Here is a 288,358-nt window from a genome sequence, read left to right as displayed (position 1 = left end):
CACCACAAGACAAGTGCTTCTGAGATGGGAAAATTTTGTATCTTAACACTAAATACTATAGAAGCCAAGGGAACATTTTTTTCTAGGCAGCAGTCTAGGAGAATTGTATCAGATTAAGAGAATGCTAAATTTCACTGAAAAGCTAGATGTATTTGTAGTGTGCTGCATATTCTTTTTTTCCTTCAAAATGCTTCCCTCAGGAAGAACATGTTGTTCCAAGGAGATCAATAGTTGGTGATCAAGTGAATTTAGTAGTCTCAGAGTTATTAAGAATGTGGTTTTTGACCAGTGTAATGTAAGATAGAAATGACTGACTGCCCTATGCTACAAGGTTGTTGTACGCTGTAGCTCTTAGCTCCTTTTAAATGCAAAATTATATAATCAGTGGAAAGATACACATGTCTTTGAAAAACAAATACAGGCATTTTTCACAATAACATATTGTTTAAATATGGCCTGCTGCTACACTGTAACTACCTTATTGTTTGATCAACCAGCTAGCAGTTACAAGTGTACAGATTGCTTTTTACATCCCAGTGTTAGCAACTGGGGAGACTGGCTATGTACTGTTGTGTAAGTGTTATATTCCACTTTAAGAGAGGCTGTAAATCAAAAGAAAAATGCCAATTCTTGATGGTCAAGCACAGAGCTCTAAAGGAAAAGCCAGATGGCAGTTTGTTCTTGTTCCACATACAAGAAGATGGGCAGAGCGGCTTTCTCAGTGGTGTCACATTGTTAAGCTACCTATCATCACCAACTTTTGCAAACAGGGCAAACAGAAGCAACAAGTATCTTACCTGGTGGCAGAAGACAGCACTTGTAAAAACAATATAATTCCATCTGCATCCAATAAAAATCACTGCTGAACAAACAAACAAACAAACAAAGAAAAAAGAAAATAAACACTCTCTCAGTTGGATGTAAAATATCTGAAAACTTCTTAGGATGAAGTATGACATATTGTATGTCCAGAAAAGGGGGATGAATCTGGTGTGGGGCCTGGAAAGCAAACCCTATGAGGAGAGGTTGAGGGAGCAGGGGTTGTTTAGCCTGGAAAAGAGGAGGCTCAGGCTTGACCTCATTGCTGTCTACAACTACCTGAAGGGAGGCTGTAGCCAAGTGGGAGTTGGTCTCTTCTGCCAGGCAACCCATAACAAAACAAGGGGACACAGTCTCCAGTTGTACCAGGGGAGGTATAGGGTGAATTTTAGGAGAAAGTTGTTCACAGAGAGAATGATTTGCCATTGGAACGGGCTGCCCAGGGAGATGGTGGAGTCGCTGTCTCTGGAGGCGTTCAAACAAAGCCTGGATGAGGCACTTACTGTCATGATCTAGTCAATTGGATAGGGCTGCGTGATAGGTTAGACTGGATGATCTTGGAGGTCTCTTCCAACCTGGTTGATACTATGGTTCTGTGATTCTGGCAAAACAGTACCACAGTATGCTGGATGCAGATTAAGAGAGCATCAGCTAGTAGAATGCAAGTATCACACAGTAATTTGAATTATTGTCTCAAAAATCTCATGCAATTTATCTAAAAATCCCCCTAGACTTTGTAGCAGATGTTCTCTACAACCTTTCCATTTACCCTGTGATGTGACTGTTTAAGTAACACCAGTGCTTAGCTGTTTGGTTTTGAGCTGTTTTCTCTAGATGCTCAAACAATTTGTTACAGATCACATGCAAATACATTGTTTTGGGTTTTTTTTTCTGTTTTAATCAGCGGCTAACTCATGCAGTAAAGGCTTTTTAAACCAGACTACTTTTTCCTTCTTCACCCGTAACTACATGACTTAGTTTCCAAGCCTCATTTTTCTAAGATGAATATCCTGCTAAGATGAAGCTCTCACTGCATAGTTCTTGTACTCTTGTTTAGCAGGTAATTTTATTTGATATTTTATTAACATCTTTTCCTTTATCTAACTCATGCTCTGCCTTCAAAATGTCACCTTCTTCAAAATAAGAGGTTTGGTCCCTGATACAGAGTGGTAAACAATCATTAGGTAAACAGAGTGCCAGAAAAACAAAAAACTGTTTTAATACTACTAAATGTGAAGGCATATATTTAATAATATCACAAGTAAGGCATACAAGATAACAGAATTCTATCTTGGCAAAAACTGACTAAAAATCATATAGGGACTAATCTAAACTAACATTACAGCTGAAAGGCATAATAACAAACAACAGTTGTACCATTATATGACAGACTTCCTCCTTGAGAGAGGTCTGAAAACAAAACAACAATCATTAAGTTATATTTTCCTAGAAGATTCCACTGTAGGAGGGAAATGGAGAATAAGCTATGATGTAAAGTTTGACAGAAAGATGAGAGGCCCTGCCAAATCTGTCTTTAATTGAAATACTATCTGTGGATCAAAGAAAGTTTCAGATCAGTGTACTCAAGCTTTGAACAAGCATGGTAATAAATACTCAGTGAGATACCTGCAAAAGGAAACAATGGTGATGTTTACTTCACTCATAGGATTGTGGAGAGGTATAAGAGCAAGAATCCAAACCTAGATAAGGCACTTCTTCCTGGGGCTTTGTCTGGGCTGCATTTCTCCCTCTAGCCTCTCTGCCATCTCTCTGATTAACCCACTTTGCTTCCCAACCCTCTGGCCAAAACTCCATTCTTCCTTAGGACTGGGGTAAGATTATTGGTAAATACTCCTGTAATGTTACTGGTAAAATTTTCAGTGACATTATAACCAGCATACCCAAGAATGAGATCACCCCAGAGAGGGAAATAAACAATTTGGGCTTTGATCCAATTGTACACAAGAAAACAGGCCATACAATAGCCCCCACCAAGCAAAATAGCTGCTTCATTAGCTTCATTCTGATTCCCAGAGTTAATTAACCATCATTCAAAATGAGTTTACCCACGTTGAGGGAGCCAAATAAAAATATGTGACGGTTTGGGTGTTCCCTGCTCCCTCACACTTTAGAAATCACCCAGACTAGTCTCAGCCGGCTCTGAGAATATAAATGAAGCTATTTATTTACAGCAGCACAATATGCAAGCAGGTATTTACAGTATATACAATTAAATACAGCAATATACAAGGTAAAAGGTAATACAGAAACACAACTCCCTTCACAGAAACCTGAGTCCCCAGAAGGGACTCTCAACCATCCCTGCACCTTCCCCCTGCCCCTTTGAACCTTACCCCAGTCCTAAAGAAGAATAGAGGTTCAGCCAAGAGGTTAAGAAGCAAACGTGAGTTAGTTCAAATGGAAAGTGAGGTTAGGGAGCTGCATCTCAGTCAGGAGCCCAAGGCAGAGTGCGACAAAATGGCAAGAGTGTTATCTAATGTTTTTGTTTCTTCTTCAGCAAGACTCTGAGGGAAGCAGACATCACCACTGTTTTCCTTTCACAGCCTATGATCTAGTTCTTCTCACCAAAACATTCTACTCTACTTCAAACTAGCACACTTCTCATTTATTGAACTGGAATAGAATTCCTAATGGAAAACAACAACAAAATTTAACATATGTCTCTGTATTTTACAGTCTTTCAAATCTGAGATCATTTGGAGAAATATGCAAAATAGAAAAGGAAGAGAGGCTCGTAAGTGAAGCAGTTATGTACATATAAAATAGTTTAAGAATATTTTAATGAAACATAAAATGGTACTCTATTAACTTATTTTTATTACTTTCTTTTCCCCTGCTTGCAGTAATTTTTTTTCTCCACCTGTCATGGAGGGGGATTGTGCCTGTACGCTGGTTGTGGCAGAGGGAAGAAATTAATTAACGCATGAGGATATTTATAAATATATATATATATTTATTAACTTCCAATATTTCAACTCTCGCCATCCAAAACCACTGAACTTTAATATTAAATTGTTCTTTACATGGTTATGAAGACTTTATGGGAATATATATCTACAGAAACTTACTAATAATGAGCAAACATTGAAACTATTAACAGAGAGAGAGTTTTCCCTGTGGCTTAATGCCACCTGGGGTCTTATACTATTTGCCCCGCAAAGCTGAGCTGAAAGCTGCTCTCTGCTTTATGGCAGAGGTAATAGAAATTACAGAGACATTCAAGTATTTACTCATGATTTGGATTAATAAGAAATTACCCACCGGGCTATGTCGCAGCCTATTGCAAATGTCCAATTCTTCAGGGTCTCTGCCGGTGGACTGTAATCCTCTGGTTTCAGGGGAAATAACGGTCTCTGCTGGCTTCTGCTAGTTGCTCTCTCCAGGGGTACGCAGGCAGGATCTCCAGGTGCAGAGGCAGGATTCCATGCAGTCCGAGCACGGGTCTAATTCTGGCTCCTCAGGCTGATTGAATGCAGACAAGTGGGTCTGCTCCTGGCAACCCGCGGCAATGGTGCACACCAGGCAATCATACAAAGACAGGCATAAAGCTGCAAGGAAGTATGCAGGCAGGCAAGCAAACAATGTGGCAGAGTCGCAAGTAATGTGGGGAAGGCTGCACGTGAGCCTGTGCACCCCTATTTATTAAATGTGGGCTGAGAGTTAATGGTTTCATTGGCCACTTGAATGACCAATCATGTTGGCAGTCAGCCAAACCTTACTATACTAGGTAAAACCCACAAGCCTGGACTCCAAATATGGGAAACACGTGGGCCCAGTACCAGGCAAGCATGTGGGGACACCCAATCAGGTGTCCTGGGCAACTGACTTTATGGCCCTGGTCTGTAGTGCCCCTTTGTGCTTGTTTACCCCTGGTGCAGGCAGAGAGACATGTCCAGGCAGAGCAGGCATAAATAAAGCTGCTTTCGGGCCTACAGGCCCTCCACAACACCACCTGAGGGGGAGCTCTTTTGCTTCAGATAGTATCTTGACTGCAAATGCCTATGAGCAACAGTTAAAGGTGAGATTTTGCAAAACTTAGTATAATTAAAACTGCTGATCTGTGTCAGCATATCCTAAAACATGGTAATCTGTTGATGTCAAATTCTCAGTACTAAAATTTGTTTAAGAGTATTCATATCTTACAGAAAAAATAAAAATAAGTAAAATCTTAGACAAAAGCCCTACCAAGAAATCTCTAAAGATTCATTATATGTACCAAAAATACAACCAAGGATATTGGAATAGCACACGCTGAGGTGTGATGGTTTGGATGTTACCCACCCACACACACTTTGGAAAATCACCCAGACTAGACTCAACAGCTCTGGAAATTGAAGGAAGCTTTATATTTACAGCTTAGCACAATATACAAGCAGATACTTACAATATATACAGTTATATGCAGAAATAAACAAATTTAAAAGGTAATACAAAAACAACACCTCTCCCAGAAACCTGAGTTTCCAGTAGGGGCTCTCAACCACCCTTCCACCTTCCTCCCACCCCTCTACCTCACCCAAGACTTTGCCTTACACCCAAGGAAGATTGGAGGGTCAACCAGAGGGGTTAGGAAGCAGATGGATTAGTCACACAGATGGCAGGTTAGGTTAGAGAGAGAAGTGCAGCCCACAAATCCCAGAGAGCGACTCTGTTATCTATATTTATGTTCTTGTTCTTATACATCTCAGCAAGCCTATAAGTGAAGCAGACATCACCGTTGTTTCCTTGTCACAGCCTGCAATCTACTTCTTCTGACCAAAACGTTCTAGTTAGGCTCAAACTAGCACATGAGGTTAAAAGAAAAAAAACGGTTACCTTAAAGTAGGCACAGACTGGTTTTGTGTCAACTTAAAAAAAAAAAAATCTCTGTACTTGTCTTTTTTTGCTGTGCTCACTTCTCTGTAATTTTACACATTGACTGTAATGTTGTTAGACCTTGTGTATTTGGCATATAGAAGTCTACTTATGTATTAATGGGTATCCCTGTAAGGATTTTGCAGGGGAGTATGTACTGAAATTGAAAAATGTGAATTCTCACTACCTCAAGTACTATATACTTGTAGGAAGTTGTTTCTAACACCCTTGGCAAAAACAGCCTGCATATTCTATTTCATATTTAATGCTGCTGAAAAGTGCCACTAATGAAACACTAGTTCTCAAAAGCTGCAAACACAGTATTTCTATCTTCAGAAGTGGATCTTCATATAACTACAAGTGAAAGTGAAGAAGGAGATAGAACAACAAACTCAAGCTGCTTTGTCATCCTAACAGCTTCTGTAAACTCATGAGAAGTGCAGTGTATCCAATGCATCAAGAGAGAACAATGTGTCTGCCTAAGGTCTAAGCCTCTGACCTTGTCACCCAAGTAGTCCATCACTTTATGCAGTAGAGTAGAAAATCTGCTTAAAATTCCAAGCAGAAGGGAAATACTGGCTTAAAAGCTGTTCTTTCCTTTTTCCTTTTCCCTTTTTTTTTTTTTTCTTCACAGTTTATTGATATTAGGTGAGGGCTACAGACCATTGAACTGCTTTTACCAGATAACAGTAATTTCAGTGTACACCAGAAAATAAACCCAGAAGTTTAACATCTAGGTCACTTCAGAAACAGATTTAACAGTCCTTGCTGATAATAGGCAACTGAAATTCCTATTAATGTTTGATAATAGATTTGAGTAAGAGAAGGTAATGCTGGAAATTATCCATTGGTCCTTTTGATTTCAGTAGCAGTGCCTCTCCACTATGAATGAATGACACATTCCAGGTATTTTCTCTACCTTTACTCTTTCTCTTTTTGTTTTCAAGGTTATTCGATGAGAAGGTGTAGAGAGAGGAGGATGTGATGATAAAGGAAACAAGAAAAAGTTACATTTTTAGACCAATACAAATCTTAATTAAAATAAAATGTTACACAATTTCTGCAAATGGAGTTTTCATTCCAGTGATACAGACTTATTTTTTGTGATATCTCATACTTCTCCACTCTGCAAATTTTGTTACTTCTCCTAAGACTCATGCACACTCACAGACTGAAACTAGCATCTCAGAGGGTTCACTTGACCTCCCTATTTTATTTCATAATAAATATTTGTTTATCTGTTTGTTTTGTTTTGTTTGTTTTCTCTCCACAAAACTGAGAATGAGTTTTCGTTTGATACTTATGTTTTTTTCCCCCAGGATTTTTTTGTGTGTGTGTCCTTGGACCATTTCTACTGCATTGTGCCAGTTTAAATCTAGCTTAAACTGTTCTTTATTCTTAGTAATTACTGTCCAGAGTGGTTTGGGTTTTTTTTTTTCTGGATGGGATTTTGTCATCACTTTATCATCACTACAGGCTGCTATTAAGCACAGGCATTGATTACAGAACTGCTTGCTCTTTGCCATGTGACTTCTCTAAACATTGTTTCTCAGTATTTCATTTCAGAAATAAATACTCATTTTATGTGCACCTTCTCATCATGTGTTATATAGAGGGCTTCTTGTACAATAAATTATTTACTCTATGCTTCACTGTACCCATTTCTGCTTATTTTCCTGCTTGTTAAACTTGTAGAGCCCCTTGAGACTGCTTAAACCAAGGTTTTTGTTCCCAGTAATTGATGCTTGAAGTGCTGTGATTATGCACGATGCTTAAACATAATTCTGTCTGTGACTTCCTCAAACTGGCATAAGAGATAAAAGGATTGATCAAATTCTGAAACATACATTCAAAAATTTAATTTGGCCCAGTACATTTACTGAGGAATGGCTTGGGGCTAAGGAGTTATGACCTGAACATTAATCTGGGGACATTGTTAAGGATATGCTTAATCTTTATCTAACTGGAAAGTTTTCTCACACAAAAATTGCTTTGATTTTATTAGGCACATCATGACAGTATCTGAGGTCAGCAGAGGTAGCAACTGAATATCTTTTGCAAGGGACTATGTTCTAATTCTTTCCCCAGGGAACAGTGGAAATACAATCTACAAGTCTATCATCTTGATTGGTGTAGATAGTCTTCCAAACACAAGAGGAATTTTTTAAATACTCAAGACTAGAGGTGAGTGAGATAATTAGAAGAGAAATGATCTTTGCATGAAGTCATAAAATTTTTCTGTAGGTGTTTTGAAATCAAAAGTTCCTCTAGACATATTAAATTAATTTTATCTTGAAATAGTACTGTAGCCAGGTAAATAGATGAAATATGTTATGCAAGCTTTTCCTTTAACATTTCTCCTATTCTCTCTCTCTTTGGAGATGTTTTGTTTATGGATTAAATAGTATAATATAGATGCATTAGGGTCTGTAAATGCAGAGCTGTCTTCTGTATATAGAAGTTGAGGTAAGACAAAAGATCTGTCCATAGTGCACAATCACACTAGCTGCTTCATTAAAAGACAGAAATATCAAAACAAATGGCTACTCAAAGCAGAGGTCTTGCAGAGGTAGCTTAGGAAGGAGGTAGTATTGAACTCAAATGGTAGCCAAGGAGGTGTAGGTAATTACCCAAAAGCTGAACTTTTTTCTTCTTCTGGCTGAATACTTTTCTGTCTCCTCTTGAAAAATTACGTGACCCCCGCATTCTTTTAAAAAACATCTGTCTTTTTCAGAAGTGTATGAACAGCACACAACCTGAAATGGATGGAAGCATCCTGGCTTCTGAGGAGACAGAAGGCCAAGCTGATACCAGTTAATAAGCACTCTTCACTGCTTATCATGTGGTCTTTTTATCTTTCTGAAGTACTAACTGTCTTAGCAAGATGTATGAAGAACTGGACTCCACTCAGAAGAGGCCATTTAAGCCATACAAGAGGCACACAGCAGCACTTGCCCTGTCAGTATCAGTGTACATCAGTGAGGCATAGCTCGTTTGCACTCTTCATCAAACACAGACTTGGATTGATGAGGGAAGTTTGGCCACTTTGGCCATGGAAGTGTACAGGTTCTCTCTCTCTCTGCGCTCCCTGGCTCTCTACTTACCAGCATCACCATCCTGTTCCTGGTTCTTACTAAGTGGCCATCACCCACAAGGCAGACAAACACATTACCATCAAAAAAATCTGGTTGTAGTTACACATTCTGCATTCGTTTTTCCCTTCCTCATACCTTTATAACTTCCCTACCTCAGATACCTTTTAAATTTATTGTTAAACTTTTCTTCTAGTTTTTAACTTCCAAATCAGAGTGAACTTATTTATTTGGGGGAGTTACTTTTTTCTTCTCTCTACATCTGATTTCTTTCTTCTGGGAAAGAGGGGGGAAGAGGAAAGGGCATCCTATAAAATTGTTATTGATTCTATCAAACACATTTGACTCTCTGGGAATTAAAATTAAAAACAAGACAATTAATTTGGTGTCTCAGCATGGGGATAGGGTGAAAATAATTATTTTAGAAAAGATTTGGAAGTTAAATATTGATGTTTTGAGAGTTTTAATAATTCAAGCATTTGGGTGGCTATTTTGGTCATGGACTTGTAAATTCATAACCTATCATGTTTTCTGGATAATGAATGATATAGTTTGGGAATATTCTAAGAATTTGCCTATGTGGGTCTATGCCTATTTTCTGAATTCTTTTGGAAATCTACCCGTTTTTGGGAATGCTTCTGAAACATGGAACAACTCTGAGAGCGTGTGCTGGGATATAGAAGGCCCAGATATTTTGGGGGAAAGATGGTACTTCCTAGCAATATTCTCATTGTGTTTAGATTTGATTCAGAGAGGTTTTATTGTATTTTTAGCCTGGACCACATGCAAGCCACATTTGGCCGCAGCCATTAGGACCTCTGGGAAAGAGATAAGCAGGGGGAGGGGTGGCCCACACGGTACTTGCCGCTGCTGTGGCTGTAGCTGCAGGGACACTTGGACCAGCCCGGTGGGCCACGATGTAGTGGTCCCTGCCCCGGGCATGGCTCCGCCCCAGGTCTCGCTCTGAGCTCTGCCCTGGACGCAACCCCCACAGACAAAAATCTCTGAAACTGCTGTTCTTGCCCCTGTGACTACCCACAGAATTAAGTTACAAAAGACGAGCCCTTTCCCAGACACGGATCCAGTGGAAGGAAGCTCTGAGGGAACCAGCACCCCCTAGCAATGTGCACCAGATAGGGATAGATCTCATAGTGAGGTGGTAATCATGACTTCTCTGCCCAGAAAGGAGATCAGGCAAACACGACGGGAGTATGCCAGAGCCAATGAGCAATCTCTTTTAGCCTGGCTCTTGAGCTGCTGGGATGGAGCAGCAGAAACCCTGCTCTTAGATCAGAGGGAAGCTAAGCAGTTGGGGTCCTTGTCAAGGGATGGAGGTGTGGATAAAGAGCTGGGGAGGCTGGATGGCACACACACATTTTGAGTCAGACTCCTCACTTCTGTGAGATACAGATACCCCTCCAAGGATGACATGATCTTCTATCCCCTTAAGTGGACAAATATGGAACAGGGGATCATGTGCCAGAGGCAAATGGCTGTACAAGACATAATCTATGGAGATGGCCAAATGCCTCTGGACCCTGATGATGTCCACATGAAGCCAGACCTCTTCAAGAAATTGATCCAATGTGCCCCTTCCAGAGGGAAAATAGCTTTTCCTGAGTTTCCCACCAGAACTGTTCCCATTTCCCTGATTCTTCTTCTATGTTCCTGTCCTGCTCACACCTTACCTCAACCACCCTGCACTAGAGAAGCACATCGCCTCGGGATACAGCTGGGGACCAAGATGGACTTAAGAACTCCTAATCCATGGACACATTTTCCTATCTTTGGAAAAGAAGACTGTTTGCAGGAAGGTGGAAATGGTCTAACCAAGAGGTGGAATGTACAGGGTTAACCCTCCAGGGAGAGTAACCTTAAACTTGACCCTTGGTGGTCTTCACCCCTCCCCAGGGGTGGGTCTGAAAACCACCAGGTGATTCATGGTTAGCCCACTCCCCCTTCCTGTCTAAAGATCCATAAGAGCAGGGGGACTTCCTGTTCTCTCTCTCTGTGTGCTTCCTGCCTCTCTGCTTACCAGCATCACCATCCTGTTCCTGGTTCTTACCATTTGGCCATCACCCACCATTGTGAAGGGGTTTTGTCTGTGTTTGGGGTAAGATAAGAGGCCGAATTTAAAAGTGTTTAAAATAATTTAATAATATATACAAAGAGAATTTCCCCCTCCCCCAAACTTATATACAATCAACCCACACAAGTTCTTTGCATGCAGTTGTGAAATTATTTTGCAGAATGTCTATTTACAGTAGGATTCAGGAATTTGGTAGAGGCTTGGAAAGGTTTTGGATAGAGAGCCTTGTGGCATAAGAATGTCACTGGTAAAGTCACCGAAATTTCTTTGCTGCTCAAATCGAGATTGTTCAGTTACTCACTAGTTGGGGTCACAGTCTCTGTGGTCCTGAATATGTGTAGCGAAAGCCACGTTGTTGACCCTCATGGATCTGAATAGTTCAGTTTGGATATTGGGGCACGATGTTTAAGAAGGCTCCATGGGCATGATCAGGCTGAGAACGGTGAGCTGGAACGGCGGCTGCCTGGGAGCACCTTGGTCGATCATTCCCCTGGATCAGTGCAAAGTACCGTGGGCTGGAAACCATACAGCGGTAGTGGCCCCAGGCGACAAAAAGGCTAGGAGTGGTGGGTGGAAGAAGGTGTCAAGAGCACTGAATTGCCCTACTTATAAGATGTGGGCCAAGACTGATGGTCCTTTGGCCACAATACTGTCCAATAGGCGTCTGGCAGCAGGCCAAAACATGCCAAATAAGGTAGAGTCCACAGGTCCGGTACCCCCAAATATGGAGAGAGCATAGGTGGGCCTACACGCTAAGCACATGAGCTTATACAACCTGTTTGCATCAACCTTGCAAGCAGGGCAGGCCAGACGCTAAGGCACCAGGCTTGTTGTGCCCCTCTGTCTGCTTAATTTGTTTTCCCCTGGTTTGGACAGAAAAAACACCTTTCGGAGGGAAAACATGTCCAGGCAAGTATAGACTTGTAAACAAGGCTATTTGGGCCTCTGTGGCCCTCCACCACACCCACGAGGTGTACAAACCCATTACTATCAAAAAAATCTGATTGTATTTACACATTTTGCATTTCTTTTCCCCTTCCCTATACCTTTGTAACTTCCCTACCTCAGATAACTTTTTAATTTATTGTTAAACTTTTCTTTTTGCTTTTAACTTCCAAATCAGAGTGAGATTATTTATTTGGGTATGCTTACCTTTTCCTTTTTCTACATCTAATTCCTTTCTTTTGGGAAAGAAGGGGGAAGAGGGAAAGGCACTCTATAAAATTGTTATTCGTACTATCAAATATATTTGAGTATCTGTTAATTTAAATTAGAACTGAGATAGGAAGTAATGAGGAGCTCAGAGTTGCCCAGGATTAGACATGCAAATAGCATAGAAATGGGTCATCTTAATCCACAGCCCAAGCAGAAAGGCAGAGGAGCATCCCAGAGGCATGTGCAAGAGATTTCACTTGGTGCTAGCCCAGTATTAGGATGATATGCCAAGCCTAGTTTGTAATTGACTTGCTGAAAGCCAGAGTATGTGTGATGCTTGCAGTATATTAGCATAGATTCAGTTTTTAATGTAACCACACAATCTCGGCACAAGACCTGGCTTCAATCTGCCCAGTCCTCATGCAGGTGGAATAGAAGTTTCTCTTCCCATATTTGATTGTCCCTAGACATATACCTAAACAGCAAATTACAACAAATTGCAGAATGATAGGGGTTGGAAATGACCTTAAAAGATTAACCAGAGCAAAGTCACCTAGGGTAGGTCACACAGGAATGCGTCCAGGAGGGTTTTGAATGTCTCCAGAGAAAGAGACTTTGCAACTTCTCTGTGCAGCCTATTCCACCATTTTGTCACCCTCACAGGGAAAAAGATTTTCCTTATGTTCTTTCGGAACCTCCTATGCCTCAGCTTTCACTCGAGTGGAAGACAAAGGAGTTGGAAAGTTCAGAAAAGCAACAAAACCAGAAATAAACAGTTTGTAAACCAGAAGCAATCACATCAGGTTGTGCCAGTGGAGGTTCAAGATGGATATTAGAAAAAAATTCTTCATAGAAAATGTTCTCAAGCATTGGAACAGGTTGCCCAGGCAAGTGGTGGTGTTCACCACCTCTGAAGGTACTTGAAAGGTGTGTGAATCTGGTGCTTAGGACATGGTTTAATTGAAGGGGCTTAGCAGTAGTGGTGGGATTGCAAGATCTAGGTGGGCAGTTGGACTTGATAATCTCAAAGGTCTCTTCCAACCTCAACAATTCTGATTCCAGCTCTCTCTATTTTTTTAAGTTTCCATTATCTTTTGCTAGAGTTTACTTTTAACATTGTCCTAAAATTATTTATGCTCAATCTCTAATTGGCTGGGTTATTCCCATCTCATGACTCCCATGAGAAATTTAGCTTGGTTCATTATGAATTTCTATGGTGATTTTTTTTTTCTCAGAAATAAACTATTTCTCTTCAAAACCCAGAAGAATCTTTGACAAAGGCAATATGGAAATAATTATTCTTGAGCTTTTTAAAATAAGAAAATGAAAGAGAAATGTTTCTTGAGCCTTGAATGTGCTATCAGATTCAGAATTGGTACTGCTGAAAAGAAGAAATTTTCTACAATCAAAAAAAAGAAGTTATAAAGCAGCCAAGTTTGATCATCATTCATTTGGTAGAAGTTCTTTCATTAACTATTTTCTTTCCACTGTCCTTCTGGAGCTACAAGTGCTAATACATAGTCAGCAGATCTGTACTGTTTTACTGCATCACTTCCTAGCCATAGACTTTATTTCCATATATGACAGCACAAAATCATTATTCCCAGGCAGCACAGTGATTAAGGAAAGGATACACCACCAATTGCCACCACAAAAGCCATAATCTTCATTCACGGTTTACCTGGAAAGTTCCTCAGAAGCTGATCCCTGGAGATCCTCAGTAATTTGGAAGGTCCTGCACAGTGCTTCCACCCATAGATGAAGTTTCAGGAGTTAGCCTGAGAGTCTCCAGCTTTTTATAAAAAGTCTTATATAAGTCTTCTTGGCACAGATCTGTTTTCTGGTTCCTCTCAGTATTCTTCCTTGCCACTGAAGAGACTAAAGAAAACACCACCTATACTCCTGATCCTTCAACCAATCACCTCAATGTCCTGAAGTTCTTCTTGGTTGCTCTTATACTTCGATCTGACACCTGTCCTCTGCCAACCTGCATAATCAGTGGTGTGTAAGTCGGAGGGCCAGAGCAGCGCAGGGAGTTTCCTGGTAACAGCTCTAAAACATGGTCCATGGAAGCAGTAGACTTCCCTGTGGGATGAGTCTGGTCAGCAAACTGAGCCTTCAGTGTCCCTTAGAAGAGAATTACCTACAACTACCTTCCTTTTTTTTCTTAATGGAGACTGTCATAATGTATGGAGATGACTGATTCACCCTGGGCAGCTCTGTGGATGGATGTTTATCTACTCTCTCATTTTCCTGGCTCCTGTGTTCCAGGATCCAGTATCTGTTGTGTAAGGGCAAACTGGGAATGTGAGGGAGACTGAGAGGGCACTTGCATGTAGCCCCAGGCAAGGACGTGTTTCTGTTCTCATCCATCTCTTAGGTCAACCCTTCCTGCCCGGTGGCAAGAACGCAGTACATCCTCTGCTTCTTGTGGAACCTCACTCACTGCCCTTACCTAGCTCAGCTGCCTGCTCTGTATTTCTTGCCTGTGCACACTGCTGTGCCCTGTCCCGGCCTCACACTCCTGGTAGCTTGCTGGGGATTGCTCTTATGTAAGTGTGTAGGAAATTAACAATCAGTTATTAATTATGACAATTAATTTATGTATTAATATTATTTTTATTATTAATATTAAAAAATAGGGAAAAATTCCCTGAGGTTCTTTAGATTTTCAGTTGACAAGAAGCAGTTGCATAGAATTAAACAGTTTAAACTATCAGAACTTCAAAACAATAACACAAGAACAGGAAAAATTCTAATGCCTATGGAGGCTTGGCATTCACTCCAGCACATACTCATGACACTTTTGGTCCCTGACTAGGTCTCCTGTATGAAAGACACTTTCAAACTCAGGATGATCCCAGGGTAAAATATAAATATTTCAGGCAGAGGAGGAAGGAGATGCTGCTAAGATGGTGGGTGTGAGCCGCATACATGTGGCCACCTGTGAACGAGCCACAAACAAAGAGAAGCTCCATACAGACAAAGGCATGCTGCAGAAAGGCAATCCAGAAAGGCTAGTGTAGAAAAGGCTAAAGTAGGAAGGCAGAATATAGAAAGGCATGGTTTTTAAATCATCCCCCTTTGTATACTTGATTTTGAAATCAAACTGGCCAATAGGCTCTAACAAAATTTTTCTGGCCACTGAATTCAAAGCTTCATGCCTCTGACTATGCAAGTAGTATGTTGAGAGCAGCACAAGACACCTGAGACAAGGTGCTAAGCCCCCTAGCCCTCAAGGCTTTGCTGGGGCAACACCCTTATTGTTTGCTCATCCACTCACTGCTAAACTCCCGCACGACAGGATGAGGAGAGCCAGGATTAAACTTGACGGGCAGGACTTAAGATGGTGTTGGCCACCATCATCTTTGTCCCTGTCCACATTGGGTCAGAGCTGCTGCTCATCATGAGCTCATCTTCTCACTATAGGGGAGTTAAGGCATCCTGACTCTCCCTGCACTTTTGCCTTTGTGCTTCTTCAGGACTTCTGTCATTTTGGAAGGGTTCCTTCACTACAATCCTCTGCTCTGGAGCCTTTTGCCTTGGTGATTTCAAGGTGTTTCCTTGAGAATAAATGTTCAGTAATTCAACTGACTACAATGAAAGCATTCATGTGTTTAAAGTTAAAACCTCTTAAGTGTTTTACTGGGTGGAACACATGTTTTGAACTGATGGGACTCAAATACAATCAACATACCAATAGGTCTAGAGGTATTTATAATCAGACACAATGAAAGAAAATATTACAGTTTACAATTACCTGTGCTTCCTAATTGCCCAAAGTACATTTTTGATCTTCTTTCCTTCAGTGTAATAAAGGCTCTAAGCCACAGCACAGAACCTCCCCAAGTTTCTCCTGATATCTTATGATGGTTTACTTTGTTATAATTGCTCTTTGAGTTCACAAGACTCAGCTGCTGCCTACTTGTTTTCCTTTAAAAAGTTCCAAGGAATTCAATTCACTTATTGGAATGCATTTTTAACCTAAACTGAGAAGGGTCTCTTCATCATTGTCAAAATCAGGTGGTCAGTTAGGCTTTACCCTCAAAGTTGTCGTGCTGTTTCAGGGCATCCGACAGCTGCAGAAACCACCAGTTTTCACTGGGACTTTAGTCAGTACAATTCATGCATGCCATATGCTTCCTTTGCAGCTTTTGGCAAAAGGTGTTTGGTTTTCTTTCTTTAACATCAACTTTCACTCCTTCATCAACATGACATTTAAAGAGGGAAAGATGGATGTGATTATCCTAGGTGTGTGAAACTTACACACAGCTCTCAAACTGAAGAACAATTCTCAGGTTTTCATTATTACTTTTTAATTCAGAAAGTTATTCAGACACATAGTTATCAACATATCAACATATAGTTATCAACATATCAACATATTATCACATAGTTATGCAACAGCCCTGCCACAAACATTGTAAAAATATTACAATTACGAACACTTAATATTTTTTTAGCAATTAAGTAAATTATTGTTTAGTTTCAGGCAATTGTTTATTACAGTACCTATTTTAATTTGTGTATATTTGCCATAGAATAATCTCACAAAAGTCTAGATCTAGTTACAAAAGTGTGATGCCCTGCTCAGCTGCCTGCATTTACTGGCATTTACTGGCATTTACTGCCATTAGCTTTCTCTGAAGCATGTTGGCTGGGTAGAAACTGGAGAAGTGAACTTGAAAAAAAAATCTGTTTCTTTTAACTTTCTTTCATTTGCTTAAAATGGGTCAGTGCCTAGTCTCCTCTCATGTGGGTGTATTTTGTCACAAAACTCTGCTCACCAGGGAGGCCTCTGAGAAATTTCACCATGTGAACTGTGCACAAGTGGAGACAAGGCTCTCTCAAGGTGGCAATTTTACAACCTATATGAATCTGTTCATGAAATGGTTCATCTGTTAGTCCCCACTCCAATGGCAAACCTCAGGTGCAGTATTCTATTTGGTGATGTGCTCTTTTCTGCTCAGAAGACAAGAAATGTTACAAGCCAAGTAGGTGTCCTGATGAAATTTGATGGCTACATCACAGCCAACAGGATCAGATGTCAGATCCAATCACAGAATACAATTATTGGTATCAGGTTCCTAAATGTTTCAAGCATCAGACCAAACTTTTGTCATATTTTTTTCTTAAACCCATTTAAAATTATTTTCTTCACTGAAAAGGGCACCAGAGGATAAATCATGCAGAGAGAGAAAGAACTTTTTTTTTCTAGTGCAAATAAAATCCAAAATGTTATGATTATATGCAGTAATGAAAAATTAAGCTGTATGTATTATGTGTAAAGGTAATAAAGTAAGGGATGTATGTTCCTATATAGAGGAGAACCCACAAGATCAATTAGCTGACATGTTGCTTTTCCACAAAGGATGACCTCTTTTCACATCACTTTGGCTTAAAGTCTATTTTCTCAGGAAAGCATGTATAGAGTGGACGATTTCAATTTGCTTTAAATAATGTCTTTAAAGTAATTTGCACACTGTAACATACTAACACCAAACAAAAAAAATAATAACATTAAAAGAACCAAGCAAACAAATGAACAGAAACTGCAAGACAACAGTCACTACAAAGAAATAACCCCCCCCACACACACATGATTAAGAATTGACCCAGACTACACTCACTCAGATGGAAGTTAAGGAAGCTATATTTACATCTTAGCACAATTTACAAGCATATATATACACAATATACACAGACATTTACAGTTATATACAAATTAAAAGTAATACAGAAACACAAAATTCCTCCTGAAACAGACAGACCAGAAAACTCTTGAACCACCCTCTTTCCCTCCTTCTTCTCCCCCATCCCCCACCCCCCGAAATAACCAGATCAATCTCTGTGTAGCTCACATGATAAATTTGCAGAGATCTGATGTGAGATGTCAAAAGACTACATGGAGGTTAGAGACAAAAAAAAAAAAAAAAAAAAAAAAAAAAAAGTTAGATTGGATTATGTGGGAAGCTTTCTCCTGCAGCGAGGTATGGAATGTAAACATCAGGCCCTGTGATGGGAAGTGTCCTTGGAGCCTTACAGGCTGCCAGGGGTCTAGGCTGAGAACTATGAGCAACCCACGCACAGCTGTCAGAGGGTGGAAACTGCCGGCCCCTGGGGCGGACACAGCCCCAGGGGGCTGACCCCCTGGGTGGTACTCACAGGTTGTTTACCACAGGTAACCTATCTCTGCCTTACACATAACTTGGGGCCAATCTGTACTGTCCACTTCGGCCAGCTCCAGGCTGGTTGTGCACACCCCCTCTGGGGGCTATATAAACCATTGCATTGCCTTAATAAATCATACTGATGCACAGATGCCTAGAAGCTGCTGTCTCGAGTCGTCAGTTCCCCGATCTCACCTCTCGCCAGCCTCCGTACCCCGACAGGATTACATAGATTTTTATGGAAAAGGAGGAACAGCAAGATGCAACCAGACAGAGAGACCAATAGAGAAGAAGAACTGAGAACTAAATGAGAAGTAAGAAGTGAGTGCCCTATTTTGACTGCTTGGGTCTCTCAGCAGAAGAATGAGTGATATAGGTGTTACTGTTATTTTTCTTCTCACAGCCAAGGATTATAGTTTCTCTTACTAAAGTACTCCAATCAGCCTCAAAGTAACATACTTGGAAATAAAGTATCTACATCAAGAAACAAGTCTGTCAGAGTCTGAAATGGAAGGAAAAAAAACCTAAAACCAAACACATCAGAAGGCTTATAAATTACAGATACTTTTTTGATTTAAAATAAAAGCCCTCCCACAAATTCACAACAAAAGAAGTAACCTAATTTCTACCAGTTTCACCTCTATTTTCTCCTTGGTTTTATATATTCAGAATGAGACTGGATTATGCCCTCTAACTGTTTTGTAATAGTTTGAAGCCACCATCAGCTGAACAACAATGTATAATAATTTGGGTTAGCACTAGGAAGTAAACCACCTTTGTGTCTAGCCAGCAGAAACAGGTTATGGGCAGATCTGACTTATTTTATTTAAGAGCAGCCTGTATCCTGCACATAGATTCCTGAATACATTAATCATTATTTCTGAAAAAATGGGTTTCAGCTACATTAAGCAATATTAGAAATTAACAGCCACGTTTGAACTGACTGCTATAAAATCAAATATTTGTTTACAGATTTGTTTGGTTGCCCTGAATACTCAGTGTTCTGCACTCCCCAAAAGATACAGATCCACTTCTTATACTGAGATCTCTTTGCCCATAAAATATATGTCTATGTATGAAATAATAGTTGAAGTTATACCTTCTGAACACCATAGTCCTTGCTAAGTGATGAATATAAATTTCTTCTAAACCAAATTCTATCTTTTGAGCTCTCCTGAAAAAGATCCATGAGAAACTTCCCTTTGTGTGATCCTGACCTTTGAAACATCATACACAGGCTATGAGATAAGTTGTTAAAAACAGTTTCTATCAGGGTTAAAAATGAAGACATCAGCATGACAAGGTTTATATTGCAATTCTGCAATAACGGTGCACAAACAAGCCTAAAACATTATCAAAATTAGTGCAACTAGCTTTATGAAAAAAATTGCTCAGGCTTACATGATTTGAAAAACTTCTGGTAAATATTCAGGAGTGGCATTAATGAGTGATCTTCTTTTGAACCTTGTTGAGAAATTCAGCTGTTTTCAGTTCAGAGGAACAAGCAAGTAGGTGCAATCAAGGTACATTTTGTCAGCAGTTTTCCCTAATGTTGACACTTGCAGGATCTGTGAAATGTCTATACTTTCTCTTTTCTCTATTTTACTTTAGCTTCCTATTGGTCAAGGAGTGCTCTTGAGTCCTACCACAGATTTCTGTCAATGATAATCTCTTTGTACATGTTAACCTTTGTAAGATGTCTGCTTTATTGAGGCAGTGCATCAAGAGCAGCTGCACAGGACACCTATCATGTCAAAGCTTTTATTCCAAGTAATTTTGTTGCTATGACCACTGATGAGTAAGAATTTCTCAAGAAAATTGTTCTGATAAAGTCCTTTTCTCAAAGACAAGGGGAAAACACGTGCTACAGATTTAACTACAGGAGGCTCAAACTGTTTATTTTGGTCCCATAGCTGGGGAAGAAAAGACTGGAAAGGTCCTTCATGGGAAAATATCCTGGGGAAAATATCCTGAGAGACACATAGCGAATGTGCCTAAAAGCATAATGGGATGTGAGGTTTGGGTTGTCATTTTTCTCTTTGCCATCTTTATTTTGCAGTGTTCTATAAGTCAAGTGACTACTAGCATTAGCCACCAACGTTTATGAGAATATCACCATGATGATGAATAAGCAAGATCTCTTTTACTTTGAAAGTGCCCTGTAAATGTTCATTTATACTCTATAGTTTAAATTAAAGAGTGATTTCTAGGCCAAAGGGTTCAAAAAAAGAAACTGTACAAAGTGGTAAAAATATTCCAAGTATTTATAAGAATTTAAAATGCAAAGCAGAGCAACATTTACTTCACAGTTTTTATCTAGAAGATAACAAAAAATAACTGCAAATTGTTCTGGAAAGCCATGACATAGTGGCTATTACTGAAACTTGGTGGGGTGATTCCTACGATTGCAATGTAGGGATAGAGGATTACAAGCTCTTTGGGAAGCACAGGAAGGGTTGGAGAGGAGGAGATGTTTCCCTCTACATCAGTGGTAGCTGGAATCAGTGGAGCTCCACCTGGGGAAGGATGATGAGCTGGCTGATAACATATGGGTTAAGATTAAAGGGAAAATGGGGGAAGGTGACAGTAGGAATCTGTTACAGGTTGCCTGACCAGTAGAACTGCACATGTGAGGCCCTACATAAGCAGATAGAAGTGGTTTCACATTCACAGGCCCTGGTTATGATGGGAGATTTCAACCATCCTGACATCTGCTGGAGGAACAACAGAACAAGGCACCAGTAATCCAGGATGTTCCTGGAATGTACAGATGACAACTTCCTCTTCTGTTGTGTGTGAATTTAAGTCTTGTAATTTTGATTTTCATGTTAATTCTGGCATTACATAAGAGAAATTTGAGTGTGATACCTTTAACAAATAAAAAGAAGTTGCCAGTGCTGTCCCATACAAAAGATAAACAAACTGGTGCTCCAACACACAGCAAAGTTAACTTGGGAGTACAGCAAGAGATACCCGCTACACCTCCTCCCCTAGATTCTGGGAAAGCTGCCAATGTTCTTATAGGAAATTATAACATGGCAGGATGCCCAGGAGTACAGGGAAATAAGCAAACTCAAGATCTTCCCTCAAATAATAACAGTAATTCAGCCAGTTCAAATCTCTAGGCAGCAGACAACAACCCTGTCTCTAAAGCAGATTTGAATTAACAGTCCTCAGGCCAGACCCCCAATAATTCAAACCCGCCAATGGAATCATCAATGTCTGTCTCCACACAGGCCATTTTGGCTCTTGCCAAAGCCCGAGCTAAGACACAACATTTGACAAAGAGTGATTCAAAAGAGGATTTAGGAGAGGGGACCTCTGGTGCACAAGAGGAGGAAGAGGAGATATATAGTCTCTGAGATTTGGTGAACATGCTGTTGTAAATGGGACGAGTTGAAATCTGAGTTTGAGGAAAATGCAATGAGGCAGATTTAAAAGTTATGAAATATTTATTAATATACACAAAATAATTCCCCCAAACTTATTTACAACTATCCACACAAGTTCTTGGATGTGTGTGGGAAGCTTTCTCCTGCAGCAGAGCATGAAAGGTAAACATCAGACCCTGTGATGTGAAGTGTCCTTGGAGCCTTGAGGCTCCCAGGGCCTGAGCCGGCGACTATGAGCAACCCACGCACAGCTGTCAGGGGGTGGAATCTGCCGGTCCCTGGGGCGGACGCAGCCCCAAGGGGGGCTGACCCTGGCCAGCCCCCCTGGGTGGTACTCACAGGTTGTTTACCACAGGTAACCTATCTCTGCCTTACACATAACTTGGGGCCAATCTGTACTGTCCACTTCGGCCAGCCCCAGGCTGGCTGGAAACACCTCCTCTGGAGCACTATATAAGACACTGCACTACCCTAATAAAGTTGTACTGATGTACTGATGCACAGATGCCTAGAAGCTGCTGTCTTGAGTCGTCAGTACCCCGATCTCGCCTCTCGCCAGCCTCCGTACCCCGACAGATGTGGTTAGCAGAACTATTTAACAGAATGTCTATATACAATGGAATTTTGGAAGATTTCAGAAAATGTCTTTGATAGAGAATCTGGCGGCTTAATTCACCACTTGTGAGGTTGATTAAAATCCTTTAGCAACTTGAACAAAGAAAGGAGAATACTCACTAGTCCTAATGTCCATGGCCCAAAACATAGGCAGGAAAATATCCAATAGAAGTCCTGTGGCAAATTCCACGTGGGCCACAAAATGAAATCCGCTGCTGACTGAGGCAGCTTGAGGCGGCAGCTGAGGTGACAGGCGGGCAATCAGCGAGGAATGAATGAGCACGCCAGTATCTTTACCCCTGTTCACCCCCATTTATAGGATAATGGCCGAGGCTAATGGTATCATTGACCACACAATCACCCAATCACCTCTGGCAATCAATAAGCAGACACAGGTATGGAAGAACCCATAGGCTGTTGCCTTCCATAAAATAGGGGGGCGCATACACCTACCCCGGGCCAGTGATGCACTCCCCATGAAACTCCTCTCAGGCAAAGAAAATATGTTGCCTGGGTTTCTTTTGTTCTGTTTTCCCACCTCTGGCTGCAATGCAGACAGGCAGGTAGATAAGACAGGACATGCTTAAGCCCATTTTTATATCCTTTAGGACTATCCACTAAACATACTTAGATCCCAGTACTCTGATGAGAGGAGCACTATGAGGTTGGCTGCCAAGAAAAACTATGGTTCCAACGAGTTTAAGAGTGCTCTTAGGAAAGTTCTGTTTCTAGGCCAGGGACAACCAGATCAACAAGACGAAGAGGAGGAGGATGACATCCAGGATTCCAATGATCTCCTCAGAGAGGTCAAGGAAGTTAGAAAGGAATACTCAAGGGAATCAGAAGAGCCAATCCTAAGGTGACTGGTGAGATGCCGCACTATTGGTGCCAATGCTCTTCAGGTAGGAGACAAGTCTGCCAAGCAGCTAGGACCACCCACAATGGGCAGCCAAGAAGTGGAACACCACTGAGCAGGGAATTAAGCTTCTGAAAGAGTTTGTTGTGAACAGTTTATGGTGTTCATGGCACACACAGGCCTGACGACATTCCTCTTGGAACAGGTCTCATGAAGAAGCTTATTGAGCTTGCTCCTTCATCCTATGCTAACATCTTGGCCAGCAGGTTTCTACCAAGAAGTGATAATAGAAGGTCTTTCACTGTTGGTGAATTCACTGATCAGTTAAGGCAGGTAGAGGACAGCTTGTCACATTCTGCCATAATCTGCGCCATAAAAACTTTATGTGCAGAGATGAAAGATACCATTGAGAATGGCATTGAGAATAGCATAGAGAATTGCATTAGGAATGGTATGAAAGAATTAAAGAAGGATCTTAGAAACATTTCCAATCCCATAAATGACACATCCCTGCATCATCTGAATGGGTGCAGGTTTCTGCAATCAGGAGCAGATGCCCACCTCCTGCAAGGCAATTCCAGCCCAGCAGGAGACAAACTCCATCTAGACATCAGCAATCATGTGCGTCACTGTGGATAATTCTGAGTGACACATACGGGGAGAACATGAACAAGTGGGATGGTCAACCTACTACAGCTCTTTCAAAGAGAGTCAGGGAACTGCAGAGTGGCAGAAACAGAGGCAATAATGCCAGAAAAGTATCTGTCACTTCTTCAGCTCCCCAGAGCAACTGCAGTTATTCCAACAATTGCAATTTCTCTCACAACACCACCAATCGTTGTGTACACCCCACATGCCATGTTCAGCATTAGGGGTGCCCTGCCTCCAGCCAGTAGGAGGAAAGGGATAGTGGAGAATACCAAATCTATTGGAATGTATTCATTAGGTGGTCTGGCAGTTCCAAAGTCAGGAAATGCAGGACTTTAGTTGACACAGGTTGTCAGTGTACTTTATTGCCATCAAATTGTAAAGGGACAGAGTCCATATCTGTTTTTGGAATCACTGGAGGATCTCAAGAGTTAACTAAGTTGGAGGCTGAAATTAGTATAACAGTTAAAGAGTGGAAGAAACATACTATTGTAACTGGTCCTGATGCGCCTTGCATTCTGGGAATTGACTTTTTGTGACAAGGTGGTTTCAAAGATCCTAAGGGTCATAAATGGGCTTTTGGAATAGCAACTGTAGAGACTGAGGATGGTAAATTGAAATTGTCCATTAGACCTGAACTTTCTGATGAATCTGCAGTTGTGGGACATCATGACATAGAGGATCTGGAAGTGCTAATTGCTACTCAAACTGTGAATCACTGGTACTGCAAAATTAACCATGACTCCTTGTTGTCCATTTATCAGCTGATTTGTCAACTGGAAAGTCAGGCTGCCATTGAGAAAGCTCATTCACCTTTCAACAGTCCCATCTGGCCTGTGCGTAAGCCTTACCAAGACTGGAGACTGACAGTTGATTTTCGTGCCCTCAATGAGGTGACTCCACCCATAAGCGCAGTTGTGCCAGACATGCTGGAACTCCAGTACGAGCTGGAATCGAAGGAGGCTAAAGGTATGCAACCATAGACATTGCTAATAATTTCTTCTCTATTCCCATAGCAAAGTAATGCAGGCCTCAGTTTGCATTCACATGCACAGGAATCCAGTACCTGTTCAACCATTTGCCTCAGGGGTGGAAACACAGTTCAATGATCTGTCTGTCACTCAGTCATCCACAATGTGTTGGAGAAAGATAAAGCTCCAGAGCACATACAATTCATCAACGACATCATTGTGTGGGGCCAAACTGCTGAGGAAATTTTTGAGAAAGGTAACATAATCATTGACATTCTGTTGCAAGCAGGTTTTACCATTAAAAGAGACAAGGTCAAAGGACCTGCCAGAGAGAAAATAACTTGTGGTGAAGAAGCTCCTCACTATGGTGATCTGTCTGATCAGGAAAAGATCTATGCTTTGTTCACAGATTCCTGTTGTCCTGTTGGGAACAAGAGAAGATGGAAGTCAGCAGCCTGGAGTCCTACCAGGAGAGTTACTGAAACAAGAGATGGAGAAGCTGAATCGAAGTTAATCCACAGAGGTCAAAGCTGTCCAACTTGCTCTTGATGTGGCTGAACGTGAAAATTGGTGTATCCTTTACCTCTACACCGACTCGTGGATAGTAGCCAATGCTCTATGGGGTCGGATAAAGGACTGGAAGAAGCATGGTTGACAGAGGAAAGGAAAGCCCATTTGGTGTGCTGATCTATGGCAGGACATTGATGCATGGCTCAAAAGAATTCCAGTGAAGGTGCGGCACAGAGATGAACACATGCCTAAGAGTAGAGCCACTGAAGAACACCAACACAACCAGCAGGCAGATCAAGCTGCTAAAATTTCTCAAGTTGATGCAATCTCTGATCTTGACCTTGATTGGAAACACCGAGGTGAACTGCACTTAGCTCAGTGGGCCCATGATTCATCTGGACATCAAGGCAGAGATGCAACATACCGATGGGCATGTGATAGGTCAATTGACTTATCCATGGATGCTATCACCCAAGTCATTCATGACTGTGACATTTGTGCTGCTATTAAGCAGGCTTAGAGAATCAAGCCCTTATGGTACGGTGAGAGATGGTCAAAGTACAAGTGTGATGAAGCGAGACAGATTGACTACACCATTTTACCTCGATCTTGTTCTGGCAAGCAGTATGTACTAACGATGGTAGAGGCCAGCACTGGATGGCTGGAAATCTATCCAGTTCCACATGCAACTGCACGCAACACCATTCTTGGCTTGGAGAGACAAATAATGTGGAGACATGGAACTCCAGAGGTAATTGAGTCAGACAATGGCACTCATATCAAGAACAATCTTGTGAAAGGCTGGGTCAGAGAGCACAGTATTGAATGGATCTACCACGTGCCCTACTATGCACCAGCTTCAGGGAAGATTGAATGCTACAACGGTTTGCTGAAAACCACCCTAAAAGCCATGGTGGGGGTGGAACTCTGAAAAACTGTGACAGACATTTAGCACAAGCTACCTGGTTGGTAAATAGTAGAGGTTCAGTAAACAGAGCAGGACCTGCACAATCAGATTTGGTCCAAACAGTAGACGGTGATAAAGTTCCTGTTGTACATGAAAAGAATCTGTTAGGGAAAACTGTTTGGGTATTTTCTCCTTCGGGCAAAGGGAAACCTGTCCGAGGAGTGGTGTCTGCTGAAGGTCCTGGTCATACCTACTGGGTAATGCAGGAGAATGGTGAAATCCAGTGTATTCCACAGAGAAATCTATCCTTAGCTGAGAGAGTTTAAATTCAGAGTGTATAATACAAGCTGTTAGGAGATTTCTGTTCTAGGTACTATCTCATCCAACAATGAAAGAATCTATGATAGTATCTGCAGTATGTGAGCATGAACCCAATGTCACCTGGGAGTCCCAGTTCTCATCTCATCTGTGAGGAAACAAACTGTTTGCTGTTTTCTTAGCTTTTGAATCACCTACATGTGGGATAGGAGAAATGAAGTGTGAACTGAACTTGTAATATTCATTAGTGTAAATATTGTTTTAGATTAGATCCTATAGTTCTCAGCAATAGTCTGAGTGAAATAGACAGGGGTGGATTGTGCTAGTTTGAGCCTAGCTAGAATGTTTTGGTGAGGATTAGATTACAGGCTGTGAAAGGGACACAAGGGTGATGTCTACTTCACTTATAGGCTTACTGAGAGGTATGAGAGCAAGAATTCCAAGATAGATAAAGGAGTTGCTCTCTGTCTGGGCTTTGATCTGCATTTCTCTCTCTAAGCTAACCTGATTATGCCACCTGCTTCCTAACCCCCCTAGCCGACCCTCCATTCTTCCTTGGGCACAAGGCAACATCTGGGGTGACGTAGAGAGGAGTGGGAGAAGGTGGAAGGCAGTACGGGAGCCTCTTCTGGGGACTCAGGTTTCTGGGAGGGGTGTTGTGTTTCTGTATTACCTTTTAACTTGCTTATTTCTGTATATAACTGTATATATTGTGAATATCTGCTTGTATATTCTGGTAAGCTGTAAATATAAGCTTTATTCACTTTCCAGAGCTGGCTGAGTCTAGTCTGGGTGATTTCTGAATTGTGGGGGGACAGGTAACACAGAAACCACCACAACACCAAAACTGGGCAAGGGAAAACAGAAGCAGTGGGAAGTGTATTTGTGTATGTAAGAACCTAGAGGCCAAAGAAAAAGAAAGTATCACAGTATCACAGTATTATCAGGGTTGGAAGAGACCTCACAGATCATCAAGTCCAACCCTTTACCACAGAGCTCAAGGCTAGACCATGGCACCAAGTGCCACGTCCAATCTTGCCTTGAACAGCTCCAGGGACGGCGACTCCACCACCTCCCCGGGCAGTCCATTCAAGTGTCCACTGACTCTCTCAGTGAAGAACTTTCTCCTCACCTCGAGCCTAAATTTCCCCTGGCGCAGCCTGAGGCTGTGTCCTCTCGTTCTGACGCTGGCCATCTGAGAGAAGATAACAACCTCCTCCTGGCCACAAGCACCCCTCAGGTAGTTGTAGACAGCAATAAGGTCACCCCTGAGCCTCCTCTTCTCCAGGCTAAACAATCCCAGCTCCTTCAGCCTCTCCCCGTAGGGCTGTGCTTGAGGCCTCTCACCAGTCTCGTCACCCTTCTCTGGACACGCTCAAGCATCTCGATGTCCCTCCTAAACTGAGGGGGCCCAGAACTGAACACAGTACTCAAGGTGTGGTCTAACCAGCGCAGAGTACAGGGGCAGAATGACCTCCCTGCTCCTGCTGACCACACCACTCCTGATGCAAGCCATGGTGCCATTGGCTCTCTTGGCCACCTGGGCACACTGCTGGCTCATGTTCAGGTGGCTATCAATCAGTACCTCCAGATCCCTCTCTGTTTGGCTGCTCTCCAGCCACTCCGACCCCAGCCTGTATCTCTGCATGGGGTTGTTGTGGCCAAAGTGTAGCACCCTGCACTTGGAGCTATTGAACGCCATCCCATTGGACTCTGCCCATCTGTACAGGTGGTCAAGGTCCCACTGCAGAGCCCTTCTGCCCTCCAACTCAGTCACATCTGCCCCCAGCTTGGTGTCATCTGTAAACTTGCTGATGACTGACTCCATGCCCTCATCCAGATCATCTATGAAGATGTTAAAGAGGATGGGGCCCAGCACTGATCCCTGAGGGACACCACTAGTGACTAGCTGCCAGCTGGATGTGGCACCATTCACCACCACTCTCTGGGTCCAGCCCTCCAGCCAGTTCCTAACTCAGCATAGAGTGTTGCCATCCAAGCCGTGGGCTGACAGCTTAGCGAGCAGTTTGCTGTAGGGGACAGTGTCAAAGGCCTTGCTGAAGTCCAGATAGACCATATCCACAGGCCTCCCACATCCACCAAGCGAGTCACCTGATCATAGAAGGAGATCAGGTTAGAAAGGCAGGATCTGCCCTTCCTAAATCCATGTTGGCTGGACCTGAGCCCTTTGCCATCCCTCAGGTGTGCTCTTATCACCCCCAAGATAACCTGCTCAATCAGTTTCCCTGGCACTGAGGTCAGGCTGATGGGTCTGTAGTTCCCAGGTTCCTCCATCCTACCCTTCTTGTGCATGGGGACCACGTTGGCCACTTTCCAGTCTCCTGGGACCTCTCCAGTGAGCCAGGACTGCTGGAAAATGATGGAGAGCGGCTTGGCCAGCTCATCTGCCAGCTCTCTCAGCACCCTGGGATGGATCCCATCTGGTCCCATGGACTTGTGGGTGTCCAGATTGGCTCAGCAGGTCCTGAACTACTTCTTCATGAATTTCCAGGGGAACACACTGCTCCCCGACCCCATCCCCCAGTTCAAGAGGCCACTTGCCCTGAACTCCTCCCTCCTTACTGTTGAAAACTGAGGCAAAGAAGGCATTCAGGACCTCAGCCTTTTCTACATCATCAGTTACAGTGCTCCCCTCCTGGTCCAGTAAGGAGTGGAGTCTCTTCTTGCCCTTTCCTTTTAGCAGTGATGAATTTATTGAAGTGTTTTTTATTATCTTTCACGGAAGTGGCCAGCCTAAGTTCTAGCTGGGCCTTAGCCTCTCTAATTTTTCTCCTGTATAGTCTGGCTACCTCCTTGAACACATCAGGAGAAGCCTTCCCCTCCTTCCAATGGTGATACACCCAATTCCTTCAGGAGCTGTTTACTCATCCAGGCTGGTCACCTTCCCCGCTGGCTCATCTTTCGGCACATGGGAACTGCCAGCTCCTGTGCCTTCAAGAGCTCCTGTTTAAAGTAGGTCCAACCATCCTGGACCCCTTTGTTCTCAAAGACTCCCAATACATTGAACATAAAATCAATTTCTTCAGAAACTGATCAGAGGCAAAACCCCACACAGCTACAGCTACCTGATTTTTAAAATTTTCTCTGTGTTGTATGCATTAAAACTTCTTTCAAAACTTGTTTTTACAGTGAATGCTGTAATATGCTCCCAGGTGGGGAGGCAAGAGTTCTTCCATATTTGCAGCCACCATATAGCCCATTTATCTGCAATTTCACCTGCTAATTAGTCATAAGGACATGAATCTGTTACTCATAGAGCCATCAATTGATTGCTATGGAAGCTAAAAAACACAAGCCTGAGCTCTGCCTGATTCACCACAAAGGTAAATCAAAATTATATCAAACTTCAAGAAACTTGTAGTAATTGTTAAAAAACTTGAATACCTTGTGTTTGTCCCTAAGAAAGACTCAATTCCTATGTCATTTAGAACTGTTTGTCCCTAGGTCATTATCAGTTGCTGAGACACGTGGCTGTAAATCCTTGTTCTTTAGAAGTCTGAGATACAATAAAAACATATTGAGTGCTGAGCACTGTTGCTGCCATCGGTCTGACAAGTGTAAGAAGGAGATTGAAAATCTGGCTCTTTTTCAGGATCAATTCAGCCTAGATCAAAAGGATCATGAGGTTTAGGGCCCTGAGGCAACTCCCTGGTCACAGTATGCTCCAGCGAAATATCATGATGGTCACTTTGAATCTTATGCATATCTCCCCACACACTTCTCCTGTCTTTTAGCTCATAAGAACCCATTTTAGGATACCAGGGACAATTTCACTCTATCCAAACCAATAAAAGAATTACCCTTTGAGTGTGATTAATTAACCCTTGAGTGTTAATGCAATACACTTGTTCTTTTGTAATGCACATAAGCACAACCTGATGCAACTGTTTGAAATGTCTAGTAGCATTGTGCCCCATTTTCCTACCCCAGCCACAATCCCTAGACTGTACCTGCAGCAAGGACTGACATGTCAATTGCTCACAATCCCATTCTGCTCATTGAAGGGGACCTCTCCTGAAGAAAGTTAAATCCTGCATGTGGGTACTATTTGTAGAGAGTCACACATAAACTCCACCCGGGCAAGCAGAATCAACTTTATTACAATCAAAGCTACTTCTATGCCATAATACAGACAGAGTATTAACATAATATGCATGAGACTGAGTGAGCTGCAGTTGTTTAGTCTGGAGAAGAGGAGGCTCAGGGGTGGCTTCATTGCTGTCTAGAACTACCCAAAGTGAGGCTGTAGCCAGGTGAGAGTCAGTCTCTTCTCCCAGGCAACCAGCAACAGTACCAGGGAACACAGTCTCAAGTTGTGCTGGGATAAGTATAGGCTGGATGATAGGAGGAAATTCTTCACAGAGAGAGTGATTTGCCATTGGAGTGGGTTGCCCAGGGAAGTGGTCAAGTCACCATCCCTGGAGGTGTTCAAGAAAAGCCTGGATGAGGCATTTAGTGCCATGGTCTAGTTGACTGGATAGGGCTGGGGGATAGGTTGGACTGGATGATCTTGGAGGTCTCTTCCACCCTGGTTGACTCTATGATTCTATGAATTATGGTTTTGTTTTGAATGTAGTTAATCTTGTTTTTCTCTGAGGTATCTGATCCTCTTATCTTGACTCCTGCATTTCTCCCACTCTCTGGAATCAACACAGTTCATTCTCTATACAGCTTAGTATTTTTCTTTCTTGCATTTCTCTTTCTTGTATTCCCACATAAGTGAAGGCCAGTGACAAGTGGAATCCCTCAAGAATCAGTACTGGGATCAGTCTTGCTTAACATCTTTGTCAGTAACATGGACGGTGGCACTGAGTGCACCCTCAGCAAGTTCGCTGGTGGCACCAAGCTGTATGGTGCAGCAGACACACTGGAGGAAGGGGATGCCAACCAGAGAGATCTTGACAGGCTGGAGAGGTGGGCCCATGCCAAACTCATGAGGTTCAACAACACCAAGTGCAGGGTCCTGCATCTGGGTTGGGGCAATGCCAGGCACCAATACAGACAAGGCAGTGATTGGCTTGAGAGCAGCTCTGAAGAAAATTACTTGGGGGTGTTGGTGGATGAGAAGTTCAATATGAGCTGCCAGTGTAAACTTGAAACCCAGAAATCCAACTGTATCCTGGACTGCATCAAGGGAATTGTGGCCAGCAGATTGAGGGAGGTGATTCTGCTCCTCTACACCACTCTCATGAGACCCCACCTGAAGTACTGTGTCCAGTTCTGGAGCCCCTATTACAAGAAAGATATGTATGTGCTGGAGTGTGTCCAGAGAAGGGCCACAAGGATGATCACAGGGCTGGAGCTTCTCTTCTATGAGGACAGGCTGAGAGAATTTCGTCTGTTCAGTTTCAAGAACAGAAAGCTCTGAGGAGACCTTAGTGTGTCCTTCCAGTATCTGAAGGGGCCTACAATAAAGCTAGTGAGGAACTTTTTAGGATGTTGGGTAATGATAGGACTAGGGTGAACGGAGCCAGGCTAGAGGAGGGTAGGTTTAGATTAGACATTAAGAAGAAGCTCTTCACCATAAGGGTGGTGAGACACTGGAACACATTGCCCAAAGATATGGTGTAAGCTCCATCTCTGGAATTTTAAGGCCAAGTTGGATATGGCTCTAGGCAACTTGATCTGGTGGAAAGTGTCCCAGCCTGTGGCAGGGAGGATTGGAAGTAAATAATCCTTGAGGTCCCTTCCAACCCTGACAATTCTGTAATCTTATATTTCTTGTAGAAGATACGTATTATTAAATCCTTTTCTATTTACAAATCCCCTTGAAAAAACCTTTACTTAATTTTGTATTGATCATAAACATTCTTGCACACCTAGGAAAGAAGGCATCTAATTTTCATTTTAATGTATGAGCAGGGTTTGTTTTTTTTTCATTTCAGAAAAGAGAGAATAACAATTTACTCATTTCTGTGACAGAGAACGTGCTCTTTATTCTTCACCAGCCTGACTAAGCCAAACACTCTCTGTATAAAGAATCAATTCTCAAGAAATAGATGGACATTTACTTTGATTATATAGCTTTATCAATAGCAGTACAAACTGCCTCTAATTCAAGGAGTCAAGGTGAAGATACAATTTCTAAAGCAGAGTTAAAAAAATACAAAACAGGAGTTAGAAAGCATGGTCATAGATATTAGTAGTAAATATTTCATTAGAGAAAAACTTGATTCTTTCCTATGCTTTGTATAAAATGACCGCCTGCTAAGAAAGGTACTAAATTAATTCTGAATAAACACCAATTGAGAAAATTTTCAGAGACATAAGAAAAGTGTTAACAGATTGATATTACTTTTTTTCTCCTATGGTATCTCTATTACTTTGTAAAAGAAGGATCCTAAGTGAACAAGATGAGGTAAAAATTGATCATACCCAAGCCTATGATGTTTGCAGACGTCATTATTAAACAGCCCCATTTCATAATCATCTGTTAGTTAAATACAGTGCCTAATGCATCATATTGCCCTTCATATTTCCTTGAGAATCCAATAAAATGTTTGTATTGTATCACAGGCTTTACAAATGTGAGACCTAAAGCAAAAGTTTCATTAGGAGTTATGGGAACATTGTTAGTTGCTACCAAGTTATTTCACCAGTCAGAGACTTTGGAGAGCAGTTACAAATCTTGAAGAGTCTGAAACATAACAGTAAGAATTTCATAACAGCATCACCTTTCTCATAGGGCATGTGACTGTTTTTAATGCAATATAATGTTTTCACACTGTAATTCCATTTTATTTGTAATAAATAATGCATCTAATAGTAATAAATATTACATTTGGTTACAACAACAAATGTGTCTTAATGAACTAATTTGCTCTCTGTGGAGGTATTTCCAAATTGATGATTCTTATTAATGTTAATGAAATTGCTAGATGACATAGCTTGAAGAGCTAACTGAATTAAGACATCTGCAAAATCGAATACTTTTATAAGCCTCTTGGCTCACAAAGCTTGATTTTGCTGTTTTTCTTTCTTTGTCCTGTTTTTGGTTTATGAATTATATAAATTTTTCTCTGTGTAGTTGTTAAAGACAATTTTTTGCAATTATTAAATGCATGAAGTAGCCTTCTGTATAATGCATATCAACTATATGTCAGCATTAAGGCATGAGATTTCTTAGAAAATTGTATTTGAGGTACATTATATTTTTTCCCTGTACATCCTTGTTTTGTTGATTTTTTCCCAAATTTCTCAATCTGCTGTAATCCAGCAGGAATTATAAAAATAGCATTATTTTATTTTCCTGAAAACCCAATCCCCAAACTATAATGCAAAACTAATCTAAGTTCATTTACAAATTCTAATTCCATCAGGAATTCTTCAAAAGGATGTTATGGACAAATTTAGAGATTTAGAAAGTCAGGAAATGGAAAAGGCTAAAATGTAAACGCATCTTTACTCTGTGATCAATCAGGCTGAGCAGAGAATTAAGAGAACAGACTTCACTCAGAGGTGAGATAGGAAATCAGGCGATGATCCCTTGATGGATTTCTCTGCAGCTTGGCTGACTCCTGACACTGTAAACAATATCTAATAGTGTGGATCTATGCAGCAGAAGCCCAAGGTGAGTGGTAAACCTGCCAAACTCAGAAATGTCTCAAGACATGGCTGCCACAAGTCCTCAGCAGCAGCGAGGGCCAAACTTGGTCCAAGAGTATCCAGGTCCAGATGCTGCTGGCAGCACTCTCAAAAGGACTCCAGGACTTGCCAAGCTTGCAAGTTTGCACAGAATGGTGCAGAAGTGGGGCTGGTGTAAAACTGAAAGTCATATAAGGTAGAAGCCATCCAAAAATAGGGATGGTCCAAAATGTGAATTCTGTCACAGCAGGACCCTGTCCTATTGAGAACTCTGCTAAGGTGAGAATTCTTTCAAGACAGGAACCCCCTTTCCTTCTCCCTTGCTCTGTTTATCCTTTTCTACACAAAGTGTCCATTTGCCATTTTATACTGGGTGCAAAAACCCAGCCAACCACTAGCCCAACTCCAGCTCGGACTCCCACACAGGTCAGCACACATGTGAAAGGTGCTTTCTGCTGTTCCTCCTTCAAGCCTGCAGGGCTGGGAGGGGAGAGCACTTTTAGGGCCCTCTTCTCCTCTCCATTCAAACCCTCAGGGCAGAGGGGGAGAAGAAAGGAATTTGGAGTACTCTGGAACAAGACGTCACCAAAAAACTGCACTTGGACTGGCAGAAACCATGGCCTCTGTGCAAGGGTGGTACTCTCCTATGTCTACAGTCTCCTTTTAATCTTAATTTTCTTCCATATCTCTACCTGCAATGTGCTGATTCACTTACTCTAAATAAAAGGTAATTTTTAACCCTTCTCGGACAGGTCTGGGAATAGCAGTTCTTCACTTTTTTTCTGAGATTTTGGATGCCTTTGGTTGGAGAAAAAGAAGGGTTTATGAAGGAGTCTTTATCTCTTGTATAAAATGCATATGGAGATCTCTGACAAAGAGAATACATATATAATTCATGACAAAGATAAAAAATAAAAGGGCTTTTAATTTACAGACTAATATACAATGCCTATTTGCTGATAAATTGAAAAAAAAAAAAAGACTCCAGAGATGAAAATTACCTACAGTATTAAAGTATCCCTTTTGCCTCTGAACCATCACCATTTGACTTTGTCAAATGTATTATCTGCTATTGTATTTTGTGTAGTTTTTAAGTTCTATAATTTTCCTTTGGAGTCTGTTCCACATACAAGATAGTGAATTGTCATCAAATGTACTTTGTATGTCTCATACTCTTTTCTGCCTTTTAGCTGAGCTAATACCTTGTAGTTACATTCCCCTGTACTGCTGTAATTTCATGTCCATTTTTGCAATCAAGCCAATTCTCTGGAGAATTACTAGCAAGTTTGCTCATTAGAATACCAAAGAAAAAAAACTTCCATTTTGAATTATTTGAGGTAGGGATTCTTCTTGCACCTCTGGTTTACAGTGGCAAGCATGGTGGAATTTCCTCCACATGACGAGATATGAAGAAAAGAATTTTCACTGTGAGGGTGACAGAACACTGAAACTGGCTGCCAAGAGTGGATATGGAATCTCCTTCTCTGAAGATATTCAAAACCCACTTGGATGTGTTCCTATGTAACCTATTCCAGGTGATCCTGCTCTGTCAGATGGTTGGACTAGATAATCTTTTGAGATCCTTTAAATGCCCTAACATTCTGATTCTGTGATTCTGTTACAGTGGGATCAAGTGCACCCTCAGCAAATTTGCAGATTACACCAATCTGAGAGGTGCAATTGATACACCTGACTGATGGGACATTATCCAGAATGTCACAACCCAATCTCTGGACAGCTAGTTCCAGCATTCTGTCACACTCACAGTGAAATTTTTTTCTTCATGTTTCCCTTCCCAGAGGAAGAGTTTGGGAGTGTTGTGATTTGGATTTGGACCCCAACAAACTGGAAATTTACCCCTGGAGTAAATTTACCACACGTATTTCAAAACAGCTCCTGCACACTGTAAACTGTGAGTGAGGGGGAGAGAAGAGTGTGAGTGGGGGCCACACTGTGAACAGATTATATCAGCCTCAGTAGTTGTTTCATGAATGACATTCTTGGCTTCAAGGCCTCTCCTCCACCATTCTCCTTTGCAAAAACAGGATAGTGTCCTTCCAAGACCAAAGTGGAGGAGAAGGACAATTCTCTGCAGCTGCCAGCCAGTGCTTATCTGCAACTTTGCCTGCTAAACAGTCAGAAAACCCATACATCTTTACTACAGAGAGAAATCTTGAAACTTAAGGAAACTTGAAGCCATTGTATTAAAACAACCTTTTCCTGAGAAAAATTATGTGCTATATTTGAAAGACATGTGAGAAATATAGGAACAGTGTAACTCACTTTTTAATTAAGAATAATTTCTTCATGTATGCAATTTCTTTTTATTTGCCATTTCTTCCCACTTATCCCACAAAGTGTTCCAAGGATCCTGCCCCCATGCAACATACTCTAGGAGGGGTGTCTCAGCTTTCTTATCAGAATCGCTGCCTACAGCATTTCTCATAAGAGGTCTCTTCATCACTAGTCATGATTAACTGTCTCCTAGAGACCTCTACAACTATATACACTGTTTATTTTCCATGACAGGTCCTTCTCATCTGTGCACTCCACTTGACAAGCCCTGTAGTTCAATTCCATGTATCTACAACTATATACACTTTGTAGTGCATTCTTGTCATCTGTACACCCCACTAGAAGCTCTACATTTCAATTCCAGGATCCCATCCTCATCACCAAAATTATGTTCCAGTGGGTTCTTTGGGATCAAGGAAGTACACACACATAAGGATACCTCTTCTCTGGGTACAGTTTCAACAATTCGTTACAGATAAAATACAAGAATTATTGAGAGAAACATACTGGAACTACAATGCCAAATAAGATATGGCAGAGAATTTTGAGTAACTCTAGTGATCAAGGGGCAGGCTATACTCACTCTGTCCAACTGACCAACAAAAGTCTTGAGATGCATAGATTGTGGAGCCAGCAGGCACTTATCTTCTTAAGGTATGCATCCCCACCAGAAACAGCAATTGTCTGCTGGTAAGACTGGTGGTACTCTGTGCTAGTTTGAAGCAGGCTAGAATGTTTTGGCTAGATTGTAGGCTGTGGGAGGAAAAAATGGTGATGTCTACTTCCCTCACAGTCTTGCTGAGATGTGTGGGAACAAGAAATGGGAACATTTGATAACCACTCAGTCTCGCCATCACTCTCGCTGGGGCTGCTGGCTGAGCTACATCTTACTCTCTAACCTCGCCCTTCATTTTGGACTAATCCACTTTGCTTCTTAACCCTCTGGCCGAACCTCTATTCTTCCTTGGGACTGGGGTAAGGTTGAGAGTGGTAAGGGGAAAGTGCAGGGGTGGTTGAGAGCCCCTCCTGGAGACTCAGGTTTCTGGGAGGGGAGTTGTGTTTCTGTATTACCTTTTACCTTGTATATTTCTTTATATAACTGTATATACTGTAAATATCTGCCTGTATATTGTGCTAGCTGTAAATATAAGCTAGACTCAGAGCCATCTGAGTCTAGTCTGGGTGATTTCTAAAGTGTGGGTGGGTGGGGAACACCCAAACCATCACATCTTTTTATTTGGCACTCCAACAAGGGGCAAATTAATTTTGAGTGATTGTCAATTAACTCTGGGAATCAGAATGAAGCCAATGAAGTTATTTTACTTAGTGGGGGTTATTGTGTGGCCTTTTGTGTGTTTTTATGTTTATAACTGGATCAAAGCCCAAATTGTTCACTTTCTGTTTAATGTAATTTTGAAAAAGATCAAAGCTAAGCTTACATCCATTTCTTGGACTTGGGGGGACTTCATCCTTGGCTATGTTGGTTTCAATGTCACTGAGACTTTTACCAGTAATATTACAGGAGTATTCACCAGTAACATTACAGGCAGTGGAAGTACTACTTCTGCTTTATCTACAGCCCTCATTAGAGTTATCTTACCTGAAAGTCAGACAGATCCTTGTTCAGGATTTTATTCACATCAAACTGTGGCACTTCTGATGTGTGTGATCTTAGGTCTTATAATTTTTTTATTTTATAATAATTTTAACATTCTGTGTGAAAAACTCGAGTGTGATGCCTGTAAGAACTAAAAGGAAAGCTTCTGTGGCCCACACGAAAGATAAACAAGGTGATCCAAACCAAAACAAAGATAACTTGGGGGCACGGCAAGGAACAGCTACCAATACATCTCCATCTCCAGATTCTGGGAAAGCTGTCAGTGCTCCTATTGGGACTGATAACATGGCAGGATTCCCAGGAGTACAGGGAAATATTCAAAGTCAAGATGTTCCCTCAACTAATAACACTAACTCAGCCAGTTTAAATCTCCAGGCAGCAGACAAAAAAGACTCTACTTCTAAGGCAGATCTGAACTCACAGGCCTCAGGCCAGACCCCCAATGATTCAAACCCACCAGTAGACTCGTCAAAGTCTGTTGCCATGCAGACCATTTTGGTGCCTGTCATGGTGAAACTAAGACACAACATTTGACAAAGAGTGATTAAAAAAAAGAACGTAGGAGAGGGGACCTCTAGTGAGCAAGAGGAGGAAGAGGAGACATATAGTCTCTGAGATTTGGCAAACATGCTTAGATCCCAGTACTCTGATGAGAGGAGCACTGTGAGATTGGCTGCCAAGAAAAACTATGGTTCCAAGGAGTTTAAGAGTGCTCTTAGGAAAGTTCTGTTTCTAGGCCAGGGACAACCAGATCAACAAGAGGAAGAGGAGAAGGATGATATCCAGGACTCCAAAGATCTCCTCAGAGAGGTCAGGGAAGTTAGAAAGGAATATGCAAGGGAATCAGGAGAGCCAATCCTAAGCTGGCTGGTGAGGTGCCATACTATTGGTGCCAATGCTCTTCAGGTAGGAGACAAGTCTGCCAAGCAGCTAGGACCACTCACCAAGAGAGTGGAGTGGACAAATACCTAGCGAGTCATCTTGGTAAGGTTAGCTTGTGGACAAACTTCCTGTTGGCTGTGGCTATGAGATAGCCTTCCTGAAATGATCTGCCATGGGTGGCCAAGAAGTGGAACACCACTGAGCAGGGAATTAAGCTTCTGAAAGAGTTTGTTGTGAAGGAAGTGCTCTATGGAGATCATGGCACACATAGGCCTGATAACGTTCGTCTTGGAACAGGTCTCATGAAGAAGCTTATTAAGCTTGCTCCTTCATCCTATGCTAACATCTTGACTAGCAATTTTCTCTCAAGGAATGATAATGGAAGGTCTTTCAGTGTTGGTGAATTCACTGACCAACTCAGGCAGATAGAGGACAGCTTGTCACATTCTGCCTTAGTCTCTGCTATAAAAACTCTAGGTACAGAGATAGCATGAAAAAACTGAAGGAGGATCTTAAAATCTCCATTTCCAATCTGGTAAGAAATAGTATTCTTTCATGCTATCTTTAATTTCTGTGGTCATGGCTGTCTCCTACCTGCAGGGCAATTGCACCAATAGTATGGCATCTCACCAGTCAGCTTAGGATTGACTCTCCTGATTCCCTTGAGTATTCTTTTCTAACTTCCTTGATCTTTTGAGGTTATCATTGGAATCCTGGATGTCATTCTTTTCCTCTTACTCTTGTTGATCTGGTTGTCCCTGGCCTAGAAACAGAACTTTCCTAAGGGCATTCTTAAACTCCTTGGAACCATTGTCTTTCTTGGCAGCCAACCTCACAATGCTCCTCTCATCAGAGTACTGAGATGTAAGTGTGTTCAACAAATCTTGAAGACTACACATCTCTTCCTCCTCTTGCTCACCAGAGGTCCCCTCCCCAAAGTCCTCTTTTGAATCACTCTTTGTCAAATGTTTTGTCTTAACCCAGGACTTGGCTGGCACCAAAACAATCTGAGCTATGACTGACTTTAATGATTCCATTAGCACTTTTGAATTATTGGGGGTCTGGCCTAAGGCTTGTGAGTTCAAATTTGCCTTAGGGTTGTTTTCTTGTTTTTTTTTTTCCTACTGTCTGAGGAGTGGAACTGGCTGAAGAAACATCTTGAATTTGGGTAGTTCCCTGTGTTCCCAGGCATTGTACCATGTTATTGTTAGCGAGAACATTGGCAGCCTTCCCAGAATCTAGGGGAGGAGGTGCAGTGGTGGCCCCAACTTGCTCTCCACCTGAGCTATCAGTGTTTTGAGTTGGATTGCCATTTTGTTTATCACTTGTCTGAGATGCGGGCCACTTCTTTTTACTTCTTAAAGGTATCACACTCAAGATTCTTTTACATAATGCCAAAATTAATATGAGGATCAAAATTGCAAGACCTAAGGTCACACACAACAGAAATGCCACAATCTGATGCTAGTAAAATTCAGAAATTCAGTCAGGCACCTGGGTCTTAGGCAAGATTATTCTCATTAGGGATGTGGATAAACCAGAAGTAACACTTCCATTTACTGTAATGTTACTGGTAAATGCCCCTGTAATGTTACTGGTAAAAGACTCAGTGACATTAAACTCTATAGCTGAGGATGAAATCCCCCGAACTCCAAAAAATGGATGTAAATTTAGCTTTGATCATCCTCAAAATTAGATTAAACAAAAAGTAACCAATCTGTGCTTGATTCAACTATAAACAAGAAAACAAAGATAGGCCACACAATAGCCCCCACTAAGTAAAATAGCTTCATTAGCTTCATTCTGATTCCCAGAATTAATTAACAATCACTCAAAATCAATTTTCCCCATGTTGGGCACAAAAATAAAAGATGTGGTGAAGGGCCTGGAACACAAACCCTATGAGGAGAGGCTGAGGGAGCTGGGATTGTTTAGCCTAGAGAAGAGGAGGCTCAGGGGTGACTCATTGCTGTCTACAACTACCTGAAGGGACATTGTAGCCAGGTGGGGGGTGGCCTCTTCTCTCTCCCAGGCAACCAGCAATAGAACAAGGGGACACAGTCTCAAGTTGTGCCGGGGTAGGTATAGGCTGGATGTTAGGAAGAAGTTCTTCACAGAGGGAGTGATTTGCCATTGGAATGGGCTGCCCGGGGAGGTGGTGGAGGCACCATCCCTGGAGGTGTTCAAGAAAAGACTGGATGAGGCACTTGGTGCCATGGTCTAGTTGACTGGCTAGGGCTGGGTGATAGGTTGTACTGGATGATCTTGGAGGTCTCTTCCAACCTCGTTGATTCTATGATTCTATGATTCTATGTGTTGGTTTAGGTGTTACCCACCTCCCCCACACACACACTTTGGAAATCACTCAGACTAGACTCAGTCAGATCTGGAAATTTGAATTAAGCTTATATGCAGAGGAATATACAAGAAGATATTTATGGTATATACAGTTATATACAGAAATATACAAGGTAAAAGGTAATGCAGAAATACAACACCCCTCCCAGAAACCTGAGTCCCCAGGAGGAACTCTCAATCACACTTCCATCTTATGCCAGTCCTCTCAACCTTATGCCAATTGCAAGGGAGAATAGAAGTTCAGCCAGGGGGTTAAGAAGCAAAGTGGATTAATCAGAGAAACGTCAGACAAGCTAGAGAGAAAAAAATGCAGCTTCGAGCTTCCTTGCAGAAAAAGCAGACTCCCCTATCTATGTTTGGATTCCTGTTCTTATACCTCTCAGCAAGCCTATGAGTGAAGTAGACATCTTTCTTGTTTCCCTTTCATAGCCTGTGATCTAGTTCTTCTCACCAATACTAGTTAGCTTCAAACTATTAAAGTGTCTCAATTCCCTCATGCATATCATCAATAAAGATCTTAAATAGAACTAGGGTTCAGGGTGTTTTGCTTTGGATTTGCACCCCAGGAAACTGGAAATTAACCCCTGGAGCAAATTTACCACACTACTCAGAATTTTCAATTTAAATGAAATTATATTTACAAAAGTAAATTAAATATAGAAGTATAAAAGGTAATAAACATATACAAGGGAGATTTACATATATTTACAGTTCAATAAACAATACAATACCCCCTTGCAGCAAACAAGGTCACAGAGAGGCAAAGCAGCAAGCTAATAGCAGCAGAGACAGAGAGAAAGAGCAAACAGCACAGTAATATATAAGGTATTTAGGAGACCAATGTCATTAGATAAATGTATCTTATTATTCTGTGTTAAATCCTAAATTATTTATTCTTTAGACTGGAATTATCTCGAAAAAAATTTATTTTCAATTAAGACACTAGGCTAGGGCTCTCACTGTGTACTGTAACAGGGAGGTTCTTTAAGGATATCTAAGGAGTGAGGAAAACTGACACTGCAGTGTCTAGAATGATCAGCAGTTCACTGATTACAATCAATAAGTGCAGATCACTTTGATCACAGAGTGGTTCTTAAGGTAGGTGAGGCAATTGCCTGGTACATGCCAGAGAGGGAGAATCTGAGAGGGTGAGAGAGAAAAATGAGGAAAACAATAGGATAAGATTAAAGGTAATAGGAGAAAAGTATCGCTACTCCAGGTTTCAGCGGTGTACCACGTGGTCAATTGTTGGTTACAATCTGTGTGTACTGATGGGACTGGCGAGGCAGGTTCCAAGATGATGTGGCTGAATACAAATTCACTGAGGCAAGCTCATAGTCAACTGCTGCAGATGGATAAATGGCCCTGATCTTCATGGCTCCAGGAGTGTGGCTGGAGGCCTCTGCACCCCATGGAGAGATACAGGCTGGGGTTGGAGTGGCTGGAGAGCAGCCAAACAGAAAGGAATCTCGGGGTGCTGATTGATACCTGCCTGAACATGAGACAACAGTGTACCCAGGTGGCCAAGAGAGTCAGTGGCATCCTGGCCTGCATCAGGAATGGTGTGGTCAGCTGCAGTAGGGAGGTCATTCTGCCCCTGTACTCTGCACTGGCTAGACCACAACCTGAGTGCTGGTTCAGTTCTGGACTCCCCAGTTTACGAGGGACATTGAGATGCTTGAGCATGTCCAGAGAAGGGTGACAATGCTGGTGAGAGGCCTTGAGCACAAGCCCTATGAGGAGAGGCTGAGGGAGCTGGAATTGTTTAGCCTGTTGAAGAGGAGGCTCAGGGGGAGACCTTATTGCTGTCTACAACTACCTGAGGGGAGGTTGTAGCCAGGAAGAGGTTGCTCTCTTCTCTCAGGTGGCCAGCACCAGAATGAGAGGACACAGCCTCAAGCTGCGCCAGGGGAAATTTAAGCTTGAGGTGAGGAGAAAGTTCTTCACTGAGAGAGTCATTGGATACTGGAATGAGCTGCCCGGGGAGGTGGTGGAGTCACTGTCCCTGGAGCTGTTCATGGCAGGATTGGACATGGCACTTGGTGCCATGGTCTAGCCTTGAGCTCTGTGGTAAAAGGTTGGACTTGATGATCTGTGAGGTCTCTTCCAACCCTGATGATACTGTGATACTGTGATAATCAGGATAATGAAGTCAGGGAAAAATGAATTTGTTTGGTATATTTTGATCCATTATTGCTTCAATTTTGACTTTATCGGTGCAGCAGTGTTTTACCACTCTGGTGCATTACCATGAGTGTTCTTTCTTCCCTAAGATGGTCTGGAACTCAGTAAAAGCTGCGTTAACGAAGGCTGGAGATTTTGTTACGGATGTTTTAGGATTTAGGAATGTCACTGAGGGTATGCCGTATGTTATGCTAGTTTCAGAGACTAGGAGTTATTTGGGAGAGCTCAGTTATCTAGTGGCCTGACTAGTATGTTTGAACTTGATGTTTCTGGCTGGTATTGTAGATCTGATTGCAGTTTGGAGATGAGAAAGTTGCAGGAATAAACAGGCTACATGTGAGGTTTTTACCTTTTCCGGAGGCAGTAACAGGGAGATAGGGGCTAAAGACACAGTCTGCAACCGATGACGCCGGGGAGGGAAGGCCACAGTGCTGGGCAGACGGATTGCTTGCAGAGCAGCAAAACGTCCTGCCTTGGGACCCTGGAAAGAAGAAAAAATAGTTGGACATGGCCCATACCCCATGACCCTGACATGACCCTGAAGCGTGGAGTCAGGAAACTCTCCGGTTCCCGTTCATACTGAATAGAATGGAAGAAAGTAGGGGTAGAAGCAATGGAACCCCTGCGAGGCTGCGGTCACAAAGGGCTGTAGTGGCACTGGGTCTGGCTGCAGAGGGTGTGGGTTATGGCTATGTCCCTCGGACAGATAAAGTTGAGGAACTTGTTTTTGAAAAATGCAGCTTGAACATTTTGATCTGTAGGAGAGGCGCTTACACCGGAGCCTATGCCATTAGAGGAGCGGCTGAGGCAAAGGTTCTGTTACCTGCAAACAGGGGTCCATAAGTGGTAATGGGGGATGTGGCAGGGCCCTCAGAGGATGAGCCCATTAATGCCATCAAGCCTGATAATTCTGCTGCTCCTACCTTCGCCCCACTTGTCTCTGCCTAGCCAGCTGCTGCTGCTGTGAGAAAGGGGATTTCTGCCTCAGTCCCAGTTCCACCACCATGTGAGGAACAGAACCAGGCAGACAAACCAAATTTAAATGATTCAATGAAAGGCATCTCCCAGAGTAAGACACGATTTACTTTAAGCAAAGAAGTTCAGACAGATGGTAGTGAGCAGGAAGATTCAAATGCAAGAGTTAAGATCTCCCTTGCTCCAATTAAAACAGAGAAAAATGGCAGCTAGCATTGGGGGCCTGGTGGATGTGGGGAAGGCTGTGGGTGTAGTCTACTTGGACTTCAGTAAAGCCTTTGGCACTGTGCCACAAGAAGCGCCTAGCCAAGTTGGCAGCTCATGGCTTGGACAGATTCACTCTGTGCTGGGTCAAGAACCGGCTGGATGGCCAAGCCCAGAGAGGAGTGGTGAATGGCGCCACATACAGTTGGTAGCCAGTCACTAGTAGTGTTCCCCAAGGATCAGTGCTGGGCCCAGTCCTGTTCAATATCTTTATTGATGAGTTGGACAAGGGGATTGAGTCCAGCATCAGTAAGTTTGCAGATGACACCAAGCTGGGAGCAGGTCCTGATCTGTTGGAAGATTGGAGAGCCCTGCAGAGGGACCTAGACAGGCTGGATAGGTGGGCAGAGGCCAATGGGATGAGACTGAACAAGGCCAAGTGCAGCGTTCTGCACTTTGGCCACAACAACCCCAAGCAGTGCTACAGGCTGGGGCCAGAGTGGCTGGAGAGCAGCCAGGAGGAAAGGGACCTGGGGGTACTGATAGATAGTAGGCTGAAGATGAGCCAGCAATGTGCCCAGGTGGGCAGGAGAGCCAATGGCATCCTGGCCTGTATCAGGAACACTGTGGCTAGTAAGACAAGGGAGGTTATTCTTCACCTGTACTCAGCACTGGTCAGACCACACCTTGAGTCCTGTGTCCAGTTCTGGGGCCCTCAATTCAAGAAAGATGTTGAGGTGCTGGAATGTGTCCAGAGAAGAGTGACAAAGCTGGTGAAAGGCCTGGAACACAAACCCTATGAGGAGAGGCTGAGGGAGCTGGGATTGTTTAGCCTAGAGAAGAGGAGGCTCAGGGGTGACTCATTGCTGTCTACAACTACCTGAAGGGACATTGTAGCCAGGTGGGGGGTGGCCTCTTCTCCCAGGCAACCAGCAATAGAACAAGGGGACACAGTCTCAAGTTGTGCCGGGGTAGGTATAGGCTGGATGTTAGGAGGAAGTTCTTCACAGAGAGAGTGATTTCCCATTGGAATGGGCTGCCCGGGGAGGTGGTGGAGGCACCATCCCTGGAGGTGTTCAAGAAAAGACTGGATGAGGCACTTGGTGCCATGGTCTAGTTGACTGGCTAGGGCTGGGTGATAGGTTGTACTGGATGATCTTGGAGGTCTCTTCCAACCTCGTTGATTCTATGATTCTATGATTCCAAGATAGCTCAGATGACGATGGGAATAAACCAGAGCAGGGTAGTCCAAAGGAGGGAACTGTCAGGAACCCTTCTGCTGCAGCTGGGGAGTGTGCTAGTTTGAAGCAAGCTAGAATGTTTTGGTAAAAGAACTAGATAACGGGCAGTGAAATGAAAACAATTGATGTCAACTTCTCTCACAGTCACGCTGAGAACTCTGGGAAGAGGAAGTAAACTTTCTCCATTTTGTCTCTCAATTCTGCTTTTGCCTTAGACCTGGTCACATCTCATTAACCTTGCTCCTACTAACCTTGCTCCCTAAGCTCTTGGCTGCACCTCTCTTCTTCCTGAGAACTGGGGTAAGGTTGAGAGGGCCGGGGGGGAGTTGTTGGGGTGGTTTGAAAGCCCCTCCTGGGGACTCAGGTTTCTGGGAGGGGAGTTGTGCTTTTGTATTGTTTATCCTTTGTATATTTCTGTATATAATTGTATATAACTGTATATATATTGTAAATAGCTGCTTGTAAATTCTGCTAGCTGTAAATAAATTGCTTCATCTACATTCCCAGGGTCCGTCTGAGTTAGCTGGGGCAAATACAATGTGTGTGGGGGGCGGGGTAACCCCCAAACCATCACATTTTTAATTGGCTTTCCCAACGTGGGGCTACATAGATTTGAGTGATTGTAAATTAGCTCTGGGAATTAAGATGAAGCTAATCAAGCAGCTATTGTACTTGGTGGGGATTGCTGTGTGGCCTGTTTTCTGGGTTTTTGTGTACAATTGGATCAAAGATCAAATTGGTTATTTCTTGCTTCATGTAGTTTTTAAGAAGGTCAAAGCTAAGCTTTCAAGCATGTTCTGGAGCTGGGGTGATTTTATCCTTGGTTATGCTGGTTTTAGTGTCACTGAGAATATTACTAGTGATATTCCAAGAGTTTTTGTCAATAATGTTACAATCAATCAAAATTCTGCTTTATCTACTGCTCTCATGAGGGTCATCCAGCCCCACTTGGTTTCTGGGGACGTTGTTACAGAGGTTCAGAGACAAATTACACTGCAACAGAGAAAGAGATTCTAGCAGCCTATGAGGGAGTGAAAGCAGCTTCTGAAGTCATTGGAACTGAGTCACAGTTGCTTTTAGCTCCTAGACTGCCAGTTCTTAACTGGATGTTCAAGGGCAAAGGTTCATCACCACATCATGCCACAGATGCAACCTGGTCTAAATGGATGGCTTTGATAACCCAACGAGCACGAATGGGTAATCTTGATTGACCTGGTCTGGTGGAGGTGATCACCAACTTGCTGGAAGGCACAGACTGTTCCAAACCTCCAGAGGAGAAAATAGCTCGTGCTGAGGAAGCTCCTCCCTATGGTGATCTCTCTGATGAGGAAAAGAACTATGCTTTGTTCACAGGTGGTTCCTGTCGTCTTGTTGGGAACAAGCCAGGATGGAAGTCAGCGGTTTGGAGTCCAACCAGGAGAGTTACCGAAACGAAAGATGGAGAAGGAGAATCCAGTCAGTTCATTGAGGTAAAAGCTGTTCAACTTGCTCTTGATGTGGCTGAACGTGAGAATTGGCCTATCCTTTACCTCTACACCGACTCGTGGATGGTAGCCAATGCTCTATGGGGTTGGCTGAAGGACTGGAAGAAAGCATGGTTGGCAGAGGAAAGGAAAGCCTATTTGGTGTGCTGATCTATGGCAGGACATTGATGCACGGCTGGAGAGAATTCCAGTGAAGGTGCGGCACGTAGACGCACACATGCCCAAGAGCAGAGCAACTGAGGAACATCAACATAACCAGAAGGCAGATCAAGCTGCTAAGATTGCTCAAGTTGATACCAACTCTGAACTTGACATTGACCTTGATTGGAAACACCGAGGTGAGCTGTTCTTAGCTCGGTGGGCCCATGACTCATCTGGACATCAAGGCAGAGATGGAACATACCGATGGGCTCATGATAGGTCAATTGACTTGTCCATGGATGCTATCACCCAAGTCATCTATGACTGTGACATTTGTGCTGCTATTAAGCAGGCTAAGCGAATTAAGCCCTTATGGTATGGTGATAGATGGTCAAAGTACAAGTATGGTGAAGCCTGGCAGATTGACTACATCACTTTGCCTCGATCTCGTTCTGGCAAGCAGTATGTGCTAACTATGGTAGAAGCCAGCACTGGATGGTTGGAAACCTATCCAGTTCCACATGCTACTGCACGTAACACCATTGTTGGTTTGGAGAGACAAATCATGTGTAGACATGGAACTCCAGAGAGAATTGAGTCAGACAATGGTACTCATTTCAAGAACAATCTTGTGAAAAACTGGGCCAAAGAGCATGGTATTGAATGGATCTATCACATACCCTACTATGCACCAGCTTCAGGGAAGATTGAGCGCTACAATGGTTTGCTGAAAACCACCCTAAAAGCCATGGGGGGTGGAACTCTAAGAAACTGGGACAAACATTTAGCACAAGCTACCTGGTTGGTAAATAGTAGAGGTTCAGTAAACAGAGCAGGACCTGCACAATCAGATTTGGTCCAAACAGTAGACAGCGATAAAGTTCCTGTTGTATGTGAGAAGAATCTGTTAGGGAAATCTGTTTGGGTATTTTCTCCTTCGGGCGAAGGGAAACCTGTCCGAGGAGTGGTATCTGCTGAAGGTCCTGGTCATACCTACTGGGTAATGCAGGAGAATGGTGAAATCCAGTGTATTCCACAGAGAAATCTATCCTTAGCTGAGAGAGTTTAAATTCAGAGTGTCTAATCCAAGCTGTTAGGAGTTTTCTGTTCTAGGTAACATCGGCGCCCAACACTGAGAGAGTCTACGATAGAATCTACAGTACGTGAGCACGAACCCAACATCACCTGGGAGTCCCTGTTCTGAGCTTTTGAATCACCTACATCTGATTGAAGTGTGAACTGAACTTGTATATATTGTTTTAGTGTAAATATTGGTTTAGATTAGATTGGATAATTCTCAGCGATACTCTGAGCGAAGTAGACAAGGGGTGGATTGTGCTAGTTTGAAGCAAGCTGGAATGTTTTGGTAAAAGAACTAGATAACGGGCAGTGAAATGAAAACAATTGATGTCAACTTCTCTCACAGTCTCGCTGAGAACTCTGGGAAGAAGAAAGACTTTTTCTCCATTTTGCTTCACTCTTGCTTTTGCCTTAGACCGAGACACATCTCATTAACCCTGCTCCCACTAACCTTGCTCCCTAACCTCTTGGCTGCACCTCTTTTCTTCCTGAGAACTGGGGTAAGGTTGAGAGGGCCGGGGGAGTTGTTGGGGTGGTTTGAGAGCCCCTCCTGGGGACTCAGGTTTCTGGGAGGGGAGTTGTGCTTTTGTATTGTTTATCCTGTGTATATTTCTGTATATAATTTTATATAACTGTATATATTGTAAATAGCTGCTTGTAAATTTTGCTAGCTGTAAATAAATTGCTTCCTCTATATTCCCAGGGTCCGTCTGAGTTAGCTGGGTACCTACAAAGTGTGGGGAGGACGGGGTAACCCCCTAACCATCACAGGGAGCTTCAGAAGCTTGCTCAACTCATGAAGCAAAGGGAAGAGGAGCCAGGAGAGGGTGCATCAGTTGGTGTGAAGGCTAGTACCTTTGTGGGTAAAAGGAATGGAAAGGTTAGACATAAGGGAAAATGGGAGACGGATTATAGTGATGATGAGAAGAAAGCCCCATTGCCAAGGAAGGAGGTCAGGCATATTGGGCAAGATAATGCCCAGAAAGACTGAGAACTGTTGATGAGTTGGCTAAGCAGGTGCTGGAATGGAGTGTGGAGAGGTTTTTGCTAACAGGTCATGAACTGATAAGAATGAGCAAACCTGCACTACAGAGCGTCCTTGAGAATCTATCTCAGAGGCACATGCAGCTGCAGGAGGTAGATTGCCAGCTGCAGGGGGCCAGGTCAGCCAGCCACAGGGGGATGATCCTGCAGGATTGTTGATATAATCTGTCTGTATCACGTGTATGACCCTGGACCAATCTGTGCTTCCCGCATGTACCAATCTTACACTGTGCACACCTCTTCCAAGTAAGCATATAAATCACTGTAACATGGAAATAAATGGGAGAATGACCATCTAACCATATTGGTGGCTCAAGAGTCATTTTATCCCAAGGTGCAACACCAGCAATGGAGGGATGGATATAGAAATAAACCTTCAGACAGTGAGGCAGTTGAGAGTTTTCTCAAGAGACAATGGCATAGATAAGCACTTAGGACATTTCAGCAGCAATTCTAACCTCTGGGCACACGTGTTAACAGCTGTGGTATTGCGGTACCCCAACAGGGATGATTTGCCCTGGACACCTTCATGCTGGAATACAGTTGAATAGAGGGTTCAGTGCTTATGAGAGATGGCCATAGAAGAGCTAATCCATAGAGATTATGCAACAGCAGACCCTGATGAGGTACCTGTGAGCCAAGTTCTCCTAAAGAAACTTATTCAGCTGGCTCACTCTAATTATGCCCATATATTGGCATAAGTAAAATGGTGGGGAAAGATGATGAAACAACTCCTCTGACTGTGGGTGAGTTTGCTGATCAGATGAGGCAGATGGAGGATAGCCTTACATTTAATGCCATTGTGTCAGCCATAAATACTATGGCTGAAGAGATAAAAGATGGAATGAACCAACTCAAGGAGGAATTTAAAACCTCCATATTCCAGTTGGAGAAGGACAATGACCTTTCCTCTTCACCATCAGAGTGGGTACATGTCAGCCATCAGAGGTAAGCATCCTCTCAGAAGACCAATTCAAACTAACCCACTCAGAAATAAACAACAACAGTCACATGGGTCTCTTTGGGTAATCTTACGAGACCAATTTGGTGAAAACATGGATAAGTGGGATGGGAAACCTACCTCACTTCTCCTAAAAAGAGTGAGAGAGTTGCAGAATGAGAATAAAAGAATAGTTGTCTTGGTTTCCCCATGTGACTCAGACAGTTCTGGCAATGATTCAGCTAATACCATTAAACACTATGCCAACTGTACTTGTAATGGTCAATATCAGGGGGCCCTGCCTCTTCCCAGGTGGAGGCCAGGGACCAGGAAGATAATAGGATATACTGGAATGTATATATTAGATGGCCAGATATCTTGAAAATTCAGAAATACAGGGCTCTAGTGGACACAGGTGCTCTACGTATATTGATGCCTTCAAGCTGTAAAGCAATGGAGTCTATTATATTTCTGGAATCCCAGGAGGATCTCAAGAATTGATGAGGTTGGAGGCAGGGATAAGTTTGATTGGGAGTGATTGGCGAAGGCATGCCATTGTAACGGGTCCAAATGCACCTTGCATTTTGGGAATTGACTTCCTGAGAAAAGGGCGCCTCAAGGATCCCAAGGTCTTTAAATGGACCTTTGGAATAGCAACTGTAGAAGCTGTTGGAGACAGATTGAAGTTGTCTGCTAGGCCTGAGCTCTCAGACAAGTCTGCAGTTGTTAGACAGCATTATATAGAGGATGTGAAGTTGCCAATTGTCACTCAAACTGTACATCATAGGCAATATAGGACAAACCATGACTTTTTAGTGCCCATATATGATCTGATTTGTCATCTGGAGCACCAGGACATCATTAAAAAAACCCATTCACCTTTCAACAGTTCAATATAGCCTGTACAAAAGGCAAATGGAGAATGGCGGCTGACAGGTGATTTCCGTGGCCTGAGTGAAGTGACTCCGCCCATGAGTTCTGCTGTGCCAGGTATGTTAGAATTCTCCAAGGAGGCCAAATGGTATGCAATCATAGATGTTGCAAATGCTTTCTTCTTTATTCCAATAGCAGAAGAATGCAAGACTCAGTTTGCTTTCACCTGGAGGGGGATTCTATATACATTTAACTGTTTGTCCCAGGGGTGGAAGCACAGCTCAATGATCTGTCATGTAGTGATCCGTGATGCATTGGAGAAAGGTGGAGCTCCAGAGCATCTGCAGTTCATTGATGGCATTATTGTCTGGGGGAATACAGTGCAAGAAGTTTTTGAGGAAGACAACAAAATAATTGACATTCTGCTGAAGGCAGGTTTCGCCATAAAGCGAGACAGGGTGAAAGGACCTGCTAGAGAGACACAGTTCCTAGGAATTCATTGGCAAGTTGGTCGCCACTACATTCCAATGGATGTGATAAATAAAATTTCTGCCATGGCAAATCCTACGAATAATATGGATACATTGTCTTTCTTAGGAACAGTTGGATTTTGGAGGCTGCACATCCCTGAATATGGTCAAAATGTAAAACCTTTGTATGATGTGACTCAAAAGATGAACAACTTCAGGTGGGGACCTGAACAATAAGCAGCCTTTGATCAGACAAAGCAGGAAGTAGTTCATGCAATGGGTTTGGGACCTGTTCAAACTGGTTCAGACATTAAGAACTTTCTGTACACAGCTGCAAGTGATAATGGTCCAACCTGGTGCCTATGGCAAAAAGGCCCAGGAGGGATACATGGCAAACCACTTGGTTTCTGAAGTAGGGAATATAGAGGGTTGGAAGCAAACTATACACCAAGAGAGAAAGAGATCCTTGAAACTTACGAAGGAGTAAAAGCTGCTTCTGAAGTAATTGAAACAGACTTTCAGCTTCTTTTGGCTCCCAGATTACCAGTTTTGAACTGAATGTTTAAAGGAAAGGGGTCATCATCATGCAACCAATGTTACCTGGTCTAAGTGGATGGCTCTCATGACACAATGAGCACACATGGGGAGTTTTGAATGACCTGGCATAGTGGAAATGATCACTGACTGGCCAGAAGGCACAAACTGTATAAATCCTCCAGAAGAGCGAATAACTCGGGCTGAGGAAGCTCCTCCTTATGGTGATTTGTCTCAAGAAGAAAGGAACTGTGCTCTATTTACAGATGGTTCCTGTCACCTTGTTGGAAACAAGTGAAAATAGAGAGCTGCAATTTGGAGCCCTGTGTGAGCAGTGGCTGAAGCAAAAGCTGGAAAAGTTGAATGGAGCCAGTTTGTAGAGGAAAAAGCTATCCAACTTGCTCTTGATGTGGCTGAGCGTGAGGATTGACCCATGCTTTACCTCTGTACTGATTCATGGATGGTGGCCTATGCCTTATGGGGTTTGCTAAAGGACTGGAAAAGAAATAATTTGCAATGGAAAGGAAAGCCAATTTGGGCTGCTGACTTATGGCAGGACATTGCTATTCATTTAGAGAAAATCCCTGTAAGTGTATGACATATAGACACTCACATGCCTGAAAGTAAAGCTACTGAGGAACATCAGCACAACCATCAGGCAGATTTGTCTGTAAATTGTAACTTGGATTTAGACTGGGAACACCGAGGTGAACTGTTCTTCACTCCATGGGCCCATGATTCCCTGGGACATCAAGACAGAGATGCTACCTACCAATGGGCATGGGATAGAGCAATCAACATGTCCATGGATGCTATAACACAAGTTATACACGACTGTGATATCTGTGCTGCTATTAAACAAGCCAAGTGAATCAAGCCCTTGTGGTATGGTGATGCTGTCTGCTATAGCAAGCTCCTGGCAAAGCTGGAAGTCCATGGCTTGGACAGGGGCACTCTGTGCTGGATTAAAAACTGGCTGGATGGCTGAGCCCAGAGAGTGGTGGTGAATGGTGCCACATCCAGCTGGTGGCCAGTCACTTGTGGTGTGCCCCAGGGGTCAATGCCGGACCTAGTCCTGTTTAATATCTTTACTGATGATCTGGATGAGGAGATTGAGTCTACCATTAGTAAGTCTGCAGATAACATTAAGTTGGGAGCATGTGTTGTAAGAAGGAAGAGTTGGTATATGTCTGATCATCATTTACAACAGGTCAATAATCACTAGATTTCTCAGAGATAAGACCTGGGGAAAAAAGGGCTTGTAAGTATACAGATGAGCAGTAGGGAAAGTTGTTATTTAACAGATTCCAAAAAAAAGGAGGAGCTCTGTTTTTCTTGGTTCAACTTTCTGGGACATACTGGCCATACACCACAGAATTCTGAACCATTTTCTTCCTACACTACCTGGCAACATCCTTAAGTTTGTCCTGAGTTACCACACGGTCTTTCTAAAGGTGGTATGCTCTCTTTCCCTTAATTTCTTCACAATTCCCTCACCCATCCAGGCTTGTCATCTTCCTTGGTGGCTCTGCTTTTGGCCCATCAGCACAGCCTGTTCCCGTGACTTCAAGATTTCTTTCTTGAAGTAGGTCCAACCTTCTTGAACCCTTTTGTTTGTAAGAGCTTTTTTGTCTGCCCTCCAGAAGTCGAATCTGGATGTATCTGAATTAATTGAAAAACAGTCAAAAAACCATAAACAAATTCCAATATTCTACTGTACGTCCTATTGTTGTGGAGGGCCTGTAGGCCCTAAAGCAGGCTTATTTATGCCTTGCTCTGCCTGGACATGTCTCTCTGCCTGCACGAGAGGTAAACATATTAAACGAGCACAAAGAGGCTGCTGCCATAAAGTCAGTTGCCTAGGACACCTGATTGTGTAAGGCCCCACACACCCAGTTTGTGCCTGTCTAGTGTTACGCCCACATGATTCCCATATTTGGAGTCCAGGCCTGTGGCTTTTTTGCCTAGTATGGTAAGATTTGGCTGACTTCCAACCTGATTGGTCATTCTAGTGGCCAATGAGACTATAACTCTCGGTCCACATTTAATAAATAGGGGTACACAGGCTTAAGTGCTTGCTTCCCAACATTGCTTGCTTGCCTGCCTGTGTACGTACTTGCAGAGCTCACTTATGCCTGCCTTTATATAATTACCTGGTGTGTGCCATTGCCACAAGTTGCCAGGAGCAAACCCACTTGTCTGCACATGATTGGCCTGAGTAGCCAGCTTTAGAACATGCTGAGACAGCACAGCATCCTGTCTCTGCACCTGAGATCCTGCCTACGTATCCCTGGAGAGTGCATCCAGAAGAATCCAGCAGCATAAGGTCAGAGACTGCCATTTCCCCTGAAATTGGAGGATTCTAGCCTCAAAGTCCACAGACAGAGACCCTGAAGAATTGGACACTAGGCATAGGCTGCGACGTAGCTCTGGAGGGTGATTATTGATTAATGAGAATCATGAGTAAATACTTCACTGCCTCTGTAATTTCTATTATCTCTGCTATAGAGCAGAAAACAGCTTTCAGCCCACCCTTACTGGGCAAGTAGTATATGACCCCAAGCGGCATTAAGCCATGGGGAAAACTCTCTCTGTTAATAGTTTGAATGTATGCTAGTTGTTATAATAGTTAATTTTTGATATATTCTCATAATGTCTTCATAACCATGTAGAACAAATATTAATATTAAAGTTTAGTGGTTGGGGGTGGTGAGAGTTGAAAATATTGAAGTTTATATATATATATATATATATATATATATATATATATATATTTATAAATATCCTCTCACATCAATTAATTTCTCCTCTCCGCCACAACTGGCCTAGGTGGCAGAATACCCCTCCGCGACAACTATGTTATTACACACACACATTTATGAATAAACTGAAGAACTTTCACACTTATAACTAAATGGTAACACTATCTAGGATCCAAAGTTTCATGGGTCTAATAAATGGTCCAGCCTTAGATGCACATTGTCTCTTAGGCTGAGGACTTCAGGATGAGTAGTATATTTCTTCTTGCCCCTGTGACCTTGATGAAAATCAACTAATTCACCAATAACAAACTGGAAAGAGCTCACGAGTCCATTTCTCCTTGTCCTGTTAGTGGACACTCTTGCAAAAAGTCCCTCTCCAGCCTTTTTGTGGGTTTTCTTCAGGTATTGGAAGTAAGTTACAAGGTCCCCCCAGAGTCTTCTCTTCTCCAGGCTGGACAATCCCAGTTCCCTTAGCCTATTCTCATAGCATAGATATTCCACTCCCTGGATAATCTTTGTGCCCATCCTCTGGACTTGTTCCAATAGATACGTGTCCCTCTTATGATGTGGACATCAGAACTAGATGCAGTATTCGAGGTAGGGTCTTACAAGAGCAGCATGGTATTGAATATCAGCAGCAGATTCAATTCAACCCATGACACAGATGATGTTAAAATAATGTTTCATTATTAAAACTTAAAAAAACACATAAGCATTGTGACAAAATTAGTAGAAGCACTAAGTAAACACTTTTAACTGAAGAGACCCACCTCACATTGAAACATGATGTGGGATTTGAATGGTGCTCACTGCCAGGGTACACCATTAGAAAAACAAAATACAGATTCTCAAGATTCATGTCTGCTTATATAGGATCTGAATTCTACATATATGTTGAGGAATGGCTAAGGGAAAATGGACACAGATTATATGAAGCTGATGGGACAGCAGAATGAGGCTGACTCAGATATGTAGATGTGAGGCCCCCAGAGATTGCAACATGCTGATGTGACAAGTTGCCCAAGGACACTGTCCTTGAGCGAGGTGGTAAACAAGGGAAAAAAGGATGTGTATCCTGTTTTTGAAGGAAGCCAGCTGCCTGTGCTGAAGGAAGTGCCGTGCAGCTGCTGACAATGGCATACATTAACTGCTTGCTATAAAAGTGCGCTTCTGCTCAACAAAAGTTGTCACCTGCTTATAATCCATACTGGATGCAGTGTCCATTTCTTTCCTTCTCCCAACACATATGCTAAAATTTTTAACATCAAAGGCAAATTGGAAACAGTAATCTTTAAATCTGTAATTCAGTGTGGTGTCCATAAAATCCAGAAATCCAGTGTTCATTATGAATAAAATTACCTGAGGAGTGTGTTTCTTCCTATCTCTACAGAGCATCAGCATGCAATTAGAGAGGAGTAATTTTCCAGGTAAACATATTTTGCTACTTTATGTCCCCAGATAGAAAAAAAGCCTGACAAAGTCTACTACTTCTGTAAACAATGCAAGATGCTAATATACTGTGACAGTCTAATAAAAAGGGCAACCTTTTGTAAAGACTCATGGAATGCTGTGCTAGTTTGAAGCTGCCTAGAATGTTTTAGTGAGAAGAACCAGATTATAGGCTGTGAAAGGAAAACAATGGTGATTTCTACTTCCCTCAGAGTCTTGCTGAAGAGGAATCGAAAACAGTAGATAACAATCTAGCCATTTTCTCCCACTCTCGCTTGGGCTGCTGGCTGAGCTACATCTTACTCTCTAACCTCACCTTCCATTTGGCCTAACCCACTTTGCTTCTTAACCTCTTGGCCGAAGCTCTATTCTTCCTTAGGACTGGGGTAAGGTTGAGAGGGGCAGGGGAAAGGTGAGGGGTGGTCGAGAGCCCCTCCTGGGGACTCAGGTTTCTGGGAGGGGACTTGTGTTTTCTGTATTACCTTTTACCTTGTATATTTCTGTCTATAACTGTATATACTGTAAATATCTGCTTGCATATTGCGCTAGCTGTAAATAAATAGCTTCATTCATATTCCCAGAGCTGGCTGAGCCTAGTCTGGGTGATTTATAAAGTGTTGGGGGGTGGGGAACACCCAAATAGTCACAAATGCATATTGGAAAAGGACACAATCTAAAAGTTGGAAATATATAAAATAAAACCAGACTCACTGGTTAACTCTGGAGTAAAAACAGATCGACAAACCTAAGTTACCTCCATGGAGCAAACACTGCAAGGGCCAGGAGTGAGAGATGAGGGTGGTAGGAAGGCCAGTAGTATTATTCCCACATCAGTCCGTGTGCAGACCCACCATACCCAAACAGGAAGAACAACACAGAGCTAGATAATGAGCAGAGGTGGCTAAGGGATCTACAGGCACCACAGCAGCCCCACTGATGGGGCAAGACCCCGGGGTCAGCCTAGAAGCCAAGTCAAAAGGTCAGACAGCAAGGTGCAATGGCCTGAGCTGATGTGAAGGGTCTGAGCTGACACACAGCTCCCAAGTCAGAGAGGAAGAGGCTCAGTGAGTCATCACATAGCTCTTTCTCACAACACTGCTGTTTTCATACAGTAGTTTCATCCAAACCTTGACTTTGGCAGATCTGACCCTGAATACAAGCAGTTCAATGTTTATGGCATAGGGGAAAAGCATTTGAGCTGGTTGGTGTGCTGAGTGCCTGACAGATACTGACTTGAAAAAAACATCAAACTGACAACATGGAGCTGTTGTCAGTTTCCTGCAAGCATAAATAAAACAGTCTTGTGTTAATTAACATTAACATAGAAGGCTCAAGAGAGGAGAACTGGTATATCCAAAAATGCTTAGAGAGATATTTTGTGGAGAAGATGCAATTGTTTACATCCCATTAGCTTTTAATGTGCTAGATATGGAACAGAACTTTTTCATAAGTATAAGGTTGTTGTTTCATAAACCTCTGAGTTTTTTGGCTGCTGCTTCCACAGACATAAAACTGGACTTCCACAATCAAAAAACTGGATCAGCACAGTAGCAAGAGATTAAAAATCTGACCCAAATTGTGCATGACACATGATCACACTTCTGCAGAACTTGATAAAGGATACTTCCTTTTCAAAAAAATAGACAAGACAAAAATATTATATTTCTTTTATCAGCATAAAACTAGGCTTAAGCGTGCATATGTAAAATTGATCTTTCAGTAAGAATGTGATCTATGAAAGTTGATCTATACCATATCAGGACTCTGCATTTCATGCCTGGAGCATCTTCTGATCCAGTACTGGGGATCCAAGACCTAGAGACACCAAGTTCCTAGCAGTGTAGAATTAACACCTTTGTTAATGGGAATATGATGCCACCAGAATCACAGCTGAATATTCTCAGTTGGATTTGATGTTTACAAACTTAATTTACCTTGGCTTGAAAGATATCATTGAATTTCTACTTGCAAATGTGTAATACATTTAAAACAGGGGAGGAATTTTGTTCTTTCATGGGGTTATGTGATGGTTTGGGTGTTTCCCATCCTCCCCTGCCCCCCCAACCCCCACTTTAGAAATCACCCAGACTAGACTCAGCCAGGCATAAGAGTGGCTAGGGGTGGCTAAGCTTAACTCCTTAGTGATGCCAAATCTGACCTTTAATGTGACTAACTTTACATTCTCATGAACAGAATGAAGACTCAAATGGAGTCAAGAGCCAAACCGGTTTATTTGACAGACTGCAGAGATTAATATCGAGGTGGTCAAGAAGGAATGATGCAAACAGGGGCGGTGAGCAGAAGAGAAGACAGGGCAACCTGCAGGGCGGCAGGCAGATAGCACGGCAGAGCAACACGACGGTTCTCAATGGTCATGGTCCCTATCTTCTGGCTTCTCAAAAACCGATTCTCCAAGAAGTCCTCCCTAGTGGATAACCCATCTCTAGCAGGTGATGCACCCCACTCCCCCTGCACCCCCATTCCCCGCCTCAGCTCAGCACATGGCACACGCACTCTCCCCAGGCTCAGCACATGACAACCAAGCACTTCTCAAGCAGTTCCTCTAGCAGATGACAACCAAGCAGTTCTTTCCATGCAGCTCCCTTTTAAACAGTTCCTTTAGCCCATCATCATACTGTGACCTCTTTTATAGTTTCACACATTCTAGAAATAATCAACTGCCCTTTTCCAACAGTGGAACACATGGTTGATGCAATCACCAGAGCTCTACACTGTGTCTCTGTCAACTCTGACTCCAGGGAGTCCCCACGGTGCTGAAGTCTCCCCAGGGAGCCTTCCAGGCCCCAAAGCCCCTCATTCGACCACAGGGGACGAAGTGCCAAACTCTACATATCCCAAACCATTCTCCCAACAATATTGAGGCACATATATAATGATTTCCATCCCTTACAGTCTCCTAATGGATTTAATTTACTGGAATGAATTGCAGCTGACCATTACCAAGTGTAAATTGAGCTGAAATTAATAATTAATTTGCTACCTAGGGGCTGCAGTGCATCAGAGATATAAAAAAGAGATGAGAGGGATTATCCCCTTCTTGAAGCAGATGAGAATTCATCTTGATTTCTGTACTTAAGAACTCCTCCTCTGACGAGCATGCAGTTTTACTGGGAGGTTGAGAAGAAAGATCTCCTCTTCATAGATTTCCCGATCTAGTATCCTAACTTAAACATGAAAAAATTCTGAACAAAACCACCAGGTTGTCCTGCTTTCTGCTTCAGGCAAACTGACTTCTTGTTAGCCTTGCAAAAGGAAGTAGTCAGGGGAGAGCAGAATAGCAGATGCTTAGAACATTTGAGGGAGGATATTCCTGAAAGAAAGCAAAAAAGCAGCTTTGGAAGTGTTAATCTGGTGCATCTTCCAGACAAGTTTGTGATGCTGTTATGTGATGTGTCTCCTCATGGTTCAGAAATTGGTTGTTTGTTTTTTTTTTTCTTTTTTAAGACACTCTTTGTTAGGCACCAGCTACTCCATAAGTGCTGTGAGCCAAAGGTGACAGGCAGGCAGAGCCATTCACCAGCAAGGATATAGGACTAGTGCATCTCAACAAGAAAAATCTGCACAGGGCTGGAACAGTGAGGACGAGCAGCCACAAGACATGTGGCCATCACACCAGCCCCATCAACTAGGTCAAGCCAGAAAACCAAGTCAACAGACCAGGGTTAGCAAGCTATGAGGCCATGAAGTACTTATCTGAAAGACAGTTCAGGAAACAATCAAGGACCAAGAGTTTGAGCTTAAATGCTAGGAAGGAAGAGGTGCTGAAGGAGACCTGCCACAGCTCTTTCTCACAGTACAGCTGTTTTCACAGGAGCTTCATCCAAGGTTGCATGGTGGCACCATGGAAGATAAAACCTTGAACACAGGTTCTACCTGAACACAGGTAGACAAATGTTCTTCATGTTCTCACCGCATGTGTCACGCAGAAGTATCCACAGTGACACACATGATTGCTGATATCTGGGTGGAATTTGTCTCCTCCTGGGCTGGAATTGCCTTGAAGGAGGTGGGTGTCTGTTCCTGACTGCAGAAACATGCACCCATTCAGATGATGCAGGAATGGTATGTTTTTAAGATCCTCGTTCAGTTCATTCATGCTCTCTTTGATGCCATCCTTTATCTCTGTACCTAGAGTTTTTATGCCAGAGACTAGGCCAGAGTGTGACAAGCTATCCTCTATCTGCCTGAGCTGATCAGTGAACTCACCAACAGTGATAGATCTTCCATTATCACTCCTTGCTAGAAACTTACTGGCCAAGATGTTAGCACAGGATGAAGGAGCAAGCTTAATAAGCTTCTTCATGAGACCTGTTCCCAAAGGAATATCATCAGGCTCATGAGTGCCATGATCTCCATAAAGCACTTCCTTCACAGCAAACTCCTTCAGAAGCTTAATTCCCTGCTCAACGGTGTTCCACTTCTTGGCAGCCCATGGCAAATCATCTCGGGAAGGATATCTCATAGCCACAGCCAGCAGAAGGCGTGTCCACAAGCTAACCTTACCAAGAGGACTTGCTAGGTATTTGTCCCCTCCACTCTCCTTAGTGAGTGGTCCCAGCTGCTTGACAGACTTGTCTCCTACCTGCAGAGCATTAGCACCAATGCCACGGCATCTCACTAGCCAGCTTAGGATTGGCTCACCTGATTCCCTTGAGTATTCCTTTCTAACTTCCCTGACTTCTCTGAGTGGATCCTTGGAGCCCTGGATGTCATCCTCCTCCTCTTCCTCCTGTTGATCTGGTGGTACTGGGCCTAACAGAACCTTCCTCATAGCACTCCTAAACTCATTAGAACCATCCTCTCTCTTGGCAGCCAACCTCACAACACTCCTCTCATTTGAGTATTGATGTCTCAGCACATTTGCGAGGTCTTGCAGACTAACTGCCTCCTCTTCCTCCTCTTGCTGCTGATCACCAGAGGTCCCGTCTCTTACATCCTCCTGTGAACCACACTTTGTCTTAGCTTTTGCCTTAGCAGGTGCCAGAAGGGCCTGAGCATCAACAGACTTGGATGTGTCTGCTGGAGGGTTTGAACTATTGGGGGTCTCACCTGGAGCTTGTGAGTTCAAATCTGCCTTAGATTTAGCAGGGCTCTGATTCTAGTCTGCTGGCTGGGGATTTGAACTGGCTGAGCTGGTGTTATCAGCATTAGTGGGAGTGTTTGCCTGTCCTCCTGGGATGCCTGCCAACCCTGACATGTTATCATTGTTGCTAGGAACATTCTGATTTTGGGTACCTGCCTGTGCTCCTGGGACTCCTGCCAAACTCTGCCTGTTGTTATTATTTACATTCCCTCCAGGAATATTGGCCATGTTCCCAGAATCTGGAGAGGAGGGGCAGAGGCTGGCAGAGGGGAAGGTATTTGAGGCACTTTACCATTTGCTTTTGACACAGAATTTTTCCTAGTTCTTACAGAAGCTGGTTTTGAATTTTTCACACATAATGCCAAAATTAAATGAATATGTAAACCATGAGAGCCAGGATAATGCTCACCAATCCTGCCATGGTTTGTTTTGTGTAAAAATCACTACAAGGATTTGGCATCTCAGTTATAGGGTGTATTAGTCTCATCAGCGCACTGTTATGATTGATTGTAACATTATTGATAAGTCCTCCTGTAATGTTACTAGTAAGGTTTTCAGTGACATTAAAACCAGCATAACCAAGAATCAAATCACCTCAGCTCCAGAACATATCTGAAACCTTGGCTTTAGCCTTCTTATAAGCTAAATCAATAAAATAAGCAACAATTTGAGCCTTTATCCAACTAAATGCCAAGAAAACAAAACCAGACCAGAGTAACGCCCCACACAAGTACAATAGCTGCTTTATTAGCTTCATTTTAATTCCCAGAACCAATTACCAGTCACTCAAATAAATTTAGCCCCACGTTGGGTGCCAATAAAAATGTGATGGTTTGGGCATTAACCTGCTCCCCCACACTTTTGAATTTGCCCCAGCTAACTCAGAAGCGACTCCAGGAATATAAATGAAGCTATTTATTTTACAGCAGCAAATATACAAGCAGCTATTTGCAATATATACAGTTATATACAGAAATATACAAAGGATAAAAAATACAGAAGCACAACTCCCCTGCCAGAAACCTGAGTCCCCAGGAGGGGCTCTCTAACCACCCCAACACCTTCCCCGGCCCCTCTCAACCTTACCCCAGTTCTCAGGAAGAATAGAGGTGCAGCCAAAAGGTTAGGAAGGAAGGTTAGTGACAGTGGGGTTAAGGAGATGTGGCTAGGTCTAAAAACAAAGGCAGAATGAGAACAAAATGGAGAATGTTATCTAATGTTTTCCTTCTTCTTCCCAGAACTCTCAGCGGGACTATGAGAGAAGTTGACATCACAATTGTTTTCCTTTTCACAGCCCGTTATCTAGTTCTTTTTACCAAAACATTCTAGCTTGCTTCAAACTAGCACAACAAACTCCAAGGAGCAGGGTAGAAAGATTGCAACATCTTCCCTTCTCACACAGGATCTTGGAGTAATTTGAAGATCTTCTCAATCTTAAAACGTAAACACCTCTAACCCTATGGTAATAAGATATCACAAGGATTCACAGATATAGTAATCTTTCAACTCATTGCACTACAGAATACAGTCTGGAAAATATACTGCAAATAGTATGCTAATCAAATGTTCAGTTGTCAATAAGTAGCATAAACACGCATTATGAAAGTTTAGATTTACGTCTTGCTTCTTCCAAAAGGGTAATGCAACCACAGAAAGTATGAGAACTGGAAAATTAGTCTGGTCTTGGCTCCCGTACAACTTACCACCAGTGGAGCTCCTATTCCTGCTGAGTCTACTCTCCACTTCCAAAAATTAAAGTGGCAGCCAGAGTACTTCTCTGAATTCTTCCCTTCCAAACCTTCCAAACTTCTAGCAAACAAAATGGCAGAAAATTATGTGATAGAGAAGCCACAGTAATAAGTACAAAGACCCCCTGTGGACACATCAAATTAGCAAGGCTTTGCTCAACCTAAAGCCTAATGCTGCATGCTATTGTGCTAACTCTGTTACCATTTAAGTTTGAGATGCTTGTAGTGGCACACATTGGGCAATGTTGTCAGCAACATGAGATGTTGTATTCAGATGCATCATGTAACAAATAATATGCAGATGACACCAAGTTGGGAACAAGTGTTAATCTGTTAGTGGGTAGGAGGGTTCTTTTGACAGGCTGGACAGGTGGACACTGTCCAACAGCATGAGATTTAACAAGTCTACACTTTGTCCACAACAACTCCATGCAGCACTGTAGGCTGGGGACAGAGTGGCTGGAGAGTGGCCACGAAGAGAGGAATGCGAAGGTATTGGTTGACAGCCAACTGAACATGAGCCAGCAGTGTGCCCAGGTGGCCAAGAAGGCAAATGGCATCCTGGCCTGTATCTGGAATAATGTAGACTAAAGAAATAATTCTTCCGCTATACTCAGCACTGGTTAGGCCACACCTTGAGAACTGTGTCCAGTTCTGGGTCCCTCAATTTAAGAAAAATATTGAGATGCTTGAACATGTGTGATGGTTTGGGTGTTCCCTGCCCCCCCCCCCCCCCTCCCCCCCCCCCCCCCCCACTTTAGAAATCACCCAGACTAGACTCAGCTGGCTCTGGAAATATAAATGAAGCTATTTATTTACAGCTAGCACAATATACAAGCAGATATTTACAGTACATACAGTTGTAGACAGAAATATACAAGGTAAAAGGTAATAAAGAAACACAACTCCCTTCCCAGAAACCTGAGTCCCCAGGAGGGGCTCTCAACCACCTCTGCACCTTCCCCCTGCCCCTCTCAACCTTACCCCAGTCCTAAGGAAGAACGGTGGTTCAGCCAAAAGGTTAAGAAGCAAAGAAGGGTAAGTCCAGATGGAGGGTGTGTTAGAGAGATGCAGCTCAGCCAGAAGCCCAAGCAAGAATGAGAGCAAAAATGTCAAGAGTGTTATCTAATGTTTTCGTTTCTTCTTCAGCAAGACTGTGAGGGAAGTAGACATCACCACTGTTTTCCTCTCACAACCTGTAATCTAGTTCTTCTCACCAAAACATTCTAGCTAGCTTCAAACTAGCACAACATGTCCAGGGAAGGACAGCAAAGCTGATGAGACGGCTGAAGCACAAGCTCTGTGAGGAGCAACTGAGGCTGCTGGTGTTGTTTAGCTTGGAGAAGAGGAGGCTCAGGGGAGACCTTATTGCTCTCTACAGCTACCTGAAAAGTGGCTGTAGCCAGGTGGGGATTGGTCTCTTCTCACAGGCAACCAGTGACAGAATGAGGAGACAGAGTCTCAAGCTGTACCAGGGGAGGTTTAGGCTAGACGTTAAAAAAGAACTCTTCACAGAAAGAGGCATTTGCCATTGAAATGGGCCACCTGGGCATGCGGTGGAGTCAGTGTCCCTGGAAGTAATTAAAAAAAGACTAGATGTGGCACTTAGTGCCATGGTTTAGTTGATTAGATGGTGTTAGTTAACAGGTTGGATTTGAAGATTTCCAAGTTTTTTCCAACCTGGTTAATTCTATAAGAAGTGATAAAGAAAATATCACTTAAGTTATGAGGGAAAGTGAGTTTGATGATTCTCAAAGGTGAACTCCCATCTTTCAATTTCCTTTCTTCTCTTTTGGCCTGATGAAGTGCCAAAAAGTTTAAAAAAGGAGAAAGTTCAGATTCTGGGAGCACACTACACTGACAGCTTCATATTTGTGAGGGCGAAGCCAGATTAGGAAAAAATAACTCTTTTCCTTTTTGAATATGCTACTAACTATTATTATTTGTTGTAAATTTTTTTTTTTTCCATGTTTGAATGTGGATGAACTAAGCCTGGGTTCTGATAGATCTGTTTAAATGCCAATCCACCCAGGAGCAGATATTGCCCTCGCGTTGATGAGAAAACTCTTGTTCTGCCTCATCTTGTTGAACGTGATTGGCTTGAGACTGCAAACAGGTCTGCAGCTGGTGAGCCAACTTCTTCTCTGAGGAGTACTGTAAATCCACTTGAGTGTCCCTGTTCCAGCAGAAGGGATGAGAGCCAGGGATCTTGGGAGTAATGCAAGGAGAAAGCTAGCACCTTCACTTTATTTCTTTGCTCCTTTAACTCCACCCACAAGCTGCTGGTTTGAGTTCAGGGCTGGAAAAGAATAGATGAAGGGTTAATCCTAGAGTTTTGTAGGCCATTGTTGTACTAGAAATGCTGTGATTTCTTCCTTTTTAAATGCTGTGCTTCTTGGATACTGTGAATCAAGGTTGGGCTCCAGACTGTCAATTTATCACGCATGGCTAAAGTCACTTATTGTAAACATTGCAGAATTTGTGCGGACTTTGTACACCCTCTGGATTCCTGGTATCTGTGCAAAGACTTGGACTCCAAATGTCTTGACACTCTCTGTGGTTTCTTAACTGGGTATGCATCTTCTGTTACCCTATATATGTGCCAGCACTTAAAGAAAAGAGAAGCTGTGGCAGATCAGCTAGATGCCATGCAGAGTGAAACTAGCTCACAGGAGGCTCGTCCTGAGATCTAGGTGCATTGCACCTCTGCAGTTATTTCGTCAAGGCGTTCTCTCCTCTTTTTGTCATTCCCTCTGGTTTAGATTTTGGAAAGATTTTTGTAGCAGTTAATTGCTTGCATAACAAAGCTCAGAATTTGGCAAAACTTTTACAGAACACAGAGCTATCTAATTTTTGCCTCATTGGGGAAAATCAACATTTGGGAGACTACTACACTCTCTGCTTGGTAGCAGAAGAGATGGAATTAAAAATGGTTCTACTTTCATTGTAAGTAATGCCAGATTTTTTAGGATTTAGTTTTAAATTTACAAGCTCAGTGGCTGTCTCCTTGTTAGTCGGCAAGTTGGCTGCTTCCACAACCAATGAGAGAACCATTATCAGCTCCAAAATGTTGGATAGGTTCATTTTAGCAAGAAATCAAAACAGATAAATGAACTTTCAGACCCATGGAGTTTTAAAAAATTCCTCTGATCTTCATATTGAAAGAATTCTTTCCAGAGACTGGAAAAAACCTTTCTGTGTGGTTGCTTGTGCTTTGAAAGCACTGAGGCCAAACTCCTCAGACACAACTGTTCTTTACAGGCTATTATGTTTCAGTCTCCTCTCCAACAGGGTTCAAGTTTCATAGTGATTTCAACAAACCCCGGAAACCAGCTGCCACATTTTAAGGAAGAAGACTCCCAGTTTCTCACATTACTAAACTTTCCCTCTAAGCTACTGACAAAATGGCTAATTAGACTCATGGTGTTTCATCATCATCTCATTTTCAGAATACATTTTTGGGACCACTCTGAGCTAATGGAACAACCCTCTTATGACACTGGCATTGACATTATTTATAGCAACCTAATTTAAGCTTTTATTCTCTCAAATGGGTATGGTGTCATTACTAAGTCTAAAGAACTACTAACTTCTCTCAGCAGGCTCAGTTTTCTGGTCTTGAAAGCTGTTGTAGGTGCTGTTTAGCCAGCCCATGGAAGGGAGTCCTGTTCTATCAACAGTTCTCTTGGTGAAATGGCAGAGATGCTTGCTTTTTTCTATTCAGCTTGTTGAACTACTGTGATGGTTTGGGTGTTATCCGCCCCCAATACACTTTGTAAATCACCCAGACTAGACTCAGAAGGCTCTGGAAGTTGAATTAAGCTTATACTTACATCTTAGCATATGAGACAAGCAGATATTTACAGTATATACAGTTATATACAGAAAAGTACAACACCTCTCCCAGAAACCTGAATCCCCAGGAGGGGCTCCCAATTGCCATTCCACTATCTCCTTCCCCTCTCTACCTTGCCCCAGATGTTGTCTTGTGCCCAAGGAAGAATGGAGGGTTGGCCAGGGGTTTATAGGAAGCAAGTGGATTAATCAGAGAGATGGAAGGTGAGGTTAAAGAGATGCAGCCCAGAGCCCGAACAGAGAGCAAAAGTCCTATCTGTGTTTATACTCTTGTTCTTATACCTCTCAGCAAGCCTATGAGTGAAGTAGACATCACCATTGTTTCTCTTTCACAGCCTATAATCTAATTCTACTTACCAAAACACTCTAGCTAGCTTCAAACTAGCACAATCCATCCCTGTCTATTTCACTCAGAGTATTGCTGAGAACTACCTGATGTAATCTAAAGGAGTATTGATATTAATGAATATTACAAGTTCTGTTCACACTTCTTTCCTCCTATCTCAGATGTAGGAGATTCAAAAGCTCAAAAAACAGTGAACAGTTTGTCTCCTCACAGATGAGATGAGAACAGGGACTCCCAGGTGACATCGAGTTCATGCTCACATACTGTGACAGACAGGTTTCCCTTCACCTGAAGGAGAAAATACCCAGATTTTCCATAACAGATTGTTTTCATATACCATAAGAATTATATCACTGTCTACTGTTTGGACCAAGTCTGATTGTGCAGGTCCTGCTCTGTTTATTGAACCTCTACTATCTACCAACCAGGCTGCTTGTGCTAAATGCTTGTCCCAGTTTTTCAGAGTTCCATCCCCCATGGCTTTGAGGGTAGTTTTCAGCAAACCGTTGTGGCGCTCAATCTTCCCTGCAGCTGGTGCATAGTAGGGCACGTGGTAGATCCACTTGATACCATGCTTTTTGGACCTGTTTTTCATAAGATTGTTCTTGAAATGAGTGCCATTGTCTGACTCAATTCTCTCTGGAGTTCCATGTCTCCACATGATCTGTCTCTCCAAGCCAAGAATGGTGTTACGTGCAGTAGCATGTGGAACTGGATAGGTTTCCAGCCATCCGGTGCTGGCCTCTACCATCGTTAGCACATGCTGCTTGCCAGAATGAGATCGATGTAAAGTGATGTAGCCAATCTGCCAGGCTTCACCACACTTGTACTTTCCCCATCTCTCATCCTACCATAAGGGCTTAATTCGCTTAGCCTGCTTAATAGCAGCACAAAAGTCACAGTCAAACATGACTTGGTGTCGTGGAGGATCTGTAGGCTAGATGATCTGGACGAGGGCATTGAGTCCAGCATCAGTAAGTTTGCAGATAACACCAAGCTGGGAGCAGGTGCTGATCTGTTGAAAGATTGGAGAGCCATGCAGAAGGACCTGGACAGGCTGGATAGGTGGGCAAAGGCCAACAGGATGACATTTAACAGGGCCAAGTGCAGGGTTCTGCACTTTGGCCACAACAACCCCAAGCAGTGCTACAGGCTGGGGACTGAGTGGCTGGAGAGCAGCCAGGAGGAAAGGGACCTGGGGGTACTGATAGATAGTAGGCTGAAGATGAGCCAGCAGTGTGCCCAGGTGGGCAGGAGAGCCAATGGCATCCTGGCCTGTATCAGGAACACTGTGGCTAGTAAGACAAGGGAGGTTATTCTTCCCCTGTACCCAGCACTGGTCAGGCCACACCTTGAGTCCTGTGTCCAGTTCTGGGCCCCTCAATTCAAGAGAGATGTTGAGGTGCTGGAATGTGTTCAGAGAAGGGTGACAAAGCTGGTGAAAGGCCTGGAACACAAACCCTATGAGGAGAGGCTGAGGGAGCTGGGGTTGTTTAGCCTAGAGAAGAAGAGGCTCAGGGGTGACCTCATTGCTGTCTACAACTACCTGAAGGGACATTGTAGCCAGGTGGGGGGTGGCCTCTTCTCTCTCCCAGGCAACCAACAATAGAACAAGAGGACACAGTCTCAAGTTGTGCTGTGAGAAGTATAGGCTGGATGTTAGGAGGAAGTTCTTCACAGAGAGAGTGATTTCCCATTGGAATGGGCTGCCCGGGGAGGTGGTGGAGGCACCGTCCCTGGAGGTGTTCAAGAAAAGACTGAATGAGGCACTTGGTGCCATGGTCTAGTTGACTGGCTAGGGCTGGGTGATAGGTTGTACTGGATGATCTTGGAGGTCTCTTCCAACCTGGTTGATTCTATGATTCTACGATTCTATTAAAATAGGCTTATTTATGCCTTGCCCTGCCTGGACATGTTTTTCTGCCTAAACCAGAGGTAAACACATTAAATGGATAAAAAGGAGTCACAACAGACTTGGTGTCATAAAGTCTGGCCTGCCCAGGACCCTTGTTTGTAAAAAGGTTGTGTAAGCCCCCACACACCCAGTTCATGTCTCCCTGGTGTAGGCCCATGTGATCCCCATATTCGAGAAAGTCCAGGGAAGTGGCATTTGCCTATTATCGTAAGGTTGGGCTGACTGCCAACCTGATTAGTCATTCTAATGGCCAAGGAGCCATTAATCTTGGCCCACGTTTGATAAATAGTAGTACACAGGTAAACAAAGTGCTCGGATTCCATTGCATAGCTCAGACCCCTGCATAGCTCAGATGCTCAGACCCTCATGCTCTGACCCACTTGCAGCGCAGACTCTCCCTGCATAGCTCAGACTCCCCTGCCTGCATATCTTAGTTGCAGAGCTCACTTAAGCCTGCCTATCTATATATGTGGAGCCTATAGTCTCCTAGCCAGCTGTGCACATCTGCACGCCACTGTGTTATCAGGACTAGATCCTGTATTGCCTGCCTTTACCTACGGAGCTTATAGTCTCCTGAGCAGCCGCGCACATCTTGCATGCCCGCTGCCTTATTACTGCCTGGTAAGAGCCACTGTCACTGAGTTAACCAGGAAGCAGACTCTGGATTGTCTGCACACATTATCGGGCTGCTAGCTGCATGAGAACAGTGCTAGAGACCGCACGATGTCCTCTTTCTGTACCTGAGATCCTGCCTGCTAAGAATCCCTGAACAGAGCATCCAGAAGAAGCCAGCAGTGCAAAGGCAGAGATTGCATCCTTTGCCTGGAGAACCAGGTTAGAGACTGTCTTTCCCCACAAGCCAGGAAGATTCTTCTTTCCCCTCAAGCCAGGAGGATTCCAGCCTCAAAGTCCATGGGCAGATATCCCCTGAAGTCTGGGCACTACGCATAGGCTGTGACATAGCGCCGGAGGGTGATTTATAATTAATAAGAATTGTGAGTAAAAGCTTAAATGCCTCTGTAAATATCTATTTCCTCTGCCATAGAGTGGAATCAGTTTCCAGCCCACTCTGCTGGGCAAATAGTGCATAGACCCCAAATGGTGTAAACCGAGGGGAAAACTCTCTGTTTATAGTTTGAATGTTTGCTAGTTATTAACAAGTTACTGTAGACATTTTATCCTAGAATGTTTTCATAACCGTCTAGAACATTTTAATATTAAATATACAGTGGTTGGGGGTGGCAAGAGTCCAGAACATTGAGTTTAATAAATATATATTTTTATAGAATATTATCTCACCCCAATTAATTTCTTGCCTCTGCCAAAATCAGCGTAGGTGGCAGAATACCTCTCTGCAACACTTGGGTGATAGCGTCCATGGATAAGTCAATTGACCCATCAGTAGTTGCATCTCTGCCTTGATGTTGAGATGAATCATGGGTGCACTGAGTTAAGAACAGTTCACCTTGGTGTTTCCAATCAAGGTCAAGATCAGAGTTGGTATCAATTTGAGAAATTTTAGCAACTCGATCTGCCTGCTGGCTGTGTTGGTGTTTCTCAGTAGCTCTGCTCTTAGGCATGTGTGGGTGTTGTGGAGAGGAAAAGTTTGTTTGTTTTTTGGGGAATGAAATGCGAGGCTGAATTTGAAAGAATTTAAAGGATTTATTATTATAAACACTAGAAATCCCCTTCCCCAAACTTATTTATAACTATCCCACGTAAGTTCTTTGTCTGCGGTTGCAAATTAAAATACAGAATGACTAAAATTAAGAGAGTCTGTAATTGAGAGAGTTCATTGAAGTCTTGAGGGATTATTCAGTCTTTAAATTAAGTTTTATCAGTTACTCGCTGTCCGGATTCAGTTCTGAGAAATCTTAAATTATTATGGATTTAAGGCTCGTTGTCTGAGCCTCCGCGAGCCTCTGTGGGTCCGGGCTGAGCTGGATGCTGGCTTCTGAGGCTGGTGGGGATCGTAGTGCTGCCTATGACCGTGTCTTCCTGATCTGGCCGTAGCTTCGATGCTGCAGTGCAAATGCCGAGCGAGTGCTGTGCTGTGCCGTGCGTGTGTGTGAGCAAGGGTACCAGTCAGAGGGAGAGGAGGCAGGACAGGGTAACAAGCAAAAAAGGGGATGAAATTAAGGCAAATGCAGCATCTTTAAAAGTGTTTCAGAAGAGGTGTGTTAGCCAACTCAGGCGGACTTACGTGAACTTTACAGATTGGTACAAAGTTACAATTAATTCATACATTGGCTAATTTTTACCAAAAACAACCTGTGGCACCACCCAGGGGTCAGCCCCCAGCAGGTGTTCATTGGGTGCTCACAATGTCTAAAACCCCAAGACCTTCTTCCCAAAACAATAGCCTATGTTTACAGTTTCTGCCTTCTGGAGGAGAAATCTTCCCAGAGGCTGTAACGGCCACTGGGACAGCGGCTGCCGTCATGCAAGCAGATGAAAGTAATATTTTGACTTCTTGATGGAAGGCCTTTTGAGCCACAATTTTTTTGTATAAATGAGGATTTTGCAAGAGGGCTCTGCTACCCTCTACCACAGTGGGTCTACATGCCACAGCTTCACTGGAATTCTCTCCAGTCATGCATCAATGTCCTACCATAGATCAGCACACCAAATAGGCTTTCCTTTCCTCTGCCAACTGTGCTTTTTCCAGTCCTTTAGCCAACCCCATAGAGAGTTGGCTACCATCCATGAGTCGGTGTAGAGGTAAAGGATAGGCCAATTTTCACGTTCAGTCACATCAAGAGCAAGTTGGACAGCTTTTCTGTCAGCAAACTGTCACAGAAGGTAGTCTGGGAGGTTGTGGGAAAATATGTGGGGCTCACTCGTAAAGTTCAAGTGATTTATTGCTCAGACGCGGAGATCCCCCTCCCGAACTAAATTGCCCACGTGAATTCTTTTGATCTGAGGTTGTAGAAGAACACTTCAGAAAAACAGCAAATAAAAGAGAGTCTGTGATTTCTTTAGAGTTCTTTTGAGTCTTTAAAGTTATTCAGTCTTTAGGTAGAAGAGTCTTTTCTTTGATTTACTCACTGTTCCGCAGTCACTTCAGTAAAGTTCGAAGTTTTGGGCGGTGTCCCTTTGTTTGTCAGGATCGGGCCTAAATGGGCTTCAGGCCTCTGCGGCCCCTTTGTCAGGCAGGCCAAGGCAGGAACGAGGCAGGCAGCGAGCACGCATAGAGCCGAGAGCAGAGAGAGAGAGCGAGCGAGCGAGTGAGCGAACGAACTCCTGATCCAGGAAGGCACACCATTTTATAATGCTTTCAAAGAGGTGTATCCCACCAGTCCAGGCTATTTTATGTTATTCTTACAGATTGGCACAAAGTCATAATCAATCCATACAATTGGAGAATTTTTACCAAAACAGTTTCTAAGACAACCCCAAGTTCGGCCCACACCAGGTGTTGAGCATGCCTGAGAAGCAAGGCCGGCAGTTAGGAAAACAGTGGCCAATGTTTACCTTTTATCTCGACTAGGGAGAGACTTTCTCATGGGACTGAAGGATTGTTTTGGTTTTGCGATGCTCTTGGCATTAATGTGAGACACTATAACTTTCACAACAGGGAGGCCTGCTAAGAGCTTCTGCTAGTCTCCATGACACAAACTGACTGGATTCACCTTCATTGCCTCTTGTTTCAGTAACTCCCTTGGTAAGACTCCAAACTGCTGGCTTGCATCACCTCTTGTTCCCAACAAAATGACACAAACCATTGTGAACAAAGCATAGTTCTTTTCCTGATCAGAGAGATCACCATAAGGGGGAAGCATCTTCAGCATGGGTTACTTTCTCCTCTGAGGATTTTGTACAGTCTCTGCCTTCCAGCAAGCTGGTGATCACCTCCACCACACCAGCTCGATTGACATTACCTGTTCATGCTCAAGGAGTTCTCAAAGCCATCCACTTAGACCAGGTTACATCTGTGGCATGATGCAGTGATGAACTCCTGCCTTTGAACATCTAATTTAGAACTGGCAATCTGGGAGCTAAAAGCAATTGTGACTCAGTTCCAATCACTTCAGAAGCTGCTTTCACTCCTTCCTAGGCTGCTAGTATCTCTTTCTCTTTTTGGGGTGTCATTTGCCTCTGAACCTCTGTAGCTACCAGAAACCAAGTGGACGACCAAGTGTCTCATTTGGAGCTCTCTGCCAAAAAACTCCAAGTTGGACCATTGTCACTGGCAGCCGTGAACAGAATGTTTTTAATGTCCAGACCAGATAGCACAGATCCCAAGCCCACTGCATGTAATACTTCTTGCTTGATCAGATCAAAAGCTGCTTGTTGTTCAGGTCCCCACTCAAAATTGTTTCTCTTATGAGTCACACCATACAGAGGTTTGACAATTTGACTGAAACCAGGAATGTGTAGTCTCCAAAATCCCACTGCACCCAAGAAAGATAGAGTGTCCTTCTTATTTGTGGGAACTGCCATGGTGGTAGACTTTCTTTATCACATCCTGTGGAATGTGATGGTGACCATCCTGCCACTGCACTCCCAGAAACTGAATTTCTCTGGCAGGTCCCCTGACCTTGTCTCTCTTAATGGCAAAACTTGCTTGGATTGAGTATCAATGATTTTGTTACCTTTCACAAAGACTTCCTCAGCAGTTTGGCCCCACACAATGATGACCCTTCTAGTCTAGTGGTTTTCATTTTTGGGGGTGTGACCTGAGCCCTGTGCATTCAAATATGGTTTAGGATTAGGGGTTTCTAGTGCCTGAGGATTTAAGTTAGTTGAAGGAACATCTTGAGCCTCAGCAGTTATCTCTGTTCCTGGACTTTGTGCATTGTTATTGTTATTACCCAGGACTTTGGCAGCTTTCCAGAGTCTATGGGAGGAGGAGTAGCGGTGGCCCCCCCTCACTCTCCCTCTGAGCTAGTAATGTTTACAGTCGGGCTGTCACTTATCTGGCTCTGTTTATCATTTGTCAAGGATAGCCGCCTATTTCTCTGGTTCCTTAAAGGCATCGCACCCAAATTTCTCTTACATCATGCCAAAATTAATGTGAAAATCAAAATTACAAGATCTGAGATCTCACACAACAGAAATGCCACAGTCACACATGAATAACATTCAGAGCAAGGGTTAGGTACCTGAGTCTTAGGCAAAATTATTCTCATTAAAGCTATGGACAAAGCAGTATCATTTCCTGTAAGGTTACTGGTAATAGGCCCTGTAACATTAAATCCAACATATCCAAGGATATAGTACTCAAAATTCAAAAAAATTGATGTAATGTTTGATTTAGTCTTCTTCAAAATTAGATTAACCAAAGGGTAACCAATTTGAACTTTAATCCAATTGTAGACCAGAAAGCAGAAAATAGGCCACAATACCCGCCACTAAAAAAAAATTATTTCAATAGCTTCATTCTGATTCCCAGAGTTAATTAAAAATAACTCAAAATTTATTCTGTTTTGGGTGTTGCCCACCCCAACACACTTTTTAAATCACCCAGACTAGACTCAGCCAGTTCTGGAAATTTGAATGACGCTTATATGTACAGCTTAGCAGAATATGCAAGCAGATATTTACAATATATACGGTTATATACAGAAACGTACAAGTTAAAGGGTAATACAGCAACACAACACCTGTCCCAGAAACCTGAGTCCCCAGGAGTGGCTCCCAACCATCTCTTCCACCATCTCCTCCCCCTCTCTACCTTACCCCAGACATTGCCTTGTGTCCAAGGAAGAATGGAGAGTCGGCCAGGGTAGTTAGAAAGCAAGTGGATTAATCAGAGAGATGGAAGGTGAGGTTAGAGAGATGCAGCCCAGAGCCTGGACAGAGAGCAAATGTTCTATCTATGTTTATACTCTTGTTCTTATACCTCTTAGCAAGACTGTCAGTGAAGTAGACATCACCATTGTTTATTTTTCACAGCTTGTAATCTAGTTCTTCTCACCAAAAATACTCTAGGTAACTTCAAACTAGCACAACTGTTCTGGAATTTCAGTCTGTTGGTAGAAATAAATGTGTACTATAAAACTGTGGATTTGTGAAGCAAAAAAACCCATTTTTTAGGTGCTATAATATTTAAATGACAGGCTTCTTCTCTTGGGTGTGCTGTGAACAGAACAGAGAATTTTTGCACCTAATGATATGAGCATCTCCTTACTGGTCATCTCCACATAGCCTCTCCTCTTAAAATTTGATTTAAGCTTCTTTGATACTGGTGCTGATTTGAGATACCATGTTTATGTTCTCATGTTTTTTTGTTACACCCAACATTTGCTAGATGGAAAAAGAAAAAGTAGAGTAATACTTGGTCAGCAAGATTCTGTGTCAAAAATTGAAGATCACGGTATCGTAGAACACTTTAAATTGAGGGACTTTGTGCTGGTTTGACCCTAGCTGGAATATTTTGGTGAGAAGAATTAGATTATAGGCTGTGAAAAGGAAACAGTGGTGATGTCTACTTCACTCATAGGCTTTCTGAGATGTATAAGAACAAGAACATAAACATAGATAATGCAGTTGTTTGCTCTCTGTCTTTTGGGGCTGCACTTCTCTGTAGCTTAACCTGCTGTCTGTGTAACTAATCCATCTGCTTCCTAACCCCCCTGGCTGACCCTCCAAACTCATCTTGAACATAAGGCAAAGTCTGGGGTAAGGTAGAGGGGTGAGGAGAAGGTGGAAGGATGGTTGGGAGCCCCTCCTGGAGGCTCAGGTTTGTCAGAGGGGTGTCATGTTTCTGTATTACACTTTAACTTGTGTATTTCTGTATATATTGTAAATATCTGCTGGTAGATTGTGCTAAGCTGTAAATATAGCTTCATTCTCCAATTTCCACATCGACGGAGTCTAGTCTGGGTGACCTTCTTAAGGGGGGGGGGAGGGTGTGTGTAACACCCAAACCATCACATCTGTGTTTTGGCACTTCAATGTGAGGCAAATTAAATTTGATTGATTGTTAATTAGCTCTGGGAATTAGAATGAAGCTATTTTGATTACTGTGGACTCTTACATGGCCAGTTCTTACTGTTTTCTTTTACTGTTGCCTGAGAGCCAAAATTGGTGACCTTTTGTTTAATCTAACTTGGAGGAAGATTAAAGAATGTTCTTTGATTTGGGGGACTACCTTCTTGGATGGGTTAGGTTCAATAATGCTGTTACAGAATCTGTTGTTAGTAAGTCAGGAAATACTACATCTGCTGGAATCTATTCAATAGCTTTAATGCAAGTAATTTTGCCTAAAACAGAGTTACCAAATCCCTGTGACAAATTTTATGCATGTGATAATACAGTGGTATATTTGTTATGTGTGATCTTATCACTAATAATTCTGGCTTTAGTATTAATGCTGCCATTATATATGAGAAATTCAAATGTGATGCCTTTAAGAAAGCTGAAAAGAAGAACAGTGTCCTTACAGAGAATGTAAAAAAAGGCATTTCGGAGAGAGAGCAAGGCGGAGGCACTGTGCGCACTGCTACACCTCCTCAGACAGATTCTGGGACAACTGCCAAAGTCCCAATTGTTAACAATAACATGGCAAGCAGCCAAGGAACAAATGCAGATGCTCGAGTCTCTGATGTTAATTCCCCTAGCTTGAATTCCCAGGCAGCAGAAACCCCTAACACTAAGCCAGATTCAAACTCACAAGCAACAGGTCAGACCCCCAATAATTCAGGCTCACTACAAGGAACTTCAGCTCAATTTTTTTTTTTTTTTTTTTTTTTTTTTCCTCTAGCAAAAGCTCAAGCAAAGACAAAACATTTGGCAAAGAGTGATTCAAAAGAGGATTTAGAGGAGGAGGCCTCTAGTACATAAGAGAATGAAGAGGAGAACTACAATCTTAAAGATTTGGCCAACATACTTACATCTCAGCACTCTGATGAAAAGAGCTTTGTGAGATTGACTGCCGAGGAAGAGGGTGGTTCTGAGGAGTTTAAGTTTCCTAACTCTTAGGAAAGTTCTGTTTCTAGGCCAAGGACAACCAGAGGAAGAGGAGGAGGATGACATCCAGGATTCCAATGATCCCCTCAAAGAGGTCAGAGAAGTTAGAAATGGAACCAGGAGAGCCAATCCTAAGATGACTGGTGGGATGCCATACTACTGGTGCAAATACCCTACAGGTAGAAGACAAGTCTGCCAAGCAGCTAAAGCCACTCACAAAGGAGAGGGGAGTGGACAAATACCTAGTGAGTCATCTTGGTAAGGTTAGCTTGGGGACATGCATCCTATACCCTTCCTGAGACGATATATGATAGGCAATCAAGAAGTGTAACACCATTGAGCAGAGAATTAAGCTTCTGAAGGAGTTTGCTGTGAAGGAAGTGCTTTATGGAGATCATGGCACACATGAGCCTCGTGACATTCCTCTTGGAACAGGTCTCATGAAGAAGCTTATTAAGCTTACTCCTTCAACCTACGCTAACACCTTGGCTAGCAAGTTTCTCTCAAGGAGCGATAATGGAAGGTCTTTCACTGTTGGTGAATTCACTGACCAGCTCAGGTAGATAGCGGACAGCTTGCCACATTCTGCCCTAGTCTCTAACATAAAATCTATGACCACAGAGATTAAATACAGCAGGAAAAAGAGAAAGAGGAATTTAAAACCTCCATATCCTTTGTTCACCTTCTGAATGGGTACATCTTTCTGCCATCTGGAACAGATGCACCCTCCTGTAAGGCAATTCCAGGCCAGGAAAGAAATTCCAACAAAATATGAGCAATCACATGTGTCATGTGGATAATCCTGTGTGACTAATTTGGTGAGAACATGAACAAGTGGGATGGTCAACCTACTTCAGCTATTTGGAAGAGAGTATGGGAACCGCAAAGTGGCAGAAATAAAGGCAACAATGCCAGAAAAGTAGCTGTCACATCCTAAGCTCCTCAGAGTAACTGAAATTATTCTAACAATTGCAGTTTCTCTCACCATAACACTAATAATTGTATGCAACCCACATGCCATGTTCACCATTAGGAACTCCCTGCCCCAAGTCAGTAAGAGGAAAGGGATAACAGAGAAAACTGAATCTATTGGAATGTATTCATTAGGTGGCCTGGCAGTTCAAAAGTTCAGAAACATAGGGCTTTAATGGACACAGGTGCTCACTGTACTTTATTGCCATCTAATTGTAAAGGGACAGAGTCCATATCTATTTCTAAAATCACTGGTCAATCTCAAGAGTTAACTAAGCTGCAGGCTGAGATTAGTTCAACTGGTAAAGAGTGGAAGAAACATACTATTGTAACTGGTCCTGATGTGCCTTGCATTCTGGGAATTGATTTTTTGAGACAAGGTGGTTTCAAAGATCCTAAGGGTCACAAATGGGCTTTTGGAATAGCATCTGTAGAGGCTGAGCATGGTAAATTTAAATTGTCCATTAGATCTCAACCTTCAGATGAATCTGCAGTTGTGGGGCATCATAACATAGAGGATCTGGAAGTGCCAATTGCTACTCAAACTGTGCACCACAGGCAGTACAGAACTAACTGTGAATCCTTGTTGCCCATTCATCAGCTGATTCATCAACTGGAAAGTCAGGCTGCCATTGAGAAAGCTCATTCACCTTTCAACAGTCCCATCTGGCCTGTGCGCAAGCCTTACAGAGACTAGAGACTGACAGTAGATTTTTCATGCCCTCAACAAGGTAATTGCACCCATGAGCGCAGCTGTGCCGGACATGCTGGAACTCTAGTATGAGCTGGAATCAAAGGAAGCTAAATGATATGCTACCATAGACATTGCTTATGCTTTCTTCTCTATTCCCATAGAAAAGGAGTGCAGGCTTCAGTTTGCATTCACCTGGGGAGGAATCCAGTACCAATTCAACCCTTTGCCTCAGGGGTGGAAATACGGCTCAATGATCTGTCACTCAGTCATCCACAATGCGTTGGAGAAAGGTAAAGCTCCAGGACATATACAGTCCATCAAGGACATCATTGTATGGGGCCAAACTTCTGAGGAAGTCTTTATGAAAGGTAACAAAATCATTGATATTCTGTTGCAAGCAGGTTTTGCCATTAAGAGAGACAAGGTCAGGGGACCTGCCAGAGAAATTCAGTTTCTGAGAGTGCAGTGGCAGGATGGTCACCATTCCACAGGATGTGATAAAGAAAGTCTACCACCATGGCAGTTCCCACAAATAAGAAGGACACTATCTTTCTTGGGTGCAGTGGGATTTTGGAGACTACTCATTCCTGGTTTCAGTCAAATTGTCAAACCTCTGTATGGTGTGACTCATAAGAGAAACAATTTTGAGTGGGGACCTGAACAACAAGCATCCTTAGATCAGATAACAGGGAGAAGTGATCCATGCAGTGGGCTTGGGACATGTTCAAATTGGTCTGGACATTAAAACCATTACCTACACGGCTGCCACTGACAATGGTGCAACTTGAAGTTCTTTGGCAGACACATGGCTTCTGGAGTTATAGTTACAGAGGTTCAGAGGCAAATGACACCCCAAAAGAGAAAGAGATACTAGCAGCCTAGGAAGGAGTGAAAGCAGCTTCTGAAGTGATTGGAACTGAGTCACAATTGCTTTTAGCTCCCAGATTGCCAGTTCTAAATTAGATGTTCAAAGGCAGGAGTTCATCACTGCATCATGCCACAGATGTAACCTGGTCTAAGTGGATGGCTTTGAGAACTCCTTGAGCATGAACAGGTAATGTCAATCGAGCTGGTGTGGTGGAGGTGATCACCAGCTTGCTGGAAGGCAGAGACTGTACAAAATCCTCAGAGGAGAAAGTAACCCATGCTGAAGATGCTTCCCCCTTATGGTGATCTCTCTGATCAGGAAAAGAACTATGCTTTGTTCACAATGGTTTGTGTCATTTTGTTGGGAACAAGAGGTGATGCAAGCCAGCAGTTTGGAGTCTTACCAAGGGAGTTACTGAAACAAGAGGCAATGAAGGTGAATCCAGTCAGTTTGCTGACAGAAAAGCTGTCCAACTTGCTCTTGATGTGACTGAACATGAAAATTTGCCTATTCTTTACCTCTACACCGACTCATGGATGGTAGCCAATGCTCTATGGGGTTGGCTAAAGGACTGGAAAAAGCATAGTTGGCAGAGGAAAGGAAAGCCTATTTGGTGTGCTGATCTATGGTAGGACATTGATGCATGACTGGAGAGAATTCCAGTGAAGCTGTGGCATGTAGACCCACACATACCTAACAGCAGAGCTACTGAGAAACACCAACACAGCCAGCAGGCAGACCGAGCTGCTAAAATTTCTCAAGTTGATACCAACTCTGATCTTGACCTTTATTGGAAACACCGAGGTGAACTGTTCGTAGCTTAGTGTGCCCATGATTCATCTCGACATCAAGACAGAGATGCAACATACCGATGGGCACAAGATAGGTCAATTAACTTATCCATGGACGCAATCACCCAAGTCATCTATGACTGTGACATTTGTGCTGCTATTAAGCAGGCAAAGTGAATCAGGCCTTATGGTATCATGAGAGATGGTCTCTCCAGGATCACCACGAGTATGGTGATCCCTGGCAGATTGACTACATCACTTTACCTCGATCTCATTCTGGCAAGCAGCATGTGCTAACAATGGTAGAGGCCAGCACTGGATGGCTGGAAACCTATCCCGTTCCACATGCTACTGCACATAACACCATTCTTGGCTTGGAGAGACAAATCATGTGGAGACATGGAACTCCAGAGAGAATCGAGTCAGACAATGGCACTCATTTCAAGAACAATCTTATGAAAAACTGTCCAAAAAGCATGGTATCAAGTGGATCTACCACGTGCCCTACTATGCACCAGCTTCAGGGAAAATTGAGCGCTACAACGGTTTGCTGAAACCACCCTAAAAGCCATGGTGGGTGTGGAACTCTGAAAAACTGGGACAAGTGTTTAGCACAAGCTACCTGGTTGGTAAATACTAGGGGTTCTGTAAACAGAGCACAATCAAATTTGGTCTGAACAGTGGATGCTGTGAAGTTCCTGTTGTATGTGAAAAGAATCTGTTAGGGAAACCTGTCTGAGGACCCGCTAAAGGTCCTGGTCATACGTACTGGGTAATATAGGAGAATGGGGAGATCCAGTGTATTCCACAGAGAAATCTACCTTTAACTGAAAGAGTTTAAATTCAGAATTCATAATACAAGCCTTTTGGAGTTTTCTGTTCTAGGTACTATCAGCACCCAGGAAGACACAATCTATGATAGTATCTACAGTACATGAGCACAAACCCAATGTCACCTAGGAGTCCCTGTTTTCATCTTATTTGTGAGGAGACAAACTGTTTGCTGTTTTCTGAGCTTTTGAATCACCTACATCTGAGGTAGCCAGAATGAAGTGAACAGAACTCAAAATGTTCATTTATGTAAATATTGTTTTAGATTAGACAGATAGTTATCAGCAATGCTCTGAGTGAAGCAGACAGAGGTGGATGTCATCTAGTCCAATACCCACTCACCTCACCCCTCACAAAGTGAGTGGGGACATCTTTAACTAGTTCAGATTCCTCAGTGCCTCGTCCAACCTGAGGCTGAATGTTTCCAGGGATGGGGCTTCTACTATCGCTCTAGACAATCTGTGTTGGGAATAGTAATATTAAATGTAGTAATTCTATAGATTTGTCTGATTATGGTACACTGGAACATAAACCATGAATAGGTGTGTAGTGGAGGGCCACATGGGCTCAAATAGGCATATATATATATATATATATATATATATATATATGCTTGCCTGGACATGTTTTCCCACCCAAACGTGTTTTTCTGTCCAAACCAAAGGTAAACACATTAAACGGACAAAGGGGGCACAGTAGGCCTGGTGCCACAAAGTCTGGCCTGCCCTGGTTATATAATGTGGATGTAAACAGGTTGCATAAGCCCACACGCTTAGCATGTGGCCCACCTATGCTCTTCCCATATTTGGGGGTACTTGATTTATGGACCCTTCCTAATTTGGTGTGTTCTGGCTGACTGCCAAAAGCCTGTTGGACAATTTTGTGGCCAAGGGGCCAACAATCTTGGCCCACAACTGATAAATAGGACAATTCAGGTAAACAAGGGGCTCTTGCTACCTCCTCTGCTCACCTCTCCCAGCCTCCTGTCTGGGGCCACTCAATACCTTTATCATACAAAAATGTATGATAAAGTCTCCATTACTGTCATAGAATACAGTAATCTAGGTAGAACTAATTATTTTCAAGTTTAATTTCATCTTACTGTTAAGAGTCTGGGTATGATTATTGTTTTGTTTTGTCAACATTTAACTCCAGGAATCACTGAAGTGTCTGGAAGGACAGTTGATCTTTGCTCTTCTGCAAGTAATTTTGTTAGCAGATGTGATGGTTTGGGCTCTTACCCACCCCCCCACATTTTGTATTTGCCCCAGCTAACTCAGACGGACCCTGGGAATATAGAGGAAGCAATTTATTTACAGCTAGCAGAATTTACAAGCAGCTATTTACAATATATATACAGTTGTATACAATTATATACAGAAATATACAAAGAATAAACAATACAAAAGCACAATTCCCCTCCCAGAAACCTGAGTCCCCAGGAGGGGCTCTCAAACCACCCCAACACCTCCCCCCGGCCCTCTCAACTTTACTCCAGTTCTCAGGAAGAAGAGAGGTGCGGCCAAGAGGTTAGGGAGCAGGGTTAGAAAGCAGTGATGTTAGAAAGATGTGTCTCGGTCTAAGGGAAAAGCAGAAGAAGGACAAAATGGAGAGAGTTTACTTCTTCTTCCCAGAGTTCTCAGCATGACTGTGAGAGAAGTTGACATCAATTGTTTCCATTTCACTGCCCGTTATCTAGTTCTTTTACCAAAACATTCCAGCTTGCTTCAAACTAGCACAATCCACCCCTGTCTACTTCGCTCAGAGTATCGCTGAGAATTATCCAATCTAATCTAAACCAATATTTACACTAAAACAATATATGCAAGTTCAGTTCACACTTCAATGAGATGTAGGTGATTCAAAAGCTCAGAACAGGGACTCCCAGGTGATGTTGGGTTCGTGCTCACGTACTGTAGATTCTATCGTAGACTCTCTCAGTGTTGGGCGCCGATGTTACCTAGAACAGAAAACTCCTACCAACTTAAATTTAAACTCTCTCAGCCAAGGTTAAATTTCTCTGTGGAATACACTGGATTTCACCATTCTCCTGCATTACCCAGTAGGTATGACCAGGACCTTCAGCAGAAACCACTCCTCGGACAGGTTTCCCTTCGCCCGAAGGAGAAAATACCCAAACAGTTTTCCCTAACAGATTCTTTTCACGTACAACAGGAACTTTATCACCGTCTACCATTTGGACCAAGAGTGATTGTGCAGGTCCTGCTCTGTTTACTGAACCTCTACTATTTACCAACCAGGTAGCTTCTGCTAAATGTTTGTCCCAGTTTTTCAGAGTTCCACCCCCCATGGCTTTTAGGGTGGTTTTCAGCAAACCGTTGTAGCGCTCAATTTTCCCTGAGGCTGGTGCATAGTAGAGTATGTGGTAGATCCATTCAATACCATGCTCTTTGGCCCAGTTTTTCATAAGATTGTTCTTGAAATGAGTGCCATTGTCTGACTCGATTCTCTCTGGAGTTCTATGTCTACACATAATTTGTCTCTCCAAACCAACAATGGTGTTACGTGCAGTAGCATGTGGAACTGGATAGGTTTCCAACCATCCAGTGCTGGCTTCTACCATCGTTAGCACATACTGCTTGCCAGAATGAGATCGAGGTAAAGTGATGTAGTCAATCTGCCAGGCTTCACCACACTTGTACTTTGACCATCTCTCACGATACCATAAGGGCTTGATTTGCTTATCCTGCTTAATAGCAGCACAAATGTCACAGTCATAGATGACTTGGGTGATAGCGTCCATGGACAAGTCAATTGACCTATCACGAGCCCATCGGTATGTTCCATCTCTGCCTTGATGTCCAGACGAATCATGGGCCCACCGAGCTAAGAACAGCTCACCTCGATGTTTCCAATCAAGGTCAATGTCAAGTTCAGAATTCATATCAACTTGAGCAATCTTAGCAGCTTGGTCTGCCTGCTGGTTATGTTGACGTTCCTCAGTGGCTCTGCTCTTAGGCATGTGTGCATGTACGTGCCGCACCTTCACTGGAATTTTCTCCAGCCGTGCATCAATGTTCTGCCATAGATCAGCACACCAAATAGGCTTTCGTTTCCTCTGCCAACCATTCCTCTTCCAGTCCTTCAGCCAACCCCATAGGGCATTGGCTACTATCCACGAGTCGGTGTAGAGTTAAAGGATAGGCCCATTTTCACGTCCAGCCACATCAAGAACAAGTTGAACAGCTTTTACCTCAGCGAACTGACTGGATTCTCCTTCTCCATCTTTTGTTTCGGTAACTCTCCTGGTTGGACTCCAAACTGCTGACTTCCATCTTCGCTTGTTCCCAACAAGACGACAGGAACCATCTGTGAACAAAGCATAGTTCTTCTCCTGATCAGAGAGATCACCATAGGGAGGAGCTTCCTCAGCACGAGTTATTTTCTCCTCTGGAGGTTTGGAACAGTCTGTGCCTTCCGGCCAGTTGGTGATCACCTCCACCAGATCAGGTCGGTCAAGATTACCCATTCGTGCTCGTTGGGTTATCAAAGCCATCCATTTAGATCAGGTTGCATCTGTGGCATGATGTGGTGATGAACCTTTGCCCTTGAACATCCAGTTAAGAACTGGCAGTCTAGGAGCTAAAAGCAACTGTGACTCAGTTCCAATGACTTCAGAAGCTGCTTTCACTCCCTCATAGGCTGCTAGAATCTCTTTCTCAGTTGCAGTGTAATTTGTCTCTGAACCTCTGTAACAACGTCCCCAGAAACCAAGTGGACGACCACGTGTCTCATTTGGAGCTTTCTGCCAAAGACTCCAAGTTGGACTATTGTCACTGGCAGCCGTGAACAGAATGTTTTTAATGTCTGGACCAGATTGCTCAGGTCCCAAGCCCACTGCATGGACTACTTCTCGTTTGATTTGATCAAAGGCTGCTTGTTGTTCAGGTCCCCACTCGAAATTGTTTCTCTTACGAGTCACATCATGCAGAGGTTTGACAATCTGACTGAAACCAGGAATGTGCAGTCTCCAAAATCCCACCACACTAAGGAAAAAAAGTGTGTCCTTCTTTCTGGTGGGAACTGCCATGGTAGAGACTTTGTTGATCACATCCTGAGGAATGTAACGGCGACCATCCTGCCACCGCACTCCCAGAATCTGAATTTCTTTGTCAGGTCCTTTGACCTTGTCTCTCTTAATGGCAAAACCTGCTTGCAACAGAATGTCAATGATTTTGTTACCTTTCTCAAAGACTTCCTCAGCAGTTTGGCCCCACACAATGATGTCATCGATGTACTGGATGTGTTCTGGAGCTTTACCTTTCTCCAGTGCATTGTGGATGACTGAATGACAGATGGTTGAGTTGTGTTTCCACCCCTGAGGCAAACGATTGAACTGGTACTGGATTCCTCTCCAGGTGAATGCAAACTGAGGCCTGCACTCCTTTGCTATGGGAATAAAGAAGAAAGCATTAGCAATGTCTATGGGTGCATACCATTTAGCCTCCTTCAATTCCAGCTCGTACTGGAGCTCCAGCATGTCCGGCACAGCTGCACTCATGGGTGGTGTCACCTCATTGAGGGCACGAAAGTCAACCGTCAGTCTCCAGTCGCCCGTAGGTTTACGCGCAGGCCAGATGGGACTGTTGAAAGGTGAATGAGCTTTCTCGATGACAGCCTGACTCTCCAATTGACGAATCAGCTGATGAATGGGCAACAAAGAGTCACGGTTAGTTCTGTACTGTCTGTGATGAGCAGTTTGAGTTGCAATTGGCACTTCCTGGTCCTCTATGTAATGATGTCCCACAACTGCAGATTCATCTGAAAGTTCAGGTCTAATGGACAATTTCAATTTACCATCCTCAATCTCTACAGATGCTATTCCAAAAGCCCATTTGTGACCCTTAGGATCTTTGAAACAGCCTTGTCTCAAACAGTCAATTCCCAAAATGCAAGGCACATCAGGAACAGTTACAATAGTATGTGTCTTCCACTCTTTACCAGTTGAATTGATCTCAGCCTGTATCTTAGTTAACTCTTGAGATCCACCAGTGATTCCAAAGATAGAAATGGACTCTGTCCCTTTGCAATTAGTTGGCAATAAAGTACACTGAGCACCTGTGTCAACTAAAGCCCTGTATTTCCGATCTCTTGAACTGCCAGGCCACCTAATGAATACATTCCAATAGATTCGGTTCTCTCCACTATCCCTTTCCTCCTCCTGGCTGGAGGCAGGGCAACCCCTAATGCTGAACATGGCATGTAGGGTGTACACAGTGATTGGTGTTGTTGTGAGAGGAACTGCACCTGTTGGAACAATTGCAGTTGCTCTGGGGAGCTGAAGAAATGACAGCTACTTTCCTGGCATTGCTGCCTCTGTTTCTGCCACTCTGCAGTTCCCTGACCCTCTTTGAAAGAGCTGAAGTAGGTTTACCATCCCATTTGTTCATGTTCTCACCGTATGTGTCACGCAGAAGTATCCACAGTGACGCTCGTGATTGCTGCTGTCTAGGTGGAATTTGTCTCCTGCTGGGCTGGAATTGCCTTGCAGGAGGTGGGCATCTGTTCCTGATGGCAGAAACCTGCACCCATTCAGATGATGCAGGAATGGTATCTTTTACCAGATTGGAAATTGAGGTTGTAAGATCCTCCTTCAGTTCTTTCATGCTCTCCTTAATGCCATCCCTAATACCATCTTTAAGCTCTGTAGTCATAGTCTTTATGGCACAGATTATAGCAGAATGTGACAAGCTGTCCTCAATCTGCCTGAGCTGATCAGTGAAATCACCAACAGTGATAGATCTTCCATTATCACTCCTTGACAGAAACTTGCTGGCCAAGATGTTAGCATAGGATGAAGGAGCAAGCTTAATAAGCTTCTTCATGAGACCTGTTCCCAAAGGAATATCATCAGGCTCATGAGTGCCATGATCTCCACAAAGCACTTCCTTCACAGCAAAGTCCTTCAGAAGCTTAATTCCCTGCTCAACGGTGTTCCACTTCTTGGCAGCCCATGGCAAATCATCTCGGGAAGGATATCTCATAGCCACAGCCAACAAAAGGCATGTCCACAAGCTAACCCTATCAAGAGGACTTGCCAGGTATTTGTCCACTCCACTCTCCTTAGTGAGTGGTCCCAGCTGCTTGGCAGACTTGTCTCCTACCTGCAGGGCATTAGCACCAATGGCACGGCATCTCACTAGCCAGCTTAAGATTGGCTCACCTGATTCCCTTGTGTATTGCTTCCTAACTTCCCTGACCTCTCTGAGTGGATCCTTGGAACCTTGGATGTCATATTCCACCTCCTATTCCACCTGTTGATCTGGTGGTGCCTGGCCTAACACAATCTTCCTCATAGTATTCCGAAACTCATGGAAACCATCCTCTCTCTTGGCAGCTAACCTCACAGCACTCCTCTCACTTGAGTATTGATGTCTCAGCGTATCTACAAGGTCTCACAGACTAACTATCTCCTCCTCCTCTTCTCCTTGCTGCTGATCACCAGAGGTCCCCTCTCTTACATCCTCCTGCGAACCACTCTTTGTCTTAGCTTTTGCCTTAGCAGGTGCCAGAAAGGCCTAAACAGCAACAGACTTGGATGTGTCTGCTAGAGGATTTGAATCATTAGGGGTCTGACCTGGAGTGTTTGAATCATTAGGAGTCTGACTTGGAGGGTTTGAATTATTGGGGGTCTGACCTGGAGCTTGTGAGTTCAAATCTGCCTTACTTTTAGTAGGAGGATTTTGGTTCTGGTCTGCTGGCTGGGGGTTCAAATTGGCTGAGCTGGTGTCATTAGGGTTTGGACTTACTTTGAGATTGGTACAAGTGGAAAGTACAGATTGGCTCAAGTTATGTGTGACGTACAGATAGGTCAGTCTATGTCAACAATCTGTGATGTCTGTCCCTTGTAGCTGGCAGGCTCTGTCCCCCTGCAGCTGTGTGTGGGGTGTGCCACCCAAAATCTGGTATCCTGAGTCCAAGATGGACTCAAGGACACTTACCAGCATGGTTTTGCTTATTGCTTACCAGCTCAAGTCCTGTTAGCAAGAAAATTCTCCCACAGATAGAGATTGTTACTTCTGTGGGAACATATAAAGTGTTTTACTGTGGTCTCTTAAATCAGTGAGACATGCAGGATTGTGCAATCAGTCAGTCCCTTCCTCTTGAAAGAGTGATGTAACTACAGAAAAATTTACCAGTGGAGTAGAATAAAACCAAACCCTTTTATAAAACCTCTAGGACCTCAGCAGCTGGGGGAAGACAGAATCTGTTATTGTACTGCTGGTGAAAGGGATGTGACATGGCATTATTCAAGCAAGTGCAAGATCCTCAGCCAGAGTCTGTTGGACAACCAATGTTGCAGTTCGTTCCATTCATGGAACCACTAATTTTGATTCTTTCTAAGTCATGTAAAGGATGTTAGTCATGTTCTTGGAGAAAGGTGGTACTTTGCTTGGTTTTTTTAAGAAAATGCTCCTGTCTGGTCTGTAATCCTATTTAGTTTTTCTTGAAACATCAGACACATTTCAATCATCTCTTCCAAACCAGTCTCTGACAAACTAAATCCACTTCTCTTGAAGTTTAGTAGCAAAGTTAATGGCTCTACAGATTCAGAGATCATGAAAGCATTTCCTAATTTTTATTGTTGTCTAACTGGAAACAGTCCTTTTAATTAGTGTTAATTAGACTTCCTTTTTTCCTTTTCCAGCTTGATCTGTTGCTACAAGCTTTTTTGGTTTAGTCTTTGTTGATTTCTCCAGAGAAGCTTGCAGCTTCTTTGATGTCTGACTGTGCTAGTTTGAAGCTAGCTAGAATGTTTTGGTGAGAAGAACTAGATTACAAGCTGTGGAAGGAAAACAATGGTGATGTCTACTTCCTTCACAGTCTTACTGAGGAAGGAAGAAGAAACGAAAACATTAGATAACACTCTCGCCATTCTTTTTCTCTCACTCTCACTCAGGCTGCTGGCTGAGCTGCATCTCTCTAACACACCCTCCACCCACCTTTGCTTCTTAACCTCTTGACCTAACCTCTATTCTTCCTTGGGACTGGGGTAAGGTTGAGAGGGGTAGGAGAAAGGCATAGAGGTGGTTGAGCACCACTCCTGGGGACTCAGGTTTCTGGGGAGGGACTTGTGTTTCTGCATTACCTTTTACCTTGTATATTTCTGTATATAACTGTATATACTGTAAATATCTGCTTGTATATTGTGCTAGCTGTAAATAAATAGCTTCATTCCTATTTCCAGAGCCAGCTGGGTGTAGTCTGAGTGATTTCTAAAGTGTGGAGGGCAGAGAACACCCAAACCATCACATATTTTTATTCGGCACCCAACATGGGGCAAATTCATTTTGAGTGATTGTTAATTAACTCTGGGAATCCAAATGAAGCTAATGAAGCAGCTATTTTACTTGATGGGGGATATTGTGTGGCCTGTTTTCTGTTTTCTTGCATACAATTGGATCAAAGCCCAAATTGTTTATTTCTTGCTTAATGTAGTTTTTAAGAAGGTCAAAGCTAAACTCACAATCCTTTTCTGGAATTGGGGCAATTTCATTCTTGGGTATGCTGGTTTTAATGTGACTGAAAATTTTACTAGTAATATTACAGGGGTATTTACCAATAATATTATAGGCAACCAAAGTACTTCTTTTGCTTTATCTACCACATTAATGAGAGTCATTCAGCCCAAAACTGAGATGTGACACCCTTGTTCAGGATTTTGTTCATGTCAGACCGTGGTATTTCTTGTGTGTGTGATCCAAGGTCTTAAAATTTTTGATTTTATAATACTTTTAACATTCTGTGTGAAAAATTTGAATGCAATGCCCGTGAAAGCTAAAAAGAAAGAGAAAAGGACAATGTCACATAAACAATGTACCAGTGGAAACCAAAAAAAAAGATATCTCAGGGGCACAGCAAGGAATACAACCTCCTTCCCAAGATTCTGGGACAGTCACTACACCTCCCTCTCCAGATTTCAGGAAAGCTGCCAATGTTGCTAGTGGGAATGATAATACAGCAGGATTGGCAGGAACTAATTCAGAAAGTTCCTTGGGAAATAGCCCTTAGAAACAAAGGGGTCCAAGAAGGTTGGAACTGCTTCAAGAAAGAACTCCTGAAGGCACAGGAGCAGGCAGTGCCACTGAGCCGGAAGAGGAGCTGATGAGGGAGGCAGCCAGACTGGATGGGCAGGGAGCTGCTGAAGGAATTAAAGATTAAAAAGAGAGTATATCACCTTTGGAAAAGAGGGGAGGTGTCCCAGGAGAAGTTCAAGGAAGTTGCTAGGTCTTGTAGAGGAAAAATCAGAGAGGCAAAAGCCCACTTGATGCTTAGGCTGGCCACGGCTGTCAAGGAAAATAAAAAGTGTTTCTTTAAATATATGAATGGCAAGAGAAGGGCCAAGGACAACCTCCAGTCCTTATTAGATAGAGAGGAGAACATAGTGACAAAGGATGAGGAAAAGGCAGAGGTGCTTAACGCCTTCTTTGCCTCAATCTTCAATAGTGGGACAGGTTGTCTCCAGGACAGCTGGACTCCTGAAGTGGTGGATGGAGTCAGGGACCAGTACAGTCCCCCTCTAATCCATGAGGAAGCAGTAAGGGACCTGCTGCGTCATTTGGGTCCTCACAAGTCCATGGGACCAGATGGGATCCATCCTAGGGTGCTGAGAGAGCTGGCAGATGAGCTGGCCAAGCCACTCTCCATCATTTATCAGCAGTCCTGGCTCACTGGAGAGGTCCCCGACGACTGGAAGCTGGCCAATGTAATACCCATTCACAAAAAGGGTCGTAAGGAGGAGCCAGAAAACTACAGACCTGCCAGCCTGACCTCAGTGCCAGGCAAGGTGATGGAACAGGTCATCTTGGGTGCCATCACAAAGCACCTACAGGATAGCCAAGGGATCAGGCCCAGCCAGCATGGGTTTAGGAAGGGCAGGTCCTGCCTGACCAACCTGATCTCCTTTTATGATCAGGTTACCTGCCTGGTGAATGTGGGGAAGGCTGTGGGTGTAGTCTACTTGGACTTCAGCAAGGCCTTTGACACTGTGCCACAAGAAGCTCCTAGCCAAGCTGGCAGCTCATGGTTTGGACAGATTCACTCTGTGCTGGATCAAGAACTGGCTGGATGGCCGAGCCCAGAGAGTGGTGGTGAATGGTGCCACATCCAGTTGGCAGCCAGTCACAAGTGGTGTTTCCCAAGGATCAGTGCTGGGCCCAGTCCTGTTCAATATCTTTATTGATGAGTTGGACAAGGGGATTGAGTCCAGCATAAGTAAGTTTGCAGATGACACCAAGCTGGGAGCAGGTGCTGATCTGTTGGAAGGTAGGAGAACCATGCAGAGGGACCTGGACAGGCTGGATAGGTGGGCAGAGGCCAATGGGATGAGATTGAACAAGGCCAAGTGCAGCGTTCTGCACTTTGGCCACAACAACCCCAAGCAGTGCTACAGGCTGGGGCCAGAGTGGCTGGAGAGCAGCCAGGAGGAAAGGGACCTGGGGGTACTGATAGATAGTAAGCTGAAGATGAGCCAGCAGTGTTCCCAGGTGGCCAAGAGAGCCAATGGCATCCTGGCCTGCATCAGGAAGAGTGTGTCCAGTAGGACAAGGGAGGTTATTCTTCCCCTGTACTCAGCACTGGTCAGACCACACCTTGAGTCCTGTGTCCAGTTCTGGGCCCCTCAATTCAAGAAAGATGTTGAGGTGCTGGAACATGTCCAGAGAAGGGCAACAAAGCTGGTGAGGGGCCTGGAGCACAAATCCTATGAGGAGAGGTTGAGGGAGCTGGGCCTGTTTAGCCTGGAGAAGAGGAGGCTCAGGGGTGATCTTATTACTGTCTACAACTACCTGAAGGGGCATTGTAGCCAGGTGGGGGGTGGCCTCTTCTCCCAGGCAACCAGCAATAGAACAAGGGGACACAGTCTCAAGTTGTGCCAGGGTAGGTATAGGCTGGATGTTAGGAAGAAGTTCTTCACAGAGAGAGTGATTTCCCATTGGAATGGGCTGCCCAGGGAGGAGGTGGAGGCACCGTCCCTGGGGGTCTTCAAGAAAAGACTGGATGAGGCACTCAGTGCCATGGTCTAGTTGATTGGTTAGGGCTGGGTGATAGGTTGGACTAGATGATCTTGGAGGTCTCTTCCAACCTGGTTGATTCTATGATTCTATGATTCCCAGGAACACAGATGAAGACTCAAAGCCAGGATGTTCCCTCTACTAATAACAATAACTCAGCCACTTTGAATCCCTAGCCAGCAGAAGACAAGAACCCTGTTGCCTCTAAGGCAGATCTGAACTCACAGGCCTCAGGCCAGACCCCCAGTGATTCAAACCCTCCAGTAGACATATCAAAGTCTGTGGCAGCTCAGGCCATTTTGGTGCCTGCTAAGGCAAAAGCTAAGACACCACAGTTGACAAAGTGTGATTCAAAAGAGGATGTAAGAGAGGGCATTTCTGGTGAGCAAGAGGAGGAAGAGGAGACATATAGTCTTCGGGACTTGGCGAACATGCTTAGATCCCACTACTCTCATGAGAGGAGCACTGTGAGATTGGCTGCCAAGAAAGAAAATGATTCTGATGACTTAACAGTGCTCTTACGAAAGATCTGTTTCTAGGCCAGGGACATCCAGATCAACAAGAGGAAGAGGAGAAGGATGACATCCAGGAATTCGAAGATCTTCTCAGAGAGGTCAGGAATACTCAAGGGAATCAGGAGAGCCAATCCTAAGCTGGCTAGTGAGATGTAGCATTGGTGCCAATGCCCTTCAGGTAGCAGACAAGTCTGCCAAGTAGCTAGGACCACTCACTAAGGAGAGTGGAGGGGACAAATACCTAGCAAGTCCTCTTGGAAAGGTTAGCTTATGGACACGCCTCCTGTTGGCTGTGGCTATGAGATATCCTTCCTGAGATGATCTGCCATGGGCGGCCAAGAAGTGGAACACGATTGAGCAGGGAATTACGCTTCTGAAGGAGTTTGCTGTGAAGGAAGTGCTTTAAGGAGATCATGGCACACATGAGCCTGATGACATTCCTCTTGGAACAGGTCTCATGAAGAAGCTTATCAAACTTGCTCCTTCATCGTATGCTAACATCTTGGCTAGCAGGTTTCTAACAAGGAGCGATAATGGAAAGTCTTTCACTGTTGGTAAATTCACTGACCAGCTCAGGCAGATAGAAGATAGCTTGCCACATTCTGCCCTAGTCTCTACAATAGAATCTATAAAAACAGAGATTAAAGATAGCATGAAACAACTGAAGGAGGATCTTAAAACCTCCATTTCCAAGCTGGTAAAGGATACCATCTCTGCATCATCTGAATGAGTGCATGTTTTTGCCATCAGGAACAGATGTCCACGTCCTGCAAGGCAATTCCAGCCCAGGAGGAGACAAAATCCACCCAGACATCAGCAATCACGTGGGTCACTATGGGTAACTCTGCGTGACCAATATGGTGAGAACATGAACAAATGGGATGGTCAACCTACTTCAGCTCTTTCAAAGAGAGTCAGGGAACTGCAGAGTGGCAGAAAGAGAGGCAACAATGCCAGAAAAGTAACTGTCACTTCTCCCGCTCCCCAGGGGAACTGCAATTATTCCAACAATTGCAATTTCTCTCACAAGAACACGTGCCATGTTCAGCATTAGGGGTGTGTCATGGAGGGGTTTCTCTTATTTCTCCTCTGTTAGGGGGAGGTGAGAAATTAATTTGTGGTGCTATTAATTTTTTATAAAATTATTTATTAAAATTAATATTTACAAATTTGTTCCACCCCCAACCACTACGTAATTAAGTTCGTTGTGCAAGTTTATGAAAACAGTCGGGATATATTTACAGGAATTGGATTATTAAATGGAAATATCAAATTATCAACAACTATAGACAGAGAGAAAGATTCCCTTAGGCTTAATGCCTCTTAACAACTATACTGTTTGCCCAGCAAGGGCTGAAACTGTGTCTGCTCTTAAGACAGAGGTAACTTACTCTACAAAGGAATTAAAGCTTGCTTAAATGTGTTGCTCTTAAGTATTAATTATTAATCACCCTCCTGGGATTGTGTCACAGTGTGTGCCCAGTATTTGGGTCTAACTCGGGGGAGTTGTGTTTACCTTGTATATTTCTGTATATAACTGTATATACTGTAAATATCTGCTTGTATGTTGTGCTAGCTGTATATAAATAGCTTCATTCCTATTTCCAGAGTCAACTGAGTCTAGTCTGGGTGATTTCTAAAGTTTGGGGGGGCAGGGAACACCCAAACCATCACACTGACTGCCTTCCTCCAGTGGAGAGAATTTGTGCATGATTGTAAGGACTGAATTTCTTGGGCAATAGCTTTAATCTCAGATCTTGCAGATGAGTTGTCCACAATATTAGCTATTCACATAGCTTTCTGAACTTTGGATAAATAGCAGTCTTCAAATACTAGTAGGGCATAAATCCTGACAGATTGGTTTACCCTTTGCTCTCCTCTCCTGTTGTGGGACCAGGAGTTGACTGGATGAGCCAATGGAGAGTCCAGCCCCAGAAAAATCTTGAGGGCTAGGGTCTTAGCCCCTGGTTCTCCTCCAACATGCCTGTGTGGTCACACAAGGAACTTTGAATTCATTGGCCAGAACAATAATGCTAGTGCCTATTGGCCAATTTCATTTTCAAAATAATGTATTTAATGGGGAGTGACTTAGCAACTGTGCCTTTTTGAGCTGGCTCTCCTCTAGGAGCAATACTCCATTTGCAGCTCATTAACTGGAAATCACGGTGGCCACATGTTTGCAGCTTGCAGTAGCAGCTTAGCAGCAACCCCTTCCTTCTCTCCTTCCCTCTGCCTGGAATAGTTTGTATTTTACCCCGGGATCATTATTTTGGGTTTTAGAAGCATCTTCGTACAGGAAATTTACTCAGAGATCAACACATCATGAGTAAATATGCTAGAGTTAATGCTAAGACTCCATAGGCATACTTAGTATTTTTCCAAGTTCTGATTGTTTAAACTATTTAATTCTGTGTTTATAAATACCCTTTGTGCAACTACTTCCTGTCAACTGAAAATCCAAAGAATCTTAGAGAATTTCCCTGATTTCTAAAATATTGATAAAAAATATTATTCATATAAAATTAATATTCATAATGGATTATTAGTTTCTAACAGTACCCTTCCAAGTTAGCTGCCATGGCCAAGCAAGTTGATGTGAATTTACTAGCAGACCTCAAACCCTGAAACCAATATAACAGCAGCACAAAAATGCAAAGCCTTGTTTTAGATTTTTTTTGCATTATCTCTTTCTGGGTTCAAAGAGGTTGCCTGACACTAAAGATACCTTGGGCCAAAGGTGCTATAAATTGATACACTGACATATCAGCTCCTTAAAGAAAACAAATTTACAAATGAAAAATCAAAACCCCAAAACAAACAAATAAATCAAAACACCTCCCTCCTCCCAAAATAACCCAAAACCAAACAAATGAAAAACCCCAACCAAAACAAAGGCAAGTAGGATCTGACCATGTGAAACTCATGCATTTTCTTGTTTATTCTGTGTGAACCTTACTGCCAAAGTTAGGTGTCAAAGATTTAACAGGCAATGTGTCTGAAAGGTTACATCTTTTTTGAAACATGATACGCAAATGCCATGTGCTCAGCAGAGACTATGCTAAGAACTTGCTGGTAGAAGTACTGTTAGAGCAGCATGTGGCCCATGAGTTTAAGGGTTCAGTTTTGATTAGAACCTCCAAAATCTGCCAATTTCATTTGGTCAACTTGATGAATTTCCCTCATGATTTTAAACTTGCATAGAGTTATATACCTTTGGATTGGTAGAGGTAGTCTCACAATGTGCAGTGATACCTACAACACAAGGCAACCCCAATCTTTGATAACCAGAATAAGTTTCTTTTACTCTATCATCAACACAGATCTTCCAATATACTAGTAATGAAATAATGTCAAACAGAGAACATAGTGAATATTTCCAGTGTCGTGAGAATAGATTCTATCTGATAATCACTCGTTTCAAGAGCCTGTTGCTTTGGCATGCTGTTTTCTGTTTAGTGCTCTGGTAGATATTCAATACCTTGAGGCAGAGCAAATAAGGTAACCATGAAAACGAATGTATTTATGTAAACAAAAATGTGATTTTGTGCACCTCAAATGAAAGTCAGGCAAGTAACTTTCTGTAACTGAAGAGAAGGAAAAAAAGGAACCTCCATTAAGTGAAAATATTTTAAAAAAAGAAGTTGTGCCATAAGAGAAGAAAATACTCTAAGCTGTACTTAACTGTAAAGAGATGTATTATACAATTTAAAGGCTCCAGGCCTTGCAAGTTTGTATTAAAGGTCTGGTTTTATCTACTGTTGTGTTTTTTAAAGAGCCAATACAATGAGACTCTTTAAAATTAATTGAAGAGAAATACATAATTATTTTTGAAAGGAAAGATAAAGAAAAAAAATACAGCACATATACAAAATACATAGTGACCTCCTTGAATTTTTCCCCAACCTAATACTAATCTGCCCAGGTGCTTGGTTTAAATGTCCAGGATGTGTATGAAAAGATCTTACATTAGATACCCTGGAGAGAAAGGATGGTGTAAAATGCTTATGAACTTGCCACTAGGCCTGACTAGCCCCTGGATGTGTATTCATTGTATATATGGATAAGCAGTGCAGAAGAGGGAGAAGGCCATCCCAGGTGCCACTGGACTTCTGCAAATGCATGAGAATACACAGGGAGATTCCTTGGGAAGCTGAACCTGGACACCTAAGACTGGGACTAAAAACTGCATAAAAAGACTTGAGCAATGCCTACTTAGGTGAAGAAAAAAGAGAACAACTCCCAAAGAATAACTTCTGCCAAACTCTACAGAGAAACACCCCTGGGCTACACACACACTGAAAAAGACCTGGATACTGGAAACCTTGTCTCTGTCTTCACACACACAAACACACACACACACCTGCATCTCCAGATGATGTTAATATAATCCCTGCTCTTTTGCTTCCCTGCCGTTCTCTTTTCTCCTTTGTTCCATCTCCCTCTCTCTCCCCTTCTCTCTCTCTCCCTCTGTTTTTTTTTCAACTTTCTATCCTTAATAAGAAGTTTTGTGATGATATATGGTCTCTCTTGTACCTTGATTTCACAACATGGAAATCTGTAAGAACAGATCTTGCTCCTCTAGACAGAGGTATTGTTAATCTCTGCTCTCCAGACCTTGTCAGAATCCACTTGTACAGACCTCACCACAGCCTTTGTTGTGAGAGAAGACAGATCACTGCAAAGATACAGGACATTGTGCTTGACTGCACACCTGTGAACCTCTGTGCTAAGCCCAGAGCCTGGGAATGACACTGCCTGATAACGAATCAAGAGCAGATCAGAGGACCATGCAAGTCCCAGCACCCTGACAGAGTCCTGGGGTACTGTCTGGACTATGATGCAGGCTTGGAAATCTGCAGATACTAATTTGTGAGTAAATATTTTAGAAAGCCTCTTTGTAATTAAAGCGCTTTGCTTTGGTTCTCTTTACTCTGTAACTGTGCCTTCTGCTTTAGCAGAAAGGGGCTTCTTGAGTCCCCCTTGAGGACAAGTGGAATATTGCACTTCAAGAATATCTTCCCAAGAGCTTATTGTTTTGCATTTTTCTAGTTTTGCTAATTTGTTTGAAATTGTTTGGTACTACTCTATGCCCTACACACATTCTGTAATCTATTTGCACAACCAAGCATAAAGGACCCTGTAAATAGGAGTTTGGTTTTTTAATAAATAATAATTAATATTTTAATTCATATTAATAATTCATAACTCAACAATGACAATAACAGTGTCCAATGCAACTATAAACTACCATTATTTGATCTGTAGGAAAATGCTTGTCTTTCTTGTACTGTTAAGCAGCAATTGAATCAGCATCTCCAAGAATACCCCAGTCCACTGATCTTACCAGCATGCCATTGAAATACTTACAATGAGCACATTGAAAGACTTGGTTTAATTTTTGTTTTGTCTTTGTTCCAATCAGAACAAAATCAAGTATTAAAAGCTGACGCGATGCTGAACTATTTCCTCTTGTCCTCAAGACCTCTACAGTTAGATTGCTTTGCAGTTCTAAGGGCCTGCAACATCAAGCTGATCTGCCTCTGGCCCTGGCCTATATACCATCTACTAGCACTGGGAAGCCACATTACAGCCAGTGCTTTGATTTGCCTTCATTTGACGGTTGTTATTTTCTAGAAGCTGCAATGGTAGTAGACTTCTTTTCTGTCCTCCTGGGCAACAAACATGAAAAAAATACCTTCTGACCTTTGGAAGATGTACCAGGTCATGAAGATCTAGTATGCAAATATATAACTATTTTATGGGACTTCAGAAACTGAGAAATAGCTGAGAATATGAATACTTATAGTAAAAGAGATTTGTTAATATTATAATGACAGATGCTTTCGAAAGTTAAATCTTAAATTCAAATAATTTATTAATTTTATAAATGTGTATATATATATATATATATATATATATATTCATTCTTCTTCTGGCATTACCTGGCTTTCACAGAAGTTAGTAACACCCAGCTGAAAACTCATGGAGAGGATTTCTAGTTAGCAAGCAGGCAGCCGCTGCTGAACTTAACCCTTTACATGATGTGGGAAACAAGGTGTAAACAGAGAGGAGTTGTAAAGTGCTGGCAGTAGTTGTGTTAACTAAACTCCCAGCAGACCTGAGAGCTCAGCAGAGCTCAGCAGAACTGAAAGTGGATGCCATTGGTCATTAAGAACTAAACAGATTTCACAGAAATCAGAAAATACATGTATAGCTGCTACAACACTGGCATTTGGCTAAGAGAAAGGGGCAATTTTATGTCTTTCTGATCCTGCTAAACCACTAAGAGCTTTGTCTTAAGCTCAATGTCAAGTCCTTTGTCATTAACCTAGACTGACTTTGTTTCTAAAACATTTCTGTGGTATTTTTATGGCTTTAGTTTTCATTAACTTTTTAGTCTGTCTATAATCCTATCTCTTATCCATTTCCTATTTTTTTTTTGTCATACCAGATGGGTTTTTCTGGTTGTCTTTTTTTATGGAACTGATAGGAGCTGGCTGAAGTTAGAGGAGTGTAAATTTTTAGCCTAATGAATTTTGAACTTCCTTGGCTGGGAGGAAGAGTGAGGTGTTTGGTATCAAAAACATGACTTCAGATCAGTTGATGTGCCACTGATACTCATGCTAGACTTCTATGTGTTCATCAGTAAAAAAAAATACAAATGGTAAGTATGCAGAAGTAAATAAGAAAGAAGTTAATCAATAGTGAAACAGGATACTTTTTGTGTAAGGTTGCAAAGAAGCACTGATAACTTAAAACTCTGCATGGACTACTTTTAATTCTACTACTGTGTTCATCTCTTGCCAGAAATTCAGGGAACATTGAAATAATGCAAATATGAAGGAAGGGAGAACTATAATGTCAGTTTGTCTCCCATACTTTCCTAGGGTATACTATAGTTGAAAACAGTGATGCTGCATTAATATATCAGCAGTAAATCCCCGTGTGATTATTTTTAAATAACTGTTTAACAGCTAGGTATTGCATGTAATAAATTATTTCTTAAATTTTTGAACTTCTTATAAAATGAAAATATTTACAGCATTTTATATATCATTAAATTCTTGCAATGTTTCACATGAAAAGTAAATGGCAATAACACTGCTGATCTAGCTTTTTTTCTTCATTTACAGTATAATGAAGTATTCATCTGGCCTTTTGTCTTTGTGTGTGTGTGTGTATGTCTACTACCAAAAAAATTGTGTATGATGCTTTTGGAGATTGAAGCAACCTCATTTAACTGAAACGAAATGAAGTTTCTAAATTAATTTCAATTATATTTTAGAACCAGAGCTCTCAAAAGAGTTTGGACACTAAAGAACTTACATTTCACATTCATCCTTCCAAGACACTCAAACCATCTAGTGGAATACACAGAACTTGATTTGGCGTTAAATGCATCTCAAAAAAAAATTCACAATGACCTGGGTGGGGATGATGCAAGAAGGGATGACAGAAATGGGGACAGCAAGCTGGGGGCAAAACAGCACAACAAGGCAGCATAGCAGTCCTTGACAGTCCCAGCCTCTAACCACTGACTTGTCAGCAATCAATTCTTAGCATGCAGTTCCCTCATAAATCGCCTTTCTTGTGGCTCCACACGGCAGGCAGTCACACCACCACCACTCCCAGCTAATCACCCCCAACCAGTTCCTCTAGCCCACCAGAAAAAAAGTCTTAATATTTGTATTATTACACTGGCATGGTGCTACCTGATGTAGACTGCCTCTGACTACAGAGAGGAAGGAGCAAAGAACGAAGTTGCCAGGGTTTTTTGACAGTCAATAAGACAAGAAAAAGGCTGTAGGGAAATTTTAGTTAGTACTTTTATAGAGGGATCTCACCCCAGACTTGTTGATTTCTGGGGCAGAGAATCCTATTACAGAATGAATGATGGGTGGGTAGTCACTACAGAATGCATCTACAAAGAACCAAAGTCTCTCTCTCTCTCTCTCTCCCTCTCTCTCTCTCTCTCTCTCTCTCTCTCTCTCTCTCTCTCTCTCTCTCTCTCTCTCTTTATATATATATATTTGTATTTTAGTCATCTGAACACGTACAGACAAATAGAAAACACAGCTAAATTCTCTTGTAAAAATTAAATATCTGTTTTATTTTTCCTCCTGTGTGTGCCATTGGTGCTCTTCTTTTTTTTTGATAGAATCACTGAACCCCAATGCAGGTATGGGTGATGTGCATCCATCTCTGAATAGTTAGAAATAAAATCTCAGGGAAAAAGATTAGTATTTCCTATAGATTACTTTAGATAGATAGATAGATAACTTTATTCACCTCAATATCTTCCCTTCCATGGGACCCCTAGCAGAAAAGTTTTTCAACAGAAATTGATTTGTTTGCTATCACAGTTTTCTGACTGTCATCTTGCAGATTACTTGGAGTAACAATACACATGCATCTTCACAAAACCATTTGACTCTTAAGTGAATTAAGCAGAGTTGTGGCATAGTGCTTCTTTCTTCACAAAACTGAATCACATCCTTTGCTGGGCTCCTTTATGCAGTTGCCTTGTATGTAGCCTTGGTGCTAAGCCTGTTTATCATACACTCAGCTGAGCTAAGCTGGAACTGCTGAAGCAACTGTGAAACAACTTGTGAAGTGGTGTGGGTTGCATTACTCTGTAGTTCCTTTCGGGACAAACAGTGTGAGTCAAGGCAGGTGGAACTTCATATCCTGAATTGTGTATTCACATGCCATCACATAGCATCTGGCCATTTCATATACACCTAAGATGCATTTTCTTCACTGACTTAGAAGGTTATAAATGGCCTTGCATCTGATTATGCCTTTTTTACATGCAATAAGCAAAGATCAAAGGGGGACAGGTGAAGACAGCATTGGAAAAAAATGAGTGACCTTGCCAATCTGCTTGTCATTTAGAGAAATTTACATGTATAAATGTCATGGAAACAAGTTGTTCTTACCGAATAAAACAAATACCATTCTTCGTGTTTCTTCATTCTTAATCTTTTTGATGCAGAGGAAAAAGAAAGCAAATGTTAAGCAATTAAAATCAAATATTTTCTGTGCTTGTATATTGTATGCTACAGCTAGAGATCTTTGAGCAGAAAGCTAGTGATATGGGTGAAGTGTGAGGCACAGAAATATGGCTTAATGCTATCACCAGACACCAGACTACTGTCTATAAAGATGGCTTTAAACACTTCCAGGGATGGGGCCTCAACCACCCCCCTGGGCAACCCATTCCAGGGTCTCACCACTCTCATGCTGAAGAACTTCGTCCTCATGTCCAGTCTGAACCCACCTACATCCAGCTCTCCTCCGTTCTCCCTAGTCCTGTCACTCCCTGATATCCTGAAAAGTCCTTCCCCGGCTTTTTTGTAGGCCCTTTTCAGATATTGAAAGGCCACAATAAGGTCACCTTATTCTCCAGACTGAATAGCCTCAACTCTTTCAGTCTATCCTCATAGGACAGGTGCTCCAACCCTCTGGTCATCCCAATGGCCCTTCTCTGGACATTCTCCAGCATGCCCACATCCTTTTTGTAATGGGGGCTCCAGAACTGGGTACAGGACTCCAGGTGGGGTCTCACCAGAGTGGAGTAGAGGGTGAGAATCACCTCCCTTGCCTGGCTGGCCACACTTTTCCTGATGCAGCCCAGGCTCTGGTTGGCCCTCTGGGCTGCAAGTGCACACTGCTGGCTCATGTTGAGCTTCTGGTCCACCAGCACCCCCAAGTCCCTTTCCTCAGGACTGCTCTCTAGCCACTCACTGCCCAGCCTGTGTTTGTGCTTGGGATTTTCCTGACCCAGATGCAGAACCTTGCACTTGGTCTTGTTGAACCTTATGAAGTTGGCTTGTGCCCGCCTCTCCAGCCTGTCCAGGTCCCTCTGGATGGCATCCCTTCCCTCCAGCATGTCTGCTGCACCACACAGCTTGGTGTGGTCAGCAAACTTGCTGAGGGTGCACTCAATGCCTCTGTCCATGTCACCGACAAAGATGTTGAACAAGTCTAGTGCCAGAACTGATCATTGAGGAACTCCACTTGTCACAGGCCTCCACTTGGACATGGAACCACTAACAGCCACTCTTTGGGTGCAGCCATCAAGCCAGTTCTTTATCCATCTAGTGGTCCACCCACCAAACCTATGTGTCACCAGCTTGGAGACCAGGATGCGGTGCGGGACAGTGTCAAGGGCCTTGATTAGGTCCAGGTAAATGACATCAGGTGCTTGCCCCTCATCTATTAATGTTGTGACCTGGTCATAGAAGGGCACCAGGTTTGTCAATTAGGATTTTCCCTTGGTGAAGCCATGCTGATTGTAGCAAATCACCTCTTCACTATTCTTCTCTTTCAGTAGTGTTTCCAGGAGGATCTGCTCCATGATCTTCCTGGGAACAGAGGTGAGACTGACTGGCCTGTAGTTCCCTGGTTCATTGTTCCTACCCTTTTTGAAAATGGGATATATGTTTCCCTTTTTGCAGTCAGTGGGCACTTTACCAGACTGTCATGACTTTTAGAATAGAAGAATAGAGAGGGGTTTCGCAACCTCCTCTGCCAGTTGCCTCAGCACCCATGGGTGTGAGGGAACACTTTCAGGTTCTTCAGGTGATCACGAAACTGATCTTCACCTATGATGGACAGTTCTTCCTTCCAGTCCCTGCCAGGAGTGTGGCTGGAGGCCTTTGCAGTGAAGACTGAGGTAAAGGTGTCATTGAGAACCTCAGCCTTTTCCATGTCACTTGTGACCATCTCACCTGTTTCCTTTCTGAGGGGGCCCACATCTTCCCTAGTTTTATTTTTACCATTAATATACTTGTAGAAATTCTTGGTGTTCCTTTTGACTTCCCTGGCTAGCTTCAATTCAAACTCTGCCTTGGCTTTCCTAACCAGATCTCTAGCTGCTGGGGCAGCTTCCTTATATACACCCTATTCTAGCTGTTCTTTCTTCCACTCTTTGTAGAGTCTCTTTTTGTATGACAGTGTGCCCAGGAGCTCCTTGTTTAGCCAGGCAGGTCTCTTTGTTGATATGTATTGCTCCTGGACACAGAGGAGGTGAACGCTGAATACTAACGAGCTGTCCTGGGCCCCTCTTCCCTCTAGAGATTTGTTCCATGATACTTTGGCCAGCAGATCCTCGAAGCAATCGAAGTCTGCATGCCTAAAGTCTAGGTCTGTAAACTTAGAATACCTCCTCCTGGTTGCCCTGAGGATCTTAAATTCAACTGCATCATGGTCACTGCAAGCAAGGCTGTCTCTGAGCCTTGTCCCTTCTCTGTTGGTGAAAACAAGGCCCAACATGACACCTTTCCTTGTTGGTTCCTCTACCATTTGAGGATTCTGAGCACCTTAGTAAGAGGAGGTACTCTGAAAGTGTGTTGAAAACACAGATAATGTAATGCTTTTGATTGACTCTTATTAGCCAAACTGATGGAAAGCTCTGTTTGAAAGGAAAATAATGAAGGTAGGTGGCTTGTTGCACATTTCAGACTTGGAACTGTTTTGAGCTCTCTTGTGCAGGAGAGAATCCACAGGTCTTTTGCCTCACTGTCAAATAACACAAGTCAGACTTTGAACTCTAGCCAACACAGATAAAAGTAAGGGCTAACTCACAACTCTCCTCGCATCATTCCTCACCCCCACCCCTCCAATCCCCCCTTTCGTTGTTGTTGTTATTGTAGACTTTAATTCTTAACTGCTTAAAACCTAAGCTGTACACCTCTTTGCACAGCCACAGTACCTTACTAAGCTTTATACCCCTTGAATCTTAGTAACTGCTTTTGGTGGCGTGATGTCAGTTTCAACCTCAGAAGTGGGCAGTTGTCTGAAAAGGGCATGACAAGTGGCATAGAGTTGCCCTGTTCTTCTAGTGGTGTAGCAGACCTCATGCTTTTTTCAAACCAGTGGCACCGCTGTCAAAATGAGTGAGGTCCTATGCTTGAAATGTGATAAGAAAAGCATTTTTTTAGTGCACAAGACCAGCTGAGAAACAGAAGAACATAGTGGTACCGTGGTGCACCACAGAAGGGGGGCAGGGAAGCAGCAGGCACGGCAAGATACGTGGTGTTAAGTGTTCGCTCGAGGGTGAGGCAGAGGGGGAGGTGCCTGGCGAGCGGGTGATTTAAACGAGGAGTGGCAGCGGCGACGCCACAGCCTGTTAAGTGAGAGAGCAGCCTGCTGCTGAGTTCAGCCCGCAGTGCACGCCTGGGAGAAAAAAAAAATCCACCCACAAACCCTTCACACCCAAACTACTAACTAACTACCATCAGACTTCGAAGAAAAGGAGACATGGTGCAAACTAGGTCCAAGCTTTACAATAATTTTAAAACTGTGAGCATCCAAACAGAGCCCACCCGTAGGAATGCAGGTGTCCAGGCGACTGGATGTGAGGAGTGTTGGAGCCTGGCACTCGAAGCTGAGGGAGACACAGGCATTGGCGATATTAGGTGTGAGCAGATTAATAGTCTGCTTAACCTAGTGGCTGAACTCAAGGGAAAAGTGGAACGTCTCAAGGCTGAAAGGGAATGTGAAAGAGAGCTGGACCTACAACATCTTGCTCTGCAGTCTCCCTTGCCAGAGGGAGATAAACCAAGTAACAAGGGAGAATGATGCAGGTGCCTGCCAGATGGGGCAAGGAAAAACCCTTCCAGTCATCCTCCCATCCTCAGCTGTCCTTACACAACAGATATAGGGCACTAGAGGTTGAGGGTGAGGTGATTTTGGAGCAGGCAGAAGCATCACCAGCTGGGAAGGCAACCGAAGCACATCAGTTGCCCCCTTGCATCAGAACAGGTATCCATAAGAAAAAGAGGAGGGTAATTGTTGCTGGTGATTCCCTTCTGAAGGGAACACAGGGCCCCACATGCTGGCCAGACCCCTTTCACAGGGAGGTCTGCTGCCTCCCTGGGGCCCGGGTCAGGGATGTTGCCAGGAGGCTGCCTACTGTAGTGAAGCCCTCTGATTACTATCCCTTATTTGTTATACAGGCAGGGAATGATGAGGTTGATACCAGAGGGCTAAAAGCTATCAAAAGGGACTTTAAGGCACTGGGAAAACCAGTTGAGGAAGCAGGGGCACAGGTAGTCTTTTCATCTATACCCTTAGTCACAGGTTGGAATGCAGAGAGGAATAGGAAAGCATATTTGATTAACAAGTGGCTCAGAGGTTGGTGTCTCCAACAAAACTTCGGATTCTTTGATATTGGGGAACTTCATCTTGCCGCAGGTCTGCAAGCAACAGATGGGATACAACTGATGCAGAGGGGGAGAAGGACCCTGACACATGAGCTGGCTGGGCTTGTTGAGAGGGCTTTAAACTAGAGTGGAAGGGGGAGGGGGTTAAACATGATAGCACTTGAGATAAACCAAAGGAACTTGAGGATGGTAGGCTAGAGATAGGGGTACAAGCAGCAGCCCAGCTGAAGTGCATGTACACTATTGCACAAAGTATGGGTAACAAACAAGAGGAGCTGGAAGCCTTGGTGCTGGAGGAAAACTATGATGTTACCACCATCAGAGAAACGTGGTGGGATGACTCACATGATTTGAGTGGCGTAATCAATGGCTACAGACTCTTCAGGAGGGACAGGCAAGGGAGAAGAGGTGGAGGAGTGGCTCTGTATATTAGGGATGCTCTGGATGTCATGGGGGTAGAAATCAAGGATGATCAAGTTGAGTCATTATGGGTGAGAATTAAGGGGAAGGCCAACAAGACTGATATTCTGCTTGGAGTCTGTTATAGACCACCCAACCAGGAAGAAGAGGTTGATTTATTACTCTTTAAACAATGGGAGGCTGCCTCAAGATCTCCTGCCCTTGTTTTTGTGGGAGACTTTAACCTACCAGACATCTGCTGGGACTTTAGTACTGCAGAGAAGAAGCAGTCTAGAAGGTTTCTAGAGTGTGTGGAAGACAACTTCTTATCCCAGCTGTTACGTGAGCCTACCAGGGGGGCAGCTCTGCTTGACCTGCTGCTCACAAATAGAGAGGGGCTGGTAGGGGATGTGGTGGTTGGGTGCTGCCTGGGGTCCAGTGACCATGAAATTATAGAGTTTTCAACATATGGAGAAACTAGGAGAGGCATCAACAGAATCTCCACGCTGGACTTCTGAAGGACAGACTTCAGCCTATATAAGGAACTAACTCAGCAAGTTCTTGGGAAAAAGCCCTTAAAAACAAAGGGGTCCAGGAAGGTTGGACCTACTTCAAGAAAGAACTCCTAAAGGCACAGGAGCAAGCAGCCAGACTGGATGGGCAAGGAGCTGCTAAAGGAATTAAAGATAAAAAAGAGCATATATTGCCTTTGGAAAAAAGGGGAGGTTTCCCAGGAAGAGTTCAAGGAAGTTGCTAGGTCTTGTAGAAAAAAAATTAGAGAGGCAAAACCCATTTAGAACTTAGGCTGGCCACGGCTGTCAAGGAAAATAAAAATTGTTTCTATAAATATATGAACAGCAAGACAAGGGCCAAGGACAACCTCTAGTCCTCATTAGATAGAGAGGGGAATATAGTGACAAAGGATGAGGAAAAGGCAAAGGTGCTTAACACCTTCTTTGCCTCAATCTTCAATAGTGGGACAGGTTGTCTCGAGGACAACTGTACTCCTGAGCTGGTAGATGGAGTCAGGGACCAGTCGGCCTCGTATTTCATTCCCCGAAAGCCAGACAAACTCCTCCGTGACAATAGTCCCCCTGTAATCCATGAGGAAGAAGTAAGGGACCTGCTAAGACACTTGGATCCTCACAAGTCCATGGGACCAGATGGGATCCATCCTAGGGTGCTGAGAGAGCTGGCAGATGAGCTGGCCAAGCCACTCTCCATCATTTACCAATAGTCCTGGCTCACTGCAGAGGTCCCTGAAGACTGGAAGCTGGCCAATGTGATACCCATCCACAAGAAGTGTCGTAAGGAGGAGCCAGAAAACTACAGACCTGCCAGCCTGACCTCAGTGCCAGGCAAGGTGATGGAACAGGTCATCTTGAGTACAATCACAAAGCACCTACAGGATAGCCAAGGGATCAGGCCCAGCCAGCATGGGTTTAGGAAGGGCAGGTCCTGTCTCACCAACCTGATCTTCTTTTATGATCAGGTTACCTGCCTGGTGAATGTGGGGAAGGCTGTGGGTGTAGTCTACCTGGACTTCAGCAAAGCCTTTGACATTGTCTGCCACAAGAAGCTCCTAGCCAAGCTGGCAGCTCATGGCTTGGACAGATTCACTCTGTGCTGGGTCAGGAACTGGCTGGATGGCCGAGCCCAGAGAGTGATAGTGAATGGTGCCACATGCAGTTGGCAGACAGTCACTAGTGGTGTTACCCAAGAATCAGTGCTGGGCCCAGTCCTGTTCAATATCTTTCTTGACAATCTGGACCAGGAGATTGAATCCATCATCAGTAAGTTTGCAGATGACACCAAGTTAGGAGCAGAGGTTGATCTGTTGGAAGGTGGGAGAGCCCTGCAGAGGGACCTGGGCAGGCGGGATGGGTGGGCAGAGGCCAGTGGGATGAGATTTAACAAGGCCAAGTGCAGGCTTCTGCACTTTGGCCACAACAACCCCAAGCAGCACTACAGGCTGGGGACTGAGTGGCTGGAGAGTAGCCAGGCATAAAGGGACCTGGGGCTACTGGTAGACAGTAGGCTGAAGATGAGCCAGCAGTGTGCCCAAATGGCCAGGAGAGCCAATGGCATCCTGGCCTGCAGCAGGAACAGTGTGGCCAGTAGGACGAGGGGGGTTATTCTTGCCCTGTACTCCACCATAGCCACACCTTGAGTCCTGTGTCCAGTTCTTGACTCCTCAATTCAAGAGAGATGTTGAGGTGCTGGAAGGTGTCCAGAAAAGGGCAACAAGGCTGGTGAGGGGCCTGGAACACAAGCCTTATGAGGAGAGGCTGAGGGAGCTCGGGGTGTGCAGCCTGGAGAAGAGGAGGCTCAGGGGTGACCTCATTGTTGTCTACAACTACCTGAAGGGAGGTCTCTTCTGCTAGGTAACCAGCAATAGAACAAGGGGACACAGTCTCAAGTTGTGCCAGGGAAAGTATGGGCTGGATGTTAGGAGGATGTTCTTCACAGAGAGAGTGATTTGCCATTGGAATGGGCTGCCCAGGGAGGTGTTGGGGTCACTGTCACTGGAGGTGTTCAGTGAAAGACTGGATAAGGCACTTAGTGCCATAGTCTAGTTGATTGGATAGGGCTGGGTGATAGGTTGGACTGGATGATCTTGGAGATCTCTTCCAACCTGATTGATTCTATGACTCTATGATTCTACATCTAATTCCTTTCTTTTAGGAAAGATGGGGGAAGAGGGAAGGGCATCTTATAAAACTGTTGTTGGTTCTATCAACTATATTTGAGTCTCTGGGAATTTAAATTAGAACCGAGACAATTTCTTACAAGATTTGGAGAAAAAAAAAATAAAAGACATTACAGCTCAGTTTTCTCTGAACTTGTGCTAACAAGTATATGATCTGATTTATAGCCCCCAGGTGACAGATGTGTGTTGATATTATTATGCATACATAAACGTCATGTGTACATAAAAGATTGTCTCTGAATGTGTCAGTATAAGAGAAGTGGTCTTCCTAGGCTACAGATGATTTTCATCTAGGTGTGATGGTTTGGGTGTTACCCATCCTCCACACACAATGAAATCACCCAGACCAGATTCAATCAGCTGAAAGTTAAGGAATGAAGCTATATTTACAGCTTAGCATAATTAACAAGCATATATATACACAAATATATACAGTTATATAAAAGTTAAAAGTAATATAGAAATACAATACTCCTCCCAGAACAATCAGAGTTCCAGGAGGGCTCCCGAGCCAAACCTCCTCCCTCTCCCCCCCTCCCTTTTCCCTCCCTTCAGAAGTAATCAGATCAACTCATGTATATCTCACATGATAAATCTGAAGAACTGCGGTGAGATGTCCAAAAGACAACAAAGCAATTAGAGTTAAAAACGTTAGGTCAGATTAAAAGTTAAGGCAGAGGCAAACAAGAGACCAGACCACCACAAAGAAAGAGCAGAACTGCAAGCTGAGAAGTGTGTGAGAAGTGAGTGTCTTATCTGTATTTTGACTAGTTGCGTTTCTCAGCAGAAGAATGGGTGATATAGGTACTGGGGTTTTGTGGTTTGTTTTTTTTCTTCTCACAGCTAAAGCTTTAATTTCCCTCAGTAAATATTCCAATTAGCCTCAAACCAGCACAATCTACCCTCTGTATCACTCTCACTCAGTGTTCTGCTGAGAACTATCTGTCTAATCTAAAATGATATTTACAATAATGAATATTACAAGTTCAGTTTACACTTGGTTCAGGCTATCTCAGGTGTAGATAATTCAAAAGATTGGAAAAACAGGACACAGTTTGTCTCTTCACAGATGAGAGGAGAACAGGGACTCCCAGGTGACACTGGTTTCATGCTCACATACTGTAGATTGTCTTGTAGATTCTGCCTTTGGATGCCTAATAGTAATACCTAGAACAGAGAACTCCTAATGGCTGTATTGTACACTCTGAATTTAAACTTTCTAAGCTAAACTTAGATTTCTTTGTGGAATGCACTGGATTTCACCACTCTCCTGCATTACACAGTGTTTCATTAGTTGCGTTTCTCAGTAGAAGAATGGGTGATATAGGGTTCTGTTGGTTTGTATTTTCTTTTCTTACAGCTAATGATTTAATTTCTCTCAGTATAATAATCCAATTAGCCTCAAACCAGCAAAGGCAGAAGAGCTGTTTGAGGAAATTTGTAATGATTTTTACCCAAGCACATAAAAATGCTGATGCAGCAGTTTCTGAAAGTGAGACATGACAGTGTTAATCCTCTCCTCTCCTTATTTAGCTGCTTCTCATGACTTAGTTTTTTTTAAAGGAATTGACTAAAAGAGAAAAAGGACTCCATAGACTTCCTTTAAAAAAAGCAAAGAAGAAAAACCTGAACACAACATAAGTAATGAAAACATTGTCATACGGAGAGAACGGCCTCACTGCTCAGAAAATCTTCAGTAGATAAACTTATCAAGAATTTTTCATAACTTTTAATTAGAGGAAAAGAGATTTTGAGCAATTTCCATTTTTACTACTTGCATGGGTAATAGGTTTTTTCTGAAAACTAAACATTTATATTTAAACCATTTATTATTTTATGCTTAGATATATGTTAGTGTGCAATGTATCAATCTGAATGTCTACACATGACCTGACATGGAATAAGTCTTATAAACTGATTGGCAGTAAAACAGTATGCCTATCACCTATATCTAACTTCTGATGATGGCAGCGCTTCAGTCCCACTTTGAGTAGTCACAGTTTTTAAACTGCTCACAATGGTCATGTAGAATTGTTGCCATATTGTTATGTGTGTTCATTATATAGTGATTTTATTCTGTGTATTATACACAGAGACGAACCTTGGTTAAGGGTACTCATATGGTCTGTGCTGGAAAATGGTAATCCACAAGGAACAGAACCAAGCCCTACTAAACTGCAACCCCTTTTAACTTTGGAGGCAAAAGTTGATTGCCTACCACTCCAAGAGGCCATGGCCAACTTTGTGTCAAAATGCCAATGGAGTGGAATGTGGCAATGCATCCAAACCTTTCTGCCCGCTCCAAGAATTTGGGATGGGTGGGACAGAAGTGTGAAAAAAGGGAGCAAGGAGAAAAGCACCTCATCCTTTCCAAGGCTGTGTTCGTGAACACAGGCTCTTTCTCCAAGCCATATGTCAGGGGTAGACTTCCCTATGCCAGACAAGCAGAATTGATGCTGATCAATTTTCTACTTTTTAATGGCATGTTGGAATCCGATCTCCTGATGGCACCTGCGACAGTCATTTGGCATGGCTGATATTGGGTCTTAGAGCACAATGGCTTTTATCCCTAGGGTTTTCTAGCCCACACATGTGGACTACCAAGCCACAGTTCCATGAGGATTTCCTGAGAAAAAGAGACACCAGAGGACTTTTCACAATCAGAATGAGCATTGTGAGTAAATTCAGAATTTTCCTGCATCTCCGGGGAATACCTTCCTAGTGTTAGTAGGGGCAATATAGTGCTTTTGGGTTCAGTCATTTTCCAAATACTCATCTTTAATATTTATACCCATTGCTGTATCCTGGGCATATTGTGCAACTGAGTAATGAAACTGTTAATAATACTTCACTAATTTTTGTATATATGTTATGTGGGTAATGGGACCTTTAAATTAGTAAATATTTTTATTAATATCTGTTATGGAGGCAGGGAATTAATATGGCTGAGTCAGGAATATATATATAAAAGTAGGATTATTTTATATTTTCCTGAAACCCTGCCCTCAAAACTATATGCAGAAATTAATTTAGTTTAATTAGCAGACTCAATTTAATTGAGAATATCTTACAAAGGATGTTACAGGTAAATTTGGCTATTTTAGAAGTCAGGAAATGGAAAAGGCTAAGCTATAAACACAGCTTTTCCCAGTATCAATGAGGCTGAGCAGAGAGTTGTTGGGAATGGTAGGACTTTAAGTGCTGACATACTAGAACATAAGCCATGGATTCAGAATGTATAAAGGGGAAAAGTACTGAGTCAGGGGTTGAAATGGCCTTGAAGAATGTTGCAGCAGAGTTACTTGGAATATGATCCTGCAGTCTGTTAACCTTTGCTTATCTAGTTGCTAACGTACGAGGTCTGTCTTGATGAGATATGTACTGAGGTCTATCTTAATGACCAGTTAGGATTCGGCACAATCTTTTAGCTTGTATGTTAAGGTATTGTGGTGGAGGGCCACATAGGCACAAATAGGCTTGTTTACAGGCCTATGCTTGCCTGGACATGTTTTCCCAATGAAACATGTTTTTCTGTCTAAACCAGGGGAAAACAAATTAAGAGGACAAAGGAGCACAATAAGCCTGGCACCTTAGAGTCTGGCCTACCCTGGTTACATGGTTGATGTAAACAGGTTGCATAAGCCCATGTGCTTAGCGTGTGGGTCCACCTGTGCTCTTCCCATATTTGGGGGTACCAGACCTGTGGACTCTTCCTTATTTGGCATGTTTTGGCCTGCTGCCAGATGCTTATTGGACAGTATTGTGGCCAAAGGACCATCAATCTCAGCCCACATCTTACAAATAGGACAATTCAGTGCTCTTGCCACCCTCCTCCACCCACCTCTCCTAGCCTCTTCATTGCCTGGGGCCACTACTGCTGTATATGACTCCTTCCCATGGTACTTGGCACGATCGACCAAGGTGCTCCCGGCCGGCCACTGCTCCCAGCCCATCGCCGCTCCAGCTCGCCATTCCCAGCCCGATCGTGCCTGTGGAACCTTCTCAGACAGCGTGCCCCAATATCTGAACTGAACTATTTAGATCCACGAGGATCAACCACGTGGCTTTCACTACATATATTTGGGACCACAGAGACTGTGACTCCAATTAGTGAGTAACTGAACAATCTCGATTTGAGTAGCTAAGAAATCTCAGTGACTTTACCAGTGGTACCTTATGCCACAAGACTCTCTACCCAAAACCTTTCCAAACCTCTACCAAATTTCTTAATCCTGTTGCAAATAGACATTCTGTAAAATAATTTCACTAACCGCATACAAAGAACTTGTGCGGGTTAACTGTATATAAGTTTGTATATATTATTAAATTATTTAAAACCTTTCAAATTCAGCCTCATATCTTACCCCAAAATGCAGACAAAACGCCTTCACAACAGGTATATAACCAACTGCTGACAGTATGATCAACAGAACTTAGCTTGCATCAAGCTGCTCTCCCCGTCTCTCTCAATCATGGCAAATGGTGATCCTGAAGTGACACGGGAAAGAAGATTGCCTAAGCTAGGCATCTGGCGACCAGCTGTGAGCCCCTTGGAACTTGGAATGAGCTGCTGAAAGGAAGCAGGATTGGACTGGACTCATCGCCTTTCCAGGAAGAAGTAGGAAAGGTGAGCCTAGGGGAACTATGAGAAATCAAGCTTCCCTAACAGAAAGAGAGGTTTATCAACTTGTGAAACAGCTTGTTAAAAAGCATGGCAAAGCTCTTTCTGGCCATGACTTGAAAACGGTGGAGGTCTGGCAGAATGTGCTAGTTTGAAGCTAGCTAGAATGTTTTGGTGAGAAGAGCTAGATTACAGGCTGTAAAAAAAGAAAAAAATGTTGATGTCTACTTCACTCACAGTCTTGCTGAGATGTATAGGAACAAGAAACAAAAACATTAGATTATCACTCTCGCTTGGGCTGCTGGCTGAGCTGCATCTCTCTAACACACCCTCCATTTTGGGCTAACCCACTTTGCTTCTTAACCTCTGGCTGAACCTCTATTCTTCCTTGGGACTGGGGTAAGATTGAGAGGGATAGGGGGAAGGCGAAGGGGTGGTTGAGAGCTCCTCCTGGGGACTCAGGTTTCTGGGAGGGGAGTTGTGTTTTCTGTATTACCTTTTACCTTGTATATTTCTGTCTATAACTGTATATACTGTAAATATCTGCTTGTATATTGTGCTAGCTGTAAATATAAGCTTCATTCATATTTCCAGAGCCAGCTGAGTTTAGTCTGGGTGATTTCTAAAGTGTGTGGGTGGGTGGGGAACACCCAAACCATCACACAGAAGCAGAAGATTTATAGGGTAAACATCAGAAGGCTGTACCTGGTGAAGTCATAAGTCTAATGCTGACGTACGAGACGGGAAAGATCTGAGAAGGGAGAGGAAAGAAACAGCTGTTAAGGAAGCTTCTCCAAAACTTCTGTCTCTCTGTGAGAGATGGACACTGAAACTTTAAAAATTATTTCTGCTGTGCGGAAGTTTGATTTTAAATCACCTGGCATGTGGTGAGAAAAGCCCTGAGAGATGACAGAAACCAGGGCTCTAAAGAGTTACAAGTTTGCCTTTAAAGAGAAGAGGAGGAGAGTAACTAAAAGCTAGCAGCTAACAGCCGCAAAGGTATTTGAAGAATGTCTGGTAAGCTGAAAGCTGTAAATATGCTGAGAAGTGATTAACTGCCATCTGAGGCATCTGCAGCTCGATTTTGAGAAAGTTGACTTTTCGGCTGCAAGATGGAAGACTGGGAAAACAGAGGGGCGAGACAGAAGCAGCAAATCTGCTTAGCCATACCAGTTCTACTTGGGTCACCATGGGAGTCATCGGAGCCATCGGAGTGGTGTCCCCTGCAGGTTTCATCCATAGCACGCCGCCCCCCCACCTACTGGATCAGAGCGGGCCCATTCCCCTCCCTTTTCGCTCTTTTTTTTTTTTTTTTTTTTTTTTTTTTCCAGTTTCTGCAGAGAAGTCATCCTTCATTCTTAAAGAAACAGACTGAATTTGTTTTCAGCTTTAACATTGTAAATATGCCATATGCTTTGAGAAAATTTCCTTGTCATGTGTAAACAATCTTTCCAAGAAAAATCTACATTCAATTATACATGCAGTTTCAGAGATTTGTCATAATGTTGCTGTTTCCCTTTGGTGTGCTTATGTGCTACACATGGTGAGGGAGTTTAAGAGAGAGCAAATGTTCTGGAAATAAAAAGTCAGTCAAAGAATTCATGGTACTATGAAATCCAAGCAATGAAAGATTGAAAGTTTTGCATTAGGATCAAGGAAATCAAACCCATATTGTTTTGTGCTCTCCTGAATGTACATTTATGTCTGTCTTTTCATTGTCTAGATTCACATGTAGTGCTTAAGTGCTTTTCAAAACTGGGCATTATGAGAATCATCAGTACCAAAAATGCAAATATTGTAGTGACCTTTAGAGTAAAGTAAAAAGTTGTACTGGAATATTCTATGGTGTTATCATTTGTTTGCTTTAAAAACAAAGAAAAGATCCCAAAGACTTCAGCAGATTATTAAGATAATCCTACTACCTCTATCTGAGAGGCCCACTTGCATTGAGCTGATGCAGGAATTTTATACATTCAGGCTACTAAGTTCTACTGTGTAAAATAAATTGAGAGGTCAAAGATGAGAGGTGGTCTTTCATATTGGAATACAACAGCAGATCTATTTATATCAAGAACTTAGTTTCAACTTAACTCTGGCAGATTGGCAAGAATTTTCAGTGTGGAGTCACAGATCTCAAAAACCCCAGTGGTATTATCCAGAGCAGAAAACTTATGTTTTACAAATATAAAAGAGATGTAAACAGTAAAGGAACTAAATCAAGCTCACAGGACAAAAAGGAATGTATTCAAATGTATTTCGCATTCAATTACAGGAAAAATACTCTAAATGAAACACAAAAAATGGGAGAACAGGTAAACAATAATCTACAAATTATTTCTGAAACTTGACTATTAAATTACAACAGTATTAATCAATACTTCTAATGCCACCAACATTATAAAGCAGGTGGCCTTATGATGACTCAAAAATCTATCTAGTTCAGGACTGAGCTAGCATAGTATTAACACTATGTATTATCCCCATTTTCATTTGGAAGTGAAATTCATAAAAACAAAAGCAGAACTGTAAATAATGTGCATATTGCTTATTATTTCCAGTCACAAAATACAACAGTCTATAAACAAGGCACTCCAAAGGCATGCACCTGTCCTGCTCATCTACAAGGAAAAGTACTGTAAAGTCATAATCTTTCTTAAGGATACAAAAAGTCTTGATAAACTCTTCACAAAAAGGCCATGCCTCTGGATGTAACTTACATTCATCAGTTATATAATTTGTACCCCTGGGGAAAAAAAAAAAAAAAAAAAAGACCTTTAAATAGGTCTGAAGTGTCTGCTGTTTTTCAGATTATTTGGCTTGGGACTTTTGGGTGCTGGGGAGAATAGCTCTTCTGTTTTGTCCAGCACAGCTCTGCCCTAATTTTCTGCATTATTATTTTCCCTGCTTGTCACTACTGACTAGAATTCACAACATCTTACAAAGCAATTCATTTTTCCTTCAACTTGCACATGAAATACTTCTAGGCAGATGTAATATTCCTTGCATACAGCCATGCCTACTTGATATATTCAGCTACAGTGTCACCCTTGTCTGTAAATTGGGGTGGGGAGGGGAATAGTATATTTCATAAATAGCAAGTACTATAAAATACTTAATAAATAATTTCACATTTATAATCAGGGATTATAAGTGCAAGTTGAATGTGTTGAGCATTTAAGCTTACCTGCTTTTGCTGCTCTTGAACATAAATCAAGGGAAAAGTCAGGCAGAGTATTTTCACAAATCTGTACACAGACAGCAGAAGATCCTATTATTTTTTGCAGGAAAATAAAGTACCACAGATACCTCACTGTAATAACTCCAGTCTACAGCAGGTTATTTTACAAGAGTTTTTGGAAATACTGCTACAAGTGTCTTGCAGAAACTATGGGAATTATCCAGATGTAATGCATACAAACACTCTGCTGCTACCACACAGTTGTGTATATGATAACTCTCTGTGTCAGTCATTAACTACAAACATGGGAGTGAAGAAAGTAGCAATCTAACACTTTCAAAACCTTAATAACATCAATGGGGCACTTCTAGCTTGAAAGCAACACTTCTGTCTAGGCATAATCACCTGGCATAATTATGACCCTCTGAATAAAAGAGCTGAACTTTACCTGTGCTTTTTGCATGCCAGTACCTTCACAAATAGTCAGTTTAAAAGATCTTTGCCATGGGAATTGCATAAATAATTTTATATACATAAGTATATATGTATATATAGTATCTATATGTGTGTTTGTGTACAAATGCATGTTAAACAAATGCCTTAAGAAGATTTTAAAAACCCACATCGTACTCAGTAACGTATTTTCTAGGATAAACAGTATTTTTAATTAATCACTTCAGAAATCGAAGCTGTCAGTGACCTTTTAAAATGACTATACATATACTGCACACTGTTACATAAATACGGATTTTTTTCCCCTCCTCCACTGCAAAGTGAAGCTTGGAGAATAAGTTTTCATACTAATATATAATTATTAAGCTTCACTGTTTGTTTCTTAAAAAATTATAATCAGGCCTTTTGATTTTGAGCTTTTTTCAAGTTCTTAAGTCCAAGTAACCAAGCAACTATATGCAGAAGTTAACTTTTTAATTACGTTATATACTGTAGTAGTGAAGTTTTTTTTAGGTTAGTGGAATTACAGGAATAATAGGTGTATTCATTGTGCATCTGAGAGTAGGAGGGGGAAAAAAAAAAGAGTTTTCACTCATTTTGGCCTAAAATATGTTCAGGTTTCCAGGATTCTGATATCAGAACCCAGATAACACTGGTTAGAACCATAGGGCTTTACAATAAAAGCTAAAATATTGACCATATGATGGCAAAAAAGTATTTGAGGTTAAATTATTCTGTTCTAGCCACTCTCTGATGAAGTTGGTGGTGCTGTGGAGGATGATCTCCTTCTTCTTGACAAAGATCGTGATCGTTCAGCACTGTAGGCAACATGCTTATCATAATTTTGTATCTGAGCCTCGAGAAAATCCCTCTGTTGCTGGCTGATTGTCTGGCTAATCAGTCCAGGGAGAGCCTGAATGCTACCAATTAAAGTTTCCAGCTTAGTTTCCAGAGTAACAATTCTCTTCTCAAAATCTTCACTTCTTTCATTTAAGTCAGAAATCATGTCATACATGATGTTTTGAGTCTGCAAGAAGAAAGACATAAACAAAGGTTAAGTGACCTTACAAACACTGTAACAAGTTGCAAAACTCTACAAAGGTTTATAAGTGCTTTTGCACTTAAAAACAAACAAACAAACAAACAAAAAAACCCCACAATAATATGTAGTATTATGAAATAATTTTCCTAGTAGATTCAGAATAATTTTCTATTAAACTAGTTGAGCAGAAATGTAATATGTTTTGTGTAGCACTTTCGAGGCAAGGTCTAAATGAATTAGACAAAATATCACATTTTTTGGAAGATGAGGTGCTTAGGAAAAAAAACATGCTAACCTCTGTGAACAGCGAGTTATGTAAGCCACCAGAAGACCAAAGACTCCAAAGTTATGATCCATTCTTGACTTATATATTTATTCTGGTTTCAAACACTCTCATTCTTTTAAGGAGAACACAAACATTGTTTATTTACTTTCTACTTGAACTGATCAGGTTTGCTTGAACTGGCTGTGGTTAGAGTAGTTGGATTGTTTTTGAAATGTACTACAAGGTGTGAAAACCCAATTATATGCATGCCCCAATCTATCTGCCCTCTACAAAACAGTATTTGATTACAGCAAGTATGTAAAAACAATTTTTAAATGCCATAGTGTCAGTAAATATGTAATCTAAAATGTGTTATTTCATAAAGGCTGGTTAAAAATAATGACTGAATTACTCCCTTTGGTAGACTGAGACTTCAGATTAGACTTAACCTAGAGTCAAAATGGGATGCAATTCCATTACCACTCAACAAACTGGTTGATGTTTATTAACCACCCAAAAGGAATGAACTTTAATTGAACAGCTTGCTCAAGGTGTAAAGCACTTCAGTATCAGATGACTGTTGATAAACCCATTTCTCTGCTCTCTGTTTCAAGATGACATCATAATCCCTGAAAGCAAAGTAGTCCACATTAAATAGTATCTGAAATCCCTTATTATGTGTCAGAAACATTCAACTGAAATGTATTTTCAGCATCTGAAGGTGCCAGGCAGTTCTCTAAAGCAAAATGGCAATGAACACTGAAAAGGTGTAGAAGAAACCCATCAATGCCCCTAATGTAGATTCAAATCAAGATCAAAGTAACTTTTAAATGTTGAGGTCCAATGTGAAGCCTGGAATAATATCCTACACTCTAGTGACTATTTTATATTAATGGAAAATCTCAGCAACAATAGCGAAGCAATCAGAAACCAACCTCCCCTCAAATGAGTCAAGAAACATTAATAAATCCTTATAATACATGAGTAGCTATTACTCACTACAAAAACTTTAAACAAATGTAGATCTGAATTTACTTTCCAAAACCACTGCTGCCCAAGACAATAGGAACAGAAAGAAAGAACCTTTAGTCTGTGTGACAGCCTGTATACTATGATCCCTCACAGGACAGTCGCCATCACCAGGCAGTAAATCTCTTGACAACACAGCACTACACTACTATGGCCCGCTCACAATTCACAGTATTTGTCATGACCACTGAAGTCACTTTAGGAGCTCTAACGGTCAGCCTCTCAATTTTGAAATCTTTTGAATGTCAAAAGTATGACAGAAACAAACAACTCCCCTGGTGCATTCAAACATTGGTCAGAGCCGTAACAGAGATGCTTCATTTGGTTACCACAAAGCATACATATACAAAATTGTTTACAATAGTCACATGTATAATACATAACATTTGTACTTACAAACTCTTCATTTTGAAAGGCTGAATGTTGAAAGAACAGTAATTGCTTACTAACCTTTGCCAGATCCACCAAAGTGTTGGCTTGATCATTCAGTTTCCTTTGTTCCATTTTTACACTTCTTAATCTAAAAAGTGGAATTTTAAATCAGATTTGTGTGTGTGTGTGTATGTGTTCATATTAGGATTTCTAAAAGCATGCACAAAATTACAAGAGCAAAAACTGAATGGACAATGCCTTGAGTACTTTGTGTAAAGTTGGGATTTGTCATGTGCTTGCTACAATGAGAAGCATGCTTCTTCAACATTGCAAAAAAAGGAAAGAGCAAGGAAATGTGATGTCCTTGAGAATACCATTTGCCATGGTCAAAGTTGATTTCAGAAAGGGAGATAACAATTTATCCAAACTACATGAAAGAAAGCCAAAACATTCCCAAAGCCTCAGTATCATGACAAGTAGATATAGGAAGAAACATAGAACAATGTCTTTTTGTCATTTCTGTCGAGAATCTTCCCATGCCTACATGACTAGATACAGGTATTAGCTCCGTTCTGTCAGAAATGGATTGGGTTAGCAGGTGTTTGAACCTGATGGAATTACAGTGATAAGTGAGTTTTTCGTGACTTGGAACAGAACTTCCATCTGACCAGCAGCTAAATGACCAACATACTTGCCAGTACATTTTATTTTCTCGCATAATTGGTGACTCTAAATCTGCGTACATTTTAAACTTGTATTAGACGTTCCCTTTTAATGTGCTATTTAAACTACAGCACTGAAAAACTGTAACAGCAGCAAATGTGTATTTTTTGATTTAGTGTCTACCTATCTCCATTATTAATAGTTATGCACTTCCTTTGAAAGGTATATATATATATACACACACACACACACACATATATGACTTCCCATATGTGTTCAACTAAACAAAATTCACGTTTTTCAGATTAACTGCTAGAGCAGTGGTTTGTAAATGCAATTTTGACAAATAAGCAATTTCTCCCACAAGTATGAATCCTTTTCCAAGAGAAAATCTTGGACTTTCAATGACTCTTCTGGAGGCTGCTGTAAGCAGGAAATACCATGTTTGAAAAACAATGTATCAATTTATAGACGATGTGCAATAAGACACAATGCAGTCAACTACTGTGTCAAGGGCCAACCAAACTAGCAAGCTGGTCTGCCATCATTTTGTAGTAGGTGGGTTCCAAATGCTTAATTTACCTATTTCTCCTTCACTTATAAAGGAAGTTTAAAGAAAATCTTCTAGGAGATATTTCAAAATCAGGAAGTTTCTGCTCATATCTTTAGTTACCAAGCATTTAATTTCATATCAAGTCTGATGTTCCAGAGGCTTGTTACTTGAATGCCATACGCTATTATATCCCTAGAGGCTCCCTACAGAACACAAAATAAATGCAAAATGTAGGAATGGTGATTTCAGTGGCTATGACCTGGAGCTAGTCTAAAGCAAAAACTGTGGAGAAGTCTCCAAGGTATGGAGTTACATCATTACAGTATAAAAACAGAGGGTACACATGTAATGGTTTGCCTGGAAAATGATAACCCTAGTGTTGTGTGGCACTATCTTTCCAATAATTTGTAAAATATGTGTTCTCTACTTTTCTAAAGATTCTTTGGCTCATCTGCTTGTCCATTAGTATCTTAAAATTACAAGAAATCCATTCTTATTGTAGCAATCCAAGTACCAGCTGACACCAACATGATAATCCCTCCGGGTAAGCAACCCACTATCATAGACTGTAAAAATGTGTCTCTAGGTAATGGCAAGTCTTTAGCTGCAGCAGCCAGATTTAAAGAAATTTTCATGCTTTTGTTCCTAAATTCCTTAAGAGAAAAACATGAAACATCTTTATTTTATGAACTCCACTTATCACAGCAAAAGATCATGATTTCAGATCGTGTTTCCATGGCAGCAATCAGACCACTAAAGTTCACAAATAAAGACTATTTTTTGCATGCAGACAGTGCTAAATTCTGCAGATTTAGAAATGAACTGTTTGTAGAACTTACTTCCGAGCTCTATTTTCATTTTGTTGAAGTAAAAAGACAAAACAAAGAAAACAAACTGTAAAATATACTAAAACAACTAAATGAGCACAGTGGGATCAATCCAGCAGGTGGGACTTCCTAGGGAGTTGCTAGATCTTGCAGGAGCTGGAGTTTAGCTTGTAGTCATGATGAGGGAACATGCAATGGTTTTAAACCTTTCCCTTAACTGTAGTTTATTTTTTATTCACACAATACAATAAATGCCTTTCAGTAGTATCTTTTAGAGTGATGACTTCACCTTCATCCTATTTAGTGTGTGCAAGAAGCAACAAAGACTCAAAACAAATAAAGGCATTTTTAGAGTTCTGATTGTGAGTTTGAGACTGTTACCATGACTGGCTCTGTTTTTGTTTTGGTTTGGTGTTGTTTGGGTTTTTTTTTAATAGTTGTTGGGGGGTTATTTGTTTGTGGTTTTTGGTTTTTTGTTTTTTTTTTAATGACATTGGCCCTGAAACTTTACTTTTATTTCTTCAGTAAAATGACTGGAAAGAGTCTATGAGATACAACCACGAGTCACTTGAGAAAAGTTCAGTGATGCAAATGGATAAAAAATAATTTGCACTTATTTACAGTACTACAGTTGGAAAAAAGCATACTGCTGGAATAATGTTTTCATCAATGGTACATTCCGTCTATTGAGAAATTTCATCTTTCTTGCTTAAAGACAAAGGTTTTGGAATTAGAATGCCAAGCATTAAAGGACAGTGTGAAATGCATTATTAACATAGTTGTTCAACATTTGGTTGGCACAGTCAGGAAAAATACTGCTGCTGCCACTTTTTTCACAATACCAATGAAATTATGAGGCAGGTGCAGAACAACACTTCATTCCTGTTAAGCTCTTCCAGCTTGAAATGTAAAGTAAATCTGTGGATTGAGCCTGCTGTTCTTTGTATGTGCACACACATACACACACATACAAATAGCAAAGTTAAAATGTTGTCAATTAACTTCTGCAATCAAGTATTCAAGTTTAGAAAAGGATTTACATGCCACGCCATACTCTATTGCAGAACCTCTGCCACTCATCTCCACCTCCTAAGCCTTTAAGCTATGATGACCAAACTGGGAAAATACACTTTTCGCATATACATAAAAATGCTTTGAATTTTGTCATCTCTTTATTCCTTCATTTCTGAAATAGCACGGTGACATTTAATCCTGAAAATCAGCTAAATGTAAGGTAGCAATCAGGTTTACAGAATCCTTCAGACCTTTAAATTTAACTACCCATTGCCTTAAAACATTTCTGTGAAACAGAAAGAGTTTGCCTGAATTTATGAGCAGGGAATATGATAACCTGGTCTTTCTTTCCTGCAGTGTGATACATAGGTGTTCTTCTCATGATGGATCCCTCACATGTCCTCATAGGTTAGCACAGACATAGACCCACAACAGAAAGTTGCCAATATCATGTCTGATATTTAACTCAGTCAATTTATTTACATCTCCATAGTATCTCATGGAAACTAATCACATAGGCTGTAGAAATGGCTGCCTTGGGCTGGCTGTGACATACAGTAGAGCAGACAAATAGTGGCATAATTCCTGACTGTTCTTTAAGAACCTGATGTTCCTGTGCACAAAGATCTCTTTTCCTCTCCCTTTAGTCCAGGGAACAGTAACTGAATCATTGCGCAGTTTTGATGGTTTTAATGTGCTTTATGACATTTTAAATAAATATTTACAGTGTGGCAATAGTGTACTTCATATTACCCCTACTACTGATTTCAGTTTCCAGGCTGTTGTTCAGTTGTTCAGATTTCAGGCTATTTTTCAACCTCTCGAGATTTTGGTAGAGGGGAAGAACTCATCTGAATTATGTCAATGGTGCTCAAAGTTCACATGATGACTGTTGGCACACATTTCCTAGGATGGATATCAGGGATCATAGAGGACATACCAACATTTGACTTTATACATTGAGCATATATGGTGGAGAGAAGAAAGTAATTGCTGCTGAGCTATACAGAGATGCTTGATGTACATTGCTTTCCTTAAACACTACATAGATACTCACACACCCTACCACATTATTCTGACTTTCAATTATTATAACATCTACTACAAATACAACTTTAAAAAATTTGTTCTGTTGGTTGTGGTTCACATCTTACTTGTAAGCGAATAAGTAACAACAAAGGATACTATTGGTAGTAAAACACAAAAAGAAGTCTTACATAATTAAAAAAGCATTAGTATAAAGTGAAAGAACAAGCAAGTTTGATCTATCCTGCATTGGACATGCACAGCCAGCAACTTTTTAGTATTTTTTAAATAATTAACACAATAAAAATGTATCTTTATCTTACTCTTCAGGAAAAAATATCAACCTCAGTAGCAATGTTCTATCAAGGGGGAGAGAGAGATTTGGAGGGGAAATGGAGGATGCAAAGAAAGGAGGGGCTAGGGTGGGAGACATGCAGACTAAAAGCAACTCTCAGAGAGAAGGAAACTAAGAAAGAAAACAATTGGAGAGAAAACACAAAGCAAAATGGTACTTACTGATGAATAGCTTGCAAGAATTTGCGCTGGTGTTTCCTTACTTTTGCATGGTCTATCTTTTTAACCAGCTTTGTATTTTTATAAATTAACCATGTTTCCCTGAGTACATTGGCCGCTGCATTTTTAACCTGTTTAATAAAAAAAAAAAAACAAAACAATACCAGGATGACAAAAGTATCATTATGGCACTTTTTTTTCTTTTCCATTAGTAACTTAAGCACTTAAGACTCTGCCTGTGGGATGTAGGTACATCAAGAAGCTGTAGCACTGAGGGCAGAAAACCATAACTGGACCAAGAGGAGTGATGAGAAATTTCTATGTTGTATATGAACTCAATATTGAGAACAATTGAATTGAGGAATAGTTTATCCCTCTTTGAAGAGAAAGCACCATTTGCTGTTTATGGATATACAAATAACAGTGAGGAAATAATAATGCATGATTGATATTGTAACTAACTATATGCATTTAATGAAATTTCCCTCTTTTAATAACATTTCTCTCTTTCTTATTCTACAGTTAGTACCTCTTAATTCTCTTAGTGATTTAACAGCTTTTAAAATTTCTAGAGCTGTTGAAACTTTTTTTTTAAAATTTATTCTTGTTTCTGTTTAACCATTCTCCAAGGAGGTGAAAAATCATATTGACAATTGATGTGGCCACTATTCCATTTCATAACTGCAAAGAATTTCAATGCAATGTGATTAATGACACAAAGACTAGGTTACTTAAAAAGGAAACTGTTCTCACATTTCATCTTTTTTTTTGTCTCTCTGTGACTTTTTATCCTGCCAGTCACTGCAGCAGCTAAGTCAACAATTAGATAAAGGCACTGAAGGAATGGCATGCAGTAGCTTTTCCCAGCAGGAGTTCCCCACCTTGTACCTGCAGAAGTGACCTCAGTGGTCATGACTTCAGTGGAAGCATAATCACATTTTTAGAGACTTCCTGACAATTTCTACCTAGGCCTTATGTTTCCATAAGGTATGGCTAACTTCAGGCTGTGAGAAAAACTCTTCTAGTATAACTCTAACCAACATACTTGTTTGCTTGGTTTGCTTTTCATGTGCTTCGAGTTTCATGAGTTTGAAGCTACCAAAGCACCACTTGTATACAGTATTAGATCCATATTTCCATTTATATGAAGAACAGCTGAATAAAATAAACTTTTACAGGTACACATGCACGCTAGAATCAAAATCTGGCTGATCTTTGCAAAACATTCTTTCTTCTTGAAAGATATTTTCAGTTCTCAGATTACACTAGAAAAGTGCCTGTGTTAAGATGGGACAAATTGTTGTTGTGGTCTAGTATCAATTAGATCTTAACTGTCAACAACAGGAATGTGAACCAACATGCTCAGATAGACACCTCAAGTCAGACACAACACAAGAATTGCCTTCCCATTCATCCTTCCCCAATGTGACTGTTTAGGGGAGACCTGTGTTGTTAATGTGACAAGCACAGAAATGAGACAGTCAGTGCAGAGTGATGTGCTGACATATTCTGGAAACACACAGTTGTAGAGACACCACAAAGCTCTTCACAGCAGAGAAACTGTGTCAGCGCAGCACCACACTGCTGCTTGGAGCTATGCTGGGCAAATCAACGTCTTTCCTGCCTGGAGCTGAGCCGTGGTTTCCAAGTGAGACATCAACATACTTCAGCACCCATCAGTATGGACAAGCTCTGCTGAGCTCCTCTTGGGAATGTAAGGATCGTCCTCTCCATACTGGCTTTTCCCAATACCAAAGATTAAACAAGTTCAGAGGTCTGTGTAATGCTTATTAATTTTATTTTTTTTTCAACACTAATCCATTTTATTTCAATAAAGAATTTTCATTGCCTTGTTAGCTGCATTTGTTTACTTTCAAAGATATCATTTAAATTGTACTTCACATGGGAAAAATGAAAATACTTTTAGAAATTGTAATGAATTCTTGGGGTTTTTTTTTCAAATCATCATCTACAAAATTATTATCTACAAACATTTTTGAAGGCACTTCAGTACTGTGTGCTGCTAGGTGAACCTTATGTTGAGTACCCAAAGCAACCAGAAAGACTGTTTCACTCACAGACTATGAATGTCTTTTTCTTAAGAATGTCTTTCATATTGTAAATATCAGCCATTTCATCTACTTTAGCTACAAATATATATATGTATATATATATTCCTGTCATTTGTTTCAAGCAAGGTTTTTAGTTTAATAATATTCTTTAGTTTCACATCATTTAGCTGTTGATTACAGTAATTATCTTCCAGCTGCAAGGATTCTCTGTAGAAAAATATCCAAATCCTGAAAATGTGCTGAGAACTCACAGCTGCCCTCAGTTCAAAAAAAGCTCAACACATTTGATCCCTTCTCCTTATAAAATCACACTTGTGAAAAAGCTCAGTAGGAAAACGTAGCAGGAGACTATTTAAAACAGTTGCAGAAATAAATTAGCACACATTTCCTTTCAGTTGTGAATATAAAGTGTGACTTACTCTTTTAGTTAGCTGGGTGTCCATCATGAAATTATGCACATGTTTTTCAGCTTTGGTAAGTTCTAACTTCCTTGCCACCACAGCTACCACCAGTGCAGTGCACCCAGCACCCTGAAAACAATAAAACAAACCCCCAAGATGTTACCACTGCATCTTGTAGAGTTTTTACTGGACAGTTCTCCTTTGCTGTACAAGTATGGCAGGCATCAGATGACTCATCCCTTCTAAATATAGTGAACGTGCTGCAGCTATTTTTGTCCCAGGTAATAGGAAAAGTCAGTAATTGCATGCTGATGAACTGTCAATGCATGAAAATAACTAATGAGCAGCATAATTCAAAAGTTCTGACTTTTTTAAATGCAGGTATTGAAACTCTGAATATTTCCCACTTCTAGTGTATAAATGAAGGGGATTACCAAAGCAACTTTTAGCCTCCAAAATGCTAGTAATGAAATGCAGCTTATTCTGTTCTTAAGAATTGTCTCAAGGCTACAGAAACTGTTAAAGAGAAATAAGATTAGTTTAGTATTTAACATACAAAAATAAAGTTTCATAAGATTTTCTGTAGGGCTTAAAAATAATCACAAATATAGTACTTAATCACTTTAGTATAATTCTCTGCTGTTCTGAGCCCTTCAATTATATTTTCCTCCAATATTTTTTATTACCTTATCTATGATTCAACATAACACGCACATGCAAAATCATTTCTTTAAACCTGGATGGAGAAAACATACATTTTCTAATTTGTGTTGTGTTTGCCTATGCACATGCATGTTCACAACAGGCCAAAGCCAATAGGCACCTGTTGCTTTGAAATGACAGTGCCTTTATCAGCATCACAAATGCAATTTTTTTTTTTTGCAGTGGGGAGGAAAGGAGGCTAAAATGAGCCAGGTAAAGAAATGCAGCATCTATTATGCATCTAGAACTATAATTTACTTTACTAATACATTCTGATGACTTGGTTTTCTGTTTGTTTTTTATTCAAAGAAATCTTCAGAAATTTATTTTAAAAAAAAAGACATTACATATATGAAATGTTTAACCCCAATCTAGTTGTTATTGCACCTGTGTCAGTTACTTTGCAGTATAAAGACATCTCTTGCTGTACCACATTATCATTTACAGAGGTTTCACTCTTTCTGTATTTCTCTCATTAATTTACTTCCTCTCCACTCTGCACCACTGTAGCTGCTTTATTCTTTCCAGAAAGTCCAGAAAAAAATCTCTGAACCTAGCTTCCAAAATACAAATTCCATTAATAAGCACATAAAGACTGTAAAATAAATGAACTTATTGGAAGCCCTCAAAAAATGAATGTGCTTTCTGCTTACTTACTGATCCATCTGATGAATTTTGTTAAAGTCACCAACTAATTAATTCTACATTTCTATGACACATTGTTCCAAGAAATCCATCTGCTCCCTCACACATACCTAGATCTTTAAAATTAGTTCTTACCTATTGAATCTTCTATCCCCAACAGCTGTCAGTGTTATCTTTAATGAGTCGAGTCTCTTATAAATTTGCTACATTTCCTGCTTCTCTCCGGTCCTCAACAGTTAACTGTCTAGCTTTACTCCTCCCTCTCCCCGTTTTCCAACACTACTTTGATAGTTCACCAGAATTAACTCGAAGCCTTCCTCTCCTCATCAGATGAGTCAAATCAGAGCTATTAGTTGCTTTGCTTCTCCAAATTCCACTAAGTGACAGAAGGGACAAAGACAGACAATGCAGCTTAAGGCTGTGCACTTGAGAAGTGCATCAAGCCTTCTGAGAACTAGGCAGGAGATAGTCTGCCATAACCCTATCTCCTCAGAAAAACAGAGAGTTCTTCTTTAGTCTCTTTCTTGTGAAGGAGAGAAGGAGGGAAGTGGTATTACACAGACTTCTCTGCAGACAAATAAATATCTAAATAAATTACACCCTACAACAGCAAGAGCACAAAGAGAAAGGCAGACACCCTTTGGTCCAGCATGTCAGTCTGGCTGTGGTGGTATGTTGATTCACTGACAGAACTTGAGCTCTGCTTGCTTACAGCAGGAATGTAAAAATAGAAGTAAGATTATTAATACCAACACCACGGGCAAAGTGGCACAAACCAGCTGTTTATGACAAGTTACCAGAGAATGGAAACACTAGGTCCTCTTCCAATCCCTCCACAAAGGCCATGGGGAATCGTGACAAAGAAAAAGAATTTACTTTGGGTGGAAATTATGCTAGCCTTTATCAATAACTCATGCTTTTTCAGAGTGGCACAGCAGCTTTAAGAGCCAAACTGTTTAAAACAGTAGTGTTATGTCACATGTAAGACACTGTCTGCAGCAGCAAAATAGTGTCATGAGCAAGCTGTGACAAACACAACCACAGTGCATATGCACTACTCTCTTCCTTCTTTACAGTGAGCCTATTTCAACAGTCAGGTTACCCCTCTCTTTTTTTGATGGAATATGATGGACTATCAGTAAATGCCTTATAGCATTTATGCAAAAGAAGGAAGTGTTAAACTATTTGCATGTTCATGTTTCACAGCATCTTGAAGGAAAACAAATTATGCTAATTCTACAAACAACTAAGAGAAATATGATTGGAATGCCACTTCAAGTACATAATGCTGATTAATTTTATATTACAGTGCTCTCCTAAACATCTCAACATCCTCAAAAGTGCTAATAAAGTGTGATTTTTTCCAAATCACAGAAATTATATAAAAGCAATGCAGTTACTTTAAAATGGTAGCACCATAAGCAGCATAGTTGGTGTGATGGTTTGGGGGTTACCCCGCCCCTCCCACACTTTGTATTTGCCCCAGCTAACTCAGACGGCCTCTGGGAATATAGATGAAGCAATTTATTTACAGCTAGCAGAATTTACAAGCAGCTATTTACAATATATACAGTTATATACAATTATATACAGAAATATACAAAGGATAAACAATATGAAAGCACAACTCCCCTCCCAGAAACCTGAGTCCCCAGGAGGGGCTCTCAAACCACCCCAACACCTCCCCCCGGCCCTCTCAACCTTACCCCAGTTCTCAGGAAGAAGAGAGGTGCAGCCAAGAGGTTAGGGAGCAAGGTTAGTAGGAGCAGGGTTAATGAGATGTGACCAGGTCCAAGGCAAAAGCAAGAGAGAAAAACAAAATGGAGAAGTCTTTCTTCTTCCCAGAGTTCTCAGCGTGACTGTGAGAGAAGTAGACACAACTGTTTTTCATTTCACTGCCCGTTATCTAGTTCTTCTACCAAAACATTCCAGCTTGCTTCAAACTAGCACAATCCACCCCTGTCTACTTCGCTCAGAGTATCGCTGAGAATTATCCAATCTAATCTAAACCAATATTTACACTAAAACAATATATATACAAGTTCAGTTCACACTTCAATCAGATGTAGGTGATTCAAAAGCTCAGAACAGGGACTCTCAGGTGATGTTGGGTTCGTGCTCACGTACTGTAGATTCTATCGTAGATTCTCAGTGTTGGGCGCCGATGTTACCTAGAACAGAAAACTCCTAACAGCTTGAATTTAAACTCTCTCAGCTAAGGTTAAATTTCTCTGTGGAATACAATGGATTTCACCATTCTCCTGCATTACCCAGTAGGTATGACCAGGACCTTCAGCAGAAACCACCCCTCGGACAGGTTTCCCTTCGCCCGAAGGAGAAAATACCCAAACAGTTTTCCCTAACAGATTCTTCTCATGTACAACAGGAACTTATCACCGTCTACTGTTTGGACCAAATCTGATTGTGCAGGTCCTGCTCTGTTTACTGAACCTCTACTATTTACCAACCAGGTAGCTTCTGCTAAATGTTTGTCCCAGTTTTTCAGAGTTCCACCCCCCATGGCCTTGAGGGTGGTTTTCAGCAAACCATTGTAGCGTTCAATCTTCCCTGAAGCTGGTGCATAGTAGGGTATGTGATAGATCCATTCAATACCATGCTCTTTGGCCCAGTTTCTTACAAGATTATTCTTGAAATGAGTACCATTGTCTGACTCAATTCTCTCTGGAGTTCCATGTCTCCACAAGATTTGTCTCTCCAAACCAACAATGGTGTTACGTGCAGTAGCATGTGGAACTGGATAGGTTTCCAACCATCCAGTGCTGGCTTCTACCATAGTTAGCACATACTGCTTGCCAGAACGAGATCGAGGTAAAGTGATGTAGTCAATCTGCCAGGCTTCACCATACTTGTACTTTGACCATCTCTCACCATACCATAAGGGCTTGATTCGCTTAGCCTGCTTAATAGCAGCACAAATGTCACAGTCATAGATGACTTGGGTGATAGCGTCCATGGACAAGTCAATTGACCTATCACGAGCCCATCGGTATGTTCCATCTCTGCCTTGATGTCCAGATGAGTCATGGGCCCACCGAGCTAAGAACAGCTCACCTCGGTGTTTCCAATCAAGGTCAATGTCAAGTTCAGAGTTGGTATCAACTTGAGCAATCTTAGCAGCTTGATATGCCTTCTGGTTATGTTGATGTTCCTCAGTGGCTCTGCTCTTAGGCATGTGTGCATGTACGTGCCGCACCTTCACTGGAATTTTCTCCAGCCGTGCATCAATGTCCTGCCATAGATCAGCACACCAAATAGGCTTTCCTTTCCTCTGCCAACCATGCTTCTTCCAGTCCTTCAGCCAACCCCACAGAGCATTGGCTACCATCCACGAGTCGGTGTAGAGGTAAAGGATAGGCCAACTTTCACGTTCAGCCACATCAAGAGCAAGTTGAACAGCTTTTACCTCAGCAAACTGACTGGATTCTCCTTCTCCATCTCTCGTTTCGGTAACTCTCCTGGTTGGACTCCAAACCGCTGACTTCCATCTTCGCTTGTTCCCAACAAGACGACAGGAACCATCTGTGAACAAAGCATAGTTCTTCTCCTGATCAGAGAGATCACCATAGGGAGGAGCTTCCTCAGCACGAGTTATTTTCTCCTCTGGAGGTTTGGAACAGTCTGTGCCTTCCGGCCAGTTGGTGATCACCTCCACCAGACCAGGTCGGTCAAGATTACCCATTCGTGCTCGCTGGGTTATCAAAGCCATCCATTTGGACCAGGTTGCATCTGTGGCATGATATGGTGATGAACCTTTGCCTTTGAACATCCAGTTAAGAACTGGCAGTCTAGGAGCTAAAAGCAACTGTGACTCAGTTCCAATCACTTCAGAAGCTGCTTTCACTCCCTCATAGGCTGCTAGAATCTCTTTCTCAGTTGCAGTGTAATTTGCCTCTGAACCTCTGTAACAACGTCCCCAGAAACCAAGTGGACGACCACGTGTCTCATTTGGAGTTCTCTGCCAAAGACTCCAAGTTGGACCATTGTCACTGGCAGCCGTGTACAGAATGTTTTTAATGTCTGGACCAGATCTCACAGGTCCTAAGCCCACTGCATGGACTACTTCTTGCTTAATTTGATCAAAGGCTGCTTGTTGTTCAGGTCCCCACTCGAAATTGTTTCTCTTACGAGTCACATCATGCAGAGGTTTGACAATCTGACTGAAACCAGGAATGTGTAGTCTCCAAAATCCCACCACACCAAGGAAAGAAAGTGTGTCCTTCTTACTGGTGGGAACTGCCATGGTAGAGACTTTGTTGATCACATCCTGAGGAATGTAACGGCGACCATCCTGCCACCGCACTCCCAGAAACTGAATTTCTCTGGCAGGTCCTTTGACCTTGTCTCTCTTAATGGCAAAACCTGCTTGCAGCAGAATGTCAATGATTTTGTTACCTTTCTCGAAGACTTCCTCAGCAGTTTGGCCCCACGTTGGGCGCCAATTAAAAATGTGATGGTTTGGGGGTTACCCCGCCCCTCCCACACTTTGTATTTGCCCCAGCTAACTCAGACGGCCTCTGGGAATATAGATGAAGCAATTTATTTACAGCTAGCAGAATTTACAAGCAGCTATTTACAATATATACAGTTATATACAATTATATACAGAAATATACAAAGGATAAACAATATGAAAGCACAACTCCCCTCCCAGAAACCTGAGTCCCCAGGAGGGGCTCTCAAACCACCCCAACACCTCCCCCCGGCCCTCTCAACCTTACCCCAGTTCTCAGGAAGAAGAGAGGTGCAGCCAAGAGGTTAGGGAGCAAGGTTAGTAGGAGCAGGGTTAATGAGATGTGACCAGGTCCAAGGCAAAAGCAAGAGAGAAAAACAAAATGGAGAAGTCTTTCTTCTTCCCAGAGTTCTCAGCGTGACTGTGAGAGAAGTAGACACAACTGTTTTTCATTTCACTGCCCGTTATCTAGTTCTTCTACCAAAACATTCCAGCTTGCTTCAAACTAGCACAGTTGGTTTTGAATATCCTGACTGAAATGAGAATTACTAGCACAAATTCAATGAATTAATTCAGTGAATTCATGCTCATACACACACTTTTTTTTTTTTCCTTAGATCAGTGCTACACAATGTGGCAGATTTTTTTAATTAATATGATTTAGGCCAAATGAAAGCACCATGATAATTATTTCAACTGCAGTAAGTGGTTTTTTTTCAGAATAAATGTCCATAAAGTCTTGTATTTGATTACTGCATTTTATGGTTTCCAACACAGAATCACAGAATTGTTTCAGTTGGAAAAAACATTTAAGACCAAAGTCCAACCATCATCATAACACTATCATGTGGCCATTAAATACATCTCAAAGTATCATGTCTACTCTTTTTATCCTGTTTTGAAGCCAATAATAAACTGCATCACTGCTTCAAGGTTTTGTAATTTTCAGGGAAGTTACACACAATAGAAAGGAAATGAAAAAAAGACAGGAATGTATAAATTTTTCAATATCAAGGCACTAATTAATTCTGTTTGGAGTTATGGATTTCTCAGTCAGTCCTCTTTCCACTTCCTGTGTTGCAGAGTTATTGCAGTGGATATTGGCTTGGTAAGCAACCTGATTTTAAGACCACTTTGGGCTTCCATTATAAAAATACTCACTCCCTCATCAGAAGACAAAAGGGAAAAAAACATAATTTATGCTGACTATTCAGATTATCAGCTATTTCAGGTGAATTTGAAAAGCAGACAATTCTCCTTTCACAGTTTCTTTTGCTGTTCAGAAAAGTTTTATATGTATTCACGTGTGTTCACATGAAATGAAGCACTGAACAGTTCCAATTTAGACACACATGTTGAAAACTCTGGACACAAATTACAACATATACAGTGTAAGCAACTTAAGCAAGCAGAAGTTGAAAGTATTGGTCATTTGCACCACTTAATGGAAACAGGTAATAACAGAATCAACCATTCATTAATTTGATTTCTTTCAAGTACTCTAAGATCAAGGGTTTGCCAGCAATCACCAGATGGACAAATCTACCTGAATTTTCCTATTTTCCAGAATGCATGTATGGGCTGAGCAATTTCAACTGCTAAGCCAAGAGAAAGCCTTAAAGATCACAGTTTTTAAAATGAGCTTGCTTGACAGGAAATGGTGCTTAATTAAGTAGTTGTCAGTAAAAGCAAGTCTGAAAACAAACACATAATATATACAGTTTTTCAGTTCACCAAAGCAACAAACACTAGATTACACAGTGGCATCAGATCTACAATGGTGATATAAAACTTGGATTCGTGAGCAGCAGTCATGAAGTGTAAGATTTACAGCCATTTACACTGGACAGACATCACCTTGACAGTCTGTTTAGCTACTGGCCTGTCCTGTATGAAAACACTTTGATGTATCTGAAAACAAGGACATTCTTCATAAATGTTTTAATTCTAAATATGCTGCTTCTGTTCAGGATAGAGAACAATATCTCAAGGTGAGGACAGAGCTCTGGGCAACCTGATTACTATCCTTTGCTAGTTGAGCAGGTGGGAAGTAATGAGGTTGATACCAGAAGTCCAAAAGGGATCAAATAAGAACTTTGAGGCACTGGAGAAAGTGTTTGCGGGATCGAGGGCACAGGCAATATTTTCATCAATACCTTTAGTTGCAAGCAGGAACACTGAAAAGAATAGGAAATGATACATGATTAATAAGTGGCTCAGAGGTTGGTGCCATCAACAGAATTTTAGTTTTTTTGACCTTGGGAAACTTTATATGGCACTAGGTCTGATAGTAACAGATGGGATACATCTGTCTCAAAGGGGTAGAAAAATCCTGGCACATGAATTTGCAGGGCTACTTGAAAGAGCTTTAAACTAGGCTTGAAAAGGGAGTGGCTCTGTGACAAGTGTCAGGATAACACACCAGGATTGGAAGGATGGGATGTTAGTAAGGGTCTCTAACCTGTTGCCTTGAAGCATGCTGTGAACACTGCAGCAAAGGCAAGGTCTTACATTGGTAAGCCAAGGGCACACACACTGGTATGTTGGTGGCCATGGAGGTGGCCAGGAATTGTCAAATGGCAGGAGTAAGAACTAATGGATGAACTCCCTCACTGAAATGCTTATATACCAATGCATGGAACATGGAGAATAAGCAGGATGAGTTGGGAGATCTGTGTTAGGCTGCAGGTCTATGATATAATTGCAGTCACTGAAACATGGTGGAGCTGAAGGCTGTATGGCCATCCAGCAAGACCTGGACAGACTGGAGAGATGGGAACAGAGGAACCAAGTGAGATTGAACAAGTACAAGTGCAGAGTCCTGCATCTGGGAAGGAATCTGCACCAGTACAGGTTGGGAGGTGATCTGCTGGAGAGCAGCCCTGGGGAGAGGGACCTGGGAGTCCTGGTGGATAACAAGTTAACCACGGGACAGCAATGTGCCCTGTAGCCAGGAAGGCTAATGGGATCTTGGGGTGTATTAAGAAGGAGGGTGTCTGGCAGATCAAGAGAGGTTCTCCTTCCCCTCTGCTCTGCCCTGGTGAGACCTCATCTAGAATACTGCATTCAGTTTTGGGCTCCTGAGTTTGAGAGGGACAAGGATCTGCTGGAGAGGGTCCAGCAGAAAGCTACAAGGGTGTGCTTTACAAGGAGAGGCTGAGGCACCTGGGACATTTTAGTCTGGAGAAGATGTTGCAGAGGGGTATTCTGCCACCTACGCTGATTTTGGTGAGGGGAGAAATTAATTGGGGCGAGATAATATTCTATAAAAATATATATATTTATTAAACTCAATATTCTGAACTCTCACCACCCCCAACCACTGTGTATTAATATTAAAATGCATTCTACACAGTTATTAAAACATTCTAGGATAAATATCTACAGTAACTTGTAAATAGCTAGCAAACATTCAAACTATAAACAGAGAGAGGATCTTCCCCACGGCAAATACTGTTTGGGGTCTATATGCTATTTGCTCAGCAGAGCGGGCTGGAAACTGATTCTGCTCTATGGCAGAGACAACAGATGTTATAGAGGCATTAAAGCATTTACTTACAACTCTTATTAATCAATAATCACCCTCCGGGGCTATGTCGCAGCCTATTACTAGCGTCCACTAGCTTTGCTCGTGGACTTTGAGGCTGGAATCCTCCTGGCTTGAGGGGAAAGGAGATTCTTCCCAGCTTGTGGGGAAATGATGGTCTCTGATCTGGTTCTCCTAGCGACAGATGCAATCTCTGCCTTTGTGCTGCTGGCTTCTTCTGCATGCTTTGTCCAGGGATTCTTAGGCAGGATCTCAGGTGCAGGAGTAGGATGCCATGATGTCTCAGCACATTTCTCACGTGGCTGGCAGGCTGATCACATGCAGAAAACTCAGAGTCTGCTTCCTGGTTAACTCAGCAGCAATGGCTCTTACCAGACAATGGTAAGGCAGTGGGCATGCAAGGTGTGCACAGCTGCTTTGGAGACCACGAGCTCCACATATATTTAGGCAGGCTTAAGTGAGCTCTGCAACTAAGTATGCAAGCAGGCAAGGGGAGTCTGAGATGCAAATGAATCAGAGCTATGCAGGGAGTCCAAGCATGAGGGTCTGAGCATGTTGTTTACCTGTGTACCCCTATTTATTGAATGTGGGCCAAGATTAATGGCTCTTTGGCCACTAGAATGACCAATCAGGTTGGCAGTCAGCCAAACCTTACCATAATAGGCAAATGTTACTTGCCTGGACTTTCCCAAATATGGGGATCACATGGGCCTTACACCAGGGAAGCGCAAGCTGAGTGTGTGGGGGTTTACACAACATGTTTACAAACAGCTTATACAACACAGACCCTGAGCAGGCCAGACTTTGTGGCACCAGGCTTATTGTGTCCCTTTGTGCTTGTTATGTGTTTACCTCTAGTTTGGGCAGAAAAACATGCCCAGGCAGGGCAAGGCATAAATAAGCCTATTTTCGGGCCTACAGGCCCTCCACGACAGAAGAGAAGAATGAGAGGGGATTTGATAAATGTTTATAAACATCTGAGGACTGACAGGACAAGGAGCAATGGGTGTAAGTTGCAACATAAGAGGTTCCACCTCAACAGAAGGGAAACTTCTTTACTGTAAGGATCACAGAGTACTGGAACAGGCTCTCCAGAGAAGCTGTGGAGCCTACTTCTCTGGAGACTTTCAAGGCTATCTGGATGTGTTCCTCTGTGATCTGTGCTAGATTGTGTGGTCCTGCTCTGGCAAAGGGGTTGGACTTGATGACCTCCTTGGGTCCCTCCCAACACCTAATATTCTGTGATCCTGTGATGGTGGGACAGCTCCTGTGACTGGAATGTTGTCATGGATGGCTATGTACTAGTCAGGAAAGATAAACAAAGTGGTGGTGTTTCTCTTTATGTGCGAGAGCAACTGAAATGTGTTGAGTTCTAACCAAGAGAACAAGTTCAAAGCTTGTGGGTGAGAATTAAGGGATATGGAAAGAGGGGTGAAACCGTTGTGGGTGTCTACTATAGACCACCAAATCAAGCAGAAGATGTTGCTGAGGTCTTCCACAGTCAAGTGGAGGTAGCCTCTAGAATACACTCCTTGGTACTCATGGGTAACTTCAGTCACTCTTTTATTGCAGGGTGGGAACAGCCTTAGTGATGGTGATCGTAACATGGTGGAGTTTAGTATTATACAGGGTAGAAGCAGGGAAATAAATAGGATTACAACCCTGAACTTCTGCAGGGCTTTGTATTCTTCAGAGATATAACTGCAGGAATCCCATGGGCTAAGACTTTAGAGGGTAAAGGAGTTCAAAAATGTTGGTCAATTTTTATATGCCACTTCCTCCAAACCCAAGGTAGGTGTGTTCCCTTGACCTAAAATCAGGTAGACATGCCAGAAGAACTGCAAGGATGAGCAAGGAGCTTCTGAAGATACTATCATGAAAGAAAGAAGTTCACAATTCATGGAGGAAGAGGCTTGTCACCTGAGACAGCCTTAGAGACATTGTCAGGGTACGTAGGAGGGCGACAAGGAAAGCCAAAACCCTCTTGGAAGTAAAACTGGCAAAGGAAGTAAAACTGAACAAGAAGACCTTCTTCAAATATATCAGTAGTAAAAGGAAGAATAGGGAAAGTGTGGCCTCACTGAGGATGCAAAGAAGGCAGAGAAGGCTAAATATCTTACTTGCTTCAGTCTTAACTCCTAAGACTGAACTCCCCTATAAACACCATAAGCCCTTGCAGGTGAAATACTGTGCACCAACTTTGACTTAAGAAACACAAAATTTGAACATACAGTTTTATTTCAAATTCTTCCCCATTTCTATTGAGGGTATTACTTACTACAAAGACTAGCAAAACTACACTCTGGTGTGCCTAGATTCTACATAATGTCTTTTTGCTATAAGGAGATGACAGACTGTTTAGAAGTTTGAACTAGATATTTCTCCTGTCTTTATAAAGTATTTGTATCAGTAGAATCATATGTTAATGAGTCCTTCAATGCTATAGGAATATAAATAAATAAAGATGGTACGTCTATGGTATCAAATTATCACAGTATCACAGTATCACAGTATCATTAGGGTTGGAAGAGACCTCACAGATCATCAAGTCCAACCCTTTACCACAGAGCTCAAGGCTAGACCATGGCACCAAGTGTTGCACTCATGACAATACTAGACATGACTTCACCTTTTTTCTCCTTTAGATCCTACTGTGGTTTGTGACATTATGTATTAATGTATTTACTGCATACTATAACAGATGCAGTGCCTTTACCAGTATAACCACAGTCCTCTGTACTTTAACTGATGCAGCCCATCCTCAGCTTTCTGCTGTTATCATCAGAGCTACCAGACCAAAAGTGGCTAACTTGAAGTTATCACAGAAAATTATGGTCATTACAGTCAACCACAGCTGACATAACTATGGAAGTTAGATGAAAAAAAAAAAAAAAGTATCTGATGAGGGTAAAGCCATGAAGTCTGAATCAAGACCATGCCTTTCCTACTGCTCACAAGTGAGAAGACTGAGAGTTCACTGTGGTGCAACATATGGTAATGGCAAAACCACATGGTTCAGGCTTCAATGAAGTCCAGCATTTACATCTAACATTCCAGCAAAGATCCAGTGCTAGCAATAAGTAAAGAGAGGTGCTTTCAACTCTTCAAATAATAGTTATCTAAGACAAATAATGGTTACCAGTGGATGATAAACTGCACTGAAAACTGGTTTGTCAACCAAGAAATACTGTACTTGAATTTAATGTCTCTGGGGTTTTTCTTTGGTAAGGCTTCAAAATACTTTAACAAGTTAACAATGAATTGAGCCATTTCTACAACTGCCTGGAAGTCACATACATGACAGGAGAGTGGTGGTGTTGACAAAGGAAGCAGCGACGTGTATCCTGTGTATTAGTGTCTAGTGCAGTTTTCAGTGCTGTAGTCACAAGATTGTCCTGCTATACTTGACTGTAGCTGAAAGAAGGCAGTTGCCACACTGCTTGCTCACTTTCCTTGGGATCCACTGAGGAACAGAGAAGGAATACTAGAGCACAGGAATGAATGACTGGAAAAAAGTCTTGCTGAAGTTAAAGAACACGTCTCCAAAACCATCAATGCAAAAGCTGAGGAGGAATCCATCCACAAGACGGAAGCTAAGGGAATGGTATTGTATAAACATGGGTTTACATTTGTCATTGTTTACTGGGAGACGTGTAGCCTTGCAACACTGAAACAAAACAGGATGAGCAATAGGACAACAACTGTGCCATCTGAGCCAAAAAGGTGACCTAAAAATAGTTCTGCGTTACTTATACCTTCTTATATTCAGTATTTGTCTGGCTACTATTGCAGTAGTAGAGTTTGTCTGCACAATAGCTAGAATTTTACTGCAACTTCTAAATTTCTAATCTATACAACAGCAGATGAGCAATTCCTTTACTTCTAATTAGTCCAGAATGTTGCAGAAGTAAAAATTATGAAGAGCATTAACTGTAATATAAAACTAGAAAATTGATTATTTTCAGACACAGTAATGGGTAACCACAGTGGGGTTGAAGTAACTTTTTTTTTTTTTAAGTAACACAAGCTAGGTACTAAGAAAGACTTCTGAGGCAGCAGAAAAAAAATATGATTTGTAAAACAAAGACAAATTTTCTCCTGTAGGGGAATCTATAAATGTTAGTAGTTGTTGTGGAGGCAGGAATTAATGTGTGGCCGAGTCAGGAATTTACACAAAAATAGTTATTTTATTTTCCCAAAATCCCACCCCCAAAACTATATATACAAAGATTAATTTAGTTTAATTAGCAGATTCAGTTGCATGAGAATTACCTACAGGGATACCATCAATAATCTGACTATTTTGGAAGTCAGAAGTTGGAAAAGGCTTTAGCTATTAATTAATAGCGGTTTTCTTACAAATAAAGTTAAGCTGAGCCAAATTAACTCACAGTCAGGCTGACTTGCTCACGGCCTGTCTCTCTTTCTCACTCCCTTTTCAGCAGCTGTAGGTGGATCGTTAAGAATCGTTAAGTTCTTACAAAGGTGTCAACGGGGAAGCAATCCTTTTGAAGATCTCTCTGCAGCCAAGGCGAGGGGAGAGTGGGGAAGTTCACAGGCAAGCACTAGCGTCCAAGCAGGGACAAAATCCAAAGCGGGAACCCCCAAAGGCACTTAAAAAACTTCCCTGTTCTTCTGGTACAATCTGGATGCCTTCTGAGGGAGGTTTCGTCCTTAAGAGTCTTAATTCTAAGAATCTCCTTCCATGAGATTTTTTTTTATTCAAAAGACAGTCGCTGTCATTCTCTCACATTTCAGACTACCACTCTGTCACAACTTTAGTGATCACTCTGGCAGCCTCTCAATTCTATTTTGATCATTTATATTCCTTTACATCAGTTAGAAGTTTAATTGAAATGAGCCATCACCATAAAATAATCCCAAAACAAAAATAGGAAAGGAGACAAAGAATATCTGAGCAGCCCAAATGTTAGTAGCTTCACCTCTGGTAATACAAGCATCATTAACTTTATTTGTGATATTATATTTCTGCTCAACATATTGCCCTGTTAAGTTGTAGTATATTAGAAGTAACAAACACGAATTATCTTCTGAATTCTGAGATTGCTTATATTGCATGAAAACTTCCTCCTAACATCCAATCTGAAACTGCTCTTCTCTAATTTAATACCATTTAAAACCAAGCCTCTCATCCTATCACTACAGGCCTTTATAAACAGTCTCTCTCCAGCCTTCTTGTAGGCCCCCTGCAGTTACTAGAAGGCTGAACCATGCCAGTTCTTTCAGTCTATCCTTATAGGAGAGGTGTTCCATCCCCCTGGTCATTTTCATGGCTTTCCTCTGGACCCACTCAATCAGGTCCATGTTGTTGTGTTGGCATACATGGTGTGAGGGCACTAGAACTGAACACAGTACTTCAGGTGAGGTCCTACCAGAGCAGAGTGGCAGAATCACCTCTCTGAATCTTCTGGGTATGCTTCTTTTGATACAGCTCAGGCTGTAACTGGCATTCTTGGCTGCAAGCACATCCTATATCATGTCCTGCTTCTCATTCACCAGAACTCCCAAGTTCTTTTCCACTTTCTATCACCTCATTTCCCATTCTGTACTGACAACAAGGATTATTCCAATCCAGAAGTCTTCTCTTTTCTGGGCTGAAAAACTCCCACTCCCTTAGCTTGTCCTGGCAGAAGGGGTGTTCCAGCCCTTGATCATTTTCATGGCCCTCCTCTGGACCCACTCCATCAGGTCCAAGTCCTTCCTGTGTTGAGAGCACATGATCTCTAGCCACTGTTAACTATGCAGTTAGAATCTATTTTTTTCTTTTTTTTTTTTTTCCTTACAATCCAGTAAATATGTTAAATATCCAAGATGTTACAGTTAAGATTTTGCTACCAACAAAAATGAAGTGCTTAAAAAATAATATTACTCTAGGTGCCACATTCTTCTTGTACCTAGTTCTATTTACTCTTTATTAAGACCAGGATGAGATAAATCTGTATACACAAACAATGTACCCTTAGATGAATAGTTCCTTATTATCAAAGCAGAAACACGTCATACTTGTCACTTTTTTTCCATGATGCACAGGAAAGGAACAGTGATTCTTCTGAACTAAATGCAAACTTTCACACAGACATTAAAAACTGCAGCATGAAAAAAGCTTTCAAATCAGATCTGATTAATTTTGATTCACAATTTAGGACTAATAAATCCTGGCATCCCTAAGGCCAGATTGTGCACAATGATTTCATTGTGACTACTCTAAAAAGTATTCTTCACCTCCACTCATGGTGTTCAAATCCTATAGTTAAAAAGTACTATCTAAAGTTTTCCAAACTAAACATCTATGATGATCCAGTTCTATGATGCAAATTTAGGAAACTTTATTAATCAGCTTGGTTCTTTCACAAGCTTAATGATCTCTTTGATGGTTTGGGTGTTACCTCCCCGCTCCCCACTCTTAATAAAATCACCCAGACTAGATTCAGCTGAGCTGGAAATTAAATAATTAAGTGTTATATTTAGAGCTTAGCACAATATACAAGCAGGTATTTACAATATATACAGCTATATACAGAAATATACAAGTTAAAAAGGTAATACAGAAACACAACACCCCTCCCAGTAATCAGAGGCCCCAGGAGGGGCCCCAACCACCTTTCCACCTCCTTTCCACCCCTCTACCTTATCCCAGACTTTGCCTTACATTCAAGATGATTTTGGAGAATCGGCCAGGAGGAGTAGGAAGCAGAAGGATTAGTTACACAGACAGCAAGTTAAAGAGAAGTGCAAGCAGCCAGAGACAGAGAGCAACTCTGTTATCTATATTTGTGTTCTTGCAAGCCTACGAGTGAAGTAGACATCACTGTTGTTTCCTTTTCACAGCCTATAATCAAATTCTTCTCACCAAAATATTCCAGCTAGCTTCAAACTAGAAATCTCTTTGGAGATCATTTCTGTAACAGAAGCATTTAATCTGCACTTACAGCATTAATGAGGAAGACATTCCTAAATAATAGCTATTCCACTTAATTCATCCAATCTAACCACCTTATGCATCCTGTGACAAGACAATTGCAACTTAACCCATTTTATAGTAATCAAGTCAGTTTGACTTACTAGTTCTGCATTTTTGTTTCTAACTGTTGGCAGTCAGCTTTGTATCATAAAATAAATGCACTAGCTCACCAAATAATGCTGGATGTAAGAAGAAAAGAGTCTGAAACCTTGCAAGAAATCTTTATATTTGGAGTAGGAAGAATGAAATGTCATTATTTTATCTTCCATGTATACAAAAGTTCAGTTCCACTCGCCTGTCTGTAAAGCATCTCTACATTAATCCATGCTACCAACTCTGTATTGAGATATGTCAGTATTTTAATTAAATCAAAATCACATATTTAAGTGTCTTGCAAGATAAAAAAGTAAAATACGATAATACCTATTTTTTCACTATTTTCCTATTCTGTCTGCAATTAAAAAAAATAATAAGACATTAATTGGACTTCTTCCTTTTACCCATTTTCAAGGCCTTTTTTCCTTTGGGAATAATCTAAATATATATAAAGATGTTTCTATTTTCCAGCAATGTGCTTTTGCAGGATTAAAAAGATGTCAATTGAACCAGTGCTTAGGATTGCAGTAGCTGCAGCTTCAATAGCCAACACAAATTAATGCCATCAGCAGACTGCATAAATGGTGCTTCCCAGACTGGAGCATAACACAGCATTCAGCTTGAGCAGTCTGACATCCATCACATAGGAAGCAACTCCTGAGGCAGAAGAGGGAAGGCAGCCAGAACACCTGCATTCTCCCTTCACTTGGGTCAAGACAGTATGAAAGTCCTCCATGGGCAACCAACTTTGCAAAGCCATTATTGACTTTTCAGTGATCTGTGTAGCTATTCTTGTATTCACGAAGGATTGTATTTATTCTCCTTCTGCCCTTTTTAACAGTGACCTTACCCAAAAGCAAAAAATCAGTGGTATTTTGCATTCATGACACAAATACAACAATGCATTTGCTACTTCAGATGCTAGGGAACTGCTTTTTCAAAACCACACACGCCCTTTCATTGTATTTTTTACATTCATTCAGCAATTACCTTTTAATTAGACCATCAACCACTCCTACTAAAATAAAAAATCTGTTACATATCTTCCTTTTAGAATCTTATCTGTCCCCAAAAAACTTCATCAATTAATTACTGTACAAGTTTCAGAAGAGGAGCTGGTTTTAAATAATTATATTCAAGACCTGAAAGCTTTGTTACATTGAAAATTAGGCCAGAAGATAGTTCTTTATTATGTTCACTGTGTCATTTCATGTCTTTGCCAAAGCCAAATTGATGATGTCCTTGAAAAAGTAATTAGAGGCCAGGCCTTCAATACTGTTTTATCTATTATCACACACTAGATATCTGGCTTATTTTTTGGTTAAGAATGGTTTCTGTATCTGGAGGCATTTATCCCAAACACAATATCAGGAGATTCTGATTGAGGTTTTTTTCTAAGTCAACTTCAGGACTTTTAATCATAAATAAGAATCAAAGACATAAAGGTGAGTATCATCCACACTGTTTACAAGTTTAATTTTCAACAGAATCTTATTTCAGTTGTGAAAAAGAAATGCCATGCATGCAAAATATAAGTATTAATCAATACTTTAGTTTTTTATCAAAGCAATAGAACCAATTGCCATAAATAATTTTGTATCTGAATTCAAATTGTGCTGTCATAAGCAAAATGACAATTATATAATTTCAACTTCTGTGTGGCTCATTCACAGGCAAGTAGAATAACATTTGCAATAACATGGACTCCATTTTCATTATTTTAACATGTTTTTATCATAGTAACATCATAACCCTACCCACAACCACTCAAAATAACAGTCCAGATGCTGCTACCATTTGCAGTAGCACAAAAGCAATAGGAGTACCAAATCCATAGATGATTAGTATCAATATTATATTTAACATACTCTGCAGGGCTTTGAATGTCCTAGATTTCTGCTACTTTTTTTTTTTTTCATAATGGAATGCCCAAAAGTATTTAACAATTTCAGTGAGCAAAATTCTATTCTATCTGTGTCTTCAAAAATTTGCTTCTTATTTCCAAACTGTGGATAGGAAGAAGGAAAGCTTTATAACAGTGTTCTGTCCCCATTCTGTGCATCTCCATGGCAATATACAGTTTGTCCTCCTTTTTCCCTAATGAACTTACAATCATCTTTTATTCTCTCTGCCATCAAAATCCAGCTCACAAAGAGAAACAAAGGTAAATACTCCAGATGATGGCAGATTTGAGATTAGCTAATGGAAAAAGTATTTTGAGCCATGCCATCTGCTTTCAGACTGCACCTTCCAACTGCACTGCAAACTCTGTATTTGAGGAGGTATGGATTTGTCACCATCAGCAAAATGCACGGGAAGTCTTTCTCAGTAAAGGTCAATAACCTGAACCTTGTCAGATGTTTAAAAAAACTCAAACATTTTCTTTCAGCTATGAACCAAATCCACCTGTTCTAACAGAAGTAGATGTTTGAGCTGCATTACTTATAATCAAGGCAAAACCTCAGAATAAAAGTATGTATCTTATTGTATATACTTGTACATATGATGCTTTTTCTGGCCTTCTCCTTCACTGAGACATTTACATTGGAGTCAACAGAAATAAAAGTGGCAGAGTCAGGAGCTGTTCTATTTTCCTTTTCCTGATACATGCATTTCCCAGACATTACAATGACTTCAACCAAATGGTGCAATACAATAAAATTAAAGCCAGACATGAAATACAGTAATAAATGTATACCAAACATACAGATACTAACAACTGTAGCATTGTATTTATGGCAACAGAAACTTTTACAGTAAAAACTGCTCTATATAAATCCACCTAAAGCAACAGAATGCTATGAATAGTATATTATTAGACTTACAAGAAACAAAATAGAAAACTAAGCTTGAGCAAAATGCTTTAGGAGATCAGCCATCATTGAAGTTTTTGTCTGTGAGTAACAACTTTAAGAAACAAAATCCAGAGCTGGAGATTTGTTATTAGTACAGGTCTAATTACGTATGTCCAAAGATAACTGAGATTATATGATAGTTTAACATTTAATGGAAGACTCTGCTGAGATTTTGAAGCTGCAGGTTATATCAGAGTGAATTTTGTTTATCTGTGTTTATCTGTATTTCATTATATAGTTAAATTCTTTCTAAATTAGATAAAAAACCCTCCATGCCATCACCAGGAATGAAAGACTCTATAAACCTTTAGGACTATCACAAATTTTGGGACTAATTGCAACAAACTTAATCTCATATCCAGTTAATAAATTCAGAAACACTCACCATGATTCCAGTGAGTAAACAGACTCCTTTCCCACAGTATGTATTAGGTACCATGTCGCCATATCCAATGGATAGAAAAGTTATTGAAATCAACCACATTGCTCCAAGGAAGTTGCTAGTAACATCCTGTTGATCATGGTACCTGAAAATGAAAACCAATTTCTTTACCATGAGAGCTTTTGATAAACCTTTGTTCTGTCACGAACAGATCACATTAATTGGTCATACAATCATCCTACAATTATTTCTTTTTTTAAATGTAGCTAAAAGGAATTAAATACAACTCAAATACAACTTCATCAGCAATAAAGAAACAGAAGGTACAACAATAACACCCATACTAGAGATACTCAGAACAGTTTATAAATCAGTATTCTGTTACTTTTATTAAAAGAGCTGAAACTCCTGTGTTTTAAAAAGACTCTTTTTGTTGGGGTACAAGTCTTGTTAAATCTTCTGCAGTATCTTAAGACAGCAGTTTAATACAGGTGCTACAGTCTAAGGCAAATAAAAAAAAAAAAAGAAAGAAAAGAAAAGGATGCGTAGGCAAGCAAACAGCAAAGTACATCTCTATCTCCTTGGTCTAAACGAAAGTCTGATCAGAAATCTAATCAGAACTATCACATAAACGCTGACTTAGCTGAAGATCTTCCCTCTTCTTCAGCATGTTCAAGATAGATGGAATAGAATGCCACAGTATTTCTCATTATCAAAAGATCTTCATCTTAAACACAGGAAAACCCTTTCTGTGTCAAGTCAGCTATTAAGTGTAATTTCCTCATGTGCCATTACTTAGTTTTGCTACTCTAGTGAAATTCTCCTCTTCAAAATAAAAACAATTTCAGATGAATTATCTAGTCTTCTCATGATATATATGACATATGGAAAGCTACAGAGACATATTTTAGGGTTATACCTACCATCACCACCTACTCCATGGGAGCAAAATGCCTAATAGCCACCTAATAGTAGATGGAATTTTGCTTCCCAGATAGAGACTGTGGCAGCCTCAATATAGTAGTAACCCCTTAGCTGTTGTGCAGCCTCAGGTTAACAGTCTATGATGTTGGATCCTCAAGGGTCTTCTTGTAGCCAGTTTGCAGATCTGCAGCTTACAGTGGTTCACAGAGGGTCATGACAGAATCAGTCAGGTCAGTTAGGGATTCGTCCAGATATCTGTAAGTAATTTGCTTCTACAAGCAAAACAGTTGCTTTGATAGTCTTGGTAAGAGAACAAAAATGCAGAGCGAGAATAAAGGCATCTGGGAATTTTCTAATGTCTTATCTGCAAGATATTCATTATAAACACCTTCAAAATGCCTTCTTTGAAGTATCACCTAGGCCCTGATAGCTATAACAACCTAAAAAAACTCTTTCTCTACCAGAAACTATGATAATCACTCCAAACATGTCTGTTCCACATTTTGTCTGTACTCTTCTCTCTCCTGGTCTCAGTGTTGTCTTCCTCACGTACTTTTTGCATACACTTTTAAAGGTTGTTTTTTTTCTGCATCTAGAAAAACATGCTAACGGATTATACTTGGAGCTCCTAAGAATGACAGTGATGCAAATAATGATAAACACAACATCAAAATGAATAGTTAATAAAAATCCTCAAAATCTAAATATCCCTTTAGATCTGTTTGGAAGTAGAAAGATTATAACCACATCCACACTGAGCATGGGAAAGCTAGTTGACTTAGGATGTCCTGTAGAGGTGTGATGGAATAATAAAACACAACTCACTAAGTTCCTGATATTTTATGTAAGGAATGCATGCTTCAAAGACATGTTCAAATGCTTCTTGTTTTTTTAACCCATCACTACTGGATCTCCCACTCTGAATATTTCACCTAGTTGTGACTTTAAGGTTATATAGTTCACCAATCAATCAAATGGTACACATTTAATTTATAAATCATCACCAGTACTTACTACTTCATTGTGACTAAGAAACAAAGGATGCTTTGTACCATCTCTGAGCCCAATTGCTTAAGCATGGGGAATAGCAATCTAATTTCATCTATCAACAAATCCAAAAACTTTGTTTTCTCTCACAACAATATAGAGAAAGCTGAAGGAGTGACTTCTCAAGTTAGAAATCTGTAAGCAAAATAGAGACAAGCTTAAAAAGAGGGTGGAGGAGTGTTGGTGTGACTGTACTGATGATCCCACCATTTCCATGCAAGATTTATAGGAAGGTGGATTGGTTTTGTCTCAGTTTTTAGCAACCTCACTCATGATTTTTCAGTCTCTGTGGTTAGCAATTCTGCTACGTGTCTATACCCTTTTGATTTTCATAAGATTACAGTTGTGTACTTTCAAGTGCTTTGCTACATCATTAGGCACTACCATCACCCTGAATTCAAGCCTGAACAAACAGATCCAGGGAAGTCTTTAGCTATCCTCCGTCCATAGTCAGTTACTGTTACTGTACCAAAACAGAAAAGTGATTTTGTAAAAAATTAGGAATTGCAACATTTGTACATTTTTCTGAAAATGATCATTGGAGATATTGTTTTGGTTTGAGGAGAGAAATATCATTGTTTTTAAAGTTATCACAGCCCTAAAGACTGAATTTCTCCATTTATGTGGGGAATGTAAAACTAACATACCATAAGTTATCCCACATTTCTCTGTCAGTGCCTAATGTGTTGCTTTCAACATATTAATCAATTTACCGGAGTTCTTACTTTTTAAAAAGACTTTGAATTTCATGTATATTCAAAACAATTTAAAAATATTTAGTTATATTTGAAGTCCACTATTTTAATGCAATAAAAACTTGTTTTACAAACACAGTGAGCTGCCTGAATGTAAGAGCTAGCACTTAACCATGTTAAAGCTGCAGCCAAACCCCAAAAGGCTGATTTTCTGGATCACGTCCAGCCTCACACAACAACAGAATAAATGGAATAAATGGACATTTAGAAAAGCTGTGTATTCCCTCAATGTAGGAAAATCCTTGGTTGGAGTAACATAGGCTTAAGAATTATTTATCACTTTTTCTCTCCTTCTCCAATAACGAATGTGGTAGCAGGCAGGAGATGCTGCAGCTGGAACACATTACTCACCAGGCAATCAACATCGTGTGAAACACAACTGTCCAGTTCTTGCCAACAAGCATATATAAGTCCTGAGACTACTCTAATTTAGACAAAAAAATAGCTGATTTATTAGATTTGTGCAAAACCAGTATGGCTAAATTTCTTCTCAAGCCAAACTGAGTGGGATTTTTACCATTGTTTTCAAAAAGACAGAAATATGTTCCTCAGTTGGCAACACAACAGTGGCTTGGGTTGCTGAAGCAGTATTTCAGGTTTGTCGTAAGTAGCAGTTCTTTTCTTCTGGTTTCACTACTGATATGATTTTCAGTACTGCTTTCCTTCAGAACTATTGTACAGGGTTAATCCTCCAGGGGGAGTGACCTTGAACCTGACCCTCAGTGGGCTTGACCCCGCCCCAGGGGTGGGTGTGTTGGAGGGGCAGCAGTTCCAAAACTGAGGCCTCCCTATGCCTCTACATGCCTGGACATGTTTTTCTGACAGGGACCTATGGCAGTAAACAGGTTGTGTAACACACACACGCCCAGTCCGTGTATCCCTGGGGCTCGCTCAGGTGATCCCCTATTGGGAAGGTCCAGGCAAACAGCTACTGCCTATTAAGGTAAGGTTTGGCTTACTGCCAGCCTGATTGGACACTTTAGATGGCCAAATGAGCCACGAATCTTGGCTCAGAGTCTATAAAGAGAGGTGCAAAGGAGCACCATGTGTTCAGAGTGTTCAGAGCATTCAGAGGTCCAGACTTAGCTGTTCAGACTCAGCTCTCTGATCCACATAGCAGCACCCTGCTGCCCTGACCTGCTTGCATGGCCTAGACACAGAATCACTCACTCTCTTGCAAACATTACTGAGGCTCAGCCCTCTCAAATTGATCTCAAGGTGCAGTTAAGCTGTCTGCGAACCCTTTGAGAAGCAGAGCGCATGCATGCTTACACCTAATACATATCTGGGGAGCCGAGAGCCCCCTGCTTAAACCTAGAGCAGCCGTACATACTAGCTTGCTATCTTGCATTTATCTATGGAGCTCAAGTCTCCCTGCAGCCTGGCAGACCCTGCTTGCCAGCTGTCCTGTAAGCCTGGAAAGATCCAGACCCAGCAGACCTTTCAGACTGTCTGCTAACCTACAAACACAGCCTGCTAGCTGTACAGATGACTGTGCTAGAGACTGCACGGACAAATCCTCCTCCTGCACCTGGAAATCCTGCCAGCTGATCATCCCTGGACACACACGGCATCCAGAAGCAGCAGAACCAAGGCAGAGACCACTTCACCAGGAGAGAAGGTCAGAGAAATCCTGTTTACCCCAGAGACTGGGAACACTTGTCATTCTCCTGCAAGCTGGGTCAGATTGCAGCCTCACCAAGACCCGAATACTGGGCACACGCTGTGACACAATCCCGGGAGGGTGACTGATGATTAATAATTAATACTTAAGAGCAACACATCTAAGCAAGCTTTAATTCCTTTGTAAAGTAAGTTACCTCTGTCTTAAGAGCAGACACAGTTTCAGCCCTTGCTGGACAACAGTATAGTTGTTAAGAGGCATTAAGCCTAAGGGAATCTTTCTCTCTGTCTATAGTTGTTGATAATTTGATATTTCCATTTAATAATCCAATCCCTGTAAATATATCCCTATTGTTTTCATAACCTTGCATAACGAACTTGATTACATAGTGGTTGGGGGTGGTACAAATTTGTAAATATTAATTTTAATAAATCATTTTATAAAAAAATAATACTGCCTCAAATTAATTTCTCACCTTCCCCTAATAAGGAAGGAATAAGAGAAACCCCTCCATAACAGAAGGCTGGATGGCACACACTTTGGGCCAGACTCTTCACAGCTGTGAGACACAGGTACCACACCAAGGATGACATGATCTTTCACCCTTTTAAGTAGGCAAATATGGAACAGGAGATCATGTACTTGAGGCAAATGGCTGTACAAGATATAATCTATGGAGATAGACAAATGCCTCTGGACCCTTACGATGTCTCTGCGAAGCCTACCCTCTTCAAGAAATTGACCCAAGGTGCCCCTTCCCCATACACACACACACTGATAGGGCTGCTTTTGGGCAGAGTCCTGAACAATCTTCCAACTGTCTGGGAATTTGTTAATGATCTGAGGCAGTTTGAAGACAGTGCCTCCAGAAAGGCCTTGATATCAGCTGTGGAAACTCTTACACGAGAGATGAATGAGCTTAAGGCCTCTGTCTCTGCAGAAGGCAGAGCACAATTCCTCTTCACCTTCTGAATGGGTACAGGTCTCAGCTGTTAGAAACACACATCGCTGTACTCCTCCTCCTCCTCAAAAGGAGACCAGTCCAAACCAGACAGGGGACACCTAGGAGATCACTGTGGAGAACACTGTGTGAACACGGGAAAAACACGGATAAATGGCATGGCCAGCCCACCTCAGCTTTATAGGCCAGAGTGAGGGAACTGCAGGGGTCAAACACAGGGAATAACTACTCCAGAAGAGGAGTTGCCCCAGTGTCCCACAGGCAACCCTCTCACCTAAAGGGTAGTCCTGCCACTAATTCAGGTCCATGTGCCTCATGTGGTCACAGTGCTCAGCATTAGAGGTGCCCTGTCTCCAGCCAGGCAGAGAACAGGGACAACAACAGAGTATATTGGGATGTGTTTGTGAAATGGCCTGGCACTTCGGAAGCCAAGAAGTACCAAGCTTTGGTAGACACTGGTGCCCAATACACTCTGACACTCTCCAGCCATAGGAGGACAGAAACTATCACAATCTCCAGAGTCACAGGTGGGTCACAAGAATTGACTGTACTGCAGGCTGAGATAAGCCTCACTGGGAATGTGTGGGAGAAGCACACCATAGTGACTAGTCCTGATGAACCTTGCATCCTGGGGATCAAGTTTCTGCAGGAAGGGTATTTTAAAAACCCAAAAGAGAACAAGTGAGCATTTGGCATAGCAGCTGTAGAGACTGCCGATAAAGAGCAGCTGTCTATCATGCCTGGCTTGTCAGATGACCCTTCCATGGTTGGTACCCACAAGGTGGAGGATGTTAAGTTACCCATTGCTTCTCAAATCATACATCGCAGGCAATACCGCACCAATTGAGACTCCCTGCTGCCCATACACCAGCTGATTCACCACCTGGAGCAGGAGCTTGTCATCAGCAAGAGCCACTCACCCTTCAAAAGCATGATATGGCCGGTGCAAAAGGAGAATGGGGAATGGAGATTGACTGTGGACTTCAGTGGCCTGAATGAAGTGACTCCTCCAATCAGCGCAGCTGTACCTGATACACTGGAGCTCCAGTATGAACTGGAGTTGAAGGAGGCCAAGTGGTATGCCACAATTGACATTGCTAATGCCTTCTTCTCCATCCCCATTGCAGAGGAATGTAGGCCTCGGTTTGCCTTCACCTGGAAAAGAGTCCAGTACCACTGGAACAGACTACTTCAAGGGTGGAAGCACAGCCCTACAATCTGCCACAGCATGACCCAGACCACACTGGAGAAGGGTGGAGATCCTGAACACCTCTAATTCATTGATGACATCATTGTATGGGGTGAGACAGCAGAGGAGGTCTTTGAGAAAGGTGAGAAGATCATTAATATCCTTTTGGATACTGGTTTTGCCATTAAGAGAAGGAAAATGAAAGGGCCTGCCAAAGAAAACCAGTTTCTGGGAGTTTGACTGCAGGATGGCCAACTCCATGGATGTGGTGAATAAGGTAGCCACTATGGTGGAAGACACTAACCAGAATCAGACACAATCCTTCCTTGGGTCTGTGCGCTTTTGGAAGATGCACATTCCCAGGTACAGCCAAATTGTGAAACCTCTCCTTGACTTCACAAGAAACAGAAATAACTTTGAGTGGGGACCTGAACAGCAGGTGGCGTTCAACCAAATCAAATGAGAGGTGGTCCATGCCATAGCCTTGGGACAAGTTTGAACCAGCTCAAGAGATTAAGAATGTTCTCTATACAGCAGCTGGTGAGAATGGTCCTAGCTGGAGCATATGGCAGAAAGCTCCTGGTGAAACATGAGGATGGCCACTCAGGTTCTGGAGCAAGGCGTACAAAGGTTCAGAGGCCAATGATACCCCCACACAGAAGGAAATCCTAGCTGCCTATGAGGGAGTTGGAGACAATTCTGAAGTAACTGGGATGGAGTCACCACTCCTTTTAGCTCCAAGGCTTCCAATCCTAACTTGGATGTTTAAAGGGAAGGGTTCAACTCCACACCATGCCACAGATCCCACTTGGAGTAGGTGGGTGGCTCTAATAATTCAGAGAGCTAGAACAGGGAGCCTTGAGCACCCTGGCATTGTGGAAGTCATCACAAACTGGCCAGAGGGCACTGACTTTGGAAAGCCAGCAGAAGAGAAGACAGTGACCCATGCAGAGGAAGCCTCTCCATACTGTAACCTTCCTGATGAGGAAAAGGCATATGCTCTGTTCACAGATGGATACTGCTGTCTTGTAGGCAGCAAGCAGAGATGGAAGGCTACTGTCTGGAAACCTACGCACAGAGTTGCAGAGACAAGAGATGGAGAAAGTGAATCACACCAATCTGCTGAGGTAAAAGCCATCCAGATGGCCCTGGACATTGAAGAATGAGAACAGTGGCCCGTGCTCTACATTTACACCGACTCATGGATGGTAGCAAACGCCTTATGGGGGTGGCTAAAGGAATGGAGCCAAAATGACTGGCAGAGAAAGAGGAAGCCTATTTGGGCTGCTGACCTCTGGCAAGACATTTCTGCATGCCTGGACAAGCTACCAGTTAAAATCAGACACATCAGTGCTCATATCCCCAAGAGCAGAGCCACTGAAGAACAACAGCACAACCACCAAGCTGACTTGGCTGCCCACATCTCCCAAATAGACCTGGACTGGAAACACAAAGGGGAACTCTTCTTAGATCGGTGGGCACATGACTCTTCTGGCCACCAAAGAAGAGATGCCACATACCAATAGGCACGTAACAGGTCTGTGGATGTATCCATGGATGCCATAGCTCAGGTTATCCATGACTGTGATATCTGCGTTGCCATAAAGCAAGCTAAGCGCATGAAGCCTCTGTGGTACAGGGGACAGTGGTCAAAATACAAGTATTGTGAGGCCTGGCAGATCGATTACATCACTCTGCCTCAATTTTGTGGCAGCAAACAGTATGTGTTAACCATGGTGGAGGGAAGCACTTGGTGGCTGGAAACCTACCCAGTACCTCATGCTACTGCCCGTAACACCATTCTGGGTCTGCAGAGTCACATCCTGTGGAAACATGGTACCCCAGAGAGAAATGAATCAGACACTGGGACCCATTTCAAGAACAACCTTGTAAGCAGCTGGGCAAAAGAGCATGGGATAGAATGGGTTAACCATATCCCATACTACCCACAAGCTGCAGGAAAGATAGAGCATCACAATGGCCTGCTAAAAACCACCCTGAAAGCTATGGGGGGTGGAACTTTCAAAAACTGGGAGAATCACCTAGCAGAAGCCACCTGGCTGGTGAACAGCAGGGGATCAGTCAACAGAGCTGGTCTTGCTCAGTTTGTCCTACTGCCCATAGTTGAGGGAGATGGAGTCCCTGCAGTCTCTGAAAGGAATCTACCAGAGAAATCTGTGTGGGTTGCTCCTGCTTCTGGTGGGGGCAAACTTATCAAAGGAGTGGTATCTGCAGAGGGTCCTGGACACACATACCGGGTAATGCTTGAAACTGGTACTATTGAGTGTGTTCCACAGAGAAACCTCACTCTAGCTGAAAAGGTCTAAATCTCTGAGTTGGTTCCATGTAATCTTGTATCATAGTTGAATAATAATTGTATAATACTTGTGTAATAATTGTATAATAGTTATAAGAGGCTATAAGTTGTTTTTCTAGTTACAACCTCACCACAACACATCCAACAGTATCCACACCACATAAGCAGCAATCTGGAGGAATTCTACATCATCGCATCACAACAAAGCATCCAACAGAACCCTGCACCTGTTTTTCCCTGATGCCCTACAGCAAAAGACTGTTTCTGATATTTTCCTTCCAGATGGAAAAAGATTTTCCTGAGTTTCCCATAATAACTGTTCCTGTTTCCCTGATTCTTCCTCCATGTTCCTGTCCTGCTCACACCTCACCTCACCAACCTGTACCGGAGAAGCACATCACCTTGGGATACAGCCAGGGACCAAGAATGACTTAAGAAATCTTAATCCATGGACACATTTTCCTATCTTTGGTTTGAAGGAAGGTGGAAATGGTCTAATCCAGAGGTGGAATGTACAGGGTTAACCCTCCAGGGGGAGTGACCTTGAACCTGACCCTTGGTGGTCTTGACCTCTCCCCAGGGGTGGGTCTGAAAACCACCAGGTGTCCCCCTTCCTGTTCTCTCTCTCTGCACTCCCTGCCTCCCTGCTTACCAGTATCACCATCCTGTTCCTGGTTCTCTTTGTTTTACCACGTGGCCATCACCCATGAGGCAGACAAACCCATTACCATCAAAATCGGGTTGTAGTTACATAACCAGATTTGTTGGATTTGTTTTCCCTTCCCTATACCTTTGCTGTATTTATTTTCCCCTTCCTATACCTTTGTAACTTCCCTACCTCAGATACCTTTTTAATTTCTTGTTAAACCTTTTTTTCTTCTTTTTTAAACTTCCAAATCAGAGTGAGATTATTTATTTGGGTGTCCTTACCTTTATCTCTCTCTACATCCAATTCACAGTATCGCAGTATCGTAGTATCATCAAGGTTGGAAGAGACCTCATAGATCATCAAGTCCAAACCAAGGGGAAGAGGGAAGGGCACTCTATAAATTTGCTATTGGTTCTATCAAATATATTTGAGCCTCTGGGAACTAAAATTAGAACCGAGACAACTATGTATATATTTGATGATGTTCCATTTAACTGGTAAAATATCTGCTATTTAGTTGCATATACTTATCATACATTGACTTCTTGACATCAAAGACATATTCATCTTAAAAAGTCATGAAAAAGGAAAGATCAAGTATAACATTAATCTTAACCAAGGACACATTAATTCACATTTAACATCTTCACTTTGGTTTATCTTGCTTGCATCGGCAGATTCTGATAACTTTGCCATCTTTTGTTTTGTTTTCTACAAGTCAAGGAAAGGACTAAAAAGCTGATGAAAATATGACCCTTTTTACAGAGAACGAAATAGCCCACTTCTACCATAACTGAGAAAAAATTCTTGGCCTGGCAAATCCAGACTGAGCTTTGTCTTGCCAAACTTTAGCAACTTTTAAATTAATAATATCTGGAAACAGGCGCATCCCACTAAATCAGAAACTTGTCAAGACTGTTGAAACACTGATTGATCTACCCAGCTATTAAAACTCATAGTATCAAGCCATTTTGTTACTAAGTGCCTTTTTAGTTTTAGATGATAGGTATTGCAGTGTTTTAATTTGCTAATAAAGTGATGATAATAGGTCTTTTTATTCCTCTTCACTTCCTCTAGTTTAAGATTGGAAAGAAACAAAAACGAAAAAAATCCTAAACAAAAAAATCAACAAAACCAAAAAGCCTCAGCCCAACCCAACACAAAACCAGAAAAAAAACCAAAAAATCCAAAAACAACACAAAAGAAACCAAACCAAAAACAACACAAAGAAACCAAACAAAAGACACTATCACCAACAAAAACAAAACACATGAATAAACAAAAAAAAAAATCCACAAAAATAGCAGCACTTGGAAGAAACAGCAGGACTGACTCCTAGTCTAATGAAGTCCATGGAAGAAACTTTGCCTGCCTTGGTGCGTTTAGGATTAAAAAGTGCATGTCACTCCTTGCCCTTTTTCTAATATGAAATCTTCCAAGTATTTTTTAACAAAAGCAAAAACTCTCATCAAAAAACCCAAACACTTCATTAAGTACAAAACATCACTGCAAATGTCTGGATTTTATCTAGACAGATTCACATCAGTATCAATTCTGAATCCAACCAAAAATAACAGATACAAGTAAACCGTCTGGATTGCATTCACAGGAGTCAAAATGTTTGTGATTTTTCTATGAAGTGGATTATTTATGGACAACTAATAAATCTAAAATATAAATGTTACATATTGTTAAGTAAGCAGCCTGTGTTACTATGTAACCTAAGGTGGATGGAAAAAATAATCTAGAAGCAAACAAGACAACAAGGGAGAGGGTGAAATCAATGCAAAAATCAAAGAGTGAGATGACATATTTTAAGAAATTTTATCATTATTATTGAATACACATTGCGGTTTAAACATAAGTGTGTAGACATAAGATTATTTGGACCTCAGCTGCTGTCAGATACCTTCACCTCAATGCCTGGGCAATGGGTAACCTGCTAGCAGACAATCTTCTTTCACAAAGATCTAGCTTCTTTTCATTATGGACCAGGCTCAGACTCTCAGACATCCCCAGATCTGCTGAAATTTGTTTGCATTTTATATTATTCTGCCTCTAATACAAACAGTTCTCCTGTTTCACAAGGTTGCCTTCATATTTTAAAAACTCAACTATCAAGCCTTTTCCAACTCCTACACACATGTCCAGACTCTGTGGAAAAGCTAAATGTGCTTCATATCTCTTAAGTGCTAAAGTTCAAACTCAGGCTTGGCTGGTTGTTAGCTGCTGGATCAAAAGCAGCAATCAGAACACTAATATTGATTCATTAATTTTGGCATGCATATTGCAATGCACTTCATAAGTCCATGATCACATCCCATCTTTTAGTCTTCACAAAGATGCACGAGTACCTTTTTCATGTAAAGTAAAGCTCTGCTCCATCCACTGTGAATTATTCATCATATTCATTAGCAACTAATTTCCTTCTAAAATTTCCCCCTATTTGTATTTTGCATTTTCTCCAGAGATATCCTGTTACTTCTACATACAAGATCCCCTCACAGGAGGAAGGTGGTTTTTTTTTTCTTTTCTAAGTTGAGCTAATCAGAACCAAGGATCTGAAATTATTTCCTGAAGAAAAGCTTCAGAAATACAAGTTTTAGAAATCAGAAAGAATTAATCACTATGCACTTAAAATTAACCCCCCACTTAAAAAAATTACATAAAATGGCAAAACTAGGTTAAAGTTAGCCTTTCTTTTCTTCTGTATGTGGGAAAAGGGAGAAGGAAAGGAGAGGAAATTATACAAGGATGATGCTGAATTCTGAGAGAAAACTTTCTAACTTAACAGTCTGAAGTTGTTTTTCTCTCATGGAACTAATTTCATTTATCATAATCATAGAATGGTTTAGGTTGGAAGAGACCTCAAAGATCATCTAGTTCCAACTGCCCACCAAAGCAGGGCCACCTCCCACTAGAACAGGTCACTCAAGACTTCATCCAGTAGTATTGTTTTTTACTATCTTTGTTTTCTACAGCAGAAGCTAATGTATTGTCTTCCATAAAAATAAATTAAGTATGAGCTCACAGTCCTAAGTCTTCAGGTTTTTGGTCCAAACTTCTTCAGAATATCAACAATTCTACAAACATATAGCCTGTTTTCTGATGTAACAAACATTGGAAACATGACCAAAACCCCCAGTAACTCTCCTCTCCCCACAAAAGCCCATTTTACTTAGAAATGATACACCAAATAACCTACATATTCACAAAAATATGTGTCCTGGAAAAAAACTAGCAAATCTGTCTTATGTATGTCAGTTATGACATACAAAGAAATATAAAAATTTAGCTATGTATGCGACATAACAAATGAAACAAGGAAAGCGCTTGTAACATAAGTATATTTCACTTAATATTTTTATGTATGAAACTTCAGCATAAGGTTGTCAATATCTAAAAAAAATTGTTCCTCTTTTAATTCTGCTCTTTTCATCAGAAGACTAGGAAAACACCTCAAGATGAATGTGATTCATCTTGAAATGTTTAATAGGGATTGAGAAATGTTACTTATGCAGAAGACTAATGTTTGTGTCTCACTGGTGCCAGGTATCTTACAGTGCAGTAAGTGCATATATGGATCAGTTATGAAGTGGACTTTTGCCCAAAGTCTGTCAAGGCACATTCAAGTTGAAAGAATGACATAATTTCAGTGAATCTATTAGAAAAGTAACAAAGCTGTATGTAGTGCTTAACTCTAGTGATGATAATACAACAGTAGCATCCTTATCAAGACAGAAATACTGCACAGCCACGTACACCCAAAAAAAAAAAAAAAAAAAAAAAGTGCTTAAGAGACTTTCATGATAATAAGTTATGAATGCCAGATGCAGTTAGTTTCTTTTCTGGTAGTGTGAGATTGCATGAAATCTCACTCTTGTGCTTTCTTCCTGTGCTAGTTTGAAGTTAGCCAGAATGTTCTGGTGAGAAGAATTAGATTATAGGCTGTGAAAAGGAAACAATGGTGATGTCTACTTCACTCATAGGCTTGCTGAGATGTGTAAAAACAAGAACACAAACATAGATAATGCAGTCACTGTCTGGACTTTGTGGGCTGCATCTCTCTCTCTCTAACCTAACCTGCCATCTGTGTGACTAAATCCATGTGCTTCATAACCCCCTTGGCTGACCCTCCAGTTTTCCTTGGGCATAAGGCAAAGTCTTGGGTAAGATAGAGGGGTTGGAAAAAGGTGGAAGGGTAGCTGAGAGCCCCTCCTGGGGATTCAGGTTTCTGGGAGGGGTGTTGTGTTTCTGTATTACTTTTTAACTTTTATATTTCTGTATATAACTGTATATTTTGTAAATATCTGCTTGTATATTGTGCTAAGCTGTAAATATAAAGCTTCATTCAATTTCCAGAGCTGCTGAATCTAGTCTGGGTGACTTACAAAGTGTGGGGGAAGCGAGTAACACCTAAACCATCACACTTCCCTACTTTGTCATTAAAAGGAGATCAGACTTTTTGGTTTTGCTAACTTTGCATTGTCAAGTTTGCTTGTTGTTTGCTTTCATGACAGAATAACCGTTGTAAGAATCATTCTTATTTTAGTGACAAACATTCATCAAATTTTTTTTAAGAAAAAAAAGAACAAAAAGGTCTTACAGGATTTTCTCTAAAAATCACCAAAACAAGGGAGTTCTTTCTACTGATAAATTCTTTTTACCAAGATAATCTCTTGGTCCTCATGCAAGACTTTCTGACTTTCCATTTCTATTGACTTCAGTGAAGCACTGAAGAAAGGAACAAAATTGTGTACTCTTAAGAACTCAAGCAGGTGGCATCTTCAGCAAGAAAGAGCAGTTACACATTGTCATTTTCATAGAATCATAGAATCGGAGTGTAGAGATGTGGATGGAGTAGCAACTTAACCATCTGCACTACCTACACTTGTAGCACATGTCTTGAAGTCTACATGTTGAACATGCTGGAACAGTGCTTTAATAAAACAGAAGCATTTAATGATGATTGGTTGCTTTATTGCTATGCAAATCATACAATTCATGGGTGAGGTAGTTATTATTTCATATTTAACTTTTTGGTCATGTTTTAGGAAAGAAAGCACATAATCAGGGATCACGCTTAATTAAATATGTCCAGGATGGTAACATGTAAATGTGGGCATGCTGTCTTTAACTGGTTTTGTATGAAAACCAGATTTAATTTCAACTGTTACTAATAATTTCCTTTTCAAACTATGGAATGGTACATAAAGGCTGGTATTAAATTGCAACAAAGCCTACAAGCAGGAAGATGAAATGTTAAACAAACTTAAAATCTAATTTACAGTGCTCTCTTGGCCCTAAAAACAAGATGAGTTCACCGATGGGACAAAGTTAGGGACATATATATGAATGAACAGGCCCTTAGGGAGCTATTACTCTTCCCCTTTTAACTTGCTTGACAGAAACAACCTGCAAGAAGTTGCATGCACAAGAGAAAATGAATCCAACTGAAAAAAAAAAAAAAGAAAATAGGAAAATCACAGACATTTGTAGAACTCCAAATGAGATGTCCCAGCTATGACTATTCTGGAATCTTAGAAGTTTCTCTTTACCTGCTTCATCAAAAGTACCTGAGATTATAATTTGAAATCATCATAAAGGTTTCCCTCTCATTTTAAACATATAATGACCACTAGCTTGGGAATTAAAGACATTTTACTCTATTAGCAAAAGTTAATGAAATTAAATAATAACAATTCAAAAATGCTCAGCACAAGATACTTAGTTTGGGAGAGGAAGAAGAGGACTAAACATTGAATTGAAGATGTGTATCTTGTTCTAGCAGAGGTGGAACCACTTTATAGCTACGTAGTACTTCTGCAGCTGCAAAATATTCATTATAAGTATTTATAAACAAAGCATACTTAACACAGACTGAGCCCTGTAAGAGTTCAAATGTATTTCAGTGTTATCTTTTATAGAACTCAAAAAATGTGACTAGAAGTAAAATTAGCTTTTCCCAAAACATGAGAAAGCAAAATGTAAGCATATAAAGTTAACAAGCTTTCCTCTATTTTCACATCCCTCCACTTGCTCCTTATAAAATGGACACCACTAGACTCCATCACTACCTGCAAAAAAAAGATCTAAACAATATAAAAATATTAGCAATGTGATCATAGTTCACAGGACTTTTTGCTGGATACCACACCAGACAGTAATAGCAAACATAATAGTCTGCATGGAATAAATTCAGAGAGCCTAAGTGATTGTATAAGATCACAACAGAATTTTAGGATGAAGTATCTATTTCATGCTTTAACAAACAAAACATCTTCTATATTATTAAATAATAGCATTTCCCACTAAAATCTACACTTCATACTTTTCTTGAATTTAGAAAAAAAAAAGTACATTTAGCATACCTTTGTTGGTATACTAAAACCTTTATTTCAATTTTCTATACTACATCACTATCGCTGGTTATATTGCACAATAGAAAAGCACTAGGGTTGATCCTACAGAAACCATGCAAACATTTTTTATGTTTTATCTTCCTTTGAAAGAAGGTGAAAATGAACTGACATAATATATAGTTCCTGCTGCAGGTTGTTGTGTCTCTAGCAGTGTTATGATATGAAGTTTCAACATTAATAATCAGGTGAAAATATTAATAAGACTATGGAAAAAAATTATTAAAACAAAAGCTCACCAGGAACTTATTTACAAGGCACAGATGCACAGTTGTGGTTATTTACACAGGGAACAGAAGTTTTAAACAGCTTAAGTATGTTGTGGTAGGCCTGACAGGCCCAAAATAGGCTTATACATGTCCTGCCTTGCACATGTTTTTCTGCTCCACCAGTGAGGCAAGCCCAGGAAACGGACACAAAAGAACCTGTAGCCACTGAGTCTGGCCTGCCCAGGGGGTCCTGTGGTGTAAGGTACACACACTTAGCTTGTGCCTGCCTAGTGCAAGGCCTGAGCTTTTCCCAAATTAAGTAAAAGCAAGCCTGTGGCTTTGCCTGACATGGCATGGTTTGGCTAACTGTCATCCTGATTGGCTATTCTTGTGTGCAAAGGGCAATCTCAGCCCACATTGATAAAAGGAGATACACAAGTGAACAACATGCTTTTGCTTTGCTGCTTTGCTTCCCTGCTCTTTGCCCCGCTCTCTCTGCTGTGCCCAGCCATGCTGCAATTACACACTGCCTTATTTCTTGTCTGGTAAACTCCACTGCCGTGAGTTACCAGGAGCTGACCCTGGATGTCTGCACACAAACGGCCTGTGTGGCCAGCGTGACATCATTCTGAGACTGCGCAACATCTGCCTTCTGCGCCTGAAGGTCCTGCTTAGAATTCCTGAACATACATACAAATTGTCCAGAAGAAGCCAGGAGACAAGGCCAGAGATTGTCTGCATTCTTTCCCCAGAAGCTGGGAAGATTCAAGTCTCAACATCCAACAAGACAGAATCCCCTGAAAGTGTATGGGCACTGTCTGGACTGTAGCTAGCCCCCGTGAGGGTAATAATAATAATTTGTGAGTAAATGCTTAAATGCCTCTTTGTAATGCTTTATTGCCTTCTGTCACAGAGCAGAAAGAGCTTGAGCCCATCTACTGGGCAAGCGGCATACTGACCGTAAGAGGCATTTGCCCGCAGGAACCTTCTCTTCCAGTTCAATTATTGTTCAAATATTTAGCTGGCTATTACTAGATCTGGATATTATCCATAGAATGTTTCCACAACCATGTAAGAAATGAAATATTATTAAAATTAGTGGTTGGGGGTGGCAAGAGTTCAAAATATTAAAATTAATAAACAATATTAATTTTGGAAAATAAAATCTCACATCAATTAATTGCCTTCCGCAACAAAGCATAACCAGAAAATCAAACAGGAATCTAAACTAGAAAGAGAATACTTAAACCGGAAAGAGACTCATGGCAGTAATGCTGTGTGATGGTTTGGGGGTTACTCCGCCCCCCCACACTTTTGAATTTGCCCCAGCTAACTCAGACGGCCTCTGGGAATATAGATGAAGCAATTTATTTACAGCTAGCAGAATTTACAAGCAGCTATTTACAATATATACAGTTATATACAATTATATACAGAAATATACAAAGGATAAACAATACAAAAGCACAACTCCCCTCCCAGAAACATGAGTCCCCAGGAGGGGCTCTCAAACCACCCCAACAACTCCCCCCGGCCCTCTCAACCTTACCCCAGTTCTCAGGAAGAATAGAGGTGCAGCCAAGAGGTTAGGGAGCAAGGTTAGTGGGAGCAGGGTTAATGAGATGTGTCTCGGTCTAAGGCAAAAGCAAGAGTGAAGCAAAATGGAGAAAAAGTCTTTCTTCTTCCCAGAGTTCTCAGCGAGACTGTGAGAGAAGTTGACATCAATTGTTTTCATTTCACTGCCCGTTATCTAGTTCTTTTACCAAAACATTCCAGCTTGCTTCAAACTAGCACATGCTGCTTGCCCTCTAGGGGATTTTATGGGCGCTAAACAAGGCAGCTAACACAAGAACTTTTACAGAGACTTTTTAAGTTAGATTTGTCAGGTTTACTCACAGGCTGCTTTTATAAGGGACGAGTCCCTTTGGCATGTGGCAGGCAAGCAGGTGATATGGGTGGCTGGGCAGGCTGCAGCTTAGGGTTTTCTCTGGTGCTCAAGATCATAGAATCATAGAATCAACCAGATTGGAAGAGACCTCGAAGATCATCCAGTACAACCCATCCCCCAGCCCTATCCAGTCAACTAGACCATGGCACTAAGTGCCTCATCTAATCTTTTCTTGAAGACCTCCAGGGACGGTGCCTCCACCACCTCCCTGGGCAGCCCATTCCAGTGGGAAATCACTCTCTCTGTGAAGAACTTCCTCCTAACGTCCAGCCTATACTTTCCCTGGCACAACTTGAGACTGTGTCCCCTTGTTCTATTGCTGGTTGCCTGGAAGAAGAGGCCACCCCCCACCTGGCTACAATGTCCCTTCAGGTAGTTGTAGACAGCAATGAGGTGACCCCTGAGCCTCCTCTTCTCCAGGCTAAACAACCCCAGCTCCCTCAGCCTCTCCTCATAGAGTTTGTGTTTCAAGCCTTTCACCAGCTTTGTCACCCTTCTCTGGACACGTTCCAGCACCTCAACATCTCTCTTGAATTGAGTGGCCCAGAACTGGACACAGTTCTCAAGGTGTGGCCTGACCAGTGCTGAGCACAGGGCAAGAATAACCTCCTTTGTCCTACTGGCCACATGGTTCCTGCTGCAGGCCAGGATGCCATTGGATCTCTTGGCCACTTGGGCACACTGCTGGCTCATCTTCAGCCTACTGTCTACCAGTAGCCCCAGGTCCCTTTCTTCCTGGCTGCTTTCCAACCACTCAATCCCCAGCCTGTAGCGCTGCTTGGGGTTGTTGTGGCCAAAGTGCAGAACCCTGCACTTGGCCTTGTTAAATCTCATCCCACTGGCCTCTGCCCACCCATCCAGCCTGTCCAGGTCCCTCTGCAGGGCTCTTCTACCATCCAACATATAAACATCTGCCCCTAGCTTGGTGTCATCTGCAAACTTACTGATGATGGACTGAATCCCCTCACCCAGATCATCAATAATGATGTTGAACAGGACTGGGCCCAGCACTGATCCTTGGGGAACACCACTAGTGACTGGCTGCCAACTGGATGTGGCACCATTCGCCATCACTCTCTGGGCTCGGCCATCCAGCCAGTTCCTGACCCAGCACAGAGTGAATCTGTCCAAGCCATGAGCTGCCAGCTTGGCTAGGAGCTTCTTTTGGCAGACAGTGTCAAAGGCTTTGCTGAAGTCCAGGTAGACTCCATCCACAGCTTGCCCCACATTCCCCAGGCAGGTAAGCTGATCATAAAAGGAGATTAGGTTGGTGAGACAGGATCTGTCCTTCCTAAACCCATGCTGGCTGGGCCTGATCCCTTGGCCATCCTGTAGGTGCTTTGTGATTGTACTCAAGATGACCTGTTCCATGACCTTGCCTGGCACTGAGGTCAGGCTGACAGGTCTGTAGTTTTCTGGCTCCTTCTTATGACCCTTCTTGTGAATGGGTATCACATTGGCCAGCTTCCACTCTTTGGAGACCTCTGCAGTGAGCCAGGACTATTGGTAAATGATGGAGAGTGGCTTGGCCAGCTCATCTGCCAGCTCTCTCAGCACCCTAGGATGGATCCCATCTGGTCCCATGGACTTGTGAGGATCCAAATGTCTCAGCAGGCCCCTCACTTCTTCCTCATGGAATACAGGGGTACTATACTGGTCCCTGACTCCATCTGCCAGTTCAGGAGTCCAGCTGTCCTGGAGACAACCTGTCCCACTATTGAAGATTGAGGCAAAGAAGGTGTTAAGCACCTTTGCCTTTTCCTCACCCTTTGTCACTATATTCCCCTCTCTATCTAACAAGGACAGGAGGTTGTCCTTGCCCCTTCTCTTGCCATTCATATTTTTAAAGAAACATATTTTATTTTCCTTGACAGCTGTGGCCAGCCTACGCTCTAGATGGGGTTTTGCCTTTCTAACTTTTTTTCTACAAGACCTAGCAACTTCCTTGAACTTTTCCTGTTTTCCAAAGGTGATACACTCTCTTTTTAATCTTTAATTCCTTCAGCAGCTCCTTGCCCATCCACTCTGGCTGCCTCCCTCGTCGGCTCGACTTCCGGCACAACGGCACAGCCTGCTCCTGTGCCTTTAGGAGTTCTTTCTTGAAGTAGGTCCAACCTTCCTGGACCCCTTTGTTTTTAAGGGCTCTTTCCCAAGGAACTTGCTGAGTTAGTTCCTTATATAGGCTGAAGTTTGTCCTTCGGAAGTCCAGTGTGGAGGTTCTGTTGATGCCCCTCCTGGTTTCTCCATGTATTGAAAACTCTATAATTTCATGGTCACTGGACCCCAGGCAGCCTCCAACCACCACATCCCCTACCAGCCCCTCTCGATTTGTGAGCAGCAGGTCAAGCAGGGCTGCTCCCCTGGTAGGCTCACGTAACATCTGGGATAGGAAGTTGTCTTCCACACATTCTAGAAACCTTCTAGACTGCCTCTTCTCTGCAGTACTAAAGTCCCAGCAGATGTCTGGTAGGTTAACATCCCTGACCCAGGCCCCAGGGAGGCAGCAGAGGTCCCTGTGGAAGGGGTCTGGCCGGCATATGGGGCCCTCTTTTCCCTTCAGAAGGGAATCACCAGTAACAATTACCCTCCTCTTTATCTTTTGGGTACTTGTTCTGATGCAAGAGGGCAACTGATTTGTTTCAGTTGCCCTCTCAGCTGGTGATGCTTCTGACCTGCTCCAAAATCACCTCACCCTCAACCTCTAGTGCCCTATATCTGTTGTGTAAGGGCAGCTGAGGATGGGAGGATGACTGGAAGGGTTTTTCCTTGCCCTATCTGGCAGGCACATACATCCATTCTCCTTGGTTATTTAGTTCATCTCTCTCTGGCACGGGAGACTGCAGAGCAAGGTGCTGTAGGTCCAGCTCTCTTTCACATTCCCTTTCAGCCTTGAGATGTTCCACTTTTCCCTTGAGTTCAGCCACTAGGTTAAGCAGACTATTAATCTGCTCACACCGAATGCAGCCAATGCCTGTGTCTCCCTCAACTTCGAGTGCAAGGCTCCAACACTCCTCACATCCAGTCGCCTGGACACCTGCATTCCTACAGGTGGGCTCTGTTTGGATGCTCACAGTTTTACAAGTATTGTACAACTTGGACCTAGTTTGCACCACGTCTTGCTTTCTTGGAAGTCTGATGGTAGTTAAGTTAGTAGTTAGTTTGGGGATTTTTTTTTTTTGTTGTTTTTCTTCCCTGGCACGTACTGCGGCTGGGCTCAGCAGCAGGCCGCTCTCTCACTGAACCAGGCTGTGGTGTCACCGCTGCCACTCCTCGTTTAAATCACCCGCTCGCCAGGCACCTCCCCCTCAGCATCACCTTCCAGCGAGCATTTAACACCGTGTAGCTTGCCGCACCTGCCACTTCTCTGTACCCCTTCTGGGCTTCTCCAATCAAGAGAGACACAAAATGGAAGAAAAAAAGCTTTGAGAAAGCGCGTTCCAGCTGAGCTAGCCTCGGTACTGCTCTCTCGCCGAACCAGGCTGGTTGCCTGTTGTGCATTGCGAGGCTTACAGGTCTGGAGGACTTCTTGTCCCTGCGGCTTTTGGTATGACAGCTGTATAGTTTGCTTGCTATGAGAGACTTTTTTAGCTGCAACCTCAACAGTGTCTTTTTTTGTTTCTCCAGTCAAAACAAGTCAAGGCAAGGCCTACCATTTCAGGTAGGATCAATAAACTTTCTTAAGACAATAATGACCAATGGCAGAAGAAAGTTTAAAGGGAGAAACTCCATATTTTAATCTATGGAATTGAGTTTGCCTAAACATGGCCAGAGGTACACAAGTCCCTATGTATGCCACACGGTCAAACCAACATGCAACATGTGCAGCACTGGCAAGTCTGGGCCATGTCTGGGTGACTTAGACTTACAAACACCCAGCCTGCTGTCGCTTTTAGGGCATGTTTGGGACTTGTCCTTCCAGGACAAGCAGATACTAGAAGATGAGGCCACAGCATCTTCTTGGCTGATTATCTGTGCTAGATTTAATTTTCCAAAAATCAAGAGAAATCATACTCCTTGCCATCAGAAATAGAATCACTGAAGGACAACAGTGTCCTGCTGTGATGACTGCAGCACTGGGACCTCTACCTCCCAGCACACAAAGCACACGGAAGTCAACTTATGTTATTTGCAAGCAGATTCAACCATTTGAGTATCGCTCTAAAAGTAGTATTATCAATCATCATCAGACACTTCTGTTAAATGCTAGTAGGCTTAGAAAAGAAAAAAATTTAATGCTGCAAGTGTCACTGAGAGCTGACAAGCTTCATTAGTGGTAAATTCGCTAAATGTAACATATAATTTGCCTTTGAATATCTTGAGAAGAAAGTCTTCTCTAGGTATTCAAAAGTAAATTCAAACACAAAAGACTGCAATTTAACACCATAGTTTAAATAGACAAGATTACAATTTTATAAGCTTATTAGTCTGAAGGTGCATGATGATTTTCTGAAAAGATGAATTATTAAAAAGACATATGGACATGAATACTTAATCTGAAATCTCACTGTTTATTTCAGGCAATGTCGCATCTCTGTGATTTCAAACTGTGGGAAGCTTTACCCATTACATCTCCTGCATTCTTTAAATTAAAAAAAAGGAATAAGACGTCACCTTTAATTCAAGGAATTAGAACATTCCCCACACGTGCTGTTGCATGCCCAGAAATTTGCAGTCCAGATCCTGAACTGGCACTAAGATCAAGAAATAAAACATGACAATTCTCAGATCAAACCAATTAGAATAAAAGTCTACACAAGTGATAAATCAGTTATGTCAAATAATGAAGTGGGTGAAGGAGAAAGGACAAAGATTAACATCACCTCTCTGTAACTACCAAAAGCAAGATTGTAGCAGCAAACTTATGCTGCACTTACCAAATAGCAACTGCATCAGAGCAAACTTCACTTTCTCCCATAACCTCACTGCAAACTCAGCAGTTGGTGTGCAATGTTTTATAAAACCTTTTTTAAGTTTTACTCTCAGATATATTATAGGTAAATATTGAACTCAAAAGAAAGCCACTGGCCCTTCAGATACAACTGATTATTAAACAAATACTCTCCATGCTTTTTCACACTGCTGTCTAAAGCTTGCTCATTTAGATATATCCATCCATACCACTCAAGAGATGCGGCAGTCATGGCAAGCAACCCGAAAAAGAAAACATGTTCAGCCAAAATTCTCCTGTCCCCTCAATCTGCATGAAGTTCAATGGGACTAAATTATTTTTTCTTTCATTAAATTCTTCTTTAACACTTATACAGACAGCTTGGCCAACAATGTCTTCTGACTCTTTTGTTGTTTCATTTCAAAAGCATTCAGACTGCATGACACAGCTAATATGCAGCAAACTAAGGGCAGAAAAGTGTTACTGGATTCTAGTCCTTTCTGCAAGCAAACACAAGGTACTTCTGGTACTTTTTTTTTAATTAGTATCTCCTGTGTTTGTGAAAAAATATAATGAACTTTAACGAAAATAACTAGACACTGGTTTAATTTTTATTAAAAGATATTCCTGCATCACAGAACTATTAAATTCTTGACAATTCATCTCCACTTAACTCAATCATAAACAATCCTGAACAGAGGTTTCCATAGCTCAAGCTGACTTGGTTTATCAGAGCATGAGATCACCAGGTCATAGGCTGAACCTAACTAGTTTTTGATAGCTGTCCTCCAAACTTTTAAAGATTTTCAGTCACATCTCTACTTAACTGTTTGGCATACTGTGCAATGACCCAAAGCATATCACTTCAAAATGGTGACCTTCACATTTTTCTGGTCTGCTGCTAATCATGGAAAAGAAACACTGAGCTGAAGATACAAGGATAAAGTATTCTGCCCCAACAGCAAGATGTAATTGCTTGATTTTCTACAAATGAAGAACAGGTTCCAAAATGCTTAAGTCAGTAGTGGTTTGGGTCATAATAACTAGATTTTACTCTAATTAGAAGGAATCATACTATATCCCCTCTGCTCAAGAGGGACATTTAATAGCTCAAAGATTTGAAAGACAAAATGGCAGACTGGAAGGTATAAACTTAGGACTTTAGGGAAAAAACAGAAGGCAGGCGTGGCTGACTGGTCTGGCTAGGAACAGGGAAGATTATCCATCTACAAATGACTGACTGCAAGACAGCAAGAAGTGGTAATGCAGCAGCATAAAGGACTGCTCCTGGGAGCTGTGGACACCACACCTCTGCCAACTAATTCATGCACACCTAGCCACTAAAAATACTTTTGCTGTCTTACTGGAGTAAGTGCTGAGTTGTTTACTAAACTCCAGCTAGCTTTCAGATACATTAGTGAGTGATGATGGCTTTGCACTTTAAAGCTGTGCTTGCAGTTTTTTTGCAGCTGCTGAAGACCCTCAGACAATCTGCCCCAAAAGAGGGCTTATGGCATTACAGACAAGGAAATTTAAACATAGTTGTGGTAACTAAAAACCCTTGGATTGCAGAGGTGGCTCTGGAAAACCAAGTTTTTACCGTGCTAATTTTATACAAACCCCCCATCTGTCAAAGAATGTCATTCGTTCAGCCCACACAACTCTCAGTTCCTAGGTTTCAAAATCTCTCTGCTTTTTACTCCAAAGTTGCCTGCAACTCCATACATTTTTAAGACAGCTGTCCAAAGAGACAAACCATATGATATGTCATTACATTTATATCTACTCAAGTTTATTATTATTAAGAATAAAGAAGAGTAGCCTGCTTTATTATGTTGTGATAACAAAATAAGCACTGGTGAACAATACATCACTTTACTCCTCCAAGACTGGGACATAAACTTGCAGCCCTGGCATGCCCACAACATGAACCCCAATCAGTTTACATTAAGTGAAGAGTGAGCTTACATTTCTAAGTGATTATGATTACCACAGAAAACTACATTAGCATTAATAAAAATATTCTGTCCTTCAGAATGTGGATGGTAAGTGATTTGCAGCAAACTGGTAGCAAGGATTGTTGAGGGATCATGCTAGTGGTGAGCCTATGCTTAGAACTCCTGCTTAGGAATAAGGCTGGGGACTGCAGTTCACCAGGCAAGTCTTCACTACCAGTGGGTCTCACAGCTTTACATATTGTTACCAGGTTATTTTTGTCTTCACCAGTTAATTTGGTACAATTTTGTTTACGCAGAACTGAAAAAGTCTTGCATTAAAACTGCTTGTTCAAAAGGTCCCAAATAGCCCATCATCCTTATCAAAACACAGTGGGTCCAGTTCCGGCCTCCCCAGCTCAAGAGAGAGTCCAACAGAGGACTACAAAGATGACTGGAAGACCAGACCATGCCTCTTACAAAGAAAGAATTACAGAGCTGGGACTGTTTAGCTTGAAGAAAAGAAGACCAAGAGAGCATCATATCTATGCTTATCAATATCTGGAGGGTGGCGGTCAAGAGGATGGGGCCGGTCTCTTTTCAGAAGTGCCCGGTGATAGGACAATGGGCAGCAGGCACAAACTGGATCACCATAAGAAAAACTGTGTTACTTTGAGCGTAACAGGATGCTCAGAGTTGTGGAGCCTCCTTCTCTGGAGACACTTTAAACTCACCTGGATGCACTCTCATGTAACCTCCTCTAGCATTAGTAGAGGGATTGGACTAGATGATCACTAAAGGACTCTAGCATTGTATTTATTGTATGGTTGGGTATTTCAACCTGCAACAAAATTAAACAACAGTTACGGAGTGCCCCAGTTTTGTGTCTTCCTGCAGACCAGTGCCTAGTGATTGTAAGGGTCCAGTCTCTAGCTCTTCCAGAATATTACTGAGATACTAGTGTTGAGTTAATGCATTTCTTGTTTCAGTTATGATTTCATTTCTAAATGATATAGGGTTTTTTTGTTCTTTTTATTCCTGCGTCATTATCAGTGGAGTGTGTATGTCTTCCTGGGATCTCAGAGTTCTCAGATATGTAGTGCTAACTAATAATTAGATTTAGGGCCATGATATGTGACTTTCAGTTATAATCTTTTCAATGCAATTGTTTTATGCTTTCACTTACATTCATGCCTCTAAAAACAGCGGTGATACTAGTTTAGAGATTGTAAGCTGATCAATCAAGAACACTCCTGAATTAGAAAATAAAACATGAATCTACTAGCAGTTATTTTTTTTCTCTGAAGCAGAGTGGTATCTTTTAAGCCTTGAGAACACGCTAAATAAAATCCATTGGTAAAATTCCTATGGATTTCCACAATAGTGGTTCTCTGAATTGAAGAACGATAATGAGAAACTGAAGCCACAAGTGAGTGCAATGTGAATTGGACAAGTATCTCAAATTATTCAAACTGTCAGATTCTGATCTGTCTTTGTTCTATGTTTGCACATATGTTGTTCTATGTTAATGCATATATATGTATGTGACATTGCAGTAGTAATAAATGTAAAGCTAAACACTTCTGAAAATTAATGATGTTCGGATGAAGATTAATATCATGTGTGATATGGCAGTTTAAGACAAACTGTTCAGTTTTGATAGATGCCAACACTGCTAACAGCTTGTGCTGAGAACACTGCCTAGAAAGGAGTGATAACCTGCTAGCTGGTTTGTTTTCCCCACAGAGACTTGCTACTCCAAGTTGTGAAGGTTGAGGTGAGAAGCTTTGTAGTCTCACCTGAAGAAGTGTTCATGTCAGTCTGGTGGTAGTATCTTAAAATCCTCTTATCTAAGAGGGCCAGTACTCCATCAGGTTGAGTTGGGATGACCTACCACTAAACTAGGGTCTCTGCAGTGTGATGTCTCTGCACTTGTGATGTCTGTGATGCAGTGCTGAAGTGCATCTTATGACACCAAACTTGACATCAAAAGAGACAAGCCCATGATCACTGGGAAGATGCAATGAAGATAAAAATTAGTCCAAATGTCCCAGAGTAGCAGCTACCTGAAGAGGTAAGAGGAGAAACAATTACAGATGGAGTCACTGCAGTGGGGCTACAGCCTGGTTTGGAATCTGATGCAAAATCTGCAGATGCCAGTGGTCTCATATTGACTTAAAGGTGAAGAATGGACCTACACTGATAGCACTGTGAATGCATAATCATGCAAATCATGCCAAGTTGTTGGGATTAGCCTTGGGTATCAACTTAAGTATCAGTTCTAAGCCATTTTGTAGAGGTCTAAAAAGTTTTTCAATTATAAGGAAAAAAAATCCCCTTGATAGAGGGTTGTGCAACCCCTGAAGCCATCTATGCACATGAGCAGTAGAGAAAGATGATATGTAACAAACTGCAAAATAAGGGAAGAGCTCCAGTCTCTTTGGTTCTGCCTTCTGAGACATCATGGCTATACATTACAGAATTCCGTGCCCATTTACACTGAAAGGCTAGGCAGCTGGGTTGAGTGGGACTAGTCTTACCAGCAGGACCATGTTGTTCCAGTGGGAACATCCACTTGAAGATGACTCGCCCTGCAATCTACACATCTCAGGAGTGTCATTGGTCAGTTGGTTAGGGTAAGTGTAACCTGTTGTCTTATTGAGTTACATGGTACTCTTTATCATATTTTATTCAGAATTATATTTTCCAGTATATCTCTCTTTTAATGATTTTAGTATTCAAGTTATTATAAAGTGTTGAAACTGCATGCAAAGCAGGGTACCCGTATGTTGTGTGTGTTACGAAGGGGGATTCCAAGTACCTATGCCTGTTTTGGCGGAGTGGAGAAATTAATTGGGGAAAGATAATTTTATATAAAAATTATATATTTATTAATCTCAATATCCTGAACTCTCACCACCCCCAACCACTATATATAAATATTAAAATTTGATACACGGTTATGAAAACAATCTAGGATAAAACTTGTTATTTAACTAGCAAACATTCAAACTATAAACAGAGAGAGGAGTTTTCCCCGCGTCTTAATGCCACTTGAGGTCATATGTTATTTGCCCAGCAGAGCAGGCTGAAACTGATTCTGCAGTACGGCAGAGGTAACAGACATTTACAGAGGTATTGAAGCTTTTACTTACAACTATAATTAATTATTAATCACCCTCCGGGGCTGTGTCACAGCCTATGTCTAATTTCCAGACTTCAGGGGGTCTCTACCCATGGACTTGGAGACGAGAATCCTCCCAGCTTGAGGGGAAAGGATAAATCTTCCCAGCTTCTGGGGAAATAGGTTTCTGACCTTTTCTCCTGGCAAAGAGGTGATCTATGCCTTTGGTGCTGCTGGCTTCTTCTGGATGCTGTGTTCAGGAATTCTCAGCTGGCAGGATCTGAGGTATTGCAGGAAGAGAATATCGTGCTGTCTATGGCACGGTTTTCACAGCTAGCAGGCCATGTGTGTGTGCAGACAATTCAGAATCTGCTCCCTGGTTATCTCAGTGGCAGTGGCTTTTACCAGGCAATGATTGGCAGCAGGCATGCAAAGTGTGCGCGGCTGCTGGGAGTCTGAGCTCCGTAGGTAAAGGCAATACAGGACCTGGTCTTGATAATGTGATAGTGTGCAAATGTGCACAGCTGGCTTAGGGGATGTGCTAGTTTGAAGCAGGGTAGAATGTTTTGGTGAGAAGAACTAGATCACAGGCTGTGAAAGGAAAACAATGGTGATGTCTACTTCCCTCACAATCTCGCTGAGGAGTTTGGGAAGAAGAAATGAAATCATTAGATAACACTCTTGCCATTTTCTCTCACTCTTGCTTGGGCTGCTGGCTGAGCAACATCTTACTCCCTAACCTCACCTTCCATTTGACCTAACCCACCTTTGCTTCTTAACCTCTTGGCTGAACCTCTATTCTTCCTTAGGACTGGGGTAAGGTTGAGAGGGGCAGGGGGGAAGGTGCAGGGGTGGTTGAGAGCCCCTCCTGGGGACTCAGGTTTCTGGGAGGGGAGTTGTGTTTCTGTATTACCTTTTATCTTGTATATTTCTGTATATAACTGTATATACTGTAAATATCTGCTTGTATATTGTGCTAGCTGCAAAAAAAATAGCTTCATTCATATTTCCAGAGCCGGCTGGGTGCAGTCTGGGTGATTTCTAAAGTGGGGGGGGGGGGGGGGGGGGGGGGGAGGGGCAGGGAACACCCAAACCATTACATATTTTTATTTGGCGCTCAACGTGGGGCAAATTCATTTTGAGTGATTGTTAATTAACTCTGGGAATCCAAATGAAGCTAATGAAGCAGCTATTTTACTTGGTGCGGGCTACTGTGTGGCCTGTTTTCTGTTTTCTTGTGTATAATTGGATCAAAGCCCACAGTGGTTATTTCTTGCTTAATGTAATTTTTAAGATGATCAAAGATAAACTCACAACCATTCTCTGGAATTGGGGCGATTTCATTCTTGGGTATGCTGGTTTTAATGTGACTGAAAATTTTACTAGTAATATTACAGGGGTATTTAACAATAACATTACAGGCAATCAAAGTACTTCTGCTGCTTTGATGAGGGTTATCCTACCCAGAACTGAGATGCCAGACCCATGTTCAGAACTTTATTCACATCAGACTGTGGCATTTTTGGGGTGTGTGATCCTAGGTCTTATAATTTTTTATTTTATAATGCTTTTATCATTCTCTGTAAGTGGAAAACCTGTAAGAACTAGGAAATTGTCTGTGTCCAAGAAGAAAGATAAACAATCCAGTGGTCCAAACCAAAACAAAGATAACTTAGGGGCACAGCAAGGGATAGCCACTACACCTCCCTCTCCAGATTCTGGGAAAGCTGCCAATGTTGCTAGTGGGAATAACATAGCAGGATTGGCAGGATTCCCAGGAACACAGGTGACGACTCAAAGCCAGGATGTTCCCTCTATTAATAACAATAACTCAGCCAGTTTGAATCCCCAGCCAGCAGAAGAAAAGAACCCGGTTGCCTCTAAGGCAGATCTGAACTCACAGGCCTCAGGCCAGACCCCCAGTGATTCAAACCCTCCAGTAGAGACGTCAAAGTCTGTCGCTGCACAGCAAGCCTTCTCAGTGCCTGCTAAGGCAAAAGCTGAGACACCACAGTTGACAAACTGTGATTCAAAATAGGATGTATGTAAGGGGACCTCCGTCGAGTAAGAGGAGGAAGAGGAGACATATAGTCTTCGGGATTTGGTGAACATGCATAGATCCCAGTACTCTGATGAGAGGAGTGCTGTGAGGTTGGCTGCCAAGAAAGAGGATGGTTCCGATGAGTTTAAGAGTGCTTTAGGAAAGTTCTGTTTCTAGGCCAGGGACAACCAGAACAACAAGAGGAAGAGGAGAAGGATGACATCCAGGAATCCAACGATCCCCACAGAGAGGTCAGGGAAGTTAGAAAGGAATACTTAAGGTGAACCAATCCTAAGTTCGCTGGTGAGATGCCGTACCAATGCCCTGCAGGTAGGAGACAAGTCTGCCAAGCAGCTAGGACCACTCACCAAGGAGAGTGCCGTGGACAAAGACCTAGCAAGTCCTCTTGGTAAGGTTAGCTTGTGGACATGCCTTCTGTTGGCTGTGGCTATGAGATATCCTTCCCAAGATGATCTGCCATGGGCTGTTAAGAAGTGGAACACCATTGAGCAAGGAATTAAGCTTCTGAAGGAGTTTGCTGTGAAGGAAGTGCTTTATGGAGATCATGGCACACATGAACCTGATGACGTTCCTCTTGGAATAGGTTTCATGAAGAAGCTGATTAAGCTTGCTCCTTCATCCTACGCTAACATCTTGGCCAGCAAGTTTTTGTCAAGGAGTGATAATGGAAGGTCTTTCACTGTTGGTGAATTCACTGACCAGCTCAGGCAGATAGAGGACAGCTTGTCACATTCTGCCCTTGTCTCTGCCATAAACACTATGACTACAGAGATAAAGAGGATGAAACATAGCATTAAGGATGGCATCAAAGACAGCATGAAAGAACTGAAGGAGGATCTTAAAAACATTACCAATCTGGTAAAAATACCTTTACTGCATCTTCTGAATGGGTGCATTTTTCTGCGGTCAGGAACAGATGTCCACCTCCTGCAAGGCAATTCCAGACCAGAAGGAGACAAATTCCACCTAGACATTAGCAATCACATGTGTCACTGTGGACAATTCTGCGTGACCAATATGGTGAGAACATGAACAAGTGGGATGGTCAACCTACTTCAGCTCTCTCAAAGAGAGTCAGGGAACTGCAGAGTGGCAGAAACAAAGGAAACAATGCCAGAAAAGTACCTTTCATTTCTTCAGCTCTCCAGAGCAACTGCAATTATTCCAACAATTGCAATTTCTCTCAGAGCAACACCAATCATTGTGTACACTCCACATGCCATGTTCAGCATTAGGAGGAGGAAAGGGATAGTGGAGAAAACTCAATCTATTGGAATGTATTCATGAGGTGGCCTGGCAGTTGAAAAAGATTAGAAATACATGGCTTTAGCTGACACAGGTGCTCAGTGTACTTTATTGCCATCAAACTGCAAAGGGACAGAGTCTATCACTATTTCTGGAATCACTGCTGGATCTCAAGAGTTAACTAAGTTGCAAGGTGAAATATGTTTAACTGGTAAAGAGTGGAAGAAACATACTATTGTAACTGGCCCTGATGTGCCTTGCATTCTGGGAACTGACTCTGGAGACAAGGTGGTTTCAAAGATCCTAAAGGTCACGAATGTGCTTTAGGAATAGCATCTGTAGAGACTGAGGATGGTAAATTGAAATTGTCCATTAGACCTGAACTTCCAGATGAATTTGCAGTAGTGGGACATCATGACATAGAGGATCTGGAACTGCCAATCACTACTCAACTGTGCACCACAGGCAGTACAAAACTAACCGTGACTCTTTGTTGCCCATTCATCAGCTGATTTGTCAACTGGAAAGTCAGGCTGTCATCAAGAAAGCTCCTTCACCTTTCAACATTCCCATTTGGCCTGTGCGCAAGCCTAACAGGGACTGGAGATTGACAGTAGATTTTTCAAGCACTCAACGAAGTGCCTCCAGCCATGAGCAAAGCTGTGCCACAACTCCAGTACAATCTGGAATCAAAGGAAGCCAAATGGTATGCTACCATAGACATTGCTAATGCTTTCTTCTCTATTCCCATAGCAAAGGAGTGCAGACCTCAGTTTGCATTCACCTGGAGAGGAATCCAGTACAACTCTTTGCCTTAGGGTTGGAAACACAGTTCAACAATCTGTCTCTCAGAGACCCACAATGCACGGGAGAAAGGTAAAGCTCCAGAGCACATACAATTCATTGATGACATCATTATGTGGGGCCAAACTGCTGAGGAAGTCTTTGAGAAAGGTAACAAAATCATTGAGACTATCGAAGCAGATTTTGCCATTAAAAGAGATAAGGTCAAGGGACCTGCAGAGAAATTCAGTTTCTGGGACTGTGGTGGCAGGATGGTCACCGTCACATTCCACAGGATGTGATCAACAAAGTCTGCACCATGGCAGTTCCCACCAATAAGAAGGACACTCTATCTTCCTTGGGTGCAGTAGGATTTTGGAGACTACACATTGCTGGATTCAGTCAAATTGTCAAACCTCTGCATGATGTGACTCATAAGAGAAACAATTTCGAGTGGGGATCTGAACAACAAGCAGCATTTGAACAGATAAAATGAGAAACAGTCCACAAAGTCCGCTTAGGACCTGTTTGAACTGGTCTGGACACTAAAAACATTCTGTGTACAGCTGTAAGCGACAATGGTCCAACTTGGAGTCTTTGGCAAGGAGCTCTAAATGAGACGTGTGGTCATGCACTTGGTTTTTGGCATTGCAGCTACAGAGGTTCACAGGCAAATTACACCCCAACAGAGAAAGAGATACTAGCAGTCTGTGAAGGAGTGAAAGCCGCTTCTGAAGTGATTGGAACTGAGTCACAGTTGCTTTTAGCTCCCAGATTGACAATTCTAAACTGGATGTTCAAAGGCAAAGTTTCATCACCGCATCATGCTACATATGCAACCTGGTCTAAATGGATGGCTCTGATAACCAAGCGAGCACAAATGGGTAATCTTGATCGACCTCATCTGGTGGAGGTGATCACCAAGTGGCTGGAAGGCACAGACTGTACCAAACCTGCAGAGGAGAAAATAATCCGCGCTGAGGAAGCTCCTCCCTATGGTGATCTCTCTGATCAGGAAAAGAACTATGCTTTGTTCACAGATGGTTCCTGTCGTCTTGTTGGGAACAAGCAAAGATGGAAGTCAGGAGTCTGGAGTCCTACCACGAAAGTTACCAAAGCAAGAGATGGAGGTGAATCTTGTCAATTTGCTGAGGTAAAAGCTGCCCAACTTGCTCTTGGTGTGGCTGAACATGAAAATTTGCCTATCCTTTACAGCGGTATGGTGTATACTCCTTTACACCGGTATGGTATCCAATGCTCTATGGGGTCAGCTGAAAGATTGGAAAAAGAATGTTTGGCAGAGGAAAGAAAAGCCTATTTGGTGTGCTGATCTGTGGCAGGACATTGATGCACGGCTGGAGAGAATTCCAGTGAAGGTGCAGCACATAGACACACACGTGTCTAAGAGCGGAGCTACTGAGGAACTCCAACACGGCCAGCAGGCAGATCAAGCTACTAATATTTCTCAAGTTGATACTAACTCTGATCTTGACCTTGATTAAAAACACCAAGGTGAACTCTTCCTAGCTCGGTGGGCCCATGATTCATCTGGACATCAAGGCAGAGATGCAACATACCAATGGGCATGCAGTAGGTCAATTGACTTATCCATGGATGCTATCACTCAAGTCATACATGGCTGTGACATTTGTGTTGCTATTAAGCAGGCTAAGAGAATCAAGCCCTTATGGTATGGTGATAGATGGTCAAAGTACAAGTATGGTGAAGCCTGGCAGATTGACTACATCACTTTACCTCGATCTCGTTCTGGTAAGCAGTATGCGTTAACAATGGTAGAGGCCAGCCCCGTATGGCTGGAAACCTATCCAGTTCCACATGCTACTGCACGTAACACTATTCTTGGCTTGGAGAGACAAATCATGTGGAGACATGGAACTCCGGAGAGAATCAAGTCAGACAATGGCACTCATTTCAAGGACAATCTTGTGAAAAACTGCGCCAAAGAGCACACCATTGAGTGGATCTACCAAATACCCTACAATGGTACATCTTCAGGGAAGATTGAGCACTACAATGGTTTGCTGAAAACCACCCTAAAAGACATGAAGGGTGGAACTCTGAAAAACTGGGATAAGCATTTAGCACAAGCAACTCAGCTGGTAAATAGTAGAGGTTCAGTAAACAGAGCAGGACCTGCACAATCAGATTTGTTCTAAATAGTAGGCAGTGAATAAAGTTCCTGTTATATATGAAAATAATCTGTTAGGGAAAACTGTTCGGTTATTTTGTCCTTCGGGCGAAGAGAAACTTGTCCAAGAGGTGTTGTCTGCTGAAGGTCCTGGTCATACATACCAGACAATGCAGGAGAATGGTGAAATCCAGTGTATTCCCCAGAGAAATCTAACCTTAGCTGAGAGAGTTTAAATGCAGAGTGTATAATACAAGCTGTTAGGAGTATTATGTTCTAGGTACTATCAGCATCCAATAAGACACAATCTATGAGAGAAGCTACTGTACCTCAGCACCAATTCAGTGTCACCTGGGAGTCCCTGCTCTTGTCTCATTTGTAAGGAGGCAAACTGTTTGCTGTTTTCTGAGCTTTTGAATCACCTACATCTGAGGTAGCTGGAATGAAGTGTGAACTAAACTTTTAATATTCATTAATGTAAATATTGTTTAAGATTAGATCATATTGTTCTCAGCAATACTCTGAGTGAAATAGACAGGGGTGGATTGTGCTAGTTTGAAGCTAGCTAGAATATTTTGGTGAGAAGAACTAGATTACAGGCTGTGAAAGGGAAACAATGGTGATGTCTACTACACTCATAGGCTGCTGAGAGGTATAAGAACAAGAGTATAAACATAGATAAGATAGTCGCTCTTCGTCCGGGATGTGGGCTGCATTTCTCTCTAGCCTCACCTTTCATCTCTCTGATTAATTCACTTGCTTCCTAACTCCTGACTGACCCTCCATTCTTCCTTGGGGCACAAGGCAACATCTGGGGTAAGGTAGGAGAGTGGGAGAAAGTGGAAGGGTGGTTGAGAGCCCCTCCTGGGGACTCAGGTTTCTGGGTGGGGTGTTTCTGTATTACACTTTACATTGTATATTTCTGTATATAAATGTATATACTGTAAATTTCTGCTTGTATATTGTGCTAAGCTGTAAATAATAAGCTTCATTCAATTTTCCAGAGCTGGCTGAGTCTAGTCTGGGTGATTTCCAAAGTAAGGGGGGGGGGGGTGGGGGTGGGTAACACCTAAACCACCACACTTGCCCAGACATGTTCTTCTGCTCTCCATCCTTTTGCTATGGGGAGAAGCAACTGTGGGAAAGAGGATAGAGAACCTGGAGACACTCAGTCTAAGGCCTGCCCAGACTTGTTTGTATCATGTGTAAAGAAGGTACACGTTTAGCTTGTGCCTGCCATGTGCAAGGCCTATGTTTTTCCCAAATTTGGGTAAAGCAAGAATATGTCTTAACGTAATATGGTCAGGCTTGGATAACCACCATTCTGATTGGGTTTTCTGTGTCCAAAGGCCCATTAGTCTCAGGCTACATTGTTAAAGAGAGATGAGTAGGTAAACACAACATGCTCTGCTTTTGTGTTCATGCCTGCTTGCTACTGCCTGCTGCCATTGCTTACTGCCTTATTGCATCCTGAACTGCCTGGAAACTCCATTGTCTCAAGTTTACCAGGAACAGGCTCTAAGTGCCTCCACTTAATCAGCCTGCATAGCTAGTGTGACGTTATACTAAGACTGCACAACTCAAGATATCCTGCCTACATCTGAAAGTCTCCTGCCAAGACGGGAAGTCCTGGAGATACACAGATCATCCAGAAAAAAACAGATCAGAGATTGTCTGTCTCCTTTTCCTAGCACTCTGAAGCCTGGGAAGAATCAGAAGTCTCAGTAGCTGACAAGGCAGTAATAGAACTCCCTGAAAGTGTTTGGGTACTGTTTGAGGCTGTAGCTAGCCCCATGAGTGAGGAAATATTGTGAACAAATACTTAAAGCTTCTTGTAATTCACCATTGCCTTCTGCCATAAGCAGAAAGGAGGTTCCTAAGTCCATCTAGTGAGCAAGTGGTATACTGACTTCAAGCAGTGTATTGACCCCAAGAACCTCTTCCAGTTAAATTAATGTTTATATTTCTGGCTAGTTATTTCTAGATCTAGTTATTTCTCTGTAGAATGTTTTCATGACTGTGCAAAGAACCCAATTACTATTAAAATTAGTGGTCGAGGGTGGTGAGAGTTTTGAATACCAAAATTAATAAACACTATTAATTTTGAAAATATAATCTTGCATTAATTAATTACCCCTCCCTAACAGTCAGTATCTAGGGTGCTCTGCCCGTTCATACTATGGAGTATTTAGGAACTCTGAAATGTCACTGTTAACATGGCACTTTTCAAAAATTCTTAAATGATTAGTCTTGCCATAACATGGGGAACTACCACTGACAGAAAGCATCCACTATAACAAACTACAGTCCACTAATCTATTAATTTTCACAACAGAAACTGCAATGTCAACTGGATCTCTACATTGAAGTTTATAAAAGCAGTTATAACTACAGAGAAATTAGTTCCAAGATCTAAAAGCTGGCAGAGGTATTAAATCTTTCACAAATTTTCATCCTACTTGTCTCCTTAGGTGCAATGTATTTCACATTCCTAAGCAATCTTATTCAGTCAGAAGGTAGTTTCTTTTTTGTTAAAGCTATATTTGAAAAATTCAATTTCAAGCTGTCAAGACTGACAACCATTCTTCCTGCTTCTATGATGAAGTCTTTGGGAGGGGAAAGTTGGAAAACTAACTGAAATAAATTAAAATCTGCCTCTTGAATGCATTTCTTCTGATTTCTAAGGGGAAGCAAAAAGTTACATTACTGTAATTATTCTATCTGTTCCTCTTCTTTCATGTTTCCAAATACCCAACAATATTTTTCACTCCTTTTTTTACAATGCAATACAATTCAACCTAAACCAAAATAAAACACAATTATTTTCCATTAGAATTTTACATGCTTATTTTATCTACCTAATCTTCAATAATTCAATTTGCAAGCAAATATAAATGAAAGCTTATAGCAATACAGAATATGAACAGCTATTCTTATAGATATTTTATGGCATCTGTCCATTTGTTTTAGCAAACATACCTAAAGTTACATTGAAACACCAAAATTAAATCATAATGCTACAGTAAACAGTGTGCACAAACCTCCCATCAAAAGCTCTTCAGATTGAAAGACAAATGATTTCTCATAGTCTGTGAAGTACAATCCAAACAGCACTCAAAACATCAATCCATTCCATTAACTATTTTGGTCCCAAGTCCAAAACTGGAGATGCAAAACAATAGAGAAAAAGAGATAGGTAGAAATAACTAAAAAATCAAAACAACCTTACCTTTCACAAGCTCGGACAGTCCATGCAGCAATTATCCATAAAGAGATACTAAAAACCAACAGTACAGTTCCTGGACATATTGTCATTAGAGTCTTCATAACAAAACGGGTATTGAAGTTTATCTTATTTAATGCTCCAATGCTTCTAGATGAGGCATCAGTGAAAAGTTTGCTATGCAAAAGCATAACTCTGGCAATAAGATACAGTCTTAAGAACATTGGTATAGATAAAATAATATCCACATCAGCTGTTGTTGTGGACGGAGCATAAGAAAAGGCGAGCCGGGCTGTCCACGTGAATGTATAGTTCCCAGGAATGGGATGTATAGCACACACCAGTATTTCCAAGCAGATAAAGAAAATACGCTCATAAGTCATGGCTATTCTCCAGTCATCTGCTCCATTGTCCACCATGAACAACTGAAATAATAAAATATAAGGTTAAACTTAGTAAGTCATTAATAAATTTTATTATGAATCCATTTAAAATTATTAGCTTTCAAAGCTGCCTATGACGACTAAAGAAAAATATGCCGTTTCAGAAAATGACATTACTACATCATAATGAACTGAAACATACTTCTGATTAAGACAATTTTCTTTTCATGCACTATTTTTAAAACTGGACATGAAATTGAATGTTCAAATATTATTTACTAAGAATTCCTTGTATTTTCTTTAATTGTCATTTCTTATAAAACCCCTTCTGGACCCATTAATACTTGTCTCTTCAAAATCAATTACTAACTCTAAATTCATAAAATTGAGAAAAAAATAAGACAGTGTTTTCAGAACTAGTATCTAAATTAAAAATTGAAAATACTTTCTAAGATGTAATTTTAAGCCTGCTGTAGAGAATATCCATGCTTTTGCTTTCAGAGGGGTGATAGATACAGCTATCCAAGCTTTTTTCAAGTTTCAGGCACTGATACAGATCAACCCAAGATGTGAAACTACATGAGAAATCTCATAGAGTGAAAAATTTTGACATCTGACGGCAAAAGTTCAAAAAGCAAGGGCCAGCAAATACCAGAGTAGCCCAGGCAGCCTACTCTGATGTCTACTACTAGCTGAAATTTAAATACATATGTTGGTTCTCTTACAACCAAAGCCTTCAATTTGACACTCAGGAACAAAGGTACTGAAATATTTCATATTGTTTAGTAAACTATGCCCCTGATTTTTACTCAATAAATACTTATTGAGATAGTATTTGACACTGTAGTATATAGTAGCACTACACAAGAAGTTGTAAATACGCAACTTTTCAAAAAGGAATATAACCCATAATGACAAGATAAAATCTTAACAACAGAAGACGACATTCTTGTCCCTTCAATTATAATCCAAATCTAAACAAGGCTGTACAGTAAATGGCAAGAGGGAATTAAGTATTTTTTAAAATCCTGCTAAATTACATTATTAAAAAAATAATGGGTGAAAAAAGCACACTGGTAATGTGCTACTTAATGTAAGAAAACTATTTTCAGCATGCTACACACCATTTATACAGACACACAAAAAATACTATCTGCATTGCTCTTTAATCTGTCAAAAGTTTAAAAGTACAAGCCCGACTTCTCTGTATGTTTTCTTTACAGATTAAAACCACACTATACATCCTACTCCTAATGCATTCATTTTGCCTTTCAGAAAATTGCTTCAGTCGATTGCTCACAATGTTGATAAACACTAATTAAAATTATTGCAGATGAACTGACACTAAAAGAAGTTAACTGTAGTAAGAAATAAAATGAAACTAATTTCTGTACTTGTGGACCTGCTTTTCACCTTTTTTTAAGTTCTTTCCCCTCTGTCTGTCAATGACAATGTTTTAGTACTGGGAGGCTGCATGTATGATATCTGCAAGACAAGGTCAGGGGCTGGGTCTACAATAGACCCACTGCACAGCACGGCTGAACTCATCAGTGAAGCTGCTGGTGCTGCTTCTGTGAAAGTGTGTTTACAAAAGAGCAAAACACTGCCCAGGCAGTGAAGAGTAGGGGGAAAACTGTGACAAACATCTCCATAAATGCTATGGTGAAAGAATAATTTATGGCGAGGAGGTGCTCCAGGCACTGGAACATAGGTTGCCCTGCAGCCCATGGAAATGACCATGCTGACGGAGGCTTTTTTTCCGCCTGTACTCAACACTGGTCAGGCCACACCTTGAGTACTGTGTCCAGTTCTGGGCCACTCAATTCAAGAGAGATGTCGAGGTGCTGGAACGTGTACTGAAAATGGTGACAAAGCTCGTGAGAGGCCTGGAACACAAGCCCTGTGAGAAGAGGCTGAGGGAGCTGGGGGTGCACACTCTGGAGAAGAGGAGACTCAGGGGTGACCTCACTGCTGTCTACAACTACTTGAAGGGAGGTTGTAGCCAGGTGGGGGTTGGTCTCTTCTTCCAGACAACCAGCAACAGAATAAAGGGGACACAGTCCTCTGGAGAGGATGACACTGTGTGCTAGTTTAAGCCTAGCTGGGATATTTTAGTGAGAGGAATAAGATTATAGGCTGTGAAAACAGAACAATGGTGATGTCTACTGCACTCATAGGCTTGCTGAGATGTATGAAAAGAAGAACACAAACACAGGTAACAGAGCTGCTCTTGAGCTCTGTCTGCTTGCACTTCTCTTCCTAACTTGCTGTCTAACTAATCCATCTGCTTCCCAACCCTCTTGGCCAATTCTCCAAACTCACCTTGAATGTAAAGCAAAGTCTGGGATAAGGTAGAGGGGTGGAAAGGAGGTGGAAGGGTGGTTGGGAGCTCCTCCTGGGGACTCCGGTTTCTGGAAGGAGTGTTGTGTTTCTGTATCACTTTTTCACTTGTATATTGCTGTGTATAGCGGTATTAATTGTAAATACCGTCTTGTATATTGTGTTAAGCTGTAAAAACAAAGCTCCATTCTAATTTCCAGGCGTGGCTGAGTCTAGCCCGGGTGATTTCTTAAGTGCAGGGGAGTGGGAAACACCCAAACCATCACACTTTGAGAAATTTTCTCTAAAGAAAGAGAATTTATGATCACATAAGTAACATCGGGTTTAATTCTGCATAAGCACATGAAGTTATTCCAGAACACACATACTTCTCTTGTACGTTAAGTCATATATTGACAGTATTCATTTTAGCTTTCTCTCTCCAAAGATATTGAGAGGTATTTCTCAATATATTTAAATGGTACCAGCCAGACTTGCAGCTTTCTTGTTCCTTTCAACTCTGAAATAGCTTAACTCCTTATAGCCTAGAAATGCCAGAGGACCTAATGGTCTGAGTCACTACTGAGACATGCAGAGCTTCTTTTCATGTAAGTCTCCCCATATGTGGGTATGTACTTGAAAGAAAAAAAAAGTGACATGTTCCTTAAAAATATTATTCTTTCTACTCAGTAAGTCTCTCTGTAAGTTATACTGTAATAAACTGAAATCCAAGTACTACGAAAGAGGATATTCCAAGATATCAAGATTGCTTTCCCAATGCTATAGAGAACTTTCTGAGAGTAACTACACATCAAACTAAGAAAATATCACAAGTTTATATATTAAAAAATAGTATCAAGCCAGAAGATTTCTTCAATTTAATTATTAACAAGATATTTCAGAAGACTGTCTTCTATTTAATTTAGTTTAGACTTGCTGGAAAACTGATAGCTGAGCTTGCTTAGATCTGCAATTAATAGGAAGATATTTAGTTATCTCAATTTTTATAAACCTCTGAACCAAATCAGAGGCCTTGAAATTAAAGTCCACCACTTGTTACCATATTGCTTTAAGATACTTAATAGACTCTCCAGTACTTGTGTCTGAATTGAGTCAGAAGTTTTCACAAAGTTAATGTCCACAACAGGTATTTTTCCCTTATAACACTATTTTTAACTTAACACCTCAAAGTTTCAGATCCCATCATCTCCAGATGCTTGAAACACAATGAGATTAAGACTTTGCAAGCTGTGAGGTGGCAGGATCAGGACTGGCCAGCTCCGTACTGTGCTGTGACCTTTAGAAGAGAACAGGGGGCTCCCAAACACAGGGAGAATGAGAGAGAGAGGAGATCCCGCACGACTTGGCGTCTCTCACGTGTGTGTCTGTGAGAGTAACATGTTGGGGGCATCACAAGGGGAGCAGCAGGAGATTTAAACCTGGCAAAACCAGCAGATGCCCTTGGCTTGCAAGCCATAAGGCAGCAGGATCAGTACCGGCTAGCAGGTTTCCTGCTCACTGGAATGCAATGAAGGAAAGGGCAAGGTCAGGCAGCTGGGCACATGCGGCCATTGGTGCAGGCAGGAAAACAGGCAAAAGGTGAGCAAAGAGTGACTGTCTGTGTGCCCCAGGGAGAGTGTGACAGCCAGCTGCAGCCCACTGGGCAGGATGCTGGGCACAAGGTAAGTTCACTTGCTAAGAGTGACCAGCTCCAGCATGGTAAGTATGTATTTGGAAGATAATATCGCAGCCAAAAAGGTCAACAAAGGGATACTTCTGAGTTACAGAATCATAGAATCAGACAGGGTTGGAAAAGACCACAAGGATCAGCTAGTTCCAACCCTCCTGCCATGGGCAGCAACACCCTACTCTAGATCAGGCTGGCCAGAACCTCATCCAGCCTGGCTTTAAACACCTCCATGGACGGGGCCTCATCCACCTCCCTGTGCATCCATTCTAGGTTCTCACCATTCTCATGCTGAAGAACTTCCTTGTCATGTCCAGTCTCAGTCTACCTACCTGATATCCTAAAAAGTCCTTCCCCAGCTTTTTTGTAGCCCCCCCTTCAGATGCTGGAAGGCCACAATAAGGTCACCTCAATGTCCCCTCTTCTCCAGACAGCCCCAACTCTTTCAGTCTATCCTTATAGGAGAGCTGTTCCAGCTCTCTGATCAGCCTTGTGACCCTTCTCTAGACATGCTCCAGGATGTCCATGTCCCTCTTGTAATAGGGGCTCCAGAACCAGACGCGTTATTGCAGGTGGGATCTCACCAGAGTGGAGTTGGCCACACTTCTGATGCAGCCCAGGATCTGGTTGGCTCAGTAGTTTGTATGGGCAGGACATGAGGTGCTACAGTTTACCAAAAAATTGATGGTAGCTATTCAGAGGAGAAAGGCCGTGTTCCCAGCACCCACCAAAATGGACATTGGTATTCCATGTGACAGGCTGTGAGGAATGCCACAGCCTTTCAATGGTAACGAGGCAACACGATGGTTGCATGTGGTCTAAGCAGGCTTTTGACCGGCTCAGTCAGGTGGCACAGCTCTAGGATGAAGTGATGTAGCTCAGGAAGATGTGAGTAGGTTGAGAAGCATCAGAGACAGCTTAAGGGAAAATAATTACCACAAAATTATCTCTACAAAAACAGAACAGGATTTAACTCACAGTGGAGGATTCAGTATCCTCTCATCAGCAAGCCTTCCAGCCTTCCTGTAGTAAGCCACAGAAGCAGGGTCAATGGGAACAAGTTTCTGCCCAATGGAACAGTTGCTACAAATTGAGCAAGCGTGCTCCTTTAAGAAACACACTGCCTACAGTGTCCTTGCAGAATAGGTATGAAACTCGCAGGAAGAAGCGGTTGTGAGCAAGGACAAGGCCAGAAGTGCCACCAAAGCCAACTTGCCTCAGGTCAGTCATCAAAACTGACCCTGAAAAGAAAAATCGAAAGGTCATTGTTGTAGGTGACTCCCTGCTGAGGGGAGCGGAGGGCCGGATAGGCAGACCAAACGAGCTTCATAGAGAGGTCTGCTGTCTCCCTGGTGCCCTTGTAAAGGATGTCACAGGTAAACTTCCCACCCTCATGAGTCCTTCAAACTACTACCCACTTCTGGTCTTTTAGGTAGGCAGTGATGATGCATCAATGAGAGGCTCACAAGCAGTTAAAAGAGACTTCAGGACATTGGGACAACTGGTAAAGGGATCAGAAGCTCAAGTTGTGTTCTCCATGTTTCCAGCATCAGTGATAGATAAGGGAATATATACAAGGAGCCAACATGGCTCCAGGACTGGTATTATCAACAGGGGTTTGGATTACTATGATCGTGGCTCTGTTTACAAGGCACTAGATCTGCGAGCAACTAATGGGATGCACCTGTTCCAGAGTGGGTAAAGGACTCTGGAGCAGGAGTTGGCAGGGCTCATTGATAGGGCTTTAAACTAAATTTGAAGGGGGAAGGAGCTAATAATATCATGATGAACAATGAGGTTACTCACCAGAGGCTTCACATTCACAAGCCCTGGTCACGTGAGGGATTTGACCACCCTGACTTCAGCTGGAAGGAAAACACAGCAAGGCACCAACAATCTAGGATGTTCCTGGAGTGCATAGATGACAACTTTGTCCTCAAAATGGCAGAGGAGACAACAAGAAAACATGCAGTGGTGGACCTTGTTCTCACCAATAGAGAAGGGCTGGTAACCAACATGAGACTCAGAGACAATCTCAGCTGCAGTGACCAAGAAATCATAGAATTTAAGATTCTCAGGGCAACTAAGAGGATTTATTTCAAACACACAATCCTGAACTTTAGGCATGCAGACTTAGATCACTTCAGGGATCTGATGGCCAAAGTACATGGGAAAAACAACCAGAGGGTAAAGGGGCCCAGGACAGCTGGTCAGTGTTTAAGAATCACCTGCTCCATGTCCAGGAACAAAGTATACCAACAAAGAGGAAGGCAGAAAAGAACGCTATGAGACCTGCCTGGATGAGAAAGCAGCTGCTGGACACACTAGGACACAAAAAGAAGTCTACAACTACTGGTAGAAAGGACAGCTAGAATGGAGGGTATATAATGAAGCACCCCAAGCAGCAAAAGACCTGGTTAGAAAGGCTAAAGCTCAGTTAGAATTACATCTAGACAGGGAGAACAAGTGGAATAGCAACAATTTCTAAACATATATTAATGGCAGAAAAGATGACTAGGGAAGGTGTGAGACCCCTCAGGAAAGAAACAGAAGAACTGGTGACAAGTGACATGGAGAAGGCTGAAGTTCTCAACTTCTTCTTTCCCTCAGTCATCACTGGCAAGGGCTCCAGCCACATTCCCAGAGCCTCAGAAAACGTAAGTTTGATGGATAGACAGCTCAGTGGATCGAAAACTGGCTTGATGGCCGCATCCAAAGAGTGGCTGTCAGTGGCTCCATGTCCAAGTGGAGGCCAGTGACTAGTGGAGTTCCTCAAGGACCAATCTCATTCAACATCTTCTCCATTAGGACCATGGCATTGAGTGCACCCTCAGCAAGTCTGCTGATGACACCAAGATGTGTGGCACAGTTAACATGCTGGGCAGTGATTGGCTTGAGAGCAGCCCTGGGGAGAGGGACTTGGGGGTGCTGGCGCCACCATTGCGCACTCACACTTCAGAAAGCCAACCATATCCTGGGCTGCATCAAAAGAAATATTGCCAGCAGGTCAAGGGAGGTGATTCTCTTTCTCCACTCCATTCTGGTGAGACACCACTTGGAGTATTGAGTCCAGTTCTGGAAAGAAAGACGTAAATATGCTGGAATGTGTCCAGAGATGGGCCAAGAGGATGATCAGAGGGCTGGAACACTTCTCCTATGAAGATCCTCCTGAACGCTCTACTAAGGCAAGTGGAAAACAAAGCAGAGGTGATTAGTGGTAACCAGCATGGCTTCACCAACAGCAAATCATGCCTGACAAATTTAGTGTTTTTTTTATGATGAAGTCACAGCAACAGCGAAGAAGGGAAGGGAAACTGACATCATCTACCTGGACCTGAGTAAGGCATTTGACTTTGTCCCACGTGACATCCTGGTCACCAAAGTGGAAAAACTAGGACTCGATGGGCGGATCACTCACTGGATAAGGAATTGGCTGGACAGTCACACGCAGAGAGTTGTGATCAACAGCACAATGTCCACCTGGAGACCAGTGACAAGCATGTTCCTTAAGAGTCAGTGCTGGGACTAGTGCTGTTTAACATCTCTGTCACTGATATGGACAGAGGAATTGAATGCACAGCCAGCAAGTTTGCAGATGATACCAATGTGTGAGGCACAGTCGACTTGCTAGAGGGCAGGGATGCCATCCAAAGGGACTTGGACAGACTGGAGAGGTGGACCCAGGCCAACCTCATGAAATTCAACAAGTGTAAGGTCCTGTGTCTGGGGAGGTGCGATCCCAAGCATAAAAACAGGCTGGGTGGCAAATGGCTGGAGAGCAGTCCTGAGGAAAAGGACCTCAGGGTCTTGGTTGATGAAAAGTTCAACATGAGCCGGCAGTGTGCACATGCAACCTAGACAGTCAACTGCGTCCTGGGCTTCATCATGAGAAATGTGGCCAGCAGAGCAAGGGAGGCGTCTCTCCTCCTTCAGTCTGCCCTTGTTCAACCTCATCTGGAGTACTGTGTACAATTCCGGAGCCCCCAACACAAGAAGGACATCTAACTGTTAGATAGAGTCCAGAAGAGGGCCACAAAGGTGATCAGAGGGCTGGAGCAGCCTTGCTATGAGGACAAGCTACAAGAGTTGGGGCTCTTCAGCCTGGAGAATAGAAGGCTTTGAGGAGACCATGCAGTGGTCTTCCTGTATCTGAAGGGGACCTACAGGAAGACTGGGGAGGGACTATTTACAAGGTCTTGCAATGACAGGACAAGAGGTAATGGGTTTAAACTAGAAGAGGGAAGATTCAAGCTAGACGTTAGGAAAGGGTTCTTCACAGTGAGGGTGGCGAGACACTGGAACAGGTTGCCCATGGAAGTTGTGGATGCTCCCTCCCTGGAAGTGTTCAAGGCAAGGTTGGATGAGGCCTTGAGCAACCTGTTCTAGCAAAAGTGTCCCTGCCTATGGCAGGGGGTTGGAACTGGATGATCCTTGATGTCCTTTCCAACCTAAAACATTCTATGGTTCTACGATTCTATGGCAGAGTCTTCAGTCTGCAGAAGAGAAGGGTCCAAGAAGACTTTATTGTGGTCTTCTAGTATCTGAAGGGGGCCTACTGGAAAGCTGGTGAGGGACTTTTTATGATGTTGGGTAGTGATAGGACTAGGGGAAATGGAGTAAAAGTAGAAGTGGGTAGATTCTGAATGGATGTTAGAAAGAAGTTCTTCACTATGAGGGTGGTGAGACACTGGAACCGGTTGCCTAAGGAGGTGGTGAAAGCCCCATCCCTGAAGGTCTTTAAGGCCAGGCTGTATGGGGCTTTGAGCAACCTGATCTAGTGTGAAGTGTCCCTGTCGATGGCAGTGGGGTTGGAACCAGATGATCCTTGAGGTCTCTTTCAGCCCTGACAGTTTTATGATTCTATGAGTAAGTTAGCACATGTAGAAGGCTTCCATCAAGCACCAGCAGTTCCCAAAAGCTTTTGAGTTGACAGCTAAAAACTCAGTTTTTAGTTCCCCAAGCAGATTCAGTGCAAGAAAAAATAACTGAGGAGGCATAGTTGAGATGGGTCTCTTGCATGAACATGCAAAACAGGAAAATCGGACTAGTTCACTGAAACAGTACTTATCTTGTTTTTCACTACTTATAGTTCTGTTATTTAAAAAACTGTATACAAATGTATTTTCTAAAACTTATACTAGCTGACACAAAGCAATCCAGAACAGCAATTGACAGAGATGTAACAAAAAAGATGCAGTTTTCAACCACAGATTTTTTTCTACAAGAACTTAAGGACTGCACAAGGTAATTTAGATGTAGCCCTTCTGTGCCTAACCTAACCACACCATAACTTGGAACCACCACTCCATACTATCTTCTGTTTTTTCTTGCCTTACTCTGGCTCACTCTCTCTGCTAAGAAAGTGCAGCAGGACACGAGTATCACAGTTTTGTTACATGTGAAAGGGAAAGATGGAAATAAATAGTTGAATTACTTTAGTTCCCTTGGCACTTCCAGTAATGTAAACAAATTACCACACTGGGCAAACCACCCAAAAAAATCCCAAACCAAGAAAAATCAACATATTTAAGCCCTTGTTTTCTGTCTGCTACAACTATTACATTTATCTTGGTATTACAGGGTGGAAACACCAATTTCAAAGTTGGGGATGAATTTAGATTTTCACTGAAGCAGCATTTCCAAAACTTTCTATGTGAGGAACACAGATAAACTTCCCACAAAATAGCTTTGTTATTTTACAGAACTAATTTTTAGAATTTTAGAAACAAAATTTAAGAAATCTAGTGGTCTGCATTATGCATTTTTCCCATTTCATGTACCTCAGAAACAGAGTAACCCTGATTCTATAATCTTCTTGCCAAAGCAAAACTCACAGGTAAGAACATTTCAAGATTTTTATGTTGGCAATTTTAAATGATCTTGGAGGTCTCTTCCAACCTTGCTGATTCTATGATTTTACAATTATTTATTTAGGTTTTGTTTTTCTTCATTCAGTACTAAAAATAATTTGTTTTACAGATTAGTGCACAAAGCAATGAAGCCTTCCAAAACAGCTGCCATCTGCCACTGTTTCCAGTGCACTCTCTTCGGGGATGATCAGCTCCTTTACTCCTAGGAAAACTGGAATTGGTGTTTAAAAAGATGTATTTTATGTATTTTGCAAGTGAATATGGAAAACAGAAACTAAAGGTAGAAACACCAGATCTGGAGATCATTCATTTTGCCAAAGTAGCACACGAGTCCTCTAAACTTAGGAATTTGTTTTTAAGGAATGGCTGGTACCAACTGTCCTGGATACCCCAAATTCCTCTCTTCTCCGTCTCACTCTGTGGGAGAAGAAAGGCGCAAAAACCTCTCCCACTCCTCAAACTGCTTAAACAAAGAAGTTAAAATATCTAGCAGATAAACTCCTCAAACTGCTTAAACAAAGAAGTTAAAATATCTTTAAGGGCAACTTTCAACATCAGGTATATAAAAAAAAATAATACACGCACAAGTTTCTTTACAGTTCTTTACCTGTATTTCTTCAGGTAAAATACTATTTTATTTCATCACTAATATGACTGCAGCTGCTTACTTGGAGAAAACATCAAACCAAAACAACCCAACCAAGCAAATAAACAAACAAACAAAAAATCCAATAAAACAAATCCTTAAAAAAAATACCCTAAAACCACCCAAAACCTCATCCTGCAAAAAAAACCCAAAAACCTAATCCTAGAATATTCTGTCAAACACCTCTTAGCACACACAGCTCTTGTTACTGCCTCATTAATTAACTGAATGTTACAGCTTCATCAAATATGCCTAGTTTACAAGCAGGTCTCAGGTAAAACACGCTTTGTCCTCAAAGTTACTATTTATCTTTTTTTAAGAAATCTGCAAATGAAATGAACGAAACAAGTTTGTAATGAGCACCGAAGCTTAAATATAAGATTGCTTAGAAAGCTTTGTTTTCACAACCATCACACTTAACACAACATCCCATTTTAACAAAAAGTCTGATGTTCTGTAGTTAACACAGGATGATATCAGCCACAATATACATGCAAAAAATCACACGTGAAATGCAAGAATTATTAATTTTGGATGAGCTGACATCTCTGATCACAGGCTGGATATTAAAAACCTGTTCACCTTTTCTAGTTTTCTTCCAAGTCCCAAAAGGTACAGAAAAAGAGTAGTCTCCTAGCTTACAGACAAATTTCTCCTCTGGCTATGCTGCAGCACATTCTACTGCTGGGAGGTAGACAAATGTGTCTGTTCCTAGATGGCTGCACATATGGACAGAAGCATACTCCTATCTGACAACCAAATCTGGAATGTAGACTGCCCATATATAGTCTTTTTTTTTTCCCCACATATTTTGCCCTTAAACCAATGTGAGAATCTAAATCATCTCTCCCTCATTCACATAAATCAAAAATCAACAAAGACAGTTTGCCTATGTTACTTTCCCAGACTCAGCCCAGGTGCCTGGCTGAATATTCAGGGATGGAAATCAATAGAAATATAGCACCTTTGTGGCCTTCCCGACCTTAGCTGCCTGTCCGGAATGCCCAGGAGTTGAGGGGCGAAAGCCCGTGGCTGGGTGCCGGACCCCAACAAGACACATCAGCCACCCTGGAGGGAAGGGATGGTGTAACAGGCTTACGGAATATACAACAGACTTGCCACCTGGTCTGACTAGCCCTCAGATGTTTATTCGGTGCATGGACAGGTAAGCAGAACAGGATGGGGGTGGAGGAGGAGTGGGGTGGAGGCCCTCCCCAGTGCTGTTGGAGACCTGCAAACACATGAGAATACACAGGAAGATGCCCTGGGGAGCTGCACCTGGACATCAATCTAAGAAAATAATTGTAAAAAGACCAGAACAATGTCTGCTAAGAAGAACAACTCCCACAGAACAACACCAGTCCAGGAGATTTCTAGAGTGCATGGAGGACAGCTTCATGACCCAGCTGTTAAGCGAGCCTACTAGGGGCCAAGCTCAGCTTGACCTGCTGCTCTCCAACAGAGAAGGACTGGTAGGAGATGTGGCAGTGGGAGGCTGCCTGGGGTGTAGTGATCACGAGTTAGTGGAGTTTTCAATATGCAGGGAGGTAGGGAGGCACTACAACAAAACCTACACCTTGGACTTTCAGAGGGCAAACTTCAATTTGCTTAAAAAACTTATTTCCAAAGTCCCCTGGGCAGCAGTCCTTGAGAACAAAGGGGTCCAGGATAGTTGGACCTACTTTAAACAGGAGCTCTTGAAGGCACAGGAGCTGGCAGTTCCCATGTGCCGAAAGATGAGCCGGCGGGGAAGGCGACAAGCCTGGATGAGTAAACAGCTCCTGAAGGAATTGGGGGAAAAAAAGAGGGTGTATCACCTCTGGAAGGAGAGGAAGGCTTCTCCTGACGTGTTTAAGGAGATAGCCAGATTATGCAGGAGAAAAATTAGAGAGGCTACGGCCCAGCTAGAACTTAGGCTGGCCACTTCTGTGAAAGATAACAAAAAGCACTTTTATAAATTTATCAACGCTAAAAGGAAGGGCAAGAAGAGTCTCCACTCCTTACTGGACCAGGAGGGGAATACTATAACTGATGATGTAGAAAAGGCTGAGGTCCTGAATGCCTTCTTCGCCTCAGTTTTCAAGAGTAAGGAGGGAGGAGTTCAGGGCAAGTGGCCTCTTGAACTGGGGGATGGGGTCGGGGAGCAGTGTGTTCCCCTGGAAATTCATGAAGTAGTTCAGGACCTGCTGAGCCATCTGGACACCCACGAGTCCATGGGACCAGATGGGATCCATTCCAGGGTGCTGAGAGAGCTGGCAGCTGAGCTGGCCAAGCCGCTCTCCATCATTTTACAGCAGTCCTGGCTCACCGGAGAGGTCCCAGGAGACTGGAAAATGGCCAACGTGGTCCCCATCCACAAGAAGGGTCGGATGGAGGAACCTGGGAACTACAGACCCATCAGCCTGACCTCAGTGCCAGGGAAACTGATGGAGCAGGTTATCTTGGGGGCGATAAGAGCGCACCTGAGGGATGGCAAAGGGCTCAGGTCCAGCCAGCATGGGTTTAGGAAGGGCAGATCCTGCCTTTCTAACCTGATCGCCTTGTATGATCAGGTGACCCGCTTGGTGGATGTGGGCAGGCCTGTGGATGTGGTCTATCTGGACTTCAGCAAGGCCTTTGACACTGTCCCCCACAGCAAACTGCTGGCTAAGCTGTCAGCCTGCGGCTTGGATGGCAACACTCTATGCTGGGTTAGGAACTGGCTGGAGGGCCGGACCCAGAGAGTCGGGGTGAATGGTGCCACATCCAGCTGGCGGCTAGTCACTAGTGGTGTCCCTCAGGGATCTGTGCTGGGCCCCATCCTCTTTAATATCTTCATAGATGATCTGGATGAGGGCATCGAGTCAGTCATCAGCAAGTTTGCAGATGACACCAAGCTGGGGGCAGATGTGACTGAGTTGGAAGGCAGAAGGGCTCTGCAGCGGAACCTTGACCACCTGGACAGATGGGCAGAGGCCAATGGGATGGCATTCAATAGCTCCAAGTGCAGGGTGCTGCACTTTGGCCACAGCAACCCCACGCAGAGATACAGGCTGGGGTCGGAGTGGCTGGAGAGCAGCCAGACAGAGAGGGATCTGGAGGTGCTGATTGATACCCACCTGAACATGAGCCAGCAGTGTGCCCAGGTGGCCAAGAGAGCCAGTGGCATCCTGGCCTGCATCAGGAATGGTGTGGTCAGCAGGAGCAGGGAGGTCATTCTGCCCCTGTACTCTGCACTGGTTAGACCACACCTTGAGTACTGTGTTCAGTTCTGGGCCCCCCAGTTTAGGAGGGACGTTGAGATGCTTGAGCGCATCCAGAGAAGGGCGATGAGGCTGGTGAGAGGCCTTGAGCACAAGCCCTATGAGGAGAGGCTGAGGGAGCTGGGATTGTTCAGCCTGGAGAAGAGGAGGCTCAGAGTTGACCTTATTGCTGTCTACAACTACCTGAAGGGTGGTTGTGGCCAGGAGGAGGTTGCTCTCTCCTCTCAGGTGGCCAGCACCAGAACGAGAGGACACAGCCTCAGGCTGCGCCAGGGGAGATTTAGGCTCCAGGTGAGGAGAAAGTTCTTCACTGAGAGAGTCACTGGATACTGGAATGGGCTGCCCAGGGAGGTGGTGGAGTCGCCGTCCCTGGGGCTGTTCAAGGCAAGGTTGGATGTGGCACTTGGTGCCATGGTCCAGCCTTGAGCTCTGTGTTAGAGGGTTGGACTTGATGATCTGTGAGGTCTCTTCCAACCCTGATGATACTGTGATACTGTGTGATACTGTGATAACACCAGGAGGAACAACTCCCGCAGAACCATTCCACAGAAAACATCCCTGGGCCACACACACACTGAGAAGGACTTGGTCACTGAAAACTCCCTCTCCCCACCCTTCTCCATCTGATGGTAATATAATCCCTGCTCTTTTTCTCTCCTCTCTTTTCTCTGTTGTTCCTGTTCCCTCTCCTCTTCTCTCTCTTCCTCTGTTTTGTTCAACTTCATCCTTTAATAAATAGTTTTGTGGTGATACATGGTCTTGCTTGCACTTTAATTTCACAACACAGAAATCTGTAAGAAGAGATCTTGCTCCTCAACACAGAGATACTGTTAATCTCTGCCCTCCAGACCTTGACAACCATCTTAAAATTACACTGAAGATTAAACAGGAATATAGGAGGCCCAGCACTGCTCTATCCCGCTGCACAAAGATTTAGTTGTTCTAAACTATCATACTGTAGAAATCACAACAGACTTCAAGTTACTGGCTTTTCCCAGGAGGCTCAAACATGAATGAGAACAAGTGGAGGGGGTGGGTTTACCGGGAAGTTGCTTTACCTATGACAACATTCAGACAAGTACTGTGCTCAGCAGTTGTTGCCATGGGGCAATTTTTCAGCCACACTGAAATTTGGATGAACATTTCTCCTGTATCAGCCCATTTCTTATGCAGAGATCATGAACAACTCATAGGCAGTGTTTTAGAAAGGAATCTACAGTTAAAAGAACCTAGCACACTCTAGGTGCAGTAATTGCACAGCCAAACTGGAATTTTACAGCTACTACAGAGTAGCTCCATGGGCAAAGGAATAAGTGTGTGAAGAACACATTCATAAATCAATGCCTGTTCAAGAACTTCGAAGTCTTCATGAAAAGATGTTTTACTAATGACAAAGCTGTTAAGTCTAAAATTCTTTGCATATAATCACCATGCTCAAAACTGAAAGGCTCTAAAGATCCTACTAATTTATATATGCACAATTACAGACTCTGCTCTGAAGTCAAAACACGTGTTAAATGTGCCTAACTGGTGCAAAAATTCTAATTGACGCAAAAATGCAGTAAGAATACTTTTGATGGAAATCATCAAAACCTGGTATTATCAGTGAATGTTCAGTGATTATTAGTAGTCATATTAATTGTTTCAAGTATTTGTGCTGTCTCATCACATCTGAACATTCTATCTTTCTCCAGTTTCCCAGACTGAGTTCTATATGTGTGAATTTTGTATATGTAATGTTACATATCAAATATCAAAGGTACTACACAATTTTTGTTCTTAATTAAAGACTTCCCTTATTTCATGGATGCAACAGACCTTATCCATAAGAGCAAAACCACCACCACAAAATCAGAAATACCATTCACCACCTGTGATAAATCTTTGTTTTGTTAAGAGATTGAATGACAGAAACAATCTGGTTGGAAAGATTCCCAGGATCACCAAGTCCAAATGTTAGCCCTACTCTGCAAAGCTCACCCTTAAACCACATCCTCAAGCACCACATACAAACAACTTTCAAACACGTGCAGGGCTGGTGACTCAACCACCTCCCTTGGTAGCCTGTTCCAATACCTGACAACTCTTTCCCTGAAGAAATGTTTACTAATGTCCAGTCTAAACCCAACCAGTCTCAGCTTGAGGCCTTTCCTTCTTATTCTATCACTATTTACCTGTGAGAAGAGCAGGTAAAAGGCAGCAGCCTTTCCACAATGCCCCCTCCAGGTAGCTGTAGACAGCAAAGAGGTCTCCGCTCAGCCTGCTATTTCTCAAACAGCCCCCGCTCCTTCAGTTGCTCCTCATAAGATTTATTCTAGAGGACCTTCACCAGCTTTGTTGCCCTCCTCTGCATGCATTCCAGCACCTCCACATCTTTGTAATAAGGTGCCCAAAACTGAACACAATATTCGAGGTGTGACTTCACCTGAGCTGAGGACAAGGGGACAGTCACTTCCCTATCCCTGCTGGACACAGTGTTTCAAATACAAGCCAGGACGCCATTGGCCCTCTTTGCTACCTGCTCACATTGCATTGTCTATTACAAACCCCATGTCCCTTTCTGCCAGACAGCTTTCCAGCCACACTTCCCCAAGCCTGTAGCGTCACATTTGGTTATTGTGGCCCAAGTGCAGGACCTGGTGTTTGCCTTTATTGAAGCACATGCCACTGACACTGGCCCATTGGTCGAATCTATCCAAGTCCCTCCGTAGAGCCTCTCTACCCTCCTGTAGATCAACACTGCCACCCAATTTGGTGCCATCTGCAAACTTACTGATGACACACTCTGTGTCTTTAATAAAGACGTCTATGTCATTAATAAAGACGTGAAACAGAAGTGGCCCCAACATTGAGCTGAGGGGGATACCACCTGTGACTGGCCATCAGCTGGAAGATGAAGCATTGGCTCATAATGCCTTGGTCTAGCAAGAACACTACTGTCAGAAGTCAGGGCAACTGGGAATGTCAGTACCAAAGTCACCTGCACTGAAGTTATAGAAAACACAGTGCCATGAAAGCCAAAGAAACCAACAGTAACAAAATTCTTCATAAAGATTCCCTACAGTCTCTCATTAGGACGTACTGTGAAGCACTACATTCATTTCACATTGCAGTATTTGGAACATCCCCTAAATAGGCAGACAATTCTTGAAAATTAAAGGCATGGACTGGATGCCAAATGACTCATCAAAGCATAGCACCACAATTTGAGCAAGCCCAGACTTCAAATATAGTTAGAAATCCTGATCAGGACTACTTCCACAGCACTTGAACTCTTGGTGTCAGTGTTTCCTTTTGTAGAAACATAATTTAAGTGACAAAAAATGTGAGGATTTCCCCTTTGATAATGAAAAGTACAAAATAAATGCTTGTTATACATTTGTTTCACTCTTTACAGGCTACCTTATGCCTATGCAACAAATCACAGAACTGATGTATAGCTGTTTATGGAAGACAAATAGCTGCTCTCAAAAATACTACAAACAACAGTATTTATTGTAGACTACAGATAAGAAAGCTCAGAAAGCTCTCTACCCACAAGTGACAACAAAATTTATGGATATGAGCCCATATATATTTATTTCTCAGATGTTGTTTTTTATTTCAAATATTATCTTTTATACGCAAAAACTTATCCTTTCCCTCTGGTATCTTCTGAATACTCACTGGTGCCTTCTTTTATCTTCCCTCTGGTAACTTCTGAATTCAGTATCAGGCTAGGTCCTTCCCCACAGATGCATCCCTACCAATTTTGCAAGACAGACTACACTTGGAATTACACTTACATGACTTTTAAATTCTCTACTTATGACCCTCACATCTCCTGCAGTTTTAAGTAACTTTGTGATATGTACTTGTTGTGGAGGGCCCGTAGGCCCGAAAATAGGCTTATTTATGCCTTGCCCTGCCTGGACATGTTTTTCTGCCTATAACCAGAGGTAAACACATAAGCGAACACAAAGAGGCATAACAAACCTGGTGCCATAAATTCTGGCCTGCCCAGGGCCCCTCATCATGTAAACATGTTAGTGTAAGCCCATGCAACCAGCTCATGCTTACCGGGTGATAGGCCCGTGCTATCCCTGTATTTAGGAGGTCCAGGCTTGTGGCTTTTGCCTATTATGGTATTGCTTTGGCTAACTGCCAACCTGATTGGTTATTCTAGTGGCCAAGTGATCTTTAATCTTGGCCCATATTTAATAAATGGGGGTACACAGGTAAACAAAGTGCTTGTGCTCCCACACATGCTCGCTTAGACTCACCAGCACTGCTTCCTGCTTATGCCTGCCTGCATGCCCACCCACAGTACGTCTGCCCTTATGGAGCTCAGTCTCCCAGCCAGCCGTGCACCCTATTGCATGCCTGCTGCCTTATTATTGTCCAGTGCACGCCACTGCCGCTGAGTTACCAGGAGCAGACCCCAACTGTCTGCATGTGATCGGCCTGCTGGCCAGTGTGTGTGCTCGTTTGAAGCAAGCTAGAATGTTTTGGTGAGAAAAACTAGACCATAGGCTGTGAAAAGGAAAAAAAACCAACAACGGTGATGTCAACTTTCCCTCAGAGTCTTGCTGAAGAAGAATGAAACATTAGATAATACTCTCACCGTTTTGTCTTCACTCTTGGGCTGGGCTTTGACTGAGCTGCATCTTCTTAACCTCACCTGCCACTCACCTTTGCTTCTTAACCTCTTGGCTGAACCTCTTTTCTTCCTTAGGACTGGGGTAAGGTTGAGAGGGGCAGGCAGAAGGTGCAGGGGTGGTTGAGAGCCCCTCCTGGGGACTCAGGTTTCTGGGAGGGGAGTTGTGTTTCTGTATTACTTTTATCTTGTATATTTCTGTATATTACTGTATATATTGTAAGTAGCTGCTTGTATACTGTGCTAGCTGTAAATAAATAGCTTTATTTATATTCCCAGGGCCCGGCTGTGTCTAGTCTGGGTACCTTCTAAAGTGTGGGGGGGTGGGGAACACCCAAACCACCACATAACTTTATTGGCTTCACCCAACGTGGGGCAAATTCATTTGAGTGACTGTTAATTAACTCTGGGAATCAAAATGAAGCTAATAAAGCAGCTATTGTACTTGATGGGGGCTCTTATGTGGTCTGGTTTCTGTTTTCTTGCATTCAGTTGGATCAAAGCCCAAATTGTTTCTTACTTTCTTAATGTAGCTTATACGAAGGCTAAAGCTAAAGTTACAACCATTTTCTGGTCCCGGGGTGATCTCATTCTCGGCTATGCTGGTTTTAATGTCACTGAAAATCTTACCGTTAACATTATAGGAGTATTTACCAATAATATTACATCCAATCAAAATACTGCTTTAACTGCAGCCCTCATGAGGGTAATTCACCCCAGAACTGAGATGCCAGACATTTGTTCAGGATTTTGCTCACGTAAAATTGTGATGCTTCTCTCATGTGTTATCCTGGGTCTTACAGTTTTGATTTTCATATTAATTCTGGCATTATGTATGAAAAATTCGAATGCAATACCTGCAAGAACTAGGAAAGTCTCTGTCTCAAAACCAAACGGGATAGTTTTGCAAAAACAGTGTACAAGTGGGAACCAAAACAAAGGAACACAATCTGCTCCCCAGCCAAATTCAGGGACAGTAGTCCCTATACCTCCCTATCCAGATTCTGGGAAAACTGCCAATGCTCCTAACAGTAATGACAACAAAGACAACAAACAAGGATTGGCAGGCATCCCAGGAGTACAGGCAAACACTCAGAGTCAGAATGTTCCTAATAACACTGATAATACTAACAATAATAACACCAGTTCAGCCAGTGCAAACCCCCAGACAATAGACCAGAACCCTGTTAGCTGTAAGGCAGATCTGAACTCACAGACCTCAGGCCAGACCCCCAATGATTCAAACCCTCCAGTAGACACGTCCAAGTCTGTTGCTGTGCAGGCCTTTTTGGCACCTGCTAAGGCAAAAGCCAAGACACAGCTTTTGACAAAGTGTGACTCAAAGGAGGACATAAGAGAGGGGACTTCTGGTGAGTAAGAAGAGGAAGAGGAGGCATTTAGTCTTCAGGACCTGGCAAACATGCTGAGATCTCAGTACTCAAATGAGAAGAGCGCTGTGAGGTTAGCTGCCAAGAAAGAGGATCGTTCCAATGAGTTAAGAGTGCTATGAGAAAAGTTCTGTTTCTAGGCCAGGGACAACCAGAACAACAAGAGGAAGAGGAGGAAGATGACATTCAGGAATCCAACGATCCTCTCAGAGAGGTCAGGGAAGTTAGAAAGGAATACTCAAGGGATGTGGGAAGCTTTCTCCTGCAGCGGAGCATGAAAGGTAAACATCAGACCCTGTGATGTGAAGTGTCCTTGGAGCCTTGAGGCTCCCAGGGCCTGAGCCGGCAACTATGAGCAACCCACGCACAGCTGTCAGGGGGTGGAATCTGCCGGTCCCTGGGGCGGACGCAGCCCCAAGGGGGGCTGACCCTGGCCAGCCCCCCTGGGTGGTACTCACAGGTTGTTTACCACAGGTAACCTATCTCTGCCTTACACATAACTTGGGGCCAATCTGTACTGTCCACTTCTGCCAGCCCCAGGCTGGCTGGAAACACCTCCTCTGGAGCACTATATAAGACACTGCACTACCCTAATAAAGTTGTACTGATGTACTGATGCACAGATGCCTAGAAGCTGCTGTCTCGAGTCGTCAGTACCCCGATCTCGCCTCTCGCCAGCCTCCGTACCCCGACAAATGGCGCTCGAACAGGCTAATTGGCCCACCGTATCGCTGCGGCCAGGCACTGAGGCCTGCATCGTCACCACCGGCAGGCCTCCAGGCCGCGATCGACAGAACTCTAAGCCGGCCCTTGAGCCGCAGGGGCCCCGAGGAGGGGCCGAGACATCGCTTCACCTCCGTGCGTAAGGAGCTGGCAGAACCGTAAGAGATCGGACGCTACTATACCCCCTGCTGGGGAAACACGTCTCTTTTTTTTCCTTTTTCCTTTTTTTTTTTCTTCTTTCTTTCTATTTTTCCTTTTTTTTCTTTTTTTTCTCTTCCCCCTTGCTAAACCCGTTACTAACCACGAGGGATGGGTGTCTGCCGGTACGGACGGCCTATATAGATAGGCGTTTATTAAAAAAAAAACAGTCGCCGCTCATAAATATGGGGGCAAATTTTAATAACGGCAACTGGTGTGACAACAGGTGCGACCATATAGATGGGCACTTCTGGGGGCAGTGATCGTGCATAGTCAGATCCCCCCAGGGCAGTTGCCGCCGGAAAGCAGACCATCCCCTTTCTCCCCCCCCTTCCTTTTTTTACTTTCGGCGGAATAGCGACCGCGTGGCGCCGGCAGCTCCCTCACCACCCCGTCCCCGATACGGACAGAACGAAAAGCAGACAGAGAAAGTAAAAGCGGCAGCAGCGCCCGCGCTTCCCAAGTCTCGCCGCCGGCGGGAAACGCCCCTCCCCAACTGCGGAGCCCGGCGGAACCCAACCCCCCCCGTGTCCCCCACTGATCGTGGGTACAGGACATGAGAACACCAAAGAGACAGACGGACGAACAGAAAGACTCTGGGGGACCGGGCTCGAAGACCAGCCTGCGGAGATCAGCAAGAAGTCGTCTGGAAGTCCGAGCCGCCCTCCCCTTTCCCCCCCCCCCCGCCCCCGGCCGGCGGCAGAGTTCGGCAGGGTCCCTTTGTCCCTGTCCCGTCCCGGCTTGGAAAGTTCGAAAATGGCGGCGGCTCCGCAGGTCACGGGACACACCTCTCCCCCCCCCCCCCCGCACTTCCTCAGCGAGAAACGAACAGCTTAGTTCTTGCTGTAACAAACTCGTATTGCTGTATCTTGCTACCTATATGAACTACTGACGTCAGTATTAATGCTCTTTTTTGATTGTACTGGATCTTACAGGAGTTAACTGAATAGGATGTTAAATGATTGTTAATTGTATCAGAATTTCTAGGAAGATCTTTTCCCCTCTGTTCTGATTCTGACTTTCCTGTGGTACCACACTTCTTGAGTTTTTCTTTGCCTTTTTTTTCTCCTATTTCCTTCATTTCCTAGATCTTTGAGCTGTTAAAATAGTATAGTTAAGGCTCAGAGTCTGTAATATAACAATTATGGGATTTTTTTTGATATGGGGAAATCATGGGATGTTCTGGTTTTGGGTTCTTTCTGTATATCTGGGTGTTTTCTGGAATAAAAAAAAAAAGAAAAAGAAAAAAAAGGGGGAAAAAAGGGGGTAGAAAGACAAGGGAGCAGGTATAAAAAATTCTGCAGACAGGATCAATGGATTTGTCAGCCTAGGCATTCAATATGTTTGTATTTGTTTCTGTATTTGTTCACTTGCATTTGTCTCCGTGTTTGTTTGTGTTTGATCCCTTATCTTCACAGGCATTGTAAGATGGAGACCAGCTTGAGTATGATTAGCCTGTCCTTTCCTAAGGTGAGCAGGAATCCTGCTCAGATGGCAGAATTGTGGTAAGATCTTGAAAGGAGTACTGAAATGATGGCTGTATGTGTCTATGGATGATGAGGTCTGATCATGGTTAGTGAATTTGGGTATTTTCATGAGTTTCAGTGATTGTGGTTTAATGGAATAGATTCAGTTTAGCATCCTTTTGTAAAGGCCAAAGCCCACTCAAATTGGCATAAGATGGCAATGTGACCTTTTATCTCTTGCAAGGGCCCTGCAAGGGATAAAAAACACTGCCCTAAATTCTTAAAGTAGATGAAGAACTGTGGGAAAAGGCCTAAGCAGAATATTCTGAATGCAACATCTAAGGCATATCTTTGTGCTATATTTAGAGGCCAGTAGTTCTTAAAGCACAATGGACAGATGCAACTCATAGCTAAGAGGTGTGATTAGAACATCGAGATTTCTGAGAACTACAGACTGAATCCAGAACTGTGGGAGCCTGAGGAGAAATACTGGACAGCTTGGTGCAGCTGCAGCTCTACAACATCAGCTGCCACGCTGAGCCAACGAAGACGACGGATTTGCACTCTCCAGTGACTGTGATGTTCGTCTGGACTTTTGGGCTTTGAACATTTGACTCACTGTCGCTTACAGGAATAGCTTTTGGGATTCCTAGCTAAGCTTGGGTTGTTAGTTTGCCAGACTATTACCACTAGCAAAAGGGTTCTTCACAGATGCGTTCTCTTAACTTTAGCGTTGTTAACCTGCACTTGTATCATCCATACCTGTATCAAACACGGCCTGTATAAGATCGAACGTGGGTTGCTCAAAGAAAAGAAGGGGGTATTGTAGGAAGCTTTCTCCTGCAGCGGAGCATGAAAGGTAAACATCAGACCCTGTGATGTGAAGTGTCCTTGGAGCCTTGAGGCTCCCAGGGCCTGAGCCGGCAACTATGAGCAACCCACGCACAGCTGTCAGGGGGTGGAATCTGCCGGTCCCTGGGGCGGACGCAGCCCCAAGGGGGGCTGACCCTGGCCAGCCCCCCTGGGTGGTACTCACAGGTTGTTTACCACAGGTAACCTATCTCTGCCTTACACATAACTTGGGGCCAATCTGTACTGTCCACTTCTGCCAGCCCCAGGCTGGCTGGAAACACCTCCTCTGGAGCACTATATAAGACACTGCACTACCCTAATAAAGTTGTACTGATGTACTGATGCACAGATGCCTAGAAGCTGCTGTCTCGAGTCGTCAGTACCCCGATCTCGCCTCTCGCCAGCCTCCGTACCCCGACAAAGGGAATCAGGTGAACCAATCCTAAGCTGGCGAGTGAGATGTCTTGGCATTGGTGCAAATGCCCTGCAGGTAGGAGACAAGTCTGCCAAGCAGGTAGGACCACTCACCAAGGAGAGTGGAGTGGCCAAATACCTAGCAAGTCCTCTTGGTAGGGTTAGCTTGTGGACACGCCTTCTGTTGGCTGTGGCTATGAGATATCCTTCCCGAGATGATCTACCATAGGCTGCCAAGAAGTGGATCACCGTTGAGCAGGGAATTAAGCTTCTGAAGGAGTTTGCTGTGAAGGAAGTCCTTTAAGGAGAGGCACACATGAGCCTGATGACATTCCTCTTGGAAAAGGTCTTGCAAAGAAGCTTATTAAGCTTGCTCCTTCATCCTACGCTAACATCTTCGCCAGCAAGCTTCTATCAAGGAGAGATAATGGAAGGTCTTTCACTGTTGGTGAATTCACTGACCAGCTCAGGCAGATAGAGGACTGCTTGCCACATTCTGCTATAATCTGTGCCATAAACGCTCTGGGTACAGAGATGAAAGAAGGCATTGACAATGGCATTAAGAACAGCATGAAAGAACTGAAGGAGGATCTCAAAAACATTGCCAATCTGGTAAAAGACACCATTCCTGCATCTTCTGAATGGGTGCATGTTTCTGCAATCAGGAACAGACGCCCACCTCCTGCAAGGCAATTCCAAACCAGGAGGAGACAAATTCCACCTAAACATCAGCAATCATGTGTGTCACTGTGGATAAATCTGCGTGACACATACGGTGAGAATATGAAAAAGTGGGATGGTCAACCTACTTCAGCTCTTTCAAAGAGAGTCAGGGAACTGCAGAGTGGCAGAAACAGAGGCAATAATGCCAGGAAAGTAGCTGTCACTTCTTCAGCTCCCCAGAGCAACTGCAATTGTTCCAACAATTTTAATTTCTCTCACAACAACACCAATCACTGTGTACACCCTACATGCCATGTTCAGCATTAGGGGTGCCCTGCCTCCAGCCAGCAGGAGGAAAGGGATAGTGGAGAGAACCGAATCTATTGGAATGTATTCATTAGGCAGTTCAAAAGTTTGGAAATACAGGGCTTCAGTTGACACAGGTGCTCAGTGTACTTTATTGCCATCAAATTGCAAAGGGACAGAGTCCATTTCTATTTTTGGAATCACTGGTGGATCTCAAGAGTTAAGCAAGTTGCAGGCTGAGATCAGTTTAACTGGTAAAGAGTGGAAGAAACATACTATTGTAACTGGTCCTGATACTCCTTGCATTCTGGGAATTGACTTTTTGACACAAGGCTGTTTCAAAGATCCAAAAGGTCACAAATGGGCTTTTGGAATAGCATCCGTGGAGACTGAGGATGGTAAATTGGAATTATTCATTAGACCTGAACTTTCAGATGAATCTGCAGTTGTGGGACATCATGACACAGAGGATCTGGAAGCACCAACGGCTACTCGAACTGTTCATCATAGGCAGTACAGAACTAACCGTGACTCTTTGTTGCCTATTCATCAGCTGATTCGTCAACTGGAGAATCAGGCTGTCATCGAGAAAGCTCATTCACCTTTCAACAGTCCCATCAGGCCTGTCCATAAACCTAATGGCGATTGGAGACTGACATTGATTTTTGAGTCCTCAACGAGGTGACTCCACCCATGAGCGCAGCTGTGCCGGACATGCTGGAACTCTAGTACGATCTGTAATCAAAGGAGGCTAAATGGTATGCTACCATAGACATTGCTAATGCTTTCTTCTCTATTCCCATAGCAAAGGAGTGCAAGTCATAGTTTGCATTCACCTGGAGAGGAATCCCATACCAGTTCAACCGTTTGCTTCAGGGGTGGAAACACAGATGAATGATCTGTCACTCAGACATCACCAATGTACTGGAGAAAGGTAAAGCTCCAGAGCACATACAGTTCATTGATGACATCATTATGTGGGGCCAAACTGCTGAGGAAGTCTTTGAGAAAGGTAACAAAATCATTGACATTCTGTTGCAAGCAGGTTTTGCCATTAAGAGAGACAAGGTCAAAGGACCTGCCAGAGAAATTCAGTTTCTGGGAGTGTAGTGGCAGGATGGTCACCGTCACATTCCACAAGATGTGATCAATAAAGTCTCCACCATGGCAGTTCCCACCAATAAGATGGTCACGCTATCATTCTAGGGTGCAGTGGGATTTTGGAGACTACACATTGCTGGATTCAGTCAAATTGTCAAACCTCTTTATGATGTGACTTGTAAGAGAAACAATTTTGAGCAGGGACCTGAACAACAAGCAGTCTTTGATCAGATCAAGGAAGAAGTAGTCCATGCAGTGGGCTTGCGACCTGTGCAATCTGGTCCGGATGTTAAGAATATTCTGTACACAGCCACCAGTGATAATGGTCCATCTTGGAGCCTTTGACAGAGAGCTCCAAATGAGACATGTGGTCACGCACTTGGTTTCTGGAGATGTAGCTACAGGGGTTCAGAGGCAAATTACACCCCAAAAGAGAAAGAGATACTAGCAGCTTATGAACGGGTAAAAGCAGCTTCTGAAGTGATTGGAACTGAATCACAATGGCTTTTAGCTCCTAGACTGCCAGTTCTAAACTGGATGTTCAAGGGCAAAGGTTCATCACCGCATCATGCCACAGACACATCCAGGACTAAATGGATGGCTTTGATAACCCAACAAGCACAAATGGGTAATCTTGATCGACCTGGTGTGGTGGAGGTGACCACCAACTGGCCAGAAGGCACAGACTGTAACAAACCTCCAGAGGAGAAAATAACTCGTGCTGAGGAAGCTCCTCCCTATGGTGATCTCTCTGATCAGGAAAAGAACTATGCTTTGTTCACAGACAGTTCCTTTCATCTTGTTGGGAACAAGCGGAGATGTATGTCAGCAGTCTGGAGTCCTACCAGGAGAGTTACTGAAACAAGAGATGGAGAAGGAGAATCCAGACAGTTCACTGAAGTAAAAGCTGTCCAACTTGCTCTTGATGTGGCTGAATGTGGCCCTTTGAGCTGATCCTCTAATGCAGACATAGGGGAGAGATGAACTTTCCAGGGATAGGCCACATAAATGGCAACAATAGATAAATTAATATAATTTCATTGGAGCATCAAGAACTTAATGTCTAGAAGCACAGTTTGTTCTGCCCCTTCTCCCGCTGGCTTCGGCTGCTTCAGCTTCGTCTGTCTTCTCCAGCTGCTGTTTTGGCTACTGCTGCTTCTGCTGCTTCGCCGCCGCTTCACCCCTCCCCCATCTCCCTTAAGGTTATTGTATTGTTTTTTTCCTCTTCCTTCCTTCTCTAGTTATTATCTCTCTTTACATTGTTATACTTATACTATAAGAAAATACAATTTCATCTTTCCCTGACTTTCAAAAAACAAGGGAGGTTTGTGTTGTGAATTTTCTTCTTGGGGGAGGGATCAGCCTAAACCCGGGACACTGAATGTGAAAATTGGCCTATCCTTTACCTCTACACCGAATCATGGATGGTAGCCAATGCTCTATGGGGTTGGCTAAAGGACTGGAAAAAGAATGGTTGGCAGAGGAAAGAAAAGCCTATTTGGTGTGCTGATCTACGGCAGGATATTGATGCATGACTGGAGAGAATTCCAGTGAAGGTGCAGCATGTGGACGCACACATGCCTAAGAACAGAGCTACTGAGGAACAACAACACAATCAGCAGGCAGACCAAGCTGTTAAGATTTCTCAAGTTGATGCAAACTCTGATCTTGACCTTGATTGGAATCACCAAGGTGAACTGTTTCTAGCTCGGTGGGCCCATGACTCATCTGGATATCAAGGCAGAGATGCAACATATCGATTGACTTGTCCATGGATGCTATCACCCAAGTCATCCATGACTGTGACATTTGTGCTGCTATTAAGCAGGCTAAGCGAATCAAGCCCTTATGGTATGGTGAGAGATGGTCAAAGTACAAGTATGGTGAAGCCTGGCAGATTGACTACATCGCTTTGCCTCGATCTCGATCTGGTAAGCAGTATGTGCTAACGATGGTAGAGGCTAGCACCAGATGGCTGGAAACCTATCCAGTTCCACATGCTACTGCACGCAACACCATTCTTGGCTTGGAGAGACAAATCATGTGAAGACATGGAACTCCAGAGAGAATCGAGTCAGACAATGGCACTCATTTCAAGAATAATCTTGTGAAAAACTAGGCCAAAGAGCACGGTATTGAATGGATCTACCATGTGCCCTACTATGCACCAGGTTCAGGGAAGATTGAGTGCTACAATGGTTTGCTGAAAACCACCCTAAAAGCTATGGGGGGTGGAACTATGTAAAACTGGGACAAACATTTAGCACAAGCTATCTGGCTGGTAAACAGTAGAGGTTCAGTAAACAGAGCAGGACCTGCACAATCAGACTTGGTCCAAACAGTAAACGGTGATAAAGTTCCTGTTGTACATGAGAAGAATCTGTTAGGGAAAACCGTTTGGGTATTTTCTCCTTTGGGCAAAGGGAAACCTGTCCAAGGGGTGGTGTCTGCTGAAGGTCCTAGTCATACCTACTGGATAATGCAGGAGAATGGTGAAATCCAGTGTATTCCACAGAGAAATTTAACCTTAGCTGAGAGAGTTTAAGTTGTTAGGAGTTTTCTGTTCTAGATACCATCGGCATCCAACACTGAAAGAATCTGCAGTACATGAGCACGAACCCTATGTCACCTGGGAGTCCCTGTTCTTGTCTCATCTATGAGGAGACAAACTGTTCTGAGCTTTTGAATCACCTACATGTGGGATAGGAGAAATGAAGTGTGAACTGAACTTGTAAAATTCATTAGTGTAAATATTGGTTTAGATTAGATCAGATAGTTCTTAGCAATACTCTGAGTGAAGCAGACAGGGGTGGATTGTGCTCGTTTGAAGCAAGCTAGAATGTTTTGGTGAGAAAAACTAGACCATAGGCTGTGAAAAGAAAAAAAAACCAACAACGGTGATGTCTACTTTCCCTCAGAGTCTTGCTGAAGAAGAATGAAACATTAGATAATACTCTCACTGTTTTGTCTTCACTCTTGGGCTGGGCTTTGACTGAGCTGCATCTTCTTAACCTCACCTGCCACTCACCTTTGCTTCTTAACCTCTTGGCTGAACCTCTTTTCTTCCTTAGGACTGGGGTAAGGTTGAGAGGGGTAGGCAGAAGGTGCAGGGGTGGTTGAGAGCCCCTCCTGGGGACTCAGGTTTCTGGGAGGGGAGTTGTGTTTCTGTATTACTTTTACCTTGTATATTTCTGTATATTACTGTATATATTGTAAGTAGCTGCTTGTATATTGTGCTAGCTGTAAATAAATAGCTTCATTTATATTCCCAGAGCCCGGCTGAGTCTAGTCTGGGTACCTTCTAAAGTGTGGGGGTGCAGGGTACACCCAAACCACCACAGCATGACATCATGCTGACACTGCACAGCATTGTACTCCTTCTGCACCTGAGGTCCTCCCTAAGAATCTCTGGCCAAAGCAATCAGAAGAAGCCAGGACACAAGGGCAGAGATTGCATTCTTCACCAGAAGAACAAGGTCAGAGACTGTCATTTCCCTGGAAGCTGGGAAGATTCTCCTTTCCCCTGACGCCGGGAGGATTCCAGTCTCAAAGTCCATGGGCAAAGAGTCCCCTGAAGTTTGGAGGCTTGTATAGGCTGTGACATAGCCCCGAAGGGTGATTGACAATTAATAAGAAGTTGAAGGCTTTAATGCCTCTGTAATTTCTATTGTCTCCTGCCATACAGCAGAAAGAGTTTCAGCCCACCTTACTGGGCAAGCAGCATATTGACCCCAAGCGGCATTAAGCCATGGGGAAAGTCCTCTCTCTGTTTATTGTTTGAATTGTGTGCTAGTTATTAATAAGTTATGGTTTGATATTACTCCTAGAATGTCTTTCATAACCGTTTAGAACAGATATTGATATTAAAATTCAGTGGTTGGAGGTGGCGAGAGTTCAGAATATTGAAATTAATAAATTACATATTTTTATAGATTATCTTGCACCAATTAATTTCTCCCCTTCACCACAATTGGCATGGGTGGCAGAATATCCCTCCGTGACAGTACTCAATGAGAATGTAAGAAACAATTCTGTTGGCCATAACAATTCTGTTGTGCGTTACAAAGAATCCAGCTCTCTCATTCTTATCAGAATGGCTCTACAGCATGAAGAAGCCACTGAGATGCCATTTTGGCAGAGCAGGTTTCCCTTCTAATAAATGTTTCTGTACAGAAAAACAAACAGACAAAACCCAACAGAATAAAACAAAGTCAAACAAATAAACAAAAAGACCCAGAGCAAATTACTCTTAAAAAGAATAAGTGTAGTGGTTTGAAAATAAAAGGATATTTAAGGCCTATCCTTTGTTTTTACTTTACATGGAATTCACAGGATACTTCCATCTGTTGTGAAAGTCTTTAGTATTTCCTCAAAAAGGAATTTAATTCACACAGATGGAGTACAATTGCAAGGACTGCTCAAGAGGGAAAAGCTGAATGAATCAGTAAGTTACAAATGTGTGACTCCTGGCAACTACAATAAAACAGTATTATATAAAATATTTAAGTGTGATGCTGAGGTTTTTTTGGTTGAAAACGCCTGCATTCAGATACACAATAATTCTTTCTAAACTGTAAAACATAACAATCTCTTCTGATATTCTGACAGTTTCAAGAGGAAATTATTTAATATAGCTTTCATGGAAATAATAGAACAAAGACAATTTACACAACTTCCAATAAAAATATTCCATTCACATTTTACACGTAATTTATAGGTATCCCACATATAACATTTTCCAAATGGAAGTTTTTCCATTTAGATTTTCCATGCAACTTAATTTTTTATTAAAAACAAACAAACAAACAAAAAAACACCAAAGAGAGAGCAAAAGAAAAATAGAAAAGCATAAAAAATGACTGGTTGTTTGGTTTGCCATTTTTTGGAAACTTCTTCACAAAATTACTTTCTTTTTTGCATATTTGACAATATTCTCAAGTAGTAAAAGAAACTTTGTACAATCGTCAGTATAAACAGCTTATCTGAACACTAATTACAAAATCAATTACAGTCTCTTCTCTTAAAAGGAGATTCAGAGACTCAGAGCAGTAATTCACCCTTTAGTAACTAAGTGAAACAACTTCTATCATCAAAATCAAGGGTGAAAATAGTTCACTGAAGTTGCACAGAAGGTTCCACACAGTTTTTTTTAATTCTCCCAAGTCCTAAGCAGCAGCCCTTCCTGCTCTGATCTTTGCTTAAAAAATAAGACAAATATGTCTCAACCCAAATTCAAAGCCCAGAATACTACATTTAGTAATCACATACAAACCACAATCAGAATCACAAGAGCATTAATCTGGACTTGTCAGTCTTGGCACACATTCACTCTAATTCAGGCAAAGCAGAGCTGCAGTAAAGAGTTATGTGATCTAAAGTCCCCACAGTGAAGGTCGTAACAATACTTTCACATTAAAGTATGCATATAGAATGCCTCTGGGATCACACACAATGGTATCTCTGTGAATTTCAGCTAAGTGACACAATTTATATAAGCCCAGAATCTGTTACGAAAGTTCTTCTTCTACAAGGGCAATAATATACCTTCTCACACTTCATTATGCACTACTATGTCCTGATGAACTTCTGACTGCCTTGTTAAAAAACACTCAGAATAATAAAGCCTATGAATCCTAGATATGGCCAGGTCATCCATGCAGCATCCTGACTATCAGGTACAAACTCCTCCTATATTCTAATGGTGCCTATTGGAAACAGAGGCATCTGGAAAATATTATTTTGATGCAAAAGGCCTCAAATATGTTTGGATGCTGACCAAAGTTAAAAGGACTTTCTTATCAGCCTTCTGTGCTTTATTTATCACAGTGTTGTGTTTTAGAGACAGTGGGAACTGGAATTTTTCATAGGTCAACAGGTTTTGCAGACAAAGTCTATCAAAAAATTACTGAATGGAACTAAAACTAACTCTTTTCACAAAAAAATCCTAAAATGTTAATCTGACAGACACAGTGTACTTGGATTCTTGTATGATTTCCTGCTGTTCAAAACATGTGTGGAATGTTGTCGTGGAGGGCCTGCAGGCCCGAAAATAGGCTTATTTATGCCTTGCCCTGCCTGGACATGTCTCTCTGCCTGCACCAGAGGTAAACATATTAAATGAGCATAAAGGGGCACAACAGACCTGGTGCCATAAAGTCTGGCCTGCCCAGGACACCTGATTGTGTAAGCCCTCACACGCCTAGCTCGTGCCTGCCTAGTGTAAGATCCGTGATTCCCATATTTGGAAGGTGAGGCCTCTGGCTTATACCTATTATGGTAAGGTTTGGCTGACTGCCAACCTGATTGGTCAATTTGGTGGCCAATGGGCCATAACTCTCAGCCCACATTTAATAAATTGGGGTGCACAGGTAAACACGTGCTTGCTCCCTCACATTGCTTGCTTGCCTGCCTGTGTACATACTTGCAGAGCTCACTTATGCCTGCCTTTTTAAGATTACCTGGTGTGTGCCATTGCCACAAGTTGCCAGAAGCACACCCACTTGTCTGCACATGATCGGCCTGAGTAGCCAGCATTACATCATGCTGAGACAGCACAGCATCCTGCCTCTGCACCTGAGATCCTGCCTACATATCCCTGGAGAGAACATCCAGAAGAATCCAGCAGTTCAGAGGCTATTTCCCCTGAAGCTGGAGGATTCCAGCCTCAAAGTCCACAGGCAGAGACCCTGAAGAATGGGACACTAGGCATAGGCTGTGACGTAGCCCTGGAGGGTGATTACTGATTAAGCAGAAATTGTGAGTAAATGCTTTAATGCCTTTGTAATTTCTATTGCCTCTGCTATAGAGCAGAAAGAGCTCTCAGCCCACATGCTGGGCATGTAGTTTATGACCCCAAGTGGCATTAAGCCTCAGGGAAAATCTCTCTGTTTAATAGTTTGAATGTATGCTAGTTATTATAACAGTTAATGTTTGATATATTCCCATAATGTCTTCATAACCGTGTAGAACAAATATTAATATTAAAGTTCAGTGGTTGGGGGTGGCAAGAATTGAAAATATTGAAGTTAATAAATATATATTTTTATAAAATATCCTCTCGCATCAATTAATTTCTCCCCTCCACCACAATTAGCGTAGGTGGCAGAATACTTCTCTGTGACAAATGCTCTGTTTAATACATATATGGAATGTGTATTAAACATGATTAACAGATGATACTTTTTTCAGTCTGAACATGAAGTTACTGTATCCTGGATCAAAACTGCTACACCCTGAGTTGTGCTGACGCCTGATACAAGGCCTAGTTAAAAAAAATAAAATCACTACTTGTCAACAGCTTTCAGACTAGAATAAATTTATAATTCGAATTTTATTTTCACCTATGCTCTTGATTTAACTCATTTTTATCAGCAGCAGATTTTTTACGGTCTGTGTGTAGTCCCACATGTTTCAATATACCTAGGCAAAGGCCAGTTAGACTCAGCATAGCCAACCGACTGCCAACAAGGCAGCTAATGAGATGCACATGTACCTGAGTAAAAAATAAAGCAATTAATACAAATACTTAATCTGGCCTGCAGAACATCCATTGCTTCCCATGACAGAAAAGCGTAAGGCAGTTTAACTTCCTATATGGTTATGACTGCAATTTTTTTACTATAGAACTTTTCATTGATGATAATAAGATAATGAAGTGTCCACAGTGTTTATTATTATACTGCATTATGGAATTTATTTGCCCAATAAACTGGTCAAGAGATGTATTGCCATTCTTCGCTGTTTCCTGAAAACTGCCTGTTCTATTTCTTCAAGTTTTCAGAAACATAAAAAGAAGAAAACATTCTTGATTCTTCAGCAGGATGTTTAGCTGTGATAACCTTCCATAAAGTTAATCGAGATTGAAAGTGTTTCACTCCACATCTCCCAACAACACATTGTTTTCCTGCCACTTCAGAAACATTTAGGGACTGAAGGTGCTTTTTCCCTGGAGCCCTGGGAGGCTCTTCTGTGAAAGCAACGGCTTAACCTTGACCTTGGAGTTTGCAAGACTTTACGTAGGTGTTCTGCCTAAGCATCTCAGAAATGTCTAGAAATCTCATACAAAAATATGACAGCTCCTATTAATTTCTACCAAATAACATCAACTTCCATGTTTCTGCAGAAGTAAGAACATCTGTATCAAGGTGAAGGAAAAGAGGTTCAGACTCTGTCCCATGCTGCTGCTTCACTTATGGAAAATGGTATTAAGTCATAAGCTGTTTATGAATTAAATGGAAAATTTATACATCAAAAAAAAAGATAATTAGATTACGCTGTCTTCTCATCTCTTCCCTCCTCCTTCTCCTCAAACTCTAAATTGGAATATCAGTCAGCGAGAAATACTAGTTCTATGCTGAGAAAAAGACAAAACAGAATCTTTCCATTAATCTTCCAAACAGGGACATGCTCTGAAGAACTAAATCAACAAATACACAAGCTTGGAGAGAGAGAGAGCATTGCATGTTTCATTATCTCCTAAATGTGATGTTTGTAGCAGCATTATAGACATGACAACAATGGCCCAAAATAAGAACACACAGATTAGGAGTTGCCACTGTCCTCAACTCTCAACATCGTTAATGTTGTGCATTGGGGTTTCTTTCTAGAAAGGGGAGAGATGTGATGGAAATATGCTTGTAGGTTTTATACACTTTTCTGAAAATTATAATGTAAGCTATAAGCTATCATTTAAACCAAGTTGGTTTCATCCAATATGTATTGCAGGCTTAAGACCAGCTTCCATTTATTAAATTTAATAAGAGCTCACACTTTATTCTTAAGACTTATACAGAACAACTAATATAGCATGATCACTGAAAACCCATTTGATTGAAATATCTCTACATTTCCAGGATTTCACAACATTTCACAGCATCCATGCAGTGATTCCCATCTAAATAGTGATGCACCTTCCTGGTTATCAGTCTGCAGATGCAGAGCTCTGGGTAAGTTCCAGGGAATTAATGAGCAAAATTATGCTGCCAACAAGCATTGAACGCCAGGCTGCAAACATGGCCGGAGTGGAGCTCACTTGACGAGGTGGGCGGGAGTGGTAGGGCGCGACCGCTAGGTGTTCTCGCAGCGGGGCCGGGTCCCTGGCACGGACCTTGCCGCTGCGGGTGCGCAGAGCTGGGCCGGGTTGGGCTGGGCCGTGCGGAGCTATTTGCGGTGCTGAAAAGGTGCAAGCGGAAAATGCACCCCTAAGCTATACAAGACGGCAGGTGCTCAGCTCCTCCATGGCACACCAAACACGGTCCAACCGACAGATAAGATTCAAAAGAAAACTCATCTGTCCCACGTCAATACATTGCTTACTGTTAGGTCTCTGGATGACTCCCTACAAGTCCCTATAAACCTCCCTTGACGCTAAACACTCACCTGGGTCTGGGACAGGCAAACTCAGGAGTTTTAACTGACTGGACAACTTCTTGCAAAGCAAAACACACAAGCAAGGTCATTTGCACAGAAAGATTAGAGTCACCTGCTAAGTCACGGCCCTATAGACCTGCTTGCAGCATGGCTGCTTGGATTTCCTACCACTAATCAAGTTTACAGTCTGCTGAAAAGGATAAAAAGGATGGTTTTCACTTGCTGGAATTAAGTCACTAGGAGCTCCTAAACATTAAGTTTGTAATTCGTAATATTTACAAGACTCTCAGATTTCTATTTCCCAACATGTTTTGTCTCATGCTCTACAGAAAAATCTTTATTTCCACCAGAGTATGAAAGTTAGCACATGTCAAACAGAATACACTGACCTCCTGTTTCATGAAACAGTTTGTTTTTTCCAATTCCTTCTTATTTACACAACATGCACTGGCAAAGTCCAAGCACATAAGACAAAAATTGGAAAGCTATATTCAAACTTGAGCAGGATAAACAAATAGCCAGTGCAGCGAGTCCTCCTGGGCACAACTGAACATCTACAGGCACATTCTATATATGTATATGGCTCATTCTACTGCATATAGCAGAGTATCAGACTTACGCAGTATTTTATTTTCCATGGAGAAGATTCTATATGTTTCTACGCTGAAGTATTTTAAAGGAACGTCTGTTTTCCAGATGTCAAGTGTAACACAAATTTACAACTGTAAACAGACATGTGTTTTTCTCTGTGTGTTCTTCAGCTTACTTTTTAAAAGTCAAATGTGTGTACAAAACCAGACTATGCCTAAATTAAAAAACTATCTGACATCTAACAGCTAAAGATGGTGCTATGCCCTTTCATCCTAACAACCTTCTTGAAAATGAGAACTTTTCTTTTTCAACGTGATGGAGCCCCCTGAAGCTGCAGATCACTCCAAGCCCTGCCATGATTACTGACATTTGCAGTGTCTCTCAGATTGAACCATACAGTATTTCTGTTTACAGGCAGGTGTACTTGTGTTCTGCACTGTCAGTGTTAAAAAACTGTATTAATCTTGACTAAGTCACATGATTGCTTAACTCCTTCCATGCAGTTGTATACATATGGAAGTTCTTTAAAATAATCATAAAAACCCAACCAAAATTGAACTACTACTACTACTTCAGTTTCAGATTGGTTTGTTTTTTTCCTGACCCATAACATAATCCTAAGGAAATGAAAACTTGTAACTCTTCACCTGAATTAAAAATACAATTGTATCTTGGAGTAACTACCTAGTATGCGCTGATGCATACAAGAATGCACAACTATTTGATTATGTTGCATTAAAATTTCCATGTGAATTTTCTAGAAAATTAATAGAGTAATTAAAACGTTTACTGAGGGTTTTTTTTTTCAGTTTTGCTCTTCATGCCTCAAGCATCACTTGTGAAAGATAAGCCAGAGAATAAGACTCCCACATCGCAGCAGTGCCATTTATTTATTTTACAGAGAAAGAAATGTCTTCACCAGCACTCCAGTAGTTTATAGAGATGCTCTTTCACCAGCATCCTTGTTTATTTAGTACAATATCATTAAGTAGCTTTCAGTATCTTTGTTATTAATGCAGAGAAACTGGGCTCTGAGCCAGGAATGTAAGTTTTGCATGTGCAAAGACTGCACAACATGATCCAATTTGGCAAACAGTCCTCAGTAACATAATACTTCTTTAACATTACCTTAAGTAGGAGACTAGGTACTATTTCACATTGAAACTACAGCATTCATTTGCACAAAAAGCAGGATACTATACAATCCTTGATTTTTATATTTTTTACTGAACGTTACCAGTACAAAAAAATTGTCTTTGACCTTGAAAGCCATCGTTTTGGCTGATTGCTCAATGTATCTCAAACTAAACTGAAAAAAGCAAAAGCACCAGTGTATTTACAAGGTATTTTTCTCTTCAAAGCTTTGAAATCTCTCTGTTGTATGTTTCAGTTGAGCCGAAATGCCACATTTCCATTTCTTGGTCAAAAAATTTACAACTGAAACTATAACTAAATCCTTCAGACAGAACCTGTGACAATATTGTGGGACTTATTCTAGAGTTTTGATCATGATGTTCCTCCTAACTCTAGCTCTCCACCTTTCTTAAGTTATCCTCTATCACATTCCTCGGGGTTGTGAGGCATTAAATTAAACAATTAAAGCTTAACACTTCCCTCTCCTCTTAAATATTCTCCTAGAGTACTCTCATCCGAGACAGCACAGTGGAGTTCACATACAGTGATGATAATTAACCTTGCCATGAAAACACAGCATGAAACTCAGTCACTTGGCGATAAAAGACTGCGAAGGCATGTTCTAAGCCCAGAGCTAAGCGTTCCCATAGCATAACTGGAGGCAGCACGCCCTAGCAAGCAGAGCTTCCCGACGTGTATATGCCCACCGTGTTTCTCTCCAGGGCTGATGTCCATTCACTCCACTTCCACAGGCTTTCTCAGCCAGAGGGAAACGACAAATACTTACCATCACTGCACCCTTAGACAAACCACCTTGCTCTCCCAGTTATGCCAGCAACACTCAGTGACCCACAGGAGCAAATATTACCTGGATTTCCCTTGCATGGTAGACGATAATGAGCCCGAGCAGGATGATTGTGGACAGGCTAATAAGGCATTTCAGAGCGAGGGAATACAGTGACTCCTGAAAGAGAAAGACACGGCCGTCCCTCAGAGACCCACGCACAGGTGCTGTACCCTTCCCACTTCCACCCACCCCACCCCACCTCCCACTCCACTCCCGCCCTGCCCCGGGGAGGGCCGTCTCGCCTCACAGGGCGAGTGAGGCCGGAGCCAGAACAGAGGACGCGCAGCTCGCCGCGCTAGGTTCTCTGAGGGGCTAGGGACGCCACTCCACGGTGCCGCGAGGCACTTGAACCCGGCTGCCGCGCCGGACCGGCTGTGAGGCGGCGCGTACCTTGGTGTAGGCGCCCCAGGAGAGCTCGGTCTCGATGACCATGACGACGATACCGAACATGCCGAAAATGAGCGCGTAGTCGCTAAGGCGCTTGCGCTTCTCGAAGAGCGCCCGGCGATGCCCCAGCTTGTAGCCGATGTTCTGATTCTTCTTCTTGCTGGACTTGCCCCCGCCGTTGTTGGTGCTGCCTGGACCAGGGCCGGGACCGGAGGAGCCGTAGAGCGCCAGGTTGTTGGAGTTGTTGTGCTCGGGCTTAGAGACCACGATATCCGGGGCGGCCGGGGTGCCGGCGGCGGGGCTGGCGAGCGGCGGCTGAAGCGGCTGGGACTCCGAGTCCAGTTCGTGTAGGTTCCTGCGCGACGAGCTCAGGTTGCTGAGCGGTCGCATGACGCCGCCGTTGAACCTGCAGCTGCTCATGGCTATTTCGGTGAAGGGGTTGCTCTCCCGGCGCTGATGATTGTGGTGGTGGTGGTGATGATGGTGGTGGTTGTGGTGGATGCTGCCACTACTACTGGGGCTGTCTGCCTGCTGCTGCTGCAGGCTATGGCACTGGTGGTACTGAGGGTACTGGTGTGGCTGCCTGGACGAACCAGTATGACTGGAAGGGGTAAGCTCGCTAACGTTCAGTTGGCTGCCCTGCCGGGAGGTAGCGACGGAAGACAGCGGCGAAGAGTGAGTCCGGAAAGCCCCCGAGAGGGGCGAAGAAGTGCGAAGCAGCAGGGGCAGGTTATCCCCCGCGGCTGCCGCAGCAGCCCCATAGTAGGCGCAGTTGTTGCACTGGAGACATGGGCTCTGCTGCTGCTGGTAGTGTAGGTTTTGCTTCTCCTGGCTTTGCTGCTGCTGCTGCTGCTGCTGCTGCTGCTGCTGCTGCTGACAGTGCGGTGGCGGACGCTGCAGCTGCTGTTGCTGCTGCTCGAGGCCGAAGCCCGCCGGGAACTGCCGCGGCGCGTCCATGCCGGTACCGTTAAAGCCGCAGGAAGACCGGGCGGTGGTGCACCCTGCGCAATGCGTTATGGTCGGCAGAGGAGAGTCCTGCTGCCTCCACGAAGGGCCCATCGCGGCTCCCGTAGAATCCAGACGCCGCGTCCGATTGGTCGGGCGGACCAAAACAACGGGCATCACGTCACCTGAGTGGGGAGGATCGGCCGCGGCATGAGGCGGTGCAGGGTCCTCCTCGCTTCCCTGCCCCCACGCGGGTATCCCGCCTCGCCGCCTCGCCGCCTCGCCGCCTCGCCGCCTCGCCGCCTCGCCGCCTCGCCGCCTCGCCGCCTCGCCGCCTCGCCGCCTCGCCGCCTCGCCGCCTCGCCGCCTCGCCGCCTCGCCGCCTCGCCGCCTCGCCGCGCTTAGAGGTAAGATCTGCTTTCGTTCCCCGTCCTCGCCCGTCCCGCTCGGGAATGTCCCGCGATGTGGAAGCGTGCGGGGTTCCCGGGGGCGGGGACCGTGCTCGCTCCCGGGATTACCCCCGCCAAGAAGGGACCTCCGTAGTGGGGCTCTCCAGCTTCCCTGCTCTCCGCCGTCGCCCGCATCTGCGCCGTCTCTGAAACATTGGCGCCTTGCTTCGGAGCTGTCCAGCGGGGCTTCCCGCTCGACGACCTGCAAAACACAGCGTCGCGCTCGCTCGCTTGTGCTGCCCGCGCCGCGGACTCGGGCCGTGCCCGGCACGGACCGTTAGAGGGAGCTGAGAGAGGCCCCGGCCTCGTCTGTTTGCCGTGAGCCCTCCCCGGCATGTCTGGGGCCTGTGATGAAAGGACCAGGTGCGGGGTGATCGCACGACGCGGGCTCTGTCGGTGGCTGCGCCTTTCAGCTAGAGAAGGGAGAGCTAACCGCCAGTGCATGAGGCTACCGCTCGGAGCACCGCAGAGGGTGCGTGGCGGCAGGACATTTACTGTACCACTGAGTAGCAGCGTTCACCTGCGACTCCAGTTTGTGCACAGTGCCAGTGCAGACTTCGAGTTCATCACCTGCTACCATTTGCCTTTTCCCCTTTCTTTCTCAAACTCTCATTGAGTAGTTAGTTTCTGCAGTTCGCTTTGGCAAAGTAACGTCACTTTTCTGTGTTTATTTAAAAGAAAAATCTTAGGGGAGGAATCGTGAAAATCATGTTTTACCTTGTTTTAGCAGTTTCTTACTTGCCATCTAAGTGAGATTATGAGGGTTGTTCGTTTTGTTTTTTTTAACATCAGGCAGGCAGCACTGTGTGTTTTGGAAAAGCAGATGTAAAATGCTGTATTGGGGAAAGTTTCTCTACATCTTTAACAAGTCTATAATGTTAAAGACAAAATCCTCTAAGTGTTTCTAGGAAAAAAACTTAAATCCTTAAAATTTCTCTCATACAACTTTCAGTTTCCTTTGAAACCTTATGCCCTTGAATGGCTTCCATTTTAGGAGTTAGGCACTGTCATTAAAAAGATTTTTACATATACGCTTTGCTATAAAATTTCTATTAAAATTCCTAATCAAGGTGTACTTTATAAAGCAAGCATTTATTGCACACATGCAATCTAATGTAAACATCGTAGTAACAACATAGTAATGTTGCTTATACAATAGAGATTATTTACTGAGGAACGAAAAAATTCAAATTTTTATAGGTATAAACATACGTTATTTTAGAGTAAACAAACAGCAATAATGCCTTGTGATAATTCAATTTGTTTAATTTTGTTTAGTTTATTTTGGACTCACATTCTTGCACAAAAGGTAGAGCTTTCCAAATGCATCACTTTGTGTTTTTAAATTATGGTGAAATGTATTGAATGTTAAATTAATTAACATTGGATGTTAAACATTGCACATTGCACCAAAAACCAAGAAAAAAGAATGGACAGTGTTTAACACAGATTCAGGTTCTCCATTGCTTGTCTGAAAAAAATATGATACTGTAATTCTGTCTCACTGATCCTATTTCCTTAGTGTTTTCAAGCACATGCAAATGTTATGGACCTTAGAAAATGACAGTCCTAAGGAACCTGGGTATTTTGCACTGTGTAAATAGAAATCCTGTACAAGCACACTGTCAAAATAGATATTTTGTGAACTAATTGAAGATTTAAATAGGCTTAGGTTTTGTCCTTTGTGTTCCTGCTGTGTCCTTAATCTTTGCCTAAAGATACTTTCTTTTACTTGTTTTTCTTAACAGAAGTTAAAGTTCTCAGAACCTTGTTTACCATGAAAGGCCATTCAATAAATATGTAAATCTTCATACTTTATTTAGAAGTTATCAAGGCCTTATGGTACCATCTGCTCTGGTTATACAAGGTTTTATTAGAATTATGAAGAAAGAAGTTAACTTTTAAAAACTCTTGGTAGACTACAATGTGTGATAGATGTATTTTGTGTGGGAAAATGAATGTGTTTCTTTTTTGTAATTCATACATAAAATTACAAGGCCAAATTTTAATACCTGTACTGCTACTATCCTATTTATTTGTAGACATAGGCAGTGCAGTTACTAGCTTTTGGATTTTTCATCCATTTACTTGGTTGTTTCATTATGTGAGTAAACTTGAATATTCCCCTGTTTAACCCAAGAGGTCATACTAATCACACAGCATGTTACAAAACTAATCAGCTACGGTTTTATTTCAATTCCATTGTGCAATGTGGGATATCACAATTTCAACGTCTAAAACAAGAAATGTTTTGTTTGTATTTCATTGTTGAAGAGGTAAACCTTCCTTGCTGACACTAGTAAGTCAGAATAGAAAGATGCTATTTAACATCTTCCTTTGTTAAATAATTTTGAAGTTCACCTTTAAGACAGTACATTTGTTTTCAGTGTACTCTTCACATGAACCAAATTGTTGTATTCTCTTGTATTATAAATTAATTAGGATAACCAGCTCAGAACTGCTAAATCATACCAAACTGATGACTGGAGAACCCTCATGATACAAACATTATCTGTTTGAAATTGTGGGGCTTTTCATTATATACTGAATGCAACTGCTTATACTACTTATGGTTTCTGCTGCTATTTTGCTAGGGAGGCTGATTTTCACACATGCATGTGCCTGTACATACACATATGTATACATACACCTTTGTGTGAAATAAGAGGCAATTACTGCAGTTCTAATTGGTAATGGTGATTATTCGAGATGTTTGGAAGGCAGATTTCTAAACCCACTAATTCAAAGACCAAGATAAATTATGTTAGCAAAACTGTACCAACAGCAGAACAGGAAATTCAACAGACACAGGAAAGAATAGATTTCTGGGAGAAAAAAAAAACACTACAAAATATTTGAAGTGACATCTAATGGGTAGTCATTTGAAAAGCTCACTTAACTTCCAATGGAGACACAACACCTACAGGTATTACATACAAAAGGTATTAGAATTCTGGTTTTTGGCTATTATTTTATTGCTCCTCCTTGTGCCAAACTCCAGTTAAAAACACTGAGAATTCTGCAGAAAGTATAGAAAGATAATAGTAACAAAAAATAATTAAAAATAAAAAGCCTAGGTGTGATGGTTTGAGTGTTACCTGCCCCCACACTCCTATGAAATCACCCAGACTAGACTCAGCCAGATACAGGTTAAGAAATGAAGCTATATTTACAGCTTAGCACAATTTACAAGCATATATATACACAAATATATGCAGTCATATACAAGTTAAAAGTAATACAGAAATACAGTACCCCTCCCAGAAACACAGTCCCCGGGAAGACTCACAATCCAAACCCCCTTCTCTCTTTCCCTCCCTTCAGAAATAACCAGATCAACCCACATATATCTCACATGATAAATCTGGAGATATGAGGTGAGATGTCAAAAAGATGACGAGGTTAGAGGAAAAAGGGTTAGGGTGGAGTAGAGTTAAGGCAGAGGCAACCACAGACACCAGACCCCTGCAAAGGGGAAGCCGTACAGAAGTGAGAGCTAACTGAGAAATGTGTGAGAAGTGAGTGTCTGATTTATATTTTGACTATTTGCATTTCTCAGAAGAAGAATGGGTTATATAAGGAGCTGTTGGGGTTTTTTTTCCTTCCACTCACAGCTAAAGATTAATAATTTCTCTCAATAAAATATTCCAGTTAGCCTGAAAACAACACACTAGGAAATTCTGCTCTGTAGCAGTAGTTTGACTCGGGGCCTATTCCTCACAATACCTAGGAATTTCTAGAAAGAAATAGGGAAACAGCATTGTCCAGTTCAAAACAAACAAGCAGGTGCACAGCTTCGTGTGTATACAGAAAAAAAACATTCAGTAAAAGCAGAATTACAATAACAAAAGCATAAGTAACACTGGCAGCAGTAAGGTATCACAAGATTATTCGGCATAACCATAGATCAATAAAAATTGTTTGAGACAACACCAAACCACAGCAATACGGCTGCCAAGATGATGACAAGAAAAGTAACTATAGGAGCCACATGTGTCAATGACCTTTTGCATACCATCTGTCAGGGCTTTTACACACTACATGTCTATGACATTCACCCCAGCAACTTCTGTTGTTACATAATTAAATGCCTTAACTGGAAATCCACCTTTGCCCGACCTGAGCTTATGTCAAAGACCTTTCAATAATGTTTACAGTGGTGGAGGAAGGAGAAGAAATACCAGATAATGACTGTGCAGATAGTACAGCTACATATTAGAAAGAGGCATGCTCTACTGTTTCTAATTTTGATTTTATACGGTTCCACTAATGTGGAAATGCAAAGCAGAAGGCTGTGGGAGTGGAATTAAGAAGGACAACAACAGATGGATCCTGACCTTGGTTCCCACCAGCTGCTGGCTACCTTATCTCAGAAGGGATAGATAATGGACACCTTGTTAGTGAGAATAACAAGGTGTGGTTTCTGCTGATGTAGTGGGTTGTCCTTGACTAATTATTCTAATATGTAGGCATGTGCTCTACTGCCTGAGTGTATATATTTGGGCTGTAACACAATAAAATTGTATCTGGCATAATTCACATTGAATCATCTGGAGTCCTGTGTGGCAAGGCCTTGATCACATTGGTCTGCAGGCCTTTGACCACGGTTCCCACAGACAAGCAACCATAACAAGCAGCACAGTCTGCAACACCTACGCCAATTGTGGCAGAGGGAATGTATAGGAAGAAATTAATTGGTGCGAGATGATATTCTATAAAAATATATAATTTATTAACTTCAATATTCTGAACTCTCGCCACCCCAACCACTAAATTTTAATATTAAAAGGATCTAAACAGTTATGAAAGACATTCTAGGAATAATATCAAACCATAACTTACTAATAACTAGCAAACAATTCAAACTATAAACAGAGAGAGGTTTTTTCCCTCTGGCAAGTACCGCTTGGGGTCAATATGCTATTTGCCCAGTAGGTGGGTTGAAGCTCTTTCTGCAATAGCAGGAGGCAATAGAAAATTACAGAGGCATTAAAGCATTTACTTATAAATTCTTTGCTTTGTCCAGGGATTCTTAGGGAGGACTTCAGGTGCAGAAGGAGTACGATGCTGTGCAGTGTCAGCACGGTGTCACGCTGGCCAGCAGGCCGATTGCATGCAGACAGTTGGGGTCTGCTCCTGGTAACTCAGCAGCAGAGGCGTGCACCAGGCAGTGATAAGGCAGCAGACATGAAATAGAGTGCACGGCTGCTGTTGCAGAGGGGGATTCCTCAGTACCTACGCCTTTTGGCGGAGGTGAGAAATTAATTGGGGAGATATAAAATTTATATTAAGGTATAATTTATTAAATTCAATATTCTGAACTCTTGCCACCCCCAACCACTGTATATTAATATAAATGTCCGTACATGCTTATGAAGACAATTTAGGATAAAATATGTACAGGGAATTTGTTAATCAACTAGCAAACATTCAAACTATAAACAGAGAGAGGAATTTTCCCCATGGCTTAATGCCATTTGGGATCTTTATGCTATTTGCCCAGCAGAGTGGGCTGGAACTCTTTGTGCTCTACGGCAGCGGTAACTTATATTACAGAGGTATTAAAGCTTTCGTTCACAATTCTTTATTAATTATTAATCACCCTCCGGGGCTGTGTCACAGCCTGTGCCTAATTTCCAGACTTCAGTCAGGAGTCTCCTCATGCACCCAGGCCTGTACATTGCTTGATTCCTGCAACTCTATTAAAAGCCTTATTTTTGCATGAACACAAGTTTATGCCTGATATTTATGACAAACTGGGGGCTCGTCCAGGAGATCACTAGACTCTGAAGGTTCACCTACAGGAGGGGTGCCCCACCTCTTGGTGGCACCCTGAGAAGTGCCAGTCAGGGCTGGTGATGTCTTGAACCCAGCTGGAATCAACTAATACATTTTTTTTGGTCTCCCTGATGAGGCTGCAGCCATTTTTATAGACCCTTAATTCTGTGTGCATGGACCCGAGCGAAGACAACAGAGTTGTGAGTATTGTGGAATCCGTTCGGTTGGGTGGGATTCGATTGCCTGGTATGAAAGAGCGTGTTTGAGATGGAGTCTGACTCCGAAGTAAGTGCGGAGGTCTGATAACCACGGTTTCAAACTCCCGCGAGGGACATGGCCAGTAAAGGAACGAAGCAATTCCTGTAGGGTTCGTGGGTGGGTTAAAGGAGGGTCGTTTAACCCCCTGCAAGATGCTCTTTTAGGCAGTCATGAAAGATGGGTCAAGTTGAGGACCCAAGACCCTATGTCCTGGAGTCCTGTACCCCTAAATGCCTCTCCTGCCCGGACATCAGAGGGAAAGAGGAAAAGCTGCCTGTTTTCCCTCCCCCCTCGCCTGCCCTGCAGCCGTGAAGGGGGGAAGGACTGCCCCGTGAGTTCCCGCGCTGGAGCCAGGCTGAGATTGGCCGTGCACTTTCGCACCTAAGGTGTGGTAACTCTGCCCTTTGTCTAGCAAAGGTTATAAATATTGGGGGTCTTCCCGCCTTTGGGGTTCCCGCTTTGGAGTTTGCCTGTGCCTGGACGTATGTGTCTGCCTGAGCTCACACATTCCCCTGTGCCTGGACTGCAGAGAGACCAAGGATTCGCTTTCCTATTAACACCTTTGTGTGCCTAACGACCCTTAACGACCCTTAACGATTCACCTGCAGCCGCTGGAGGAGGAAGACAGACCGCACGAGTCAGCCTGAGTGAGTTACTTGGCTTAGCTTAATTTAGTTAGAAACCGCTATTAATTAATAGCTGAGGCCTTTTCCAACTTCTGACTTCCAATATAGTCAGATTATTGATGGTATCCTTGTAGGTTGATTCTCATGCAACTGAATCTGCTTATTAAACTAAATCTTTGTATATATAGTTGTGGGGGCGGGTTTTTCGGAAAATAAAAAATAACTATTTTTAATAAATTCCCGACTCGGCCACGTATTAATTCCTGCTCTCTGCAACAGTATGGCGCAGTGTATGCAGGGTAGTTCAATCGTAGAATTTCTACATGAAAAGGGATGCCTAATCACAGGACTTGATTTAATTTGGGCTCAGCAAAATTGTAAAAATCCAGAGAAAATCCTGGAGAAATTAGCTGAGTGCTCAGACCCCGTGATTACTGAGTCTCAAACAGAGCATTTCTCTGTTGTTCTGGGGTCAGTCGTGACCCAGACTCTGGCTGAATTTGAAAATTATGAAAAAAGAATTCAGGCCTTGGAAAAAGATTTATTAGCATAAAAAGCTAAGAGCCAAAATATCTGGGAAAACATGCTGGCGCAGACAAAGAGCCTGACCGCGGCACTGACTGCCCAGATGAAGGAAAGGCTTGTCATGCCTTCAGACACTACCTCTTCAGTCTCCGTATCTGAATGTGAATTGAGTGATTCGCGAGAATCGGGAAGAAAAGCAGAGAATGCCCCAAGGGGCTCTTCAGGGGAAAGGAGTTCCCCGAAACCAGGCAGAAAAGACTCTGCTAATGACTCAGAGAATTCTTCTGCACATGCCTCTGTGCAGCAGAAAGCCTCAAAGCCACGCAGAAAGCGCAGGTCCCAACTGGACTCCCCCGTGGCTAGCAGAGAAGAGAGCTCTGGTGAGGAGGGCGCCATGGTGCAGAAGCACGTGCTGCCTGTAATAAGGACTCAGTCCATGAAGGGCAGAAAAGGCGGTGCAGGGACCACCGTTATCAAAAAGCAGTTTACAGACACACAGCTCAGTGACTTACAAGTCAAATATGCGAGAGATCCTGGGGATTCAATCGCTGATTATGTGTATCAAGTGTCCCGAGCCGGTGGGGACCGGGTCCTTCTAGACTCACAGGAAGCAGCTGGAGACTGGGGGGATGATGTGTTCCTGAAACGTGAACCCGAGGGGACACACAGCCTCACCGCCCGGATAGCTTACTGGGCAAGCAGCGTCCGCCCAGCCTACCGGGGGGAGCCGACGGAACTAAGGGTCACCAGCTCCTCTGAGCTTATCACTGCTCTCCGCAGACTTGCCTGTGTCCAGGCTATCTATGATAAGGGACATTATGATTGCCCGTTTTATGCCCCTGTGGACCCAGAGAGACTGCACCCTATTATGAAGGGTTTGCCAGCAACTTGGCAAATCCAAGCAATTAAGAATGTTGAGAAGATTCAATGGGTGATTGCAAAAAATGCAGAGGACGATGCCAAAGAGCATGTAATGACTTGGGCTGAACTGTTAACCGACTTAAATGCCCACAGGCTGCCATTTGGGTTTGGGTCTCCTGAAGGAAAAGGGGCTGGGGAGAGACAGTCTCGTGCTTCTCCCCCAGAAAATTCCAAGACTCTGCACAGGCAGGTCCGGCCAGTGCAGGACTGCCCCCCCAGGGGGACGGGTCCTGCAGACTTCTCCCCGAGGGGAAGGGGCAGAAACCAATAGAGTGACTGGAGACCCAGAGAAAAGAACAGTTGGTATCTACAAGCCCTGACTTTAGGGGTACCAAAGACGGTCTTAAAGCAGCTGGCAGACTGGCAGCTGAAGGATTTAGTGCAGTGCCTCCAGAGATCAGCTACGAAGCCCAGAGGCAGCCGCGAGAAGCTAATGGGTGGAAGCTTACCCAGTGAGCAGAGCAACTGCACATATTGTGGTAAAGGTATTATTGGAAAATATAATACCAAGATACGGGGTAGTGGAACATAGTGATTCAGATCAAGGGACACATTTTACCTCAAAAATAATTAGGAAACTATCAGAAACCTTAGGTATTTCATGGGCACCCCCAGAGTTCAGGGAAGGTTGAAAAAATGAATCAAACACTAAAACAACAATTAGCAAAATTAATGTTGGAAACTCCATTATCATGGATTAAATGTCTGCCTATAGCACTGTTAAACCTAAGGACAAAGCCGCAGAGCAGCATGGGACATCCCCCCTATGAAATGCTATAGGGAATGCCATATTGGGCCGGGATGCCCATGGGTAACAAACTGACAGAGGATAAGATCATCCAGAAATATATTATACAGACATCCGAAAGGTAAGATGAATTACGGGAGATGAGGATTCTAGATCAAACTCCACCTCTGAGGTTTGCAATCCATAAAATGAAACCTGGTGATAAGGTAATGATAAAGACTTGGAAAGAAGAAACTTTGTTAACTATGTGGGAAGGTCCTTTTCTTGTGTTACTCACCACAGAAACGGCCATCAGAGCATCAGGAAAAGGCTGGACACACGCTTCGTGAGTAAAAGCACCTGTCCAGGAGTGGCAAGTGACTTTGGAGCCAGGAGAAACAAAAGTGACACTAAGGAGGCAATAAGATAAGCACTGGTGGAATTTCTAAACACTTATCATTCCTAGGGGACTAATTGGGACTTCATAACCAATACTCAAAACTGGCAACAGGTGTTGAAATTGTTACAAACAGGAGGGATTGTTTAGTGGGGAAGAGTTTTTGTTTGGTTTTGTTTGTTTAGTTAGTTGGGTTTTGTTTGTTTGCTTGGTTTGTTTGTTTGTTTTAATTTAATTTGTGACACATATTTCAAGAAAAGCAAAAAGGGCAGTGAGAGGCACCCAAGGAAATAAAAAGAGGGCAAGACCGGAGTGGGAACCAGTGCTGCAGCTGAAGAAGGTCTGCCGAGGGCTGCAACCCTTCTGGGCTGTGACTGCTGAGTAACATGGCCCGGACTGGACCTCTTCTGTGCATATCTCGGTTAAGCCTCCTAGCCCTGGGACAAGCCCAGAATTGCAGTGACTGAATTGCTGCAACTCGGAGGGAAAAAATTGTGTCTCAAACCATACAATTTATGAGTGCAAAGGATGAACGTTAGATCTGTGTTATAAAAATGAGGTGTAATGAGACGTTCAAAATCACTTGTTATGATCCAAAGGAAGTAGCCTATCTATAGTGGGTAGAAATAAGGGCAAATGATGAGAAAGGAGAATTGTTAGGAAGAAGCAAAATGACCACTGACCGCAGCCAACCCCTTTGGGTCACTTTTGCTGCTTGCCAGGCTATTGACAACAACAGTGCTTCAAATGGGGTGGAAATGTTATTATAGTGGGCAAGAAAAATACATTTGCCCAGAGGATCCTGGCCAATGCTGCCAGTATCGCAGGGAAAATCACAACATTTAGTATTTCATTCATTTTATCATGAAATAGAATCAGGAATTAAGTATGAAATTCCAACAGTTGTTAAAAATCTTTTTGTAAATTTCACTGAGAATATTGCAAAATCGTTGAATGTAACCAATTGTTATGTCTGTGGAGGTACCAATCAAGGAGATCAGTGGCCCTGGGAATCAATGGAAGCAAACATCTCTGATCCTAACACCTGGAAAGTGGAGAGAGGTAACAAAAAGCAACAGTGGGTCCTACAAACCAATATAATTGGAAGGAGTTGCTGGCAGAGACTGGGTGATGGTCAATTTATAGGAAATTTGGAATGTGAAGTGGGTTATGAGCGTAATGAAACTGAAAATATATGGTAAAAATGGGGCACTCCTCTGGAGATGCCATCCCAATTGAGAAACTGGACTAATGGTAGCAAAATCATAATGGTTGGCCAGCCCTGGGTGGATATTATTGGATTGGGAAAGATGAGACCCAGCTTCTTCCTGTTGCCTGTCTCCAAGGGAGAAAGATTAGGCAAACAGCTGTACACTGAGACTGATGAGCTAAGAAGGGCCAGGAGGGATCTCCAAAGAGGAAACTGGAAAGACAAAGAGTGGCCTCCCAGAGGGATCATTGCCTATTATGATCCTGCAACATGGGCAGAAGATGGATCTTGGGATTATCGAACCCCAATATATATACTTAATAGAATAATTAGACTGCAAGCAGTGGTAGAACTAATAGTAAACAAAACTGGAGATGCTTTGAACCTGGTAGCGAAGCAAAATACCCAAATGAGAACTGCTATATATCAAAACAGATTAGCATGAGACTATTTACTAGCTCATGAAGGGTGTGTGTGTGGGAAATTCAACCTAACCAATTGCTGCTTGGGAATAGATGATGAAGGAAATGCTGTTAAACTTAGGAAATCTGTGGAATAACCTGGCAGTAAGTGATTGGTTTACTAAATGGGCTTTAGTGGGAGGAGGAGTGCTGATTGTGGTATTAATTGTACCTTGTCTCATTCCATGTTTTGTAAGACTGATCATGATGATTGTGCAAGGGATGCAAGTGGCCATTGTACCAAATAACCCAGAAGAGAGAACCAAACCCCAACCTATAATAATTATTCAGGCAACAAAAGAAAGGATAAAAGATGGAGAGTTAAACTCTCTAGAGCAAGTAATTGCCCGATTTGAAGCTAAGACACGAATCAATCTGATCAAAAAGCAAATGGGGGATTGTGAGAAATATATGTTTGATCCAATCAATTCGTGGCAAGAGGTCACGGACAGGGAGGAAGGGGGATTTTGAATGGAGCTGCATTCCTCCTGGCACCACCATCGCAAAGGTATACAGCAGGCTTAAGATAACAGCAATAAGTAACTAGAAACTAGAAAGGTTGGCGGAGGAGTGAGGCATGTGGAAGAGACAGCCCTTGTGCATGAGCAAACAGAGGAATATAAAGGACACTACTAGTTTGGAGTTCATGGAAAGGACACTTGAGGAAGACCCCTTACTTCATCACTGAAGACCACCAGAGGGCCCACTGGATAAAAAGAGACATGCATGGAAGAGACACTTCCCATTCCTAAAACTGATAAGGAAAACCCAACCTTTTCTTAGAATTAGTAATGAATATGTAATAGAATAGGGTATAAAAAGAGAAAACTGAAGGCAAAGGGTGTGCATTAGGGTAGAGCGGAGTCTCCCCATGCACACAGGCCTATACATTTTTTGATTCCTGCAACTCTATTAAAAGCCTTAATTTTGCATGAATGCAAGTTTATGTCTGATATTTATGACAGGGCCTATAGGCCCTCCACGACAGATGCATGGGAGACTGAGCTCTGTAGGTAAAGGCGGGCGATACAGGATCTAGTCCTGGTAATTCACCACAGTGGTGTGCAAGTGCGCATGGCTGGCTGAGACCCCATGGGAGACTCTGTCTCCATAGAGATGCACTGCAGGTAGACACACAGGCAGGCATAAACAGGCATCAGCAAAAGGCAGTACAGGTGAGTGTAAGTGAGCAAGCACTGCTGAGGAGCACATTGTTTACCTGTGTGCCTCTATTTATCAAATGTGGGCTGAGATTAATGGCTTTTTGGACACTAGAATGACCAATCACATTGGGAGTTAGCCATCCGTAACCATAATAGGCAAAAGCCACAGGCCTGGACCTCCCAAATACAGGGACAGCATGGGCCTAGCACCGGCAAAAATGAGCTAAGTGTGGGGGGGCTTACCCAACTACCTTACACAACTACCTTACACAATACGGGGTCCTGGGCAGGCCAGACTTTATGACACCAGGTTTGTAATGCCCTTTTGTGTTCGCTTATGTGTTTACCTCTGGTTATGGGCAGAAAAACATGTCCAGGCAGGGCAAGGCATAAATAAGCCTGTATTTGGGCCTATGGGCCCTCCACAACACCTTCTTGACAGACTCCAGAAGCTGGAAGCCAGGGAGGAACCAGCAGACAAAGTGGATGAGTATAAGGCAGGTCAATTGCCAGCACTCCCCGCCCCTCTCCCATTTAATCCTACAATGTCTGCCCCAGGGCCAGCCCCGGGGGTATGTCCCATGCCTCTTAATGCCCTTTCACTCAGGACAGGGGCTGCAGGACCTGTGGGTAGAGGTGATACGGTTACTAGATGGAAAGGTATTATTATGAATGCTCTTGTTGAGGATGAAATGCTTTCTGTGGTTACAGGGGCTCAAGGTGGGGAGGCAGTGGGTCTGACTTGGAGCTGGATGGTTCAGAGAGTGAGGCTATTTGCATTCAACAGGTTTTCAAGCAGGGGTGTTCAAATTACTATCACATTGGGGCTGGTTCTCAGTTGTCGGCTTCATGCCCCCTTCCCCCCCCCAACTTGGGCTCACGAAGCCTGGCACTGGAATGCACTCTGCCACCCTCCCCCAGCACCAGCTCAGCGGGACCCACACCCTCCCTTCCCTGTACCTTTTTCAGCCAAGAAGCATGGCTACTTCTTAAAGTGATAGCTTCACATTTTTAAATTTTGCTGACTGTGTGTTACTGATGCAAATCCTGATGGTTTTATCCTTTTGATTGTAATGGATCTTAGGAGTTATTTAATAAAACGTTAAGTGCTTGTTAATTATATTAGTATATTGGGATAAGAATATTAAGTTTGTAGTTTGTTTTTACTGAGGTAAGATTGATAAATTAACAGATTTTTCTTTTCTTTCGAGTTGGCTGACTTAAAGATTTTTTCTTTTTTTTTTCAACATGCCATGAATTCTAAAGAGCTCTGTGTAGTGTAACATCTTGGATTTGTTTGTTTGTTTGTTCTTAGTACTGATTTAGTGGTCTTTAATTTTCTCCTTTAGTATTACTATAGTTAAGGATAAGAGTTTATCATAGGTATATTACAGGATATTTTTTCTTTCTTAGGATTTTTCTTTTAAGGGTAAGAATCATGGAAACAACAAAACAATAGACAATGAATAGGCAATTGCTTGACCCTCTGTTATTGGACAAGATGAGGAAGATGACCCTTTGTTAGTAGTGTTTTGGGGTGCTGTGTTTTTCATTCCTTTTGCAAGGGCCCTGCAAATTGGATGAGAAATGCTACCTTCATTTTTAAGAAAAAAACATAAAGGGGAACTGTGGGAATGCAAAGTGAAGGCTGTGAGAACGGAGTGAAGTAGAATAACAACAGATGGATCCTGACCTTGGTTCCCACCAGCTGCTGGCTACCTTATCTCAGAAGGGATAGATAATGGACACCTTGTTAATGAGAATAACAAGGCATGGTTTCTGCTGATGTAGTGGGTTGTCCTTGACTAATTATGCTAATGTAGGCATGTGCTTTACTGCCTGAGTGTATATATTCGGGCTGTAACACAATAAAATTGTCTCTGGTATAATTCACATTGAATCGTCTGGAGTCCTGTGTGGCAAGGCCTTGATCACACTGGTCTGCAGGCCTTTGACCACGGTTCCCACAGACAAGCAATCATAACAAGCAGCACAGTCAGCAACACACTAATCGGCATTTATGCTTCTGCATATCACCAATGAAAATGCAGAATTACTCCAATTCAAAACCTTCATCTTTTATCTGGGACACGTAGGATACAAAAGATAGGGACACTGAATTGCTAGCTTTAAATCAGTAACCACAGCTTTCAAATGTGAAGATGCCTTAATTAATGAGGAGGCAGAGATCTAGAATATCTAGAATGACGTAGAATTGCAGTGCATGTTTCCTACAATCAAGGGACCTTCCTGAAGGGGTGAAGTTTTCCAGATTTTTTTGGTAACAACATTCCTTATTGCTATTGAACATATTGAAAGTACTGAATGGGTTCCATAAAACATCTGAGAAAAATATTTCTTCCCTTAACTCAGTTTTCCGTCCTTTCTGGATATTTTTATAGTACTTGGAGATCACACAAATCTAATGACTTTAATTCTTGCTGATACTTCCTTCTTCTTACCAAGTGGTACTATCACCCTTGAGGCATTTCATAGCTACCTATTTGCATCAACATTAATACTATTTTCCCAGACCAGACAGGTGCTCAGATGATTACTATTATATGTAATCTGACTAGCTTTTATTTTTTGCACAAATTCACTTGGTACAATTACTGAAATGATAAAACCATGCATTATTTCTGTTTCAGCACAGAGTGCCTTGGCATGTGTATGGGATTATTAAGTGTGAGATCTTACTTTTAGAATCCAGTATTTGAAGAATTTTGGCCCTTGTAAGTCCAGTGAGACTCTGTTTATATTTAAATACAAGATCTACGTTAAAAAGTTGTTAACTTGCAAACTGAAGATAACAGCCTTTTTTTCCATGCATTTGACATTTCTGATTCATTTAGCAACTGATTCTAAATAAATTCATTTACCTATGTTTGTAAAATAAGCATTTTTTCCTGTTGGTACATTATCACAATTGCTTCCATTTTGCAATCAGAACATACTTACTGTAGATCTGTACTGCTGTTGTTGTGTTTGGAAAGGTCATTGTGTGTCATTTAATAATATCTTTTATTAGACTATAAAACACAAATGATTTATGAAGTGACAAGTATGTGATGTGTATGACTGCTTTTAAATCTTAAATGCATTGAAGTTTTTTCAGTTAATAACCCTCCCAGTTAAAAACATATATAAAAGCTAAGTTTGTTTTCTTGTATTTACTGTTTGTTTTGGGTTTTTTTCTTTTTTTCTGCACTCCTCATATTCCAAAAGGTTATACAACTTCCACAGCATGTTCAAATCCTATGTCATGGAAGACTGTTGCTGTTGTCATTGTACTTAAAGCCTTTTGGATATGTTCATGCACCGTGCTGTTTTGAGGCTAATTGGAATATTTTACTGAGGGAAATTAAATCTTTAGCTGTGAGAAGGAAAAAAAAACCCAGTTCCCTATATCACCCATTCTTCTGAGAAACACAACTAGTCAAAATATAAATAAGACACACACTTCTCAGTTCTCACTTCTGTTCTGCTCCTCCTTTGCAGGTGTCTGTGGTTGTCTCTGCCTTAACTCTACTCCACCCTAACCCTTTTTCCTCTAACCTCCTTGTCGTCTTTTTGACATCTCACCTCATATATCCAGATTTATCATGTGAGATATATGTGGGTTGATCTGGTTATTTCTGAAGGGAGGGAAAGAAAGAAGGGGGTTTGGGTTGTGAGCCTTCCCGGGGACTGTGTTTCTGGGAGGGGTACTGTATTTCTGTATTACTTTTAACTTGTATATGACTGCATATATTTGTGTATATATATGCTTGTAAATTGTGCTAAGCTGTAAATATAGCTTCATTTCTTAACCTGTATCTGGCTGAGTCTAGTCTGGGTGATTTTTCTTAAAGTGTGGAGGGGGCAGGTGACACCCAAACCGTCATCTTATTTTGGCTTTTCAACATGGGGCTAATTCAATTGATTGATTACTGATTGGGTTCAGAAGTTAAAATGAAGCTATTTTGTTTACTTTGGGCTGTTGTGTGGCCAGTTAGTGCTTTAACCATTGGTTGACAGCAAAGCTTGGTTCTCTTTTTTTTATTTACTGTGGAGAAACATTAAAGGAATTTGGAGATTATATTCTTGGCAGTGTTGGCTTTAATATTACTGAAATTGTTACCAGCTCTGCTTTTAATAAGTCAGGAAATACTGCAACTCCTCTTTCTCCTCTCACAGCTTTAATATGTGTTGTCTGGCCTAAAACCAAACTCCCAGATCCCTGTAGCAAATTCTACACATGTAATACAGTTGTATATTTATCACATACGAATATATTACAGAGATAAAAGATGGCATTAAAGATAGCATGAAAGAACTGAAGCTGGAAATTAAAACCTCCATATCCAATCTTGCAAAGGATACCATCCCTTCATCATCTGAATGAGTGCATGTTTCTGCCATCAGGACCAGACACCCAAGTCCCACAAGACAATTCCAGCCCAGGAGATGAATTCCACGGTCAGCAATAACATGTGTCACTGTGGATAATCCTGAGTGGCCAATTTGGTGAGAACATGAACAAGTGGGATGGTCAACCTACTTCAGTTCTTTTCAAGTGAGTCAGGGAACTGCAGAGTGGCAGAAACAGAGGCAACGGCCAGAAAAGTAGCTGTCACTTCTTCAGCTCCCCAGAGTAACTGCAATTATCCTAATAATTGCAATTTCTCTCACCCTAACAACTCCAATCATTGTGTACACCCCACGTGCCATGTTCAGCATTAGGGTGCTTTTCCTCCTGCCAGGAGGAGGGAAGGGATAGTGGAGAAAACCTAATCTATTGGAATGTATTCTTTAGATGGCCTGGCAGTTCAGAAGTTCAGAAATACAGGGTTTTATTTACAAAGGTGATCAATGTACTTTATTGCCATTGAATTGTGAAGGGACAGAGTCAATAACTATTTCTGGAATCACTGGTGGATCTCAAGTCAACTAAGTTGCAGGCTGAAATAAGTTTAACTGGTAAAGAGTGGGAGAAACATACTATTGTAACTGGTTGTGACGTGCCTTGCATTCTGGGAATTGACTTTTTGAGACAAAGTTATTTCAAAGATTCTAAAGGTCACAAAGGGGCTTTTAGAATAGTACCTGTAGAAATTGAGGATGGTTAATTGAAATTGTCATTAGACCTGAACATTCAGATGAATCTGCAGTTGTAGAACATCATGTGTGGGAATGCAGGTGCAGGAGAGCCTTGGGAAAGGATGTGAGGAGAAATAAACAACAGGCAGATTCTTACAATAACAGGCCTTGGTTCTCACAAGCAACTGGCCACCTTATCTCAGAAGGAGTAGGTAATGGCGACTCCGCTAACGAGAATAACAAGACGTGTATTTATGCAGGTGTGGTGCATTGTCCCCAAATAATTATGCTAATGTGTAGGCGTGTGCTCCACTTGGTAAGTGTATATATATTTCAGGCTGTACATAATAAAGTGGCTTTTGCATAATTCATATTAAGTCATCTGGAGACCCGCGCGGCTAGCCCACCACCACACTGGTCTGTGGAGTTGTTTACTGCGGTACCGCTGGCAAGCAGAAATAGCAGACAGCACAGCCTGTAACAATCATATTATAGAGGATGTTCAACATCTTTGTCGTTTGCCTCAGGCGTGGAAACACAGTTCAACAATCTGTCACTCAGACAGCCACAACGCACTGGAGAAAGGTGAAGCTCCAGAACATATGCAGTTCATCAATGACATCATTGTGTGGGGCCAAACTGTTGAGGAAGTCTTTGAGAAAGGTAACGTTCTGTTGCAAGCAGGTTTTACCATTAGGAGAGACAAGGTCAAAGGACCTGTCACAGAAATTCAGTTTCTGGGAGTGTGGTGGCAGGATGGTTGCCGTCACATTCCACAGGATGTGATCAACAAAGTCTCCACCATGGCAGTTCACACCAATAAGAAGGACACTCTATCGTTCTAGGGTGCAGTGGGAGTTTTGGAGACTGCACATTCCTGGATTCAGTCAAATTGTCAAACCTCTGCATGATGTGACTCGTAAGAGAAACAATTTCAAGTGGGGACTTGAACAACAAGCAGCCTTTGATCAGGTAAGCTGAGTAGTCCATGCAGTGGGCTTGGGACCTGTGCGATCTGGTCCGGATGTTAAGAACATTCTGTACATGGCTGCGAGTGACAATGGTCCAACTTGGAGTCTTTCACAGAGAGCTCCAAATGAGACACATGGTCACCCACTTGGTTTCAGGAGTTGTAGACACACAGGTTCAGAGGCAAATTACACTCCAACAGAGAAAGAAATACTAGCAGCCTATGAAGGAGTGAAAGCAGTTTCTGAAGTAATTAGAACTGAGTTGCAGTTATTTTTAGCTCCTAAATTGCTAGGTCTAAATGGATTTTGAAAGGCAAAGGTTTATCAGCACATAATGATGTGTTAAGCCTTTACTGATTTGCTTGGCATTCTCATAGACTCCCCTCTCCCAAAACATATGCACTGAATTACATACTTCTGTTGGCAGTATAAAATATACATCATGTTCGAAAGACAAGACTGAAGAGCTAAAAGAACTGCTAATGGAGTATAGAGGTCTGGATTATTGAAGATGGGCTTGGCACAAGAGCACATCTGGGAGCACAGGAAGGGTGTTCATACCACAGTTGCAGGCAACTCAGTGCGTCTGATTAGAATCCTGCTGTTGTGAATGGAGAAACACCAGCACCTCCTGTAACTGAGCCAGAGGTCTAACATACTGTCCTGCTCTTTCCCTGTTGAGTAGGACTCCAAACACCTGAAAAGATCACTGAAGTTGAGCAGAGCAGCCTCAGGCCTGCTTTGGTGTATTTTCAGCTGTTTCAGGAGTTGTCCCTTTTCTCGTCTCATCCATGACAAGACAAACTCCTGTTTTCTAAGCTTTTGAATCACCTACATCCAAGATAGCCAGAACAAAGTGAAAACTGAACTTGTAGTATTCATTGTTGTAAATATTGTTTTAGATTAGACAAAGAGTTCTCAGCAGAACACTGAGTCAGTCATATAGAGGGATGGGTTGTGCTGGATTGAGGCTAATTAGAATATTTTACTGAGAGAAATCCTTAGCTGTGAGAGGAAAATTTTAAAAAAAACCAAAACCCACAACATTTCCTTATGTCACCCTTTCTTCTTCTGAGAAACACAACTAGTCAAAGTTAAGACACTCACTTCTCACACACTGCTTGGTTATCTCTCACTTATTTTGTGCTCCTTCTTTCTGGTGTTCTGGTCTCTGTGGTTGCCTCTGCCTTAACTCTAACCTCCTTGTCACCGTTTTGACATCTCGCCTCAGATCTCCAGTTTTATCATGTGAGTTATGTGTGAGTTGATCTGGTTATTTCTGAAAGGAGGAAGGAGGGAGGGGGGTTTGGGTCAGGAGCCTTCCTGGGGACTCTGTTTTCTGGGAGGAGTATTGTGTTTCTGTATTACTTTTAACTTGTATATAACTGTATATGGCAGAAGAAAGGCACGAAAACCTGCTTTCCCCAGCCCTCGCCCTGCAGGCTTGAAGTGGGGTAGCAAAAGGTCCTTTTCTGCACAGAGTCTGACCCATGTAGAAGCCCGTGCTGAAATCAAGCTGGTGGCTGTGTTTTTGCACCCAGTATAAATGGTAAATGGACACTTTTTCTAGGAAAAGGATAGATAGAGCAAGGGTTCCCGCCTTGAGGGTCTTGCCTTGAGAGTTCCCATCTTCAAATAGCTTCTGCCTTAAGAGAGTGCCCAGCAGGACAGGCTCCTGCTGTGACTGGACCATCCCTGCTTTTGGACATCTCCTACCTTTTGTATGGTTCTTGGTTTTATCTCGTCCTGCTTTTGGATGGTTCTCCCCACTTCTGCAGCCTTCTGCAAACCAGCAGGCTTGTCAAGCCTGGCATCCTTTGAGAGTCACTGTTGGACCACTTCTCTCAGACCCTATCAGTAGCCAACTTCCTGACTGCCTTCTGTACTGAGGGACTGTAACAGCTACCACAGCTACCTGTTTCTACTGCAGGAAAATGTGATAAAAGCTCACACAGATCAGTGTGATCAGAGTGATGCCACATGAACTCCACATGATTCAATGTGAATTATATCAGAGGCCTTTATTGATCATTCTGGCTCTCATATAGTCTTAAGCATAGAGCACACACCTACACATTCACATAATTAGACAAGAACAACCCAGTCTTTTACATACACCATGCTTTGTTTTTCTCAGTAACAAGATGTCCACTTATCTATCCTTTCACAGCTAAGTGGCCTGCAGCTGTGGGAACCAAGGTCAAGATTTACTTGTTATTATCCTTCTCACATTGCATTCCCACAGGGGACCTTAGCAGTTTTGGCTGTTCTCTGAAGAAGTGCTCAAGACATTCCCAAGTTTGGCAGCTCTGTGACTCCTCTTGGACTTCTGTGGCATGGATTTCTATTATTGGATATTGCCTGCAATGTCAGAGGCTGCTGTTGCAGAGGAATCCAGTAAGGGATCACTGCCAAATGCCTATCTTACCTCTGTGAGTAAGCTTTTCCCTTAATCTTCTGCTCAGCCTTATTGATAGTGGGGTAAAACTGTGTTTATAGCTTAGCCTTTTCCATTGCCTGATTTCCTAAATATCTAAATGTATCTATAATACTGTTTTTTGGAAAATGTTCCCAATCGAACTGACAACTGACTCTGCTAATAAATTAAATTAATTTTGTATATAGTTTTTGGGTTGAGGTTCCAGGAAAATAAAATAGTTACGTTTTTTTATTTCCTGACTTGGCCATGTTAATTCCCTGCCTCCATGACAATATATATGCTTGTAAATTGTGCTAAGATGTAAGTATAGCTTCAGTCCTTAACTTTTAGCTGGCTAAGTCTAGTCTGGGTGATTTTTCTTAAGTAGGAGGGGGGGCAGGTAACACCCAAACCATCAGACAAATGTCAGTGTATGTTGTGGTCCTTTTTGCAGACATCATTTCTTTAAGAAGTCTGGAAAATTTGTACACTTGCAGAACAAAGCTAAGAAGAAGATGAAAGTTGATGTCCAGTTTTATGTTACCTGCTGTCTCACTTTCTACTCAACATACCTTTAATTAAATTTATGTACTTGGCTTTTCTAATTTATGAGATGGCTGACTGAAGAAATGAGTTTGGAACAGCAGAATGGGGCAGTCAGTAAGAGAAGAGCATCTCACTTTGTCTTTCTTGGCTAGGTCTGTCAGCGGCACTTCTTCACTTCTCTCCCTTTCTGACTCCAGAATGCAGGAAGCTTAAAGTACCTGACAGCACTTTTCTGTCAGATGGTGGAAGATAGGGAAGAGTTCTGCAGCTCAGGTTTTGTCAAAGTAAGGAGTTACTCAAAAGATCTGTGCTTCCAGATGGCTGTGGCAGGATACGTTCAATGGCTAAGGAAGTTGTGCTAGTTTGAAGCTAGCTAGAATGATTTGGTGAGAAGAATTAGATTGTAGGCTGTGAAAAGGAAACAATGGTGATGTTTACATTACTCATATGCTTGCTAAGATGTACAAAAGCAAGAACATAAATATAGATAACACTTGCTCTATGTCTCTGGCTGCATTCTTTGATCTCACCTTGAATGTAAGGCAAAGTCTGGGATAAGGTAGAGAGATGCAAAGGACATGGAAGGTTGGGAGCCCCTCCTGGGGACTCTGGTTTCTGGGAGGGGCATTGTGTTTCTGTATTCCTTTTTTTAACTTGTATATTTCTGTATATAGCTGTATATATCATAAACATCTGCTTGTATATTGTGCTAAGCTGTAAATATAAAGCTTTGTACTAATTTCCATCTCAGATAAGTCTCATCAGGGTGATTTCATAAGAGTGCGAGGGAGCAGGTAGCACCCAAACCATCACATTTATCCCATGTGTTTTCATACTACTCAACCAAAATGTAACTCTGTTTTTGAGGAGAATACTTAGCAGTTTTAATTGTCTATGTTTAAGGAGAAAAGGCTTACAACTTTTCACACAGCCCATACAATCTTATCCCATTCAGAAAATGTTTGTTTAGAAATAAACTTAATTCATTCTTTGAGGCTGGGTAAAAGCCATATCTGCAATCCTATATATCAGGTTAGTAGCTCTTGTCTTAGTTAACTGACATTTAATGATGCATATAACATGTAGACTCCTTTCACAAGTGTGGGAAACTTTGTAGGAGCTGTTGCTTTGCAATCAATATGTAAGCGACTTGAACAAAGCGGGTAAAGATGTTGTGTCCTTGTTGTGCAGCTGTGTAGAAGAAACATAGTAATAAAATAGTTATAGATATATTTTAGAATTAGCTGTATCCTGGCCTACAAGGACGATGCCTCCCTAGTTAGTCATACTGAGTGCTGCCTTTGTTTATTCAATATGCCTTTGTTTATTCAATATTCAATATGCCTTTGTACTCATTAACGAATATGCCTTAACCACAAAATATGTAGCAATGTGTAGTATGGACCAATTAGAAATTAACATGTAATTCTGATGTAATCCTATAACAGCCTTCTGATATAGTATAAAAGCATTCTGATTTTTGTATTAAACGGCTTACATTTTACAATCTATATTGGATTCCGTAAGTCCTTTTCCTCAACTTCAGCAGCAGTCAGCATGCAAACAGCGACACCTAGCGACACACAAGTGTTTTCTATGCCTGGCCATTTTTCAGCCTGTGCCCATTGAATGTCCAGTGCAACACTTCAGAGAAAAAAAGCTACTTCATTGCTTTTGAAGTTAGGAAACCATTCTTGTTACTGTTTGTCCTGTTAATTTCATGTGCATCTTTGGCTTGACTGCATACTGAAGGTATTCACTGAGCGTACTCCATATTTACTGGTGATATTTCTACCTCAGATGACTTTGTAAAAGATACTTAAAAATTACTTATTCCCACATTAAAGCAGTATTTTCTAAGGTTCCAAAATTTATATAATTTATCAAAGTCAATCCTATCTATAAAGTCCAAGCAAAGATCTCATAATTAGTAATGAATAGCCAACACTAATGTCCTTTATCCTCTTAAAGCATGTGCAAAGATTAAACTAGGTTACTTTTCAGGGGACTTAACAATAATTCGCGTTTTTCTAAATGCACATGTAATAGAGCAGTACAGTCAAGAGGATAGATTAATTTCTGCTGTGCTTGCTAAAAGTATGGCTCAGGCACCCAGGAAGTTCTGTAAAATTCTTGAAGGCAATGTGCCAGATCTTTTGAAAATTCTTGACCAGTGTATATTGCCAAACTGACAAATAGATCCAGTTCTTAGCAATTTTGAAAATTAAGCCAATTACTGTCATACTAACAGAGTATGTACTCTTTCTAAATTCTATTGCAAGCTTTTATGTTTCAGTAAAAGAAGGGTGCAGATATTCCAGGCCTGAAGAAAATCGTGGCACAGTGCCAGTAAACAGAGTGTTTCCCTGAATGTAAAGACTTTTTCAAAAATAACAGATAGAAGATGGATACTGAATGTATACCTAGTGAACTGTCTGTGAAGGAAGTATTAGGCTAATCAGAAGGACTTAGGATGGCTATTTTTCGTTATGACATTAATTTTCTTGTAGGATTAGTGTAATAGTATTAAATAAATACACATGTCATGTTAAGAATATACATCATGCTAATTCAAGAGGGAGGGTGGGAAATATAGGAAAAGAAGCATTAAATTTTTGAATCAGACATACTGGAAAACACTTTTCAGTTACAGTAAGACAGTGGACTCAAGACATGCTAGATAAGGAAAACTTTCAAGGAGAAAACCAAGAAATTAATATCTGAAATTTGTTCCTTAAATATTTGGTTTGCCCAGCTGCTGTAACAGTCTCTTATTTGTGTATATCTAGATTACACAAATATGTTTATCACATTAATATGTTCTTGTATGTGTTTTTTACTTACAGATGAATGAATTAAATAGGCAAGAAGATTCAGATCAGAAGACTATCTTCTTCTTACAAAAAACAAATGCTACATTTAGGTTTATATAGTGGCCTGACCTCTTAGGAGTCTCCAGAAATAGAATTACCTGGGAACAATATTGTGTAATCCTAGAAATAGCCTCTGCCAAGCAGTCATCTCATTACATACATGTTAGTAAATAGAATCCCTTTCATTTTGAGTATAAGAAAAGAAATGAGAGAATAAGGTTACTAATCAATTTTAAGATGTTAACAACAATACAGTTAACTGTGAATAAATAATCAAGAATCAAGAATCAAGAATTTACTGCTAGGTTTTTTTCCCCCACAATTCCTGCATGTAGGAATATTTATTGCCAGTCCATTGTGAATGTAAACATCCACTTTTTACAATAATAATAAACACATAAAATTATTCTCATCTGGCAAGAAGAATATCAGCATTCTTTATAATTTCTGCTGAAATCACTATTTTGCATTTTCTTAATTTTCTCTGAATACCTACATTCACAAGTATCTCAAGAGTGAACTTCTTAGGGACTAATTTTTGGCCACTAAATTGCTCATCTCAGCTTTATCCAGTGATTCAGTTAAGCATTAATTACATTACCAAACTGCAATGAAGATGTGTCATAATCCTGATACTTGAGAAATTATAAAGGATTAGGGAAGCACAGAAGACCACTGGCAAAATAAGAAACTATTAGAAGATGATTTGTATTAGCAGCTTCACAACAGTGCACAGTCCTACCTTTGAAACTTTATTTGCTTAATTTTAAAAATGAGTTTGAAAAGGTACTCAGCAAAGGTAGACAAATACTATGTATCCTAGAGCACCCTCTCTCAGTTCAAAATCAGGCTGCTTTGAATAGCTGCTCAGTGACTTGCATTTTACAAGTACCTGGTTACAGGAAATGGATGGATCTTTTAGTCATGGTTTATACATTAATTATCTCTCACCTAAGTACATCTATACAATAATTGTATAGAATTATGTGCTCTATTACACTAGAATGTAAATTATATAGCTAAAGCAGTTAACCAGTGAAACTTCACTGTTGAATACCCACTCAGTGAGTTCCATTTGTTCCAGCTCTGTGACATGAACTAGAGGTTCAAAAGCTTCATGCTATATCAACAATTGTAATAAATTATATGTTTCTTACTGCTTTAACAGTTTGTATTATACAGTACCCAAGATAGACTCTGAGATTAAAACCATTTCCTGGGAAACTATATTCATCACTGCTCCTAACAAATGGAGAAGTGGGAGAAGGAAGAAGGGGATGCAGAAGTGATGGTGTAGATGGTGCTGTGTTTCGTCTCCTCAGAACATTCCCAAGATGCAGAACAAATATGGTCATCTTCCTCTGCTTTATGAACTTTAATGTGCATCTCTTAGCTCAATGCTTTACCCACTGAACTAGAGGGTTTTCTAAAATGGAATTCTTAATAGAATGCACTTTAAACACTCATTAGTTCAGAGATTGGAGTCCAGGCTTCCAAGTCTCAGAAGACTTCCTCGTCCATTAGTCTGCAGAGCTTTGCAATGACTATTTAATTGTTCTGGTCAACAGTAAGAGTAATTGAGAAAACCTTACCCTGTATTCTGGCAATTGCAGAATCCATCTAAGAATGTTTTAAGTTTTCATCATACAGGAGAGGTCTACAGTATAATCTCTCACATGCTAGGGGACAGACCTGGCCTGTAATACGTGAATTTGTGGAAACAGCAGCACGCTGTTTTGAAAAGGGCAGTGAGAGAAGGATAGAAACTGTATAACAAGTTGCATGAATGCTTACTGAAGTTGGCTGCAATAGTGGGACAAGTAGAAGGAATACTCAGGATAATTTTTTTCTAGGCAAAGATAGAAATGAGATTATGTTTTTTCTGATCATTATAAGATTCTAGTCCTGGGCATCCTTAAAACTGGATGAATTTGACTAATAGATGGGAAAACTTCTCTATAATCAAGTACCACATGTGATGTGATCTTACATCTTTCAACAAGTTCCCTATAAAGAAAAGATGCAGGTGATTTAACTGCCCCCAAAGCACAGGAGTCTGAGATCCGTTCAACAAAGTCAGCAGAGGGAGGTGCTGAGTCACATGCATGTGTGACCAAAGTTTTCTTCAGGTGAATGACCTGCTCAGCCTAGTGGCTGAGCTGTAGGAGGAAGTTAAAAGGCTGCAAACTATTACGGAATGTGAGAGGGAGCTGGATTGGTGGAACCAGACTCTACCATCTCTCAAAAAAGTCCCAACAGCCATGCAGAAGTGAGGACACTGAGGGCTCCCTACCCTCTTGCCAGTTTCCCAAACAGGGTGACCCAGAAGCTGGAGATCAATGGAGACAAATTCCTCCCAGGCATGACACTCCAGTAGCCACTGAACCCTGCAAGGTGCTTCTTAAGAATCTGTTGTTCTTGGTGAACCTGTTTTCACCAAAAGCAATGTTCTGCAAGAGAAACCAACCAACAGCAGCTATGAGAGCTTGTCTAGTTTATGTCACTCAGAGAGTCTAGGAGGCAGCAAGCCTGTGGGAGAGTTCTCCCGCAGCAGGGCATGAGCTGTAAAACATGAGACCTTGCCAGCCCCCTGGGGTGGAACCACGGGCTGTTGTGATAAGGAATAACCTATCTGTGCCTTACACATAACTTTGAGCCAATCTGTACCTTCCACTTGTACCAATCTCAAACTTAGTTGTGCACGCCTCTTCCAAGTAGCATATAAGCCGCTGTATTGCTTCAATAAAGCGTACTGATGCATAGCAAGCTGCTGAGTTGACTCTTCAGTGCCCTGATCTCGCCTCTCACCAGCCTCCGGACCCCAACACAAGCCTCTCAAAACATCTGCAATTAAGAAGCAAAGATGGGTGCTTGTCATTGGAGACTCATTTCTGAAGGGTGTTGAAGGTCCTATATGCAGACTTGATCCACTCCTTTGGAAAGTATGTTGCTTCCCTGGGGCCAGGGTTCAGGATGTAGTAAAAAAGCCTCCTACCCTGGTTTGTCCAACTGATTGCTACCCATTGATGGCTTTCTAAATAGGCGATGACGTCATTCTGGAAGTCATCTCTAACCACATGGAAGAAAAGAGGGTCATCAGAAGTAGCCAATATGGATTTTCCAAGAGGAGACCTTGACTAATCTGGTAGCCTTCTATAAAACCATGACCGAATGAGTACATGAAGGAAGAGCTGTGGATGTCATATATTTTGGCTTCAGTAAGGCTTTTGATACTGTCTCCCATAACATTCTCACAGAAAAGCTCAGGAATTGTGGCATAGACTATTGGTCATGAGTTTGTGCTAGTTTGAAGCCAACTAGAATGTTTAGGTGAGAAGAACTAGATTACGGGCTGTGAAAGGGAAACAATGGTGATGTCTGCTTCACTCATAGGCTTGCTGAGATGTGTAAGAACAAGAGTGAAAACACAGATAAGGCATTTGGGCTTTGAGCTGCATTTCTCTCTAACCTCACCTTCCATCTCTCTGATTAATCCACTTGCTTCCTAACTACCCCTGGGGTAAGGTAGAGGGGTGGGAGAACGTACCCTCAGTGAGTTTGTTGATGATACAAAACTTGGGGGCGGGGGGGTGGGGGGGGGGGTGTGAGGAGCGGCATGGCTGACACCCAGTTAGGCTATGCTGCCATCCAGCAAGATCTGGACAAGCCCAAAAACATACCATGGCTTGCCCAAGCATGCCCTGGGGTCAATGGCCTAGGGTGACATATGTGCAGCCTGACCCTTTTAACACACCAATGAACTGTGTATGTGTCTGGCCATGTTTGGATAAATCTGATTCTATAGGTTAAAGTATCAGATTTATATCTCATTTACTACTGGCCACTCATTGCCTTTGGGTTTCTATTTATACTGTCCATGATGATGAGCAACTTGCCTCACTTTACCCGAAGAAGCAACAAGAGCCTCTGCTGAGGTTGCAACTGAAAGAACCTCTTCATAGCAGGCAAACTACAGTCTGCTGAGTTGGGGGTGCTGGGACACGAGCTGCTCCAAACTGCTATAAGCTGCAGATGAACATCAAGCAGCCCGGATCACTGAACATACCCCAAGCCACAGCCTGCTGATCAGCCTCATCAGCTGCCTGTGACACGCAGAAGGTACATGTGCCTTATAGAGAAGCAAAGCTGAAAAGTCAAGAAGCCCTCTTTCCAGCACATGGTGGAACAGCCATCTTTGCTTCAAACACACACCACATCACTTCAATTGTAATTGCAGCATCCAGAAAGATACCTCACAGAAGCAGCATAACCATGAGTAACCCAGCAATTCTAATTGTATAAGCATCTATTAAAAAGATTCTCTTGCTTACAGTCCCCTTGTGGGTAGGCCAACATTTCACAGAATCAGGCTGGAGTGAACCTTGAGAGATCATTTAGTCCAACCTCCCTGCCAGCATAGGATCACCTATAGCAGATCACACAGGAATGCGTCCAGGTGAGTTTTGAATATCGAGAGAGAGAGACTCCACAACCCCTGTGGGTAGACTGTTCCAATGTTGTGTCACCCTCACAGGGAAAAAAATCCTCCTCATGTTTACATGGAACTTTCTGTCTCACCTTCCAGCCATTGCCCCTTGTTCTGTTATTGGGCATCACCAAGAAGAGCCTGGCTCCATCCTCCTGACATTCACCCTGTACATATTTATAAACATTGATGAGGTCACCTCTTAGTCTCCTCCTCTCTAAGAAAAAAAAAAAAAAAAAATCTCCCTTAATCTCTACTCCTAGGAGAGACATTCCATTCCCTTAATCATCTCTGTGGCTCTGCGCTGGACTCTCTCAAGCAGTTCTGTGTCCGTCTTGAACTGGGAGACCCAGAACCGGACACAGAACTCCAGATGCGACCTCAGCAGGGCAGAGCAGAGGGACAGAAGAACCTCTCTTGACCTACTAGCCACACCCCTTTTAACACACCCCAGAATGGCATTGGCCCTTCTGGCCACAAGAGCACACTGCTGTCTCATGATCAACCTCCCATCCACTAGGACCCCTAGATCCTTTTCTCTTTTGCTGCCTTCAGCAAGGTCAATCCCCAACCTATACTGATACCTGGGGGTTGTTCTTTCCCAAGCGCAAGACTACACTTGCACTTGCGGAATTTCATTTGATTTGTTTCTGCCCAATCCTCCAGTTTGTCCAGTTCATGCTGAATGGCAGCACAGCCTTCTTTACAAAGAATCTTGTTCTTATTTTGAATGGCTGTTTGCACTTTATGAATTTTCCTAAAATGCATAAATAGTTACATATTCCTGTTTGTTTGCACCCTTTCCAACACCAAATACTGCAAATCCCTAAACAGTTTTTTTGTGTGTGTGTGTCACTTTTTGAGTTAATAAGTTAATATTTTAATTAATTGTTCTGCCAGTCCACAACAGACAAACCTTATGAAGTTCAATAAGGACAAGTGCAGAGTCCTGCACTTGGGGAGGAATAGTGGTGGCTACCACTACAGGTTAGGAGTTGCCCTGCTGGAGATGGAGACCACCCGCCACAGAGAAAGGCCTTGGAGTCCCAGTGGACAGCAGGTTCTTCATGGGACGATGATTTTCTGGGATGCATCAAGAGAAGTGTGTCCAGCTGGTCCAGGGAGGTGATTTTCCTCTCTAATATGCCCTAGTGAGACCATACCTGGAATATTGTGTTCAGTTTTGGGCCCTCTAATTCAGCAGAGAGAAGGATCTTCTGGAGAGAGTCCAATGGAGAGCCACAAGTATGATAGGGGATTTGAGTATCTCCCCTGTGAAGAGAGGCTGAGAGACGTGGGGCTGTTTAGTCTGGAGAAGAGAAGACTGAGAAGAGATCTCATTCGTGAGTATAAATATCTGAGAGGTGGGTGTCAAGTGGATGGGCCCATCTCCTTTTGGTGGTGCACAGTAATTAGAGAAGAAACGATGGATACAAATTTGAACCTAGAAGGTTTTACTTCAATATGAGGGGAAACTACTTTAGAGTGAGTATGACAAAGCACTGGAACAGGCTCCCCAGGTAGGTTGTGGAGTCTCCTTCTCTGGAAAATTTCAAAACCTGCCTGGATGCATTCCTGTGTGGAGTACCCTAGGTGATACTGCTTTTGGCAGAGATGTTGGGCTCAATCTCTGGAGGTCCCTTCCAACCTCTAACACTCTGTGACTATGTAATCCATTAAGTCTAACAGTGCTTTGGGATTTTTCTTTCTGCATGCACACTTTAAGTTTGTATTTCTAAGTACTAATAGGATGAATAGCAGTCATAGAATCAACCAGGTTGGAAGAGACCTCCAAGATCATCCAGTCAAACCTAGCACCCAGCCCTATCCAATCAATTAGACCATGGCACTAAGTGCCTCATACAGTCTTTTCTTGAACACCTTCAGAGACAGTGACTCCACCACCTCCCTGGGCAGCCCATTCCAATGGGAAATCACTTTCTCTGTGAAGAACTTCCTCCTAACGTCCAGCCTATACTTCTCACAGCACAACTTGAGACTGTGTCTCCTTGTTCTATTGCTGGTTGCCTAGCAGAAGAGACCAAGCCCCACCTGGCTACAATGTCCCTTCAGGTAGTTGTATACAGCAATAAGGTCACCCCTGAGCCTCCTCTTCTCCAGGCTAAACAACCCCAGCTCCCTCAGCCTCTCCTCATAGAGTTTGTGTTCCAGGCCTTTCACCAGCTTTGTCACCCTTCTCTGGACACATTCCAGCACCTCAACATCTCTCTTGAATTGAGGGGCCCAGAACTGGACACAGTACTCAAGGTGTGGTCTGACCAGTGCTGAGTACAGGGGCAGAGTAACCTCCCATATCCTACTAGCCACACTGTTCCCGATCCAGCCCAGGATGCCATTGGCTCTCCTGGCCATTTGGGCACAATGCTGACTCATCTTTAGCCTACTGTCTACAAGTACCCCCAGGTTCCTTTCTGCCTGGCTACTCTCCAGCCACTCTGGCCCCAGCCTGTAGAGCTGCTTGGGGTTGTTGTGGCCAAAGTGCAGAAGCCTGCACTTGGCCTTGTTAAATCTCATCCCACTGACTTCTGCCTACCTATCCAGCCTGTCCAGGTCCCTCTGCAGGGCTCTCCTACCCTCCAACAGATCAACACCTGCTCCTAACTTGGTGTCATCTGCAAACTTACTGATGATGGTCTCCATCCCCTGAACCAGATCATCAACAAAGATATTGAACAGGACTGGGCCCAGCACTGATCCTTGGGGAACACCACTAGTGACTGGCTGCCAACTGCATGTGGCACCAATCACCACCACTCTCTGGGCTCAGCCATCCATCCAGTTCTTGACCAAGCCCAGAGTGAATCTATCCAAGCCATGAGCTGCCAGCTTTGCCAGGAGCTTCTTGTGGCAGACAGTGTCAAAGGCTTTGCTGAAGTCCAGGTAGACTACACCCACAGCCTTCCCCACATTCACCAGGCAGATCATAAAAAGAGATCAGGTTGGTGAGACAGGACCTGTCCTTCCTAAACCCATGCTGGCTGGGCCTGATCCCTTGGCCATCCTGTAGGTGCTTCGTGATGGCACTCAAGATGACCTGTTCCATCACCTTGCCTGGCACTGAGGTCAGGCTGGCAGGTCTGTAGTTTTCCGGCTCCTCCTTACAACCCTTCTTGTGTATGGGAATCACATTGGCCAGCTTCCAGTATTTGGGGACCTCTCCAGTGAGCCAGGACTGCTGATAAATGATGGAGAGTGGCTTGGCCAGCTCATCTGCCAGCTCTCTCAGCACCCTAGGATGGATCCCATCTGGTCCCATGGACTTGTGAGGATCCAAGTGGCTCAGCAGGTCCCTTACTTCTTCCTCCTGGATTACAGAGGTGCTGTACTCATCGCTGACTCCATCTGCCAGCTCAGGAGTACAGTTGTCCTCGAGACAACCTGTCCCACTATTGAAGATTGAGGCAAAGAAGGTGTTAAGCACCTTTTCCTGTTCCTCATCCTTTGTCACTATATTCCCTTCTCTATCCAATAAGGACTGGAGGTTGTCCTTGCCCCTTCTCTTGCCATTCATATATTTATAGAAACATTTTTTATTTTCCTTGACAGCCGTGGCCAGCCAAAGTTCTAAATGGGTTTTGCCTTTCTATTTTTTTCTACAAGACCTAGCAACTTCCTTGAACTCTTCCTGGGAAACCTCCCCTTTTTTTCAAAGGCAGTATACACTCTTTTTAATCTTTAATTCCTTTAGCAGCTCCTTGCCCATCCAGTCTGGCTGCTTGCTCCTGTGCCTTTAGGAGTTCTTTCTTGAAGTAGGTCCAACCTTCCTGGACCCCTTTGTTTTTAAGGGCTCTTTCCCAAGGAACTTGCTGAGTTAGTTCCTTATATAGGCTGAAGTCTGTCCTTCAAAAGTCCAGCGTGGAGGTTCTGTTGATGCCCCTCCTGGTTTCTCCATGTATTGAAAACTCTGTAATTTCATGGTCACTGGACCCCAAGCAGCACCCAACCATCACAACCCCTACCAGCCCCTCTCTATTTGTGAGCAGCAGGTCAAGCAGAGCTGCCCCCCTGGTAGGCTCACGTAACAGCTGGGTTAAGAAGTTGTTTTTCACACACTCTAGAAACCTTCTAGACTGCCTCTTCTCTGCAGTATTAAATTCCCAGCAGCTGTCTGGTAGGTTAAAGTTGCCCACAAGAGCAAAGGCAGGTGATCTTGAGGCAGCCTCCCATTGTTTAAAGAGTAATAAATCAACCTCTTCTTCCTGGTTGGGTGGTCTATAACAGACTCCAACCAGAATATCAGTCTTACTGGTTTTCCCCTTAATTCTCACCCATAAAGACTCAGCTTGATCATCTTTAATTTCTGCCCCCATGATGTTCAGAGCATTCTTAATATACAGAGCCACTCCTCCACCTCTTCTCCCTTGCCTGTTTCTCCTGAAGAGTCTGTAGCCATTGATTACTGTACCCCAATCATGTGAGTCATCCCATCACGTTTCTGTGATGGTGGTAACATCATAGTTTTCCTCCAGCACCAAGGCTTCCAGCTCCTCTTGTTTGTTACCCATACTTTGTGCAATAGTGTACATGCACTTCAGCTGGGCTGCTGCTTGTACCCCTATCTCTAGCCTACCAACCTCAAGTTCCTTTGATTTATCTCAAGTGCTATCATGTTTAACCCCCTCCCCCTTCCACTCTAGTTTAAAGCCCTCTCAACAAGTCCAGACAGCTCATGTGCCAGGGTCCTTCTCCCCCTCTGCATCATTTGTACCCCATCTGTTGCTTGCAGACCTGTGGCAATATAAAGTTCCCCAAGATCATTTTAGTGGTCTTCCAACAGGGCCCTACTGGAAATAAACAATAATGGCTGCTAATAATGAATCCCCTTCCTAAGATGTCTGCATGACCAGTAAAGACAGACTCCTCCAGAGTTCCAATAGACAAAGAATATTTACATGATGGAATCCACTGGATAATCAAAACTGAAATATGAATAGACTTTTATTTTTTCCATTTCCCTGCTGTGCTGTGTGCCTAAAATAGTCATGGCATCAGTTTTGTAACTATCTACAGTTGTAGACAAATTGGTTGTTTTTGTGGTTTTGTTTGTTTGGTTTTGGGGGTTTTTTGTGGTTTGGTTTGGTTTGGTTTGGTTTGTGGTTTTTTTGTTTTTCTTAAGGGAGGGAGAAACAGGGTCCCTGAATCACTTTTTAACTGACAGCTGATCAATATTTTCCAGGAAACATTTTTCTTCACCTTCCCAAAAGTAATCTTAGATTTAACATTTTTTGTAATGGGGAGATGTGCTAGTTTGAAGCTAGCTAGAATGTTTTGGTGAGAAGAACTAGATCATAGGCTGTGAAAGGAAAACAATGGTGATGTCTACTCCCCTCAGAGTCTTGCTGAAGAAGAAACGAAAATTTTAGATAACACTTTTGCCATTTTGTCACACTCTGCCTTGGGCTCCTGACTGAGCTGCAGCTCCCTAACCTCACCTTCCATTTGGCCTAACCCACCTTTGCTTCTTAACCTCTTGGCTGAACCTCTATTCTTCCTTAGGACTGGGGTAAGGTTGAGAGGGGCAGGGGGAAGGTGCAGGGGTGGCTGAGAGCCCCTCCTGGGGACTCAGGTTTCTGGGAGGGGAGTTGTGTTTCTGTATTACCTTTTACCTTGTATATTTCTGTATATAATTGTATATACTGTAAATATCTGCTTGTATATTGTGCTAGCTGTAAATAAATAGCTTCATTTATATTCCCAGAGCCAGATGAGACTAGTCTAGGTATTTCTAAAGTGGTGGGGGGGGCAGGTAACACCCAAACCGTCACAGGAGAAAAAAGAGGTTTCAGATTTGGGAATTTTATTCCTTTTCCATTGTACTATTTGTCTCCTTAGGTGAAGTAGTTTTAGCTGATGATATTGATTTCAGTTGTATGAAGAGGGAAGATACTGAAAGATTGTTGAAAGAGAAAGAAGAAAAGAGGAGCAGTGCAGAGAAAAGCTGATCTTACAAAATAGAGAAATACTGCTATGGTGGAGATATTCAGTTCTTTAAATATAAGCAATATCCTCTTTGTATATTCATTTCTTCTTTTAGTGTTGTCTTTCATCTAACAGGAGTAGCATTAACAATCTACACCAAAATAATCGTGCTTATCTTGCAACCTTATAAATGTAAGAAAAAGAGAAGAGAAATTAAGAAACTGGACATTTGCAGCTGGACTGTTTATAACCAATCTATAAACATGTAGGACATTGTTTCGTATTCTCTTTCTTTTATTATGCTCACTCATATAACTGAGTCAAAGCAGGAATTTACTTTAGATTTACTTACACCTTTGGAAGCACTCAGTGTTGTGAAAAATGCATCTTTTGAGTTCAAAATCCTTCAAGATATCATCTTCAGTTGAGAGCTGAATGACACAGTAAGGGAGGGTTGTCCTATAATGCATATAACTATAATATATATTTTTTTTTTAATTCATTGGTCTGCTTTCTATTAAGTCCTTTGCCAAAGGATCTGTTTTGTCTTGTATCTTTTAAACTGCTTTTCTCCTTCCTAGAAGTAGCTTTAAAATTTGACTGTCTTATTTTCCACATACCTTGGCTTTTAACGTAGTTTTCAGCAAACCGTTGTAGTGCTCAGTCTTCCCTGAAGCTGGACCATAGTAGGGTATGTGATAGATCCACTCAATACCACATTCTTTGGGCCAGTTTTTCACAAGATTGTGTTTGAAATGAGTGCCATTGTCTGACTCAATCCTTTCTGGAGTTCCATATCTCCACATGATTTGTCTCTCCAAGCCCAAAAATAGTGTTCTGTGTAGTAGAACGTGGAACTGGATAGGTTTCCAGCCATCTGGTGCTGGCTTCTACCATCGTTAGCACATACTGCTTGCCAGAACGAGATCGAGGTAAAGTGATGTAGTCAATCTGCCAGGCTTCACCATACTTGTACTTTGAACATCTCTCACCATACCATAAGGGCTTGATATGCTTCGCCTGCTTAATAGCAGCCCATTGATATGTTGCATCTCTGCCTTGATGTCCAGATGAATCATGGGCCCACTGAGCTAGGAACAGTTCACCTCAGTGCTTCCAATCAAGGTCAAGATCAGAGTTGGTATCAGCTTGAGAAATTTTAGCAGCTTGATCTACCTGCTGACTGTGTTGGTGTTCTTCAGTGGCTCTGCTCTTGGAGATGTTTGCATCTATGTGCCGCACCTTCACTGGAATTCTCTCCAGCCATGCATCAATGTCCTGCCATAGATCGGCACACCAATTAGGCTTTCCTTTCCTCTGCCAACCATGCTTCTTCCAGTTTTTAGCCAACCCCTTAGAACTCTGGCTAGCATCCATGAGTCAGTGTAGAGGTAAAGGATAGGCCAATTTTCACGTTCAGCCACATCAAGAGCAAGTTGGACAGCTTTTACCTCTGTGAACTGACTGGATTCACCTTCTCCATCTCTTTTTTAAGTAACTCTCCTGGTAGGACTCCAGACTGCTGACTTCCATCTTTGCTTGTTCCCAACAAGATGACAGGAACCACCTGTGAATAAAGCATAGTTCTTTTCCTGATCAGAGAGATCACCATAGGGAGGAGCTTCTTCAGCATGAGTTATTTTCTCCTCTGGAGGTTTTGTACAATCTGTGCCTTCCGGCCACTTGGTGATCACCTCCACCACACCAGCTCAATTGAGATCACCCATTCGTGCTCGTTGGGATACCAAAGCCATCCATTTAGACCAGGTTGCATATGTGGCATGATCCGGTGATGAACCTTTTCCTTTGAACATCCAGTTTAGAACTGGCAATCTAGGAGCTAACAGCAATTGTGACTCAGTTCCAATCACTTCAGAAGCTGCTTTCACTCCTTCCTAGGCTGCTAGTATCTCTTTCTCTGTTGGGGTGTCATTTGCCTCTGAATCTCTGTAGCCACGAACCCAGAAACCAAGTGGACGGCCACATGTCTCATTTGCAGCTCTCTGCACACATAAGCCTGATGACATTCCTCTTGGAACAGGTCTCATGAAGAAGCTTATTAAGATTGCTCCTTCATCCTATGCTAACATCTTGGCCAGCAAGTTCCTATCAAGGAGTGATAATGGAAGGTCTATCGCTGTTGGTGAATTCACTGACCAGCTCAAGCAGGCAGAGGATAGCCTGTCACATTCTGCCATAATCTGTGCATAAAAAACTCTGGGTACAGAGATGAAAGAAGGCATTGAGAAAGACATTAAGAACAGCATGAAAGAACAGAAGGAGGATCTTAAAAACATTGCCAATCTGGTAAAGGATACCATTCCTGCATCATCTGAATGGGTGCATGTTTCTGCCATCAGCAACAGATGCCCACCTCCTGCAAGGCAATTCCAGCCAAGGAGGAGACAAATTCCACCTAGAAATCAGCAATCACATGCATCACTGTGGATAATTCTGCGTGACACATACGGTGACAACATGAACAAGTGGGATAGTCAACCTACTTCAGCTCTTTCAAAGAGAGTCAGGGAACTACAGAGTGGCAGAAACAGAGGCAGCAATGCCAGAAAAGCATCTGTCACTTCTTCAGCTCCCCAGAGCAACTGCAATTATTCCAACAATTTTAATTTCTCTCACAAGAACACCAATCATTGTGTACACCCTACATGCCATGTTCAGCATTAGGGGTGCCCTGCCTCCAGCCAGGAGGAGGAAAGGGATAGTGGAGAGAACTGAATCTATTGGAGTGCATTCATTAGGTGGCCTGGCAGTTCAAAAGTTCAGAAATACAGGGCTTTAGTTGACACAGGTGTTCAGTGTACTTTATTGCCATCAAATTGCAAAGGGACAGTGTCCATATCTATTTTTTGAATCACTAGTGGATCTCAAGAGTTAAGCAAGTTGCAGGCTGAGATCAGTTTAACTGGTAAAGAGTGGAAGAAACATACTATTGTAACTGGTCCTGATACTCCTTGCATTCTGGGAATTGACTTTTTGACACAAGGTTGTTTCAAAGATCCTAAGGGTCACAAATGGGCCTTTGGAATAGCATCTGTAGAGACTGAGGATGGTAAATTGAAATTGTCCATTAGACCTGAACTTTCAGATGAATCTGAGGTTGTGGGACATCATGACATAGAGGATCTGGAAGTGCCAACTGCTACTCAAACTGTGCACTACAGGCAGTAGAGAATTAACCGTAACTCTTTGTTGCTTATTCATCAGCTGATTTGTAAACTGGAGAGTCAGGCTGTCATCGAGAAAGCTCATTCACCTTTCAACAGTCCCATCTGGCCTGTGCATAAACCTAATGGTGACTGGCAACTGACAGATGATTTTCGTGCCCTCAACGAGGTGACTCCACCCATGAAGTGCAGCTGTGTCAGACATGATGGAACTCCAGTACGAGCTGGAATCGAAGGAGGCTAAATGGTATGCTACCATAGACATTGCTAATGCTTTCTTCTCTATTCCCATAGCAAAGGAGTGCAGGCCTCAGTTTGCATTCACCTGGAGAGGAATCCAGTACCAGTTCAACCATTTGCCTCAGGGGTGGAAACACAGCTCAACAATCGGCCACTCAGTCGTCCACAATGCATTGGAGAAAGGTAAAGCTCCAGAGTACATGCAGTTCATCACCGACATCATTGTGTGGGGACAAACTGCTGAGGAAGTCTTTGAGAAAGGTAACATAATCATTGAAATTCTGCTGCAAGCAGGTTTTGCCATTAAGAGAGACAAGGACAAAGGATCTGCCAGAGAAATTCAGTTTCTGGGAGTGTGGTGGCAGGATGGTCACCATCACATTCCACAGGATGTGATCAACAAAGTCTCCACCATGGCAGTTCACACCAATAAGAAGGACACTGTCATTCTACGGTGCAGTGGGATTTTGGAGACTACATATTCCTGGTATCAGCCAGATTGTCAAACCTCTGCATGATGTGACGTGTAAGAGAAACATTTTTAAGTGGGGACCTGAACAACAAGCAGCCTTTGATCAGATCAAGTGAGAAGTAGTCCATACAGTGGGCTTGGGACCTGTGAGATCTGGTCCGGACATTAAGAACATTCTGTATACGGCTGCCAGTGACAATGGTCCAACTTGGAGTCTTTGGCAGAGAGCTCCAAATGGACACGTGGTCGTCCACTTGGTTTCTGGGTTCGTGGTTACAGAGATTCAGAGGCAAATGACACCCCAACAGAGAAAGAGATACTAGCAGCCTAGGAAGAGTGAAAGCAGCTTCTGAAGTGATTGGAACTGAGTCACAATTGCTTTTAGCTCCTAGACTGCCAGTTCTAAACTGGATGTTCAAGGGCAAAGGTTCATCACCGCATCACACCACATAAGCAACCTGGTCTAAATGGATGGCTTTGATAACCCAATGAGCACGAATGGGAAATCTTGACCGACCTGGTCTAGTGGAGGTGATCACCAAGTGGCTGGAAGGCACAGACTGTTCCAAACCTCCAGAGGAGAAAATAGCTCGTGCTGAGGAAGCTCCTCCCTATGGTGATCTCTCTGATCAGGAAAAGAACTATGCTTTGTTCACAGGTGGTTCTTGTCATCTTGTTGGGAACAAGAGAAGATGGAAGTCAGCAGTCTGGAGTCCAACCAGGTGAGTTACTTAAAAAAGAGATGGAGAAGGTGAATCCTGTCAGTTCGCAGAGGTAAAAGCTGTCCAACTTGTTCTTGATGTGGCTGAACGTGAAAATTGGCCTATCCTTTACCTCTACACCAACTCATGGATGGTAGCCAATGCTCTAAGGGGTTGTCTAAAGGACTGGAAGAAGCATGGTTGGCAGAGAAAAGGAAAGCCTATTTGGTGTGCTGATCTATGGCAGGACATTGATGCATGGCTGGAGACAATTCCAGTGAAGGTGCAGCACATAGACACAGACATGCCTCAGAGCAGAGCCACTGAGGAACACCAACACAACCAGCAGGCAGACCAAGATGCTAAGATTTCTCAAGTTGATACCAACTCTGATCTTGACCTTGATTGGAAACACCGAGGTGAACTGTTCTTAGCTCGGTGGGCCCATGATTCATCTGGACATCAAGGCAGAGATGCAACATACCGATGGGCTCGTGATAGGTCAATTGACTTGTCCATGGACGCTATCACACAAGTCATCCATGACTGTGACATTTGTGCTGCTATTAAGCAGGCTAAGCGAATCAAGCCCTTATGGTATGGTGATAGATGGTCAAAGTACAAGTATGGTGAAGCCTGGCAGATTGACTACATCACTTTACCTCGATCTCGTTCTGGCAAGCAGTATGTGCTGACAATGGTAGAGGCTAGCACTGGATGACTGGAAACCTATCCAGTTCCACATGCAACTGCACGTAACACCATTCTTGGCTTGGAGAGACAGATCATGTGGAGACATGGAACTCCAGAGAGAATCGAGTGAGACAATGGCACTCATTTCAAGCGCAATCTTGTGAAAAACTGGGCCAAAGAGCATGGTATTGAATGGATCTACCACTTACCCTACTATGTACCAGCTTCAGGGAAGATTGAGTGCTACAATGGTTTGCTGAAAAACACCCTAAAAGCTATGGGGGTGGAACTCTGAAAAACTGGGACAAACATTTAGCAGAAGCTACCTGGTTGGTAAATAGTAGAGGTTCAGTAAACAGAGCAGGACCTGCACAATCAGATTTGGTCCAAACAGTAGACGGTGATAAAGTTCCTGTTGTACGTGAGAAGAATCTGTTAGGGAAAACTGTTTGGGTATTTTCCCCTTCAGGCGACGGAAACTGTCCGAGGGGTGGTGTCTGCTGAAGGTCCTGGTCACACCTACTGGGTAATGCAGGAGAATGGTGAAATGCAATGTATTCTACAGAGAAATCTAACCTTAGTTGAGAGAGTTTAAATTCAGAGTGTATAATACAAGCTTTTAGGAGTTTTCTGTTCTAGGTACCTTCGGCATCCAACACTGAAAGGATCTATGAGATTATCTACAGTACATGAGCACAAACCCAATGTCGCCTGGGAGTCCCTGTTCTCATCTCATCTGTGAGGAGACAAACTGTTCTGAGAATTTGAATCACCTACATCTGAGATAGCCGGAATGAAGTGTGAACTGAACTTGCAAAAATTCATTAGTGTAAATATTGGTTTAGATTAGATCAGATAGTACTTAGCTATACTCTGATTGAAGTAGACAGGGGTGGATTGTGCTAGTTTGACGCAGGGTAGAATGTTTTGGTGAGAAGAACTAGATCATAGGCTGTGAAAAGAAAAACAGCGGTGATGTCTACTTTCCCTCAGAATCTTGCTGAAGAATGGAAACATTAGATAACATTCTCACCATTTTGTGTCACTCTGCTTCTGGCTTCGGACTGAGCTGCAGCTCCCTAACCTCACCTTCCACTAACCTTGCTTCTTAACCTCTTGGCTGAACCTCTATTCTTCCTTAGGTCTGGGGTAAGGTTGAGAGAGGCAGGGGGAAGATGCAGGTGTGATTGAGAGCCCCTCCTGGGCACTCAGGTTTCTGGGAGGGGAGTTGTTCTTCTGTATTACTTTTTTACCTTGTATTTTTCTGTATATAACTGTATATACTGTAATTAGCTGCTTGTACATTGTGCTAGCTGTAAATAAATAGCTTCATTTATTTTCCCAGAGCTGGCTGAGTCTAGTTGGGTACTTCTTAAGTGTGGGGGGGCAAGGTACACCCAGACCACCACATACTGGTAAAAGACTCAGTGATATTAAACGCTATATAGCCAAGGGTGAAATCCTCACAACTCCAAAAAATGGCTGTAATATTTTATTTTATCTTCTTCAAAATTAGATTAAGAAAAAGTAACCAATTTGTGCCTTAACCCAATTATAAACAAGAAAGCAGAAGATAGGCCACACAGAAGCCCCCACTAAGGAAAATAGCTTCATTAGCTTCATTCTGATTCCCAGAGTTCATTAACAATCACTCAATATTAATTTGCCCCACATTGGGTGCCAAAATAAAAGATGTAGTGGTTTGGGTGTTACTTGCTCCCCCTTTCTTTGGAAATAATCCAGACTGGACTCAGCCATCTCTGGAAATTTGAATGAAGCTTATATTTACAGCTTAACACTGTATAAAATTAGATATTTGCAGTACACACATTTATATACAGAAATATACAAGGTAAAAGGTAATACAGAGACACAACACCTCTTCCAGAAACCTGAATCCCGAGGAGGGGCTCCCAATCATCCTTTCACCTTCTCCCACCCCTCTACCTTATTCCAGACATTGCCTTGTGCCCGAAGGAAGCATGGAGGTTTGGTCAGGGGGAGAAAGAAGCAAGTGCAATTAATCAGAGAGACGGAGTGTGAGGTTAGAGAGAAATGCCACTCAGAGCTCAGGCTGTGCTTGAACTCCCTTATGTTCTTACTCTTGATCTTATACATCTCAGCAAGCCTATGAATGAAGTAGACATCACCATTGTTTTTCTTTCACAGCCTGTGATCTAAACCTTCTCACCAAAATATTTTAGCTAGCTTCAAACTAGCACAGATAGAAATACTTGCCACTTTTAAAAGGTCTGAGCTTCAGCAGATGCTGAGAAACCAGGCTCACATATCAGACCTTGTAAATTCATGTATTTGAGTACCAAAAGGAGTGGTCCCAAATTAGTTTTGAGTCTGAATTTTAATCCTGTTTTCTGAAGTATGTAAGCCAAATTCCTCACCTCAATATCAAATATTCAGGAGGATCAAAAGCCTAAGAGACTAAGTGAAAAGACACTCATTTCAACAGATGCTGGATAAAGCTCTCTGTAGAGTAGTATCCACTACTCCATCTGCTTTGTATGTTTCACATGTAGCACACTATATTGTGAAGCCAGTCTGGTGTCACAGTGCTGAGGACTGCAAAAACCTGACTTCCAAACTGGGCAACCCAGCCTTAAGCACTTCATCTCCCTGTACATAAGAAAGAAAGGTTCTGGAAGGGTCCACAGAAGCTGTCTAATAAGTAAACACAATTGAAAAAAAAAAAAAAAAAAAAAAAAAAAAGTGAAAAAATGTACTTTGTGTGCAGCCTGTTCCTGAGGTTAATAAACATCAGAGGGGTGCATCATTCAAAGCCTGAAATCTCTGCTGAACACATGTCAATATAAAAGCAAGTCTGGAACAGTATCTTCCGTTCTACATTGGTATTGGGATTAGAAAGTCATCTTCTACATTTTGGAAACCCTTCCAAACTAGTATTTTACTGTCTATATCACTCTCCTGCTAAAATATTTAATAAAGTCTTTGAGGAAGAAAGACAAGAGACACCTCAGGGGTCAGTACTGAGACCAGTTCTACTCAATATATTAATCAACAACCTGAATAAGAGCACAGAGTGCACTGTCAGCAAGTTTGTTGATAACAAAAGGCGACACACTGGAGGGTTGTGCTGCCATTCAGCAAGACTTAGGCTGGGAAGTTGGGCAGAGAGAAACTTAATGAAATTCAACAAAGGCAAGTGTAGAGTCTTGCATCTGAGAATAAACAGCCCCAGGTATCAGTATAGGTTAGGGACTGACTTGCTGGAGAGCAGCACTGAAGGGGAAAAGGACTTGGGAGTCCTAGTGGATGGAAGGTGGACCATGAGCCATCAATGTGCCCCTGTGGTGAAGAAGTCCAATGCCATCCTGGAGTGCATCAGAAGAGATGTGGTTTAATAGGCTGAGACAAGTTCTCCTTCCCCTCTGCTCTGCCCTGGTGAGGCCATATCTGGAGTATTGTGTCCAGTTCCAGACCCCTCAGTTCAAGGACAGAGAACTGCTTTAGAGAGTCCAGTGCAGAGCTACAAGGATGAGCAGAACATCTCACTTACAAGTAGAGACTGAGGGAGCTGGGGCTTTTTATCTTGGAGAGGATGATCTCATTAATATTTATAAATACATAAAGGGTCAGTGCCAAGAGGATGGGTTGAGGCTCTTCCTGGTGATACCCAATGACAGAACAAGGGGCAATCAGTGGAAGTTGAGGCATAGGAAGTTCCATGGAAATGTGAGGAAAATTTTCTTCACTGTGAGAGTGATGGAACACTAGAACAGGCTGCCCAGGGAGGTTGTGGAATCTCCCTCTCTGGAGATATTCAAGACCTGCCTGGACACATTCCAGTGTGATCTGGTATAGGTGATCCCACTCTGGCAAAGGGGTTGGACTAGATGATCTTTTGAGGTCTCTCCTAGCCCCTGACATTCTGTGATTCTGTGAAGTCAAAGAAATAATCTGCATGCGATGCTGTCTTTCTGTGGAATAAACAAATGCCAAAAGTACAGTACAAAGTGTATCTCTGCAACAGCTTTGCAGGAAAGGACCTGAGAATGGAATGAGTCACAGACCAGAGAAACTGTACCAGCTTTTGCAATATGGCATAATATACTAATAGGGCAATCAGTAGTCAAAACTAAGGAACTCATATGAGTAAAAGCCTTACTCTAAATATCACAAATTAGAACCTATTATATTGGCAGATTCTGTGATGTCTTTGTGTGGACATCTAAGAGCAAGAATGCATTACTTAGAAAAGATAATAATATCTCATAGGAAAAAAAAAACCCTTTTATTAAAAAACTTTCTGGCAATGTTCCTGAGGTTGGGAACTAAGTAGATAATCTTTAAATGTCCCTTCTAGACATATCTTTGGGTTTTTTTATCTCTAAGAGCTGAGCAAACATCTTCTGTTCTGTGTTAGAAAAACTCATAATGTATTCTTAGCTTAATACATATGACAACTCATCAGTTCTGATCATTAATTTCCTACTACAGACCTCATCTAGACAATGCATGCCATTCTTACTGCAGTCAGTGCTGCTGTCTATCATCAACTTCATTCTTAACCTTGAAAACCTGACCTACCTTTCCTTCATCTCCCTGATGAGAGGTCAGATTCATCTTCCAAACCCGTAGTTCTTTGGTTTTTAATGAAGATTTATTGTTTAAAACTTTAGGTAATGCTCGGCCATTAACAGCTCTGCAGTGCTGGCATAAAGTTCCATATACCAACACACAAAGACATATACTTCTCTTTACCCAGTGGTTCAAAATGCTGCTGTTATGCCAATGCCATATGATGCAAACATGAGCAACATTGTGTTCTCATTCCTGTTGGGGCATAATATGCAGTACAGAAAATGGCATGTTTCTGCTTTTGTCAACTGATGGCAGTAACTCCTTGAGCCAAATGCATCAATGTATCAGAACAATAGATTTTCTTTCCTGTTTTTAATTTAGAGGGAAAGATGTTTTTTATCTATTTTAGCTAATAGAGTTGGAATCATAACAACAGAAAACAAAGCTTTTCTTTTATTGCTGCAGAAAAAATAAGATTCAAATACTTTAAATATGGTGTAAGTAACACATCTGATATAAAACCACTACAGTTCACCTCTCTCCCTGTCATCATCACATAATTATCTTTAATGAAACTATTTTTTTCCCCCTTCTATAAGGAATAGAATAATATTGATAAGTTCTGGTCCTAATTGACAGGAGTGATCCATACATTGGCTGAAACAGTGACCATGCCCTCTACTGGCAAGCCGGTAAATGGAAGTGTTAATTTTAATACTTGTAGTTACATTAAAGGCATGAGATAAATGCTTCTGTTTTATTAGAACAATACTTATGAACAGAACCTAGTCATGCTTTTACTTAAAAAGGAAAATAAAGTGGGAAATATTATATTGCAGAATTTTGGAACTTAGGTTTGAAACTTTAGTTTTGAATTACTTAATAGTTGCTATGTTCCATACAACAAACTTATTAACAGCAAGAATTATATCAATGAAATTAAATATGCGTACTGTAACACCTCAAAAACGTTCATGTGAAGTTATTGCAGTAATACTGGCAACAAAAGCAACTAATTAATCAAAGTCAAAGTTTCCAATTCATGCTGTCCTTACAGCTTCTTTTGAAAGCCCTAAATAAGAGAATTATGGAGCTGTACAGTTTTTCGGTAGTTTTAAATATATTTCTATTCTCATGTAGTAGATTAGCATGTGTTTGGGGAGAATTTTTTTTATTATGTTTTTAACTCCAAGAAGGTCCTAAAATACAGACTGAGAAAAAAAAGTGATTGAATAAAATACTTCTAGTAATCACTATTTAATCAATGATAATGTGTATATCCACTTGTTAGCAAAAATCCTGCTGAATTTCTTTTTATTTTGCCTTGTAAACAGGAAAAAGTCCAAGCTGATTTGATATCTGGCTTGATCTGTTTAAACACTGGGCCTAGGTTTTGCTGCTTCCAGGTCTGCTTACAAAAGGGTTTTTCTGGTGGAATTAGGAAGCAGTCTGCAAATAAGAGTAGGAGTTCGGTCTGAAAAAGACCTGTGCATCTCCAGCCAGCCTAATAATATACAAGAGATATGTATGTGAGTTTTATCAACAAATACATGTCTAACCCTATGCAAAAGGACCTAATAGTTTTGTTTATTTTGTGTGAGGATTTTTTCATTAGCTAGAGTTTCATTTCCAAAGATGTCGTGCAACTCAGAGCCTGACACAGCCTGCCAGGCAGCACATCAGCAACCACAAACAGACATGCCTGAAGAGGCACCCTGCAGAAGGAACCCTTTTCACAAGAGAACTGCAAAACCAATTGCTATTTTTTTGTTTGCCTTTGAAAAAGTAACAAAAACTATCTAGTAAAACATATATGAGGAAAAGACAAAAATTTACAGGTAGATCCTTTGTAACCATAGTGACAAATGAAAGAAATGCACAGGATGTTATGACTTGATTGAGAGGGAAAAAATTATAAATGCTCGAAGTGCACTGTTTGTGTTGCTAGCTATGAAGCCCTTCTATTTTATCTTTTCATCAGTTAAGAAAAGCTATAGATGTTCCAAAGGATGATATGTATTTTCACATGTGTTCCAAGATTGTCAGCACAGTGGATCTCCTATCCTGGCCTAAGGATTTGTAATGCAACAGCAATTTCTTGATTAGTCACATATTCAGTGTACTTATCTCACTCTGAAATAACATGAAAACTGTTCATTGATTCTGTCCCAGGACTACCTGGGCTGCATGGACAGTGTTCAGTTTATTAGAAATTAATCCATCACAGTAATTAAAAGGTACAAAATCATACTTTTTCTTCAAAATGCTCAGAGAATAAATTGGAACACACTTTTGGAGAACAAAAAAATTACTCAGAACACTTCTTTTATAAATGACTATACTAAGTATTTGTGGATCTAAGGTGGGGGGGCAGGGGGAGAGCGGGAGGGAATGGAGCCAGGATTCAGGCTGTAAATTTATTTTTCCCAGTTCACTAAGCCATGCTTTTCTCCTTCACAAATGCTTTTTTCTCATGCTCATAATTAGATTAAATAAATATGTATTTTATCTACATATAAAATAAATATTAAAAGGTGTGGTTTAGTCTCTCTGTAAGAGAGCAAAACTGATGATGTTTATATTTCACACATCACAGATTGTAGGTGTCCTAGAAGAAAACATTTATTCTATAAATTTTATTCACCTTTTGCTGCTTAAAATTTGTTATAAAACATAATGTCTGTATCCATATAAATTCCTGTTTTAAACTACTCCTACACTTCTGAAATCATTCTCTAGGGTATATTGCAATAAAATATATCAGTAAGGGGTGAGAATGTGGCCTTTCTGAGGTATGAACGTATAATAAAAATGTAGTTGGTTTTTTTTTAACAGTGCACTCTCTGAAGAGTGATAAAACGTTATTACAGAAAGTAAGAGTCTCGTGTCTTGAAACAATACATAAGAAGTGATGTCAAAAGTGAGATTCTTACAGACCTCATATTGTAATAGCAGATCATCCACACAGCACACCTGCTAGCTACTGGAAAGCTGGTAAGCAAATGATCCCTTGGGATCTAATTTGACAATAAAATCTATCAAAATAATGACAAGAAAGCCCACAAAAAGATTACTGAATACCCAAATACACTGCAAAAGCAAATTGGCAGAATTTGAACTGATCCCTTGAGGATTACTAACTAGTATAATTTGGCCTGAAAGAAGTTAGAGAATGAAACTTAGCTTCCAAGACTAAAAGCCCTAAGCCCTCAGCATTCCTGCATAGTCCTTTCTTCTGATACACTTCTGCCTGCAGGATATATTGTGCCTTTCATTGTTTTCGTTATTACAGTCTTTCATTTTAAAAGGCCCACTGTGCTGGTTTGAAGCTAGCTAGAATGTTTTGGTAAGAAGAACTAGATTACAGGCTGTGAAAGGAAAACAATGGTGATGTCTACTTCCCTCATAGGCCTGCTGAGATGTATAAGAATAAAAAGCAAAACATAGATAAAGCCACTTCTACTGCTGGCGAGCTCTGAGCTGCATCTCTCTACTAACCACACCCTCCATTTTGGACTAACCCACTTTGCTTCCTAAACTCTGGCCGAACCTCTATTCTTCCTTGGGACAGGAGTAAGGTTGAGAGGGGTAGGGGGAAGATGAAGGGATGTTTGAGAGCCCCTCCTGGGGACTCAGGTTTCTGGGAGGGGAGTTGTGTTTCTGTATTACCTTTTACCTTGTACATTTATGTATATAACTCTATATACTGAAAATATCTGCTTCTATATTGTGCTAGCTGTAAATAATAAGCTTCATTCATATAAGTCAGCTGAGTCTAGTCTGGGTGATTTCTAAATGTGGGGGGGCGGGGGAGGGTAACATCCAAACCGTCACACCCACAAAATATGAAAGGGAGATTTTTTTCCACATAACTGAAGAAAATTGTCTACAAGAGAACTTGAGAAGAAGGATGGAGAAAAATAATAGAATTGCTTAAGTTCAGTAGTGTTGCAGGCTGCACTGCCTGCCATCACTGCTTGCTATGGGCCACGATAAACAAGTCCATAGACCAGTATGGTTGTGACTAGCCATGGGAGTCTTCAGATGAGTCAATATGAATTATGCAGAAGCCCATTTATTGATTATAACAGCCTGAATTTATACACTCAGCCAGTAGAGCACATGCCTATACATTAGCATAATTAGTCAGGGATGACCCTTCTCATCTGCATAAGTACACACCTTGTTATTCTCATTAGCGAAGGTCCATTATCTAGCCCTTCTGAGATAAGGTGGCCAGCTGCATGTGAGACCCAAGGTCTGTTATTACAAGGATCTGCCTGTTGTCACTTCACTCTGTTTCCACAGCTCTCCTGCACCTGCACCTCTTCTGCATTCTGCATTCCCACACAGTAGTATATGGACATGGAGTATCAGGAGGCAAGCAGCAGAAAGTTATACTTTGAGTTCTAAAATCTACTGCTTTTAACTTGGAGTCATTCATGACAAAAGTTTACTAGTTATCAAACAAAGTCCTATTTTAGAATCACAGAATCATAGAATCAGGGTTGGAAGGGACCATGGGTATCAGCTAGTTCTAACCCCGCTGCTGTGGGCAGGGACACCCTACCCTAGATCAGACTGGCCAGAGCCCCGGCCAGCCTGACTTCAACCACCTCCCTGGGCAACCCACTCTAGGCTCTCACCACTCTCATGCTGAACAACTTCCTCCTCACCTCCAGCCTGAACCTACCCATCTCCAGCTTTGCTCCATTCCTCCTAGTCCTATCACTCCCTCATATCCTGTAAAGCCCTTCCCCATTTTTTTGTAGGCCCCCTTCAGATACTAAAAGGCCACAATAAGGTCACCTGGGAGCCTCCTCTTCTCCAGACTGAACAGCCTCATCTCTTTCAGTCTGTGCTCAGAAGAGAGGTGCTCCAGCCCTCTGATCATCCCAGTGGCCCTTCTCTGGACATGCTCTGGCATGTCCACATCCTTCTTGTAATGGGGGCTCCAGAACTGGATACAGTACTCCAGGTGGGGTCTCACCAGAGTGGAGTAGAGGGGGAGAATAACTTTCCTCGACCTGCTAGCCACATTTCTCCTGATGCAGCCCAGGCTCTGGTTGGTCCTCTGGGCTGCAGGTGCATGCTGCTGGCTCATGTTGAGCTAGCTTCTCACCCAACAGCACCCCCAAGTCCCTCTCCTCAGGGCTGCTCTCCAGCCACTCACTGCCCAGCCTATATTTCTGCTTGGGACTGCCCTGACCCAGACGCAGGACTTTGCACTTGGTCTTGTTGAAACTCATGAGGTTGGATTGTGCCCATCTCTCCAGCCTGTCCAGGTCCCTCTGGATGGCATCCCTTCCCTCCCAGCGTGTCTGCTGCACCACACAGCTTGGTGTGGTCAGCAAATTTGCTGAGGGTGCACTCAATGCCTCTGTCCATGTCACCGACAAAGATGTTGATCAAGACTGGTCCCAGGACTGATCCCTGAGGAACTCCACTTGTCACAGGCCTCCACTCAGACATGGACTCATTGACAGCCACTCTTTGGTTGTGGCCATCAAGCTGGTTCTTTATCCATCTCGTTGTCCACCCACCAAACCCATGTGTCACCAGCTTGGAGACCAGGATATGGTGCGGGACAGTGTCCAAGGCTTTGCTCACATCCAGGTAAATGACATCAGTTGCTCGCCCTTCATCTATGAATGTTGTGACCTGTTCATAGAGAGCCACCAGGTTTGTCAGGCAGGATTTTCCCTTCATGAAGCCATGCTGATTGTAGCAAATCACCTCTTCACTATTATTCTCTTTCAGTAGCGCCTCCAGGAGGATCTGCTCCATGATCTTACTGGGCAGAGGTGAGACTGACTGGCCTGTAGTTCCCTGGCTCATCGTTCCTACCCTTTTTGAAAATGGGAGTTATGTTTCTACTTTTCCAGTCAGTGAGGACTTCACCAGACTGCCATGACTTTTGGAGTAGAACAGAGAGAGGTTTAACAACCTCCTCTGCCAGTTCCCTCAGCACCCATGGGTGTATCCCATTGGGTCTCATGGACTTGAACACTTTCAGGTTCTTCAAGTGATCATGAACCTGATCTTCACAGATGGGCAGCTCTTCCTTCCGGGTCCTGCCATTATCTTCCATGGCTTCAGGAGTATGGCTGGAGGCCTCTGCAGTGAAGACTGAAGACTGAGGTAAAGAAGTCACTTGTGACCATTTCACCTGTTTCCTTTCTGAGGGGGGGCACACCTTCCCTAGTCTTCTTTTTACCATTAATATACCTGTAGAAATGTTTAGTGTTCCCTTTGACTTCCCTGGCTAGATCCAGTTCAAACTCTGCCTTGGCTTTCTTGACCAGATCTCTAGCTACTCGAGCAGCTTCCTTATATACCCCCCATTCCAGCTATCCTTTCTTCTACACCTTGTAGGGTTTCTTTTTGTGTGACAGCATGTCCAGGAGCTCTTTTCTCAGCCAGGCAGGCCTCCTGACATTCTTTTCTGCTTTCCTCTTTGTTGATATGCACTGCTCCTGGACACAGAGGAGGTGATATTTGAATACTCAATAACCACAATGACAACTTAAGTGAAACACCATTATTCTATTATGGGTACATTTCCAATGATGTGAACAATGTTTCCATTTAAAGTATGACCACCAGCTTGAAGATATCAAATTTTCCATGTGTTTTGAGAAAGAAAAGCAAAATCACAAGTCATGGCAGTTTTGAGTCATGCTTCTTCAGAAAAGAAAGCAAATGCCAGTAGCTTATACAAAGTTTTCCAAAATAGCTGCTTTTCCTGGAGTTTTGACAGCAGAGCTGTGCCTCTAAATTGTAAAGATAGCTCCTGCTTTGACCATCAGGAATTTTTGATAAAATAAGCTTGGACCGTGACACCCCATGAGTTATTGAAAAAAGCAGATAAAACTGGAATCCATTATTTTCCAAATGGTCATAAACTACAGCAACAATAATTATTTTTGCTCATGTGCTTTAAAAATCACTCCAGCTATTGTTTGAGGCTCTGCAGAAAAGCAGATGGTGTGCTTTGACTGTTGTTGTTTCTTTTTTACTAGCCAATTTTATTTCACTGTTCTTTTCACATCCTTATTCTTGCTTATTGTATTTGCTCATTTCTTCAGATTGTATTTCAACAGTTCTTCTGTGAGAGGGCAATTTCTGTGTTGTACGTGGACAATGCCTAACACAGCTGTGCCAATCTCTGGAGGCAGAAATTAAACATTCTACAGTTGTAAAGGGTTAACCCTCTTGGGAGATGCATCTTGGGAGGTGGGTCTACTGGTTAGCCCACTCCCACTTCCTGTCTAGCCCCCTATAAAAACAGAGTAACTATCTGTTTCTTTCTCTCTTGCTCTGCCTCCCTACCCGTCAGCACCAGCCTTCTGTTCCTGCTGCTCTTTTGTTTTACTATGTGGCCATCCTTCCATGAGGTGGACAAACCCATTGCCATCAATCTGGTTATATATATATATATATAAAATCTTGGGGTTTTTTTTCCTTCCATATACCTCTTTGTAATTCCCTTACCTCAAATACCTTTTATTTATTGTTAAAGTTTTCTCTTTTGACTTCCAAATTGAAGTTAGACTATTTATTTGGGTGTGTTTTACCTTTTCCTCTCTACATTTAATTCCTTTCATTGCAAAAGGGGGGAAAGAGGGAAAGGCATCCATTAACTGTTACTGGTTCTATTAACTATTTTTGAGTCTGTGGGAAATTTAAACTAGAACTGAGATAACAATGTTTTGGTATTGTGTGCTATCTTGGGAATATTGAGGTATAACTTTGGGTCTTTCATCATTATCACTTTTGACCAAATAAGAGGCCCAATAGACAGAAAAGTGCACTTCACTTTGTGCATTTTGGGAGAGAGAAGGTGTCTAAGAAGCATCAGAAATAGTCTGAATAATAATCCACTCAGTCTTCCCCAGGGGGAAAAAGTGTGAAAGGATATGGGCAAAAGAATAAAAACTGTTAATAGCCCTGTCAATACTACAAGCAGTAAAAAGTGATATTGAGGAACTGCGTACTTGCTCTTCAGTATTTGATTCTCTATCAACAAATGAGTAACAGAGGTCTGCTGAGTCTGACCTTTCTTATTCTACAAAAAATGCTATGACTTGCTCTTGAAGTGGGCTCAAATGAACAGAGGAACTCATCCCAGTTACCTACTTGGAGGAAACTCAAGCATTTGGCTACACAAATTATATTTATCTGAAGTGAGTCACATGCAGAATACAAGGTAATACTAATAGGTAATAACACCACAGTTCAATTTCCAACCAGTAGAAACAAGCTTATATTTTCTGGTTTAAACAGGTTTTCCTAAGCAAATTATTTTGAAAAAACAAACTATGATTTTTACAAATGTCTGTTTCATTATTCAGGTTTATTTTACTGTTACTTTTCAATATTATTTAAGAATTGGCATTCAGAAGAAAAGCTGCTTCCTTTTGCTTTGTCTTAATATGACTAATTTACTTAATAAAAAACAAGCAAACATGAAAACAAAATGCCCAAACACATCAACTTTAATCAGCATTTGCACTGTATTCTTCCCCTGGACATCTCAACCTGTAGGTCCTCATTTTCTGCTATATGGTATGTGTATGCAGCTACACAACAGGGATCAGCTGTTCCATTTCTATTTTCCAAATAAAGAGACACTTCTGAGTTGTTACTCAAAATGTAAACTGTAAATTGCTGGATCATATGAGCTGAATGAGTAAGTGGACTTGTCCTGTCTGCCTAGGTACTTTCTGTGGCATCATTGCTCAATGCATGAGTTATAAGCTACTACCAGTTCTCTGGTACTGCAGCCTGGACATTGTCACAACCTAGCAGTGAATTATACATTGCCCTTTTACAAGGATCCAAAGGCAAGTTCAAGGAGAAATGTGCATTGTGTTGTCAAGAGGCAGCAGGACAGTCTGGTGTCTGAGAAATGACAGAACCAGCTAAAGCAGCAACACCTGCCCTGAGAGGAACAAAGGAAAGGGCTGTGTGTCTAAGTCAAGGCACATGTCTGTATGGACACCTGCCTAGTTAGAGCCAAGCTTAGATGACACCTTCTGACACTTTTTGTGATAGTTTTTGAAGAGACTAACACAAGAAGCACTCAAAAGAGCTTAAGTAAAGGTGGGGCCCGCACATCTGATTGTTGTCTGCAGAGAGGTTTGGTGTCTGAGGAGTGCTGAAAGTCTCAGTGCCTTCAGAGTAAGAGCAAACTGAGCAGACAGCTTTTAAATATCTAGAAATTCGACTTAGGCATTTCCAAAGAAAGTTAAGCACATAAATAATCATTTAGGCATATCCCTTTTTGTGAAAAAAGTTATTGCTATAGGATGTCATAAGGTTCTGTGGAGGCCTAGAATTTACTTTTGTTCTAGGATACAAAATTTAAGCCAGAAAAGAACAGAACACATTAGTGTGTAAACTATTAAATGAGACCAAAATCTGCCCCACAACCAGAGATGCCTGTAAAGACTGGATGTACTTTGATGCGTTATGTAACTTATCACAGCAAAATATTCAGTTGCTTTCAAAACTCTGAAAAGTAACAAAAATAGAGTTCTTTTTAAAGAAATGATGCAATTACTTTTAAGAAAGAAGCTGAATAAACTTTCATTCAAAGGACTTCTTGTATATGAAAGCGCATTATTAAAAGTAATACTGGGTCATTTTATCTTTGGTTATAAAACAAATGTCCTTTAACTTTCTTATGTCAAGGACATAAGGGTGGGATCAGAGGAAGCTGGAAAATTAGCACCAACTCTTTGAAAATTAAATTTCCCAATAAAAGATTATTGTTGATAGCAGATAATTAATGAGATAAATGCATCATGGAAATAGTTTTTGAAGTGCCGATGCACACAAGTTCCTAAAATAGATTTTTCTTTCTATGGCATGTCCAAAAGACCTTGTCTTCTCTTACTGCACTTTTCAAGTATGTCTATACACGGTAAGATCAACGATTTATCCAGTATATCCATGAAAAGATAATGATTTTGAATGAATATGTAGCTGATATAGCAGGCATGACTTCTACAGTATACTGTTAAAAATTAAAACAAGGTTTCCAAAACATCTGTAAAATTTTGGAGGTTCCAGCTTATGCTTGGACTTTAAGGTTTCAGATGACTACAAATTAATCACAAACCACAGAAACATGGATTCAGTGGGGAGAACAAAAAAAACTTTTAAGAAACTGTTTTCATTTCTTATCACTCTCAGACTTTGCACTCTTACCCTCTTCTGTACAAAATGTTATCAGTGTAACCTGTTTTTCTTATTAAACTATCTTCCAACAATAGCAAGAGAAGAAATCCTAGGAAGAAAATTGAAATATTGACTTCCACTTTATTGGGTAATTTATGCATTTGCATTTGTATTTATATGCATTGCTCACTCATGTGTAAGCCCCCTCTCTGGGGTTACACTGTTCCTGATATTTGCCTAAACTGGTTTAATTTGTTCTTCCAATTACACCAATATACTTCTACAGTTGAGATGGCGCAAAATCAGATCTGGACAAGACTGAGAAGTGAGATCAGGCTTTAATACAAACTGAAGAGGTGCTAGGAACAGCAGAGACTTCCTGGGGATGCAGCTGTGTAATGCTTTGCCACCGACAGCAATCCCACGGTGCCAGACAGTGCTCAGGTGCTCTTCACGTCACACACCCTCTGCGCAGATAGCGGTCACAAACACCTGTGTCTCACTGGTGGTGAGCACCACAGCAAGGTCTTAGAATCATGGAGTTAACCAAGTTGGAAAAGACCTCTGAGATCATTGAGTCCAGCCTATCACCTAACCCTTCTGATTAACTAAACCGTGGCACTAAGTGCCTTATGCAGCCTCCTTTTAAACACCTCCAGGGATGGTGACTCCACCACCTCCCTGGGCAGGCCACTTAGTCTTTCTGTGAAGAACTTTTTCCTAACATCCAGCCTAAACCTCCCATGTTGCTGTTTGAGACTGTGTCTTCTTGTTCTGTCACTGGACAACTGGGAGAAGAGACCAACCTCCATCTGGCTACAACCTCCTTTCAGGTAGTTGTAGAGAGCAATAAAGTCTCCCCTCAGTCTTCTCCAGGCTGAAAAACCAACTCACTCAACCTCTTCTTGTAGCGCTTGTGCTCCAGCCCCCTCTCCAGCCTTGTTGCCCTTCTCTGGACATGTTCAAGCACCTCAACATTTTCTTAAACTGAGTGGTCCAGAACTGGACACAATACTCAAGGCGTGGCATAACCAGTGCTGACTACAGGGGCAAAATGACTTCCCTGGTCCTCTTCCCTGGTCCTGCTTGCCACACTATTCCTGATACAGACCAGGATGCTGTTGGCCTTCTTGACCACCTGGGCACACTGCTGGCTCACATTCAACAGCTGTAGACCAGTATCTCCAGGTCTCTTTCTGCCTGTCTGCTCTCCAGCCACTCTGTCCCCAGCCTGTAGCACTGCATGGGGTTGTAGCCAAAGTGCAGAACCCGGTGCTTCACCTTATTAAAGCTAGACTGAGCTTTGGACTGTGTCCACCTATCGAGCCTGCACAGAACCATCTGCAGAGCCCTCCTAACCTCTAACGGATCAACACATGCTCCCAACTTGGTGTCATCTACAAACTTACTGATGATGGACTCAGTCCCCTCATCCAGATCATCAGTGAAGGTATTAAACAGGATTTGCCCCAGCACAGATCCCTGGAGCACAACACTTAGTGACTGGCTGCCAACTAGTTGTGGCTCCACTCACCACCACTCTCTGGACCTGGCCATCCAGTCAGTTCTTAGCCCAACACAGAGTGCCCCTGTCCAAGCCACAGGATGCCAGCTTTATTTAGTGGTGGAGTGGTGGGAGATTTTGTTTTTTAAATTAATATAGTTTATTATTTTGATATTAATATATTTAATCTTACTGCATTGCCTATTTTTAATCAGGTTCTTTGCACAGTCATGAAAAACATTACACAGAGGGAAAACAGAATCTAGAACACTTAAATAACTAGCAATAATATAACAAACATTAAGCTATTTGATCTCTTAAGAGAGGTTCTTGTGGTTGACTGTACTGCTTGTCCACTAGAGGGACTCGAGAAGCTCCTTTCTGCTTGGAATTAGCGAATTTACAAAGTTTTGCAAAGAGGCTTTTGAGTATTCACTCTGTGGTGGTTTGGCTGTTACCTGTCCCCCCACACTTTAGAAGGTACCTCAGGTAACTCAGTCGGACTCTGGGAATATAAATGAAGCTATTTATTTACAGCTAGTACAATATACAAGCAGATATTTACAGTATATACAGTTATATACAGAAATATACAAGTTAAAAAGTAATACAGAAACACAACTCCCCTCCCAGAAACCTGAGTCCCCAGGAGGGGCTCTCAACCACTCCTGCACCTTCCCCCTGCCCCTCTCAACCTTACCCCAGTCCTAAGGAAGAATAGAGGTTCAACCAAGAGGTTAAGAAGCAAGGTTAGTGGAAGGTGAGGTTAGGGAGCTGCAGCTCTGTCCAAGACCAGCCAGAAAAGAAAACAAAATGGCGAAAGGTGTTATCTAATGTTTACTTTCTTGTTCCCATACCTCTCAGCGAGACTGTGAGGGGAGTAGACATAACCATTGTTTTCCTTTCACAGCCAATTATCTACTTTCTCTCACCAAAACATTCTAACCTGCTTCAAACTAGCACACACTCGTAAAATATTATCTCCAGAATGCCAGGGTTAACTACAGTTTCCAGATGATACCCAAACATTTGCAGGGAGTTCTATCAATATCTTGATAGCCTTCTAGATCTTCTCAGACTCTAGCAGGGTGCTGGGAGAAAGGCAGATGATCTCTGGTCTGATCCTGGTTCCTCTTTGACTCCAGACTTGGCATAGAGGTTTGCAGAAATGCAGGCAGGATATCTTGCAGATGTGCAGATGGGCATAATGTCGCACTGGCTAAGTGAGCCTATCATGTGAAGGCACTTAATGCCCATTCCCTGACAAACTTGAGGCACAGCAAGTTTCCAGGTAGGCAAACTCAAAGTATCAGGGCTTGTTATTGTGTCACAGGCAGAGCATGGCAGGGTGCAATGGCAGAGAGCAATGAGGCAGAGCATAATAAGGCAGAAGCACATTGTGTTTGCCTGCTCATCTCTTTTTATCAATGCAGCCTGAGACTAATGGTTCCTTGGCCACAGATTAGCGAATCAGAACGACAGTTTACCAAACTTGACCATATTAGGTAAAAAGGAAATGAAACAGGAAAACAAACAAAACAACAAAAAAAATCCCACCAAAACACAGACTTTTTAAATCAGCACTATGTATACCTGACACTTGTATGTCTTTGCAAAGTGCAACAACAGATAAAAGAAATGTTCTTGGGTTTTTTTTGTTGTTTTGTTTTGTGTATTTTTTTAATGGAATTGTGACTTAATGTTGGATTTATGTTTATAAAACAAGTGAACGTTGGCTTACATCCAGACCAAACTTCAGAGAAAAATTTTGTGCTGGTAATTTCAGTTTACATTAATTATATAAATAAAGGATTCAGAGTGTTTCATATCTAGACAAATTGGTGTCTTTTTTGTTTAAAACAAATAGGTTTTGTATTTAGGAAATAGGTGCAGGGAGGGAATGAGATGATTTTTTAAAGTATCATCTTAATAATTCTCTACAGAACCCCTCCAATACAGATAATACTGACAAGAAGTTTATCCAATTTCAAGATGCATCTGCTACCTACATTTTAAGAAACTGACACCATCTAGAGCAATGTAGTGCTGGATTTTAAAATTCAGAAAGTAATTTTTACATGGTTAGAAACATTTGACCTTCTGGAAGTCTAAATATAAAAACCTGAGAAAGCATTTATTTCAGCAGGCCTTGAATGAGCCACTAGAAGAGTGTCCCTATGTCACATTTTCAGTCATCTAATACCCTGCCTTCATATTCTTGAGATTCTTTTGCCTGATAATTGAGCCATTTATTCACTGTACCATGGACATTTCTTTAATAAGAATAAAAAGCCTGGAATTTCTGTTAAGTATGCTGGCTATTCTTTGGAATATACAATAAGCACTGTTGAGAGCAGGAGCTTCAGAACTGGTCTGGCCTGCAGAGGAGAGGTAGATCTGTGTAGACAGAGGATTTCCTGAGATTTTCCCTTGGTAGGGAAATGCCAAGGGAGCAGAAAGATTCATCAGGAGCCAGCAGCCCTACTGGGACAGGCTGGTGTAGCGTGGACATTGCTAGGGCAATGGCAATCACCCCTACATCTTTGAAAGAAGTCCTTGGGGAGCACTCAGACCTAGTCTCTGCACACTGAGTGGGCAAACAGGGTGTGGGACATCAAACAGGGCACCACAGGACACAATGCTGCAGTTCATGAAGGAGGATCTGCAAGGAAGAATCTATAGCTTTGCTAGATCACCCAGAGAGTTGTGGTATTCACCCAGGAGAAGGCCATGTCATCCCAAAGTCTTGTACCCACCAGGTCTGCTGCAACTTCACAGGCAGGGGTCTGTTGGTGTCTCAGTTCTAATTTGAATTTCCAGAGACTCAGATAAATTTGATAGAACCAATAACAATTTTATAAAGTGCCCTTCCCTCTTCCCCTTCTTTCCCAAAAGAAAGGGATTAGATGGAGAGAGAGAAAAGGTAAGCACAGCCAAATAAATGAATCTCACTCGATTTGGAAGTTAAAAAAAAAAAAAAAAAGTTTAACAATAACTTAAAAAAAGGTATCTGAGGTAGGGAATTTACAAAAGGTATAGGGAAGGGAAAGGAAATACAAAAGGTATAAATACAACCCCATTGTGATGGTGATGGCTTTGCCCACCTCATGGGTGATGGCCACATGATGAAACAAAGAGAACCCAGGAAGAGGATGGTGATGCTGGTATTCAGGGACCAGGAAGTGCAGAGAGCAAGAAACAGGAAGTCCCCCTGCTTTTATGGATCTTTAGACAGGAAGGGGGAGTGGGCTAACCATCACCTGGTAGTGTTCAGACCCACCCCTGGAGAGGGGTCAAGACGACCTAGGTCAGGTTCAGGGTTACCCCCCCTGGAGTGTTAACCCTATACAGTTGGGAACATGCTACCACCCAGGCACCTGGCCACAGAGCCCAGGTCCCACTTTTATATCAATATCAGATGGAAGCAGTAAGCACACGTCACACCCCTCATAAGCTTAGCCAAGAGATAGCAGTTTGAGGACTATACGGAATGCGAGAGAGAGAGAGAGAGAGAGAGAGAGAGAGAGAGAGAGATACCCTTCCCTCCTTGAAATAAATGCAACAGGCACACAGAACTCTTATTACAGAAAACTCCTTGTCTTCTGTACACTTCACTAAATATGATCCTGCCTCTCTGTGACCTAGGTTAAGGAAAAAGCTTCCTTCCCTAGCACAGCCCTCAGACTATCCACTTGTGATCTTTCAGGTAGGTAGCAATGACACAGCAACAAGTCCAAGGACAGTGAAGAGAAACCTCAGGGCCTTGGGAAGACTGGTTAAAGGACTGTAAGCACAATTAGTGTTCTGCTCTGTTCCTGCAGTTGTAGAGAATGAGCAAAGAATGAACAGGAAGAGCCAGCATGTCAGTGCTTGGCTACAAGCCTATTGTTACTGTTAGGACTTTGGGTTCTTTAATCATGGATTGTTTTACAGGACACCAGGTCTGCTGGCAACAGATGAGATCCATCTGTCACAAGGAAAGAAAAGGATCGTCACACAGGAACTGTCAGGGCTCATTGAAAGAGCTCTGATTTAAAGGCACTAGGTTACAAAACCAGGCTTGCTAGAAATAAGCCTGAGGGTAGGCCACCAATACTTGAAGACTGGTGTGCTAGTGACGTTTTTCAGTATGTCTTATCAGTGGAGATGGGGAATGGAGACTCATACGGCAGGAAAGATGGCAAGTGTTGTTGATGGATTAATACCCTTTAGTAGGAGGGCCAGTTGTTTGTTGAATATCCATCTCTCTGAACTGAGAGATGGCAACAAAGTGAAGCAGAGTGAAGCCCACATAATTAAAGAGGAGACGGGAAGTGATCTGCTGTACTACCTGATGAACACAAGTCAGACAGCATACACCCAAAGTTACTGAGAGAACTGGAAGAAATGCTCACCAAGGCTTGGATGGGTGGACATACTGCTTGGTGAAAAACTGTCTGGATGGCAAAGTCCAAAGAGTAGTGGTGAATGGATTTAAATCCAACTGGCGCCTGGTCACTAATGGTGTTCTTCAGGGCTGAGCACTGGGGCCACTTCTGTTTCGTATCTTTGTCATTGATATGGAAAAGGTGACAGACTGCACCCTCAATAAATTTGCAGATGACACTAATCTGGGAGGGAGCATTGATCTACTTGAGAGTAGGAAGGCTCTACAGAGTGCCCTGGACAGGCCAAGAAAAATTGTATGAGATTCAACAAGGCCAAATGCCAGATCCTGCACTTGGGTTACAACAACCCCATGCAATGCATCAGAATTGGGAAGTCTGACTGGAAAACTGCCCAGTAGAGAAAGATCTGGGGATGTTGATAAACAGCTATGTGAACATAAGCCAGCATTGTACTCAGCTGGCCAAGAAGGCCAACAGCATCCTAGCCTGTATCAGGAAGAGTGTGACCAGGAGGACCAGGGAAGTTATTCTACCCTTGTACTCAGCATGTCGAGTACTGTGTTCAGTTTTGGATGCTGCAGTATGAGACATTCAAACACTAGAGCAGGTCCAGAGAAAGGCAAAAAAGGTCATGACAGGTCTGGAGAACATGTCTTATGAGGACCTGCTGAGGGAACTGGGGCTGTTTATTGTGCTGAAAAAGATGCTGAGGAGACATGTTCACATGCTACAACTATCTGAAAGGAGGTTTTAGCAAGGGCAGTATTAGTTTCTTCTTCATAGTAATATGAAGTAAACTTCATAATAACAGTAAGAAGAGAGGAAGTGGCCTTAAGTTGTACTGGAGGAGGTTTAGTGTGAGTATTAGAAGAAACATCTTCACTGAAAAGGATATCAAACACTGGAATGGGCTTCCCTGGGAGGTGGTTAAATCCCTATCCCTGGAGGTGTTCAAAGTTCAGCAAACAGATATTTATGCTGGTAAATTAGAAGTAAATAGAACACAAGGATCATTTAGTGGATGAGAACTATATGGAATTATTTCTCTGAAAAGAGGTTTGTAGAAAGGTCAGTAGCTTCCAACAGCTATATATTTGATTCTGTGCTAGTTTGAAGCAAGCTAGAATGTTTTGGTAGAAGAACTAGATAACAGGCAGTGAAATGAAAACAATTGATGTCAACTTCTCTCACAGTTACGCTGAGAGCTCTGGGAAGAAGAAAAGACTTTTTCTCCATTTTGTTACTCACTCTTGCTTTTGCCTTAGACCTGGTCACATCTCATTAACCCTGCTCCCACTAACCTTGCTCCCTAACCTCTTGGCTGCACCTCTCTTCTTCCTGAGAACTGGGGTAAGGTTGAGAGGGCCGGGGGGAGGTGTTGGGGTGGTTTGAGAGCCCCTCCTGGGGACTCAGGTTTCTGGGAGGGGAGTTGTGCTTTTGTATTGTTTATCCTTTGTATATTTCTGTATATAATTGTATATAACTGTATATATTGTACATAGCTGCTTGTAAATTCTGCTAGCTGTAAATAAATTGCTTCATCTATATTCCCAGGGTCCGTCTGAGTTAGCTGGGGCAAATTCAAAAGTGTGGGAGGGGTGGGGGAACCCCCAAACCATCACATTTTTAATTGGCTTTCCCAACGTGGGGCTAGAGATTTTTGAGTGACTGAAAATTAGCTCTGGGAATTAAGATGAAGCTAATCAAGCAGCTATTGTATTTGGTGGGGATTGCTGTGTGGCCTGTTTTCTGTTTTTTTGTGTACAACTGGATCAAAGATCAAATTGGTTATTTCTTGCTTCATGTAGTTTTTAAGAAGGCTAAAGTTAAGCTTCCAAACATGTTCTGGAGCTGGGGTGATTTCATTCTTGGTTATGCTGGTTTTAGTGTCACTGAGAATATTACTAGTGATATTACAAGAGTTTTTGTCAATAATGTTGCAATCAATCAAAAGTCTGCTTTATCTACTGCTCTCATGAGGGTCATCCAGCCCCAAACTGAAATGCCAAGTCCATGCAAGGATTTTTACAGAAAAGAGATTGTGACGGGATTGGTGTGCAGTAATCTGGCTCTTATGATTTTAATATTCATATTAATTTTGGCATTATTTGTGAAAAATTCAAAACCAGTTTCTGTAAGAGCTAGGAAAAATTCCGTGTCTAAGAAGCAGTCTCTTTCACAGCAAAACAAGGGAACACAGTCATCGGCTTCCCCCTTGCCAGCCTCTGCCCCTCCTTCTCCAAGTGCTGGGAACACAGCCAGTGTTCCTGCCACTAACGTAAACAATGATAAGGATAACAAAAACAACAACAATCCACAGAGTTCAGCAGGAGCCCTAGGAGGACAGGCAAGTACCCAAAATCAGAATGTTCCTAGCAAAAATGAAAACAAGTCAGGGTTGGCAGGCATCCCAGGAGGACAGGCAAACAATCCTACTAGTGCTAGTAACACTAGCCCAGTCAGTCCAAAACCTACTGACACCAGCTCAGCCAATTCGAACCCCCAGCCAGCAGACCGGAACCAAAATCCTCCTGTTAAAAGCAAGGCAGATTTGAACTCACAAGCTCCAAGTCAGACCCCCAATGATTCAAATGCTCCAAGTCAGACCCCTAATGATTCAAATGCTCCAGGTCAGACTCTAAGGATTCAAATCCTCCAGCAGACACATCCAAGTCTGTTGCTGCTCAGGCCCTTCTGGCACCTGCTAAGGCAAAAGCTAAGACAAAGAGTGGTTCGCAGGAGGATGTAAGACAGGGGACCTCTGGTGATCAGCAGCAAGAGGAGGAAGAGGAGGCAGTTAGTCTGCGAGACCTTGTAGATGTGCTGAGACAACAATACTCAAGTGAGAGGAGCGCTGTGAGGTTAGCTGCCAAGAGAGAGGATGGTTCCAATGAGTTTAGGAATGCTATGAGGAAGATTGTGTTAGGCCAGGCACCACCAGAACAACAGGAAGAGGAGGAGGAAGATGACATCCAAGGCTCCAAGGATCCACTCAGAGAGGTCAGGGAAGTTAGGAAGGAATACACAAGGGAATCAGGTGAGCCAATCCTAAGCTGGCTAGTGAGATGCCGTGGCATTGGTGCAAATGCCCTGCAGGTAGGAGACAAGTGTGCCAAGCAGCTGGGACCACTCACTAAGGAGAGTGGAGTGGACAAACACCTGGCAAGTCCTCTTGGTAGGGTTAGCTTGTGGACACGCCTTCTGTTGGCTGTGGCTATGAGATATCCTTCCCGAGATGATTTGCCATGGGCTGCCAAGAAGTGGAACACCGTTGAGCAGGGAATTAAGCTTCTGAAGGAGTTTGCTGTGAAGGAAGTGCTTTATGGAGATCATGGCACACATGAGCCTGATGATATTCCTTTGGGAACAGGACTCATGAAGAAGCTTATTAAGCTTGCTCCTTCATCCTATGCTAACATCTTGGCCAGTAAGTTCCTAGCAAGGAGTGATAATGGAAGATCTTTCACTGTTGGTGAATTCACTGACCAGCTCAGGCAGCTAGAGGACAGCTTGTCCCATTCTGGTATAATCTGTGCCATAAAGACTATGACTACAGAGCTTAAAGATGGTATTAGAGATGGCATCAAGGAGAGCATGAAAGAACTGAAGGAGGACCTTAAAACCTCAATTTCCAATCTGGTAAAGGATACCATTCCTGCATCATCTGAATGGGTGCATGTTTCTGCCGTCAGGAACAGACGCCCACCTCCTGCAAGGCAATTCCAGCCCAGGAGGAGACAAATTCCACCTAGACAGCAGCAATCACTTGTGTCACTGTGGATACTTCTGCGTGACACATATGGGGAGAACATGAACAAGTGGGAAGGTAAACCTACTTCAGCTCTTTCAAAGAGA

The 288,358-nt window shown here is 42.4% G+C and overlaps 1 protein-coding gene and 1 long non-coding RNA gene across 4 annotated transcripts; one reads left to right on the top strand and one right to left on the bottom strand.

The window, feature by feature from the left end:
* Nucleotides 1-116,278: 116,278 nt before the first annotated feature.
* KCNN2 (potassium calcium-activated channel subfamily N member 2) lies at nucleotides 116,279-223,923 on the bottom strand. 3 transcript variants are annotated; one of them, XR_010309099.1, is made up of 9 exons: nucleotides 222,805-223,923; nucleotides 222,436-222,531; nucleotides 184,586-185,004; nucleotides 147,133-147,274; nucleotides 127,468-127,578; nucleotides 124,980-125,107; nucleotides 120,459-120,528; nucleotides 117,226-118,699; nucleotides 116,279-116,784 (listed from the first exon to the last, which is right to left on the bottom strand). XR_010309099.1 is itself a non-coding variant. In XM_064176585.1 (8 exons), exons 1-8 carry the CDS (start codon nucleotides 223,921-223,923, stop codon nucleotides 118,412-118,414), a joined length of 2,373 nt encoding a protein of 790 aa, XP_064032655.1. In that variant the 3' UTR covers nucleotides 116,279-118,411. The 3 variants fall into 3 exon arrangements, 2 of the variants coding, with proteins under 2 accessions (XP_064032655.1, XP_064032656.1); XM_064176585.1 differs by having other exon boundaries at nucleotides 116,279-118,699; XM_064176586.1 differs by lacking the exon at nucleotides 127,468-127,578 and having other exon boundaries at nucleotides 116,279-118,699.
* Nucleotides 223,924-244,256: 20,333 nt separating this feature from the next.
* LOC135173429 (uncharacterized) lies at nucleotides 244,257-250,918 on the top strand. The gene is made up of 2 exons (XR_010301314.1): nucleotides 244,257-244,746; nucleotides 248,126-250,918. It is a non-coding gene; the product is annotated as an uncharacterized LOC135173429 (long non-coding RNA).
* The last annotated feature ends 37,440 nt before the right edge of the window (nucleotides 250,919-288,358 follow it).

Source organism: Pogoniulus pusillus, chromosome Z (genome assembly GCF_015220805.1).
Source record: "Pogoniulus pusillus isolate bPogPus1 chromosome Z, bPogPus1.pri, whole genome shotgun sequence".
NCBI lineage: Eukaryota > Metazoa > Chordata > Aves > Piciformes > Lybiidae > Pogoniulus > Pogoniulus pusillus.
This window is presented reverse-complemented; position numbering and strand designations above follow the sequence as displayed.

Coding starts and splice junctions, on each gene's coding strand:
- KCNN2 (XM_064176585.1), bottom strand. CDS start 223,923: ATGCCCGTTGTTTTGGTCCGCCCGACCAATCGGACGCGGCGTCTGGAT. Junction 120,529..124,979: donor TTCTTGCAAGCTATTCATCA/GTAAGTACCATT, acceptor TCCACTTTTTAG/ATTAAGAAGTGTAAAAATGG. Junction 118,700..120,458: donor CTTTGGTGGATCTGGCAAAG/GTTAGTAAGCAA, acceptor TTCTTCTTGCAG/ACTCAAAACATCATGTATGA.